Source organism: Heterodontus francisci, chromosome 7, assembly GCF_036365525.1.
Source record: "Heterodontus francisci isolate sHetFra1 chromosome 7, sHetFra1.hap1, whole genome shotgun sequence".
In the NCBI taxonomy this organism is placed as follows: Eukaryota; Metazoa; Chordata; class Chondrichthyes; order Heterodontiformes; family Heterodontidae; genus Heterodontus; species Heterodontus francisci.
The window spans coordinates 50,271,953-50,479,093 of record NC_090377.1 but is presented as its reverse complement, the minus strand read 5'-3'; the positions used below and the strand labels follow the sequence as shown (position 1 = coordinate 50,479,093).

General features: G+C 43.4%; 2 protein-coding genes across 4 annotated transcripts; one reads left to right on the top strand and one right to left on the bottom strand.

The window, feature by feature from the left end:
- Positions 1 to 523: 523 nt before the first annotated feature.
- osbpl11 (oxysterol binding protein-like 11) lies at positions 524 to 122,275 on the bottom strand. Of its 3 annotated transcripts, XM_068035164.1 has the most exons (15): positions 121,798 to 121,879; positions 107,855 to 107,994; positions 92,536 to 92,604; positions 81,548 to 81,723; positions 79,386 to 79,465; positions 78,787 to 78,969; positions 77,564 to 77,768; positions 65,940 to 66,085; positions 65,017 to 65,160; positions 52,143 to 52,286; positions 43,255 to 43,747; positions 32,481 to 32,667; positions 22,887 to 23,069; positions 15,427 to 15,580; positions 524 to 2,320 (listed from the first exon to the last, which is right to left on the bottom strand). In XM_068035164.1, exons 3-15 carry the CDS (start codon positions 92,595 to 92,597, stop codon positions 2,243 to 2,245), a joined length of 2,235 nt encoding a protein of 744 aa, XP_067891265.1. In that variant the 5' UTR covers positions 92,598 to 92,604; positions 107,855 to 107,994; positions 121,798 to 121,879; the 3' UTR covers positions 524 to 2,242. The 3 variants fall into 3 exon arrangements, with proteins under 3 accessions (XP_067891265.1, XP_067891264.1, XP_067891266.1); XM_068035163.1 differs by lacking the exon at positions 107,855 to 107,994 and having other exon boundaries at positions 121,798 to 122,275; XM_068035165.1 differs by lacking the exons at positions 65,017 to 65,160; positions 107,855 to 107,994 and having other exon boundaries at positions 121,798 to 122,273.
- Positions 122,276 to 147,242: 24,967 nt separating this feature from the next.
- Positions 147,243 to 199,383, top strand: LOC137371973 (glycerol-3-phosphate dehydrogenase [NAD(+)], cytoplasmic-like). Its single transcript, XM_068035162.1, has 8 exons — positions 147,243 to 147,403; positions 162,404 to 162,581; positions 167,823 to 167,963; positions 174,122 to 174,260; positions 175,023 to 175,135; positions 196,196 to 196,429; positions 197,018 to 197,124; positions 198,364 to 199,383. Exons 1-8 carry the CDS (start codon positions 147,360 to 147,362, stop codon positions 198,458 to 198,460), a joined length of 1,053 nt encoding a protein of 350 aa, XP_067891263.1. The 5' UTR covers positions 147,243 to 147,359; the 3' UTR covers positions 198,461 to 199,383.
- The last annotated feature ends 7,758 nt before the right edge of the window (positions 199,384 to 207,141 follow it).

Sequence of the window (207,141 nt, the reverse complement as noted above, 5' to 3'; positions counted from 1 at the left end):
AAACCAGTTGTGATATGAAATTGCTCTTTCCTTGATACAATGTTTTCCAATGCACCTTTTGTAAAGATAATGCACACAGTTGACTGCTGAAATTTCAATAGCCAGTATGTGAAGCATACCTTAAGACCCTTAAGTTAGCTTAAGATCCTTGCATTATCCTCGTGCTGAACTAAATATTGGGCAGCAAAAGATGATACTGATCATAGAGGATTTGGTGTCTGCTTACAGGAGTGACCAATGATCCTCAATCCAAAAGAATATTCAGCACAAAAGCCAACATTTGTGGGGGTACTGTAGTATTTCTGTATTTTTAGCTGTGATAAAAGGTTTCCTTCCAAAGCAGAGCAGGAATCAACTATATTCAGCACATTTATAATGTACAAGGACTTGAGTCTTACCTGTACAACTGATGAATTACTTGTTTATAACTATTCATTAGCACAGCTATATAGTTCAGTTATACAGCACACATTCTGCACTTCCATTGACAATTATTAGGACCAAATAAAACTTTAAAAGAAAAGATCGTAAAATTGACTGTTTTTGCAGTATATTTAATTCAATCTCTTCACACTAGCTACTACTCCAGGAGTGTCATTGAGTTTCCTTCAGTGCATTGTACATGATTGCAAAATATACAGATCTGTAACATCACCAAAGTGATGTATAATTATCAATGCACATCTGATTTTAAATACAATGAATAATGTTTTCTGCTTTAGTATTTCACTATGAAGATAGCTCAGATGGAAAATTCTACAGTCAGTATTGTATACTGCTCATTTCTCTCCCAAATACCTCTGCAACAAAACATGAAGGTTTTTGAATTCAGATTTCAATTAAACTTTTTTTAAAAAATCATACAAACAGAATCTCACACAATGAATGACAACTTATCTGACATGTGGAATATTTCATAACTTCTGAACTTATTTTGTAAGTTATGTCTTCCACACAAATTAGAGAAAGCCATCTTTCAACTGTCAATGCACAGATTGCAAAATTTATTCTAGGAAGCATGAATGGTACTTCCATTGTCAAAAGGTCAATATTTAACTAAAGAGAGAAAAAAATGTGACAATACACTTAATGGTCAGTACTAACATACGGCATTCCAGATTTATTGCAACACTCAAGAGCCACACACGCATAGTATAAACAGAATACCTCACCAGTGATGGTGGGTTCTGGGGTTTTTTCACCATTGTGAAAGATTATAGTTTACTTTGTGCCAAGAACAGTTGTGACTTACGGGACTTATACACTTGAAGCAAATCATCATGGTTTCACCATCATTAGAGACATATTCTCTATATTGTTCCCTTGAAAGTAATTCTTTTAAAATCACACCCTCTTTTTAAAGCTTATACTTATGGAGGTTTGCTTACTAAGTGATTTCTGCAAGAACCTTGAAATAAATAAATTCATAAAATTCATTACATTTTTAGCTCATGATGAAAAGTTAACGCAGCCATAATTAAGCTACAACAGAATGTCACATACATGAATTGGAAGACTATGCTAAAAAGGTACAGCGTAAGGCACACGCTTTAGAAATGAGCTGTTTTGAATGACATTACTCAATGTAACAAGTTACTCTCTGTTTTCAATTTGCTTACCCTTTTTGGGATTATTTAATTGCCTGCAATTTTTAAAGAAATGTACTTAAAAGGAACTCCATACGACAAATTTCTCCTGAATAGACTTTTTAAAAAAAAAAATCTTAAATAATAGATTGAGACAAAAGGTCAACCTGGCATTTTTTTGTTGCAACAATTTTACAGGCTGAATCAACAGTCCAGCCTCTCAGCCATTCTTGTCAACTGCACGAACAAGCCAAAAAAAAGCACTATACTGTGCCCGTTAGAAATAAATCTTTCTTCTGAGGCAGCATCAATCACTGAAGCAATACCTCTTTCAAGTACTGGTGTCAAAATAATACAAGATCCTTGCCCAAAAGTAATTTAAGTCAAAAGGCTTTAGATAAGATACAAAATGTAGTTGAAGATAAAAATTGCTTTCATTTGTTTTCCTGTAACTTTAAAGTGCCCTTCATGTTACCATGCCAATGTGTATTTAGAGCACTCATACAGACACAAAATGTTGAATAAAAGCAGCTGAGAGATTAACTGCATTTTACATTTTAATATGAAATCCTTATGGCTAAACAACATTGGTCACAGCTATGTTTCTGAATGCTTATTACTTAAAGCCATGTTGCTCTAGTCCAGTTGCACAGAATCTAAGGTGCTGGTGCAGTTGTCTCAGTGTTGTCTCCTGTAGATCTCCATAGTGGCTTGTAGTACATCCATCCATCACCCTACAAAAGATAGGTTAAAAAAATTTTTAGATGTCTGCAGCAGGTTTATATTGTTACGACCGACCGCACAAGACAAAGCCCCCAATCAAAATATATTAAGAGATAGACAACATTTAAAATAGAAAAATTAGTGGCCTTGCAGATTCACGCTCCTGCCGAAGTGGAAACTTCCAATGTGGAACAGTCCAAGGTTGCTTGAAGTCCTCACAGCCATCCGATGGGGTAAAAAAAAACAGTAGAACAGTCTGTAGTCTAGTTCAGCAGTTGAAGTGATGCTTTTCTTCTCCAGTGATGAATTCAGCAATTAACAACTTGCAAACACTTCTTAATGAATCAATTTGGCTTTAGAATTTTTGAGGGATAAGATATTGTCACAGTCTAACTTCCCTTCCTTCAGTTTAAATTATCAGAGATCTCTGTTCCGTTCATGCTCGTCCAGCTGTCTGTATGTATCTGTTAACTGTCTCAAAAAACAGTTTTTCAGCTATTTTCAAACGTCAATCAGCAACATTGCATCTTTGTCCTTGTTCTCCGAATGGCTATATCCTATGGCAACGAGAATGCACATTTGAAACTGGCTGTATCCTACGGCAACGAGAATGCATTCTTTGACTCAGTCCCTGGAGCTTGTTGCCTTAAAGCAGTACTGATCTTTTTCCAGCCTTAAAGGCACACCACATACTTCCCAGGAGGGAGAGAGAATTTTTTTAGAAAGGTGAGAGATTAACAAATGTTGTTTGTCAGAGGGATTTGGAGGGGGGTGGGGGGGGGGTCCTTGTCCACAAATCACAAAGTTAACTTGCAGGTATAAGCAAGCACATAGGATGGCAATGGTACGTTATACACCAACCCCCTTGCAATAAAGGCTAAGAGTAAGAAAGTCTTGCTGCAACTATATAGGGCATTGCTGAGACCACGTGTGGAGTACTGAGTAGTCATGCAGGCCCCCACCTGCCAAGAATGAGGCACATTGGTTTTGTCATATGAATATTGATTTTGAACTGTTGCTGGAGAGGGGAAATGACTTGAACAGATCAGCCACGGCTAGAAAAAAACATTTGCATACTAACAGACGGTGCTTGTGTAGACAAAGGACCATTCCCTGACACATTCAACCCACAATGGATGTTGATCACCCGACAGTGAGGGGGTAGGGAAGCCATTCCAGGGCTTGCTGGGGTGATGCAATCCACAGGGGCCAGGACTGGTTGGACCAGCTGGTCACATGACTAATTGGCTGTTCCAGGGTTTTTGAACTAGCCACAGAGTTTGAACTCAAAGACTGTTTCCTCCCGACTGAGATCTCTCCTGTCTGCTTTCATCTCTTTCTCACAAGCCTCTGAATCCACTGAAGACACATGAACCCCAAAAGAGAAAAGTCTCCTGCAGCGAACAAGGTTTAAGAATAATACTGGGCCCCAACGAAAAGCAAGATCTACCTACAATCAAAGACTCTACAGCGAGCTTGAAGAACTGTAACAAAAACTCTTCAGATATTGTCTCAAACTTTTCCACTTTATCTTTTTCTTCTGCTCTTTTCTGTCTCTATTTGCATGCGTGTATATTGCATATGCATGCTAGTGTGGGCACGTCGTGTATCCATAGGCGTCAACCGAATTAGAGTAAAGTTTAATAACATTTTAACTTTTCATCTTTAAACCTAAGAAAGCCTGTTTGTGCTGGTTTCTTTGCCTTATAGTTGGAAAGCAGTGAACAAGGATCCACCAAGGGAGAGCTAAAAACATGGTGTGTTTGAAATTAAACCCTGTTACGGCAAGACCAGGTGAAGGCTGAGAGGGACCCCCAGACACCTTTCTCACCTGGTCGTAACAGTACGGTTTTGGTCTCCTTATCTAAGGGAGGTTATACTTGCATTACAGGCGGTGCAACAAAGGTTCACTAAATTAATGCCTGGGATGTGGAGGTTATCTTATGTTGAGAGATTGAGTAGAATAGGCCTATATTCACTGGAGTTTAGAAGAACAAGAGGTGATCGCATTGAAACATAAAATTCTTAGAGGGCAGGGTAGATGCTGAGAGGCTATTTCCCTTGGCTGGAGAGTCTAGAAATGGAGACATATTCTCAGAATAAGGGGTTGGCAATTTACGACCAAGAGGAGACATTCCTTCAGTCAGAGGGTTGTGAATCTTTGGAACGGACGACCCCAGAGGTCGATGAGTATATTCAAGACCGATAGATTTTTGGCCACTGAGGGAATCAAGGGATATGGAGATAAGGTAAGTAAGGGAAGATCTAGAAGTTCAGCCATGATCTTATTGAATGGTGCAACAGGCTCGATGAACAGTCTGGTCTACTCCTGTTTCTACTTTTTATATTCTTAAAAAGTTATTAGATATTTATTTTATTTATAGATACAGCACTGGGGCGGCACAGTGGCGCAGTGGTTAGCACCGTAGCTTCACAGCTCCAGCGACCCGGGTTCAATTCTGGGTACTGCCTGTGTGGAGCTTGCAAGTTCTCCCTGTGTCTGCGTGGGTTTTCTCCGGGTGCTCCGGTTTCCTCCCACAAGCCAAAAGACTTGCAGGTTGGTAGGTAAATTGGCCATTATAAATTGCCCCTAGTATAGGTAGGTGGTAGGGAAATATAGGGACAGGTGGGGATGTGGTAGGAATATGGGATTAGTGTAGGATTAGTATAAATGGGTGGTTGATGGTCGGCACAGACTCGGTGGGCTGAAGGGCCTGTTTCAGTGCTGTATCTCTAAATAAAAAAAATAAATAAAAACAAAAATGAAACAGGTCCTTCGGCCCACCGTAGTCTGTGCCGACCAACAACCACCCATTTATACTAATCCTACACTAATCCCATATTCCCTACCACCTACCTACACGAGGGGCAATTTACAATGGCCAATTTACCTATCAACCTGCATGTCTTTGGCTGTGGGAGGAAACCGGAGCACCTGGCGGAAACCCACGCAGTCACAGGGAGAACTTGCAAACTCCGCACAGGCAGTACCCAGAACGGCACAGTGGCGCAGTGGTTAGCACCGCAGCCTCACAGCTCCAGGGACCCGGTTTCGATTCCGGGTACTGCCTGTGTGGAGTTTGCAAGTTCTCCCTGTGTCTGCGTGGGTTTTCTCCAGAAATATAGGGACAGGTGGGGATGTTTGTTGGGAATATGGGATTAGTGTAGGATTAGTATAAAATGGGTGGTTGATGTTCGGCACAGACTCGGTGGGCCGAAGGGCCTGTTTCAGTGCTGTATCTCTAAAAAAAAACTGAACCCAGGTCGCTGGAGCTGTGAGGCTGCGGTGCTAACCACTACGCCACCCCACAGTCAGATATGGAATGCTTTTCCACAGGGAACAGCTAAGACACCTTTAAGAGATTAATTATGTAATAGTTATGGAAAAGGGCAAGGAACAATCAAACGTAAATTCAGTGAGTTGATAAGGGATCTGGCCCTGGTGGACTGGAATCATAAACTGGGAGACAAAGCAGTAACTGAACAATGGGAGGCCTTCAGAGAAGAGATAGTTCAGGTGCAGAGTTGTCACATTCCCATGGTGTGGGTGGTGGTTGGGGGAGGGGGGGGGGTGTTGAGGGCATCCAAAGCTGGAGCTGTCTGAACAACTAAAGATAGAGAGTATGAAATGAGACAGGTAAAGGAGGCTTATGACAAATGCAAGGCTCACAATACAGTAGAGGGCCAAGCTGAATAAACAAAGTACTAAAGACATCTGAAAAAGGGAATAAGATGGGCAAAGAGTATGAGAATAGATCAATGGCTAACAGAAAAGGGAACCTAAAAGTCTTTTATAAGCACAAATAATAAAAGGGTAGTCAAAGGGAGGGGAGGGCTGAGTCGGGACCAAAAAATGAAATAGTCTTATGGAGTCAGAGGCAATGGCTGAAGCACTAAATGACTATTTTGCATATGTCTTTAGAAAAGGGGATGCTGCTAATTTTGCAGTAAAGAAGGCAGAAGTTAAAATACTGGATAGGATATAGATAAATAGGATGCACTTAAAAGGTTGAGAGTCCTCAACGTCGAAATGTCACCCTATCCAGATGGAATGCAGCCCAAGTTACTGAGGGAAGAAAAGGTGGAAACTGCAAAGGTTCGGGCCACAATCCTCCTAGGAAATGGGAGAATGCAGCAGAACTGGAGAATTATTCAAAGAAGGGGAGGGGAATAAGCCCAGCAAATACAGGTCAGTCAGCCTAACATTAGGTGAACTTTGAGACACAATTATCTGGGACAAAATAAATTGGCACTTGAAAAAGCATGGTTTAATAAATAAAAAACAGCACAGCTTTGTTAAAGGCAAATCATGTTTGACCAACTTCCATCAAGTTCTTTGATGAAGTAATGCTGAGAGTTGATGAGGGTAGTTGTCATTGATATTGTGTATGTGGACTTCTGAAAGACTTTGAAAAAGTATCACATATTAGTCTTCGGAAAATTAAAGCCGATGGGACTAAAGGGACAATGGTAGCCAGGATACAAAATTGGCTAAGGGACAGAAAGCAGAAAATATTTTTATAAAATTCATTTTTGGGATGTGGGCATCGCTGGCAATGTCAGCATTTATTGACTTGAGGTGGTGGTGGCGAGTCGCCTTCATAGACTGCTGCAGTCCATGTGGTGTAGGTACACCCACAGTGCTGTTCAGGAGGGTGTTTCCGGATTTTGACCCACCAACAGTAAAGAACCGCAATACAGTTCCAAGTCAGGGTGGTGAGTAACTTGGAGGGGAACTTGCAGGTGGTGACTTTCCCATGCACTGCTACCCTTGCCCTTCTTGGTGGTACAGGTCGCAGGTTTGGAAGGTGCTGTCGTAGAAGCCTTGGTGAGTTGCTGCAGTGCATCTTGTGTGGGGTGCATACTGCTGCTACTGTGTATTGACAGAGGAGGGAGTGAATTTTTAAGGTGGTGGATGGGGTGCCAATCAAGTGGGCTGCTTTGTCTTGGATGGTGTCGAGCTTCAAGTGTCGTTGGAACTGCACTCATTCAGGCAAGCGGACAGTATTCCGTCACACGCCTCACTTGTGCCTTATAGATGGTGGACAGGCATTGGGGAGACAGGAGGTGAGTTACTCGCTGCAGAATTTCCAGTCTCTTACCTGCTGTTGTAGCTACAGTATTTATATCGCTGGTTCAGTTAAGTCTCTGGTCAATAATAACCCCCAGGATATTGAAGGTGGGGGATTCGGCGATGGAAATGCCACTGAATGTCAAAGGAGATGGTTAGATGCTCTCTTGTTGGACAGTCATTATCTGGCACTTGTGTGGCATGAATGGAATACCAGAAGGACGTGGAGGCTTTGGAGAGGGTACAGAAGAGGTTTACCAGGATGTTGCCTGGTCTGGAGGGCATTAGCTATGAGGAGAGGTTGGATAAACTCGGATTGTTTTCACTGGAATGACGGAGGTGGAGGGGTGACATGATAGAGGTTTACAAAGTTATGAGTGGCATGGACAGAGTGAATAGTCAGAAGCTTTTTCCTAGGGTGGAAGAGTCAGTTACTAGGGGACATAGGGTTAAGGTGCGAGGGGCAAAGTTTAGAGGGGAGGTGCGAGGCAAGTTTTTTACACAGAGGATGGTGAGTGCCTGGAACTTGCTGCCGGGGGAGGTGGTGGAAGCAGGTACGATAGCGACGTTTAAGAGGCATCTTGACAAATACATGAATAGGATGGAAATAGAGGGATACGGACCCCAGAAGTGCAGAAGGTTTTAGTTTAGACAGGCATTAAGATCAGCGCAGGCTTGGAGGGCCGAATGGCCTGTTCCTGTGCTGCACTGTTCTTTGTTCTTTGAATGTTACTTGCCAACTATCAGCCCAAGCCTGAATGTTGTCCGGGTCTCGCTGCATGCGGACACAAACTGCTTCAGTATCTGAGGAGTTGTGAATAGTACTGAACACTATGCAATCATCAGCGAACATCCCCACTTCTGAACTTATGTTGGAGAGAAGCAGCTGAAGATGGTTGGGCTAGGACACTACTCCTGAAATGATGTCCTGGGGCAGAGATGATTGGCCGCCAACAACCACAACCATCTTCCTCTGTGCTAGGTATTGTTGTGGTACAGCTTTAAGTGGGTGTGGTTATGTTTTTTGTACACATTCCTAGGGGGGAAATGATGCACTGCATCATGGGACTCAGACTCTGTCTCAGCCTGCGGTGAGGGAGCAACCAGATCAGACATGTTTACAAGTTCCCCTACTTAATAATGCTGCTACCAACTCTTCATTTCCTTATTAAATAAACCTTGCATTTATGTGTTAGCCAATCCCTTATGCATGGTCAGTGCTTTGACGTTAATTTGTTAGTAAACAGGAGAAGAAAAACGCATTATGGTGGCAGTGGTGGAGGATTTTTCATTTCCAAGCACACTGTACAGAACGTGGTGCCAGTGCTGATGGAAGCAGCTGGTAAGCAGGAAAACATTCGAACTTTTAAACCGCTCAGTTAACAGTGTGTAGTCTCTAACCAGAGATCGTAGTGCATAATCCATGAGTTGAACAGGCAGGAAAGCGCGACGAGAGGTGCAGCACTGGGCAGTACTTAGTCGGGGAAGGTGAGTAGCTGGGCCACAGGCTGCCGGATCGATCATGGGGCAAGAGAGAACCAAAAACCGAGAAATGTTGCAAAAATCGGGCTGAGTAAGGTCGCAAAAATGACAGGTGAAATCGAGAGATGAAGGTTGGAAAAGTCTTCAGCGCCATTATTCACTTTGTGGAGCATCGTGGTGCATTCCCACCACGACCCAGCTTCATGGGCAGAGCTTCAGAAACGCACAAACAAGTGGCAACAGTATCACTCATCCCAAGTGCTGCAGCAGCAGTGGAACGAGCTGTGGTGTACAGAGGAACTACAAGCAACTGAAATACTGCAGTGAGTTTAAAGCATTTGAATCTTCATCAGTAAAGCAGCAGGAGTATTCATTTAAAACGGCAGGAAGAAAGGTCTGGGGAATATTGCAAAAATGTTACCAAAACACCCAAGTTTAAATTGGAAGTTGGCTAACCTACTCTGAGTCTAAACTATTTAAGCAATGCACGGTTATGGTTTGTCAACTTGGGCGTGTCTGAATCAGACAAGCAGACCATAAAGATTAGTTTAGCCATAGGAAATTAAGTTTTACATAGGCTCAACACATCCAGGCTCAAAGAAGACCAAACAGATCCCAAGAAGATCTGGACAACTTTGGAAGTGTAGTCAAGGGTCAATGAGAATTTCCGTATCCATCATCTGAAGTTTATCATACTGTCAACAGCAGAGCTGGCAGATAGAATTGCCGAATTAGTGATTGCATCTACACCAATAGATGCTTTTCAAAAAGATCTACTGGATAAACCCAAAGGCTGCAGCATTGATGAGCTATTCAAAGATGGACGAAAGTATGAGATGATCATTACAAGCTGACAAAGCTTGCACGTCTTGCGTGCTACCCCAACTGTTGACCAGATTAGCCAAACCCGGAACGACATGTGGAAGGTGCGGACTTCAATGTGCACCGAAGAGTTGCCCAGCATTTCATAATTTCTGCAAGGCATGTGGCACCAAGGGGCGTGGCATCAGCAATGCAGAAGAGTAAAGGCTGAAAGAGCTACGAGAAGTCATGCAAAGGCTCAAGCAGACCATAAACAAGCAATACCGTACCAGATCCCATAGGCAAAGCATGCACAAGAAAGTGGCAGTAAAAACAAATGACGATGATGATGATGAAGACGTTGCAAGGTATGGTGAGCATACACTCCACATTGACCATGTCGCAGAAATCAGATGCCATTGCACCATCAGAAGTATTTGCCATGATTCAGATCATCTGTCCTCAAAGTCAGTAAACCGTCACGACTGACAAAAATAGACACAGGGGCAAGTGCCAACATACTGCCCCAGAGTTCAATATGCAAAGTACCCACAGAAGTAAAAGGCCATGAAGCTATCAACATATAATGGATCAACAATTCAGTGTTTAGGATCCATCTTGCTGAAGTCTAAATATAACCAGTCATCCTGGGCATCACAAACGTACTACATAATAGAAACCAAAGGCCCACAAGAACACAAGAAATAGAAACAGGAGTAGACCATATGGCCAATTGAGCCTGCTCCGCCATTCATGGCTGATCTTAGGCTTCAACTCCACTTTCCCGCCCACTTGCAACATCTGTTGATTCCGAGACCAAAAATCTGTCTATCCCAGCCTTACCCCTTACCTCAGAGGTACAGCATTCCAAAGATTCACAACCCTTTGAGTGAAGTAATTTCTCCTCATCTCAGTCCCTTATCCTGAGACTGTGCCTGTGTTTTAGATTCCCCGACCAGTGGAAACAATGTCTCAGCGTCTACCCTATCCAGCCCTTTCAGAATCTTGTATTTTTCAATGAGATAGTCTCTCATTCTTCTAAACTTCAGAGAATTATAGGCCCAATTTACTTAGCCTCTCATCAAAGGACAAACCCCACATCCCAGGGACCAATCTAGTGAACCTTCACTGTACCGCCTCCAATGCAAGTATATCTTTTCTTAAATGTGGAGGCCAAAACTGTACGCAGTACTCCAGATGTGGTCTCACTAAAACCCTACACAATCGTAGCAAGACTTCTTTATTCCTGTACTCTAACCCCCAGGCAATAAAGCCCAACATTCCATTTCCCTTCCTAATCGCTTGCTGTACCTGCATGCTAGCTTTCTGCGTTCCTTGTACAAGCACACCAAATCTCTTTGAACAGCAACACTTACACGTTTCACACCTTTAAAAAAAATTCTGCTTTTCTATCCTTACATCCAAAGTGAAAAACTTCACACTTCCCTACATTATACTCCAGCCATTGCAGGTCTGCTGGCATGTCGAGATCTCACATTGCTAACTATCCATGGGATCAAGCAGGTACCGGAAGGCAGCTCAGCATCAGAAGATACAACTATCACTTTGGCTAGGGATCTGACATTGCAATATCCTGAGTGTTTTGATAAGATAGCCAGTTTTCAGGGAGATGCAACATTACACTTCAGAGAGGGTGCCATAACATCGATTAATCCACTACACAAGTGCAGCATCCACATGGTGGCCAAGTATTCAACTCTGCAGGAACACTGAGAAACAATTATCGAAGGATGACCAGACTCCATTCAGGACGTCCACGAGCACGTGACACAGTTTTGGGCTTATCGGGACGAGCTAGACATATCCCAAAGAATCATCTTCAAGGGCAAGCAGGTCATCATACAGGAATCATTGTGACTTGACATACTACAGCAACTTCATCAGTCACATACAGGCATAGAACATGCGAGGAGGCTAGCGAGAGAGATAGTATATTGGCCATGTATGAACGATAACATTGAAGCCACAGTTAACAAGTGCAAGGCATGTCAGGAAAATATGTCAAATCAGCAGAAGGAGCCGCTTAAAAATAAGAACTCACCCATTTAAGACCGAGATGAGAGATTTTCTCAGAGGGTCATGATTCTTTGGAACTCTCTTCCTCAAAAGGCAGTGGAAGCAGTGTCTTTGAATATTTTAAGGCAGAGGTAGATTGATCCTTGATAAGCAAGGGGGTGAAAGGTTATTTGGGGTAGTTGGGAATGTGGAGTCGCAGTTACAATCAGATCAGCCATGATCTTATTGAATAGCGGAACAGGCTCAAGGGGCCAAGTGGCCTACTCATGCTCCTAATTCGTATGTTCATATGAACTTATAAATTTGAGTCTCTTAACTCGTATCTGTAATGTATAAACAGCATTCCCGTGTATCATAACTAGTTATGGTTATTTGTAAGGGGGAGCTGTTTATTTGGGGAAAAAAGGGGGAGAATGTTGTGGTACGCCTTTAAGTGGATGTGGTTATGTTTTCTGTATACATTACTAGAAGAGAAATGATGCAATGTATCATGTGACTCAGACTCTGGCCCCTCACAGCAGACTGAGTCAACCAGATCAGACATATGTACAAGTTCTCCTACTTAGTAATGTTGCTACCAACTGTTCAACTCCTTACTAAATGAACCTTCGTATTTGTGCATTAACTAATCCCGTATGCGTGATTGGTGCCTTGAAGTTTATTTGTTAGTAAGCACAAGGAGAAGAAAACACAACATGTATGACTTCAACCAGTGGAGTGTTTTCCCCGTTTCCTATTGACTTCAATTTTGCTAGGGTTCCTTTATGCCACAGTTGGTCAAATACTGCCTTGATGCCAAGGACAATCACTCTCACCTCATCTCTGGAATTCAGCTCTTTTGTCCATGTTTGAACCAGGGCTGTAATGAGGTGAATGATTGTTTTCAGACAGGAGGGAGGTATACAGTGCTGTGTCTCAGGGGTCAATATTAGAACCACTGCTCTTTTGGTTATGTAATGATCTGGACTTGCAAATACAAGGTATAAGACAAGAGAGATGAAATTTAACGCAGAGAAGTGTGAAATGATATATTTTTATAGGAAAAGTGAGGAGAGGCAATTTGAACTGAATGATACCATTTTAAAGGGCATAGGAAACAGAGACATGAGGGTGTTTTACATAAATCTTTGAAGGTGGAAAGACAATTTGAGAAGACTGTCAAAAAAGCATATGGGAAGCTTGGCTTTATTAATAGAGGCATAGCATACAAAAGCAAGAGGTTACGCTAAAGCTTTGGGAGTCATTAGCTGGTGAAATGGGAAATGGCAACACATCCTGGGATTGGTGTGCACCACCATGATGATCAGTTGCTACAGCAGCTTGGTAACAGGCGCCAATGTCAAAAACAACTCAGCGTCACTTGGCAGCTTCACATGCTGCACTTGTGACAGAACCTGCCTCTCAATGATTAGCCTTCACAGCCATCAACAAAGGTGCACCAAGAGAAGACACCGCACCTAAATGGATTGTTTACTGCGTGTCCATCATATTTCTTAGAAGGAGGAATACCAACCCTAATGCTAAAGCTTTATGACACACTGGTTAGGCCTCAGCTGGAATACTGTGTTCAATTTCAGGCACCATACTTTAGGAATGAAGGGGGATGCAGGAGAGTTTTATGGTACCAGTTATGTGGAGAGACTGGAGAAGCTGGGCTTGTTCTTAGAGCAGAGAAGGTGAAGAAAAGATTTGATAGAGGTATTCAAACTCATGACTGGTTTTGTTACAGTAAATAATGAGCAACTTTTCCAGAGGCAGAAAGGTTGGTAACCAGAAAATGCAGACTTAAGGTGCCTGGCAAAACTAGAGGCGATATGACAAAACCTTTTTGTTTTACACAGCAAGTAGTTTTGTTCTGGAATGCACTGCCTGAAAGAATGATGGAATCAGATTCAAGAGTAACATTCAAAAGAGAACTGAATAAACACCTGAAGAAAAAAAAATTACAGGGCTATAGGGAAAGAGCAGGGGAGTTGGATTAATTGGATAGCTCTATCAAAGGGTTGGCACAGGCGCAATGGGCTGAATGGCCTTTGTCTGTGTTGTATCATTCTAAGATTCCATAAGGATTTGAAACAGAGGAAGATACATGGCTGGGGGAGAATGCAGGACATTTCAATTAGTTTTGGATTCATCTAGCAAAGGGCTGGCACAGATGTAACAGGCTGCGTTGCCTCTTTCAGTGCAGTCATTTTCCAAACAACGTGACTCCTGACAACGCAGCGGCCCGCCAACTTCATCAGAACGCTCCAAGCAGCACATATGCGCAAATAGTCTCCTGCTCTGTGAGATGCTGCACATGTGCAGCCTACATCTTGCCAGGACTAACTGGTGCATGCACAGGAAAACATCATCATGTAACGCCAACGTCATCGAGCAGCTGAATGGGGCACTTTGAGGCTGGAACTCGATCCCTGCCACTCGCTCCACCCAACTCAGCTACTCGCAACCCCTGCCTGCTTCCCCCCAATCAGCCATACTCTCCCGCCTCGGCCACTTGCTCCAGGCCTCGTCGCTTTCTCCTCCTCCCCATTACCGGCCGCTTTGCCTCTCCCTCAGCCACTTGCTCCAGACCTCGCCACTGCTCCCTCCCACTTCCCTCGGCCGATTGTTCCCTACTCTATGCTTCCCGCACCCCCCACCGGCTCTCCAGCCGCTCACTCCCCGCTCCCAGCCCCCCTCCCTCCAGCCGCTAGCTCCAGGCCGCGCCGCTTTCCTCCTCTCGGCCACTCGCTCTTATGTCGCCACGTCACCCCTCGTGGCCTGCCTTGCTTCATCTGGCGGCGTGCGAAGAACGATCGAATGTGGGAGTGAGCAGCCAAGAGAAGGGAAGTGGCATGGCTTGGAGCTAGCGTCTGGAGGAGCGGGAGTGGGGAGCAAGCGGCCAGGCAGCGAGGTGGTGGGGCGGAGGCGGGAAGCAAGGAGCGAGGAACAATCGGCCGAGGGGAGGGGAAAGGGTGGGGTGGAGCAGTGGCGACGTCTGGAGTGAGCGACTGAGGGAAGGGGGAAAACGGCGAGGTTGTAGCAAGTGCTTAAGGGAAGGCAGCGGGGAGCCAGCGGTGAGAAGATGGGCACAGGAGGGACCAATTGAGAGAAGCGCAATGGCAGGAGGGAGCGGGGGCCTGTTGGGGGTGGGATGGAGGCGGTGATGGCAGCCATTGAGGGGAGTTTCGGGTTGAAGTTGTTTTTCCGTGATAAATTGAGCAGCGCCATCTTAAATCCTGGCAGCTGCCTGAACGTCGCAGACAGTGACGTTTCAGTGGAAGAGGCTACATTTGCGCATGTGCTAGTACTGCACCACCTAGTGGTTGTGTTGTCAGAAAATGCAGCCTTTTCCAGATTGTCTTGGTACTGCACAAATACTGAAAAATAAAGTGCACACAACAGCATGCAGTAGGCAACTGAAACACACCATAAAATAAATCCTGTGAAAATATATTTATTCGCGGAAAACTGGCAGGCAATTTAGAATTATTAGCCAGTTAAAATTCTGTACAAGGTGCAGATTTCTGGAAATAATTCCTTTTCCGGTGTGGAACTCCTAATAAATACCAAATTCGCCAGGGTTGGAAGCACTTACGAAAACAGCAGTGAGACTACCTTCCTGACCCACAGCGAAGAAATGATTTCAAGAATCCCAAGTTCTACACCCTGCTACAAAGGTGTTAATTCTAATATACTTAAGATTTTTCCATAAATTACAGGAATGCACATTTAAAAACCTACCTCTTGATGGAAATATTTTGTTTGCCACGGTGTCTCTGTCTCTGCACGGTGTCGCGCTTCTGATCTCTGACGTTCCTCCAGTAAGCTCTTATATTCAGTTGCCTTGTCTATGTTGCTTATCCTCAAAGCTTCAGTCACATGTTGCCACAAGCGTCTGTCAGATAAACAAATTACACAACAAAATACATTATACGGAACATTAAAAAATTCATTCATCAGATGTGGGCATTTATTAACCAAACCTAAATGCACCAGAGAAGTGGTCATGAATTGTTGTTTTAAAGCGCTACAGTCTACGCTGCAAAGGTGATTCCCCCCTATGCTGTAGGTAGGGTGTTCCAAAATTCTGGACCAGTGGCAATGAAGGAATAGTGATATATGTCCAAGTCAGGATGGTATGTGACTAAGAGTGGATGCTTAAGCCAGTAGATCGGGTGCCAATCAAATGGACTGCTTTGTCCTGGATGCTCTTGAACTTCTTGAATATTATTGGAGCTGCACCTATACACGTAAATCAACAGTATTCCATCCCATTCCTAACTTACGCCTTGTATGTGGTAGGCAGGCTTTGGGAAGCCAGGAGGTGAGCCACATGCTGAAGAATACCCAGCATCTGACCTGTTCTGGTAGCCACGACATGTGTGTGGCTGGTCCAGCTGAGTTTCTGATGAATGGTGACTTCCCAGGATGTAGATGGTGGGGGACTCAGTAACTGTACTGGCATTGAATGTCAAAGGGAAGTGGTTACGCTCTCTGTTAGAGCTGATAATTGGATTTGTGTGGTATGAATGTTACTTCTTGTTACAACCAGGTGAGAAAGGTGTCATGAGGTCTTTTACTGTCTTCACCTGGTGTTATTGTAACAGGATTTGATTTTAACCACCGTGTTTTGAGCTCCCCCTTGGTGAATCCTTATTCACCACTTTCCAATTATAAGGTAAAGAAATGAGCATAAACAGGCTTTCTTAGGTTTAAAGAAAAGTGAAATTTATTAAAACTTGAACTCTAATTTGGTTGATGCCTACAGATACACGCCGCGTCCCACGCTATCATGCATACACGATACGCACATGCAAATGGAGACAGAAAAGAGAAGAAAAATTAGAGAGGTTTGAGGCAATATCAGAAGAGTTTCTTGTTACTATGCTTCGAGCTCACTGTATTCCTTTTGTAGGTAGTCTTGCTTTTTGTTGGGGCCCAATATTCTTCTTAAACTTTGTTCACTATCGGAGACTTTTCTCTCTTGGGGTTCATGCGTCTTCAATGGGTCTTCAGTTCCGTGAGAAAAAGATGGGAGCAGACAGGTGATGTTCTCAGTCCAGAAGCAAAGAGCTTTCAGAGTTCAAATACCCTGTGGCAAGTTCAAATTCAAAAAAACCCCAACAGCCAGTTAGTTGTGAGACTAAACTGGTCTGACCACATCTTCTGTATATTGAGGGAGCAGGAACTGATTCCTTTGTTCCAACGCAGTCTGCTAGTATGCAAAAAAGGTCTTTCCCGTGAGTGGCCTGGCAGGCCCTCTTTTCTTCCCAGCAACAATTTTAAGTTTTAATGTTCATGTGGCGAAATAATGTGTGCTTCATTCTTGGCAGGTGAGGGCCTGCATGACACTTGTCAATTATCAGCCCAAGCCTCAATGTTGTTCAAGCTATGCTGCAGGCGGGCATGAACTATTTCCTATCTGAGAGGTTGCGAATGGAGCTGAACACTGTGCAATCATCAGTGAACAGCCCCACCTCTGCCATTTCAATTCATCATCCTGCTTTCATGCCCACATTTCTGTCCTTGGCCTGCTGCACCCTTCCAGTGAACATCAAAACAAGCTTGAGGAACAGCATGTCATCTACCAATTAGACACTCTACAGCCATCTGGACTCAACATTGAGTTCAACAATTTCAGAGCATGACTGACCTTTTTTATTATTTTATTTAATTCTTTCTTAACCACGTGCCTGCCTTAAACTTGGTTTTTCACATTTGTGCTTTTGGACAGAGCTGTTCATTGTTCTGCCATTAACACTCTCTCTGGACTAATGCTTTGCCTTTTACCACAACTATTAGCACTCCCTTTGCCTTTGTCCCATGACATTTTCGTCATTTTATCCCTCCTGCCCTATCACACACATTCCCTTTTGTTCTCTTTCCCCGCCTCCCCCTTCACTTGCTTAAAACCTATTACATTTCTAACCTTTGCCAGTTCTGATGAAAGGTTTTAGACCTGAAACATTAACTCTGCTCCTCTCTCCACAGATGCTGCCAGACCTGGAGTATTTCCCGCACTTTGTTTTTATTTTATCATTCTGGTAAATCTGCGCTGCACTCCCTCCAAGGCCAATATATCCTTCCACAGTTGTGGTGCCCAGAACTGCTCACAGTACTCCAGGTGTGGTCGAAGCAGTGTTTTGTATAGCTGTAGCATAATTTCTACCTACTTGCAATCTAAAGGTCAGCATTTTGTTTGCTTTTTTTGATTATTTTCTGTGCCTGCTCATGACATTTTAATTTATGTACCTGGACCCCAAGTGTCATTGGACCTTCACTGTTCTAGCTTTTCACAATTTAGAAAGTACTCTGTTCTATCCTTGTTCGGCCCAAAGTGGATGACCTCACATTTGCCTACATTGAAATTCATTTGCACAGTTTTGTCCATTCAGTTAAGCTGCCAGGATTCAGCACTATAGAAACATCATCAGATGGAATGTAATACAGAGAAGTGTGAGGTGATGCATTTTGGCAGAAGGAATAGGGAGAGGCAACATAGGTTTAATAGCACAGATCTAAAGAGAGTGCAGGGATAAAGCAACCTCAGGGTGCATATGCATAGATCTTTGAAGGTGGCAGGACATATTGAGAGAGTGGTTAGCAAAGCGTATGGGATCTTGGGCTTCATAAATAGAAGTATTCAGTACAAAAGCAAGGAAGTTATGCTGAACCTTTATAAAGCTTTGGTTAGGCCACAACTGGAGTATTGCTTCCACTTCTGGTCACTACATTTTGGGAAGAATATAAGTGTCCTTGAGAGGGTACAGAGGGGATTTGCCAGAATGGTTCCAGGGATAAAGGATTTTAGTTACAAGGTTAGGTTGGAGAAGCTGGGGTTGTTCTCCGTGAAGCAAGGAGATTGAGGGGAGATTACGACAGGTTTGGATAAGGCAGACAAAGAAAACCGTTCTCATTAGCTGATGATACAAAGACGAGGGGCTATAGATTTAAGGTTTTGAGCAGGAGATGCAGGAGGGAAGAACTTTTTTTTTAAAAATGCAAGTGGTTATGATCTGGAACTTGCTGTCTACGAGGGTAGTGGAAGCAGAGATGCAGAATGCTTTCAAAAGGAAATTGGATGGGCACCTGAGGGAATTAAACTTACAGGGCTACAGGGATAGAGTGGGGGAACAGAACTAATTGGATTGCTCTACACAGAGCTGGCACAGAATTAATGGGTTAAATGGCCTCCTTCTGTGCTGTAAATAACTATGACTCTATACTATCTAATTGCATTGGAAAGCAGGTGCAGGTCTGGCATATCTCATACAAGTTCATTCTCAACAAAGCAGAATTCTACAAGATTTTGGGAAAAATTGCCTGTCCACCGAAGCTCATCAGTCTCACCCGCTCCTTCCATGACAACATGCACTGCACTGTACAGCTTGATGGCTCCATTTCCGACAGTTTCGGAGTGAAGAATGGAATGAAAGGAGGTTGCATCCTAGCCCCTACTCTGTTTGGCATCTTCTCCATGCTCCTCACTTGCACCACTACTTGCACACTAGGTCAGATGGCAAGCTCTACAAAGACAAAAACGTATCGAGTCCTGATCAAAGAACTTCTCTATGCTGATGATGCTGCGCTAGTTGCCCACATGGAAACTCAGCTCCAAAAACTCATGTTCTCCTTGACTATACGTGCCAAGAAAACCGTGGTCACGAGACAAGGTGTTGTATCTCCGCCCCTGATCACACTACATAACACCCCACTGGAACTCGTTAGCAAATTCTGCTACCTTGGGTCCAGGGTGACAGACAATCTGTCCCTTGATGCAAAGGGAAAGCAGCTATCACCTTTGGCCAACTCGCAAAAACCACAAGCTAACCTTTAGGATCAAGCTGATGGTTTATAATGGTTCTCAGCACTTTGCTGTATGGTTGTGAAACATGGGCGACTTACAGCTACCAGGAAAAGAAGCTCAATAATTTCAATTTTTGCTGTCTGCTCCCAAGTGTGTTGGCATTAATCAAACAGAGACTGCTTCGATGGATCGGACATGTCTGCAGGATGGAAGACGGTCGCATACCCAAGGACATTCTGTATGGTGTTATGACCAGGTGAGGAAGGGGTTTCGGTCTCAGGCTCCCCTTTCATCCCTTCTCTGGTTTGACAGCAACAGGGTTTATCTTTTAAACACAGTGATTTAACTTACCACCTCAGTGAGCGCTTGCTCCTGCTCTAATTATAATTGTAAATGAACCAGACAAACAGGTTTTCTTGAGTTTAAACAACAAAGATTTAAGTTTATTAACCTTATCACTCCAAACGGATTAAAATTACTAAAATATGCACACACACAAAAATAGATATAGAGGGGGAGAAAAAGAGAGTTGGGAGGTTGAAGTAAAGTCCGTAATAAATGGAATTCAAATACTGAGTTTCAGTGTCCTTAGTTGAAGTGAAAGTCTCGAAGTCCTCACTGGGCCACGTGCACAATTCGGGCTTGCTTTTCTGGTTCCGGAAGGCAGGAGAGGGGCTTTAGCAGTGTCCCCTGGTTGTTGCCTGTAAAGATCTGTCATCTTGAGGCTTAGTAGCTGTCATTGAGGCTTCTCTGGACTTCGCTTTTTTATCTTCTTTCATGAGATGCTGGCATTGCTGGCGAGGCAACAAATGCCCATCCCTAACTGCCCTTGAACTGAGTGGCTTACTCGACCATGTCAGAGGACAGTTAAGAGTCAACTACATTTAGAGTCTGAAATCACATGTTGGCAGATTTCCAGTGCCAGTGAACCAGAAGGGTTTTTACAACAATCGATAATGGTTTCATGGTCACCATTAGACTAATTTTTAATTCCAGATTTTTATTAATTGAATTCAAATTTCACCATCTGCTGTGGTGGGTTTCGAACCCATGTCCCCAGAGCATTAGCCTAGGAGTCTGGATTACTTCTTTGGCCTCCTTGTCTCGAGAGACAATGGGTAAGCGCCTGGAGGTGGTCAGTGGTTTGTGGAGCAGCGCCTGGAGTGGCTATAAAGGCCAATTCTAGAGTGACAGACTCTTCCACAGGTGCTACAGATAAAATTGGTTGACAGGGCTGTTACACAGTTGGCTCTCCCCTTGCGCTTCTGTCTTTTTTCCTGCCAACTGCTAAGTCTCTTCGACTCGTCACTCTTTAGCCCCGCCTTTATGGCTGCCCGCCAGCTCTGGCAATCGCTGGCAACTGACTCCCACGACTTGTGATCAATGTCACAGGACTTCATGTCGCGTTTGCAGACGTCTTTAAAGCGGAGCCATGGACGGCCGGTGGGCCTGATACCAGTGACGAGCTCGCTGTACAATGTGTCGTTGTGGATCCTGCCATCTTCTATGCGGCTCACATAGCCAAGCCATCTCAGGCGCCGCTGGCTTAGTAGGGTGTATATGCTGGGGATGTTGGCCACCTCAAGGACTTCTGTGTTGGAGATACGGTCCTGCCACCTGATGCCAAGGATTCTCCGGAGGCAGCGAAGATGGAATGAATTGAGACGTCGCTCTTGGCTGATGTACGTTGTCCAGGCCTCACTGCCGTAGAGCAAGGTACTGAGGACACAGGCTTGATACACTTGGACTTTTGTGTTCTGTGTCAGTGCGCCATTTTCCCACACTCTCTTGGCCAGTCTGGACATAGCAGAGGAAGCCTTTCCCATGCGCTTGTTTAATTCTGCATCGAGGGACAGGTTACTGGTGATAGTTGAGCCTAGGTAGGTGAACCCTTGAACCACTTCCAGAGTGTGATCGCCGATATCGATAGATGGGGCATTTCTGACGTCCTGTCCCATGACGTTCGTTTTCCTGAGGCTGATGGTTAGGCCAAATTCATTGCAGGCAGCCGCAATCCTGTCGATGAGTCTCTGCAGACACTCTTCTGTGTGGGATGTTAAAGCAGCATCGTCAGCAAAGAGGAGTTCCCTGATCAGGACTTTTCGTACTTTAGTCCAGTGATATTACCGCTATGCCACTGCCTTCCCTGGCGGGGGGGGGGGGGGGGGGGGGGGCGGGAAGGAGCGCAAGAGAACGCGATGCTTTCTTCTTTGGAGTTAGGCACAATTCACAAACACAGTTACACAGGCAGGTAGGTCATATGACCACCTCTGTTTGAAACAGAAGTTCCTGGAAGTTTTTTTTGAAATTCAAAGTTCTTCCGACATACTTAGAAAGTGGGGCGGGGGGGGTTTGGCTCTTTCAAAGTCAATGGGTGTCAATCGTTTTTGATGTCCAATATTGACAAAACCCATTCTAGGTAACTGAATCAGAGCATACCCCTATTGTTCTGGCTAGACTGGGTAATCACCTCTGTCTCCCAGTCAGCCTTTGGCTTCTCAGATTCAAATTGTGCGTGGCCATCTTTAGCTGCTCTGTTCTGCTTTTTAAAATGTATTTGTAATCATGTCCAGTAAAAAGGTCTCAGCCAGAGTTCCATACGACAAAATTAATATTTTCTATTTGGCATGCGGGTTTTCTGTCACAGCGGTGAGGAAACCAGAGCCAGACAACCAGTGGAGCACCCAAAGTTCCACTTCAAGGATGCTTGCAAGCGTGACATGTAAGCTCTAAATGTTGACTATTGTATCTGGGAGTCACTAGCTGGTGACATGATGGGAAATGGAGACACCTTCTGTGGAGTGGTGTGCACTACCACGATGACCAGGGGCTACAACAGTTTGGCAACAGGCGCCAACGCCAAAAACAACTCACAGCATCACTTGGCAGCTTCATGTGCGGCACTTGTGGCAGAACCTCCCTCTCAATGATTGGCCTTCACAGCCATCAGCAAAGGTGCACCAAGAGAAGACACCCCAACTCAACGGATTGTTTGCTGCGTGTCCATCATCTTTCGTAGATGAAAGGATGCTAACCATTCTCAACAATCTCTCTAATGAAGTCAGAGCAGCATTTGCAACTGCTGGAGAAAACCTAGAAGCTACATTAAGATGTGCTGTGCCTGATCAATTCAAGTCAGAATTCAAAACTTTGGTGAAGAAAGAAAGACTGCATTCAATGGTTATTGATGTACATTATGTAAATATGTATGTGAAGAACATCTACCTGCATTGTGTATGTGTTTTCTGCAAAAACTGATTCATATGGCTAAAGCTGTCCCTCTGTAGTCACACCTGTGGCTAGTCAGCAATTTCATTTGGAACCATTATTGCAGTACCAGAAATGATGATTCAATGTACTGTGCTTAATATCACAACATTATTAATTTCCTTACCTGGATTCAAAAGGGCCTTGTTTCTCAGTAGGTCGCACTCGCTTTTTGGTGACAGGAAGTTTAGTTACATCTACAATTCTACTGTTTCCATTGTTGTAAGTGAATTCAAGCAGACCATTCCATTCACCCTGCACTCTGCATACAACTGTGTTCGTTGAATTGTGTTTTACTTCAGCTGTCACCCTGGAGGGAGAAGTTAAACATTTCTGGATCACATAAAAATTTCTCGGGATATAACCATCAAACTTTAGTGAACTAAAAAGCAACTTCAGTTCCAGTTGTTCCCATGCTATGAATTTTTTTTAAAATTTCATTCATGGGATCTGGGCGACGCTGGCCAGGCCAGCATTTATTGCCCATACGCAATTGCCCTAGAAAAGGTGGTGGTGAGCTGCCTTCTTGAACCGCTGCAGTCCATTTGGGGTAGGTATACCCACAGTGCTGTTAGGAAGGGAGTTCCAGGATTTTGACCCAGCGACAGTGAAGGAACGGCGATATAGTTCCAAGTCAGGATGGTGTGACTTGGAGGGGAACTTGCAGGTGGTGGTGTTCCCATGTATTTGCTGCCCTTGTCCTTCTAGTTGGTAGAGGTCGCAGGTTTGAAAGGTGCTGTCTAAGTAGCCTTGGTGCATTGCTGCAGTGCATCTTGTAGATGGTACACACTGCTGCCACTGTGCGTCGGTGGTGGAGGGAGTGAATGTTTGTAGATGGGGTGCCAATCAAGCAGGCTGCTTTGCCCTGGATGGTGTCGAGCATCTTGAGTGTTGTTGGAGCTGCACCCATCCAGGCAAGTGGAGAGTATTCCATCACACACTTGACTTGTGCCTTGTAGATGGTGGACAGGCTTTGGGGAGTCAGGAGGTGAGTTATTCGCCTCAGGATTCCTAGCCTCTGACCTGCTCTTGTAGCCACGGTATTTATATGGCTACTCCAGTTCAGTTTCTGGTCAATGGTAGCCCCTAGGATGTTGATAGTGGGGGATTCAGTGATGGTAATGCCATTGAATGTCAAGGGGAGATGGTTAGATTCTCTCTTGTTGGAGATGGTCATTGCCTGGCACTTGTGTGATGCAAATGTTACTTGCCACTTATCAGCCCAAGCCTGGATATTGTCCAGGTCTTGCTGCATTTCTACACAAACTGCTTCAGTATCTGAGGAGTCACGAATGGTGCTGAACATTGTGCAATCAGCGAACATCCCCACTTCTGACCTTATGATTGAAGGAAGGTCATTGATGAAGCAGCTGAAGATGGTTGGGCCCAGGACACTACCCTGAGGAACTCCTGTAGTGATGTCCTGGAGCTCAGATGATTGACCTCCAACAACCACAACCATCTTCCTTTGCGCTAGGTATGACTCCAGCCAGCGGAGTCCCGATTCCCCGATTCCCATTGACCTCAGTTTTGCTCAGGCTCCTTGATGCTATACTCGGTTAAATGCTGCCTTGATGTCAAGGGCAGTCACTCTCACCTCACCTCTTGAGTTCAGCTCTTTTGTTCATGTTTGAACCAAGGCTGTAATGAGGTCAGGAGCTGAGTGGCCTGAGCATCACTGCGCAGGTTATTGCTAAGCAAGTGCCACTTGATGGCACTGTTGATGACACCTTCCATCACTTTACTGATGATTGAGAGTAGGCTGATGGAGCGGTAATTGGCCAGGTTGGACTTGTCCTACTTTTTGTGTACAGGACATACCTGGGCAATTTTCCACATTGCAGGGTAGATGCCAGTGTTGTAGCTGTACTGGAACAGCTTGGCTAGGGACGCGGCAAGTTCTGGAGCACAGGTCTTCAGTACTATTGCCGGAATATTGTCAGGGCCCATAGCTTTTGCAGTATCCAGTGCCTTCAGTCGTTTCTTGATATCACGTGGAGTGAATCGAATTGGCTGAAGTCTGGCATCTGTGATGATGGGGACTTCAGGAGGAAGCCGAGATGGATCATCCACTCTGCACTTCTGGCTGAAGATTGTTGCAAATGCTTCAGCCTTATCTTTCGCACTGATGTGCTGGGCTCCCCCATCATTGAAGATGGGGATATTTGTGGAGCCACCTCCTCCAGTTAGTTGTTTAATTGTCCACCACCATTCATGGCTGGATGTGGCAGGACTGCAGAGCTTCGATCTGATCCGTTGGTTATGGGATCGCTTAGCTCTGTCTGTCGCATGCTGCTTACGCAGTTTGGCACGCAGATAGTCCTGTGTTGTAGCTTCACCAGGTTGACACCTCAATTTGAGGTATGCCTGGTGCTGCTCCTGGCATGCCCTCCTGCACTCTTCATTGAACCAGGGTTGGTCTCCTGGCTTGATGGTAATGGTAGAGTGGGGGATATGCCGGGCCATGAGGTTACAGATTGTGGTTGAGTACAATTCTGCTGCTGCTGATGGCCCGCAGCGCCTCATGGATGCCCAGTTTTGCATTGCTAGATCTGTTCGAAATCTAATCCATTTAGCACAGTGATAGTGCCACACAACACGACGGACGGTATCCTCAATGTGAAGGCGGGACTTTGTCTCCACAAGGACTGTGCGGTGGTCACTCCTACCAATACAGTCATGGACAGAAGCATCTGCAGCAGGCAGATTGGTGAGGACGAGGTCAAGTATGTTTTTCCCTCTTGTTGGTTCCCCCACCACCTGCCGCAGACCAAGTCTAGCAGCTCGGCCAGCTCGGTCAGTCGTGGTGCTACTGAGCCACTCTTGGTGATGGACATTGAAGTCCCCCACGCAGGGTACATTTTGTGCCCTTGCCGCCCTCAGTGCTTCCTCCAAGTGGTGTTCAACATGGTGGAGTACTGAGTCATCAGCTGAGGGAGGGCAGTCGGTGGTAATCAGTAGGAGGTTACCTTGCCCATGTTTGACCTGATGTCATGAGACATCATGGGGTCTGGAGTCGATGTTGAGGACTCCCAGGGCAACTCCCTCCCTACTGTATACCACTGTCCCGCCACCTCTGGTGGGTCTGTCCTGCCGGTGGGACAGGACATACCCGGGGATGGTGATAGCAGTGTCTGGGACATTGTCTGTAAGGTATGATTCTGTGAGTATGACTATGTCAGGCTGTTGCTCGTCTACTCTGTGGGACAGCTCTCCCAACTTTGGCACAAGCCCCCAGATGTTAGTAAGGAGGACTTTGCAGGGTCGACAGGGCTGGGTTTGCCGTTGTCATTTCCGGTGTCTAAGTCGATGCCAGGTGGTCCGTCCGGTTTCATTCCTTTTTATTGACTTCGTAGCGGTTAGGTACAACTGAGTGGCTTGCTAAGCCATTTCATAGGGCATGTAAGAGTTAACCACATTGCTGTGGGTCTGTAGTCACATGTAGGCCAGACCAGGTAAGGACAGCAGATTTCCTTCCCTAAAGGACATTAGTGAACCAGACGGCTTTTTACAACAATCGACAATGGTTTCATGGCCATCATTAGACTAGATTTTTAATTCCAGATTTATTAATTAAATTCAAATTCCACTTCTGCTGTGGTGGGATTCGAACCCATGTCCCCAGAGAAATACCCTGGGTCACTGGGCTACTAGTCCAGTAATAATACCACTACGCCACCGCCTACCCCCATACGACCAATCTCAATATCTCGGGGCAAGAATGAAACATGCAGTTGAACAGCCATCTTCTTCAGTTGTTATAGGTATCCCCCATAACTCCTGGTAAAAAGGAGACACACTCATCTCCATCAAATGAAAAGAGTTCATTAATTTTAATCTTCAAAATTTAGACAGACTTGGCTGCTATCTCCAATCCCCCACTTCCCCAACTCATGACCCCCTCAATTATGCTATCCCCGATTCCCATGTCATTTTGCAGTTTCTTTCTCCCTCTACCATCTTCTTGTCGCTCATCTCTTTCAGGAGGCCCACCACCAGCTTTACTGACCCCTTCCTACCCAACTCCCTTTCAAAATCACTGTCATTCCTTGCTCAAAATGCCCATTCTAGAATTACCCATCCTTCCCAATCTACTGAAAAATCTCTAACCACTTCTTTATCTCAATAACCACATGCATTTATATGGCACCTTTAACATTGTAAAACATTCTGAGGCACTTCACAGAAGTGTAATCAGACAAAATCTGACACCAAGCCAAACAATAGGACAGTAGGACAGGTGACCAAATGTGTAATCAGAGAGGTAGGTTTTAAGCAGCTTCTTAGAGGAGAGATTGAAAGGCAAATTGGTTTGGGGAAGAAATTCTGGAGCTTAGGGCCTGGATGGCTGAAGGCTCAACCGCCATTTGTGCGACAAGAAAGTGGGGAATGCATAAGAGGTCCTTATGCTTCTTTCCATCGCCGTAATATGGCTCGATTTCACCCGTGCCTCAACTCCTGCTACTGAAACTTATTTCATACCTTTGTTACCTCCAGACCTGAATATTCTATCAAACTCCTGGCTGACTTTCCACATTCTACTCTGTAAACATGAGGTCATCCAAAACTCTGCTGCTGGTGGCCTTACTCATACCAAGTTCCATTCGCCCATTAACCCTGGGCTCACTGACCTACATTGGTTCCCAGTCAAGCAATATCTCAACTTTAAAATTAGCTTCCTTTATTTTATTTATTTATTTATTCAGATACAGCACTGAAACAGGTCCTTCGGCCCACCGAGTCTGTGCCGACCATCAACCACCAATTTATACTAATCCCACATTAATCCCATATTCCTACCACATCCCCACCTTCCCTCAATTCCCCTACCACCTACCTACACTAGGGGCAATTTACAATGGCCAATTTACCTATCAACCTGCAAGTCTTTGGCTGTGGGAGGAAACCGGAGCACCCAGCGAAAACCCATGTGGTCACAGGGAGAACTTGCAAACTCCACACAGGCAGTACCCAGAACTGAACCCGGGTCGCTGGAGCTGTGAGGCTGCGGTGCTAACCACTGCGCCACTTTCCTTGTTTTCAAACCTCACGGCCTCACTCCTTCCTATTTCTGTAATCTCTTCCAGACCCATAATCTTCAGAGATATCTGCACTCAACTAATTCTGACCTCTTGAGCATTCCTGATTTTAATTGCTCCACCACTGGTGGCTGTGCCTTCAGCTGCCTAGGCCCTAAACTTTGGCATTTGCTCCCTAAACCTCTGCCTCTTTTTCCTCCTTTAAGACTCTCCTGAAAATCTCTGACTAAGCTTTTGGCTATCTACTCTCATATCACCTTATGTGGCTCAGTACCAAATTTTGCTTTATAACACTCCTGTAAAGCACCATGGGACTTTTTATGTTAAAGGTCCTATAGAAATACAGTTTTTGCTATAGAGTCAGCCATCGGGTCCATGCCAGCTTTCTATAGAGCAATCCAATCAGTCCCATTCCCCACTCTATCCCCATGGACGTAATTGCCTCCCAGCTTGATGTCCATCCCCCCAATAGAATTTTTTGAGGTATTAACAAAAGTAGTAAACAAGAGAATGACTATGGATGTAGCTTATATGGACTTCCAAAAGGAATTCGATAAGGTTCCACTTAAGAGACTGTTAACTGAAACTATAGCTCATGGAATTGAAAGCAAATTATTGACCTGGTGAGGAGATTGGTTAGGTGGCTGGCGAGAGGCAACAATGGAGATGACTGGATAACAGAGGCTGGAAATAAGATTTATGGTTCATAAATATTGACAATAAAACTGACAGTGACAGATGTGTGAACAGCCAAGCGATTTCCCTTGTGAAGTTGTCATCTTCCTTTTCCTACTACTCCTATGTGGTTCTACCCGTTTGGCTTCAGCAGAGTTAGCGGTTGGTTGCTCAATCCCCTGCTTCGACTGCTGAGATGCTCGTGGCTGATGTCCTCTAAGGGCCCTGCTCCACCCACATCTGTGTAGGGGCAGACTCAGCAATTGGGGGAGGGGGGAGAAGTGAGAGCACCTTGAGCAGAGTCCCCAATTACATGCATCATTTCTCCATCTTTCCTTTCATCATCCCCAAGCCAAGAGTTGGGGAGAAATTTGTTGCACTTCATTGAGGTGCTGAATGGCCAAGACAAGGCTTTCCTCCATCCTATTTAAACTGGCAGATTGAGGGTGCAGGCCATTGGTGGGGGCCAGCATGCACTCGGCTGCCTACCGCATCTGATGCTCCATGGAGGTGGACATCAGCGCAAAGGCCTGAGACATCATGACAGTCATGCTAGAATTCACGCCCGATACCTCGTCCCCATCTCACGTTGCAGTGTTCCAGTGAACATCAACGCAAGCTTGAGAAGCAGCACCTGATCTTTTGATTAAGCACTCCACAACCTTGCGGACTCAACCTCAAGTTCAACAATTTCTGAGCATGACTGACCTTTTTTATATTTTTTATCATTTTATTTTTTAACCACGTGCCTGTTTTTCATGTGGACAGAGCTGCTCATTATTCGGTCATTAACACTCTCTCTGGACTAATGCTTTGTCTTTCACCACAAGCATTTACATGCTCTTTGCCTTTGTCCCACGACAGCTTTGTTATTTAATCTCGCCTGCCCTCTGCCCTATCACACACCTTCCCTTTTGTTCTCTTCCACACGAAACAGCCCCTTTCACTTGCTTAAAACCTAATTCTTTTCTAACCTTTACTAGTTCTGATGAAAGGTCACAGACCTGAAACGTTAACTCTACTTCTCTCCACAGATGTTGCCTGACCTGCTAAGTATTTCCAGCACTTTGTTTTTATCTCATATTTCCAGCATCTGCAGTATTTTGCTTTTATTTGAATAACTTCACACTTCCCTACACTATACTCCATCAGCCTTCTGTTGCCCACTCACTTAACCTGTCTATATCTCCCTGCAGTCTCTGTACATCCTTCCCACAGCTTACCTTTCCACCTTGTTTCATATCACAGCAAACGTAGATACATTATTCTCTCTCTCTTCAACCAAGTCATTAATAGAGTGTAAATAGCTGAGGGCTCAGCAATGATCCCTGCGGCACTCCACTATTCACTGCCTGCCGACTTGAAAATGTTCCCTTTGTGCCCAGTCGTTGCTTCCTGTCCACTAATCAATCCTCTTTCGATGCTAATATATTACCCCCAACTCCATGAGCCCATCTTGCCTATTAATCTTTTGTGTAGCACCTTATTGAATGCCTTTTGGAAATCCAGGTATACAACATCTACTGGCTCCCCTTTATCTACCCTCCTAGTTACATCCTCAAAAAACTTTCAACAAATGTGTCAAACAGGATTCCCCTTTAGTAAAACCGTTAATTTGCTCTAATCATACTTTTTAAAAAATATTTCATATGTTTTTCTAAGCATATTGTTAAGACTTCCTTAATAGGTTTCTAGCATTTTTCCAACTGGCCTGTAATTCACTGTTGTCTCTCTCCCTCCTTTCTTGAAAAGCAGTGTAATATTTGCCAACTTCTAATCTGATGGGACCGTTCCCGAATCGAAGGAATTTTAGAAAATCATAGCTGGCATATTCACTCTCTCTGCAGCTATCTTTTTTAGAACACAAGGGTGTAGGCCCTCAGGTCCTGGGAATTTGTTGGATTTTACTCCCTTAAGTTTCTCCAATACTTTTTCTCTGCTGATTTTAATTTCCTCACTCTTTTTAGCCCCAAGGTTACTGTCCATTCCTGGTAAGAAACTTATGCCTTCTCCTGTGCAGACAGACACAAAATATTTGTTCAATGCCTCTGCCATTTCCCCATTCCCCATGATAATTTCTCCTGTCTCTGCTTCTAAGGGACCAACATTTACTGTAGCTACTCTCCCTTTTTTATATACTTATAAAAGCTCTTATAATTGTTTTTTATATTTCTGGCTAGTTTACTCCATATTCAGGGTAGGTAGAGAGAAACCTTTTCTGTGAGTCTTGGACAAGGGGACTTGACCTTAAAATTAGAGCCAGGACGTTCAGGAGAGAAGCTGAAAAACACTTCCACACACCAAGGATGGTAGATGTGTGGAACTCTCTCCCACAAAAAGGGGCAGACGCTAGCTGAATTCATAATTTTAAGTCTGATATTGATAGATTTTTCCTACTCAAGGATATTAAGGGATATGGAGTGAAGGCGGATGGATGGAGTTAGCATACAGATCAACCATGATTTCAATGAATGACAGAACAGGCAAGAGGAGCTGACTGGCCTACTCCTTTTACTGTTCCATCACACTCTGCTTGAATTCTATCAATCTGACTTGCATGTCATTGGCAGCACAAAGATTGCTGCGGTCAAAGACACAAATGACATCCTCAGTGATTCTAGCCAGAATGCACGATGCTTCCCTGTTCTCCACAGCATTTGTCACAGATAACCATTCCATTCTCCTACATTGCCTTTACGTCACTGGCCAGCCCTGGACTGTCCTGCAAGGTTTCACTCCTATCCGTACTAATGTAGCCAGTGCACCTCCACACGATTGATTACTCTGGTGTGACTCCAGTCATCACGCGAGTTAGAAAAGGATCTACTCTTGCCCATCTTGTCCTCCGCTTCAACATGTTGCTGTCACTAATAATTTCTGAAGGGACAGGGTCAACTTCCAGGTGTATGAGAGAATACTTTACGGGTCCATCACATCTATGCCATCAGACTCTGCCTGACATCAAGTTTGTAAACGAATCAAAAATTTTCCAACTGATCACTGGTAAGGCCAAAGCCATAATTTTCAGCCCTTGCCATAAAATAGGCTCCTTTGCCACTGACTCCATCCTCTGGCCCCAGCTGCTTAGCAGCCTCAATCAGGCTGTGTGAAACCTCAGTATCCCATTTGATGCAGAGTTGCACTTCAAATCCTAAATCCTATCCCCCACTAGATCAATTATTACACCTCTGCAACAGAACCCACCTTCACTGAAACCCTTAACCATGCACCATCTCTCGGCTCATGGTCTCCAACACCCTCCTTGCCAGTCTCCAATCATTCACCCTCCATAACCTCTAACTTGTATCAAATTCTGCTGCTGCAACCTGTCCTGCTCACTCATAATCCCTCTCCTTGCTCACCATTGAGTACTCAATCCACAATTCATAGAATTTAAAATTCTAGTTCTCATCTTTAAATGCCTCCATACTACTCCACATCATCTCTGCAACCTCGTCCAGCCTTGCATCTCCTTTGGCCCTCTCATTCTGACCTTCTGTGCAACCTCTCTCCTCCCATCCTACTCCTGGTAGTACAGCCTTCAAGTGCCTTGGCTCTACTCTCAAATTCCCTTTTGAAACCTTTCCTCCTCGCTAACATCGCACTTTGGCTTAGTTTTATTAAAGCCCATGCCTTCAATGCCCATGTATTCTCCTAACTTTCTCATTATATTTTGGTATCTGTTCCCTTTCTTTTTCCTCTAAAAATCAAATCGGTATAATTTTCTATGTTCAGGTTATGAAAATGCAAACTGTTAATTTAACAATTTGTGGAACATACCAGCATCAATATCATCCTGAAAAGTCCACAGAACATTTTGCAGATTGAAAACAAAACATTTTACAGCATTCACTGGATTACAGAGATTTGCACTTTGTACTTCAATGTGCTTTTATCAGCTGCATTTTTCTTTACAATTACAAGAAAGCTTTAAAATTCTGTACATTTCTATCAAGCGTAAATGTTGCCATAAGTTTACTGATGCACATAACTAGGAATAACTGTACCTGTGAAGCTTGCCACCATAAAATGGCTTTGTGTGGAAAGTTATAGCTGCAGAGTAACCAGTCTTTGCACAGTTGACATTAACTTTTCCTCCGAGTTCCACCCAAGGAACAGTTAAAATGGAACGTGCATACGCACAAGGGAGCGTAAATGTGTACTCCTCTCCATGCTCCAAGAGACACAGAAGACCTAAATGGCAAAACAGTATTCATTTATAACCTTTTCATTTGCATCATCTGAAAGGAACTATTACAACACTACATTTTGTCAGATGCAGAGTATAAACCATACAACTAAGTTCAGTCAATGGTCTGCAGCCTTGAATGCAAGCTCAAAACATTCTATCAGCAGCAACTTATTCATTACCAATTAACTACCATATTATTTTAATCTGAAAAGCAACCTAAAAAAAGCATGTTGAGCATTTGGTCCAAATGGTTGATATATTATAAAAAGTGGGGATAATTATTTTCAAACTATTAAGTGCTCAAGTTTCTATACATGGAATTAATGACTTGCTGATTTTTCTATACAGGATAACATGAGAATTCAAAACATATATGCTGTAATAATTTCCAATGCATTACTTGGAAGAAAAAAAAAATCGGGTGTCATAAAAGTGGCTGTTGGTAAACACAAGTATATTCCATTAAACTACGTTCACTTAGTACCTGGAACCCAAATTTGAAATATTGAATAAATAGTTCTCCTCGTGGCTCTGGGGGAAGGTTAATGCACCATACAGAGCACACTGAGTCATATAGGAAAGCCCCAGATTCGAACCCTGGTCTGTACCGTTACCAGGTCTCAGTATTTATTTGACGAGGAAGGGAGGGGAATTGGAGACAAGATGCACTTGTTTCAACATTTCCGAACTAGTTGCAGGGTCTGGGAGGTGGAAGGAAAGTCAGCCATGATTTGTCCTTTTAATAACTCCTCATGGACAGTGAATATTTGGGCCCTGATTGAGGAAAGGCCCAGAATGAATTCTGATCTCAACACACAGCACTCATGGCCTAGGCCCGCAGCTAAATTCAAGCACCATACAGGTTTGCTTACATTCTTGGAACCAGTATGAATCACTGCTTTAAGGGGAGAAAAAGGGGAAAAAAATAAAAGAATGACTAGAGTTAGATTAGGGCCAATCAAGGATAGTAGTGGGAAGTTGTGTGTGGAATCAGAGGAGATAGGGGAAGTGTTAAATGAATATTTTGCGTCAGTATTTACAGTAGAGAAAGAAAATGTTGTCGAGGAGAATACTGAGATTCAGACTACTAGGCTAGATGGGATTGAGGTTCACAAGGAGGAGGTGTTAGCAATTTTGGAAAGTGTGAAAATAGATAAGTCCCCTGGGCCAGATGGGATTTATCCTAGGATTCTCTGGGAAGCTAGGGAGGAGATTGCAGAGCCTTTGTCCTTGATCTTTATGTTGTCATTGTCGACAGGAATAGTGCCGGAAGACTGGAGGATAGCAAATGTTGTCCCCTTGTTCAAGAAGGGGAGTAGAGACAGCCCTGGTAATTGTAGACCTGTGAGCCTTACTTTGGTTGTGGGTAAAATGTTGGAAAAGGTTATAAGAGACAGGATTTATAATCATCTTGAAAAGAATAAGTTCATTAGCGATAGTCAGCACGGTTTTGTGAAGGGTAGGTCGTGCCTCACAAACCTTATTGAGTTTTTCGAGAAGGTGACCAAACAGGTGGATGAGGGTAAAGCAGTGGATGTGCTGTATATGGATTTCAGTAAGGCGTTTGATAAGGTTCCCCACGGTAGGCTATTGCAGAAAATACGCAAGTATGGGGTTGAAGGTGATTTAGAGCTTTGGATCAGAAATTGGCTAGCTGAAAGAAGACAGAGGGTGGTGGTTGATGGCAAATGTTCATCCTGGAGTTTAGTTACTAGTGGTGTACCGCAAGGATCTGTTTTGGGGCCACTGCTGTTTGTCATTTTTATAAATGACCTGGAAGAGGGTGTAGAAGGGTGGGTTAGTAAATTTGCGAATGACACGAAGGTCGGTGGAGTTGTGGATAGTGCCGAAGGATGTTGTAGGGTACAGAGGGACATAGATAGGCTGCAGAGCTGGGCTGAGAGATGGCAAATGGAGTTTAATGCGGAAAAGTGTGAGGTGATTCACTTTGGAAGGAGTAACAGGAATGCAGAGTACTGGGCTAATGGGAAGATTCTTGGTAGTGTAGATGAGCAGAGATCTTGGTGTCCAGGTACATAAATCCCTGAAAGTTGCTGCCCAGGTTAATAGGGCTGTTAAGAAGGCATATGGTGCGTTAGCTTTTATTAGTAGGGGGATCGAGTTTCGGAGCCACGAGGTCATGCTGCAGCTGTACAAAATTCTGGTGAGGCCGCACCTGGAGTATTGCGTGCAGTTCTGGTCACCGCATTATAGGAAGGATGTGGAAGCTTTGGAAAGGGTGCAGAGGAGATTTACTAGGATGTTGCCTGGTATGGAGGGAAGGTCTTACGAGGAAAGGCTGAGGGACTTGAGGTTGTTTTTGTTGGAGAGAAGGAGGAGGAGAGGTGACTTAATAGAGACATACAAGATAATCAGAGGGTTGGATAGGGTGGATAGTGAGAGTCTTTTTCCTCGGATGGTAATGGCAAACACGAGGGGACATAGCTTTAAGTTGAGGGGTGATAGATATAGGACAGATGTCAGAGGTAGTTTCTTTACGCAGAGAGTAGTAGGGGCGTGGAACGCCCTGCCTGCAACAGTAGTAGACTCGCCAACTTTAAGGGCATTTAAGTGGTCATTGGATAGACATATGGGTGAAAATGGAATAGTGTAGGTCAGATGGTTTCACAGGTCGGCGCAACATCGAGGGCCGAAGGGCCTGTACTGCGCTGTAATGTTCTAATTCTAAAATTCAAAACTTAAGTTACTGGATAATGACTGAATTGAAGGGAAAGCAATTCCCTACCTTGAATGGCATTCTTCATTCTTCAAAAGGATACATCCTCCACATACCGCAGGATCAGCCCAGGTTGTCAACAGGGAAAAATCACAAGGGCCCTTTAAGATAGTTATGACATCATGTGATCTTCCCTTCATGCGCCAAATAAAGGCACCTCCCTGGGCTACTTTGTAGCTCTTAACCAGAGGGAGCAGAACAAAGAAATTGTAAACACAAACATACATTTAGGCGTACACATGGATCTTAATACCCTTCAAGGAGATGGGAATGGAGATTTTGAATCAGCCGATCCTTGGTATGAGGAGGAAACCACAAAGAATGAAAGATTACCTCACCAGTAGGTATTCATTCTAACATCCGCCACATACCATAGGAACTTAACCTTGTAGTGCCACTTAGTGGGCAAGAGCTTTAGGTTCAGACTAAATATATGTAGTCAGAACAGGTTTTCCAAATTGTAAGATCATCCTTAACTCCAGGCTAAGTCCAGCCAATTTTGGCAAAAGGACTATATTCAGATGCACTACTGCAGGTGCTGTCCAAGGTGTATTTTTAAAATATAAACATAATTGGCTCAAAATGCAGCAAAAGACGTGATGGAATTATCATTTACTGAAAGATTTCCTGTCTGAAATTGGTTAACCTAAATAGGTCACCTATTTAATCTTTTCTTGGAGACAGCAGTTCCTCATGATACAAGAAGCTAGCTCTTCAAATTGACTTGGCTCCATCTATATGGAAAGACAAGGCCCATTTAGCATCCACGTATTCAAATCTAAAACTAAGCCTATCCTTGTAGAGGCAATTAGGAAGAACAGTCATTTCCTATAGAAGATTAAATTCTGATAGCATGAGTGGGGGAATGACTATATGGTCATCAAACCATTTGAAATAAGGACAAATCCACCACCAGTGTAGGGACTTCAATGACTTGCCTAGACATGGCCAGTGTCATCAAAAGTGCAGCTTTGCATGCAATAATCAATTACAGCAAAGTTTTGATAGATGCATACAAATGTTTACAGCAAACTAAATACAAGGCCTAATGAGCTGCTGAGAGCTGGGTTACATGACCACATCTCTCTCATATATGAAAGGGTGTTCTCCAAGACATCTATTCATGCTAATAGATGTCAGCTTCAACATTCTATTCTGCAGGCACTAAAGATACTCACAGTCAAAGTTGCAAAGCTTCTAGACATTTTTGCATCTGTTTGCCTTTAAATTTTCTTTTGCGTGTTTGTGTTCTCAAGTGGTTACCTCACCAACTACATTCTAAAAAACTAAAATACAGCTGCCACAGGTTGGGGGCGGGGGGTTTGATGGGGGGAGGGGGGGGGTGGAGGAAGTAAAGTGAAAGAACAATATTGGTAGGGGATTCAAAACTGAAGGGAACAAACAAGTGCTTCTGCACCCATAGTCATGACTCTAGAATGGTATGTTGCCTCCCTGGTGCCAGTGTCAAGAATGTCACTAAACTGCTGCAGGACATTCTGGGCAGGAGTGAATAAGCAACGGTCATGGTTCATATTGGCACCAATGATATAGGCAAAAAGAGGGAGGATTTCCTTCAGACAGAGTTTAGGGAGCTAGGAGAGTGAGTGAAAAGCAGGACCTCAAATGTAATAATCTCCAGATTACTCCCAGTGCCATGTGTTAGTGAGTACAGGAATAGGAAGATAGAGCTGATGGATACGTGGCAGGAGAAATAGTGCAGGAGGGAGGGCTTTAGATTTTTGAGGCATCGGGATCGCTTCTGGGACAGTGGAACCTGTACAAGTCAGACTAGTTGCACCTCAACAGGGCCAGGACCAATATCCTCATGGTGGATTTTTCTAGTGTTATTGGGGAGGGTTTAAACTAGCTTGGCACAGGGACGGGAACCAGAGAGTAGATTCAGAAGGGAGAGAAGAAAAGTTGGAAATACAAGGCAGAAAATTAGTAAACATGTTTGGAAGGCAAAGGAAACAAAGGCTAGAAAGTAGACAAAAAGGGAGTTTGGCAGTGCTAAATGGTATATACTTCAATGTAAGATGTCTAGGCAATAAGACAGATGAGCTGAGAGCACAGTGACGCATGGGAGTATGATATTATAGCTATTTCTGAAACATGGCAACTGATCATTCCTGGTTACAGAGTTTTCAGATAAAATAGAGAGAGGAATGAAGTGGGGGGGAGGGTTCGCAATACTGACTAAAGAAACAATTATAGCTGTGAGGAGGGATGATATGGTAGAAGGACCGACAAATGAGGCCATATGGGTTGAACTGAACGACAAAAAAAAAAAAGGGAAATCCCACTAGTGGCAGTGTACTATAGCCCCCCCCCCCCCACCCCACCCCACCAAATGGTCAGAGGGAGATAGAAGAGCAAAATATGCAGGCAAATCCCTGAGAAGTGCAAAACAACTGGGCAGTAATAGTGGGGGGTTTCAATTACCCTCCTATTAACTGGGATAAAATTAGTGTGCAAGGCACAGAGGGAGCAGAAATCTTAAAATGCATTCAGGAGAACTTTTATTTTTAGCCAGTATGTAGCAATTCCAACAAGAGAGGGAGCGGTTCTGAAAGTAATTTTAGAGAATGAAGCTGGGCATGTAGAAGAGGCAAAAGTTAGGGAGTACTTTGATGGATTCAGTTAAATTTAGGGTAGTTATGGAAAAGGACAAAGACAGACCAAGATTTAAAGTTCTCAATTGTGGAAAAGCTCGTTTTACTGAGATGAGATGCGATTTAGTTAAAGTGGATTGGAAACAGCTACTTGAAGGTAAATCAGTGCCAGATCAGTGGGAGGCATTCAAGGAAGAGATAGAGTGTTCAGAGCAAGTATGTTCCCTTAAAGAAAAAGGGTGGGGTGAACGAATCCAGAGTCCCCTGGATGTTAAGGGGCTTAAAAGGATAGAATAAAGAAAAAGAGGAAAGCTTATGACAGATACTGTGGGATCAATACTGCAGAAAAGCTAGAGGAGGATACAAACTGCAGAGGCAAAATTAAAAAGGAAATTAGGAAAGCAAAGAGAGGACACGAAAAAATATTGGCTAGTAAACTCAAAGAAAACCCAAAGACTTTATAAATACATAAAGAGCAAGAGGATAACTAAAAGAGTAGAGCCTATTAGGGACTGTAAGGGTAATCTGTTTGTGGAGGTGGAGGACGTGGTATGGTTCTTAAATGAAAACTGTGTGTCTGTTTTCACAGAAGAGAGGGACAATGCAGACATTGCAATCAGGGAGGAGGCGTGTGAAATTAGATGAAATGAGCAGTGAGAGAGGAAGCATTAAGGATGTTTAACATGTTTGAACATGGATAAATCCCCTGGTCCGGATGAAATATATCCTAGGCTGTTAAGGGAAGCAAGAGAAGAAATAGCAGAGGCTCTGACCATCATTTTCCAATCCTCTCTGGCTACAGGTGTGGTGCCAGAAGACTGAAGGACAGCTAACATTGTACCATTGTTTAAAAAGGGAGAAAGGATTAGACCAAGTAGTTTCAGGCCAGTCAGCCTAACCTTGGTGGTGAGAAAATTACTGGAAAAAATTCTGAGGGACAGGATAAATCTTCATTTACAAAGACACAGATTAATCAAAGACAATCAGCACAGATTTGTTAGGGGACGGCCGTGTCTGAGTAACAGGATTGAATTTTTTGAAGGAGGTAACATGGAAGGCCAATAACAGCTGCAAGGGTTTTGCTAAGTCCCACGTGACAGACCTGTCACGAAAGTAAGAGCCCATGAAATCGAAGGCAAAGTGGCCAGTTGAATCCAAAATTGGCTCAGAGGCAGGAAACAAAAGGCAATAGTAGATGCATGTTTTTATGATTGGAAGGCTATTTCCAATGGGGGTCCACAAGGCTCAGTACTGGATCCCATGATTTTTATGGTACATATCAATGATTTGCACTTGAATGTAGGGGACAGGATTAAGAAGTTTGCAGACAGTACAAAAATTGACTGCGTGGTTAACAATGAAGAAAAAAAGCTGTAGACTGCAGGAAGCTATCAATGGACTAGTCACGTGAGCAGAACAGTGACAAATGGAGTTCAAAACGGAGAAGTGTGAGGTAATGCATTTGGGGAAGGATAACAAGGCAAGGAATATACAAATAGTAGGAAATTGAGAAGTATAGAGGAGCAGAGGGACCTTGTCCTGTTGAGCTTCAGTTGCAAAGTTGCTTGCTGGTGTAATGTACTGAAGAAGCTTGTAAAATCCCTGTACATCCAGCCTACTTGGACCTCACCGGTTTCTGCTCCACTCCCCCTCCAGCAGTCTACAAGAACAGGAAAGAAATGTCTTTGCCAAATTTGAAGTAGTGGTATGACATCTAGGAATGTTCGAGCGTCCCAATATTCTGACTTAAAGGCATAATCATACCAATAACACCACCTTATCAGATGAATTAATTGCCATTTTCACAACAGTTGTAGAAAGAACCCCAGCAGAAAGCTTAAATTAAAAGATGATTGAGCCCTAGAGAATCCTAGAGATACTTGCAAAAGAAGTCCTGATGGTAACTGTGCCTTGGCACTAGCTAGTAACAGGCTGTAGAAGTGGCACTATTTGATGGCAAATGTGAAAAATAGGCATGATCACACAATGCTGAAGTAATGTACAGGGAAGAAAAAGGTATCAGTTTCTCAGTTACACCACCAAGTCATTGCATTGACTAAGTCAATACGCAGGGCTGGCTCCTTTGGTGAATCCGCTCCTGCGAGATCTTCTTTGCATCTGTAAGTTTGTCATGTAGTAGAGGCAGAAAACTCCAGGTACAACTGACAAACTGCTATGTCATAGCAGCTTAAATGCCAACAAAGGCAAAATTCATGTACCTCAACACTAACTGTGGAATTCACAGTGCTCAAGTCTCAACAATTACTGCTTGAAGAAATTATACCTTTTGTAAACTAAGTAGATGAAAGTACAATGCTGACTTGCTTTTTCAAGAAGTTACATGACATGAAAGCTCTGAATGCAGCAATGATAGGAATAGTTCAGTTCTGTTAACTACTGTCCAACAGAACACCATCTCAGGGAAGCTCATTTAAATAGCAGTCACATGGGCAAAGTACAAACATTAAACACATCTTAGAGATTGGGTCCTTATGATTTTTCTCAATGACAACTTGGCTGATCTTAAGAATGTGAAGGATGCTGGAATGAAGGATATGTAAATGAAAACTATGTGAATCTAATAAACTTGAAAATACAAAGCTATTAACTGAATAAAAATGATAATTCTCATCTAAACATTGACATTTGTATTAAATAGACATATACTGCCTGATGGAGATTCACCTTGCAAACCTAAGCAAGCAAAATTGTGTACACCCTTAGTCTTTTTTGAGAAAACATTGTTGTTTTAGATAAAGCAAAGCAAGTTATCAAGGTAATCAAAAAATTCAATTGATACCATAAACCATAACAAACCTCAAATGATTTAAAACTAAACTCTGAAATGAAACCATGACCCCTTAAGTCATTTATTAGTATGTTATTAAATGCATGAAATTGATTGCTTTCATACAGTTGCAAAGTTTGAAGATGAGAGTAGTGTTAAGTGTCACAGGATAATGGTCATTACTGGCTTCCTGATATAGGAACAGAAGGAATAATGAATTAATTGACAATAAATGCATTACCAATGTCAGTACAGCATACCTTAGAGAGTCAGAGTCAGTTACGGCACAGAAGGATGCCATTCGGTCTATCGAGTCTATGTTGGCTCTCCATAGAGCTATCCAGTCACTCCTATACCCTGCTCAATCCCAGTAACCCTGCAAGTTTATTTCCTTCAAGAGGCCATCCAATTTCCTTTTGAAGTTACTGATTGTCTCTGCTTCCACCACCCTTTTGGGTGAGTTCCAGGTCATTCCCATCCGCTGTGTAAAAAAGTTCTTCTTCATATTCCCCCTGCATCTCTTGCCGAAAACCTTCAATCTGAGTCCCCTAGTCCTTGTACCATTAGTTAATGGTAACAGGTTTTCCTTATCTAACTTATTTAAGCCTGTCATAATCTTGTACATTTTTATTAAATCTTTCCTCAATTTCCTTTCTTCTAAGGAGAACAAAACCAGCTTTTTCAACCTACTCTTGTAACTAAAATCCCTCATCCCTGGAACCATTCTGGTAAATCTCCTCTACACCCTCTCAAGGACCCTCACTTCCTTCCTAAAGTGCGGTGATCAGAACTGGATGCAATTGTCCAGTTGGGGCCAAACCAGAGCTTTATAAAGGGTCAGCATAACTCCCTTGCTTTTATACTCAATGCCTCTATTTATGAAGCCCAAGATCCCATATGCTTTACTAACCACTCTCTCAATATGTCCTGCCATCTTTAAAGATCGATGCACATGCACCCTCAGCACACTCTAGAACTGTGCCATTAAGTAGATATTGCCTCTACCTATCCCTTCTCCCAAAATGCATCACCTTGTACTTTTCAGTACTAAACTCCATCATCAGGATATAGTAGTGTGATCTAGTCATCAATTCATAAAGTTCAAATGAACATTATTTTTCAGATTTATTGTTACTTATCCACCCTGATCAGGAATCTAATATTTCATACAAAAATATTCATATTAAACAAACAGCTCCCATTAACTGATGGTACAAGGACGAGGAGACACAGATTTAAAGTTTTGGGCAAGAGATGCCGGGAGAACTTGGAGAACTTTTTTCAACCTGGAATTCACTGCCCAAGAGGGTGGTGGAAGCAGAGACAATCAATGATTTCAGAAGGAAATCAGATGGGCACTTGAAGGCAATAAACTTGCAGGGTTTTAGGGACCATGCGGCAGAGTGGAATTGACTGGACTGCCCCGCGGAGAGCTGGCATGAACTTAATGGGCCGAATAGCCTCCTTCTATGCCATAAAGGACTCTTCATCTATACAACCCATGAAACATATTAAGCCTTACATCCCTTCTTCAGAAGTCAATCATAAACCTGGGTAACATAACATTTAAAATCTGAAGTTTGCCAGATATCTCCCACTTATAGCTGGGATAGTTTAAAGCTTTTGAGCAGTATTAATGTTTTCAATATAGAAGTAACAGTCCTGCTACAAATCAAGTTTCAACACTATTTACTTGAACATAAAATAAAAAGGAAGACAAATGCATTCAGCTGAGAAGTAAAAGATCCCAAAGACCTCGCAAGATTATTCAAACAAATAAAATGTATTCCTCTTTAGCCCATTTCACCAATGTCAACACCATTCCATAAAGAGGGCAGGTAGACTAACCTGCCCCTGGACCAATTTCTAGGTCACTCAAAGTTTATAGACAGTAGCTTGGAGAAAAATAAATCTGCCACTGCCAACAAAAACAACTGGTCAAGGTTTGATAATTCTTCTTTCCACAATTTTGCTAATCATTTGTCTCCAAACTTTAATGTTCTTCTGCACTACTCCTAACAGAGAGAGGTTATTAGAAAGATCATGAGCACGTACATTTTTTTCCATGAATTTCTCTGATGGAATTATAATGGCCAAGCTACATTATACCTCTCCTTGAAGCAACATCATAAAGTGTACAGTTTACTGTACCATCAAGCATCATCATGGTGAGCTAACTTTAGTTTCTAATCAAACATATTGTGCATATACGCCTTACGACTATTTTATTGGCATCAGATCCTAATACCACCCATGAACCCTGAAGCTCAAACTTAACTCAAGTTTTAAGCTCACAATCCAATTACTGTAAATTTGTTGTTCCACAAATGGAGCCAAAGAGCTTGGTCTTATTTCAACCCTGTGGATATTAAAGTTTAATAGTATAACCAGACATTTCCAACATATCACCTTTTTCTCTCATTCTTCGAGACAGAAACAATTGCATCCTTACCTTCTCCAATCATTACAACTCCAATAGACATGCCCATAAACTTGCTTTTCGTCCATACATGAGTGTTCGCCCACATGTTTTTCTCTTCACACTCTACATAAAATCCTGAAACAGGTGGGTGATGGGATACCTGCTCTGCCACAAATCTTAAGTGATAGTCTGACTGGCCTCTTCCCTCTGTCCCATCAGAACTCCTTGTCTTCTGCAGACAACTCTGTGTTGAGGTATTGCATGATTGACTGTTTACTGTGTTATTTGGTACATTCCATGAACAGTGAAATGTTTCACCAATAATTGGATTGTACGGTTTCTTAGCAATAGCTCCTTTGCGGCCTTCATGAAATGAGGTGAGGTAATACTCAACAAAGTGGATCATCCTCTCTTCGGGAGTAGCACCATCTGTGATAGCAATGAAGAGGTCTGGATGGGACATAAAATCTGCATACATCTCCAGTAATGAACGTTTTTCCAGTATGAAGGTTGGAAGAACCACCTATGGTAGATACAGAAAAGCAAATTTTAAACACATCGTTAATATACCTCAATCAGGTGAAATTTCACAAAATGGTATTTAGCAAAAAGGGACTCTTCACAAGATAAGAAAAGCCATTTGGTCCATCTATACTCTTCACATTGAGTGCCTTTGCTAGTTACACAAAGGCACATTACATCGCACCTCAAAAATCACACAGCTGATGCGCCATTCAGCCCATCATGGGTGCGTTGTCACTTTGAAAGAGCTATCCAATTAGTCCTACTCCCCTGCTTTTTCCGCATAGCCCTGAAAATTTTTCAATTCCCTTTTGAAATGAATGAATCTGCTTCGACCAACTTTCCAAGCAATGCATTCCAGATCACAAAATTCACTCTGTTAAAAATAAAATCATCTCCCATCTGGCTGTTTTGCCAATTATTTTAAATCTGTGTCCAGTCAGCTGTGGCTCAGGTGGCACTTTCACCTCTGAGTCACAAGGTTCCAGGTTAAAGTCCCACTCCAGAAGCTAAGCACAAAAATCAAGGCGGACACTCCAGTGCAGTACTGAGGACGTGCTGAACTGGTGGAGGTGCTGTTTTTCAGATAAGATGTTAAACCGAGGTCCCATTTGCCTGCTCTGTTGGATGATCCCATGGCACTATTTTGAAGGGGAGCAGGGGAATTAGCCCAGTGTCCTGGTCAATACTTATTCCTCAATCAACATCACAAAAACAGATTATCTGTTCATTATCACATTGCTGTTTCTGGGAGTTTGCTGTGTGCAAAATGGGCTGCCATATTTCCTGCATTACAATCGTGACTACATTTCAAAAAGTACTTCATTGGCTGTAAAGCACTTTGAGACGTCTGGTGGTTGTAAAAAAGGCTATATAAATGCAAGCCTTTCTTTTTCTTTTCTCTAGTTATCAATGATCCTGTCAGTAGAAACAGTTTCTCCTTATATACTTCAACGGCTATTACATGGCCCTTAAATGTTAAGAATGGAACCTCGCACAACAGGCCTTACCATCGCTTATGACAACACCGGAAATCTCTCACAGCAATTAATTGTATTGTTTTTAAAAGGAGAAATATCAGGTTATTTTCAAAAATATATTGGAAAACATGAAATAAAACAAAAATACTTTTAATATTTTAAAACACTGAACTATTTTGGACTTTGAATGTATGTCCATATTTGCATGGAATGTTATATGTATAAGTACTTTGGGAAATAATTGCAGTTTCCTTTTATAGGGAATTTTGTTGAGATTACTTTAGCCTATAGCTTGCACTATGTAAAAACAACATGTAAAATATTTAATATATCAAAATATCCACACAACTATTATATTTTGCAGTCTGAAGAGCTCTTGCATTGTTTAAAATATGAATCAAACACAGTATATTTTTTATTTAAAGGCAATTTGTTTTATATATGCATTCTTCATTTTCCATCCCAGACCAATCTCTCTCATCTCCAACTCCCAACTGCAATCAACCTTTCTCTCTTCCACCCTCCTTAAAAATTCCCTCACTTTTAGCAGCATTATAATGGTCAGTATTCCTCTGACTATTTCTTTCCAATTCCAAGCTACTAGAGATCTACTTGACCTCATTCTCACCAATCTACCTATCACAGATGCATCCCTCCTTAACAATATTGTTAGGACTGGCCACTGTACAATCCTTGTGGAGACAAAGTACTGCCTTCACATTGAGGAGACCCTCCATTGTGCTATGTGGCACTACCATCATGCTAAACGGGATAGAGTCAGAACAGATCTAGCAGCTCAGAACTGGGCATTAGGGGCTGGATCCATGGGAAACCCCTCGAACTGTATCGGGAAGATTTTTGTTTGCCGTAAAATGTAAAAACGTATATGGCATGACAAATGAAATGGAAAGGTTGTGAGGCAACTCATGATTGTATTGAAGGAAACTGATCTCCTTTACACTGTTTGTATTTTTTGACTTGGTGCTGTTTGAAACTGTTTGGCAATGTATTTTTTTTTTAAAAACAGATTTTTATGAATAAAGTATATTTTGGAAATTTAAAAAAAATCCAGGAGGTTCCCTGAGCAGACTGCCAAAGTCATTTGGCGGAATGCCTCCTCACCAGAACTTTCAAACAAGCACCAAGATATAGTTTGGCTGGTGGTGAGATGAGGCCCCCCTGTCAGATTCTTCCTGCATGCCCGGAGTCTCACATCCTCTGCACAATGCCATTGAGGTAGCTGTGATGGGGAAGAGATGGTTACCCACCTCTTTCTGGAATGTGTCTTTGCAAAACAGGTTTGGAAAGAAATGCAGTGGTTTTTGTCAAGGTTCATTCATCCCAAGCAGTAACACAGGAGTCTGTGCTCTGCGGACTGTTCCCAGGGACGCACACTGAGACAAACATCAACTGCTGCGGGCGGACTATCAATTCGCTGAAAGACGCCCTTTGGTCTGCCCGAAACTTGCTGGTCTTCCAGCGCAAAGAGTCGTCCATGACCGAATGTTGCGGACTGGCACATTCCAAGGTCCAGGACTACGTGCTGAGGGACGCACTAAAGCTTGGGGCAGCCGCGGCAAAGGCTCAATGGGGAAAGACCATTGTGTAAGGTCCCCCCCACCAAGGTTAACTGAGGGGCTGGATCCATGGGAAACCCCTCAACTGTATCCAGAAAATATTTGTTTTGCTGTAAAATGTACATAGCACGTAAAATGAAATGGAAAGGCTGTGAGGCAACTCACTCCTGTATTGAAGGAAACTGATCTCTTATGCTCTATTTGTATTATTTGACGTTGTGCTTTTCGGAACTATTTTGTAATGTATTTTTTACAGTTTTTTTTATGAATAAAGTATATTTTGGAAATTCTTTTGGGCCTCCTTATCTCGAGAGACAATGGATACGCGCCTGGAGGTGGTCAGTGGTTTGTGAAGCAGCGCCTGGAGTGGCTATAAAGGCCAATTCTGGAGTGACAGGCTCTTCCACAGGTGCTGCAGAGAAATTTGTTTGTTGGGGCTGTTGCACAGTTGGCTCTCCCCTTGCGCCTCTGTCTTTTTTCCTGCCAACTACTAAGTCTCTTCGACTCGCCACAATTTAGCCCTGTCTTTATGGCTGCCCGCCAGCTATTTTGGAAATAAAATTTTTAAAAACCCAGGAGGAGCTGTGGGCCATCAGCAGCAGCAGAATTGTACTCAACCACGATCTGCAACCTCATGGCTCAGCATATCCCTCACTTTACCATTACCATCAAGCCAGGGAACGAATCCTGGTTCAATGTGGGGTGTAGGAGAGCATGCCAGGAGCAAGACCAGGCTTATCTAAGAATGAAGTACCAACCTGGTGAAGCTACAACACAGCACTACAGGCATACTAAACTATGGAAATAGCATGCTATAGACAGAACTAAGCAATACCATAACCAACGAAACAGTTCAAAGCTCTGCAGTCCAGCCACATCCAGTCGTGAATGGTGGTGGACAATTAAACAACTAACAGCAGGAGGACGCTCCACAAACTTCCTCATCCCGAAGTGCTGGGCTCTGCCATCAGTCAGTACAAGATGAGACTGAAGCATTTGCAACAATTTTCAGCCAGGAGCTTCAGAGGGCCCAACCATTACAGAAGCCAGTATTCAGACAATTTGATTCACTCCACGTGATATCAGGAAATGACTGAGGCACTGGATACAGCACAGTTATGGGCCCTGACAACACACCGTTGTGGTACTGCAGACTTATGCTCCAGAACTAGCCACGACCTTAGCCAAGCTGTTCCAGTACTGTTACACACTAGCATCTATCCAACAATATGGAAAATTGCCCAGGTATGTCCTGTCCACAAAAAGCAAGACAAATCCAAACCAGCCAATTACCGTCCCATTGTCTTCTCTTGATCATCAGCAAATGATGGAAAGTGTTGCCGACAGTGCTATCAAGCAGCACTTACTCAGCAACAACCTGTTCGCCGATGCTTAGTTTGGGTTCTGCCAGGGCCACTCAGTTCCAGACCTCATCAGAGCCTTGGTCCAAACATAGACAAAAGAGCTGAATTTCAGGTGAGGTGAGGTGAGAAGGAATGCCCTTGACATCAATGCAAGGCATCATTTGACCGAGTATGGCATCAATAAGCCTTAGCAAAATTGAAGTCAATCGAAATCAAGGGGAAAAGTCTCCACTGATTGGAGGATGGTTGTGGTTGTTGGAGGCCAATCATCTCAGCTCCAGGACATTGCTGCAGGAGTTCCTCGAGGTAGTGTCCTAGTCTCAACCATCTTCATCTGCTTCATCAATGACCTTTCTTCCATTATAATATCAAAAGTGTTGTTGCTCGCTCATGACCGCACAGTGTTCAGTACCATTCACATCTCCCAAGATACTGAAGCAATCTGTGCCTGCATGCAGCAAGATCTGGACAACATTTTGGCTTGGGCTGATGTGGCAATTAACATTCATGCCACACAAGTGCCAGGCAATGGCCATCTCGAACGAGAGAGAATCTAACCATCTCCCCTTCACATTCAACGGCATTACTATCACTGAATTCCCCATCAACATTCTCGGGCTTATCATTTACCAGAAACTTGACTGGACCAGCCATATAAATACTGCGGATACAAGAGCAGGTCAGAGGCTGGGAATTCTGCAGCAAGTAACTCGCCTCCTGACTCCCCAAAGCCTACAATGCCTTTTAGCAGAACCTTCTCCGAGCACTCTGTTCGAAAGTCATACCTTTATTCAGCATTAAGGATTGACTGGCCCCTGCATCCCTCAGCAGGATAATTGGCTTGCTCGCCTCATTACAGGGGTACAGGGACACTGGTAACCATCGGGGATTTTGTCTGTTTCTACCACAGCAATATTTCTAGATGGGTCACTCATTGTGATTAGGGCCACGAACTGAACCACCTTGCCACCTGTTAGGGCACCCTAACTGGCCTGGAGAGCCCCAACAAAACCCGCTGGCTTCCCCTTTGATTCCCAGCAGTTAGCTTTCTCGTGCCCCGTTTTGTGACAGTGGGAACAGACAAGTCTTGTACCCTCTGCACCTCATCCCTCATTCTTATTCTCCCTTTCGCTCCCACATCTCCTGTCACAATCCCACTTTCTGTCCTTCCCGGACCGCTGGGGAGTATTAGGGAAGGTTGTCCTTGATAAAACGATGTGCGAGTTCATAATTGACTGCCATTGCAGCAGCTTCCCTCACCCTTGTGACCCTTTGTTCCTCAATATTAAGTTTTTATATTAATTGGAATGCTGTTTTAAAATTTCTCTAATAGGATCATCTCTCATAAGTTCCCATACGTGGGTTCCAACTTCAGAGATCTCATCCAGCGATCGAAAGTCTAACTCACTCAAATACAATAAAGGTTCAAGCAGTTCTTTTCCTAATATTTCTAAATTTTTGCCAGTTTGCCTCAGGGACTAACTCACAGGTATTTAAAATAGCAACTTTGCTTTGCTCATAGGCAGCTTTCCTCTGACAACATGGAGTAAGCTTCCTGGGCTCTTCCCACTAATTCGCCTTGTAAAAGGAGGGTCCAAGACAGTTTTGGCCACTTTAGTCTTCGGTAAATTTTCTCAAGAGATAAAATACAATTGAACCTCCTTCTCATTAAATTTTGGTACTAATCGTGAGTGTCTCATAATAGCAAAGCTTTGCTCCAAATTAGAGTCCGCAATGAATTGCCAGTGGTACCCTCACATTGCAATTTCATTCTTTTCCTGCCTAGTTCAAACTCTCTTGCCTCTCTCTCCCTTTGCATCTGTCCTTCCCCTTTCTCTCTGCATTTCCAATTAAATTCTCTGCATGGCAAGGTCTCTTTACAACTGAATTCTAGCCTGTGCTACTTTGTCAAACTCAGGTACCATGCCTGTTTCTTCTGGCTCTGGGACAATATTAAAATGACTAGCTAGATTTTTTAAGGATCTCAAACTTGTTTTTTTTTAACCTTAAAATTACTCCCACCTGGGTTGCTACAGCTTTTAAGTTTTCAATAATTAATAGATTTAATGCACCCCATGATAACTCTCCCTGTTCTACAAACACGTTGGCTTCGAATGTGGCCATGTCTTAAGTGTTTTAGCGTCATAGAGAAGAAAAAGGGAAACCTGATTTTTTTTTTTTAAACAATTCTGGGGATCTATTTTCCACCCATTTTAAAACAATCGTTTAATCTAATATTTCAGCTCCTAGCTCACGAGCCCCCAGTCTGTTACGGACAGATGGGAAATGATAGATAGTTTCCACTTATCACCTCTCAACTAACCGAAGGCAGTGTACTTTTATTAGAATTGCGTTTTAACCCTTGAGCGTTTTAACGGTCAATAAACAGACAAATTATAGGTTTTCTCGGAGGTTTAAAGAAAATGTTTATTAAACAATACCCAAAAATATTAGCAACTACACCCATTCATAAGAAAATAGATTAAAAGTTAGCATGCATTTAGGTCTGATGGATTTTTTTTTAAAGAATTCATAGTGCAACCTTGTTTGTTACCTTGGGAGATTCAAAAGCAGCGCAGGCCTGTTTTTCCTTTCTCTTGGTTCACTGTCAAACTTTGGAAAGTTTCAGGTGGACGGATGTTTTGCAGCAGACTTCTTTGGTTAAATCTTGGTCACAGTTCAATGGAAACATTCTGTTTACAATTTCTCAGGTAAGGAGTTTCAATATCACCTTTCGTCTTTACCTCTAGGTAATTTAAAGATGGTGTTCTGGCAGGGTTCTTCTTCTTGCTGGCTTTCCAGCCTTCTGCACAGAATATGCCTCTTAATAAAAACTCATCAGAGACTTGGTTACTGTCAGCTGACCCAGGTTTCTCTCTCAATGTTTTTTCATAAATGGTGTTTGATGGCGTGACTATTGACAGACAATGGGGTTGGATGTTGCTCATCTCTTATGCCATCTTGATAAAGTGGCATTTTTCCACACTCATTATCCTGAGTTTGAGTCTGGACTCTCCATGTCTGCAGAGTCATTGCTAGCCCAACATGTTAAAGAGAGGTAGCTATTAACATTGAATGGGCCATTTTCACTTCTAATGCTTTCAACACTTGACCAGACACAGCAATTGATTCAGGGTTCCAGGAGTTACCATGTGTATTTGCTGTAAAGGTGTCGTCATCTGGCCTCTTACTCCCTCTTGTTTTTCAGCATAAGGTGCCCATTTTGAGTTCAATTCATCAATTCATTTTATAGTTCATAATTTCTCCTTGTGTGACCATGAGAGTGCACCATCTACAAGGTGCACTGTAGCAAGTCACCAAGACTCCTTCAACAGCGCCTTCCAAACCTGCGACCTCTTAACACCTAGAAGGACAAGGGCAGCAAATGCATGGGATCACCACCACCTGCAAGCTCCCCTCCAAGCCACACATCATCCTGACTTGGAACTTTATCGCCATTCCTCCATTTCCGGTGGGTCAAAATCCTGGAACTGCCTCCCTAACAGCACTGTGGGTGTACCTATACCACATGGACTGCAACAGTTCAAGAAGGACAATAAATAATTGCTCACGTCCAAACTGAACTTTAAAAAAATATACCATCCTATGCATTCTCACCTTTCTACATCCACCCAGTATTGAAATGAAAGCAATTTCACCATCTCCTAATCTGACCTCAAAAATCACAGAACTCCTCTCATTCCTTAGTCTTTGCTTCATCCTTCAAGTTTTTGAAATTCAGACTTTAGTTTATCTAGTCACTACTTACTGATGTACCAGTTCTTTTCTTCAAATCTTTTCAACTTTGCTGGTGTACAATAGTTTCATCTCTTTGACTTCCTAATTTTTTAAAAAGCCTCTAATCTAGGGATTTTAAGTAAACTGTATGTTTGCAGAAAGCCTTTTAGTGTAGTTGAGCTCTTGCTATCTGGGCCCAGAATCATTGATACCACTTAAGCAGCTAAAGGAGGATGGGCATTGAAGGGAAAGAAAGTAAAAAAAGAAAATCTACCATATGGATTACTAAACTTAATTAAGTTGAATTACTTCATAGATGAATAACCCAGGGTGGTTCAGTAATTTTGATATATAAATTGGAAGTCCAACAGTTGTGCTGTCAGGCTCCCTGAACCGTTAATGCTCTGTGGCTATTACTACTCAATTCCCACGTCATCAAGATCTTTAACTCTTCTCGTGATCAGAATACACTACACTCAGCTGGAGGATGGGGGAAGTAGGGTGGAAACAAACCTTTTTTCCTATTCATAGGGAACCAAAACAAGAAAAATAGACGAGAATATTGTACCTTCCGTTTTTAAAAATGTATTCAAGAACATTTTTAAAAACAGGTTAGCAAATATTAAAACAATCACACCTAAAAACCAACTATACTTTAAAAATATTTACACGATGTACTTGAAATATTACAAACTGTCATGCTAACTGTACTACTAGTTTTTATATTGCGTACTTACTCGTGTCAAATCCATACCGAGCTTCAGCTGAGACAGCAAGTGCAATATAACACTACGCTGTTCTTCAACAACTCCAAGATCATCCTCCTCCTTGTTGTCCAAGATATCTTCTGTCTCATCGTCTGGATTTATTTCCTCAGGCTCCTAAAGACAAAATTATGTTGGTAAACATGATTACCGCCTTTTTTTTTCATTATTGAGTTGAATCTAAACATATCCTGAGGAGCCTCTTGTAGAGTTTTCATATACCGATATGAATAAGTTACCAAAGAAACCAGTGTTTGAGCTTCTGTATTGTGAATTATATGCCCAGGGAGTTAGGCCCAATTACAGTACTTCATCTAGAAATCTATAACAAACTCTAATGACAGCTTGCATTTATAGTTCCCATTATGCATAAAAGATTTCATTGCAAGATCAAGGCACAAGACAGTGTTATAATTGTCATGATCCTGTCTTTTTTTTCTCTCCGGGAAATATGTGATGTGTCTTTAAGACAGCAAAGGATCAGTACTGCTTTAACAACTAGCAAGCCTCAGGAGTAGGAGAAAGTGCATTTTGGTTGCCGTTGGATACAAGTATATGGAAGGGGAACCAAACAGCTTCAAAGAATGCATCCTGGTTACCTGGCAACAGCCATTCAGGGACCAAGGAGCAGATATACAGTGTTGCAATTATTTTTTGAACTGGCTTTTTAGTTGAAGACAGTCTGTTCCAACAACACACAGACAGACAGCTGATGAGAACAACTGAAAGAGTAGCTCTCAGCCATTAAACTGAAGGAAGAGAATTTAGGCTGTTTAATTATTATCTCTTAAAATTCTAAAAAAAGTCAAGCCAAAACAGAGATCTCAGATAATTTGAATTGAAGGAAGGGAAGTTAGACTGTGACAATCTTTTATCCCTTAAAATCTCAAGTCAGATTGATTCTACTGAAAGTGTTTGCAAGTTGTTAATTGTTGAAATCCATCGCCGGAGAAGGAAAGCATCATTTACTGCTGGAATTAGACTATGGACTGTTCTACTGTTGAAGAACCTTTTTCCCCCCCATCGGATGGCTGTGAGGACTACAAGCAACATTGGACTGTAAATGTGCAAGGACTCTAATTTTTTCTATTTCAAATGTTGTTTATATCTTCAAAGTGTTTAAGTATTTAGTTTTTCCAATTAAACAGTTAATTTCTTGATTTAAAGACACTTGGTTGGTTAGCCTCATTCGGGAGTTAATAAATGGTACAATTTGGCTGGGTCTTTCTTTAATTTGGAAAGTTTAAAATGATATGTTAGGCGATCTGTGGAGGGACGGGATTGAATTAACAGTGCGTTTCTCCCACCACAATCAGAATCGGATATTGTGATTGGAGGCTTTGACTGGAGCGGTCAGTCATAACATAATGGAGTTAAATGAAGAGTGCAGGAGGGCATGCCAGGAGCAGCACCAGGCATACCTCAAAATGAGGTGGCAACCTGGTGAATGGAGGAGGACAATTAAACACTGGAGGAGGTGGCTCCACACATATCCCCATACTCAATGATGGGGGAGCCCAGCACCTCAGTGCAAAAGATAAGGCTGAAGCATTTGTTCAGCCAGAAGTGCCGAGTGAATGATTCATCTTGGTCTCCTCCTGAAGTCCCCAGCATCACAGATGCCAGTCTTCAGCCAATTTGATTCATTTCACGTGATATCAAGCAACGTCCGAGGTCACTGAATACTGCAAAGGCTACAGGCCCTGACAACATTCCGACAATAGTACTGAAGACCTATGCTCTAGAACTTGCCGCGCCCCTAGCCACGCTGTTCCAGCACAGCTACAACACTGGCATCTATCCGGCAATGTGGAAAATTGCCCAGGTATGTCCTGTACACAAAAAGCAGGACAAATCCAACTAGGCCAATTACCAGCCCATCAGTCTACTCTCGAACATCAGTAAAGTGATGGAAGGTGTCATTGACAGTGCTATTAAGGGGCACTTGCTAAGCAATAACCTGCTCAGTGACGCTCAGATTTGGGTTCTGCCAGGGCCACTCACTCCTAACCTCATTACAGCCTTGGTTCAAACATGGACAAAAGAGCTGAACTCAAGAGGTGAGGTGAGAGTGACTGCCCTTGACATCAAGGCAGCATTTGACTGAGTATGGCATCAAGGAGCCCTAGCAAAACTGGAGTCAATGGAATCATGGGGAAAACTGTCCACTGGTTGGAGTTGTACCTTTTTAAAAATTCATTCATGGGATGTGGGCATTGCTGGCCAGGCCAACATTTATTGCCCATCCCTAATTGCCCTTGAGAAGGTGGCGGTGAGCTGCCTTCTTGAACCGCTGCAGTCCATGTGGGGTAGGTATACCCACAGTGCTGTTAGGAAGGGAGTTCCAGGACTTTGACCCAGTGACAGTGAAGGAATGGCGATATAGTTCCAAGTCAGGATGGTGTGTGGCTTGGAAGGGAACTTGCAGGTGGTGGTGTTCCCATGTATTCGCTGCCCTTGTCCTTCTAGTTGGTAGAGGTCACGGGTTTGGAAGGTGCTGTCTAAGGAGCATTGGTGCATTGCTGCAGTGCATCTTGTAGATGGTACACACTGTTACCACTGTGCTTCGGTGGTGGAGGGAGTGAATGTTTGTCGATGGGGTGCCAATCAAGCGGGCTGCTTTGTCCTGGATGGTGTCGAGCTTCTTGAGTGTTGTTGGAATTGCACTCATCCAGGCAAGTGGAGAGTATTCCATCACACTCCTGACTTGCGCCCTGTAGATGGTGGACAGGCTTTGGGGAGTCAGGTGGTGAGTTATTCGCCTCAGGATTCCTAGCCTCTGACCTGCACTTGTAGCCATGGTATTTATATGGCTACTCCAGTTCAGTTTCTGGTCAATGGTAGCCCCTAGGATGTTGATAGTGGGGGATTCAGCGATGGTAATGCTGTTGAATGTCAAGGGAGATGGTTAGATTCTCTCTTGTTGGAGATGGGCATTGCCTGGCACTTGTGTGGTGTGGATGTACTTGCCACTTATCAGCCCAAGCCTGGATATTGTCCAGGTCTTGCTGCATTTCTACACAAACTGCTTCAGTATCTGAGGAGTCACGAATGGTGCTGAACATTGTGCAATCATCAGCGAACATCCCCACTTCTGACCTTATGATTGAAGGAAGGTCCTTGATGAAGCAGCTGAAGATGGTTGGGCCTAGGACACTACCCTGAGGAACTCCTGTAGTGATTTCCTGGAGCTCAGATGATTGACCTCCAACAACCACAACCATCTTCCTTTGCACTAGGTATGACTCTAACCAGCAGAAGGTTTTCCCCCTGATTCCCATTGACCTTAGTTTTGCTAGGGCTCCTTGATGCCATACTCGGTCAAATGCTGCCTTGAGGTCAAGGCCAGTCACTCCACACCACACAATTGCCAGGCAATGACCATCTCCAACAAGAGAGAATCGAATGATCTCCCCTTGACATTCAAAAGCATTACGATCACTGAATCCCTCACTAACATCCTGGGGGTTACCACTGACCAGAAACTGAACTGGAATAGCTATATAAATACCATGGCTACATCATCAGGTCAGAGGCTAGGAACTCTGCGGTGAGTAACTCACCTCCTGACTCCCCAAGGCCTGTCCACCATCTACAAGGCACAAGTCAGGAGTGTGATAAAATACTCTCCACTTGCCTGGATGGATGTAGCTCCAACAACACTCAAGAAGTTCGACACCATCCAGGACAAAGCAGCCCACTTGAATGGCACCCCGTCCACAAACATTCACTCCCTCCACCACCGACACACAGTGGCGGCAGTGTGTACTATCTACAAGATGCACTGCAGCAAAGCACCCAAAGGTTACACAGGCAGCACCTTCCAATCCTGCGGCCTCTACCACCTAGAAGGACAAGGGCAGCAGATGCATGGGAACACCACACTGCAAGTTCCCCTCCAAGCCACACACCATCCTGACTTGGAACTATATCGCCATTCCTTCACTGTCACTGGGTCAAAATTGTGGAACTCCCTTCCTAATAGCACTGTGGGTGTACCTACCCCACATGGACTGCAGCGGTTCAAGAAGGCAGCTCACCACCACCTTCTCAAGGGCAATTAGGGATGGGCAATAGATGCTGGCCTGGCCAGCGACGCCCACATCCCATGAAACAAATGAAAAAACTAAGAACGACATATGAAACAAGAACAGGAGTAGGCCATTTTGCCCTTTGAGCCTGCTTCACTACTCAACATCAAGGCTGATCTTCTACCTCAACTCCACCTCCTGCACTATTCATATATCCCCTGATTTCCTTAGTCACCAAAAATCTATTGATCTCTGCCTTGAATATACTTGACGACTGAGCATTCACAGCCCTCTGGGGTCGAGATTTCCAAAGAGTGAAAAACCTTTTGAGTGAAGAAATTTCTCCTCATCTCAGTCATAAATGGCTGACTCCTCATCCTGAGACAGTGACACCTTGTTCTAGGTTCCCCAACCAGGGAAAGCATCCTGCCAGCATCTACCCTATGAAGCCCCTTAAGAATTTTATGTTTCAATGAGATCACCTCTCATTCTTCTTGATTCAAAGGAATACAGGCCTAATTTTCTCAATCTCTCTTCATAGGACAATCCTTCATCCTAGGAAACAGGCCAGTGAAACTTTGTTGCATTCCCTGAAAGGTAAGTATATCCTTCCTTAGATAAGGAGACCAAACTTGCATTCAATACTCCAGGTCTCACCAAGGCCCTATACAATTGCAGGAAGACTTTTGTAATATTATGCTTCAGTCTCTTTGCAATAAAGGCAAACGTATAATTTGCTTTCCTATCCTAATTGCTTGCCGTACCTGTATGTTAACTTTGTTACTTATGTACAAGGACACCCAGGTCCTTCAGAATACCAACATCGCCCAGCCTCCCACCATTTAAAAAATAATTCTGCTTTGCTATTTTTCCTACCAAAGTGGATTGCTTCATATTTCTCCACGATAGTCCATCTGCTACATCCTTGCCCACTCATTAAACTGGTCTATATCTTTTTGCAGCCTCTGCGTCATCCTAATAGCTTACTCTCCCACAGTAAATTTGATACATTGCACTCCGTAACTTTATCTCAGTCATTGAAATAACTGAGGTCGAGCACTAATTCCTGCTGTACCCCTTTCGTTGCAGCCTGCCAACCCGAAAATGTCCTGTTTATTTTTACTCTTTGAATTCTGTCCATTAACTAACCCTCAATCTATACGAATATATTATCTCCAATCCTGAGACCTAACTGCTTGCATATTATCAATGCTTATACACCACAGTTAGTAAATTTGCGGATGACATGAAGGTCGGTGGAGTTGTGGATAGTGCCGAAGGATGTTGTAGGTTACAGAGGGACATAGACAGGCTGCAGAGCTGGGCTGAGAGATGGCAAATGGAGTTTAATGCGGAAAAGTGTGAGGTGATTCACTTTGGAAGGAGTAACAGGAATGCAGAGTACTGGGCTAATGGGAAGATTCTTGGTAGTGTAGATGAGCAGAGATATTTTGGTGTCCAGGTACATAAATCCTTGAAAGTTGCTACCCAGGTTAATCGGGCTGTTAAGAAGGCATATGGTATGTTAGCTTTTATTAGTAGGGGGATCGCGTTTCGGAGCCACGAGGTCATGCTGCAGCTGTACAAAATTCTGGTGAGGCCGCACCTGGAATATTGCGTGCAGTTCTGGTCACCGCATTATAGGAAGGATGTGGAAGCTTTGGAAAGGGTGCAGAGGAGATTTACTAGGATGTTGCCTGGTATGGAGGGAAGGTCTTACGAGGAAAGGCTGAGGGACTTGAGGTTGTTTTCGTTAGAGAGGAGGAGGAGAGGTGACTTAATAGAGACATATAAGATAATCAGAGGGTTAGATAGGGTGGATAGTGAGAGTCTTTTTCCTCGGATGGTGATGGCAAACACGAGGGGACATAGCTTTAAGTTGAGGGGTGATAGATATAGGACAGATGTCAGAGGTAGTTTCTTTACTCAGAGAGTAGTAGGGGCGTGGAATGCCCTGCCTGCAACAGTAGTAGACTCGCCAACTTTAAGGGCATTTAAGTGGTCATTGGATAGACATATGGATGAAAATGGAATAGTTTAGGTCAGATGGTTTCACAGGTTGGCGCAACATCGAGGGCCGAAGGGCCTGTACTGCGCTGTAATGTTCTAATCTAATCCACTGGTTTCCCCCTTATCTGCCCTGCTAGTTATAAACTAGCTGTGTTTGCTGCATGTTCAACATCTTTTGTAGATGGAAGGATGCCAGTTATAAACTCAAAAAAAAACTCAATAGATCTGTCCAACACAATTTCCCTTTCATAAATACGTGTTGCCTCTGCCCAATCACATGCTGATTTTCTAAGTGCTCTGTTACCATGGCCCGAATAATAGATTCTAGAATTTTCCCGACTACTAATGTCATGCTAACCAGTCAAACGTTCCCTGTTTTCTCTCCCTCCTTTCTTGAATTGTGGGTTTACGTTTGCTGCCTTCCAATTTGTAGGGACCATTCCAAAATATAGGAAATTCTGGAAGATCAAAACCATTGCATCCACTATGCCTTCAGCTCTTTTAAAACTCGAGTGTACAGGCCATCAAGTCCAGGCGATATGTCAGCTTTTAGTCCCATTAATTTCTCCGGTACTATTTCTTTACCAATACTAATTTCTTTTAAGTTCCTCATTCTCACCATATTCTTGGTTCATGGAATGTTTGTGTCTTCAATTGTGAAGATAGATACAAAATATTTTCTCGCATTGCCTTATTTCCCATTATAATTTCTCCTGTCTCTGCCTGTGAGGGACCCACATTTACTTTCGCTAATGTCTTCCTTTCTGTATACCTACATAAGCTTTTAGAATATGTATTTACGTTGCTTGATAGAAAATAGAATGAGAGTAAACTATCAATTCTTTGGTCATCTTTTTCTGAACTCCCGAACCTCAGGCTGACTACACTTTTTGCCAAGATTATAAACCTCTTCCTTCAATCTCATACCATCCTTAACTTCTTTTGTTAGTCATGGTTGGATCATTTTTATTCCTTAAGGGAATGTATATTTGTTGCGAATGATGAATTATTTCTTTAAATGTTTGCCATTGCTTATTTACTTTCATATCTTTTAATCTAGTTTCCCTATCTACATTGGTCAACACTTGCCTCTGTTCAGGACCCTAGTTTCCTAAATAACCCTCAAACTCAATATAAATTTAGATTTTTTTGTCCCAATATTGTTCTTCACCTGAAGCTGGTGGCGGTCTCCTGGTAGACCATGTTAGTGCTCACTATTGATACACAATCCTGAAGAGTGGGCATCAGCAGCTTTTTCTGCCAAAGCAGCTATCATACACAACCCTGAACCAGACATCCATAAACATGCATTTCCAACAGAGAGTTGTTAAGGACTGGAATGAAAACCCAGGCTGTAATTGTCTCACTCAACAAAACCAGAGATTGGATCTGGGGCCTTTCCAATTTTAATGGCTCAAAGCCATACTACCCCTGCATTTACTTATTGAATCGTCCAGGAGCCCAAACATTGCTTTCAGCAACAAAAAAAAAACAAGGTTACAGTACCTGTAATAAGTGTCACTATAATACAGGAGAAAAGTATTTGTGACAAAATGGGAAATACCAACACACTTGATAGTTGCAATATTCATCTCTGATTAGACAAGCAAATTTTGGGTGTATGTTTAACTTAATTTCATTTACATACCTTGTTGAGATTTTATTCCAAGATGTTTTAGTGTGAGAGTCACCACAAATCAAATTTATGTACATTATTTTTATTAAGAATTTTCACAGATTGATAAAAAGCATGAGGATAAATATAAAAATTAGTTAGAAAAATATATACTGGTAAACTTGCACAGTTCAAAAAAAACTTAAGCAACTGAAAACTGCACAAGTCTTGTAGCAATGGACATAACTGAACTTTAACAACTACATGTACAAGACAGGTAGACTAAAGTGTGGCTACCCGACCTGAACCCGACCAGACCCGATGACATGTGTCGGGTTCGGGTTGGGTCTCTCTTCCGGGTCCAGCATTCAGGGTCAGGTTAGGCTGGACGTGGACAGTGCTGCCTTGCTCCGGGAAGTAATCTTCAAATGAACATTCAGGATGTCAAGGTGGGAAATGTGCAGTCCAGACTCCGCACTCTGCAGTAAAGCCTAGCTACCCGACCAAAGTCAACATGTGTTGGGTTCAGGTCAGGTCAGGCATTTAAACAAATTAAAGGACTTGGGCCCTGGTGGAGTTCGGGATGGCTTTTGTCGGGTCGGGCGCAGGGCGGGTTTTAATTTTATACCTGAGCCAGGCTTTAAGGTAGACAGTTGCTGACTTACATATATGCTATTTCTGCCAAAAATTTGGTTTACATCAATTTTGCAAGAAATATGACATTCTCAAATTAATTTGGCTTCCCACTCACCCACAACACAGGACAATAAACGATCTTCGGTTAGAGATAATCAAAGAAATAGGGCATGGTCAGGTCATTTGCACTCCATGATCATCATTACTCAGCCACAAGGAAGAAAGACAGCAACATGAGCTTGTAAGCAAGAGTAGATGGTCAAGGAGCAGAAACCTGATCCAAATCCCCGACAAAATTAAAAATTGATAAAATAAAAAGAGCAGTGAATAAGACACTGGAATACTTTACACGGGTCCCTCTGATTTAAAAAAAAATAACCTATGTACATGTTTTAAAATTAGCCTTATATTAAAAAAAAAAAGGAGATGTGAAGTGGCTGAAATACAGAGATGGGAGGAGGTGGGCGCTAGAAAAGAGAGGGGCTTGGAAGAAAGCTTCAGCAAAACACTGGAACCTTTCGTAATGTATCCTGAAAACACTGTGTGCTTTCCAGTGTGAACCATTAAATACATCAAGATATTTCTAAATCTTAACACTTGATCTGGATCAGCATAAGTAACAAATGAGGTATACAGTTATCAGGATTCAACTTAAATCCAAAGCCAAATAAGAAAGTTCAAGTTAAAACAAAACTTTAAATTGAGAATTAAAATTCAACTTACTACCCAAATTAATCTAAGTTAATTGGCTACCATGTCCAATTGTCCGAAAACTTCATGTTGATGAAACATCATTTAAAAATGCTGTTATCAGAATACGGACATCAAATAAATAGCGCAGAGCATCATACTGCAGCAAGCCAGTGGTCAAACATATCTACTTGTAGCAACCTTACTTGGTGTAATATTTGTCAACACTTGCCTCCTTGTTCTGAACAGAAATTTAAAAATAAAATACATTTCCCCTTATTAATGTCTATGCACGTTATAAATAAGTCAGTTTACAAGTAAATGCTAAATGGATAATAAAATATGGAAAAACTTTGGCCATCATAGCGAAGGAAACTTTTTATCAAGTTTCACAAAATGTATTTTGAATGGTGAAGGAAGGGACTTGGAAGGTTGAACACAACTGATAATTTCTGATATGTTACAAACAGCTTGATTGGAGCAATATGCCAGGGAAATGCACAAAATTAGCTTTATGGAGTACTACCCCAGTACCTCCAAATAGGAAGAAATGAGGGCTAGATTACATAAAATATTTAGATAAAATAAAGAATATCATATTAACACAATCCATGGCAATGAAGCTTTGGAGCACTAGAATAAACATTCAGCATTGTGGAAGTGAGTAGGGAATAAAGGTAATAAGCGCAATTATCCAATTATGCAAAACATCGGTGTCTCACAAACTAAAAGGTCAGATTGCAGTAAGTTTAAATTTAATTCCTTAGTTACTTGACAAAGATGTCAGAGTAAATCTCACAACCATTTTGTGCCTTTCATGGAGTATTCCACTGCCAATGACAAACTGAACTGTATATGGCTGGGGAAGCAGCTATAGTTCGATGTCGAGGTTAACAATCCATCCAACAGCTTCAGCTGATCCAGCGTGAATGTTTGTGATGCCATCAGGAATGGATCTCTCAGGGCAAGAGTTCAGTAAGTTCAATATGTGGGCAATGGTCTGATTTGAATGGCCACAGTCACAATGTGAACTGGTCCACATAACAACATAAGCACTAGGAGCAGGAGTAGGCAATTCAGCCCCTCGAGCCTGTTCCGCCATTCAATACGATCATGGCTGATCTCATCTCGGCCTCAACTCCACTTTCCTGCCCGTTCTCCATAACCCTTCAACCCATTACTAATTAAAAATCCGTCTATCTCTTCCTTAAATTTACTCAATGTCCTGGCATCCACCACATTCTGGGGTAGTGAATTCCACAGACTCACAACCCTTTGAGAAGTAACTTCTCCTTATCTCGGTTTTAAATCTGCTACCCCTTATCCTAAAGCTATGACCTCTCGTTCTAGATTGCCCCACAAGAGGAAACATCCTCTCTAAGTCTAATTTGTCAATCCCCTTAATCATCTTATATACCTCAATTGGATCTCCTCTCATTCTTCTAAACTCTGGAGAGTAAAGGCCTAAACTGCTCAATCTCTTTTCATAAGACAAACCCCTCATCTCTGGAATCAATCTAGTGAACCTCCTCTGAACTGCCTCCAGTGCAATTACATCCCTCCTCAAGTAAAGGGACCAAAACTGTACGCAATACTCCAGGTGCGGTCTCAGTAATGCCTTGTACAGTAGCAGCAACACTTCCCTACTTTTATACTCTATTCCTTTAGCAATAAATGCCAAAATTCCATTTGCCTTCCTTATACTTATATTCTTATGCTGTACCTGCATACTAGTTTTCAGCGAATCATGCACAAGGACGCCCAGATCCCTCTGCACTGAAGCACTCTGAAGTTTCTCTCCATTTCAATAATTCGCCTTTCTATTCTTCCGACCAAAATGGATAACCTCACACTTATCCACATTAAACTCCATCTACCAAATTTTGGCCTATTCACCTAACCTATCCATATCCATTTGTAAATTTCTTATTTCTTTATTATAACTTATTATCCCACTTATTTTAGTGTCATCTGCAAATCTGGCTATAGTACCTTCTATCCCTGCATTCAAGTCATTAATATAGATTGTAAATAGTTGGGGCCCGAGGACCAAACCCTGAGGCACCCCACTAGTTACATCTGCCAGCCAGAAAAAGACCCATTTATCCCGACTCTTTCTTTTCTGTTGGTTAGCCAATCCTCTATCCAAGCTAATAAATTGCCCCTAACCCCACGTGATCTTACCTTGTGTATTAACCTTTTGTGCGGCACCTTATCAAATGCCTTCTGGAAGTCCAGATATATTACATCTACAGGATCCCCATTATCCACTTTGCTTGTTACAGTTTCGAAGAACTCTAGCAAATTAGTCAAATACGATTTACCCTTCATTAAACCATGCTGACTCTGATGGATTGCGTTTTGACTTTCACATGTTCCACATGGGGAGCAAGTGGCCAAATCTTCCCTGGCCTATCCTCAAGTGATTGATGGCTGTCCGGATTTTCCGAGGGAGGTTCAAACCTAGGACTTCACCACTCGAGTCAGTTACCAGGCTGCAGTTGGTGATGTCAGCAGTCAACTAGGAGGTGCGCCAGAGGTGGGGCTGTCATTGGTTGTGGGATGTGGAGTGCGTGCCAGTAGGGGCTATGAAATTTCAGGCGAGTGCGTGGTTTTTTTTTTTTGAGGTCCTGTATCAATGGAAGTGCTTCATAAGCTGTCAGCCAGTGGTGTTCTTTGGAGAGAATGTTTTCCTTGCAGACAGCACAGGAAGCCGCTCGTGCTGTGTTGGTCTCAACGTTCCAAAGATAATCTCATGATTTCCCGGAGGTGAATATCTACCATATTTGTGTGGCAGCTCCTGAGCCAAGTTGAGCAGCAGTACTCTACTGTTGGGTAGACCAGGGCGAGTGAAGCAGTGCATAGTGCGTTGGCTCTGCTGCCCCAGGTATCCGCCAGTTTCCTTATGAGCTTTACTCTCGTCTAGACCCTGGTTCCGGTATTCTGGAGGTGTTGCCAGTAGGTCAATGTATGGTCAAGAGTGATGCCAAGGTATTTGGCACTTGGGTTGAGTGAGTGAGTGGGGGGAGATTGAAAGCCTACTAACTAATGTTGCCAAGAAGGCAACCGAACCCCAGTCACCGGGCTCCCAGTCCAAGCAACAAAAACCCTTGAACAAACTAAACTCAAACTGCAGTACAGGATCATTTTCCTTAATCAAATTATAAGAGGTTTAATTGAAAAAAAAACACAACTTCCTAACCTGTCAATGCTCCAATAAAAATCTTGTAAATGAGAATAATCTGCAATGTTTCACAATACTGTTCTTTACTTCTGGAAGCTGGGTCTTTTTGAATTGGTACGAGAAAGAAAGCCATCCAGTACTTTTCATGAGTTTAAATTGTAAAAAAACTGTAATGTTGAACAAATTTAGTTTACAAACAACGACCTTAAATCAATATCCAAGTTCCTGGATTTGCAATCAGCAGAAACTACCATAAATATTTTCTCTCCAAATTGGAAAGCCAAGATAGAAGAGTAAAAGAGAAAACAACTCAAGTCAAGAAACAGTGATTAGATGATGTTAAGCACAAGTTTAACAATCTGAAGATTACAGGTGGAAGGGAAAAGGTGGGGGAGGCAAAGAATTCCACAATTTTGATATACTGGAAAAGAATAAGTTACAGAACAAGACTGTGTAAATGAATATTGATTTCAACACAATGAGGATGCAGGGAGGTGCAAGACTAGAACATCTGAAAAGTAGATGGAACAAGGCAGGGAAGTTACAGCAGCACTGAACATAGTGGATGTTTGTGGGGTGCAACAACAAAAGCAGCACATTGTTTTTGTATGTTAGCTGGCACAACAGGATACAGCTCAAGGAGCTCAAATAGATAACTTGGTGATGCCTGAGAATACAGACCTTAGAAAAATTGTAATGAAGTACCAGTGGACTAGTTACAGCTTTCTTATTGCCTAATGCATTCTCCTGTAACCCTGGCTCAGCAAGATTCAATTGGTCACTCCACTTCTCCTCAAAATGATGAAAAAGTATGCAAGGGCATTTCTGTAAGGAGAGATTGGATTTCAAAATTTATAAATTTTTATTGTGGTTTTAATTCACATACAAAACTACCTTCTCATGCAATCTTAGGGTGAAGATGAAAAGAGCAACAAATGTAGTATTAGCCCTTCCTTTACTGTATTTGAATAAGATATGAAAAATTTGAAAAAACTGGATTGTTTGGAGTTGACACTTGTACTCTTCCTGAATTCACTGTATAAAATTTTTATTCCTGCATTTTCTTGATATCTTTTTAATGTAAGCTGACAAATAGCTGCTTTTCCATTCTATATTTCTTAAAGTGTCACTTGGCTTTTAAAACTTATTACACAGACAGTCAGCGATAATTGAATCAAAAAGACTTTCCAAATTATAATTGACAGCAAAAATGTATTTGGCTGAGTCCAGGATCAATACTCTTGTTACTATGAAGTGAATCTTTAAAAATCTTTACTAAACTCATCCCATTGCATTTTCAGGTTATGGTGCAGTTCTTCTTCGCCCCCAGGGCAAAACGACAGGCATTCATTAAAGAAAACCACACCCAACAACCATCCTAATCTAGGAATGTATCCAAAACAATATCAAAATTTAAACTATCAAACCATTTGCAAGACACAGGCATTGGTATAGTCCAAACACGCTTCAAACACTGACACAATTTTCTTACACTGTGCTACTTGTTTAGTTCAAATAAAGCCACCAACTTCTTGGCATAATGAGAAGGGATTTTTAAAAAAGTTATGCTAGCCCCAGAATAATTACTTTCTGAATTACCTTACCCGTGTCGATTGGCAGGGTTCAGAAACAGGCTGTTCCTCACTCGCAGCTTTTGACTGATCTTTCTCAGTTGATGGCTGATGTGCCCTTCCATTCTTAAGGTGGTCCGATAGTGATAATTTGGGTTCCAACCATTCAATAGTTGTCCCTGAAACAAATGGAAGTTTAGCTTCAATTTTTTTCATGATCACACCCGGAAGAAGATTACTGCCATTGAAACTAGTTGCAATTCTTAGTAACAAAATTAAACGTGTAAAAGAAAAGGCTACGATTGAAGCCTGAGGCAACGCCCACTGTCGTCACTAAAGGTATCAGGAATCTTACTGGTGCATTCATGTTAATCTATGCCCATCAAACCTACTGAATCATGACAAGGGCAAGCAGACCTTGGAAATCATCCGAGACTGGAAAGTACAGCAGTGATACTTAAAACCCTTTAAGAACCAGTTAAAAAAAATAAAAATTTGATATGGTACAAGTTAAAACAATCTAAAATATAGAACACAAGAACTTAAAAACTGGGAGAAGGGAGGAGTCATAGCAAAAATTTATCACAGCATATTGTTAATTAATAATTAATACTCTTCAGTCATTGATAGAAGTAGTTGAGCTTTACAACAGCTTTACACGGTCCAGTTAATGTTTCATGGATCTCAGGTTGCTTCACCTCTTATCAGAGTGGATTTGTTTCCTAATAAATTATTAAAAGTTCATCAGTTTCAAAGGCACATCAAAATTACAAGGTTTCAAAAAGTTTTCCAGCTTAGGTCAACACATATCAATCTGTACTATTTTTCAGAACTTGTGAATTGCATTCATCAAATTGTCAGCAATGTCTTTAGATCCTCACCAACAGAAGTGGCAGATAAGGTACACCTAGACCTGTGACACTTGAGCTCAAGGAACATTGTGGAGATGGTGAACTTCCTCGCTAATTTTCCAACTCCATGGGGAAGCATTTCTCTGCCTACGTGGTGGCTACTTGATGACGTGGGGAAGGGAAAAAAAAAAAGAGAAGGAATCTTCTCTTAGCTTTCTGTGCTGTAAGGAGAGTAACCCCAGCTTCTCCCCACATAACTACGTTCCTTATCCCCAGAACCATTTTAGTAAATCTCTTCTGCAACCTCTCCAAGGCCTCGACAGTATTCCTAAAGTGCGATGCCTAGAAATGAACACAATACTCAGGTGAGGCCGAAACAGTGACTTATAAGATTTAACCATTTCCTTGACCTTGCACTCTATTCCTCGAATGAAGCCAAGAATTCCATATGCTTTTTTAAAGCCATCTCAACTTGTCTGAACACAAATCTATGAAGATGGCAGGACTCCAGGTCTCTGTTCATGCACCCGCTTTAAAATTGTACAATTCAGTTAATCTTGCCTCTCTTCATTCTTCCTACCACAATCTATCACTTCACACTTGTGTGTTAAATTTCATCTGCCATGTGTCTGTCCGCTTCCCCAATCTGTTGATGTCCTAAAACCAAGGGGGCATGCCATATTAGAGTTAGCAGTAAGTAATGAGACAGATTTAGTTAACCTAATGGTGCATGAACATTTATATAAAAGCAATCATAATACGATCAAGTTCAACATATATAAAAGCAAAATACCGCAGATGCTGGAAATCTGAAATAAAACCAAAAAGTGCTAGAAATACTCAGCACCTGTGGCGAGAGAAGCAAAGTTAACATTTCAGGTCAGTGACCTTTCATCAGAACTGGCAAAGGTTAGAAATGTAATAGGTTTTAAGAAAATAAAGTGGGGGTGGGGCAACAGAGAACAAATGGGAAGGTGTTGATAGGACAGAGAGTCACAGAGAATTACTGACAAGGAGGTCATGGGGCAAAGACAAAGAATGTGTTAATGGTGTGGTGAAATACAAAGCGTTAGCGCAGAGAGGGTATTAAATGACAGAATAATGAAAGCCCTAGCCACAAGCAACATGAAAAAAATGAAAAAAAGGGGTAAACAGTGGAAAAAAAACATGGTAAAAAAGTGTAATGATGAAACAAACTAAAATAAAATGAAATACAAATAAAAAAAAATACAAAGTAAAATTTAAAAAAGGGGGGCCAGTCATGCTCTAAAATTATTGAACTCAAAAGTTCAGTCTGGTAGGCTGTAGCATGCCTAATCAGTAAATGAGGTGCTGTTCCTCGAGCTTGCATTGACGTTCACTGGAACACTGCAGCAAGCCCAGGACAGATATGTGGGCTTGAGAGCAGGGGTGTGTGTTGAAATGGCAAGCAACAGGAAACTTGGGGTCATGTTTTCAAACTGAGTAGAGGTCTTCCACAAAGCGATCACCCAATCTGCATTTGGTCACCCCAGTGGAGAGGAGACTGCATTGTGAGCAGCGAATACAGTACATTATATTGAAAGAAGTACAAGTAAATCACTGCTTCACCTGAAAGGAGTGTTTTGGGCCTTGGATAGTGAGGAGAGAGGAGGTAAAAGGGCAGATATTACACCTCCTACGGTTACAAGGAAAGGTGCTGTTGGAAGGGGACAAGGTGTTGGGGGCAATGGAGGAGTTGGCCACGGTGTCGTGGAGCGAACGATCCCTTCGGAATGCTGACCGGGGGTGGGGGGGGAAGAGAAGAGAGGGGAATATACGTTTGGTAGTGGCATCACGGCAGCAATGGCAGAGGATGATCTTTTCAAAGTGGAGGCTGGTGGGGTGGAAAGTGAGGAAAGGGGAACCCTGTCGCAGTTCTGGGAGGGAGAGGAAGGAGTGAGAGCAGAGGTGCGGAAAACGGGCCAGACACTGTTGAGGGTCCTGTCAACCACAATGGGGGGAGGGGGGAATCCTCAGTTAAGGAAAAAGGAAGGCATATCAGAAGCGCTGTTGTGGAAGGTTGCATCATCAGAGCAGATGCATCAGAGACGGAGAAACTGGGGGAATGGAATGGAGTCCTTACAGGAGGCAGGGCGTGAGGAAGTGTAGTCAAGGTAGCTGTGGGAGTCGATGGGCTTATAATGAAAATGAGTAGACAGCCTATCCCCAGAGATGGAGATGGAGACGGAGAAGTCAAGGAAGGGAAGGGAAGCGCCGGAGATGGACCATGTGAAGGTGAGAGAAGGGTGGAAATTAGAAGCAAAGTTGATAAAGCTTTCCAGTTCAGGGCGGGAGCAGAAAACGACACCGATACAGTCATCAATATACGAGAAAACGAGTTGGGGGAGGGGGCCCGAGTAGGACTGGAACAAGGAATGATCAACATATCCCACAAAAAGACAGGCATAACTAGGACCCATATGGGTATCCATAGCAACACCTTTTACTTGAAGAAAGTGAGTGGAGTTGAAGTAGAAGTTGTTCAATGTGAGAACAGGCGAAGGAGGTGGTGGTGGATGGGGACTGGTTGGGCCTCTGTTCAAGGAAGAAGCTGAGAGCTCTAAAAAAGTCTTGGTGGGGGTGAAGGCGATTAGGGTCAAGAAACTGGAAATGTCAAAATGACATAGGGCGTCAGCAGAAGAGTCACGGATGTAAGTGCGAAGAGACTGGACCGGGGAGAAAAGATAGAGTCAAGATGGGAAGAAATAAGTTCAGTGGGGCAGGAACAGGCTGAAACGACGGGTCTGCCAGCACAGTCATGTTTGTGGATTTTAGGAAGGAGGTAGAAGCAGGCTGTCCGGGGTTGCAGCACTGTGAGATTGGAAGCTGTAGAGGGAAGATCTCCGGAGGAGAGTAGCTTGATGTTCAGTGGTGAGGTCATGGTCCCAGGGGAGGTAGGAAGGAGTGCCTGAGAGTTGGCGCTCAGCCTCTGCAAGGTAGAGGTCGGTACGCCAGACAACAACAGGCACCACCCTTGTCAGCAGGCTTGATCACAATGTCAGGGTTAGACCTGAGAGAACGGAATGCAGCAAGTTCAAAGGGAGACAGGTTAGAGTGAGTGAGAGGAGCAGAGAAACTGAGATGGCCAATGTCACTCAGAGTTCAACATGTTGTGTGAAAGGAAGAAACATGAAACAACTGAGATTCTAGAATGAGATAAGGCCGACTTCAATGTGATAAGACAGACAGTTCACAATAAACTGGGAAAATCTGCTAATGGGTAAAATGACAGAAGGTGGCGTTCAAGAAGAAGTTGATGTGATACAGAACCAGTTTATACCCCTTAAGGAGTAATAGATCTAATTGCCAAAAATGTAATGGGCGATTAAAGAGGCAACATAAAAAGAAAAAAGCATCGAAAAATGCAGAAAAAAAACACAAATCCTGGCAAATGGGAGAGTTACAAAGAACACCAAAAAGGTGACAAAACAGATAATAAAAGGTACAAGAAGGAAGTAAGAAAATAAACTTGAAAAGGACATCAAAAACACGACCAATTTTTTTTACAATTATATTAGGAAAAGGTGTGGGTCAGGAGCAACATGGGCTCCTTAAAAACTGATAATGATATTGTCAATGAAAATAAGGAAATGGTGGACATGTTGAATAATTACTTTGCATCAGTGTTTACAGGAGGGGAGGAAGATAGCATGCTGGAGATCCCAAAGAAACTAATACTGAATCAGGACAAGGACTCACCAAAAAGAGAAAAACAATAATGAAGAAAATAATGGCACTAAAGACTGACAAATCCCCAGGGCCAGATGGTTTCCATCCCAGAGTCTGAAAGGAAGTAGGTCACAGTATTTCAGATATCCTAACTTCAATCTTCTCCAGTTCTCTCGATTCAGAAACTATTCCTTTAGATTGGAAAAATGTGCATGTCATTCTGCTATTTAAGAAAGATGAGATGAAGAAGAACAGGGAATTATAGGTCAGTTTGTCTAACACCTGTTGTTAAGGCATTACTAGAGTTGTTTGGTATTACAAAACTTGAGTATTGCTGAAAACAGACATTTTGTCAAAACTTTTCATCTTGCACTCATCAGGACAATTCTCAAGAATACCAATGTAAGGGAAAGTAACAAATTTACACTGTATGAGAAGACAGTACTGATTGGTTGGCAAGTGGACTCTGATTGGTAGAGGTGTTGCCGTGGAGAATGCACCAGTTTATGATGAGTGACAGTTAGCTGCCAAGCTTTGTTTGAAATTTAAACCAGGCAGCTTAACTCCAATTGGTCAAGGCATTGCCCTGAGGAATGAACCAGCGCATGGATGTCATTTATTTTGTTTAGCTGAAACAGGCGCAATGTGTGTACACGTTCTGTCTGCAAAGAGCAGGGCCCTGTGTATGAATATATGTAGCTTCCAGTACGCACAAATGGGCCACACTGCAAGCCCGACCGATAACCTTAAATTGGTTGTCAGCGTAATTCTTAGCACACTGAAGCCTGTTAGTGGCGAAATCTTATTATTGCAGCTTGCCTTTTTCTCTCTGCAGCAGTGCTGATTCAAACTGCCCTTTTCCCTTGATGTCGGTCTGAGATGGTTAGGTTTTGTCCAATGGGTCTAAAGTTTCTTTAGTATCAATTTGCAATAACCTAGGGATGGGCATCTCTATAAACATGTGGTTGCTGGGGCAACTTGGTGTCTGCAAATTTCCATAATTGTCCAGGGCGAGTTCTTCTTTGTGCACATGCAAATGTGGTTCTAACTCTTTGGGTTCCAGTACCTTGCTAATTTCTCTCCCCATGGTAGTAGAGGGTAATAGATTGGTTTTAAGCCCCTGTGAGGTGTCTGAGATTTTCTCTGGGCCTTTGTTCTTGTTGGAGTCTGAAGTGAGATTGTTAGATTTAATTAGCTCTGGGCTTAAGCTCTGATCATGGGAGACTGCAGTGGGTGGATCCACTCTAACCTCACTTTGAGTGTTCTGGTGAGCCATACAAGTGCTGCTCACTTTAGGGCATTTTTGTTTCCCTTTTTTCCTGACTTTGGGGAGGGTCTCTTTGCTAATCTCCCCCATGTCTTCTGGGACATTCCTGCCCAGAGGTATCTGTCCAGATTCCACAGCACTTCCCTGCCGCACTTCGACTAGGTGAGGCATCACCCTCACTGTTTCTCTGCCTTTTGGAAACTTCTCAATCCCTGCAGGTTTCTGTAAATGCTATTAGAAATCCTGGTAGAGTGCTCCTTTAGTCTACATTTATGTAGGAGGATGTGGGGTCTAATTTTTCCAACATTTCAGGGTTGGCTGACTGGACAGTCGGGTTTCATTTTGGGAATCTTCCTTTAACCTGTCCTTTTCGTCCCCTTCCTCACCAACTCTCTGCCAGACCTGTACTTGCCTGTCCCCTTTTGTTCTCGGCAGGGGTCCCTCACAATTCACCAGCCCTTTGCCGGACGGTTCCCCAAAAGCCAGTACAGGAGTTAGGGGTGCAGATTTCACTGCAGGTTGGGGCTTCCCCTCAACCTCGTACATGTGACAACTCCTACAGAACTCCACCACATCTTAGTGGAGTTTTGGCCAGTCAAACTGCTGTCTTATGCAGGCTCTGGCTTTTCGTACACCAACATTTATAGCCAAAGTAAGCTCGTGGACCATTCCAAATATTTCTCTACGGTACCTTGGCGGCACCACCACTGTCCACTCTTTGTCCTCAAGTCTGTGAGGAGAGCTCTATTTCCTCATCAGCACCTCATTCTTTACATAGTAACAATCAGGGACTCCCTCTGCTTCACTTTCAGTTTGGGCAGCCTGTGCTAACTCCTTTAATACTGGGTCAGCCTGCTGAGCCTCAACAAGAAAAGATTCATTTAATTCATTGCCTGGGTCCGCTAACTTCCCAAAGAAAGTTTCAGACAACCAGACAGCAAGGTCTTCTATCTGTAGTGCTAGCTCCTCTGAGGGAGCTGGTTTGGCCATGGCCTGAGTCACTACACATTCAGGGGAAATGCAAGGGACCTGCCACTGCCACATCTCTCTGACCTCCTTTAGTCTCTCTACAACTACTGGGGAAGCTTCCACCTTCACCCCTGCCAGATCATTACCTAGGAGCAGGTCAACTCCGTCCACAGGCAAACCGGTCCCGAAACTAGGTCGCACTCCAAGTGCACCCCATGTAAAGGTACGGGCGTACACCGCCCTCCGATATCATTCACTATCATCCTCGCATTCACTGCACTCTCTGGGGGGAAAGGTCATGCCTTTTACCAACAAAAGGGATCTGGTGGTCCCTGTATCACGGAGTATGACGATGGGTTTGCTGGCCCTACTAGAGGGGTACGGGGTTACTTTGCCTTTGGACACAAAATTCTGATCACCTTCAGGGATCTCATTAAATGTTCCTGAACCCACAGCTGTATTTAATTGTAGACTCTGGTAATTGCTGAAAACAGAGACATGTTGCCTAAGCTTTTCGTCTTGCATTCATCGGGACAATCTGCAAGAATACCAATGTAAGGGAAGATTTATACTGTATGAGCAGAGAGTGCTGATTGGTTGGCAAGTGAACTCTGGCAGAGGCGTTGCCATGGAGAATGAACCAGTTTATGGTAACTGACAGTTAACTGTCAAGCTTTGTTTGAAATTTAAATCAGGCAACTGTACTCTGGTCAAGGCATTGCCCTGAGGAATGAACTGTCACTTATTTTGTTCAGCTGAAACAGGCATAATGTGTGTACATGTTCTTTCTGTCTGCAAAGAACAGGACCCTGTGTATTAATATGTGTAGTTTCCAGTACGCACAAATGCGCCACACTGCAAGCCTGACTGACAATCTTAAATTGGTTGTCAGCGTAATTCTTAGCACACTGAGGATTATTTAGTAAATGTTGTCCTATCACTGAATCACATCTGATGTTGGACACTGTTTTGAGCGCCAGCATGGATATGTAAAGGTACATCATGCATCTTATCAGCAACTGAAGAGGAAAGTGCAGGACCATGAGGCGTGGAGAAATGACCAGAGGATCTGCCCTTGGACAGATAACCACTACTTATTTTTGCATTAAATGAATGGGCAAAACTGTGGCAAATGGATTTCAATGTAGGCAAATGTGAGGTCATGCATTTTGGACCTAAAAAGGATGAAAGAGTACTTTCTAAACAGTGAAAAGCTAGAAACAGTGGGGGTTTAAAGTAACTTAGGAGGCCAGGTACATAGATCGTTAAAATGTCACGAACAGGTTCAGAAAATAATCAAAAAGGCTAATGGAATGCTGGCCTTTATATCTAGAGGATGAAAATACAAGGGATAGAAGTTATGCTACAATTATACAAAGCCCTGGTTAGACCACACCTAGAGCACTGAGAGTAGTTCTGGGTACCATTCCTTAGGAAGGATTTATTGGCCTTGGAAGGACTGCAGCATAGATTTACCATCATGATTCCTGGACACCAAGAGTTAAAGTACAAGGAGCGATTACAGAATTTAGGGTTATACTCCCTGGAAATTAGATGGTTAAGGTGTAATTTGATCAAAGATTTCAAAATATTAAGGCTGATAGAAACTATTTCCATTGGTTGGGGAGTCTAGGACTAGGGGGCATAGTCTAAACATCAGAACCACATCTTTCAGGAGTAAAATTAGTAAACACTTCTTCACACAAAGTGTGGTAGAGTTTGAAAGTCTCTTCCGCAAACTGCGATTGATACTAGATCAATTGTTAATTTTAAAACAGAGATTGCTAGATTTTTGTTAATCAAAAGTATTAAGGGATATGGGTCAAAAGTGGCTGTGTAAAGTTAGGTCACAAATCAACCACAATCTCATTGAATGGCGAGCAGGCTTGATGGGCTAAATGGCCTACCTCTGTTCCTATATCCTTCTGAAGTCTGTTACTATCTGCCTTATTGTTTACTATATTTCTAAGGTCTGTATCATCTGCAAACTTTGAAATTATGCTCTGTAACCCAAGCTTATATCATTAATGTATAACAGTAGCGGTCTTAAAACCAACCTCTGGCAAACTGCACAGCATACTTCCCTCCAGTCTGAAATATAACCAATCATTCACCATTACTCTCTGCTTTTTGCTCCTTAGCCAATTTTGCATCCATGCTGCCAATGTCCCATTCATTCCCTGGGCCATAATTTTGCTAACCAGTCTATTATGTGGCACTTTATCAAATGCGTTTTGGAAGTCCATTTACACAAATCCAACATACTAGAGACTGTCATTTTTGGCATAAGAGGAGACTATTTGGCCTATCAAGTCCATGCCAGTTCTCCGGGGAGCTATCCAGTCAGTCCCACTCCCCCACAAGAAACCTGTAGCCCTGCAAGTTTATTTCCTTCAAGTGTCCATCCAATTTAGTTTTGAAATCATTGATTGTCTCCACTTCCATCACCCTCATTGGCAGCGAGGTCCACTCGTTGCGTAAAAAAGTTCTTCCTCACATTCCCCCTGCGACTCTTGCCCAAAACCTTCAATCTGTGTTCCCAAATGGGAACAGGTTTTCCTTGCCTAACTTATCTAAATCTGTAAGAATCCTGTACACCTCTTATCAAATCTACCCTCGATCTCCTTTGCTCCAGGAACAACAACCCTAGCTTTTCTAACCTAACCTTCTAACTAAATTCCACCATCCCTGGAACCATTCTAGCAAATCTCCTCTGCACCCTCTCAAGGACCCTCGCATCCTTCCTAAAGTGTGGTGACCAGAACTAGATACAATACTCTAGTTGGGCCTAACCAGAGCTTTCTAAAGGTTCAGCATAACTTCACTGCTTTTGTACTCTTATGCCTCTATTCATGAAGGCAAAGATCCCACATGCTTTCCTAACCACGCTCTCAATGTGTCCTGCCACCTTCAAAGATTGATACACGAGGTGGGTAGAAGCAGAGACACTGATTTCAAAAGGAAATTGGATGGGCAGTTGAAGGAAATAAACTCCCACGGCTACGGGGATCGAGCGACTAGATAGCTCCGCGAGCAGGCATGGACTCAATGGGCCGAACAGCCTCTTTCTATGCCATAAATAACTCTGACATGCACCCCAGGTCCCTCTGTTCCTACACACTCTTTAGAACTGCACCATTAAGTCTATATTGCCTCACCCTATCCTTTCTTCCAAAATGCATCACCTCATGCTTGTCTGTATTAAATTCCATCTGCCACTTGTCTGCCCATTCTGCTTGCTTATCTATGTCCTGTTGCAGGTAGTTCATATCATCCTCACAGTTTGCCACTCCAAGTTTGGTCTCATGAGCCCTCTCCGTTACTTCAAAGAACATGATTTGCCATGACTCGTTTGGCAGCATTCTCACCCAAGTCAGAAGGTTGTAGGTTCAAGACCCACTCGAGGACCTGAGTACAACAATCTAGGCTGACACTTCAGTGCAGTACTGAGGGAGTGCTGCACTGTCACAGGTGCTGACCTTTGGATGAAATGTTAAACTGAGGCCCCATCTGCCCTCTCAGGTGGATGTAAAAGATCCCATGACACTATTTCAAAGAATGAGTGGAGTTACCCCAATATTTATCCTTCAATCAAAACCACAAAAAACAGATTATCTTGCCATTATCACATTGCTGTTGGTGGGAGTTTGCTGTGCATAAATTAGCTGCCACATTTCCTACATTACAACAGTGACTACACTTCAAAAGCACTTCTTTGGCTGTAAAGCAATTTGGGACATCTGGTGGTTATGAAAGGTGCCGTATAAATGCAAGTCTTTCTTTCAACAAATCCATGCCCACTTTCATTTATTAGGCCATATTTTACTAAATGACAATTAATTTTGTCCTAAGTTATTGTCTCAATGTTTCCCCACCAGCGACACTAGGTTGATGGCCTGTGGTTGTTGGGTTTATTCCTCTCCTCTTTTTTGAATAAGGGTGCAACATGTGCAATCCTACAGCCCTCTGGTACCACCCCATATCCAGAGGATTTGAAGATTGTGGGCAGAGCCTCCACAATTTTACCGTTCCTTCACTCAGTAACCTTGGATGCATCTCATTCAGAAAGTGTGACATTTCTACTTTGAGGACTGCCAACCCTTTGAAAGTACCTCCTCTTTATTTTTATCTGATCCAGTATTGCTACTTCCTTCTCCTTTACTGCTACATTGGCTAAGTTCTCGTTTCTCATCAAGGCAGATGCAAAGTACTCATTTAGTACCTCAGCTATGTACCCTGCCTCCACAAAAATATCTCGTTTTTGACCCCTAATCAGCCCTACCCTTCCTTTGACTAAACTTTTGCTATTTATATAGTTACAAAATATTTTTAAAGTCCCTTTTATGTTCGACACTAGCCTATTCTTATACTCTTTGCCCCTCATTCCTCTCTATATTTTTATGTTCAACTTGGTTCTCTATTGCATTATGAACCTTACAATAACCAGTTAATCTGTTTTGATGCTGCTGGTTGGCCAGGAACCTGGGAAAACACTTCTTCAAAGAGAGACATCTCATCTTAAAGTGGGAACTCCCTCAATGCTACACTGAAGTGTCATCCTAGATTCTTTGATCAAATCCAGACTCAAACCTTCTGACTCAAGAGTGCTACCACCTGAACCAAGCTAACTTATGTAAAGGAACAGTAAGAGTCACCCACTAATGCTGTAATTGATACAATTTCAAAGGGGCAGTCAGAGTTATACTGCATGTTTGCATCACTTGAAAGCAGAAATTTACAGATTTGCATTCAAATGCAACCCATCACCAGTCTGGCTTCCAGTGAAAATTCTAACTTTTATCCAATTTGAAGATTAATCTTTCTCTCCCCTAATATTCACTGAACTTGGTGAAAACATGTCTACTTTTCACATGACTAACCTGCAGAAAAGGAACTTCTCTGGTAGGCTGCTTGCTGGAGTTGGAGAATATGAAAGCAATCATTCAAACAGTTCATTGTTGCCATTGTGGTGGCTTTGAGTATAAGCAGATCTTGGTCCAGTGCTGATATCTGTTCTCCAAAGGGGGGAAGTCCTTCAATGGTTCGCACTAGATCCTTGTGTTGTCCTTCAGCCTGGTTCATCATCTGCTCAAAGTAAAATGTTGCTGAATAGTACAATGCTTTCTTTGTGTATTTATTCTTTTTGTCAAAAAACAAACATTTCTTCTGTAATTGAAGCCAAAGCCGTCAAAAGCAATAAATGGCCCAACATGAGGATTTCAATCCAGAATTCATAGAATCACAGAATAATAGTGCAGAAGAGACCCTTCGGCCCATCGAGTCTGCACCGATGCATTAAAGACACCTGACCTGTCTTTTTCAAGAGAGATTGTTACACTGCCAGAGGGAAGAGCAGGGGAGTGGGACTCAAATGTCAGCCATAACTCAGTGGGTTGCACTCTTGCCTCTGAGTCAGAGGTTGTGGGTTCAAGTCACATACCACGGATTTGAACACAAAAATCTAGGCTAACACTCCAGTGCAGTACTGAAGGACTGCTGCACTGTCGAAGGTACTGTTTTTCAGATAAGTCATGAAACTGAAGCCCCTTCTGCTCTCTCAGGTGGGCATATAAAGATCCCATGGTACAATTTCAAAGAAGAGCAGGGGAGCTATCCCCAGTGTCCCACCTACCCCAGAACAGATTCCAATGCCTCAAATCTGATACCCTTCCTCAGGTAACTAAACCTACAGATTAAAGTCTGGTAAGCTTCAGTTCCCTTTTCAGTCTTGAACAAAGTTCTGTTCAATTAAAAAGAAAATCACCAATCTTTTCATAAAGCATTATTTTCCCATTTACTGAAAACGGTTTTTTTTGTAACTTAAAAGGTATTTTTGCTTGAATTACATAACAAGACTCAAGCTTCCTCCCACCACTCCACTTTTTCAAAATATCTTTCTTAAGTAGGACAGCGTAGTACAGCAAATTCTGAAGTAGCTGGACTGTTGGACCAGTAAAACGGAAAAGGTTATGACCAACTGTCCAGTTAACAAATGTTGAATAAAAGGTTTGAAAATATGCAGGATTAAATTTTAAAAACGGTTAACGAATTTCTAGAAAAAACAAAACACACAAACATTACAGAGCAAATATATAATACTAACCTCTCGAACATCCACCAAGTGGTCTGGCTGCAGGGTGTGGGATCGCTTTGACAACCCCAGTCCCTTGTGATGAGTCACACCAAAGAAAGTAGCAGCATTCTGGCTTGCTCTTCTCTGCACACCTGGAGAACTGCTCCCCTGAGAAGCCAGGGAAAAGCTTCGAGATTTCAAGGGTGGATTATTCTATAAATTAGGATAAAATAAGACATCAGCAGTTATCTATTAAAAAAGATTTGGGTTTGTTACAGGGGCTAATTTCAGGCTTAAAAAAAAACTTACCTGGACAAAAAGGGCTACTAAAATAGAGTATCTGTATTTGCTGCATAAAGAATCACAGTCCAAGCAGCAAAAAGTTTAACTTTAAAGCCCTGTAGTCATATTTGTAGACAAGTTACGAACAGGTGAAATTTACTGATTTGTCATAATACTTATGAACTATAAGGCTAGAATGGGTATAAAAATAAATCAGGCAACTGACATTATCAACGTGCTCAAATTATTTCAGTAGATAGAAAATAAATTTACTGTTTACCATACAACATTAATTAATATTAGAAATAGCAGAACAAAATTCTGGGTTCAACATGAGCACATCTCACCTTCCCAATAGCTTCTGTATGGTGTTGAGTACAGATCTGCAGTCTACTAACCCAGTGTTGACGTTCTTTTGCATCAGTGGCTAAAAACAAATTTAGTTTACTTAGGCAGAGTAATTTAAAACTGGGCAATTTCGCCAAAACAATTTCCAGTTACCTGACAAAGTAATCCATAGATCATGGCAATTATGAATGAATAGTACAATAGAAACTACGTCCCACATTTGAAACTAAATTAGGAAATGCAATCAAGATGCTGCTGCTCAAGATTGCTAGAAAGCTGGATGTTCTAAGACAGTTCACAACTATGTACATGAGTACAGTCACTATTCTCATGTAGGCAAATATGGCGTTGAATTTGCACAAGCAGCAAATGACTTGAAAGACCAATTTTTATTTTGACAGTAATGGTTAGAAACATCCATTGCCCAAGACACAAGAAGAACTCCTTCCCCTTCTGCAAACAGTGCTTTTTATGTCCAATAAACAGGCAGATAACTTCTGGTTTCCCTTGGTTATTGCACTGAAGCATTTGCCTGTACTGTGAGCTCAATACCTGGAGTGGGGCTTAAACCCATAATGACTGTTTAAGCTATCACTTTTATGCAAAGATAACTTATGCAACAAGGAAGGGAAATGTATAATACTGATATATTAGTACTGCATGGAAGTCAAAAAATGTCCTAAGTATACAATAAATGGTATTAAATTAACATAGGGAAACTGAGAAAGGAACCTGGGAACTCTATTGGATATATAAACAGAAAAAGCTGGAAAGACTCAGCAGGCCAGGCAACATTTGTGGAGAGAGAAACAGACTTAACGTTTCAGCCCGTTGACCTTTTGTCAGAGCTGGAAAATGTTACAGATATAAAGAAAGGAATTAGGGGAGGAAAGAACAAAAGAGTAGATCTGAGATAGGATGGAAGGCAGGAGTGATTAAATGAACAGCAGAATCAGTACCAGCCCCTGCTGTCTGAAAGAATGGGAGTACTGGTTACAATCACAAACTGTTGAACTCGATTTTGAGTCTGGGAGGTTGTAAAGTGCCTAATCAAAAGATGAAGTGCTGTCCCTGGAGCTCTGTGGAGCTTCATTGGAACACTGTAGGAGGCCAAGGTCAGAGTGGGGTGGAAGATTAAAATGGCAAGTGATCAGAAGCTTGCGGTCAGGCTTGCGGAATGATTATCTTTCGATTACCTATATGGCAAAGCAATTAAAAAGTAAACGGAAAACCAATGAAGACAGCCTGCATAAACTTGCAATTCCTTGAGTTTAGAAGATTGTGGGGCAATATAATCAAGGTTTTTAAGGCGATAAAGGAATTCAATAATGTAGAGACAGAGAAACTGTCGGTTGTCCGAAGAATACAGAACTAGAGAGCATAAATCATAAAACTAGAGCAAGTCCATATGAATGCGAAAACCAGGAAGCACAACTTCCCAAGGGTAGTGGAATTCTGGAACAGAACAGAACTTTCTCTCTCTCTCGCCAAAAGACTGTAGATACTGGGTTAATTGAAATTTCAAGACTGAAATAGAGTTTTGTGAGGGCACCAAGGGATATGAAGCATAGTCCAGTACAGATCAGCCATGATCTAGCTAAATGGTAGAACAGGCTTGAGAGGCTGAATGGCCTCTTCCTGTCCCCATGTTCAATAAATTGACAACTTCATCATATAATATATCAATCGCCGGGCAACAGGATAATGAGTAAGTGCCCTAGTGGAACAATGACACTTAACAGCTTGACAATGAACCTATTTGCATTTCAAAATATGTTGTTCCCACAGACATTAATCTTGGTTGGTACCAAACAGGTAAGCTGACTTTAATGCAGGTACAACTTCCATTTTGTGTGCAACGTTTTTAAAAACAATAATTTGAACCAACAGACACAAAGAAGAAGAAACATGGACAAAATATTCCCATTCTCACCTCCCCAAATAAAAATGAGCAAATACTGTGAAATGCAGCAGTATACCCAAAATTTCCATCATGGTGGAGCAGAGGGGGCAGGTGGGGAGGCAAACTCAGCCCAGGATGCACACTTCTCTGGTAAGTAACAATCAACAATTCACTCCAATGTACTATGCCACCTAAACAGATTAGTTTCATCAGCACAAATCAATATGCATTAAAATAAGCACCCCCTCAATACTGTACCTCTTAGTTTATACTGTTCTCCAATGGCTGCATTGACTGTAAATGTGTGAGAGTCTTCATCACTTGGTGAGATGACAGCCCCTGCTAGCTGCAAAGTGCCTCTTGGCTTCTGATTTCTGGACTGCTCATTGACAAAATATTCTAGTAATCCAGCTTCATTATTTAAAACAAAGAATCTGGTGGAGGGGGGAAAAATAATCACTATAAACAACAAAAATAATGACAGTTTGCTTGCTACTATATGAAGACCACACGCAGTATTGAGGGAGGGAGAGAGGAAGGAACTTGTATTTATATAGAGCCTAACGTGTCCTCAGGGCATCCCAAGCAATGAAAACTAACAAATTACCTTTATTTTCCAGACAAGCTCATTCAACGTGCACAGCAAGATTCCAAAAATAGGAACATGAGCTTGACACCGGAAGAGCTCTTCTTCACAAAATCTAACTTTTACATCCAGCTGAACCAACACACAGGGTCACACTTGAACATCTCACCCGAAAGACTGCAACTCTGATAATGCAAAGCTAACTTATTTAGATTGTCAGCCTAGATTACATGATTGAATGCTGGAGGAAACACAAGAGCAAGGTGACATGATTGGATTCAATTTTAAGGGATGAATTAAAATATTACACTATTAAAAGTATTGGATTAAGTGAGATTTTTCCTGTAGTGCACTGGAATAAATACTAAATAAATCAAGTGACAGTACTATAAGATAATCAGAGGGCTGGACAGGGTGGATAGTGAGAGCCTTTTTCCTCGGATGGTGATGGCAAACACGAGGGGACATAGCTTTAAGTTGAGGGGTGATAGATATAGGACAGATGTCAGAGGTAGTTTCTTTACGCAGAGAGTAGTAGGGGCGTGGAACGCCCTGCCTGCAACAGTAGTAGACTCGCCAACTTTAAGGGCATTTAAGTGGTCATTGGATAGAGATATGGATGAAAATGGAATAGTGTAGGTCAGATGGTTTCACAGGTCGGCGCAACATCGAGGGCTGAAGGGCCTGTCCTGCGCTGTAATGTTCTATGTTCTATGTACTAAAGCTGAATTAGTTTAGGGTGAACTACGTAAATTGAGAGTCTAGAAGCTGCTCCAGATATTTCTGTAAATAGATATTCCAACACATTGAAATATTCAAATACATGAAGTTTTAAAATAGTGCTTGCTAGGCTATATTTGAATTCAACATTGTTCACAAGATGTCATAGTTCAAAGCTACCTCTTTGAATAATATACAGTGTATACCCAACAATCAATAACATTGGCAATACCTATGTATATTCATATTGATGTGCAAACACACTTCAAAATTCTGTATAAGGCACAAACTTCCTGTCCACAAACCATACTTCCTACTGTGAAGAATTTTGGCCAAGCTTTTTTGTCAAAATTTAATGTTACTTATGACATCAACATTTCTCATTCAACAGTTCTGGGCACCACACCACAGGAAGGATGTGATTGCATTGGAGAGGGTGCAGAGGAGATTCACCAGGATGTTGCCTGGGCTGGAGCATTTCAGCTATGAAGAGAGACTGAAAAGGCTAGGGCTGTTTTCCTTAGAACTGAGAAGGATGAGGGGGGACAAGATTGAGGTATACAAAATTATGAGGGGCATTGATCGGTTAGCTAGGAAGAGACTTTTCCCCTTAGTGGAGGGGTCAATAACCAGGGGGCATAGATTTAAGGTAAGGGGTAGGAGGTTTAGAGGGGATTTGAGGAAATATTTTGTCACCCAGAGGGTGGTTGGAATCTGGAATACACTGCCTGAAGTGGTGGTAGAGGCAGGAACCCTCACAACCCTCTAAATAAGAAGTATTTAGATGAGCACTTGAAACGCCAAGGCTACGGGCCAAGTGCTGGAAAATGGGACTAGAATAGTTAGGTGCTTGATGGCCGGCACAGACACAATGGGCCGAAGGGCCTGCTTCTGCGCTGTATAACTCTATGAAATTTGCGATCTTTCCTTATTTAAGGAAGGATGTAATTGCACTGGAAGCAGTTTAGAGGTTTACTAGACTAATACCTGGAATGGGCAGGTTGTCTTATGAGCAAAGGTTGGACAGGCTAAGAGTTTAGAAGAATAAGCGGCGACTTGTTTGAAACATACAAGATCCTGAGGGGTCTTGACAAGGTGGATGTGGAAAGGATGTTTCCTCTTGCTGGAGAATCTAGAACTAGGGGTCACTGTTTAAAAATAAGCGTTTCATCCATTTAAGACAGATGATGAGAAATTTTTTCTCTCAGAGGGTCGTGAGTCTTTGGAGCACACAGGCCGTGGAAACAGAGTCTTTGAATGTTTTAAGGCAGAGGTAGTTAGATTCTTGATAAGCAAAATAGTGAAAGATTATCGAGGGTAGGCGGGAATGCAGAATTGAGATTACAATCGGATCAGCTATGATCTTGTTGAATGCTTGAGTGGCCTACTCCTGCTCCTAATTCGTATATTCGTATGAATATCATGATGTAGTTGCAGGCTATGGCCGCTAGTTGGCTCAATGGAGAAAGATTTTGAGGTTTCTTTCCCTACACAATGGAGTTCCAGAGCGGTAAGTATAAAAAACTTACCTCGGGGATTCTTGGAGCAGACTCGGAGGGCGGAGTTCCAGAGCGGCAAGTATAAAAAACTTACCTCGGGGATTCTCGGAGCAGACTCGGAGGGCGGAGTTCCAGAGCGGTAAGTTACCTCGGGTGGGGAAAAAAAAAACCTGAAAAGTGACGTCACAGGAAAGCTGTGGCCTGATTGGCTGGTAGGGAATCTGTACCGAATTTGAAAATAAAACTGATAAAAATTGATTAAAACACTAATTAATAAGTAGAGTAACTAAACCAGAGGGAGGAGATTACTGTATTTAGTTCGCATTTAATATTTATAGCAGACATCTAACACTAAGGACCACATAGTTAATTATAACAATTTAGTAAGGATTTAATAAGTATTTATTTATTTTACATTAATTAACTAATTAGTGCTAGAAATGACAGTTAGAGGGGTGAAGTGCTTCACCTGTGAGATGTGGGATGTCCATGACGCTTCCAGCGTTCCGGAGGACTACATCTGCAGGAAGTGTACACAGTTGCAGCTCCTCAAAGACCGCATGGATTGGTTGGAGCAGCAACTGGATGCATTTAGGAGCATGCAGGTGGCAGAAAGGGTCAAAGACAGGAGTTTTAAAGACGTGGTTACACCCAAGGTGCAGGCAGATAAATGGGTGACCGCTAGAAGGGGCAGGCAGTCAGTGCAGGAATCCCCTGTAGCTATCCCCATCTCTAACAAGTATACCGTTTTGGATACTGTTGGGGGGATGGCCTATCAGGAGAAAACAGCAGCAGCCAGAGCAGTGGCACCACGGCTGGCACTGTTGTTCAGCAGGGAGGGACAAAGCGCAGAAGAGCAATAGTTATAGGGGACTCTATAGTCAGGGGCACAGACAGGCGCTTCTGTGGACGTGAAAGAGACTCCAGGACAGTATGTTGCCTCGCTGGTGCCAGGGTCAAGGATGTCTCTGAACGGACAGGGGGCATTCTGAAGGGGGAGGGTGAACAGCCAGAGATTGTGGTACACATCGGTACCAATGACATAGGCAGGAAAAGTGATGAGGTCCTGCAGTGGGAGTTTAGGGAGTTAGGTAGAAAGCTAAAAAACAGGACCTCTAGGGCTATAATCTCGGGATTACTCCCTGTGCCACGTGCCAGTGAGGCTAGAAATAGGAAGATAGTGCAGCTAAACACGTGGCTGAACAGCTGGTGTAGAAGGGAGGGTTTTAGATATCTGGACCATTGGGATCTCTTCAGGGACAGATGGGACCTGTACAAGAAGGACGGGTTGCATCTCAACTGGAGGGGCACAAATATCCTGGCTGCGAGGTTTGCTAGCGTCACTCGGGAGGGTTTAAACTAGTGTGGCAGGGGGGTGGGAACCAGAGCAGTAGGACAAGAAGTGAAATAAATGAAGGGGAACTAGTAAATAAGGCCAGTAAGACTAAGAGTAAGAGCAGGCAGGGAGATGTTGCGGAGAACAGCGGGACTGGTGGTCTGAAGTGCATTTGTTTCAATGCAAGAAGTATAACAGGTAAGGCAGATGAACTTAGAGCTTGGATTAGTACTTGGAACTATGATGTTGTTGCTATTACAGAGACTTGGTTAAGGGAAGGACAGGATTGTCAGCTAAATGTTCTGGGATTTAGAAGCTTCAGGCGGGATAGAGGGAGATGTAAAAGGGGTGGGGAAGTTGCATTACTTGTTAAGGAGAATATCACAGCTGTACTGCGGGAGGACACCTCGGAGGGGTCATGCAGCGAGGCAATGTGGGTGGAGCTCAGGAATAGGAAGGGTGCAGTCATGATGTTGGGGGTTTACTACAGGCCTCCCAACAGCCAGTGGGAGGAAGAGGAGCAAATATGTAGACAGATTTTGGAAAGATGTAAAAGCAACAGGGTTGTGGTGGTGGGTGATTTTAACTTCCCCTATATTGACTGGGACTCACTTAGTGCTAGGGGGCTTGGATGGGGCAGAATTCGTAAGAAGCATCCAGGAGGGCTTCTTGATACAATACGTAGATAGGCCAACTAGGGATGGGGCCGTACTGGACCTGGTATTGGGGAATGAGCCCGGCCAGGTGGTCGAAGTTTCAGTAGGAGAGCATTTCAGGAACAGTGACCATAATTCCATAAGTTTTAAGGTACTTGTGGATAAGGACAAGAGTAGTCCTCGGGTGAAGGTGCTAAATTGGGGAAAGGCTAATTATAACAATATTAGGCAGGTACTGAAGAATTTAGATTGGGGGCGGCTGTTTGAGGGTAAATCAACATCTGACATGTGGGAGTCTTTCAAACATCAGCTGATTAGAATCCAGGACCAGCATGTTCCTGTGAGGAGGAAGGAGAAGTTTGGCAAGTTTCGGGAACCATGGATAACGCGGGATATTGTGAGCCTCGTCAAAAAGAAAAAGGAAGCATTCGTAAGGGCTGGAAGGCGAGGAACAGATGAAGCACTTGAGGAATATAAAGACAGTAGGAAGGAACTTAAGCAAGGAGCCAGGAGGGCTAAAAGGGGTTATGAGAAGTCATTGGCAAACAGGATTAAGGAAAATCCCAAGGCTTTTTATACGTATATAAAGAGCAAGAGGGTAACCAGGGAATGGGTTGGCCCACTCAAGGACAGAGAAGGGAATCTATGTGTGGAGCCAGAAGAAATGGGCGAGGTACTAAATGAGTACTTTGCATCAATATTCACCAAGGAGAAGGACTTGGTGGATGATGAGCAAAGGGAAGGGAGTGTAGATAGTCTCAGTCATCTCATTATCAAAAAGGAGGTGGTGTTGGGTGTCTTGCAAAGCATTAAGGTAGATTAAGTCCCCAGGGCCTGATGGGATCTACCCCAGAATACTGAGGGAGGCAAGGGAAGAAATTGCTGGGGCCTTGACAGAAATCTTTGCATCCTCATTGGCAGCAGGTGAGGTCCCAGAGGACTGGAGAATAGCCAATGTTGTTCCTTTGTTTAAGAAGGGTAGCAAGGATAATCCAGGAAATTATAGGCCGGTGAGCCTTACGTCGGTGGTAGGGAAAGAGAGGATTCTTCGGGACAGGATTTACTCCCATTTGGAAACAAATGGACTTATTAGCGAGAGGCAGCATGGTTTTGTGAAGGGGAGGTCGTGTCTTACTAATTTGATTGAGTTTTTTGAGGAAGTGACAAAGATAATTGATGAAGGAAGGGAAGTGGATGTTATCTATATGGACTTTAGTAAAGCCTTTGACAAGGTCCCTCATGGCAGACTGATACAAAAGGTGAAGTCACACGGGATCAGAGGTCAGCTGGCAAGATGGATACAGAACTGGCTCTGTCATAGAAGACAGAGGGTAGCAGTGGAAGGGTGCTTTTCTGAATGGAGGGATGTGACTCGTGGTCTTCCGCAAGGATCAGTGCTGGGACCTTTGCTGTTTGTAGTATATATAAATGATTTGGAGGAAAATGTAGCTGGTCTGATCAGTAAGTTTGCGGACGACACAAAGGTTGGTGAAGTTGTGGACAGTGATGAGGATTGACAGAGGATACAGCAGGATATAGATCGGTTGGAGACTTGGGCGGAGAAATGGCAGATGGAGTTTAATTCGGACAAATGTGAGGTAATGCATTTTGGAAGGTCTAATGCAGGTGGGAAGTATACAGTAAATGGCAGAACCCTTAGGAGTATTGACAGGCAGAGATCTGGACATACATGTCCACAGGTCACTGAAAGTGGCAATGCAGGTGGATAAGGTAGTCAAGAAGGCATACGGCATGCTTGCCTTCATCGGTCAGGGCATAGAGTATAAAAATAGGTAAGTCCTGCTGCAGCTGTACAGAACTTTAGTTGGGCCACACTTAGAATATTGCGTGCAATTCTGGTCGCCACACTACCAGAAGGACGTGGAGGCTTTGGAGAGGGTACAGAAGAGGTTTACCAGGATGTTGCCTAGTCAGGAGGGCATTGGCTATGAGGAGAGGTTAGATAAACTCAGATTGTTTTCACTGGAATGACGGAGGTGGAGGAGCGACATGATAGAGGTTTACAAAGTTATGAGCGGCATGGACAGAGTGGATAGTCAGAAGCTTTTTCCCAGGGTGGAAGAGTCAGTTACTAGGGGACATAGGTTTAAGGTGAGAGGGGCAAAGTTTAGAGGGGATGTGCGAGGCAAGTTCTATACACAGAGGGTGGTGAGTGCCTGGAACTTGTTGCCGGGGGAGGTGGTGGAAGCAGGTACCATAGAGATGGTTAAGAGACATCTTGACAAATACATGAATAGGATGGGAATAGAGGGATACAGACCCCGGAAGTGCAGAAGATTTTAGTTTAGGCAGGCATCAAGATCGGCGCAGGCTTGGCGGGCCGAAAGGCCTGTTCCTGTGCTGTACTGTTCTTTGTCCTTTGTTCTTTTATATACGTGCACGTATACACACACAGCCATTTCCACCTCTAACATTGACACCATCCCAGCCCATCTACTGCTGAAATACTCACTGATGTCTGTCAGTTCGGCTCTTATATATTCTACTGTTCTCTTGTACGACCTCCCACCCTCCACCCTCAAACTTCAGCTCATCCAACATTCTGTTTCCATCCTAATCCACTCCAAGTCCACCTTACTCATCATCCCTATCCTGCTGCCCTATACTGACTCCCAGTCTTTCAACAGCACAAAATTTGAAATCCCTTCATGGATTTTATATTCAATAAAACAAAACCCTAATCTCTGCCAGCCTTAAAACCCTCTGAAATACTGTTCACGTAAAGTGAACCACATTTTACAATCATCGAACGGTTATGGCACAGGAGGCCACAATCTGGCCCGTTGTGTTGGCACCGGCTCTCTGCAAGTGCAATTCAGCTAGTCCCACTTCCCAACCCTTTCCCCGCTATAAATTTTATCTTCAGGTTTTTATATCCAATTCCCATTTGAAAGCCACAACTGAATTTGCCTCCATCACACGCAGGCGGTGCACTCCAGATCATAACCAATCACTGCGTAAAAAAATGTTCTCTCATGTTGCCTTTGGTTCTTTTGCCAATCACCTTAAATCAGTGTCCTCTGGTTCATGACCCCTCTGCCAAAGGGAACAGTTTCTCTCCATCTTCAGTCTAGACCCCTCTTGATTTTGAACACCTCTATCAAATCTCCTCTTACCCAGCTCTTTTCCCAAGGAGAGCAACCCCAGCTTCTCCAATCACTCCTCATAACTGGAATCATTCTTGGAAATCCTTTCTGTACCTTCTCCAATGTCTTCACATTCTTCCTAAAGTGTGGTGCCCAGAACTGGACACAATATTCCAGTTGAGGCCGAACCAGTATTTTATAAAGGTTCACCATAGCTTCCTTGTTTTTGTACAAATGCCTCTATTTATAAAGCCCAGGATCTCATATGCCTTATTAACCACTTTCTCAACCTGCCCTGCCACCTTCAACAATTTGTGCACATATACCCCCAGGTCTCTCTGCTCCTGAACCCCTTTTATTACTGTACCCTTTATTATATATTGCCTCCGCTCTTTCTCCTGACTAAAACACATCATTTCACATTTCTCTGCAGTAAACGTCGTCTTTCTCATGTCCGCCCATTCCACCAGCCTGTCTACGCCTTCTTAAAGTCTATCACTATCCTCACAGTTCACAAGTTTTCTGTGAATGCCAATTTTGAAATTGTGCCTTGTACACCCAAGTCAAAGTCATTAATATAGAGTCATAGAGTCGTACAGCATAGAAACAGGCCCTTCGGCCCACCGCGTCCATGCCAACCATAATGCCTATCTATACTAATCCCACCTGCCTGCATTAATTCCATATCCCTCTATGCCTTGCTCATTCAAGTACCTGTCCAGATGCCTCTGAAATGTCGCCACCGTTCCTGCCTCCACCACCTCCTCAGGCAGCTCATTCCAGATACCCACTATTCTTTGTGTGAAAAATTTACCCCTTTGATTCCCTTTAAACCTCCTACATCTCACCTTAAATCTATGCCCTCTAGTTTTAGTCACCCCTACCATGGGAAACAGATTCTGGCTATCTACCCCATCTATGCCTCTCATAATTTTATATACCCCTATCATGTCCCCTCTCAGCCTCCTACGCTCCAGGGAAAACAGACCCAGCCTATCCAATCTCTCTTTATAACTCAAGCCCTCCAAACCAGGCAACATCCTTGTGAATCTTTTCTGCACCCTCTCTAGCTTAATCACATCTTTCCTGTAGTGCGGCGACCAGAATAATATAGATCAAGAAAAGCAACATTCTGAATACCAGCCTCTGGGGAACCTATTCCTCCAGTCCAAAAAGCAACCACTACTCTATGTTTCCTGTCGCTCAGCCAACTTCATATCCATGCTGTCACTGCCCCTTTTATTCCATGGGTCTCTACTTTGCTGACAGCCTATTAAGTGACACTTTATCAGACACCTTTTGGAAGTCCACGTACACTACATCAACTGCATTACTCTCATCAACCCTCTCTGTTACCTCATCAAAAAAACTCAATCAAGTTATTTGAACACAATTTGCCTTTAACAAATCTATGCTGACTTTCCACAATTAACACACCACTGTTAATTTTGTCCCAGATTATAGTTTCTGAAAGCTTTCCCACCACTGTGGTTAAAGTGACTGGCCTGTAATTGCTGGTCTTATCCTTACACCCCTTTTTAAAACAAGGTTGTAACATTTGCTATTCTCCAGTCCTCTGGTACCATCTCCCTATTCTGAGGATTAGAAGATTATGACCTGTACCTCTGCAATCTCCGCCCTTACTTCCCTCAGCATCCTTGGATGCATCCCATCTGATCCTAGTGACTTATCCACTTTAAGCACAGCCAGCCTTTCTAATACCTTCTCTATCAATTTTTAGCCCATCCTGTATCTCAATTACCACCTCCTCCATTTTGCATACTAGATCTTCTCTCCACCCCACCCCTTACCCCACTTAACTCTTTAAAAGGACTTTACAGAACAAAACTGGAATATGTATTGTTATGAGATTACTTTTTTAAATGTTATGGACATTGATTCATCTGGAATCTTGAAGAAGCTGAACTTTATGTTTTTTTTAAGAAAGGAAAGTCACCAGAAGGTTTGACCTGAGAGTGAACGGTTACTGGAAGGCATCTGTTTTCAAAGAACTCAGCAGGGGTTGTTTTGGCTGGAGAAATGTTTGAAGAGAGGTGACAAGCCAAGATTTATAGATGTCACAGGACTTGCTTCTGGAAAAGTTTTAGTTTCATTTTGAACTGTTAAAAAAAGCCAGTTGGTGTTTGGCCTGAGACAGAAGAAGTTGGCTTATTGACTTGTCAGGAGACTGCCAGCCACCTTTCTCTTGAAAAGACCTACATCAAGAGATTCCGATTTTCTCCTGTATTTGAAGAAAGCCTGCATGTCAAATGTGTGGAACTGAAACCCTTGTTGCTGCCTCCCTGCTGCAAGACGTATTTGGAGCCTTCTGTAACTGCAACCTGACTGAAGACTTCTGTTGCTGCATCTCTTGGAAGCTTACCCAAACTAATCAACATCATCGCCTGGAAAGAACTGTTCTAGGAAGATCCCATTGACAGCCGCCTATTCACCTTTGGGACACCTCACCAAAACAAATGACTTCCTTCCATACTTTCTTTTCAGCCTAAGTGGGGTTTTTTTTATTCCTTCTATTTCTTTCTAACAGCTGTAAACAAAAATTCCTTTTATTTTTTCCCGGTTAACCGGTTGTGTATGCATGTGTATTTGCGTGAGGGCTAGGATAAATAAGGGTTTGTAATATTTAAATTTATGTCTATGTTTACTTCCTTAATGGCTAAAACTTGGCTTATAATAAACGGATAATTTTGTTGTTTATTAAAGAAACCTGGTTGGTGCTTTATTCTGGGGAAAATACGTATCTGATTGACTGCTTCGGTAAGTGGGAAAATGTAAATATATGTTGTGGCCTGTGAAGAAGTGGGTCTGAATTTACAGTGCACTCCTCCTGCCTTGGTCGTAACATTATGAATACAACGGAGTTACTTCATAATTGTCTCAACTGATGAAGCCACAATTCAAAATAGGGACTTTAACTTCATGACCAAAGTCAAAGCTGCAATTATGCAGCAAATGCTTTAACCTTACATTAATAGTGCAAGTTCATCCAATTGAAAAAGCAAAGCATTTTTTAAATTTAAAAGAAAAACAATGTAAAATTGTATCCGAGGGTGCATTTATGCTAAAACTATAAAGAGGTACAAAACAGTTTTGCTTTGCACTACTAATTAGTGTAAATACAATTTGAATCTGGAGGAGTGAAACTCAGCTTCAGACTTTCATCAATTGCATGATTTTATTACTGCTTTTCAATTGACATGAGTTTAGCATTGGTGTGAAGCCAGAACTGCTTTGTACCAACACTAAATTTGTATGTAAAAGCACACTAAGTCAACTGAAGAACCAAGCAACCATTTAACAATTTCTGCTTAATGAACTCACCGATACTGCCAGCCAGTGACGAGATTAGTATATTTCATCAAGTACCCATATACATTCTCCATGTGATCACTGTAGGAGAGAGAATAAAGTTCAGTGACAGATAAATCTATACAACCAAAGAAACGAAGACATCAGACCATTTTAGATAATAAGAAGTCACTCAAGATTGCAAAGCAATGAAACAATCATACTAAGTCGATCCATTTTGTTTTCTGCACATTGGAAAATTTTAAAGTGATTAACTCTAAGAATTTGTGATGTGACCTGCCATTGATTTGGTCAGGGCACAGATGGATTATCAAAATTTGCTGTGGGAGAAAGGCATAAGACAGATTGGGACGGTGGGTGGGCATTTTGGGTAAAAAAAATAGAAATATACTTCAAATGATAAAAGCAATATGCAGTGCCCAAGCTCTGCACTATAGCAAGGTTACTGGATCCATGAAAAAGTTGCAGTACTGATTCATCAGAATGATGCCAAAGATAAGAGGATATAATTATGAAATACTTGGGAAAATACTTGTCTATCCTCATTGGAAAAAAATAATTAAAGGCTAGTCTAGTGGAAGTATTGAAAATGTTGATAGGATTGAGGGCAAATAGCAAAAGATTATTTCTTTTAATCAGCAAATCCATAACAAGAGGGCATAAGTTTAAGATTAGTTCCAGAAGCATAAAGGAGGAGGTTAGAAGTTTCTATACAACAAGTCATTAGAATATGGAGCACATTATTAGAAGTCACTATTAAAATAGATTTCTTTTGATCACTCGAGTGTCTGACACGCAAAGAAACCCATCATTGAATTAACAGTCTCCAAAACAAGCTGCAAAATATATCAAATTAATTTCTGTATGCACAATATGGAGTGTACACTTTCCTATTAGGACGCATTTCATTTATCCAAGTCCAGAGAGCTTAGGCACAGGTTGGCTACAGCGAAGGCTTAGGGAGCCCCAAGTGCAACTTGGATAATTTGACTGAAGCAAAGTCAATTATTATGGTTAGAAAGGGATTAAGAATATTACAAATGGACAAGAAAACAACAGAGAATGGGATTAAAATGGATCATTCCAGTGTGGAGCTAACACTGGCACAAACTTGATGGATTAAATGGTCCTATTTTGTAGTACAATTGCCATGATTTTATTACTGCATTTCAAAATTAAAATCTACACAGAGTAACAAAACCCATGCATAATCCTATCCAGTTCAGCAGATCATTACAATTTGAGAAATTAACGAAATTTAAAGGTGGACAATTCCAATATAGTCTTGTTCATTCTTTATCCATCTTTCAGATGAGACGTTAAATTGAGGGCCCATCTGCTCTCTCAGCTGGACGTAAAAGATCCCATGTGCTATTCTGAAGAAGAGCTGGGGAGTTATCGCCGGTGTCCTTGGCAATATTTAGCACACAACCAACATCACTAAAAACAGATTATCGTCATTATATTTCTGTTTGTGGGAGCTTGGTGTAAGCAAATTGACTCATTTCCTACATGACAACAGTACTTTATTGGCTCTAAAGCACTTTGTCCTGAGGTTGTGAAAGGCGCTACACAGATGAGAGGCCTTATTTTCTTTATTTAAAATTCATCTTCTATAACAGCAGATAAAACATATCTTAAAATGGAGAAGGGGGAGAAGAGATCTGTCGAACGTTTGACTTGCAGCAGCAAAAACCAGTAAGCAACTCAGTTCCTATCGTGCATAAGTGCCACAGTTACAGAGTAGTCTTCAGTTCTCTTTCAGACTGACACATTTACCTCAGTTTAGTGAAGCCACATGTGCCTCTTGGATTTGGTTAATAACGCACTGCTTGTAAATACAGGTCATTAGTGCAGCAAATGCCCTCCTATCTTTAAGATAACTTTAGTCTCTCACGATACCTCGCTGGAGAGGTTAAGGTAGGCTTCACATCTACCAACATTGACTAATACGAAAACAAACTCTCAGACACTTTCTCCTACCTCCCCTTGAAACATGACCCCACCACCAAACACCAAGCCACTGACCACATCTCCTACGGAGATCTTCTCTCTACAGCTTCCCACCTCATAGTCCCGCAACCTCGAACAGCCTGCTTATACCTCCTTCCCAAAATCCAGAATCAGAACTGTCCTAGTAGACCCATTGTTTCAGCCCATTCCTGCCCCACTGAACCTATCCCTTCCTATCTTGAGTCTTTTTTCCTCCCCTTGTCCAGTCCCTTTCCACCTACATCCATGACTCTTCTGACGCCCTACACCATTTCAACAATTTTCAGTTTCCTGGCCCTAACCACCTCCTCTGCACAATAGAGGTCCAATCTCTCGACACCTCCATCCCCTACCAGGATGGTCTGAGGGCTCACGGTTTCTTCCTTGAACAGAGGTCCAGCTAGTCCCCATCCACCATCACCCTTCTCCATCTGGCTGAACTTGTTCTCACATTGAACAACTTCTCCTTTAACTGCATTCACTTCCTCCAAATAAAAGGTGTTGCTATGGATACTTAGTTATGCCTGCCGTTTTTTGGGGTATGCCGAACATTCTTTGTTCCAGACCTACTCAGGCACCCTCCCCCAACACTTTTTACAGTACATTTATCACTGTATCAGTGCCGTTAGCTGTTCTCACCCCAAACTGGAAATCATCAACTTAGCTTCCAATTTCCAACCTTCTCTCATCTTCACATAGTCCATCTCCGACACTTCAATTCCCTTCCTTGACTTCTCTGTCTCCATTTCTGGGCATAGGCTGTCGACTAATATTCATTATAAGTCCACCGATTCCCACAGCTACCTTGACTACAGTTCCTCACACCCTGTCTCCTGTAAGGACTCCATTCCATTCTCCTAGTTTCTCCATCTCCATTACATCTTTTCTGATGATGCAACCTTCCACAACAGCGCTTCTGATATGTCTTCCTTTATCCTCAACCGAGGAATCCCCCCCTCACCCCCCGTGGTTGAAAAGGCCCTCGACTGTGTCCGACCCATTTCCCGTACTTCTGCCCTCACCCCTTTCCCTCCCAGAACCGCGACAGGGGTTTCCACCCCACCAGCCTCCACATCCAAAGGATCATCCTGCACCATTCCTGCTACCACCAGGGTGATGCCACCACCAAACACATCTTCCCCTCCCCTATCATTCCGAAGGGACTGTTCCCTCCGCAACACCCTGGTCCACTCCTCCATCACTCCGACACCTCGCCCCCTTCCCACAGCACCTTTCCATGCAATCACAGGAGGCGTAACACCTGCCCTTTTAGCTCCTCTCTCCTCAATATCCAAGGCCCCAAACACTTTTTCTCGGTGAAGCAACAATTTGTTTGTACTTTTATCGTGGTATACTGTATTTACTGCTCACGAGGTCTCCTGTACATTGGGGGGAGGACCAAATGCAGTTTGGGTGACCACTTTGCGGAACACCTCTGCTCAGTCTGCAAGCATGACCCCCGAGCTTCCAGTTGCTTACCATTTTAATTCACCACCCTGCTCTCATGCACACATTTGTGTCCTCAGCCTGCTGCAGTGTTCCAGTGACACAACGCAAGCTCGTAGAACAGCAGCTTATCTTCCGATTAGGCACTCAGCAGCCCTGTGGACTCACACTCTTTCTGGACAAATGCTTTGCCTTTTATTACGGCTATTACTACTCCCTTTGCCTTTTATTCCATGACATCTTTGTCATTTAATCTCTCCTGCCCTCTGCCCTATCACAGACCTTCCCTTTGATTCTTCTTTCTCCCTGCCCCCACTTTAACTTGCACAAAGTCTATTACATTTCTAACCTTTGCCAGTCTGATGAAAGGTCACAGGCCTGAAATATTAACTCTGTTTCTCTCTCCTCAGATGCTGCCAGACCTGCAGTGTACTTCTAGCATTTTCTGTTTTTATTTCTAACACAAACTAATATTGAATCAGGGACAAGGACAAACCAAAATTAAGTCAATTAGCATGAGCAAAATTACAGTAATGAAGGAAATAACATAACTAAAGAGTGAAAAATCTCCAGGACCAAATGGTTTCTATCACAGGATTTTAAAGTAAGTTAAGTGAGAACATTGCAGATGCCCTAACTATAATCTTGCAAAGTTCTCTTGATTCAGGAACCGCTCCTTTAAATTGAAAAAGTATACATGTCACTCCACTATTTAAGAAAAGTGAGGGAATTTTTTTTTTTTTTTTACAGAGGTGACTGAAGTAGTGGACAGGGAAATGTATATGGATCTTACTAAATGGACTTTCAGAAGGCATTTCATAAAGTCCTCATAAAAGACTAGTTAGTTAAAGATGAAGCTCATGGAATTGAAGGTAAATTATTGACCTGATTATGAAATTAGCTACGTGACAGCAGACTGAGAGAAAGATAATAGGCAGATATTCTCATGGCAAGATGTGACTGGTGGTGTTCCGCAAGGATCTGTGGCGGGGCCTCAACTATTTACTCTATTTATTAATGACTCAGATGATGGGATAGAAAGCCACATATCCAAGTTTGCGGATGACACAAAGATAAGCCACATTGTAAGCAGTGTAGAAGGAAGCATAAAATAATAGATATTTCTAGCTTAAGTGAATGGGTAAAAATGTGACAAATGGATTTAAAAGTAAACAAGTGTGAGGTCATCCACTTTGGATCTAAAAAGGATATAACCGAGTGCTTTCTCAATAGTGAAAAGCTAGAAACAGTGGAGGTCCAGAGAGACTTAGGAGTCCAGGTACATAGATTAATAAAATGTCATAAACAGGTACAGAAATCAAAAGGGCTAATGGAATGCTTGCCTTTATATCTAGAGAACTAGAATACAAGGGGGCAAAACTTATGGCAGAGCCATACAAAGCCCTGCTTTGACCAGAAATGGAGTAGTGCAAGCAGCTCAGGTCACCACACCTTAGGAAGGATATATTGGCCTTGGAGGGAGTGCAGTGTAGATTTACCAGAATGACAGCTGGACTCCAAGGATTAAATTACAAGGAGAGATCACACAAACACGGGTTGTAGTTCCTGGAATTTAGAAACTTAAAGGGTGATTTGATTGAAGTTTTCAAGATATTAAGGACAACAGATAGAGTAGATTGAGTGAAATTACTTCCACTGATTGGAGAGTCTAGTGTTAATTGTAAATTAATTGAGTGTATAATTGTATTCAGGTGGTGGGCATTAACTGGGGATATACCAGTGTTGCTATATGGCGGAGTGAAACTGTCGTTTTTTTGGTTTGGATGTGCATGTTTGTAATGCGTGTCCCGAAGTAAAAGTGATGTATGCAAAGGTTAGGCTCCAGTTTATCCTAGACCACCTGGCTATTTGAATTTTAACATTTAGAACTGGAGGCATAGTCTAAAATTTAGAGCCAGGCCTTTCAGGACTGAAATTGGGAAACACTTCTACAAGCAAAGTGCAGTGCAAGTTTGTAATGCTATTCCGCAAATGGCAATTGATGCTAGATCAATTGTTCATTTTAAATCTGAGGTTGATAGATATTTGTTAGACAGAGATATTCAGGGATATGGAGTTAGGTCACAGATCAGCCATGAACAGCAGAACAGGCTCAAGGGCCTACTCCTGTTCCTACTTCAAGTTCTGCTTCGTATGAAAACAAAGGCACAGCACAGATTGTCAACCCCAACGACTGAAGTGGACACAGATCATAAGAGATCAACTTCAATTCAACAATAACATTTCCAATACAATAATGATGCACCGGTATTCAAGTTATACCAATACAATGCCGAAGAAACACCCAACAAGTTGGGGCTACTAGTGGAATCAACAACTGCCTTAGGAGATCGGGGGGGAGGGGGAAGACAAAAATGCTTTTCCTACATTTCAACAATATTGAAACATTACTACCATAAGCAAAAGTGACAACTGGCCTGTTTTTGCAGGACTTCTGCATTACAATAATTGGAAAATTGTTGATAATAGGTTCAATCCCTTCCCTATGCCAAACTCTGCAGAACAGCAGTAGACGTGGAGGGAACAATTAAGGAAGGGAACAATTGGCCAGAGTTTTCAGAGTCTGGTTGTTATCCATGTGCCAACCTGGGTAAGCAGTAGCACTCTTACATTCCTACCTTTGAATCAGGTACGGGCTCAAACCCCATTACGGACTTAGAACATATAACCTGGGTTAACACTTCAAAGCCGTACTGAGGGAGCACCGTTTTTTGGAGTAGATATTGAACAGAGGCCTGGTTTGTCTGTTCAGGTGGATTCAAAATATTCCATGGCATGGTTCAAAAAAGAGCAGAGAGGTACTTCTGGTATCCTGGCCAAGATTTATCCGTCAACCATAACCACCAAAATATATCAGGCCATTTATTTCATTTGCTGGTTGTGGGACCTTGCTGTGCACATAGCTGGCTGCCACATTTGCTTGCATAACCAGTATCTGCTCTTCAAAAGATAACTGGCTATGAAGTTTTTTGGGTTGCCTTGAAGCTACGAAAAGCGCTAAATAAACATGTTCTTTTTATCGGTCCAAGCAGTGGCCTCTGCTGGATATCAAATAAGGACAGCATCAGGCTCAGTTTAATGTCCTCCACGAATAATTCGTTTTTAATTCATCATCAGGGGACACACAACTTGAGCGAAGAACAAAAATATAATGTACAGCTGTGAAACTGCACCCCAGCATGCAAGTCAATCTTTTTACATCCTGCTAAAAACAGAATGTTCCTTTTGTCCCTAATCACCATCTCATACTTCCCAACCAATTATCAATCCAGGTCACAATATTACCTACATTCCTCCTTCAACCAATACAAAAAAGATCATTCAACAACTTTTAATGGGACACAGTTGCTGCAGAATAGCTGAATGTTTTACTAGACAGTCATTGCATTGAAAAATCATGTTAAGATATCATAAAAATGCAAAACGTTTATCTCAAGTTGTGGATTGGCTGTTGTAGGAATCAACCATACATTCTTGTCCAATTTCCTGGTACAGCACAAGTTGTCAGCCTGTTCCCAAATTCATCATTTAGATGAAGTTATTATTTATAAGTCTGAAAAATCAAATAGGAGAAAACGTGAAACCATATTAAAGAACATTACCAGCTTCGAGACTCCTAACCTGCTTAGACTGTTTGCAAATCCCTCCACAGTCTTGCTCCTCCATACCTCTGTAATCTCCTCCACTCGTGCAACCCTCCAATTCTAGCCTCTTAAGCACCACTGATCATAACCATTCCACCACTGGTCACCAGCTGCCAAAGCTCTAAGCCCTGGAATTCCCTCCCTAAACATCTCTGCCTCATTACCTATCTTTCCTTCTTTAAGTTGCTGCTACATCTTTGACCAAGCTTTCGATCATCTGCCCCAATATCTAGTAATGTGACTTGGTGTCATATTTTTGTTTGATACTCCTGTGAAGTGTTTTGGGACATTTTACTACATTAAAGACACCATATAAATACCAGTTACTGCTGCTATTGTTAGATGATTAGCTTGGGTGTGGCTTTGCATTGTTCTTTGGTGCTCACTGGCATGAAATGTGGTTACATTTCAATATTAGCAGATGGGCAACCACCCAGTGGAAAGGCACAGTGGTGAGTCTACTCACCTGAGGTGTTCTTGTTTAAATTTGATTTAGACAACTTCACATCTGAATTACATCTTTTATCCTCTCCCCACCCCACCCTCCTCTTCATCACCAGGTTAAAAAAAAAAGTATAAGGACGTCCACATTTTTTTTGGTCCATAATTAATCAGAAAAACAGAAAGGTCAGTCGCAAACCAATGAAAGAAAAATCTAAATGCCATTTTCTAGTTTGACAGCACTTTTTCTATTTCTGCTGATGCTGTGAAACAATCTGCTATATTTTTACTTCCCTCATTATGTAACAAGGATGGGATTAAAGGATTTACGAAATGAAGTGAACATGGAAAAGGATTAATACTACATATTTCTTTTGGGCCTCCTGATCTCGAGAGACAATGGATACGCGCCTGGAGGTGGTCAGTGGTTTGTGAAGCAGCGCCTGGAGTGGCTATAAAGGCCAATTCTGGAGTGACAGGCTCTTCCACAGGTGCTGCAGAGAAATTTGTTTGTTGGGGCTGTTGCACAGTTGGCTCTCCCCTTGCGCCTCTGTCTTTTTTCCTGCCAACTACTAAGTCTCTTCGACTCGCCACAATTTAGCCCTGTCTTTATGGCTGCCCGCCAGCTCTGGCTTTACTACATATACTGACTACACAAAGGTATTTTGGAGATAAAAATACATGATTCCACAGATTCAGTTTTAGCTTCACAATTATTTAAGTTATAAATATATAACCAACAGTTAATTTATATTATATTTCTGCTACTCTTTTAGATTTGTAGTTCATGTGACAGCAAATGGGAACAGCAAACAATTACCAATAGGACTTCAAAAGACCATGAATTTAAACACACAGTTGCATAAAGTAGATCACTCCTCTAAACCAAAGAGCCAACAGTTTATGAAAAACAGTGTTTTATAGATTGTGTTTGTAGTGACCAGTCTGTATAATCTTACTTTAAAAAAAAATTCCACTAAAGTTTTATCACCACTGTGCACAAAAAAATTTGTTTTAATAGTCAATCATTAGTATTGTACCATAAACATTTTCAGCTGCTACAATAGAGTCATTGAGCCATTATGGCACAGAAGGAGGCAATTCAGCCCAGTAAGTCCATGTCAGCTCTCTACAGCTATCCAGGCAATCCTGTTCCTCCGCTCCGCAGAGCACTTGGAAAACAATGACAGGATCGGACAAAGTCAACATGGATTTACGAAAGGGAAATCATGCTTGACAAATCTAGGGTCTAGTGAGGAGAAACTGTATGAAATCAGTACTAGTAGGGAAGTGGTGGTGGGAAATTGATGGGATGGAAGGCCAATATATCCCCAGGGCCTGATAATCTACAGCCCAGAGTGCTCAAGCAAATGGCCCTAGAAATAGTTGATGTATTACTGGTCATTTGTCAAAATGCTATAGACTCTGGAACAGCTCCAATGGATTGGAGGGTAGCTAATGTAACCCCACTATTTAAAAAAGAAAGTAGAGAAAAAACAGGGAATTATAGACTGGTTAGCCTGACATGAGTAGTGGGGAAAATGCTAGAGTCTATTATAAAAGATGTAATTGCAGAGCACTTGGAAAACGATGACAGGATCGGACAAAGTCAACATGGATTTACGAAAGGGAAGTCATGCTTGACAAATCTACAGGAATTTTTTGAGGATGTAACTAGAAGAATAGATAAGGGAGAACCAGTGGATGTGGTGTATTTGGACTTTCAGAAGGCTTTCGATAAGGTCCCACATAAGAGATTAGCATGCAAAATTAAAGCACATGGGATTGGGGGTAAGGTACTGATTGACAAGGATAGAGAACTGGTTGGCAGACAGGAAACAGAGTAGGAATAAACGGGTCTTTTTCCGAGTGGCAGGCATGACTAGTGGGGTACAGCAGGGATCAGTGAAAGGACCCCAGCTATTCACAATATATACTGATATAGATGAGGGAATTAAATGTAATATATCCAAGTTTGCAGATGACACAAAGCTGGATGGGAGTGTGAGCTGTGAGGAGGATGCAGAGAAGCTCAGTGTGTTTTGGACAGGTTAAGTGACTGGGCAAATACATGGCAGATGCAGGATAATGTGGATAAATGTGAGGTTTTCCACTTTGGTGGCAAAAACAGAGGCAGATTATCTGAATGGCGATAGATTAGGAAAGGGGGGAGGTGCAGCGAGACCTGGGTGTCCTTGTGCACCAGTCGCTGAAAGTAAGCATGCAGGTGCAGCAGGTAGTTAAGAAGGCAAATGGTATGCTGGCCTTCATAGGGAGGATTCGAGTACAGGAGCAAGGATGTCTTGCTGCAATTATACAAGGCCTTGGTGAGACCACATCTGGAGTATTGTGCACAGTTTTGGTCTCCTTATCGGAGGAAGGATGTTCTCCTTATCGGAGGAAGGATGTTCTTGCCATGGAGGGAGTGCAGTGAAGGTTCACCAGACTGATTCCTGAAATGGCAGGACTGACCTATGAAGAGAGATTGGGTCAATTAAGCTCGATTCGCTAGAGTTTAAAAGAATGAGAGGGGACCTCATAGAGACCAACAAAATTCTAACAGGACTGACAGACTAGATGCAGGAAGGATGTTCCCGATGGCGGGGGAGTCTAGGACCAGGGGTCACAGTCTAAGGATAATGGGTAAGCCATTTAGGACTAAGATGAGGAGAGATTTCTTCACCCAGAGAGTGGTGAACCTGTGGAATTTTCTACCACAGAAAGCAGTTGAAGCCAAATCATTAAATATATTCAAGGAAGAGTTAGATACAGTTCGAGCTAATGGGATCAAGGGATATGGGGAGAAAGTGGGAACAGATGACTGAGTTTGGATGATCAGCCATGATCGTATTGAATGGCAAAGCAGGCTTGAAGGGCCGAATGGCCTACTCCTGCTCCTATTTTTCTGTGTTTCTATTCCCATTGCACTGCAAGTTAATTTCCCTCAAGTGCCCATCCAGTTTTCTTTTCAAATCATTCATCGTCTCATTACCACTCACAACGTAAAAAAGTTCTTCCTGTCATCCTCCCTGCATCACTTATCCAAAATCTTAAATCTGTGTCCCCTAGTTCTTGTACCATCAGCTAATGGAAATAGCTTTTCTTGGTCTGCCTTCTCTAAACCTGTCATAATCTTGTACACCTCTATTAAATCTCCCCTCAATCACCTTTGCTCCAAGGAGAAAATCCCAGCTTCTCCAACCTAACCTTGTAGCTAAAATCCCTCATCTCTGGAACCATTCTGATAAGTCTCCTCTGCACCATCTCAAGTACCTTCACGTCCTTCTTAAAGTGTGGTGACCAAAACTGGACGCAATACTTCAGTTGTGGCCGAACCAGAGCTTTATAAAGGTTCAGCATAACTTCCTTCCTTTTATGCTCAATGCCTCTATTTATGAAGCTCAAGATCCCATATGCATTGCTATCTACTCTCTCAATCTGTCCTGCCATCTTCAAAGAACAATGCACATGGATCCCCAGGTCCCTCTGTCCCTACATACTCTTTAGAACTGTGCCATTAAGTCTGCATTGCCTCTGCCAAAATGCATCACCTCACATTTCTCTATTAAATTCTTTCTGCCACTTGTCTGTCCATTCTGCTAGCCTATTGATGTCCTGTTGCAGTTGATTGGTGGTATCCTCACTGTTTGCCATACCTTCAAGTTTGGTATCAACAAATTTTGAAATTTTACTCTGCATTCCATGTCAATTACATATATCAAAAAAGCAGTGGTCCTGGCACTGAGCCTTAGGGAACACCACTGTCTACCATCTTCCAGTCTGAAAAACAACCATTTACCATGACTTGCTATTTTTTGTCCTTATGTCAATATTTTTATCCAAGCTGACACTGATCCTCCTATTCCATGAGCCTCATTTTGCTAATCAGCCTTTTATGTGGTACTTTGCCAAACGCTTTTTTAAAATCGACAACATGCACTGCATTCCCTTCATCAACCTTCTCTGTTACTTCACCAAAAAATTCAATTAGATTAGTCAAACACAATCTGCCTTTTACAAATCCATGCTGGTTCTCCTTAATTAACCTCAAACCTCTTCATATGCCTGTTGATTTTTCCATTATTGTTTCTAAAATCTTACTCACCATTGGTAGTAAACTGGCCTGTAGTTGCTAGGACTGTTCTTACACCCTGTCTTGAACAAGGGGGTCACATTTGCCACACTCCAATCCTCTGGCACCTCTCCCATATGCAGGGAAGATTGGGAGATTATGGCAAACCCTTCTGCTATCTCCACTCCCACTTCCTTTAGCAATCCGGGATGCAAGCAGTATGGACCAGGCGACATCCATTCTAAGCACAGCCAGCCTTTCCAGTACACTGCATCAATTTTCAGCCCATCTACCATCTCTGCTTTTACTGATGTTTGGTTAGCATCCTCTTCTTATTCTTGACTATTCCAATGCACTCCTGGCAGGTCTCCCACATTCTACTCTCCGTAAACTTGAGGTGATCCAAACCTCTGCTGCCTGTGTCGTAACTCACACCAAGCCCCGTTCCCCGATCACCCTTGTGCTTGTTGACCTACATTGGCACCCGGTCAAGCAACATCTTAATTTTAAAATTATCACCCTTGCTTTGAAATCCCTTTGTGGCCTCGCCCCTCTCTATCTCTAATCTCCTCCAGCCCCACAACCCTCCAAGATATCTGCACTCTTCTAATTCTGGCCTCTTGTGCATCCCTGATTTTAAATTGCTTGCGCCCCTTCAGTTGCCTAGGCCCCAAGCTCTGTAATATCCTCCCTGCACTTCGCCTCACTTTCCTCCTTTAAGACACTCCTTAAAACCTACCTCTTTGACCAAGTTTTTGGTCAGCTGACCTAATATCCCCTTTTACAGACATACGAACATACGAATTTGGAGCAGAAGTAGGCCATTCGGCTCCTCGAGCCTGCTCCGCCATTCAATAAAATCATAGCTGATCTGTTTGTTTCTCGAATTCCACATTCCCATCTTCCCCCGATAACCTTTGATTCCCTTGCCTAACAAGAATCTATCTACCTCTGCCCCAGTCAGTTGTAAAAAGTTGAGGTCCCAGCACAGACCCCTGCGGCACTCCACTGGTCACATCCTGCCAATCAGAAAAGGACCCATTTATGCATACTCTCGGTTTTCTGCCAGCCAGCCAATCTTCTTTCCATGCTAATATGGTACCCGCTACACCATTAACTCCTACTTTGTGCAATAACCTTTTATGTGACACCTTGTCAAATGCCTTCTGGAAATCCAAGTACACAATGTCAACGGGCTCCCCTATATCCAGAGCGCATTTTATTCTTTCAAAAAACAAATTGGTCAAACATGATTTCCCTTTCACAAAACCATGCTGACTTTTCCCAAATATCTTGATTTTTTTCTAAGTGCTCAGCTATAGCCTCCTTATTGATCGATTCCAACACCTTCCCCACGACAGACGTCAAGCCTATAGTTACCTGTTTTCTGTCTCCCCCCAACTTCTTGAATAGAGGGGCTATATTTGCTACTTTCCAGTCTGACGAAACCTTTCCAGAATCCAGCAAATTTTGAAAAATTAACCCCAACGCATTGTTACGACCAGGTGAGAAAGGGGTCTAGGGGTCCCTCTCAGCCTTCACCTGGTCTTACCATAACCAGGGTTTAATTTTTGAAACACCGTGTTTTTAGCTCCCTCTTGGTGAAACCTTGTTCACCGCTTTCCAATTATAAGGCAAAAATCAGCACAAACAGGTTTTCTTGGGTTTCGGTTGACGCCTAAGGATACATGACCGCCCACACTAGCATGCATATGCAATACACACATGCAAATAGAGACAGAAAATAGAAGAAAAATAAAGTGGAAAAGTTTGAGGCAATATCTGAAGAGTTTTTGTTACGGTTCTTTGAGCTTACTGTAGACTCCTTGACTGTAGGTAGATCTTGCTTTTCGTTGGGGCCCTGTATTCTTCTTAAACCTTGGTCGCTGTAGAAGACTTTTCTCTCTTGGGGTTCATGTGTCTTCAGTGGATTCAGAGGCTTGTGAGAAAGAGAATAGGAGCAGACAGGAGAGATCTTCTCAGTCCAGGAGCAAACAGTCTTTCTCAGTTCAAATTCTCTGTGGCTAGTTCAAAAAAAAACTGGAACAGCCAGGTAGTCATGTGACCAGCTGGGCCAACCAAACCTGGCCCCTGTGGATTGCATCACCCCAGCAGGTTCTGGAATGCACTTCCTCACTGTCCGTTGATCAAGAATCCATTGTGGGCTGAATGTGTCAGGGAATGGTCCTTGGTTTACACAAGCACCGTCTGTTAGCATGCTAATGTTTTTTTTCCAAACATGGCTGATCTATTCAACAAGTCATTTCCACGCTCCAGCAACAGTTTAAAATCAATGTTCATATGACAAAACCAATGTGCCTCCTTCTTGGCAGGTGGGGGCCTGCATGACAGCGTCTACTATCTCAGTGTGGCTCGGTGTCATACTTTGTTTAATAATGCTCCTGTAAAGCGCCCTGGATGTTTTATTACATTAAAGGCGCAAGTTGTTGTTAGTAAACAGTAACACAAAGTACTCATTAAACCTTGCCCTGTACCTTTAAGCATATATCACCCTCTTTGTTCCCAAAAGGACCCACCCAAAATAGTATATAGTAACAGAATAAATAAAATTTTGACACCTGAACAAACCTAGAATTCAGAAGGTTGATAGGGAGACACACCCCTTGATTTAGATAATCAGATTTCAGATAATAACATATTAAATTTAAAGAGGCATTGGGACATTTTACCAAGTTAACAGCACCATACAAATGAACATTGTTGTTATTGTTATCCAACATGGCCTCATAATTTAATTCTTTAGCCCTGGTATCATGCCAGTTGCAACCCATCCAAATCATTAACATATTGGTGAAATGCTGAGGCCCCAGTACAAATCGCTGAGGAACACCACCTTTCATATCATGCCAATCAAAGAATGTTATGTTTTGCCCCTACACTAGTCTCCTACCTCCCAACCAATAACCAACCGTAAGGTTAGTCTCAATTTTGTGCACTTTCCATTTTGCTAATAACCTTGTAAGAATCCTTATCAAATGCCTTCTATCCACATAGACAACATCCACTGACAATCCCCTATCCACCATGCCAGTGACCTCCTCAAAAGATTCAGCTAGATTAGTCAGGCATGATCCCCACCCTTCGTAAATACATGTTAACTCTCTCAGATCAGCTGACATTCTATGACTTGTCCAAGAGTTCAGCCACACTGTCTCTGATAATAAACTGACAGCATGTAGTTATTTGCTTTCTCCCTCCCTCCTTAAATAATGGTGTGGCATTTGCAATTTTCTCATCCATCCAATTGCAGGCATTCCTGGATTCCTGTGGTTCTAGACTGACTCTGTATTACAGACTGATAGTCTGTAATAAGGCCCGTTCAAAGTGGAATGAAGCCATCAGTGTCATCACAAAATGGCTTATCAGGGATGGGCAAATGTTCTTGGTGGGCTTCCTTCTACATAGAGAAAGTAGGTTCACATTTCCACTATAAAACAGGAAAGCATTTCTTCATGATTTTTTGTGACTTTTATTCATCAGTGTGAGGCTTGTTAGCGCTGAGAATGAACGTTACCCATTTTAAGCCACTCTGTCACAATTTAAGCACTTACAGTCAGGTTAGCAGAGTTAGAGATGCAGAATAAAGCTTCCTCTTTGCCCGCTAAAGTATCCAATGCACATTTTTATAAATACATCCTGTACCATCTACAGTAACATTCCTTTGCTTCTCATACCACTAACATGGTTTAGTTACCTAGATCAGAGATCTCCAACTTTTTGGAACCTGAAGACAGATACTTGTATCAAGACCAGTCAGAAGTCCACACGATTGTTCAGAAATGCCAGCCTCAATATATGGAAACTTCAAATGCTCCCACACACAAAAATTTAGACCTTAGATTAAAAAAGCAAGACTGGTCATTCACAAAAAAGTACCAATCACATACAATATCAAAAATAAAACATTTAAAATGCATCATCATATACACACACAGCTAGACTGCCCAACACAAAAAAAGTCCCACCGTACACAAAAATACGAAATAAACAAAACAACTCATTCACAAAAAATTCAAAGCTTCCCACAGCCCTCATTTACCACCAATCCCCCTGACCCCACAAATCCTTTTCTTCTCCTGAAGCTTAAAAACTGCTTTAATGTATTGCAACTGAGCCAACTTTCTGCATTTCGCATTACTGAACTTGGTATAATTGGACTAGGATTTCTGCTTAGAATTCTGCTTTGGACCATTGGTGTGCTGAATGAAACCCTCAAATGGAGGTCTGATACTTTGCCACAGGGGCATGAAAAGGAACATAAAAGGAAACTGTGAGCAAGTAAGTCCAGTAGGATCATGTGCATCTCTAGCAGCCATCTCATAATATTTGCAAGTACGTTACTTGCCTGTCCTCTCAATTAGCAGACTTGGAGCAAGAGAAAATATTTTATATAAAATCAATTTTCAAGTTGTGCAGCTGGACAAGATGATTTTAAAAATTGGCTCCACAAATTTTAAGTCCAAGAATTGCCAATAGCTGCTACATTAAGTTGTGCCGCTTTTTGTTTTAAAGATGAAGCAGGGAAGCCAACAGTTCAGGGAATGTTATGTATGTTACTGGTCCGTAAACAATACCAGTGAAAGCTACTTCAGCAACTGTTCTTCTTAAAGTCAGATATAAATCAAGGTTACTTTTCTTCTAAAGTCTTAAGAATTCCAAGCAATTACTAATCTTGTTAATTTTTGATAAGGCTTTTCAAGATGCACTTGCACAATTGTCAGCCAGCAATTAGTCACAATTGAAACTTACCCAAGAACAAATAATTAAAGAACTAGGCATAATGTTGGGAAAAAAACCTAGGGCAGGAAAGCTATCATTAATGATTTAAAACAAAAGCTTACATCTATATACATCTTTTGTGTAGAAAACTGAACTTCTCAAGGTACTTCACAGAAGCAAAAGGAATAACAGATGCCAAAGAAGAGACTGAGAAGGCTGACCAAAAACTTGGTCAACAGTTGGGTTTTAAGCCAGGATCTTAGAGAAAAAAGGGAAAGTGGAAAGGTTTAGGGAGGAAATTCCAAATCAATGGGTTCTAGGCAGCTAAAAGCACAGCCACCAATGGTAGGCTGAAGGAAGGGGAAAGGTCAGTCTTAAAGGACTGGAGTGTTTGAGGGTGGGGAGTTGTGGATTTGAGGAGGTTAGAGGTCATGTTTTTACAAATGGGTCTCTGGGATGCAATATAGGTCACCAAGGAGAGAAGTGGTGGGCACCAATGCTCCCTCTAAGGTGCTCAGCCACGCAGCAACCCAGAGGTTTCAACGCAGGCCAAACGCAAGTCGGCCCCTTTAATTTACCACGTGTACGCAACCATGCAAAGAAATTTGAACGAATAGGCCGCACACAACAAAAAAAATTCACAGGTGTTGCTGGGCAAGTCGCACTTATTGCAGCATAGGATACAGGCAGTAGAGTCTTGGACAAGGCAAAATTTAAGGACGGTGGAAAATGGAAGGCCAGCAGAAGAGCAATGGAATAGCCGAATGTGGAAATGATAAAGACGCGTATGAGGATTTCAGCATCAGATTCACCAAGGTTATAAAGAAAGCAGTGGGTGGAGACAGGTGGAGATGCTACAAGAGGCAATTTTTAAAAAAAATCATTCTCAGGATCAGAGTCACTGGCATGGCAAGCATTTATTGTCCATCCCTAACTGTCCTGGAAAGGTTGTGGTGGGCCTTCTTCTGTTTGGTACAACTGAGTGGCTTGCTAAGCCATTTCAGTTGGCAAGTAAGGCTCAATGACTGGAATCACACACAGGCCAGATCAGGTATGTTAACAGGTTTCCTTCCATAAAAAGCATTAGTGAAACAGTTGGATTTTTGTGACTATCCAAGAGCTGCATGGGACCTCTACTGAACCCAGCTTTTTATTTCCAGACTTCTTGTACATTGAATTTGAACTCTAAATTATTAATCCAAACCTCTGGATTACATAGTAACGCAACCACTACATTACCTCGGAAGTGGAGGTGGGCAGTGATGGAAGGGGACATGGAGTTGCAAGCACAGCTTAGAATCAAACAATGAATCCTTGAGGGACATGAAGCAGGGGCTAGGCAGAGAAGCCATTGGCCGTGATGCTCTGGCTCAATAAGTGGAAATCAAGTGATGGCAGTTTATGGAAGGGAGGCCTTGAAGGAAGATGGGAGAATCTAGAACCAGGAAGCAGAGTTTCAAATTAAGGGATCTCCCATTTAAGACAGAGATAAGGAAGAATCTCTTCTCTCAGAGGGTCGTTTGTGTTTTGAATTCTCTTCCCCAGCGAGCAGTGGTGGCTGGGTCATTGAACACATTCAAGGTCGAGCTAGACAAAGTTTTGATTTACAAGGGAGTCAAGAGTTATGGGGAGAGGCAGGAAAGTGGAGTTAAGGCCACAATCAGATCAGCCATGATCTTACTGAATGGTAGAGCAGGCTCGAGGGGCCATATGGCCTCCTCCTGTTCCTATTTCTACTGTTCTTACGGCGTGATAAACCATCTTGAAGGCTATGAACAGGACATTTGCATGAAATACAACTCCCAATTTCACTTATAGCTCAGTTTGTTTATACATCAAATTACCAAATGATGATTTAGTCTACTTGATAAAAATATATATGCTTAACCAAAACTGATAATGGGACAGATTCTGCTGTGAAAATAGTGATGAGTGTATCAGTGCTCACCATTATTAATGCACTAATGGGACAGCAACATCTAGCAAGTGCTTGTGCGCAGCTAAACACGAAAACCTGGGAGGCACTGTCCAAAATCGTTGACCTATTTCCATCTCCACCACATACTCAGCTCATCTGCTGCTGAAAACCTCATCCATGCATTCCATGTCTTTCCTAGCCGTCCTCCAGAAAGTTGTTATCCAAACTTCTGCTGCCCGTATCCTTACTCGCACTGCCTCGTTGACTTATCACTTCTTTGCATGCCGACCTGCATCGGCTCCTGGTCCAGCAAAGTCTCAATTTTAAAATTCCCATATTTATTTTCCCCATGGCCTCGCACCTCCCCAAGCCTGTAATCTCCTCCAGCCCCACAACCACCACCCCCCCACCGCCCCCCAAGATATCTGCATTCATCTAATTCTAGCTTCTTGAGCATCCCCGATTTTAATTGCTCGACCACTGGTGGCTATGCTTCAGCTGCCTAGGCCTGAAGCTCTGGAATTCCCTCCCTAAATCTCTCTGCCACTCTTTCCTCCTTTTAGGCACTCCTTAAAATCTACCTCGGTGACCAAGCTATTGGGCATCTACCCTAATGTCACCTTACGTGGCTCCGTGTCAAATTTTGCATTATAATGATCCCGTGAAGTGCCTTGGGAGGTTTTATTTTGTGAAAAGCACTATATAAATACATGTTGTTGACATGCACTGCCCCTCCGTAAGCTGTACAGAACAGCATCTCGCTGTCTGTCCCCCATTCAAATATGTTGAAGGGCATGAAGTACCTGTACGGATATCACACACATGAACTAAACTTGCCACAAAAACAGTAGGGTTTGTCTGTTCCAATCTGGAGTCTCAATCCTTCAGCAGTTATTTACTGTGGATTTTTTTTTAAATTACATATAATGTTCAAATGTTTTCTTTCTGTCCCTTTACCTCTCTCAATCCCATTTTTACTTCCCTTTCTTTTGCTTTTTGTACCTTATTTGACATTGAAGTTACACTTCCTGGTTCAGACTGTGAACTGTTCATCAACAATTCTGCAATCTGATTGGTTAAGGAAGATATACAGTTGCTTGCCCAGTAGAGGGCACTACTCCATTTGGATGCCCTGCTGACAGTAGCTCACCATGCAATGATCAATTGAAAGTCATAGAAGGTTTACAGCACAGAAAGAGGCCACTTGGCCCATTGTGTCTGCGCCAGCTGAAAAACGTGCCACCCAGCCTAATCCCACTTTACAGCATTTGGTCCGAAACCCTGCAGGATAGGAAGCTTAAAGTGCATATCCAGACTCCTTTTAAATGAGTTCAGTGTTTCTGCGTATCCAGTGAGGACTGGAAAATGATGGTCAGACCTTCCGCTATTTCTTCTCTGGCTTCTTTTAACAGCCTGGGGTACATTTCAACCATCCCTGGTGATTTATCCACTTTCAAGGATGCTAATCCCATTAATACTTCCTTCTTCCCCACGCTTATCACATCTAATACTTCACACCCCTCTTCCATGACAATAATATCGGCTTCATCCCCTCTTTTGTGAAGACAAATGCAAAGCATTCATTAAAAACTATATCATCTTCCGCCCCTACGTATAGGTTACCTTTTTGGTCTTTTTTGGGCCCTACTCTTTCCTTAGTTATCCTCTTACTCCTAATGTACTGATAAAACATCTTTGGGTTCACCTTCATTTTGGTTCCGAAGAAGGGTCACTGACCCGAAATGTTAACTCTGCTTCTCTCTCCACAGATGCTGCCAGACCTGCTGAGTATTTCCAGCATTTCTTGTTTTTATTTCAGATTTCCAGCATCCGCAGTATTTTGCTTTTATTTTAATGGAATTAAGACGTTGTTACCAGCTTAGTAACCAGCTAATAAAAACTTCAGTCTTCGGAGCTGAATACTCGATAGCGTTTAACATAAATCACAACAGCATGGACCATTTTCCTCCAGCCAAGTACCTCTGAAGAAAGATGAAAGCTACCTCAGCATACCTGGACTAAGGAGATGAAAGAAAAAAAAGTGCTCGAGTTCCTATTCTTGATCATTATTGAGTGACCCTGATGGAAAGTGCATGTGTATCACATCAAGCAAGGGCAGCAGAGTGGCGCAGTGGTTAGCACCGCAGCCTCACAGTTCGAGGGACCCAGGTTCAATTCTGGGTACTGCCTGTGTGGAGTTTGCAAGTTCTCCCTGTGACTGCGTGGGTTTTTGCCGGGTGCTCCAGTTTCCTCCCACAGCCAAAGACTTGAAGGTTGATAGATAAATTGGCCATTGTAAATTGCCCCTAGTGTAGGTAGGTGGTAGGGAATATGGGATTAATGTAGCATTAGTATAAATGGGTGGTTCTTGGTCGGCACAGACTCGGTGGGCCGAAGGGCCTGTTTCAGTGCTGTATCTCTAAAAAATAAAAATAATCCTTTCCTGTTTCTGACTCAGCTGCTCGGCCCCCAACACTTGCTATCTAGGCTCAACATGAAGAGTAACCAGCTCAACTTAAAATCTACAGGGAAAAAAAACAAGGGAAAAAACTACCTCGTACAATGGCGAGATGTCATTAAAATTTAAGACGGTATTTTTTTATCCTGTCCATGAGGAAAATCTCTATAAAACCTACTCATGACCTCATCAATCCCAAGTTACTTGGTCTTTCTCACTGCTGGATAAAATACAGTTCATTCTCCATGTCACCTCTTTCTTTCAAGGCAATTCCCAAACTAAATCAGTACCTGTAAACTAATCTATAGATAAATAACACTCTCTTTATTAAAGACGCATATTTTTCCCAAATATTTATTGAACTTATTACATTTTGCAAGAAGCACGTAGCATCATTTAAAGCAATAAACGGTTGGAGCCTAGTGTTTTAATTATGGCCCCATTAACCATAAGGATTACCAAGAGATTTACTCTATACATTTTTAACTCACTATTTTTCTCTCTGCATTATCAGAAATGCATTATTCAAAAATATTCTAAGTAGTTCAGAATGCTGTAGTGAGTAGGATGACGTGGAGAGATTCAAAATTCTGCAGGTGGCAGGAAAGATGAGTGAAAACTAGCTGTTCCCCAGCACCAAAAACATTTAAGTTCAAAAATTAAAGGGGCTTCATGAACATGTGTATTTTTCTCTTTCTTTTTGTTGAAGCTACTCTACAACAGTCCAAAATGCAAAGTACAGCTTGCTATGGTTGAAATCACTAGCACGCACAATGCATAGTCAAAACATTTGAATGAAACACTGAATGAAAGCTAGTTTCAACTTCTACAATAACACACACAACTCATCAGTATTTCAAAATACAGGAAAGGGAAGTTCCTTTGCCAAATTTTTGAAACTTGTGATCAAAACATAGAACATAGGGAAAGAGAAGCAAGGACAGCAAGGCCTGCAAAGGGAGACAGCAAACGTTGCAAGAGCCAAAGAGAGGGGGCCAGGAGCAAGAGAAGAGTGGTGCAATTACAGAGCTAATTATTTGCCAGATCTGGATTTACCTTTTAAAATGGGATAGTAAGAGTTCCTACAATCTTGGAAAATTGAGCTGTTTGCTTTGATGTTTCATTATCTAGTTAACATGATATTAAATTTTTCCTTTTTTTTTAGCAATTTCAAAACTTGTTTTTGCAATTTGGAGGAGGGAAGTGAGGATCAAGGCAAGAAAGTTTGAATATGGGATTAGCTGAATTATATAGAGCTGAGTGGGAAGAGCCAGAATTGTCTGAGAGCAGATGCATACAGTGCCAGAGCGAACCACAGACACAAACAGAAGTGGTAGGAGAGAGGGAGAATAAGTACAGATCAGCTACTGAAATGAGACAGAGACGAGACAGAGAACCACAAACATATGTGAGGGCAGAATGTTAATTTGATCATTTACAAACATTTGTAAACAAGCTGTACACAAAAATGGTCTTACATGAGTGTAATGTACCCAAGTTTGCTGACAATACAAATCTAGATGGGAAAGTAAGTGAGAGGAGGACACAAAGGCTGCAAAGAGATACAGACAGGTTAAATGAGTGAGCAAGGTGGCAGATGGAGTATAACATGAGGAAATATGGAATTGTCTACTGCGTCGAGTAGAAAACCAGAATTTTTTTTTGAAAGGTAAGAGACTAATAAATGGTGTTCAGAGGCATTTGGGGTCCTTCTGTATGTGTCACAGAAAGTTAATATGCAGGTACAGCAAGCAATTAAGAAAGCAAATGGTATGTCAGCCTTTAAAAAAGTAAAAAAAGACTTACATTTATACAGGGCCGTTCATGACCACAGGATGTCTCAAAGCACTTTACAGCCAATGAGTGCAAGGAGTTGGAGTATAGAGCAGGGAAGTCTTGTTGTAATTATATAGGGCTTTGGCAAGACCACACCTAGAGTACTATATGCCGTTTGGTCTCCTTACATAGGAAGGACATACCTGCCTTAAAATTCTTACAGGGCCTGACAAAGTAAATGATGAGAGGTTGTTTCCACTGGCTGGAGAGTCTAGAACTAGGGGTCATACTGTCAGGATAAGGGTCAACCATTTAGGACTGAGATGAGGATACATTTCTTCACAGTTGTGAATCTTTGGAATTCCCTACCAGAGGGCTATGGATGCTCAGTTGTATATTCAAGAATGAGATCAATAAATTTTTGGATACTAAGGGAATTGAGAGATATGGGGATTGGACAGGAAAGCAGAGTCTAGACAATTAGTCACGACCTTACTGAAGTGGCCATATAGTCGTCTTCTGCTCATAATATATGAAAATAGAATAATTTTACCCAGTTTCTGGATTTGCTTCAACAATTTTAGGATTAGAAAGAAAAGGAACAGTGATAAATTGGGCACATCAGCTTCATACAGTGATAGCACACTCTGAAATGGGAGGTGAGAAAATAATCTGAATTGACACATCAGTGCAGTGGGAGTGTTGCACTGTCTGGTGCTGTCTTTCAGAAGAGACAAACTGAAGCCCCATTTGCCTGGTCAGGTGGACATAAAAGATCTCATGGTACTATGTGCAGAAGAGAAATCCCTACGTCTTGTACAACATTTACTTCAAACACCACCATCAAAACAAATTAACTGATCATTTATCTCTGTTGTCTGTGGGGCCTTGCTGTAGGCAAACTAGCTGCCACGTTTGCCATCATAACATCAGTAACTACGCTTCAAAAGTACTTCTTGGCTACAAAGCATTTAGAACATCCTGAGGACATGAAATGTGCTACATTAATACAAATTCATTCTTTCTTTCACCCTTGACACTTGCTGGAGCATTTATAGCCAAGGCTCTTGAAATCAATAGAGAGCGCTGCCTTGGACAGAAATATAAAATGGCACTGGGGTTGAATTATGAATAACTTTTAGAAGTTCATTTACTGGAAGCTCTACACCAAGCTGCCAAACATTTGCACTCAGGTTTTCTGATAAAAGAGACAATTTTGGCCGATATTCATTAAAAGGATCCCAGTGCACCGCAAGGCAACTAACAAAGGAAACGCATTTATAGCTTGAATTATACAATCAGACAATATAGAAAAATATGGTATTATCTTGACTATTTTGTGTACTTCAGCGTCAATGCTATGAAAAAATAAAATTCCCGCTACAGCAAAATGGAAACAAAATACAATATATTACACAATTGACTGTCACATCTTAATTGTAATAAGATACAAAAATGATACCAATTTTTTTATTCTAATAATTCCATTTCAAATGAATATTGCCAATTTGGTTCCATAAATTCAAACACTCCAAATTAAATAACAGCATCAAAAAAGATCAAAAGGTAGAAAAACAATAGATGCAATATTGTCACTTGTCTTGTTTGGTGGAATGGCTTCCCTACCAATTGTGATAGAACTGCATCCACCAGTGCTTCAACTGTGTATTGTAACTCAAAATGCTATCCAGTCAGCACCTTTAACTTCATGATCTTAAATAGATTCCACTATCAAAAAGTGACAGAACGATAACCAGAATAGGGTTGTTATACAGTTCAAAATAGTCTTTCCAGCCAGAACAAGTTTCTGCCCGTGACTGAAGCAAACCCAGTGATGTTCCATTCATATATACAATGGAAATTTCACATCTCCTCATTAAACCTTACTGAATTCCATCGTGATGTCGATTCTCTCGAACAGTCATAGAGTTATACAGCACAGAAACAGGCCCTTCGGCCCACCGTGTCCGCGCCAGCCATCAAGCCTATCTATTCTAATCCCATCTTCCAGCACTTGGCCTGAAGCCTTATATGCTATGGTTTTTCAAGTGCTCATTTAAATACTTCTTAAATGTTGTGAGGGTTCCTGCCTCTACCACCCCTTCAGGCAGTGTGTTCCAGATTCCAACCACCCTCTGGGTGACATTTTTTTCCCTCAAATCCCCTCTAAACCTCCTGCCCCTTACCTTAAATCTATGCCCCCTGGCTAAGGGAAAAAGTTTCTTCCTACCTACGCCCCTCATAATTGTGTGTACTTCAATCAGGTCCCCCCGCTCAGCCTTCTCTGCGCTAAGGAAAACAACCCTAGCATATCCAGTCTCTCCGCATAGCTGAAACGAACAATTCACCATTAACTCAGTAACCACAGTGAACCACCAACAGCTAACCATTAACTCAGTAACCACAGTGAACCGCAAACAACTAACCATTAACTCAGTAACCACAGTGAACCGCCAACAACTAACCATTAACTCAGTAACCACAGTGAACCGCGAACAACTAACCATTAACTCAGTAACCACAGTGAACCACCAACAGCTAACCATTAACTCAGTAACCACAGTGAACCGCCAACAGCTAACCATTAACTCAGTAACCAGAGTGAACCGCCAACAACTAACCATTAACTCAGTAACCACAGTGAACCGCGAACAACTAACCATTAACTCAGTAACCACAGTGAACTGCGAACAGCTAACCATTAGCTAACTCAGTAACCATAGTGAATTGCTAACAACAATATAGCGGCACAGTGGTTAGCACCGCAGCCTCACAACTCCAGCGACCTGGGTTCAATTCTGGGTACTGCCTGTGTGGAGTTTGCAAGTTCTCCCTGTGACTGTGGGTTTTCACCGGGTGCTCCAGTTTCCTCCCACAGGGAAAGACTTGCAGGTTAATAGGTAAATTGGCCATTATAAATTGCCCCGAGTATAGGTAGGTGGTTGGAGAATTGATGGAAGGTGGGGATGTGGTAGGAATATGGGATTAATGTAGGATTAGTATAAATGGGTGGTTGATGGTCAGCACAGACTCGGTGGGCTGAAGGGCCTGTTTCAGTGCTGTATCTCTAAAAAAAAAAAAAAGCTCCAGTCCAGGCAACATCCTGGTGAATCTCCTCTGCACCCTCTCCAGTGCAATCACATCCTTCCTGTGGTGTGGTGACCGGAACTGTACACAGTACTCCAGCTGTTGCCTAACTAGCGTTTTATACAGCTCCATCATAACCTCCCTGCTCGTATATTCTATGCCTCAGCTAATAAAGGCAAGTATCCCATATGCCTTCCTAACCACCTTATCTACCTGTGCTGCTGCCTTTGTGATCTATAGACAAGGACACCATGGTCCCTCTGACCGTCTGTACTTCCGAGGGTCCTACCATCCATTGCATATTCCCTTGCCTTGTTTGTCTTCCCAAAATGCATCATCTCATACTTGTCAGGATTAAATTCCATTTGCCACTGCTCTGCCCATCTTACCAGCCCATCTATATCGTCCTGTAATCAAAGGCTATCTTCCTCATTATTTACAACCACCACAAATTTTCATGTCATCTGCAAACTTACTGATCATACCTCCTATATTCAAGTCTAAATCATTAATGTACACTACAAACAGCAACAGATCCCTGTGGTTCACCACTGGTCACAGGGTTCCAATCGCAGAAACAACCCTCGACCATCGCCCTCTGCCTCTGCCACCAAGCCAATTTTGGATCCAATTTGCCAAATTGCCCTGGATCCCATTGGCTCTTACCTTCTTGACCAATCTCCCATGCAGCACCTTACCAAAGCCTTACTGAAGTCCATGTAGACGACATCAACTGCTTTACCCTCATCTATGCACCTAGTCACCTCCTTGAAAAATTCAATCAAATTTGTTAGACATGATTTCCCCTGACAAAGCCATGCTGACTATCCTCGATTAATCCCTGTCTCTCCAAGAGGTGATTAATCCTGTCCCTCAGAATTGTTACCAATAGTTTCCCTACCAGTGATGTTAGACTCGTTCTTTCATACTAAACCTTGTCACCAGGTTTCTTGAAGGCACCCAAGATCACGTCGTTGGCACCAGCTGGACCTCATCGTCACAAGGCGAGCCTCTTTAAACAGCGTTCAAATAACACGCAGCTTCCACAGTGCGAACTGCGACACCGACCACTCCCTGGTGTGCAAGGTTAGACTCAAACCAAAGCAGCTGCATCACTCCAAGCAGAAGGGCCGCCCGCGCATCAACACTAGCAGAATTTCTCATCCACAGCTGTTACATAAGTTTCTAAATTCACTTGAAAAAGCCCTTCAAAACACTCCTACAGGGGATGCAGAGACCAAGTGGGCCCACAGCAGAGACACCATCTATGACTCAGCAATGACCACCTATGGCAAACGTGCGAAGCGGAATGCAGACTGGTTTCAATCCCACTTTGAAGAGCTGGAACCTGTCATAGCCATTAAGCGCATTACACTGCTGAACTACAAGAAAGCTCCCAGCGAGTCAACATCTGCAGCACTTAAAGAAGCCAGAAGTGCTGCATAAAGAACAGCCAGGCGCTGCGCAAATGACTACTGGCAACACCTATGCAATCATATTCAGCTGGCCTCTTACACCGGAAACATCAGAGGAATGTATGATGGCATTAAGAAAGCTTTTGGGCCAATCATCAAGAAGATCGCCCCCCCTCAAATCTAAATCAGGGGACACAATCACTGACCAACGCAAGCAAATGGACTGCTGGGTGGAGCACTACCTAGAACTGTACTCCAGGGAAAATGTTGTCACTGAGACCGCCCTCAATGCAGCCCAGTCTCTGCCAGTCATGGATGAGCTGGACGTACAGCCAACAAAATCTGAACTCAGTGATGCCATTGATTCTCTAGCCAGCAGAAAAGCCCCTGGGAAGGACGACATTACCCCTGAAATAATCAAGAGTGCCAAGCCTGCTATACTTTCAGCACTCTATGAACTGCTTTGCCTGTGCTCGGACGAGGGAGCAGTACCACAGGACATGTGCGATGCCAATATCATCACCCTCTATAAGAACAAGGGTGACCGCGGTGACTACAACAACTACCGTGGAATCTCCCTGTTCAGCATAGTGGGGAAAGTCTTCACTCGAGTCACTTTAAACAGGCTCCAGAAGCTGGCTGAGCGTGTCTACCCTGAGGCACAGGGTGGCTTTCGAGCAGAGAGATCCACCATTGACATGCTGTTCTCCCTTCGCCAGCTACAGGAGAAATGCCGTGAACAACAGATGCCCCTCAATGTTGCTTTCATTGATCTCACCAAAGCCTTTGACCTTGTCAGCAGACGTGGTCTGTTCAGACTACTAGAAAAAAATCAGATGTCCACCAAAGCTACTAAGTATCATCACCTCATTCCATGACAATATGAAAGGCACAATTCAGCATAGTGGCACCTCATCAGACCCCTTTCATATCCTGAGTGGCACCGACACTATTTGGGATCTTCTTCTCCCTGCTGCTCTCACATGTGTTCAAGTCTTAAGAAGGAATTTTCCTCCACACAAGATCAGGTGGCAGGTTGTTCAACCTTGCCCGTCTAAGAGCGAAGACCAAAGTACGGAAAGTCCTCATCAGGGAACTCCTCTTTGCTGACGATGCTGCATTAACATCCCACACTGAAGAGTGTCTGCAGAGACTCATTGACAGGATTGCGGCTGCCTGCAATGAATTTGGCCTAACCATCAGCCTCAAGAAAACAAACATCATGGAACAGGACGTCAGAAATGCTCCATCCATCAATATCGGCGACCACGCTCTGGAAGTGGTTCAAGAGTTCACCCACCTAAGCTCAACTATCACCAGTAACCTGTCTCTCGATGCAGAAATCAACAAGCGCATGGGAAAGGCTTCCACTGCTATGTCCAGACTGGCCAAGAGAGTGTGGGAAAATGGCGCACTGACACGAAACACAAAAGTCCGAGTATATCAAGCCTGTGTCCTCAGTACCTTGCTCTACGGCAGCGAGGCCTGGACAACGTATGTCAGCCAAGAGCGAGGTCTCAATTCATTCCATCTTCGCCGCCTCCGGAGAATCCTTGGCATCAGGTGGCAGGACCGTATCTCCAACACAGAAGTCCTCGAGGCGGCCAACATCCCCAGCATATACACCCTACTGAGCCAGCGGCGCTTGAGATGGCTTGGGAATGTGAGCCGCATGGAAGATGGCAGGATCCCCAAGGACACATTGTACAGCAAGCTCGTCACTGGTATCAGACCCACTGGCCGTCCATGTCTCCGCTTTAAAGACATCTGCAAACACGACATGAAGTCCTGTGACATTGATCACAAGTCGTGGGAGTCAGTTGCCAATGATCGCCAGAGCTGGCGGGCAGCCATAAAGGTGGGGCTAAAGTGTGGCGAGTCGAAGAAACTTAGCAGTTGGCAGGAAAAAAGACAGAAGTGTTCAGGGACAGCCAACTGTGTAACAGCCCCGACAACCAATTTTATCTGCCACTCTAGAATTGGCCTTTATAGCCACTCCAGGCGCTGCTTCACAAACCACTTACCACCTCCAGGTGCTTACCCATTGTCTCTCGAGACAAGGAGGCCAAATAAGAAGATGATGATGTTCAACTCACTGGCCTGTAATTACCTGGTTTATTCCTACTACCCTTCTTGAATAATGGTATCACATTCACTGTCCTCCAGTTCTCTGGCACTTCTCCTGTGGCCAGAGAGGATTTGAAAATGTGTGTCATCCACCCTGTGCTTTGATGGGTTCCTTTTTTCCCAATAATAGAACGTACCTGTACTGCCAGCCTTTTCCTCTTCCCACCAGCTTGTGGACAGGCGCTTCTGCTTTCACGTCAGGTTCAGGCACTTTCATGGAGGCTGAAGCTGCAACTGTCACGTCCCCTCCTTGCATCGTCGAGCGCCTGAAACTCCAAAGCAGCGGCGGCAGCTCCAGACCGGGGACTCCGGGTTTACAGAACGAACAGCGGCTGAAAGTCGGGGCGAAGGGGGGGGGGGGGCGGGAAAGGGGTGCGGGCCAGTGTTGGGAAGGAGGTATGATGGGGGTGCTGTCTTACAGGCCGCGGAATGCCCAGCCGATGCCTGCAACTGCTTCTCCGGTGCGAATAACAATTAACACAGACCCCCTCCCCACATTGTGGCCCGCCAGGCTGACCCGGAAGCTGTCAGAAACACACAAAGCCCAGAACCGCTAACGATCAGACCCGCCGAAAACATCACAATAGTTCGCCGGGGTCACGTGCAGTGACATCAACCTAAAGGCATTTCTTCCGGGTCGACGACGGAGGCGTGGGGAAGCGGAGGAAATGACCGCACACATCGTCTTGTTGTTGGTGTCAGATCGCCATACTTGTGCTGATATCCAGCCCTGGGTAGGCCAAGGCAGATCCACCTGCCATTGAGATGCCGATCAACGTTGACTCCTTTGGCGTCCTGGCTCCTTGCACGCAAGAAAGAAAGAAGTTGCGCCATTGCTCTTCGCAATTGCATCGCTCCATCTGCTTAATCGCATAAGAACAACATACGGAGCAGCAGTAGGCCATTCGGCCCCTCGAGCCTGCTTTATCATTCAATAAGATCATGGCTGATCTGATTGTCGCCTTAACTCCATTTTTCTGACTGCCCTTCTCCACATAACCCTTGACTCCTTTGTTCATCAAAAATCTGTCTGACTCAGCCTTGAATATATTAAGCAGTCTCCACTGCTCTCTGGGGAGAATTCCAAACACTAATGACCCTCGGAAAAAATAAATTCTTCCCCATCTCTGTTTTAAATGGGAGACCTTTTTTCCAAAAATATACTTTATTCATAAAAATCTGTTAAAAAAAATTACAAAACAGTTCCAAGTTGACATTCCAGAAAGTGCAAAAGAAATCAGTTTTCTTCAATACAGAATGTGAGTTGCCTCACAATCCTTCCATTCAATTTAACATGCAATATATATTTGCATTACACAGCAAAACCATATTTTGGTGCATACAGCCTGAGGGGTTTGACACAGGTTCCAGCCCCTTGGTTCACTATGGCGGGAGGACCTTAGACAGTGGCCTTTCCCCATTGAGCCTTTGCAGCAGCTGCCTCAAGCTTTAGTGCGTCCCTCAGCACGTAGTCCTGAACCTTGGAATGTGCCAGTAAGCAACACCCGGTCATGGATAACTCTTTGCTCTAGAACACCAGCACGTTTCGGGCAGACCAAAGAATGTCTTTCACCAAGTTGATGGTCCTCCAGCAGCAGTTGATAGTTATCTCGGTATACGTCCCTGGGAACAGACTGTAGAACACAGGCTTCTGTGTTACGGAGCTGTTCGGAATGAACATAGACAAAAAACACTGCATCTCTTTCCATACCTGCTTTGCAAAAGCACATTCCAGAAGGAGGTGGGCAACAGTCTCTTCCCCACCACAGCCACCCTGAGGGCAGCGTGCGGAGGGGATGAGATTCCGGGCATGCAGAAAAGATCTGACGGGGAGGGCCCTTCTCACCACCAGCTAAGCTAAGTCTTGGTGCTTGTTTGAAAGTTCTGGTGGTGTGGCCATCTGCTCGGGGAACCATCCGACAGGATCCACCAACTCCTTTTCCCGTAGGACCTTGAGGACATTCCGTGCAGACCACTGCCTGATGGATTAGTGGTCAAAGGTGCTTTTCTGCACCAACTTTTCCACGAAGGATAGTGGTACGGCACAGTCCAACTGGATGGAGTGTTCCGTGACAATGTGGCCAGACTCATCCTTCGCAACACATGGGACAGATATAACATCAGCATGTAGTGACACTTGGTGTTTGCATACTGGGGTTCTATGCACAGCTTGATGCAGCCGCACACAAAGGTGGCCATCAGGATGAGGGGGATATTGGGTACTTTTATCCCCCCTTTATCCAGAGTTTGAACATCGTGTCCCTCCGGACACAGTCCATTTTGGATCTCCAGATGAAGCGGAAAATGGCTCAGGTCACCACCACGGCACAGGAGTGGGAAATGGGCCAGACCTGCACCACGTACAGCAACAACATGAGCACTTCGCACCTGTTGTCCAAGTTCTTACCTGCAATGGAGAGAGAACACTGCTCCCACATGCTCAGCTTATAGTGTACCATGGCTACTCGCACCTTCCAAGTTTTGGTGCACACCCCGGCCCCTCCGAACCATATCCCCAGCACCTTCAGGTAGTCTGACCTGACAGTGAAGGGGACAAAGGATCAGTCAGTCCAGTTCCCAAAGTCCATGGCCTTGTTCTTGCCGCGATTTACTTTGACTCCCGAGGCCAGTTCGAACTGGTCGCAGATGCTCATCAGCCTGCGAGCAGACGGCGGATCCAAGCAGAAGACAGCAACATCATCCATATACAGGGAGGCTTTAACCTGAGTGCCTCCACTGCCTGGGATTGTCACCCCTCTTATGCCCGCATCCTTCCTAATGGACTCAGCAAAAGGTTTGATACACCAAACAAACAAGACAGGGGGGAGAGGACAGGCCGGTCTGATTCCAGATTTGATCAGGAAACTTTCTGATTCCCACCCATTGATTGAGACTGCGCTACTGATGTTTGTGTAGAGCAGTTGAATCCAATTGCAGATTCCCTCCCCAAACACCATTTTGGAGAGCATGTCCATCATTGTATGTGTGCGATATCCTGTCAAAAGCCTTCTCCTGGTCCAAGCTGATGAGGCAGGTGTCCACCTCTCTGTCCTGTACATAGGCGATCATATCCCTGAGTAGCACGAGGCTAACAGAGATCTTCCTGCCAGGTAGAGTACAGGTCTGATTGGGTCGAATCACCAATGCCAGAGCAGACTTGACCGTACTGGCGATGACTTTGGACAGAATCTTGTAATCTACATTAAGCAGTGAGATGGGCCGCCAATTTCTGATTTCCGCCCTCTCCGCCTTCGCTTGTAGATGAGGGTGATGATGCCTTTCCTCATGGATTCTGACATGCTGCCAGGAAGAAGCTTACTCTCGTATACTTCCAGCAGGTCTGGGCCGATCCAGTCCCACAGAGTCGAATACAACTCAACTGGTAAACCATCACTTCCGGGAGTTTTACTTGTCTCGAAGGACCTGACGGCCTTTGTCAGCTCATCCAGTTAGCAATTTGTCCAGACTCTCCCGCGTGCTGTCCCCTAAGACCTCCATGATAGATGACAGGAAGGACTGGGAGGCCGTGCTGTCCGTGAGTTTGACATCGTACAGCCTGGCATAAAAGGATTTACTGATCCTTAGTATGTCAGATTGCGCAGACGTTACCAAGCCAACCTCTTCCTTCAGACTGCTGATTGCAGAGTTCTCTCTGTGTACCTTTTGGAAGAAGAAATGCGAGCACATCTTATCCTGCTCAACGGAGCGGATTCTGGATCGGAAAATGATCTTGGAGGCCTCCGTGGCAAAGAGTGAGGCCTGCTGGCTCTTCACCTCTTGGAGATCCTCCTTGACCTCGACTCCCATTAACAACAGCTGGAGCAGATTCTGCATTCTTTTCTGGAGTCGGGACATTTCCCTCTGTCTCTCTCTCACCTTCTGAACACCTTTGAGGATAAAGCACCTCTTGATATTCGCCTTGATCGCTTCCCACCAGTGCACCGGAGGCTCAAAGAGGGGTTTCACTGTTCTCCAACCTTTGTAATCCCTATTGAGTTCCTCAATATTCTCTGGGATCAGCAATGTTACATTCAGCTTCCATATCCCCCTGCCAACCCGCTGGTCGTCCTGTAGGTGACAGTCGGCCAGTAGGAGGCAGTGGTCAGAGAAGAACACCGGCTTGACGTCGGTGGATCTGATCATGACTGCATGGGACAAAAACAGGCAGTCAATCCTGAAACTAGCAGACCCATCTGGTCTTGACCAGGTGTATCTACGCTGTGCTCCGTCTGCAGGGCTGCTGAGGACGTCGTGCAGGTTTACATCTTTTACTGTTTCCATTAGGAATCTGAACGTAATGTCGAGTTTGCTGTCATCACTGCTCGATCGTCCAGCTGCATCAATGATGCAGTTGAAGTCACCGCCTAGAATGACTGGCCTGGACATCACCAGCAACAGTGGCAGCTGCTGGAGGACAGTCAGCCGCTCGCTGTATTGGACCGGGGTGTACACATTGATTAACTGGAGCAGAGCATTGTTGTACATTACGTCTGCTACGAGGAGGCGACCGCCCACCACCTCCTTAACTCCAGAGATGGTGAAGTTGCCTCCCCGCAGCAGAATACCCAGGCCGGAGGAACAGGAATCAATTCCCCTGACCAAATCGATGGCCCGTGGGACCACTATCGCGACCATTGCCTGTAAATGCTGAGGTGTGGTATCCCACACTCCTGCAGAAACAGTAGGTCGGCTTTGATCTTGGCGAGGTAACCCAAAGCCAAAACACATCGCGTAGTGGATTTAACGCCACGCACATTAATAGAAGCAATCTTTATACCCATTTAAAACTGGATGTTGCTGACCACACCACATGTCCTTAATAGTCCCAATCCTTAGGTACTTTCCTGCATACCCATAGTGTGCACAAGCTGTTGCACGTGCATTGGGCTCAGAAACCCCTTCTGGTCACTCACCGGGGGTTTGTTCCACTGGGGTGACATCAGGGGGATCTTGTAGGCTGAAAAGTTTGGACTGTCCTCTGCTGGTGGTGTCTTTCCCCTCTGTTCCTCCTTGAGGGCGTTTCTGCTTCCGGCTTCCCGGAACTGGAGTGCGCTGGACACTTCGATGCTCTTGGACTCCCGGAGCTGGAGTGTGCTGGGCATCTCGCTGGGTTCAGCGCTTCGGGGTTGGGGCGCGCTGGGCCCATTGCTGCTTCCAGTACCACGGAGCTGGGGGCTTTCTCTTCCAGCTTCTTTGTGTTCTGCTGCTTCTTTTGCATGTGCAATCTTTCCAGCCGTTCCTCGTCCGATGAGGAGCAGCTGCTGTAGTCTGTCTCAAACGGTAGCCTCCTCTTGCCACTGGTTTGGGTGATGACCTGTTCATTTTTTGGGGCTTCTTCTTAGTGGTTTTCCTTTTGACCACTTGCCAGTCTTACGATTGTCCCACTGCTGCCTCCTCCTCCATGGATTCTGTGTGTTGAGGAGGAGTTTCCGGGCAAGGCGTACGTGTTGGGTTGCTGGTTGCAGTTGCCTCCCCTTTCCTCTCCTTCTCAGATGGATTTTCCTCGCTGCAGGGAGGGTTGCTGATCTCCTTTGCAGCATGAGGCGCATTCACCATTCCTTCCCCCAGCCTTTGCTGTGACTTTGCCGCCTGTGCGTAACCGAGGCAGCGCTTGGAGCAGGTCTTGTAGAGGTGGCGTGCCCCACCACACAGGTTGCAGCACTTACTCTGCTTACAGTCCTTTGTGTGATGTCCTTCCTGTTTGCAGTTCTTCCAGACGACTGTGCTGCAGTGGTGCTAGGCTCCCTCTGTCCTTGAACACCTTCAGGAACTTGATGCATCCCGCCACATTCTTGAAAGTTGCGTTGAAATATCCACTACTGGGGAAGTCCTGCAGGCAGAAGATGTCCACAGCGAGGAAGCCACAGCATTCGATCAGGATTTTCGTAAGGAAGAAGGCACAGTCAATGGGTGCACCTGCTTCGCTATCTTTCACCGCCACCCTAATGGTGTTACACAACCCCTGGCCTGGAGCTGTGGTGTTGGTTGCAACCATTTTTTGCTTGAAGCTTGCCTGGGACAGGCACTAAGACCCCAACCAAGAGGAAAACAACAACCACGGTAGATCTCCAATCCCAAAAGGTGAAATGCCATGAAAATGGCACTGGAACCCCCCAAAAAACCCAAATAAAAACACAAAAACACCACCTACAGGATCAAGCCCACTGATCATAGTATCTCCCTTGCCAGGTTCAAGTGGTCTTAGCTCAACAAGCAATGGGAAGGAAACCAATGTCCTGAGCAGTTCACAGCAACCTGTGGCAATTCTGGTCATATGGTGGCACACTAAGAAGAAGCCCCAAAAAATGAACAGGTCATCAACCAAACCAGTGGCAAGAGGAGGCTACCGTCTGAGACAGACTACGGCAGCTGCTCCTCATCGGACGAGGAACGGCTGGAAAGATTGCACATGCAAAAGAAGCAGCAGAACACAAAGAAGCTGGAAGAGAAAGCCCCCAGCTCCGTGGTACTGGAAGCAGCAATGGGCCCAGCGCGCCCCAACCCCGAAGCGCTGAACCCAGCGAGATGCCCAGCACACTCCAGCTCCGGGAGTCCAAGAGCATCGAAGTGTCCAGCGCACTCCAGTTCCGGGAAGCCGGAAGCAGAAACGCCCTCAAGGAGGAACAGAGGGGAAAGACACCACCAGCAGAGGACAGTCCAAACCTTTCAGCCTACAAGATCCCCCTGATGTCACCCCAGTGGAACAAACCCCCGGTGAGTGACCAGAAGGGGTTTCTGAGCCCAATGCACGTGCAACAGCTTGTGCACACTATGGGTATGCAGGAAAGTACCTAAGGACTGGGACTATTAAGGACATGTGGTGTGGTCAGCAACATCCAGTTTTAAATGGGTATAAAGATTGCTTCTATTAATGTGCGTGGCGTTAAATCCACTACGCGATGTGTTTTGGCTTTGGGTTACCTCGCCAAGATCAAAGCCGACCTACTGTTTCTGCAGGAGTGTGGGATACCACACCTCAGCATTTACAGGCAATGGTCGCGATAGTGGTCCCACGGGCCATCGATTTGGTCAGGGGAATTGATTCCTGTTCCTCCGGCCTGGGTATTCTGCTGCGGGGAGGCAACTTCACCATCTCTGGAGTTAAGGAGGTGGTGGGCGGTCGCCTCCTCGTAGCAGACGTAATGTACAACAATGCTCTGCTCCAGTTAATCAATGTGTACACCCCGGTCCAATACAGCGAGCGGCTGACTGTCCTCCAGCAGCTGCCACTGTTGCTGGTGATGTCCAGGCCAGTCATTCTAGGCGGTGACTTCAACTGCATCATTGATGCAGCTGGACGATCGAGCAGTGATGACAGCAAACTCGACATTACGTTCAGATTCCTAATGGAAACAGTAAAAGATGTAAACCTGCACGACGTCCTCAGCAGCCCTGCAGACGGAGCACAGCGTAGATACACCTGGTCAAGACCAGATGGGTCTGCTAGTTTCAGGATTGACTGCCTGTTTTTGTCCCATGCAGTCATGATCAGATCCACCGACGTCAAGCCGGTGTTCTTCTCTGACCACTGCCTCCTACTGGCCGACTGTCACCTACAGGACGACCAGCGGGTTGGCAGGGGGATATGGAAGCTGAATGTAACATTGCTGATCCCAGAGAATATTGAGGAACTCAATAGGGATTACAAAGGTTGGAGAACAGTGAAACCCCTCTTTGAGCCTCCGGTGCACTGGTGGGAAGCGATCAAGGCGAATATCAAGAGGTGCTTTATCCTCAAAGGTGTTCAGAAGGTGAGAGAGAGACAGAGGGAAATGTCCCGACTCCAGAAAAGAATGCAGAATCTGCTCCAGCTGTTGTTAATGGGAGTCGAGGTCAAGGAGGATCTCCAAGAGGTGAAGAGCCAGCAGGCCTCACTCTTTGCCACGGAGGCCTCCAAGATCATTTTCCGATCCAGAATCCGCTCCGTTGAGCAGGATAAGATGTGCTCGCATTTCTTCTTCCAAAAGGTACACAGAGAGAACTCTGCAATCAGCAGTCTGAAGGAAGAGGTTGGCTTGGTAACGTCTGCGCAATCTGACATACTAAGGATCAGTAAATCCTTTTATGCCAGGCTGTACGATGTCAAACTCACGGACAGCACGGCCTCCCAGTCCTTCCTGTCATCTATCATGGAGGTCTTAGGGGACAGCACGCGGGAGAGTCTGGACAAATTGCTAACTGGATGAGCTGACAAAGGCCGTCAGGTCCTTCGAGACAAGTAAAACTCCCGGAAGTGATGGTTTACCAGTTGAGTTGTATTCGACTCTGTGGGACTGGATCGGCCCAGACCTGCTGGAAGTATACGAGAGTAAGCTTCTTCCTGGCAGCATGTCAGAATCCATGAGGAAAGGCATCATCACCCTCATCTACAAGCGAAGGCGGAGAGGGCGGAAATCAGAAATTGGCGGCCCATCTCACTGCTTAATGTAGATTACAAGATTCTGTCCAAAGTCATCGCCAGTACGGTCAAGTCTGCTCTGGCATTGGTGATTCGACCCAATCAGACCTGTACTCTACCTGGCAGGAAGATCTCTGTTAGCCTCGTGCTACTCAGGGATATGATCGCCTATGTACAGGACAGAGAGGTGGACACCTGCCTCATCAGCTTGGACCAGGAGAAGGCTTTTGACAGGATATCGCACACATACAATGATGGACATGCTCTCCAAAATGGTGTTTGGGGAGGGAATCTGCAATTGGATTCAACTGCTCCACACAAACATCAGTAGTGCAGTCTCAATCAATGGGTGGGAATCAGAAAGTTTCCTGATCAAATCTGGAATCAGACCGGCCTGTCCTCTCCCCCCTGTCTTGTTTGTTTGGTGTATCAAACCTGCCCCGCTTAGACCAAGAAGCCTTGACCTCCCCCGATGGCGAAGCTGGAGGGAGGATGGATCATGGCTCCATTGGCATCGACCTTTAAGGTGACTTTGACCTGCTGCTTGCTGGTCCAAATCCCAAAGGGGTCCTTGACCTCGGTGCTGCTCCCGGCCTCCTCACCGTACCTGGCGAGGAAAGTGAGCACATCAATGACAGGAACATGGGGGTTGTAGAGGTGGATTGTCACCACCTGGTTCTGTTGCGACGGCAGCGTGAAGAGCGGCTCCGCTGTGAGGATGGACAGCGGTGCTAGGCTCCCTCTGTCCTTGAACACCTTCAGGAACTTGATGCATCCCGCCACATTCTTGAAAGTTGCGTTGAAATATCCACTACTGGGGAAGTCCTGCAGGCAGAAGATGTCCACAGCGAGGAAGCCACAGCATTCGATCAGGATTTTCGTAAGGAAGAAGGCACAGTCAATGGGTGCACCTCCTTCGCTATCTTTCACCGCCACCCTAATGGTGTTACACAACCCCTGGCCTGGAGCTGTGGTGTTGATTGCAACCATTTTTTGCTTGAAGCTTGCCTGGGACAGGCACTAAGACCCCAACCAAGAGGAAAACAACAACCACGGTAGATCTCCAATCCCAAAAGGTGAAATGCCATGAAAATGGCACTGGAACCCCCCAAAAAACCCAAATAAAAACACAAAAACACCACCTACAGGATCAAGCCCACTGATCATAGTATCTCCCTTGCCAGGTTCAAGTGGTCTTAGCTCGACAAGCAATGGGAAGGAAACCAATGTCCTGAGCAGTTCACAGCAACTCTACTGTCATCTGTCTTTCTTTCCCCCAAAAATATACTTTATTCATAAAAATCTGTAAAAAGTACATTACAAGACAGTTCAAAACAGCACCAAATTGACACTCCAAAAAGCACAAAGGAAATTAGTTTTCTTCAATAAAGGAGTGAGTTGCCTCACAATCTTTCCATTCCATTTTACATGCCATGCACATTTTACAGCGAATCCATATTTGGTGTATACAGCCCGAGGGGTTTTCCATGGGTCCAGCCCCTCAGTGCACTATGGTGGGAGGACCTTACACAGTGGTCTTTCCCCATTGAGCCTTTGCAGTAGCTGCCCCAAGCTTTAGTGCATCCCTCAGCATGTAGTCCTCGACCTTGGAATCTGCAACACTCGGTCATGGACAGCTCTTTGCACTGGAAGACCAGCAAGTTTCTGGCATACCAAAGAGCATCTTTCACCAAATTGATGGTCCTCCAGCAGCAGTTGATGTTTATCTCGGTGTGCATCTCTGGGAACAGCCCGTCGTGCACAGACTCCTGTTTTACAGTGCTGCTTGGGATAAATCTCGACAAAAACCACTGCATCTCTTTCCACACCTGTTTTGCAAAGCACATTCCAGAAGGAGGTGGGCAACCATCTCTTCCCACCACAGCCACCACGGGGGCATTGTGCGGAGGGGGCAAGACTTCGGGTGTGCATGAAGGATCTGACGGGGAGGGCCCTTCTCACCACCAGCCAAGCTACGTCTTGGTGCTTGTTTGAAAGTTCTGGTGATGAGTCATTCCGCCAAATGACTTTGACGGTCTGCTCGAGGAACCATCCGACAGGATCCACCGTCTCCTTTTTCCGTAGGGCCTTGAGGACATTCCGTGCAGACCACTGCCTGATGAACTGGTGGTCAAAGGTGTTTTCCCGCAGAAACTGCTCCACAAAGGATAGGTGGTACGGCACGGCCCAACTGCATGGAGCGTTCCGCGGCAATGTGACCAGGCCCATCCTTCGCAACACTGGGGACAGATAGAACCTCAGCACGTAGTGACACTTGGAGTTTGCATACTGGAAGTCTACACACAGCTTGATGCAGCCGCACACGAAGGTGGTCATCAGGATGAGGGCCACGTTGGGTACATTTTTCCTGCCCTTATCCAGAGATTTGAACATCGTGTCCCTCTGGAACCGGTCCATTTTAGATCCCCAGATGAAGCGGAAAATGGCTCAGGTGACCACCACAGCACAGGAGTGGGGTATGGGCCAGACCTTCTCACCTGTCTGCATTTCAAAATGTGCCCCCTAGTTCTAGATTCCCCCACAAAGGGCAACATCCTCTCAGCATCTGCCCTGTCAAGCCTCCTCAGAATCTTATATGTTTCAATAAAATCACCTCTCAATCTTCTAAACTCCAATGAGTATAAGCCCAACCTGCTCAACCTTTCCTCATAAGACAAACCCCTCATTCCAGGAATCAACCTCATGAACCTTCACTGAACTGCCGCCTTCATTCCATATTAGGTTATATTCTGCCTTAACCCTTTTGATTGGTCAGGTATGACCTCACCTTCTTGTCTGTTCTTGATTAATTTAGAATAGATTGGCCAGAGATAACCTCACTTTCCATACACTGTCTCTACAGATGGCTTGATGGCTTAAGTCATTGTTACACAATGGGGAATGTTTGCTATCCGCATCAACATTCCAGTTATGAATGGTGTCCGAATACCTTTATTTGCATTTCCATCCCCATGAAGCCTACCAATTTATCACTTATTGTGACTCTGAGTCTGTCTTAATTGAAATGCAAAAGAGCAGTTAAGAAGATATTCTGTCTCATAGCAAAAGCTATTCTACTATTGTTGCTACAGTAAACACAGTCTTTCGCCATCTCTCCAAGACAGCATACAAATATACATTTCACATAACAACGTGATTCCAAACACAAGGTACAAAACTTAATTCGAATATAATACATTGATACATATACAAAATATAACTATTCCCAAGCATAATCACAACATCACTTAAAAGCTAAAAGCAAAATACTGCAGATGCTGGAAATCTGAAATACTGAAAAGCTGGAAATACTCAGCAGCATCTGTGGAGAGAGAAGCAGAGTTAACGTTTCAGGTCAGTGACCCTTCATCAGAACTGTCGTTCTATATGTGTAAGAATTGTCATGTACAAAATCTCACATGTCCACCACTTCCATTGTTATCAAGCTCCACAAATTCCCTGTAACCCAGTGAACTGATTTCATCCTTATCCTCAACTTCAAACCCCTTGAAGGCCTATTTCTCTCTGAAATGAGCTATATTCAACAGCTATACTCTCCATACTCTCTGTTTCATTTAACTATGGATTACTGCTTGTTTCCTTCTCCTGGAGACTGATAATTCAGTCACCCTGGTCCAGTACTCCAAATTCTTAGGTTTTCTACTTCCCTCCCTCACTTCAAAAGCCTTCCATGCCATTCTACCATGCCATTGGTATCCCCAATTAAGTGCTCTTTTATATGAAACATTTATATTATATAAGTGCTCTTTTTATTGCTCAATGTCCATCTTTTCACACAAAATGCTTTTGAGATGTTTTATTACCAGTCCTAAGTTTTTAATGACATTATTGGTAAGATTAATGTATTAATCATTCAACATATAATGGGAGGTTTATATGGGGGGGGTGCTCTGTAGATGTTAATGTGATTTTTTTTCTGTTTTTTGTAAATGATTTAGTAGTGAAAATGCTGAATTCTTTACAATTATTTTTCCTTTATATTTAAGAAATAAATGGATTCACACCTTGCAAATCATAATTTCTTTAAAGCCTATTGTATTCGTTAGCAGCAGTACAGTTTAGATAAATAATTTGTAATATTTCTTTCTGTTTTTCCCATATTATTAACATAGATGCCAAACTTTACCATGGCATGATAGAACCAGCATTGGAACACAATCACTTCTAAAGTCCCTTCACGTCACAAACTATGGGCTGGATTTTGTTGCCCCCACAGGCATTGGGCTCCATGGTGGGGAGGTGCTTGAAGATGGCTCCAGATGAGGCCCGCCACAGACCTCAACGCTGGGAGGGCCCAGCCCGATCCTCCCAGCGGTGGTGGGGCTCTGTGGTAGCTCCCCCACCGCTGGGTGATGGGACCACAATTTAATTATTCAAATGAATAAAATTATAAATTTACATAGACTTACCTGCAATCTTGAGGGCTGCTATGATCTTCAGTGCGGCTGCTGGCACTCACTCACCTTCAGATCCCCGTCCGGGGAAACGCAGCGCCACACTGGTGGGGAGGGGGGAGGAGGTAAGTTTGTCAGTGGGGGGAGTGGGGAATGGGGTCAGATATATGTAATGGGTGGAGGGGATGGTGGGAAGGGTTGAACCTTTATGCAGTTTGGGGGGAGGGTGGTCAGATCTAAAAGGTAAGTGTTTTTGGGGGGGGGGTAAAGGGAAAATAGTTATTGTAATACTCATTGGGGGGGTGAGAAAGGAGCATTAGAAATTTATTGATTTAATTTTGTGGGGTAGGACTTTTAAAAAATTAAATTAGGGCTGACTGCCCTTTAAAAAATGGTGCCAGTGCCTGCGCACTGGCAGCTGAAGCCATTTACAGGGACAGACAGCCTGCCCCCTCAATGAGATTGGGCGAGGTGGGACACCCCAGCTATTTAAAACAGCCACTGCGCTTGAGATTGCAGTGGCTCTCCATTTTTTGAGCTCGCCGCCAAGATCGGCGGTGGACTCTGAACATCCAGCCCTATATGTGTAAGTCATGATGCTGACACTGTTCCTTGATCATCATCCTGGAATTTTCAACTAACACCATGTTAAAAGCACCATTAGCTCAACGCTACAGTGGTTCATGGGTATACCTACCTGACATGGACTGCAGCAGTTCAAGAAGGCAGCTCACCACCACCTTCTCAAGCGCAATTAGGGATGGGTAATAAATGCTGGCCTGGCCAGCGATACCCACATCCCAGAAACGAATAAACAAAATCCGCCAACAGTTTCTGTGGGCAAATACAAATGGGCAATAAATGTGGCCTTTCCAGTGTAAACCTGATCTCCCAAGAACAATTAGTATTTTTAAAAAAGTCATTTCGGATTTTCTTCTACTTTTCTTCTGCTCATTAATCATCCAGTTAATGTTAATCCAATTCTCTGTCCACTACTTTTAAATAGATATCTTTGTGAAAAGTTACTTGACCAAAATAAACTAAGTTTGAAAAATTATTGAGGCACATTTCCATGGCAATTAAGTCATAGAATGATAGAAATTTATGGCACAGAAGGTGGCCATTCGGATCATTATGTTTGTGCCGGCTGACAAAGAACTGTCCAATCTAATACCATTTTCCAGCTCTTGGTTCATAGCCTGTAGGTTATGGCACTTTACGTGGTTATTTAACACCACCCTTTCAGGCAGTGAGTTCCAGACCCCCTTAACCTACCGGGTGAAAACATTTCTCACCATCAAATCAATGTACTGTGGTTATTGACCTCTTTGCTAAGGGAAATAGGTCTTTCCTATTCACTCCATCTAGGCCCCTCAATTTTATACACATTACTGAAATCTCGCTTCAACCTCCTCTGTTCCAAAGAAAACCACCACAGCCTATCCAATCTTTCCTCACAGCTAAAATTGTCCAGTCCTGGCAGCATCAAAGAACAAAGAAAATTACAGCACAGGAACAGGCCCTTCGGTCCTCCAAGCCTGCGCCGATCCAGATCCTCTATCTAAACATGTCGCCTATTTTCTAAGGGTCTGTATCTCTTTGCTTCCTGCCCATTCATGTATCTGTCTAGATGCATCTTAAAAGACGCTATCGTGCCCGCGTCTACCACCTCCGCTGGCAACGCGTTCCAGGCACCCACCACCCTCTGCGTAAAGAACTTTCCACGCATATCCCCCCTAAACTTTTCCCCTCTCACTTTGAACTCGTGACGCCTAGTAATTGAATCCCCCACTCTGGGAAAAAGCTTCTTGCTATCCACCCTGTCTATACCTCTCATGATTTTGTACACCTCAATCAGGTCCCCCCTCAACCTCCGTCTTTCTAATGAAAATAGATTAGATTAGATTAGATTAGATTAGAGATACAGCACTGAAACAGGCCCTTCGGCCCACCGAGTCTGTGCCGACCGTCAACCACCCATTTATACTAATCCGACACTAATCCCATATTCCTACCAAACATCCCCACCTGTCCCTATATTTCCCTACCACCTACCTATACTAGTGACAATTTATAATGGCCAATTTACCTATCAACCTGCAAGTCTTTTGGCTTGTGGGAGGAAACCGGAGCACCCGGAGAAAACCCACGCAAACACAGGGAGAACTTGCAAACTCCACACAGGCAGTACCCGGAATCGAACCCGGGTCCCTGGAGCTGTGAGGCTGCGGTGCTAACCACTGCGCCACTGTGCCGCCCTTAGATTAGTCCTAATCTACTCAACCTCTCTTCATAGCTAGCGCCCTCCATACCAGGCAACATCCTGGTGAACCTCCTCTGCACCCTCTCCAAAGCATCCACATCCTTTTGGTAATGTGGCGACCAGAACTGCACGCAGTATTCCAAATGTGGCCGAACCAAAGTCTTATGCAACTGTAACATGACCTGCCAACTCTTGTACTCAATACCCCGTCCGATGAAGGAAAGCATGCCATATGCCTTCTTGACCACTCTATTGACTTGCGTTGCCACCTTCAGGGAACAATGGACCTGAACACCCAAATCTCTCTGTACATCAATTTTCCCCAGGACTTTTCCATTTACTGTATAGTTCACTCTTGAATTGGATCTTCCAAAATGCATCACCTCGCATTTGCCCTGATTGAACTCCATCTGCCATTTCTCTGCTCAACTCTCCAATCTATCTATATTCTGCTGTATTGTCTGACAGTCCCCTTCACTATCTGCTACTCCACCAATCTTAGTGTCGTCTGCAAACTTGCTAATCAGACCACCTATACTTTCCTCCAAATCATTTATGTATATCACAAACAACAGTGGTCCCAGCACGGATCCCTGTGGAACACCATTGGTGACACGTCTCCATTTTGAGAAACTCCCTTCCACTGCTACTCTCTGTCTCCTGTTGCCCAGCCAATTCTTTATCCATCTAGCTAGTACACCCTGGACCCCATGCGACTTCACTTTCTCCATCAGCCTACCATGGGGAACCTTATCAAACACCTTACTGAAGTCCATGTATATGACATCTACAGCCCTTCCCTCATCAATCAACTTTGTCACTTTCTCAAAGAATTCTATTAAGTTGGTAAGACATGACCTTCCCTGCACAAAACCATGTTGCCTATCACTGATAAGCCCATTTTCTTCCAAATGGGAATAGATCCTATCCCTCAGTATCTTCTCCAGCAGCTTCCCTACCACTGACGTCAGGCTCACCGGTCTATAATTACCTGGATTATCCCTGCTACCCTTCTTAAACAAGGGGACAACATTAGCAATTCTCCAGTCCTCCGGGACCTCACCCGTGTTTAAGGATGCTGCAAAGATATCTGTTAAGGCCCCAGCTATTTCCTCTCTCGCTTCCCTCAGTAACCTGGGATAGATCCCATCCGGACCTGGGGACTTGTCCACCTTAATGCCTTTTAGAATACCCAACACTTCCTCCCTCCTTATGCCGACTTGACCGAGAGTAATCAAACATCTGTCCCTAACCTCAACATCCGTCATGTCCGTCTCCTCGGTGAATACCGATGCAAAGTACTCGTTTAGAATCTCACCCATTTTCTCTGACTCCACGCATAACTTTCCTCCTTTGTCCTTGAGTGGGCCAATCCTTTCTCTAGTTACCCTCTTGCTCCTTATGTATGAATAAAAGGCTTTGGGATTTTCCTCAACCCTGTTTGCTAAAGATATTTCATGACCCCTTTTAGCCCTCTTAATTCCTCGTTTCAGATTGGTCCTACATTCTCGATATTCTTTCAAAGCTTTGTCTTTCTTCAGCCTCCTCGACCTTATGTATGCTTCCTTTTTCCTCTTAGCTAGTCTCACAATTTCACCTGTCATCCATGGTTCCCTAATCTTGCCATTTCTATCCCTCATTTTCACAGGAACATGTCTCTCCTGCACGCTAATCAACCTCTCTTTAAAAGCCTCCCACATATCACATGTGGATTTACCTTCAAACAGCTGCTCCCAATCTACATTCCCCAGCTCCTGCCGAATTTTGGTATAGTTTGCCTTCCCCCAATTTAGCACTCTTCCTTTAGGACCACTCTCGTCTTTGTCCATGAGTATTCTAAAACTTACGGAATTGTGATCACTATTCCCAAAGTAGTCCCCTACTGAAACTTCAACCACCTGGCCGGGCTCATTCCCCAACACCAGGTCCAGTATGGCCCCTTCCCGAGTTGGACTATTTACATACTGCTCTAGAAAACCCTCCTGGATGCTCCTTACAAATTCTGCTCCATCTAGACCTCTAACACTAAGTGAATCCCAGTCAATGTTGGGAAAATTAAAATCTCCTATCACCACCACCCTGTTGCTCCTACATCTTTCCATAATCTGTTTACATATTTGTACCTCTATCTCACGCTCGCTGTTGGGAGGCCTGTAGTACAGCCCCAACGTTGTTACCGCACCCTTCCTATTTCTGAGTTCTGCCCATATTGCCTCACTGCTCGAGTCCTCCATAGTGCCCTCCTTCAGCACAGCTGTGATATCCTCTTTGACCAGTAATGCAACTCCTCCACCCCTTTTACCTCCCTCTCTATCCCGCTTGAATCATCGATATCCTGGGATATTTAGTTGCCAATCATGCCCTTCCCTCAACCAAGTCTCAGTAATAGCAATAACATCATACTCCCAGGTACCAATCCAAGCCCTAAGTTCATCTGCCTTCCCTACTACACTTCTTGCATTAAAACAAATGCTCCTCAGACCACCAGTCCCTTTGCGTTCATCATCTGCTCCCTGCCTACTCTTTCCCTTAGTCACGCTGACTTCATTATCTAGTTCCTTACAGGCTTTAGTTACTACCTCCTTACTGTCCACTGACCTCTTCGTTTGGTTCCCATCCCCCTGCCACATCTCCTCTGTACACTCTCTAGTGCAATCACATATTTCCTACATTGCAGTAACCAGAGCTATACGCAGTACTCTAACTGTGGCCTCATAGTATTCCACCACCCTCCTCTGCCTGACATTGAACAACTTCTCCTTTAACTCATCTCACTTCCTCCAAATAAAATGTGTTGCTTTGGCAAACGCGACATGAAGTCCTGTGACATTGATCACAAGTCGTGGGAGTCAGTTACCAGCGTTCGCCAGAGCTGGCGGGCGGCCATAAAGGCGGGGCTAAAGTGTGGCGAGTCAAAGAGACTTAGCAGTTGGCGGTTAAAAAGACAGAAGCATAAGGGGAGAGCCAACTGTGCAACAGCCCCGACAAACAAATTTTTCTGCAGCACCTGTGGAAGAGCCTGTCACTCTAGAATTGGCCTTTATAGCCACTCCAGGCGCTGCTCCACACACCACTGACCACCTCCAGGCGCTTACCCATTGTCTCTCGAGATAAGGAGGCCAAAGAAGAAGTATGGGTACCCACATGGGTGCTAGCTATTTAAAATAATTTGGCAGGGGAATGGGATACAGACTGGAGGTACAGTAAGGGGTGATGCACTGTCAAATATTAAAGAGAAACAAAGTCAGTCTGTTAAGGCACAAGTGAAAAATGCAAGGCTGGATTGCATCTATTTTAATGCAAGGAGTCTTACTAGTAAGGCAGGTGAATTGAGGGCATTGATTAGCACATGGGATTATGATATTATTACTATCACAGAGACATGGTTGAGGGAGGGGCAGGACTGGAAGCTCAATATTCCAGGGTATAGAATCTTCAGGCGTCACAGGGGAGGGTGTAAAAGAGGAAGTGGCATTGCACTGTTGATCAAGGAGTCAATTAATGCAGTAAGGAGGGATGATATCTTAGAAGGTTCCTCAAATGAGACCATATGGGTAGAACTTAAAAACAAAAAGTGGGCAATCACTTGGCTGGGCATGTACTACAGGTCTCCAAATGGTCAGTGAGAGATAGTGGAACAGATATGTAGGCAAATCTGAGAGAGGTGTAAAAATAATAGAGTAATAATAGTAGGGGATTTCAACTTCCCAAATATTAACTGGGATCGTCTTAGTGCAAAAGGCTTAAAGGGGGTGGAATTCTTAAAATGCATACAGGAGAGCTTTTTGAGCCAGTCCGTAGAAAGTCCTACAGCAGAAGTGGCAGTACTGGACCTAATCCTAGGGAATGAAACTGGACAAGTGGTAGAAGTGTCAGTGAGGGAGCATTTCGGGGATAGTGACCATAATTCTGTAAGATTTAAGGTAGTTATGGAAAAGGACAAAGACGGACTGGAAATAAAGGTGGGGGAAGGCCAATTTCAGTATGATAAAACAGGATCTGGCCAAAGTGGACTGGGAGCAGCTACTTATAGGAAAGTCTACTTCATACCAGTAGGAGTCATTCAAAGAGGAAATAGTGAGAGTTCAGAACCAACGTGTACCCGTAAAGGTGAAGGTTAGGACCAACAAGTCCAGGGAACCCTAGATGTCAAGGGATATAGAGGATTGGATCAGGGAAAAAAAGGAGTCTTATGGAAGATTCACAGCGCTGAAAACAGCAGAGTCCCTGGATGAGTATAGAAAGTGTAGGGGGGTACTTAAAAAAGTAATTTGGAGAGCGAAGAGGGGACATGAAAAAACACTGGCGGGCAAGATAAAGGAAAGTCCTAAGGCATTTTATAAGTATATTAAGGGCAAGAGAATAACCAGGGAAAGAATAGGGTCCATTAGGGACCAAAGTGACAATCTGTGTGTGGAGCCGAAGGATATAGGTGAGGCTTTAAATGATTACTTTTCATTTGTGTTCGCTATGGAGAAGATGTAGGTGTAGAGATCAGGGAGGGGGATTGTGATATACTTGAACATATTAGTATTAAAAGGGAGGAAATATTAGCTGTTTTAGTGGGCTTAAAAGTGGATAAATCCCCAGGCCTCGATGAGCTTTATCCCAGGCTGTTATGTGAGACAAGGGAGGAGATAGCAGGGGCTCTGACACAAATTTTCAAATCCTCTCTGGCCGTAGGAGAGGTACCAGAGGACTGGAGGACAGCGAACGTGGTACCATTATTCAAGAAGGGTAGCAAGGATACATTAGGTAATTACAGGCCAGTGAGTCTATCAGTGGTTGGGAAACTATTGGAAAAAATTCTGAGGGACAGGATTAATCTCCGCTTGGAGCGGCAGGGATGGTCGAGGGTTGTTTCTGCGAGTGGAAGCCTGTGACCACTTGTGTACTGCAGGGATCGGTGCTGGGACCCTTGCTGTTTGTAGCGTACATTAATGATTTAGACGTGAATATAGGAGGTATGATCAGTAAGTTTGCAGATGACACGAAAATTGGTGGTATCGTAAATAGTGAGAAGGAAAGCCTTCGATTACAGGACGATATAGAAGGGCTGGTAAGATGGGCGGAGCTGTGGCAAATGGAATTTAATCCTGAGAAGTGTGAGGTGATGCATTTTGGGAGGACTAACAAGGCAGGAGAATATACAATGGATGGTAGGACGTACAGAAGGTCAGAGGGACCTTGGTGTACTTGTCCATAGATCACAAAGACAGCAGCACAGGTAGATAAGGTGGTTAGGAAGGAATATGGGATACTTGACTTTATTAGCCGAGGCATAGAATATAAGAGCAGATGGAGCTGTATAAAACGCTAGTTAGGCAACAGCTGGAGTACTGTGTACAGTTCTGGGCAACAAACTATAGGAAGGATGTGATTGCACTGGAGGGTGCAGAGGAGATTCACCAAGATGTTGCCTGGGCTGGAGCGTTTCCATTATGAAGAGAGACTGAAAAGACTAGGGTTGTTTTTCTTGGAGCAGAGAAGGGGACATGATTGAGGTATACAAAATTATGAGGGGCATTAATAGATTAGTTTGGAAGAAACTTTTTCCCTTAATGAAGGGGTCAATAACCAGGGGGCATAGATTTAAGGTAAGGGGCTGAAGGTTTAGAGGGGATTTGAGGAAAAATCTTTTCACCCAGAGGGTAGTTGGAATCTGGAATGCACTGCCTGAAGAGGTGTTAGAGGCTGGAACCATCACAACATTTAAGAAGTATTTAGATGAGCACTTGAAACACCATAGCATACGAGACTACAGGCCAAGTGCTGGAAAATGGGATTAGAATGGGTAGGTGCCTTTTTGTGGGAAACGTCGAACATTCCTTGTTCCAGTTCTACTCCCTCAACTCTTTCTCCTGTACATTAATGACTGTGTCAGTGCCATTTCCTGCTCTTGCCCTGAACAGAAAAACCTCATCGACTTTTCTTCCAATTTCCACCCTTCTCTCACCTTCACATGGTCCATCTCCGATTCTTCCCTTCTCTTCCCTTTCCTCGACCTCTGTTTCCATTTTTGAGGATAGGCTATCAACAAATATTTTCTATAAGCCCACTAACTCCCACAGCTATCTTGACTATGCTTCCTTACCCACTGCTTCCTGTAAGGACACTATTCCATTCTTCCAGTTTCTCCATCTCCATTGAATCTGTTCTGATTACGCAACCTTTCATACCAGTGTTTGTGATATGTCAGTGTCACAGACCTGAAACGTTAACTCTGCTTTTCTCTCCACAGATGCTGCCTGGCCTGTTGAGTATTTCCAACACTTTTTACTTGTGATATGTCTTCCTTTTTCCTAAATCAAGGATTCTTCCCCACCATGGTTGACAGGGCCTTCGACTGTGTCCAACCAATTCCCCCGACTTCTGCTTTCACTCCTTCCCCTCCCTCCCAAAACCACAATAGGCTCCCCCTTGTCCTCACCTTCCCCCCACCAGCCTCCACATTCAACAGATCATCTTCTGCCATTTCTGCCATCTCCAGTGTGATGCCACCACCAAATACATCTTACCGTCGCCTTTTGTATAAGGATGCAAAGAGTTAATACAGAAGATAGTGAGAGAGACCCCACCCAGTGTAAGAGTGATGATGCAACAGTTACATAAGATAACTGGGGAAGAAGAAGCAGAAGCAGCACAGAGGATGCTAGCTTAGGTGGCTTGAGGAGTGTGTATATAGTATAATGTAAATGATAAACAGTACTGAGTTAACATTTACCTGAGCCTGAGACTTTCTCCAAATCGTCCCTGAAACACTTGTTATGCAGGCCCCCACCTGCCAAGAATGAGGCACATTACTTTTGTCATGAACATTAATTTTAAACTATTGCTGGAGCGAGGAAATAATTTGTTAAACAGATCAGCTGTGACTGGAAAAGACATTTGCATATTAACAGACAGTGCTTGGAAGGACAAAGGACCATTCCCGAACACATTCAACCCATAATGGACCTTGATCACCAGGTATTGTGTGTAAGAGGAGCATTCCAGAGACCGCTAAGGTGATACAATCCAGGACTTGTTGACCAGCTGGTCACATGACTAAATAGCTGTTCCAGGGTCTTTTGAACTAGCAACAGAGAGTTTGAACTGAGAAAGACTGTTTGCTCCGGGACTGAGAAGATCTCTCCTGTCTGCTCCCATCTCTTTCTCACAAGCCTCTGAATCCACCAAAGACACATGAACCCCAAGAGAGAAAAGTCTCCTACAGTGAACAAGGTTTAAGAAGAATACTGGGCCCCAACGAAAAACAAGATCTACCAACAATCAAGGACTCTACAGTGAGCTTGAAGAACCATAACAAAAACTCGTCAGATATTGCCTCAAATTTTTCCACTTTATTTTCTTCTGCTCTTTTCTGTCTTTATTTGCATGTGTGTATCGCATATGCATGTGAGCGTGGGCGCTTTGTGTATCCATAGGTGTCAACAGAATTAGAGTTTAAGTTTAATAAATTTAAAGCTTTCTTCTTTAACCCTAAGAAAACCTGTTTGTCCTCATTGCTTCACCTTATATTTGGAAAGCAGTGAACAAGGATTCACCATGGGGGAGCTAAAAACACAGTGTGTTTAAAATTAAACCCTGTTACGGTAAGACCAGGGGAAGGCTGAGAGGGACCCCTAGATACCTTTCTCACCAGGTCGTAACACACTATTGAGGATGCTACTAATAACAATACAACAACACACAACACTTTTCAGCATTCCGACAGGACTGTTCCCTCTGTGCCTCGCTGCTCCACTCCTCTATCTCCCCAAGCACCCCGACCCTTCTCAAGGCATCTTTCCATGCAAGTGCAGGAGATGCAACATCTGCCCTTGTCCACTTTGGCAGGAAGAATGGAAATCCAGTATATTATTTAAATGGAGAGAGATTACAGAGCTCTGTGGTACAGAGGGATCTGGGTGACCAGGTACATGAATCACAAAAAGTTAATATGCAGGTACAACAAGTGATTAGGAAGGCAAATGAAATGTTGTCTGTTTATTGCAAGGGGAATTAAGTATAAAAGGAGGGAAGTTTTGCTGTAGTTGTACAGTTGTACAGAGCATTGGTGAGACCACATCTGGAGTACTGTGTAGAGTTTTGGTCTCCTTACTTAAGAAAGAATATAATAGCATTAGAAACAATTCAGAGAATGTTCACTTGATTGATTCCTGGGATGAAGGGGTATCTTATGAGGAAAGGTTGGGCATGTACCCATTGGCGTTTAGAAGAAGTGAGGTGATCTTATTGAAACATATAAGATCCTGAGGGGAGTTGACAGCTTGGATGCTGAGAGGATGTTTCACCTTATGGGAGAGACTAGAACTAGGGGACACAGTTTAAAAATAAGGGGTTCCCATTTAAGACGGAGATGAGGAGAATATCTTTCTCTCAGAGGGTCGTTAGTCTGTGGAATTCTCTTCTCCAGAGAGCAGTGGAGACAGGGTCATTGAGCTGAGCTAGATAGATGCTTGACTGATAAGGGAGTCAAAGGTTAAAGGGGGCAGACAGGAAAGTAGAGTTGGGGCCACAATCAGATCAGCCATGATCTTATCAAATGGCGGAGCAGGCTTGAGGGGCCAAATGGCCTACTCCTGCTGCTAATTTGTATGTTTGTATGTTTTACCTCTTCTCTCCTCACTGTCCAACCCCCTAAATACTCCTTCCAGGTGAAACAGTGATTTATGTGTACTTCTTTCAACTTAGTATACTCACAATGCAGTCACAATTGGGCAGACCAAGTATAGATTGCCTGGCACTTGTGTGGCATGAGTGTTAATTGCCACTTATCAGCCCAAGCCTGAGTGTTGTCCAGGTCTTTTTGCCTGTGGGTATGGACTGCTTCAGTATCTGAGGAGTTGTGAGTGGTGCTGAACATTGTGCAATCATCAGCAAACATCCTCACTTTTGATCTTATGTTGGATGGAAGATCATTGATGAAGTAGCTGAAGATGGTTGGACTAGGACACTACCCTGAGGAACTCCTGCAGCAATATTCTGGGGTTGAGATGATTGGTCTCCAACAACCACAACCATCTTCCTTTGCACTAGGTATGATTCCAACCAGTGGAGAGCTTTCCCCCGATTTCCATTGACTTCAGTTTTGGTAGGGCTAAAGAAATGTATCCTGTATGCCTTCTTAACCATCTTATCTACCTATCCTGCTACCTTCAGGAATCTGTGGACATGTTTTCCAAGGTTTCTCTGTTCCTCTGCACTTCTCAGTATCCTAGCATTTATTGTGTATTCCCATGCCTTGTTTGCCCTCCCCAAATGCATTTGCTGATAACTAATGCAAATGGGATATTGTGAGATTATTGTCTGCTGTTTGTGTAGATAGGGACGCTTCATAAATTGAAATGTAAGCAGAGAAAACACAATGATTTCCAATTTTGTACTTAAAAATAAAATGGCTTTGGAAGATTACATATATCTTTAGTCCTGATTTCTGCCCAACATTCCCTTTCTGACAGTGCACGTATGTGGATATCAAGTGAATGCTCTGCTGACCTTCATTGTCTAAGTTCATACATGAAGGATGGCAACGTCATGGGGATTAATACCTGTGGATCTCTGCTGCGGGCGAAGTTGGGAAAAAATTGGAAAAGTAAAAGGGGAAAATTCAGAAATACTAATTTCATTTTCATACATTATAATGTATGAATGTACTGCACAGTGGCGCAGTAGCTAGCACCGCAGCCTCACAACTCCAGGGAACCGGTTCAATTCTGGGTACTGCCTGTGCGGAGTTTGCAAGTTTTTTGCCGGGTGCTCCGGTTTCCTCCCACAGCCAAAGACTTGCAGGTGATAGGTAAATTGGCTGTTGTAAAATGCCCCTAGTGTAGGTAGGTGGTAGGGAATATGGGATTACTGTAGGGTTAGTATAAATGGGTGGTTGTTGTCGGCACAGACTCGGTGGGCCAAAGGACCTGTTTCAGTGCTGTATCTCTAAACAAAAATATGTTGTGCGCGATACAAAATTTATTTAATTATTTTAAAACAAATTATTTCCTGAACTTATTACACAGCATTTACAGCACTGAAACAGACCATTTTGGTCCAACAATACATCATAAACTAGGAGTGTAAATTGCTTTGCCCCTCTTCGATGCTGTTTATTTTCATTATTTTCTGTTTTTATTTTTGATTTCTCTTTCATTGTGGAACCGAAAACAACGGCGACAATACAATTTTAGGCTCGGTACCTTGGCTGTCTTTATGCACGAAGCCTCCAATGGTTACATTGCTACTGTACATTTTAATGCACACCTTCACTGCTTTGAAAAGACAGAATAACTTAACGTGTTATATTTAATTTATCTGCGATAAAATAAATCTAAATATTGGAATATGTTCGACCATTTCAGATCAGAGAAAACATTGAAGAGTGGTGTTAGGTTAAGTTTGGTTTGAATGAGAAATGTCTCCTCTTCTGGACAGTAACAGCGGTGCAAGTAAATATGATTGTATGATCGACAGAGCCACAAGCCAATCACTGAGTACGGGAAAGATAGCAAGGAAGTTACACCAGCCTCCAAGTGATTATAACCTCGGCGTGCAGAGCTTGAAATACTCCAAAGGACAGGTGAAACTCAACGATTCTTAACTTGTCTGATATAACACGATAATAACATGTCTGATCGCAAAAAGGTCTGCATCGTTGGATCCGGCAACTGGTATGTTGGACGCAAGTTTAATTTGTTCGTTTTGGTTGTTGTTAGTGTTATAACGTTTAAGTGGGAGGATCCTTGATTCCTTACTCAAGGATCTGGTGACTGTTAATCGTAAGTGTAAATCCATTATTACTCCCAGTAGCTGCGTTGTCTCCAACTCTGCCAGAAGCTTCAACAGGCTTCGATTGGGAACATCAAGAAAGAAAAATCGTTTTTCTAGTAACTGGTAACAACAAAACGATAGTAGACCACGAATTGCATACTGCCGAACCTTCATTAGTCTGTATCAAGTTCAGCCATTGAATTATAATCCCCATTTGCTGGCATTGTACCTCTTTCCTAATCTAGGCATGATTTTTAAAAATGCATTATCTCCTTAGTATGTTTGAAAAGCTTTATCCCAATGTTGATGGGGTGGGCTGTGGTAAAAGTAGATAGGGAGAAAAATGGTCCCATTGGCAGAAGGGCCGAGAACTAGAGGACACCAAATTAAGGTGAATGGCAAAAGAACCAAAGGCGACATGAGAAAAAATATTTAACACAGCGAGTGGTCAGGATCTGGAATGCACCGCCTGAGAGGGTGGTGGTGCCAGATTCAATTGTGGCTTTCGAAAGGGGATTGGGTAATTATCTGAATAGAAAAAATTTGCAGGGCTACAGGTAAAAGGCTGAAAAGTGGGACTGGCTGAGTTGTTCTTGTAGAGAGCCAGCACAGACATGACGGTCTGAATGGCCTCCTTCTGTGCTGTAACTATTCTATAATTGTACTCTTTGGCAGCATACTTTATGTTACAACATCACTTGTTTCACAAAGCCATTGGGCCTAAATTTCCACATTTTTAACCCTGTGTAGTGCTTAAAATAGGGACCGTTACTACTGGCCAGCAAATCGGTTTCCTACACTTCAACAGTGATGACACTTCAAAAGTACTTCATTGACTATAAAGTGTTTTGGGATGTCCTATGATCATGATAGATGATATATTAATGCAAGTCTTTTTCAAAAGCCATTTCTGCCAGTTTTTTGTCCCAAAACAACACTGCCAAATTTAATGATTGTTATTTGGTCACAATGCCCTCATGCACCTGATTTACATAGATGAGTGACAATGGTGGCTTGAACTTCCAGAAGTTATGCCAAGTTAGGCTGAGAAATATGTCACCCCGTTGCCAGGTCTGTGACTAGTGGAAGTGAGGATCTTTGAGCCTGAAGACTGCTGAACGTTTGTGCACCAATTACTGCAACTGGGATGCCTTACTTTGTTTTGCGCCTAAACACCATTGTACTTGTCTCTGATTGCCTGGAGGATTACGAGAACACTGGAACCCTCTCCCACAGTGAGAGCTTCCTAGTGGCAGATGTAGGATTTCTTTTGTATGCCACTGGAGGATGGAGGAAAACTGCGTGAGGCAGACGTTGAAGATATGTGATCTTCAACGAGCACAACCGCCACAGACCACCCAGCCTTCCACTGCCTCCCAAACAATGAGTATTAAGAGTGCACTTCCCCATAAGAAGCAATACAGGAGTTGTCTCAGGTGGTGAAGGTTAAAATCGGACTCAGCTTTTGTGACCCTCAGTGAATTCAGACAGGCAAGGGATATCTGTGTGGTATTACACAGGGTGAACTCTGAGCACATTTTTGGCAGGTGACTGACATATTGTTAAACAGAACTAGAGGATTCAGCCAATTTAGCATCACAGCAAGACATCAATGAGATAGGGTCATCCAGCTTTATGGGGTTGCTGGCTTTCCCAAGGTGCAGGTTACAATAGAAGGCATCTACATTCTTTGTGAGCTTGCATATGTCAACCTCTCAACTTCCTGTACAGAACGGGCTACCACTTGCACAGATTCTATGGAAAAAAAGTGTTAATAATCCTCCATATCAATGCAATATTAGCTGTATGTTACTACTGTTTTCGGCCCTCACTGAGCTCTTCGTTCTCACATTCCTCCCTTGTTGGATAAATAATAGGAGTTCAGAAGTCAAACAGGCAGACGACCCACTTGTAAGAACCATCTTCTGTCTCTTGCTCTTACAAATCCTTTTTCCTTTGGAGGTGGATGATTTCTTCTTCAGAAAAAAGAACGATGCGTTGTGCATAAAGTACAACTTACACACACAAAAAGCTGAATATTAACTCCCGAAAACAGTAGTTTGGGGTTGTTAAAATGCAAAAAATCTGGAACTGGAGCTTAACTCACCCACTTTCAGTTTTAACAGAGGTAGGAATGAATCTGCTTATGGGAATCGGGTTGCTCATTTAAATGTTATAATTAGGCTGTGAGCCTTCATTTTAACTGTCACTGTATTTTTAACCACTGGCAGCTGAGTTTCCTGGACAAAAGGGAACTCAGCAGCTTAAAGGAAGTGAGGAGGCTGAATCCATCAAGTAAGTAAAAGCAAAATACTGCAGATGCTGGATATCTGAAATAAAAACAAAGTGCTGGAAATACTCAACAGGTCTGGCAGCATCTGTGGAGAGAGAAGCAGAGTTAATGTTTTAGGCCTGTGACCTTTCATCAGAACTGGCAAAGGTTAGAAAAGAATTAGGTTTTAAGCAAGTGAAGGGGGTGGGGCTGATGGTGGGGAAGAGAACAAAAGGGGAGGTGTGTGATAGGACAGAGGGCAGGAGAGATTATATAATAAAGCTATCCTGGGACAAAGGCAAAGAGTGTGGTCAAAGACAAAGCATTAGTCCAGAGAGAGTGTTAATAACGGAATAATAAGCAGCTCTGTCTACATGAGAAACATGCACATGTTTAAAAAATAAAATAAAATTAAAAATATACAAACATATTAAAAAAAGGCCAGTCATGCTCTGAAGTTATTGAACTTAATGTTCAGTCTGCGAGGTTGTAGAATGCCTAATCAAAAGATCAAGTGCTGCTCCTTGAGTTTGTGTTGATGTTCACTGGAATACTAGAGCAGGCCAAAGACAGAAATGTTGGCATGAGAGAAGAGGGTTGTTGAAATGGTAAGCTACCAGAACCTCGGCATCATGCTTTCGGACTGAGCGGAGGTGCTCCGGAAAGCTGTCACCCAATCTGCGTTTGGTCTCCCCAATATCGAGGCGGCTGCATTGTGAACAGCAAATGCAGTAAACTAAATTGAAGGAAGTACCTCTTTGTCCCTACATGACCATGTCAGTAATAATCACCTGACTGTAGAGTCAGCACAAAATAAGTGCAGTTTTTGCTATATGCCTCTGATCTCCATGAATAACTAACCACAACTTAACTGCACATTCTCCTTTAATATGACAAACTCCAAAGTGAACAGAAGCCAACCTGCTTATTCCTTACACTGTGCTTTTCTTGGGTGGTTTAAAGAGCCCTTTTTTCTTTGATCCCACTGCTTCTCAGTGCACCTTGCTGCCAAGTATTGTGAGAGGTGGTTAACTTCTCTAAGCTATTAAAGGCTCATGAGATTGAGGCAGCTTGATCCTGGGAGGAAATCACTGCTGGCTGCATCTCTGCGTGTTATGGCTGGCAGACTGTTGTCACTTTCTTCCATCCTGTACTATGGTGCCCTGAGGGGGAGAGCCGGAGACCTGGCATAAACTGCTGTCCCGAGAAATAGCAGCCACAGACAGGCCTGTTACAGGTATTGCTATTCCACGGGCTGTATGTCCCTACTGATTAGCAGGATAGCTGGTCTAATGCTGGCTATTTCTTCTGTTGGGCGAGCCCAGAACAAGGGGGCATAACCTTAAAATTAAAGTTAGGCTGTACAGGGGTGATGTTAGGAAGCACCACAACAGTGGGAGTGGAAATCTGGTGAAAGGTCATCAGCCTGAAACATTAACTCTGTTTCTTTTTCCACAGATATTACCTGACCTGCTTAATGTTTCCAACCTTTTCTGTTTTTATTAGTGGAACTCTGGAACCCCCAAAAAGCTATCAAGGCCAGATCATTTTAAATTTAAGAATTAAGCTTGCTGGATTTTTACAAAAGCAGAATACTGCAGATACTGGAAATCTGAAGTAAAAACTGAAAATGCTGAAATATTCAGCAGGTCTGGCAGCTTCTGTGGACCGAGAAAGAGTTAACATTTCAGCCCTGTGATCTTTTATCAGAACTGGGAAAAGTTCGAAATGTAATAGATTTTAAGCAAGTGAAAGTGGGGAAGGTGGGAAGAAGGACAAAAGGGAAGGTCTGTGATAGGGTGGAGGGCAGGAAAGATTAAATGACAGAACGTTGCATGGTGCAAGCCCAAAGGGAGTGGTAGGACAAGTAAAGAAACAAAAAATATATTTTGAGGACGTGTGAATGGCAGGATAGCTGCTGTCTGAAAGCATAGTTAAAGGAATAAGAGAGAAACGAGAGAAAGACCCAAACCAGCAAAGAAACATTAAACAAAATGGGGCAAGAGTTCATGATCTAAAATTGTTGAATTCAAAGTTGAGCGCAGAAGGCTGTAAAGTGCCCAGCACTTCAGCTGCATATCCAAGTACTTATTATGAGGGTTTCTGTCTCTACCACCCTTTCAGGTGGTGAGTTCCAGATCTGACCACACTCTGGGTGAAAAAAACTCCCCTTGAATCCCCTCTAAACCTCTGACCTCTTACTCTAAATCTGTGCCCCTTAGTTATAGACCCCTAAACCAAGGGGAATGGGGCCTTCCTATCCATTCTATCTAGACCCCTCATAATTTTATACACTTCAATTAGGTCTCCCCTCAACCTCCTCTGTTCCAAAGTAAACAACCTTAGCCTATCCAATCTTTCCTCAAAATTAAAATTCTCCAGTCCAGGCAACATCCTCAAACTCCGCTGTACCCTCTTTAGTGCAATCACATCTTTTATATAGTGTGGTGACCAGAACTGCACGCAGTACTCCAGCTGTGGCGTAGCTAGTGTTTTAAACGGTTTTAGCATAACCTCCCAGCTGTTATATTCTATGTCTCAGCTAATAAAGACAAGAATCCCATAGGCCTTCTTAACCACCTTATCTAGCTGTCCAGCCACCTTCAGAAATCTGTGGAAATGCATAGGAACATAGGAAGATAGGAACAGGAGTAGGTCATTCAGCCCCTCGAGCCTGTCCCGCCATTCAATGAGATTATGGCTGATCCGCGGCCTAACTCCATATACCTGCCTTTGGCCCATATTCCTTAATATCTTTGCTTAACAAAAATCTATCTCAGATTTAAAATTAACAACTGTTCTAGCTTCAACTGCTGTTTATGGGAGAGAGTTCCAAACCTCTACCACCCTTTGTACGAAGAAGTGCTTCCTAACATCTCTCCTGAACTGTCTGGTCCTAATTTTTAGACTATGCCCCCTAGTTTTAGAATCTCCAACCAGTGGAAATAGTTTATCTTTATCTAGCCTGTTTTTTCCTGTTAATATCTTGAAGACTTCAATCAGATCACCCCTGAACCTTCTAAATTCTAGCGAAAACAGGCCTAATTTGTGTAATCTCTCCTCGTAACTTAACCCCTGTAGTCCAGGTATCATTCTTGTAAACCTACGTTGCATTCCCTCCAAGGCCAATATATCCTTCCTAAGGTGTGGTGCCCAGAACTGCTCACAGTACTCCAAGTTGGGTCTAACCAGGGTTTTGTACAGCTGCAGCATAACCTCTGTGTCTTTATACTCCAATCCTCAGGATAGAAAGGCTAGCATTCCATTAGCCTTTCTGATTATTTTCTGCACTTGCTTGTGGCATTTTAAAGATCTATGCACGTGAACCCCCAAGTCTCTTTAGACATCCACTGTACTTAACCTCTTCCCATTAGAAAGTACCCTGCACTATCCTTTTTGGTCCAAAATGGATAACCTCACACTTGCCCACATTGAAATCCATCTGCCACAGTTTTGCCCACTCACCTAGTCTGTCCATATCTCTCTGCAATTTTATGCTATCATCTAGACTGTCTACAATGCCGCCCAACTTTGTATCATCAGCAAATTTGACTTACTATGCCATCATCCAAGTCGTTAATGAATAATGTGAATAATTGAGGCCCCAACACAGATCCCTGCGGGACACCACTAGTTACATCCTGCCAACCGGAGTACTTACCCATTATCCCCACTCTCTGTTGCGTACCACTCAACCAACTTTCTAACCATGTCAATAATTTGCCCTCAACTCCATGGGCTTCTACCTTAATTAACAGTCTCTTATGTGGGACTTTATCAAATGCCTTCTGGAAGTCCATATAAATAACATCCATGGACACTCCCCTGTCCACTACCTTAGTCACCTCTTCAAAAAATTCAATGAGATTTGTCAGGCATGACCTTCCCATCATGAATTCATGCCGGCTGTCCCTGATTAACTGACATTTTTCTAGATGTTCAGTCACCCTATCCTTGATTATAGACTCCAGCAACTTCCCCACCACAGATACACTCCTAGGTCCCTCTGTTCCTTTACACTTCTCAGTATCCTACCATTTATTGTGTATTCCCCTGCCTTGTTAGCCTTCCCCAAATGCATTACCTCAACTTCTCCATATTGTACTCCTTTTTCCACTGTTTCCCCCCACCTGTCTAGTCCATTGATATCTTTCTGCAATCTGTGGCTTTCTTCTTCATCATCAACCACACAACCAATTTTTGTACTGTCTGTAAACTTCTTAATCATACCCCCTGTATTCAAGTCCAAATCATTGATAGAAACCACAAAAAGCAAGGGACCTAGTACTGAGCCCAGTGGACCCTCACTGGAAAATGCCTTTCAGTCACACAAACACCCACTGACCATTACCTTTTGCTTTCTGCCTCTAGCCAATTTTGGATCCAATGTGCCACTTTGCCTTGGATCCCATGGGCTTTTATTTCCGTGACCAATCTACCATGTGGTATTCATCAAAAGTCTTGCTAAAATCCATATAGACTGCATCAAGTGCACTACCCTCATTGGCCCTCCTTGTTACCTCCTCAAAAAATTCAATCCTGTTAGTCAGACACGACCTTCCATTAACAAATCTGTGCTGACTGTCTTTGATTAATCTGTTTCTTTGTAAATGAAGATTTATCCTATCCCTCAGAATTTTTTCCAATAATTTCCCACCACTGAGGTTAGGCTGACTGGCCTGTAATTACTTGGTTTATCCCTTTCTCAATTTTTAAACAATGATACAACATTAGGTGTCCTCCAGTCCTCTGGCACCAGATTGGAAAATGATGGTCAGAGCCTCCGCTATTTCTTCTCTTGCTTCCCTTAACGACCTAGGATACATTTCGGCTGGACCTGGAGATTTATCCACTTTCAAAGATGTTAAGCTCCTTAATACTTCCTCTCTTACTATGTTAATTTCATCTAGCATTTTATACTCCTCCCTGATTGCAATGTCTGTATTGTCCCTCTCTATTGTTAAAACAGATGTAAAGTATTCATTAAGAACCATACTCAAGTCCTCCACCTCCACACACAGGTTATCCTTATGGTCTCTAATAGGCCCTACTCTTTGTTTAGTTATCCTCTTGCTCTTTATGTATTTATAAAAAATCTTTGGGTTTTCCTTGATTTTACTTGCCAATATTTTTGATGCCCTCTCTTTGCTTTCCTAATTTCCTTTCTAATTTTAACCCTACACTTTCTATTCTCAAGCTTTTCTGCAGTATTGAGCCCTTTGTATTTGTCATAAACTTCCCTTTTTTTCTTTACTCTTTCCTTTAAGCTCCTTGATATCCATGGGGATCTGGATTTGTTAGTCTCACTCTTTTTCTTGAAGGGAACATACTTGCTCTGAACTCTCGCTTTCTCTTCCTTGATTGCCTCCCTCTGATCTGGCACTGATTTACAGTCCACTTTGGCTAAATCACATCTCAGCTTAGTAAAATTAGCTTTTTCCCATTTGAGAACTTTTATTCTTGGTCTATCTTTGTCCTTTTCCATAACTACCCTAAATTTAACTGAATTCTGATTACTTCCATCAATGTGCTCCTCAACTGATACCCCTTCCACCTGCTCAGCTTCATTCCCTAAAACCAAGTCCAGAACCACTTGTTGGGCTTGCTACGTACTGGCTAAAAAAGTTCTCCTGAATGCATTTCAAGAATTCTGCTCCCTCTGTGCCATTCACAATAATTCTATCCCAGTTAATTTTAGGGTAGTTGAAATCCTGCATTATTACTGCCCTGTTGTTTCTACACTTTTCAGAGACTTGCCTACATATTTGCTCTTTTATCTCCTTCTGACTGTTTGGGGGTATATATTACACTCTCAGTAGTGTGATTGCCCATTTTCTGTTCTCCAGTTCAACCCATGTGGTCTTATTTGATGATCCTTCTACTATATCATCCCTCATCACAGCTATAATTGTTTCTTTAATCAATATTGCAACCCACCCTCCTTTTTTATACCCCTTTATATCTTGTCTGACAGCACTGTAACCAGGAATGTTGAGCTGCCATTCCTGCCCTTCTTTGAACTTCTTCTTCTTCTTTGGCCTCCTTGTCTCGAGAGACAATGGGTAAGTGCCTGGATGTGGTCAGTGGTTTGTGGAGCAGCGCCTGGAGTGGCTATAAAGGCCAATTCTAGAGTGACAGACTCTTCCACAGGTGCTGCAGATAAAATTGGTTGTCAGGGCTGTTCCGCAGTTGGCTCTCCCCTTGCGCTTCTGTCTTTTTTCCTGCCAACTGCTAAGTCTCTTCAACTCGCCACACTTTAGCCCCACCTTTATGGCTGCCCGGCAGCTCTGGTGATCACTGGCAACTGACTCCCACGAATTGTGATCAATGTCACAGGACTTCATGTCGCGTTTGCAGACGTCTTTAAAGCGGAGACATGGATGGCCGGTGGGTCTGATACCTGTGGCGAGCTCGCTGTACAATGTGTCCTTGGGGATCCTGCCATCTTCCATGTGGCTCACATGGCCAAGCCATCTCAAGCGCCGCTGGCTCAGTAGGGTGTATAAGCTGGGGATGTTGGCCGCCTCGAGGACTTCTGTGTTGGAGATACGGTCCTGCCACCTGATGCCAAGGATTCTCCGGACGCAGCGAAGATGGAAAGAATTGAGACGTCGCTCTTGGCTGACATATGTTGTCCAGGCCTCGCTGCCGTAGAGCAAGGTACTGAGGACACAGGCTTGAAACACTCGGACTTTTGTGTTCCGTGTCAGTGCGCCATTTTCCCACACTCTCTTGGCCAGTCTGGACATAGCAGTGGAAGCCTTTCCCATGCGCTTGTTGATTTCTGCGTCGAGAGACAGGTTACTGGTGATAGTTGAGCCTAGGTAGGTGAACTCTTGAACCACTTCCAAAGCGTGGTCGCCGATATTGATGGATGGAGCATTTCTGATGTCCTGTCCCATGATGTTCGTTTTCTTGAGGCTGATGGTTAGGCCAAATTCGTTGCAGGCAGCCGCAAACCTGTTGATGAGACTCTGCAGACACTCTTCAGTGTGAGATGTTAATGCAGCATTGTCAGCAAAGAGGAGTTCCCTGATGAGGACTTTCCGTACTTTGGTCTTTGCTCTTAGACAGACAACCTGCCACCTGATCTTGTGTGGAGGAAAATTCTTTCTTCTGAAGACTGGAACGCATGTGAGATCCTTCTTCAGAAGAAGGGTCACTGACCTGAAAAGTTAACTCTGCTTCTCTCTCCACAGATGCTGCCAGACCTGCTGAGTATTTCCAGCATTTCTTGTTTTTATTTCAGATTTCCAGCATCTGCAGTATTTTGCTTTTATTTTAGCTATAATATTATACTCCCCTGTGTCAATCTGTGCTCTCAGCTCATCTGCCTTATTTATTTATTTTATTTAGCGATACAGCACTGAAACAGGCCCTTCGGCCCACCAAGTCTGTGCCGACAACAACCACCCATTTATACTAATCCTACATTAACCCCATATTTTCTACCACATCCCCACCATTCTCCTACCACCTACCTACACTAGGGGCAATTTACAATGGCCAATTTACCTATCAACCTGCAAGTCTTTGGCTGTGGGAGGAAACCGGAGCACCCAGTGGAAACCCACGCAGACACAGAGAGAACTTGCAAACTCCGCACAGGCAGTACCCAGAACTGAACCCAGGTCGCTGGAGCTGTGAGGCTGCAGTGCTAAACACTGTGCCACCCAAATTCCCTACACTTCTTGCATTGAAGTATCTTCTTCTTAGGCAGTCCCTTGGGATCAAGGATGGTTTGCTTCCACTCCGGTTTGATGGATTCTCAGATGGCTGCTATGTCCAATGTATGATCCATGGACTCTGCCCCAGGAAGGGCAAGTGGTGCTTGAAGGGTCAGGGAGATGAGTAGTTTGGAGGTTTATGAGCTTCCTCTGATGCCTCGAATCCACCTCTGAATGTTCCTGACAAAGTCCCTTGACGGTGTACAATGCCTTCCTGAATGAGCTATCTCCATCTAGGATGGACTCGAGCCTGGGACTCCCACAAGTCGACGGGGATGTCTGATATCTTCATGGAGCTTTCAGGACATCTCTAAAGCATTTCTGCTGTCCTCCTGGGTGTCTCCTGCTGCGACTGAGTTCTGAGTAGAACAGCTGCTACGGGAGTTTGGTGTCGGGCATGTGAACAACATGGCCTGCACAATGGAGCTAGTTTAGAGTGATTAGCGCCCAATGCTGGGCAGGTTGGCCTGGGAGAGGACGGTATTGTTTGACTGCCTTTCTTACCAGAGGATTTGGAGGATCTTGTAGAGGCACCTCTATCAGTACTTCTCCAGTGCTTTGAGGTGCCTGCTGTAAGTTGTCGAGGTCTCCAAAGCATATAGGAGCACAGGGATCACTGCTGTCAGGTAAACCATGATCTTATTCTCAGGTTTGAGACCCTGTTCCTCAAACTTCCTCAGTCAGCTGAAGGTGATGTTGAACCCCGTTGTCTATGTCTGCCTTCGCCGAGAGGGGAATCCCAAGATATGGAAAATGGCCCACATTTTCCAGGATAGAAACATAGAAAATAGGAGCAGGAGTAGGCTATTCGGCCCTTCGAGTGTACTCCGCCATTCATTATGATCATGGCTGATCATCCAACTCAATCGCCTGTTCTTGCTTTCGCCCCATACCCTTTGATCCCTTTAGACCCAAGAGCTATATCTAATTCCTTCTTGAAAACATACAATGTTTTGGCCTCAACTGCTTTCTGTGGTAGCGAATTCCACAGGCTCACCGCTCTCTGGGTGAAGAAATTTCTCCTCATCTCAGTCCTGAAAGGTTTACCCCGTATCCTTAGACTATGACCCCTGGTTCTGGACTCCCCCACCATCAGGAACATCCTTCCTGCATCTACCCTGTCAACTCCTGTTAGAATTTTATAGGTTTCATTGAGATCCCCCCTCACTCTTCTGAACTCCAGCGAATGTAATCCTAACCGACTTAATCTCTCCTCATACGTCAGTCCCACCATCCCAGGAATCAGTCTGGTAAACCTTCGCTGCACTCCCTCTATAGCAAGAACATCCTTCCTCAGATAAGGAGACCAAAACTGCACACAATATTCCAGTTATGGCCTCACCAAGGTCCTGTATAATTTGCAGCAAGACAACCCTGCTCCTGTACTTGAAGGCCAACATATCATTTGCCTTTTTTACCGCCTGTTGCATCTGCATGCTTACATTCAGCGACTGGTGTACGAGAGCACCCAGGTTTCACTGCATATTCCCCTCTCTCAGTTTATAGCCGTCCAGATAATAATCAGCCTTCCTGTTTTTGCTACCAAAGTGGATAACCTCACATTTATCCACATTATTTTGCATCTGCCATGCATTAGCCCACTCACTCAACTTATCCAAATCACCCTGAAGCCTTTCTGCATCCTCCTCACAACTCACCCTCCCACCCAGGATCTTACCATTGATATTGATTGAGAGGGGGAGGTGTTGTGCTGTGGGAACTGTTTGGAAGAGGACTTTTTTTCCAAGTGTTTAGTGAAAGATCCAGTTTCTCATTTGCTTTGGAGAAGGAGTTGACAATGATCTGGAGCTCAGTTTCAGAGTGAGCACACATGCAAGCATGTCATCGTGGAGTAGACGGAGGATGGTGATAAACTTCTGAGGGCAGCCAAATTTAAGCAGGATGTGCCACAAGCCTTCACAGCTGACAAACTCAGAGGCTTTTGTGAGGTTGAAAAAGACCGTGTAAAGCAGTTGGTGTTGTTCCCTGCATTTTTTCTTGTATTTACCGCTAGTGAACATAATGTCTGTGGTGCCTCTCGGTGGGCGAAAGCCACATTGCAACTCCGGAATGAGCTCTTCAGCCACTGGGAGGAGGTTTGAGTAGGATCGTTGCAATTATCTTCCTTGTGGCAGACAGCAGGGAGATTCCTCTGTCGGTGCTGCAATCGGTCTTGTCTCCCTTCATGAATACAGTCAAAGTCACTGTCCCTGAAGCCCCCCAGATGAGGGATATGAGGTTGTGCAGTCTTGCCTGGAGTGTATCTCTGCCTTGCCAGGATTTCGGCAGGGATTCTGTCTGCTCCAGAGACTTTGTTGTTCTTCAGCTATTGAATGGCTTTTTCAACCTCGCTCCATACTGGGGTAGCACCTAGACTGAGCAGTATGTGAGCCGAGGGTATTGAGGGATGGAATTGAGGACATTCAAGTCAAAGACAGTCCTGGTTGAGGAGCTCTTTGAAATGTTCCCTCCAGTGAGCACTGACTGCCTCCCTGTCCTTGATGAGTTCTCCTCCATTCTTGGCTCTCGGCAGGGTGGGCCCATGAGTGCTTGGGCCATAGGTCGCCTTGACAGTGCTGAAGAAACAATACATGTCGTTGTTGTCTGCAAGTTGCTGGATCTCTCGTGCTTTTTCTACCCCCCTTTTTTTTAATGTCGTGGGTTTTATACTGCACTGCTTTTGTCTGGCATCTGTAGGATTCTGATGATGTATGTTGTTTGTGGTTCGTCCTTCCAGGAGAAGAAGACCATGTCCATCATCTGGGGTATTTGGTAGGGTTCTGGTGGGTACATAGGTGACTGCTGAGGCTGATCGGCGCCTGGAAGCTTCTGCTGCAAATAGGACAGGATACCACAGATGCGTTTTGGATGAGCTGCTGGCTCGTGATTTCCTCTCCTTGTGTTTTCTCCCTACCTCTGATATGCGCTTGCTTTCGAAGGCGGCCGCATCCTTTTTCATTAGGTTGCGCCAGGTGCAGCAATCCTGGTCGAGCTTCTCCCAGGACTCAGCGTCGGTATCAAAACTCCTAAGCAAAGCCTTTAGAGTGTCCTTGTAGCACTTCCTTTGACCGCCATGATAGTGCACCCCAGACTCAAGCTCTCCATGGAAGATTCGGTTTGGTAAGTGAGTGTCAGGCATTCTGGCTACATGACCAGCCCAACTCAGTTGTGACTGTCTCAGTATGGTGTGGATGCTTGGCATGCCAGCTCAGGTGAGCACCTCAGTGTCTGGTATTTTGTCCTGTCGTCTGATTTTTAGAAGCTTCTGAAGGCAGCTGAAGTGAAAATGGCTGCACTTCTGACATGTCACTGATATGATTTGCATGCATAGAGCAGAGTGGGCTGGACTATTGCTCTATAGACTTTCAGTTTGGTCGGCAGACTTACTCCTCTTCATTTCCAGACTGATGTTCAAAATCTGCTGAAGGCTACACTTGTTTTGGCAATTCTTGCATGTATATACCATCACTGAAGTATATACCATTTACCACTGTCAAACTTCCTTGTTGTCCATTTTCTAGCCTTTGTTTCCTCTCCCTTCTAAACAGACTTACTAATTTTCTGTCTTCCATTTCCAAATTTTCTTCTCTCCCTTCTGAATCTACTCTCAGGTTCCCACCCCCTGCCAAGCTAGTTTAAACCTTCCAAAACAGTACCAGCAAAATCCCCTGTGTGGACATAAGTCCTGGCCCTGTTGAGGTTCAACCTGTCCAGATGGCACAGGTTCCACCTCCCCCAGAAGCAGTCCCAATGCCTCAGGAACCTAAAGCCCTCCCTCCCGCACCATCTCTCCAGCCAAATACTCATCAGCTCTATCTTCTAATTCTGTACTCACTAGCACATGGCACTGGGAGTAATCCAGAGGTTATTACCTTTGAGGTCCTCTTCAATCTCTCTCCTAGCTCCCTAAATGCTGCCTTCAGGATTTCATCCCTCTTTCTGCTTATGTCATTGGTTGTGATATGGACCATGACCTCTGGCTATTCACCCTCCCTGCTCAGAATGTCCTGCAGCTGCTCAGTGACATATGTGATCCAGGCACCAGGAAGGCAATATACCATCCTGGAGTCACGACTGTGGTCGCAGTAGCACCTGTCTGTTCTCCTCACTATTGCTCTTCCACTTTTCTTCCTCCCCCCTGCGCAGCTCACCACCTGTGTGCTGTGGACTTGGCTCTACCTGCAATCCCCAGAGGAATCATCACTCTCACCAGTATTCCGAATTGAATACTGATTGGAGAGCGAGATATACTCATGAGATTGCTGCCCTGCCTGCCTCCTTGTTCTTCTGGCAGTCACCTATTCCCTCTCTGGCTGCATAGTTTTAAACTACAGTGTGATAACCTCCAGAAACGTTCTATCCGCAAAGTTCTCAGCCTCGCGGATGCTTCATAGTGAATCCAGCCGCCGCTCAAGCTATGAAACCCAGAGCGTAAGCTGCTTTAGCTGGTGACACTTCCTGCACATGTGGTTGTCCAGGCCATTAGAAGCATCCAGGATTTCCCACATGGCACAGGATGTGTATTCCATGGAGCTGAGGTTCCCTGCCATGCCTTTACTTTCTAGACTGTTATCTAGAAACAATTAACCAGCTATCCTGCTTTTCAATCAAGTGCCCTTGAGATCTTTGTGACTCCAAAGCCTTCTACTCAGTTCCCATTGGGAAGGTAGCACATCCTTACCCACTGCTCTGGCTCCCCTGTGTACTCTGAATTATTGATGCCCGATCCTCACTGGTATTATCTAATTATCCCACAGTTAAAATGTCAGAGGTAGTGTTTAGGAGTGAAAAAGCAAATGATGCAGGGATGATTGTGGATGTTTCATTTTGATTGGTGGGGAAGTTATTTTTTTGACAAGATTGTCAGAATTTATTACTGACTTATTATCTGTCTCTTTCAGGGGTTCTGCTATTGCCATAATTATTGGCAAAAATGTAGCAAACTCAAACCAGTTTGACTCTGTTGTCAAAATGTGGGTTTATGAAGAAATAATAAATGGCAGAAAGCTCACAGAAATAATAAACACAGAGCACGAAAATGTAAAGTACTTGCCAGGTTACAAGCTTCCAGAAAATGTGGTAAGTCAAAGAGTTGCATTCAAGAAACATTGCACAAAAATTGTAGAGTTTTACGCAGTTTCTCAGCCTGCATGGTGGTGCGGCACTCTGATAACCTGATATACTCTCAAGATTGCTCTTTTAAAGACTTCACTATAATTTCTGTAAAAACATTGTACTTCAAAATGGATACTTTTACAATAAATAGCTTTTTATAATCTTAGGATAGAACGGGGGGAATTTCATGCTGCTGGCGGGGTCTCGAGATTGGGAGAAACTGACACTGAGATTCCTGCGTCTCTTTTCTGGAAGGCCTGCCGAATTTAGGGCCAACCAGGCACTTAAGTGGCCAGCGGATGGCCTTCCATAGGAATTAGGACTCCGTTGCCGGAAGTCCCGCCCTTAGAGAGTTGCCGGCCAATCAAAGGCCACTGCGGAGGCGATGGCTGCTGCTGGAGGTGATTGTCTTGGAAGCTGAGGAGCTTTGCTGGAGCAAGGCATCAGGTAGGACACGGCAGGAGGAGGCTCGTGGGTGGGTGGGAGGGGGATTGGCAGCAAGGGCGAGAATTGGCCCACAGTGGCCCCCCCCCCCCCCCCCCCCTTCCCGATGCCAGGTCACTTGTTCAGGCACTAGGTGCCTTTGAACAAGGGACCCTTCCCCCAACACCCACCCCCCGGAGTCGGAAAGCAGCCTGCACGGTTTTCGTGACGTGCTTCCAGTGCGGTGACAGGGCCACCCGCTGCATGGGTAATTGTGGCTGCAGCAGGAAGAGGCCCTTAATTGGGGGTTAATTGCTCAGTTAAGGGCCTCAATTGGCAGTGTGGTGGGAAGGCCATCCACAGGTGGAGGTGGGATGGTGGTGGCAAACCCCCCCCCACCTCCCCGCCACCATCCCACCCAATTTTATGCTCTCCCCGCCTCCAAACCAGCCACGTGGGAGAGCATAAAATTCTACGCAAAGTGTCAGGGAGTCACAAAGCTAATGTTTTGTGTGTTTTATTTCTATGGTGGTTGTGATAGACATTAAAATCATACTAAAAATCAGGTATATAACTTTGGTATCCAAAAAACAATTTGTGCTGCATAGGCAAGACCGTACCAGTTTAAATGAAGTCAAATGACTGTCAATTTCTTAAATAAAAGCAAAATACTGCAGATGTTGATAATCTGAAATAAAAACAGAAAGTCTGCCAGGTCTGGCAGCATCTGTGGAGAGAGGTACAAAGTTAATGTTTCAGGTCAATGACCTGTCATCAGAACTGTGAAGAAAAGGTCATCAACCTGAAAAGTAGCTTTGTTTCTCTCTCCACAGACTGTCAATTTCTGATCAAGGAGAAAACCCTTTACTTTAAACTGAGAGAGAAGTTTACACTGTAGCGCTAAGTTATGCATGATTTAGGATTAAGATTTCAAAGTTACTCTGTTTAGAAAAAGTTATTACATTAATACAAATTGCGAATATTGTATTATGAATGAAAATGGTGGAAGGGAAATAAGTGTTGTAGTCAGTTGCTCACAGGCCACATGGACTTAAATGGACTCAAAAACTAGAGTTTTATCAACTTTGTCCTAGTTCAATGTTTACCAAAGTCTAATCATAGTTCCGCTTAGCTTTAAGAGTCATGAGATAATGTTAAGTAGAACCAAAATGCAACTTTGGATACTGAAGTTAGGTTTTAAGATTAGTTATGTTATCTTGAAAACTTTACATTTTTGTATAACGTTCTACCAACGTTTAGTTTGTGATTTCAAAATAATGGGGTCCTACGTGTAACATTTGCAAACACATCTTCGAACTATTGAGGTGATTTTAACCCTGCCAGCCTGATGGAAACATAATTGAAACTTAAAAAGGAGGCATAAATTCCAGCAATAATAAAGATTATCATGGGATTACATAGAACATTAGCTCAAAATTTACTGACAACACAAAAGTAGGGGGGGTTAGGGAAATATTGAGGACTTTAAAATACTTCAGAAAGACGTAGGTCAGCAGAACCAACAGAGCGGTTGCAGACACAACTTAGGGTTGGATTTTGTTCTCAGCCCAACATTGGGTTTCGTGGCAGGGGGATGCGGGTGAATTGGAGTGGCAGCGGCCACTATGGAACCCGACGCTGGGATTGCTGGGCCCGAACTTCCCGGTGGCGAGAAAGCTCTGTGGCAGCCCCTCCGCTGCACTGCGACAGGACCCGGGTTTAAATATTTAAAATACCTGTCTGCATACATTACCATGTCGTCCGTCGCCATCTTCGCATTCATTCTTGATCTTCAGCGAGACATGTAGCATTCACACACCTTCGCTTCCCTGTCAAGGAGAAGCTGGCGCCACCGAGGAGGCGAAGGGGTCTCTACTGCATTCTGAGTGTAGATGGCAGGGTGGGGGGGGGTGGGGTGCAGGGTCAAGAGGTCAACTCTGCAATGTTTTGAGGATATTGGGGGGGGGAGACGGGTCAACTCTGCATTATTAAGAACTATTTGCAGGGATGGCAGCCTGTTAAAAATGGCGCTATCACCTGCCCCGGCACCAGATGACGCCAATGCCGCCCCCGCCACATGATTGGTGGGGCCGCCCGTCACGTAATCGCGGCGGCGCAGCTCCCGTGTGGGGTGGCCACCATTTTCTGCACCTGCTGCCTCTCCCAGCGACGGGACAACAAAATCCAGCCCTTAATGCGGATATGTGTAAGGTAATAGATTATGGGAAAAAATATAGGGAATGAGTGTATAGAATCATAGAGTGATACAGCACAGAAGGAGGCCATTCAGCCCATCATGTCGGTGTCAATTCTTTAGTTGAGCTGTTCAATGAGTTCTACTCCCCTGCTCTTCCCCCATAGCTCTACAATTTTCTTTCCCTTCAAGTATTTATCTAATTCCCATTTGGAAGTTACTATTGAATTTGCTTCCACCACCCTTTCAGTCAGTGCATTCAAGATCACAATAACTCTCTGTGTTAAAAATTTCTCTGAAACAAAAGAAACCTTTTTCCCTGGCCATTAAAGCATGCATTAATAACCTCTTTGTAAAAAAATTCTAGTGACAGGCAAGAAATGGAGTTGCACACTCAATGGAAAGACATTGAAGGGTGTGGATGACAGAGAGATCCAAAGTTCAAATACATAGTTTCCAGAAGATATGAATGTATGTAGATTAAGCCATAAACTAAGCCAACAGTATTTAGGGTTTACGAAACAGGAATGCAGAATACATGAGTAAAGAAGTAACGATAAATTTATACTAAATATTGTTTGAGCAACAGTTAGAATCATTCCTATAGTTCTAAGACCTGTATGCACTTGATTTCAGATGTTACAGTTAGAGTACTATGTTCAGCTTTGGTCACCCAACTACAGAAAGTACATTAAAGCCATAGAGTGTGTATGGTGTAGATTCATTGCCATAATGCCAGGATCAAAACTATAGCACTGAGGAGCGATGAAATACTAGGTCTAATTGCACTAGAACAAAGAAAGCTATGAGGAGATTTAGTAGAGGTTTTTAAAATATATGGATGGTTTTGATAGTGAATAGGAAACTATTGTTTCTTCTGGCTGCGGGATTAGTGACAAAGGATGACCAATTTAAAATTATTACTAAGAAATGAGGAGAGTGGTTAAGTGAAATGTCTTTACACAGAAGTATGTTGGAACATGGGATGCTTTGCCGGAGGAAGTGGTTGAGGCAGATACCACTGTATCTTTTAAGGGACGATTGGATAAACATTTGAAGCAATGAAAATACAAGGATATGGGGAGAGAGCAGGGCAGTGGGATTAGTTTTGGATTGCTCTAGAAAACAGCTGGTGTGCACATGATGGATCAAATAGCCTCCTGTCCTGTAAATGTCAGTGGTGAGGGTCATACAGTCATAGAGCCGTACAGCATAGAAACAGGCCCTTCGGCCCAGCGCGTCCATGCCGACCATAATGCCTTCTATACTAATCCCACCTGCCTGCATTCATTTCTTTTACCTTCTTTCCTTTGCAGACAAGGAGATACAGCCCTCTAGAAATGGTCTGCGAGGTGGGAGGCCTCGCAAAATGAGGACAGAAGGGGTCGGGAAGAGAGTCGACATTTTCCCGCTGCCATGGCATATTGCCATGGCGGGAAAATCAGCAGCGCGGCTGCCAAATGGGCAGCCAATTAAGTCAATTGAGTGCCCAGTTAGGAGCCAATTCCCACCCCTGCTGGCATTTTACTAGTGTCGGGAGGCGCCGACACATTGTAGGGAGACCTCCAGGTAAACCCTGGCAGCCTCCCAATGGGTTCCCAGGGATCTCTTTATGGCCACCCCATGGCCCACAGAGGGGTCTTCCAACGGCAGTGGCCACCCCTGTGGGCTATGGCACTGTTGCTGGATGGTGCACAATCTTACTTTGTCTTTGACGGCGCCTCAGCGTGGAGATAACCTCTCCTGCTACAGCCTCAGCAGCGGCCACCTCTGTGGGTGGCATTATTGAGCTGCCACCCTCTGGTTGGGTCAGCAGCTCTGGGAGGTGGGCCGCCAGAGCACTGCTGGTAAAATGCCCCCAGGGTACTGCTGCGGCCTTCGTAGGGTTGGGTCCCTCTTTCAGTCCTGTGGCACTACTTTTTACCTCTCAACAAAATACAGCCCATGCTTTCTGATAGCTTTCAGGATCTTGCTAGACTCTTCAATTTCAGCAGGGTGGTAATGGTCTGTTTAATAGGAACAGAATGTGTGAAGGTCTTGTTTGCCTTACAGGGATCTCTCAGACGGCAAGACTAACCCTTTTAATTGGCATTGGGCGACACAGTGGTGCAGTAGTTAGCACTGCAGCCTCACAGCTACAGTGACCTGGGTTCGATTCTGAGTACTGCCTGTGTGGAGTTTGCAAGTTCTCCCTGTTTCTGCTGGGTGCTCTGGTTTCCTCCCACAGCCAAAGACTTGCAGGTTGATAAGTAAATTGGCCATTGTAATTTGCCCCTAGTATAGATAGGAGAATGGTGGGGATGTGGTAGGGAATATGGGATTAATGTAGGATTAGTATAAATGGGTGGTTGTTGGTCAGCACAGACTCGGTGGGCCGAAGGGCCTGTTTCAGTGCTGTATCTCTCTCTAAATTAATAGCATTCCACAATGCATGTAGTCTGTCTCGCACCTGATTAGATTTAATCTTGATTGATGGTCTATGTCTAGAATTTTTCAAATTCCTTTTGGTACAGTCCAATAGCATAAATAACTTCAACTTGTTGACTCATATTTGGCATTCAATTTGCAAATTATTTCCTATTCTACAGGTTGCTATGCCAAACATCACTGAAGCATCAGATGGAGCAGATATACTTGTCTTTGTTTTACCCCATCAGTTTATTGGACCACTTTGTGATCAAATTAAAGATCATGTGAAGACTGATGCAATTGGAATCTCACTGATAAAGGTAAAGTTTGAGAGTTTAATGAATGCGAAAGATGGATGTTCAAGAACAAGGACTTTTTTCCTAACAGACCTGCGCTGTTGATTTATTTTATCCTTTCTTTACTCTTCAACTATAATTTAGAATATCTTTTCTTTGCACGTCCAGACTGTTAACATCTATTCCTTTTTTTAATGGCTGTAGAATTTTGGCATTTACAACAGATCCTTTTTACAATAGTCATTCTAAGTGATACAGAAAGTGTTTATAGCAAGGACATCATTTCATGGTCTCTTCGTGTGCATTTCAACAAGGATCTATTGTAGTAGCAATTTTAAGAAACTGAAGAATGATTTGAATCATCTACTTTAATACTATTCTGTTGCGTTAGTTTCCAGTGTTGCCATACTTCATAATTTGACACTCTTACATTTGTTTTATTGATGCATAGTGTCTAAGAAACTACTTGTAAATTACTTCCTGTTGTGTCTGATGAAGTAGTTATTTTCAAATGAAAGTATAGAAACTAAAGGCACCAACAGTTTAAAGGTACTGCCACGTGCTATGTTAATTACGAACCTTTTACCTTTGGACGAAGCTATGCTGTGTTGTTCATAATTATCTGAGATACCAAATATTACTCATGTTTCATTGTGACATGACTGGAACTTTATCACAATGTGATTATGTTCTATCTTGAAAAATGTTTTGGGTTCCAGTCTAAGTGTGATTTTTAAAAAAATATATTTTTCCTTTGCACTCTGCTTAAATAAGCTGTCTAATATAATTACTTAATTTTCTTAATCCCATACTTAAATGTATTTGCAATACTGCTCTATGTAAAGTAATACAATAAAGTAGTTTATTTGTATATTTGTGCCCTATGGCTAAGTTACTACGTTACCATTAGAAACTGCACTGTTGAATATTACTCATTAATTATTAATTATTAGTGAGAACCACTTGTTACATCAATCATTTTAAAATGTCTCCATGTTAGCCACTTCTGATAACGTAGTAGGTTATTTGCTAATTTTGCAATTTTGAGGTGAACTTTGTACAATATTTGTGTGTTTAGGTGGGATGTTGACTAGCCTTTGACCCACAAGGTATAGACTCTGGTTTCTTTAATCACGATAGTTTATTAAGCACAGAAAGAATATACAAGCAACACTTAACCAATGGCAATAGTTATACAGCAGAGTGTGGGCTGTCCTCAGTCCTTGCTTCCCGAACTGCTGTGGCGCAGTCGTCTCTCTTGAGGTGTTCGGTTGACTGGGTCTAAAGGGATCAAAGGGTATGGGGCGAAAGCAGGAACAGGCTACTGAGTTGGATGATCAGCCATGATCAGAATGAATGGCAGAGCAGTCTCGAAGGGCCGAATGGCCTACTCCTCCTATTTTCTATGTTTCTATGACTGTAGTGTGGTCTCTTCGAATCTGTGTGCCCCAATGTGGCTCAGCACCTGTCATTTATCTCCCCCTCCAAGGGTTCCTTCGTTCCATATTAGGTTACATTCCACCTTAATCCTTTTGATTGGTCAAGTACGGAAAGTCCTCATCAGGGAACTCCTCTTTGCTGACGATGCTGCATTAACATCTCACACTGAAGAGTGTCTGCAGAGACTCATCGACAGGTTTGCGGCTGCCTGCAATGAATTTGGCCTAACCATCAGCCTCAAGAAAATGAACATCATGGGACAGGACGTCAGAAATGCCCCATCTATCAATATCGGCAACCACACTCTGGAAGTGGTTCAAGAGTTCACCTACCTAGGCTCAACTATCACCAGTAACCTGTCTCAAGCGCATGGGAAAGGCTTCCACTGCTATGTCCAGACTGGCCAAGAGAGTGTGGGAAAATGGCGCATTGACACAGAACACAAAAGTCCGAGTGTATCAAGCCTGTGTCCTTAGTACCTTGCTCTACGGCAGCGAGGCCTGGACAACGTACGTCAGCCAAGAGCAACGTCTCAATTCATTCCATCTTCGCTGCCTCCGGAGAATCCTTGGCATCAGGTGGCAGGACCGTATCTCCAACACAGAAGTCCTCGAGGTGGCCAACATCCCCGGCATATACACCCTACTAAGCCAGCGGCGCCTGAGATGGCTTGGCCATGTGAGCCGCATGGAAGATGGCAGGATCCCCAAGGACACATTGCACAGCGAGCTCGCCACAGGTATCAGACCCACCGGCCATCCATGGCTCCGCTTTAAAGACGTCTGCAAATGCGACATGAAGTCCTGTGACATTGATCACAATTCGTGGGAGTCAGTTGCCAGCGATCGCCAGAGCTGCTGGGCAACCATAAAGGCGGGGCTAAAGCATGGCGAGTCGAAGAGACTTAGCAGTTGGCAGGAAAAAAGACAGAAGCGCAAGGAGAGAGCCAACTGTGTAACAGCCCCGACAACCAATTTTATTTGCAGCACCTGTGGAAGAGTCGGTCACTCTAGAATTGGCCTTTATAGCCACTCTAGGCGCTGCTGCACAAACCACTGACCACCTCCAGGCGCTTACCCATTGTCCCTCGAGACAAGGAGGCCAAAGAAGAATGACCTCATCTTCTATACATTGTCTCTTCTTGATTATTTAAAATAGTGAGATTGGCCCTATATGACCCCACCTTCCATACACTGTCTGTATAGATAGCTTGATGGCCTAAGTCATTGTCACACAATGGGGAATACTTTCCCCATCAACATTCCAGTCTTGAATGGTTTCCGAATATCTTTACCTGCGTTTCCATCCTCATGAGGCCTACAAGCCTATCACTTACTGTGACTCTGAGTCTGTCTTAATTGAAATGAAGAAGGGCAGTCATCATAGTTTCATAGCAAAAGCCATTTCTGCTATTGTTACAATAAACAGCATCTTCCACCATCTCTCCACCAATACAGCATACAAATATATATTTCACCTAACAACATGATTCCAAACACAAGCTCCATAACTTAATTCTATTCTAATACATTGATACATATACAAAGTATAACTATTCCCAAACATAACTGCAACAGCACTTAAAACCATTCTACTTTAAAACATAGCACCTCGTGAATTGTATCAGGTCATAACTTACATAGATTCATCCAACAGATTAAACATGGCAGTTGTTAACCCCTTAGTTCCTACATCGTTGAGGGTGTGAAAGAGGAATAAAGGCTTTGAGAAAAGTATACATCTAGTACTGGAGACAAGTGTCCTATTTTTAAAAAAGTCCTTTGTATTCATAGGGCTGTCAAGTAGTGCAGCTTTATTCCTTGGAACAGTATCTGCACCACTACCAATGTTTTATCTCCTAACAAGGCCTCATTTTCCAAGGCTTTCTTTATCTAGCATGATGCAGGAGTTCAACTGTGCAGTACTCCTTCAGTATTGTACTCAAGTGTCAGTTTAGATTATGAGCTCCAGTCCTGGAATGACTCAGAGGTGAAAGTACTACCAGCTGAGCCAAATTAACACTTGGAGATTAAATCCTAACACCATGAACTTCTTTGGATAATTGGTGGAAAAGAAGAATAAGTCTGTTGCTGCTCTCGGAGATAACATAACTAATGCTGAAGTGGGTGTGTTGGAGAATTCGTGGGGAAGAGCAGACGTTAGCTGAGGACCTGTTCGGGTTTTGCTTTATAACTATCCAAAATTTTGAAACTAGTCTTGGAAAGCCTGGGTGCAGAATTACCTTTGTAGTTCTGGAGAGAAACATCAAAAACTCATTCTTTTCAAATGCACTTACAACATTGTTGGACCTAGTGACCCGAGCATTTCTTCCACTCTTGCCTTATAACAATATGTGTTGGTGTTTAGGATAAGGGGTTGGCTATTTAGGCCTGTGATAAGGAGACATTTTTCACGCAGAGAGTAGTGAATCTTTGGAATTCTGTACCCCAGACAACTGTGGGTGCTTAGTCATTAAGTCCATTCAAAACTGAGATCAGTAGATTTTTGGACACCAAGACTGAGAGTGGGAATGGCAGTGAGTGCGATTTGAAGATTGCGTTCTCTGAGGTCGGCACTGGATCCTGCTGCCTCCGGAATGCAATGCTATTTTTAAACTTCAGCTGACAGGAAGGGAACAGGTCAGGCACCCCCCCCTGTCCAATTAAGTGCCTGTTGAGCTCATTAAAGAGCTCATTAACAGCCTTGTCAGGAGCAGGGAGCTATTTTTAAAAGCTGGGAATGGGGAAAACACCATGGAGGGAACACAAACAGGGTTGTGAAGAAGTGATCATTGTGGAGGCACATGAGGGCTGTGGGAAGAACTTTTTAATTTAAAGTAAATAAAGCTTAGTTGCCTCAGATGTGTCTCAGTGTGAAAATTGTTGAAGCTGGAAGAGTTAAATGTTACATTGGAAAGTTCCATGAAACCAGATGGAGAAGTGAGCCTGCTGGAATCACAGTGGCACCTGGGGTTGGAGGGCCTGGAGAGTGTTCGAGGCTGAGCTGATGGAGGTCAGATGGGAACAGGCGACTCTGATATTGGACAGAGCAGCCAGGATGAGCTGCAGCAGATGCAACCTCCTGAACAGCTGGAGGCCAGAGGAGCACAGTGGGAGGCTGCAAGAGGGGGGAAGGCGCTACCCAAGACATCTGGTGCACAGCCCAAGACTCAGCTACTTGCAAATGACAGAGCGCCAGTGTCTTTGGAGGCATGCGCCTATCCAGACAGATGATCGTGGTCCTGTGTGTGCTGATCCACAATGACCTGAGGCCCCATAGTAGTCTCCTACCTGCAGCTGTCAAGGTCTCAGGTGCTCTAAACTTCTTTGCAACCAGGTTGTCCAGGGATCAGTTGCGTACCCACGTGGCATCTCACAGTTGGCATCTCTTTAGGCCAACAGGCAGGACACCGATGCCCTTTTCTGGAGGAAAGGGACTACACCCACTTTGACACAGATGAGCCTGCACTGGTACAGAGGGCATTGGGTTTGAACGCCATCGATGGATTCCTTCTGGTGCAGGGCATCATCAATTGCGATCCCATCAAGGCACCCAGCCACTGGCCAGTGAGATCCCTCAACGTTCAAATGGTCTGCAACCACAACAAGAGCTTCCTCCATGTTTGTGCTCGCTTTCCTGACAGCTGCCATGACTCCTTCATCATCTTCCAGTCCAGGCTGCCTTGGTCCTTCACTCCATCCCCCAAAGTACATGGCTGGCTCCAAGGGGACAAGGGAAATGCCTTGAAGAGATGGCTACTGACCCATCTGTGGGAGCCCCAAACAGAGGCACAGAGGTGAAACAACCAATGCCACCTGCTCAGCAGGCCAACCATTGAGCAGGCCATTGGGATTCTGCGTGCCATTCTGGTGCCTGCATCGGTCGGGTGGCACCCTCCAAGACCCTGCAAGGGTCTTGGCCATTGTGGTGGTCTGCTGCGCTCTCTCTAACATGGCTGTCCAAAGAGATGTGGACCTTGAGGAGAGTGAGGCCCTGAAAGGAGACAGCTCATCGGGATAGGAGCAGGAGGTAAGTGAGGAGGAAGAAGAGGTGACGGAGGGGTATAACACTAAACGGAGAACTGCATGTGCTGCATGATGAGGCAGCTTCCTCCTGCCACCCTCTGGGAAGAGGACCTCCCTCCTCTGCCTCACGGCCTCCAGCAATAGATCCAGGTGGGCATCGATGAAGTGAGGCTGTGCTCTGCCTCTAGTGATGAGCCTCCAGCTGTCCTGTGACATCTCACTTCCCTCTGGTTCTGTGGAAGGCAGATCCCTCTCTCAGGACAACAAGCAGCCTCAGTGATGGCTGCTGTGGAAGTCTACGTGAGCCCCAGACTTAATCTCTTGATCTGACCATTGTCATTTCCCATCCTACTGGCTCTAAGAGGATAGGAAACCTGTCTCCTTACCAATAGGATTTCCCACTTGAAAATTGCAATCTGGATCAGCTTCCCAGAGGTGGCAGGTTTCAGACTCAAAACTAAACCAGGCTCCTGTTTCCTGCCTCCATTTTGAAACTCTGGCTCCAAGGGAATCAAGGGATATTTTAATCAGGCTGGAAAATGGCGTTGAGGTCAAAGATCAGCCATGATTTTAATGAATAATGAAGCGGACTACTCCTGGTGGCCTATTGCTGCTCTTATTTATTACATTATGATGTTTGAGTTTAAGTCTCTTACTATAAGCTAACAATGTGTGGCTAAGTCCACTAAAGTTAATTTATTATGTTTAATTTTTTAGGGAATTGATCAAGGTCCTGATGGTCTTAAGTTGATATCACATATAATTCATGAAAAACTTGGTATTGAAATGTCTGTACTGATGGGTGCCAACATTGCTCGTGAGGTAGCAGATGAAAAATTCTGTGAGACAACCATTGGTAAGATATATGACACTATGTGCTCCTGGCATTCCAAAGACTCTTCTGACTTTTTAAACTAGAGTTATATATAAGCCCCTAATTTACTTGCAATGTATCACTAGGCTCTCTAATGGATTCCTAATTATAAAATCAATATGGTATTGTTTCAGAATCATCAAAATTTGTTTGTGTGAGCACGTGAAATGATCAATTAAATTTTTTGTATGTTAGCTACATTGCAAATATTGACATGGAAAGTGAGAGTTTTTGAATCTGGAGTCATCCTTAAACATAAGTGGTGTGCACACTGCCAGTCTCTTCCAATCATATAGAAACCAATCAGTAACTGGTTAATTAATCTCAGCTGGTTTCTTTTATGAAACTATGACTTTTTTTCTCCCCACTTTTTAGCTTTGTGGTGACAAAAATGATAGTATAGTGTGGTTGCTGTTTTATTTGTCATCAGAAGGTGATATTATAAAAGCTCACATTTTGCTGTGTGAATCTGTAAATCTGATTCATTCATACTAGTTGTATATAATTATGTTTTCATTGCTTTAAAAATAAAGATCAAATGCAGACAAAGAATTTTGTCAAATTGAGACTAAACTGACATGCTGTTGCAACATCCTGGATGTGGTGTAATTGGGTTGCAATAGATTATTGCAATACATTGTTAAGATTTTCTGTAAATGTGCTTAGTGAGCCTTCAGAAGTGACTTTTGGGTTCTGCATGGATCTGATGCTTTTACTGTTCTTATTTATACTTGTATTTGTCAGGATCCAAAAATAAAACTCATGGGGAGATCCTTAAGGTGCTGATGCAGACCCCAAATTTCAGAATTGCTGTGGTAGAGGAATGTGACACAGTAGAAATATGTGGAGCATTGAAAGTAAGTGACTGACCAATTTTAATCAATAAATCTGGATAGTAGGTTGGAAATATGCTAAGACTGGACTGTATTTTACTGCTTGGTTTCCTGGAGATCTTGAGATCGTCCAATTTGTTCCAAAACCATTCTGAATTTCAAAATACTATAGGCTGGATTTTGTTCTGCCCTTGGAGGCGGGCACAGAGGTGGGGGGCAAACAAAATGGCAGGGGTGTTATTCCTGACGTCGCCTAGGCTCCCTGCCATTTTGTCTGGGGCCAGGAAGGCTGAGATCGGCCTTCCCGCCATGGGAAAATTGAAGCCCTTAGATGGCTAATTAATGGCCACTTAAGGGCCTCTTCCCACCTCCACCTCAATTTTGCTGAAGCTGGAGGGTCCCGCCACTGTGGGGAGACACTGCCAGGTGAAGACTGCCGGCCTCCGAGCGATTTTGGGGGCAATCCAGGGTGCCTGGAGGGCCCACTTGATGGTGATGTTCACCCCCTCTCCCTCACTAACACCTCACCCCCACCCCGTCGCTGTGGTCTATCTGAAAGGCGCCAGCGACCCTAACTCCACTTACCTCTCCCGGGATCTTCTCCATCTTCCTACTGCAGGGTCTTCTGCCATACCAGCAGTGGCCACCGCTCCAGGTGGCGCTGCCAGTACTGCAGAGCCGCCGGCCTTCCGATTGGCCAGCAGCTCTCGAGGTGGGAACTTGTCCCTTATACGGTCACGTGCCCATCGTGAAATAGCAATAGGAGTCTGACTGAGGGCCGAGGCGGGGGGCCTTCTGGCCTGCCACCGGGATTCCCGTCACTGAAATAAAATCTGGCCCTATATTTCTACACAACCTTACTGTAATATATAGAAATGTAGAAAAAATGTAATTATGACTTAATATGTGTATTTTGAAAACATTTTATTTTTGACACCAAATACAAATATATAAATATTGAATTTTTTGTTGCTTCAGAGCTAAATTGTGATTACATAATGTTTTCAAAGGATGCGACTTCACAAAGGAGCGATGCTGCCATTTTCTTCCTTTCTGTAAAAGCTGAAGTTTTTCACGGATTTGTAAAAGGCAGATCATGTTTGCTTAATCTAATTGAATTTTTGGATGAAGTAACAGAGAAGACTAATGAAGGGAATGCAGTGGATGTTGGCTGTATGGATTTTAAGAAGGCATTTGACAAAGTACCACATAAAATGTTCATGAAATAGGAGGGTCAGTGTCAGCTTGGATAAAAAAAAATTGGCTTAAGAACAGAAAACAGTGAGTTATGATAAATGGTTATTTTTCAGACTGGAGGATGGTAGCCAGTGGTGTTCCCCAAGGGTCAGTGCCAGGACCACTGCCTTTTTGACATATATAAATGACTTTGATATTGGAATAGAGCTTAAAATTACAAAATTTGCTGATGATACCAAACTTGGAGATGTGGCAAACAGTGAGGATGATACCAATTGACTGCAACAGGATGCAGAATAGGCAGACAAGCAACAGATGGAATTTAATATAGAAAATGTGAGGTGATGCATTTTGGTAGAAGGGATAGGGTGAGGCAATGTATACTTAATGGTGCAGTTCTAAAGAGTGTGCAGGGACAGAGGGACCTGGGATTCATGTGCACAGACCTTTGAAGGTGGCAGGACATATCGAGAGAGTAGTTAGCAAAGCATATGGGATCTTGGGCTTCATGAATAGAGGTATTGAATCCAAAAGCAGGGAAATTATGCTGACCCTTTATAAAGCTCTGGTTAGGTCACAACAAGAGTGTTGTCTCCTGTTCTGGTCACCACATTTTAGGAAGAATGTGAAGGTGCTTGAGATGGTGCAGAGGAGATTTACCAGAATGGTTCCAGGGATGAGGGATTTTAGTTTCAAGGTTAGGTTGGAGAAGCTGGGGTTGTTCTCCTTGGAGCAAAGGAAGTTGAGGGGAGATTTGCTTGAGGTGTACAGGATTATGACAGGTTTAGATAAAGGAGGCAAAGAAAAGCTATCTAATGGTACCAGAACTAGGGGACATAGATTTAAGGTTTTGGGAAGAGATATGGGGGTGGGGGAAGGGGGTGTGAGGAAGAACTTTATTTTGCAGCGAGTGGCAATGACCTGAAACACACTGCCTACAAGGGTGGTAGAAGCGGAGATGATCAATTGGATAGGAACAAGGGAAATAAACTTTCAGGGCGACAGGGATACAGCGGGGGAACAGGACTGACTGGATTGCTCTACAGAAAGCCAAGAATAGATTTGTTGGGCCAAACAGCCTGCCTCTGTGCTGTAATTACTCAAGAGGCTGAATTTTTAACCCTCACTGGGGCTGGGAACAAAGGCAGGCAGGTGCTAAAAATAGCATTGCCAGTCGGCATGCTGGTTCCCCAGCTCCATCCCATCTCCTAGCCATTTTCCCAGAGGTGGGATGGGGAGGCTGTAGGGCTACCCGTCTGCATGCGGTGGGTAGCTAACTAAATTAATTAACGGCAACTTAAGGCCAATTGAAGAAGGCCAGCTGGGATTTTCTAGTCAGCCTCCACATTCCCGGAGGCAGCGATGGACATTTTAGCTGTCTGGAGGTGACAAACTAGGGAGCCAGTGCTCCAGGCAAACCTAGAGGCCCTCCCTGCCTACTGGATGCAGCAGCAGCCGCAGGGCACCCCTCCCACCCTACAATGGTGGCCCAGCTGCAAAGGCCATTTTTTATTTCAAATTTGAAAAAGTTGGAGAGATAACACCTCCATTTTGAAATGCCCTCTCCCTCACTTACCTGTCATGGTATCCTGCTGCTGTTTTCAAGCTGGAGGGCCTCTGATTGACCCTCCAGCTTGGAGAGCCCACCCACCATCCTTAATTGGACAGAGAGCCTGCCCTCTGGCCATTAATTTGCCACTCCGGGGAAAATCCCATTGAGTGACTGTTTCCCACACTGTGCGGGCTTCTGACCCCCATTTGAGCCTGATGTCACCTAGTGTGTACAAGGCACACTTTCAAAATTTACAGACGACACAAAAGGAAGTATTTTGAACTGTGAGGAAGATAGTGAAAGACTTCAAGAGGACATAGACATACTGATGGAATGGGTAGACATGTGGCAGATGAAATTTAATGCAGAGGAGTGTGAAGTGATTCATTCTGGTAAGAACGAGGAGAGGCAATATAAAATAAAGGATACTATTCTAAAGGGGTGCAAGAACAGAGGGACCTGGGTATATGTGCACAAATCATTGAAGGTCATAGTGTAAGTTTAAAATGCAGTTAATAAAACATATGGGATCCTGGGCTTTATAAATAGGGGTATATAGTACAAAAGCAAGGAAGTTATGATGAACCTTTATAGAACACTGGTTCAGGCTCAACTGGAGTATTGTGTCCAATTCTGGGCACCACACTTTAGGAAGGATGTGAAGGCTTTAGAGAGGGTGCAGAAAAGATTGACAAGAATGGTTCCAGGGACGAGGAACTTCAGTAACGTGGATAGGTTGGAGAAGCTGTGTCTTTTCTCCCGAGAGAAGAGAAGATTAAGAGGAGATTTGATAAAGGTGTTCAAAACCATGAGGGCTCTGGACAGAGTAGGTAGGCAAAAACTGTTCCCATTGGCGGAACGGTCGAGAACCGGAAGGCACTGGTTCAAGGTGATTGGCAAAAGAAGCAACAGTGACACAAGGAAAAACGTTTTTACGCTTTTAGGATCTGAATGCACTGCCTGAGACTGGTGGAGGCAGATTCAATCAACGCCTTCAAAAGAGAATTTGATCATTATCTGAAGAGAAAAGATTTGCAGAGTTACAGGGAAAAGGCAGGAAAGTGGGACTAGATGAGTTGCGCTTGCAGAGAGCTGGCATGGACATGATGGGCCAAATGGCCTCCTTCTGCTGTAACCATTCTATCATTCTATGATGGGGTTCTGAAGCCTGCAGGAAAAATCCTACCCTATGACTAAAACAGTCAAATGTTTAATATTCATTTACTTGTGAAGTTCATGGGTGGAAGGGGATTGGGTAAAAGAGTTTCCATATGATTACAGCATGGGCTAGAAATTTGTGTGTCATAGTTTTGGGGCATGGGAGTTCTCGATTCATGACCTCCTCATGCTAATTCCAATTGAAGTGGGAAGCATGTAAATTTAGTGCACCCACCTCATCTGCATGGTCGTAGTGTGTGGTCAAATGGGTTGCATTGCTGCTTTCTTCTTGGTGCATCCTGCCGCCTCTGCGTTCAGTAGGGGGTCAAACAGCGTTATGCAGATACCATGTGGTGAAGCCAGCCTACTCTCCTTAAAAGTAGCCTGTCCCACTTAAGGGAAACTGAATTGAATAGTATTGGTGGAAATTAAATGATGGAAAATTGAACACCAAGGCCTAGAGAGGGTTCCAGGGTGACAAATTTGATACTGGAGGCATTAGTGGTGGAGCTGGGCAGAAGGATAGATGCCATGGTTCTGTGGGGGGGTGCCAGGGAGCCCTGAATGACCACTCTCAGAAGGGAGTGGGAGCAGGTGGCCAGTTCCCAGCGTCTGGACCTGAAGACCTGCAGCAGTGCCACAAGAAGTCTTAACAACTTCATGTGGTGGTCAAGGTCAGTGAATGCATCTTGATATGATATTTCTTACCCACCACACCACCAACCTCTCATGCTGCCCAATGCACCACACCACCATCACTCACCTGGCACTCAGGACTCACACCTAATATCCAAATACTCCACCTCATCCTCACACACCTACCAATGCTACCAGCCTCATACCCACCTCTCACTGTTTCCACATACTTCCATCTATTCAGCTTTGGAAGGATCATCCAAACACAGTGCTACACAAACACTGACATCTGCACTCTCTGTTACAGAACAAGGTGGCACACAATAGAAGGATGCAGAGCAGGACCAGGGGAGGATAAGGACACCTGCATCTCCTCAGCCCTATGGTGGAGATGGTTCTCCGCGTCATGGGGCTAGCAGTGACAGAATCTGTGTCATCCGGAATCACTGAGAACATTGAGGATGATGGTTTTTTCCCTGCTTTATGCCCCTTAACTCCCAGTTCACCCACATCCTGCTATTTGGCATTATATGCAAGCCACAGATGGTGTGACCATGCTTTACACTTCATGCCCTTCCCTCAGCCCAACCTTCCTGTTCTTAATTCAAGAACTGCTGCCTACCCAGCCACAGCTGGAAGAGAGAGAGCAATAGTTTAACACTGTTGACGAGGCCCCATAACTTGATCTCACAGCCAGCTAGCTCAGATGCTGGCATTGTATGTAGTTGGAGGCTAATATATAGTAGGGATCAGCACATGGTGAGTCATGTGAGCATGAGTGGGCCGGGGTAAAGGATGGTCCGTTTGCCAGTTTTCCTTTGGGCAGTTGTAGTTGAGTTCTGCTGCAGAGGAGTCTGGTGAGGACCTTCGTGGGGCAATGTACAGGAGAGCACTGATGTGCATGCACACTGAGATGCTGGGTGCATTGGCTGGCCTGCCAGACAGCCTCACTGTCAAGATGCATGGAGGAGTCTGGCTCCAACTTGGTCGAGGACCTGGCACCAAGGTTCCCTTCTCTGCAGCCTCTGCTCCATCTACCCGCTCGTGCTGCAAACTCAAAGACACTGTCACTGCTGCCCCATACCTGTTTCTGCCTTTGTGTGGACAGGTGATCACATCTGCTGCCCTCCCTGGGAGGATGCAGTTACATTCTCTGGCAAATCCAAGAACTCAGCACAGCACCCTCGAAAACAATCTAGAGTACTCCCAGAAACTTTGCAATAACAGAAGTTCTTAAAATTACTTTAGCTGCAATTTTGGCACCTAGCCCCTGAAAGAACATTAGTGCAGGGCCCATCTTGCAGCTGCACGTTGATGTTTGCTGAGTGACTGACGAATGCATTGCCTGGACCTATGTGGTCCAAAGCTGATATCCTAGCGTCGCACCAGCCGGTTGAACTGTGTGACGTCAGGATAGCATCCATTCACAGTCTTCTGGCACATGCTGGGGCTGCACCCTTTTTTTGATTAATGCCATGCAGGAAGTGGCGCCAGGCCAGTGGTGCTACGGCAATGAATGTTGTCCCCAAAATTCTGGAAGAATTCAGTCGATCAGATGTGTTTGCATTTAAAGTGTAGATCTTTCATCAGACAAAAAGTCTACAGCAGAAAATTTAACTCATCTGTTTTCACCATAGATGCAAACTGACTTGCATTGTGTCCTGGCAATTTCGGTTTTTGTTTCAGATGTCCAATACCTGCAATTTTGTGCTTTTAGCTTATATTAGATGAGCATGGCATAGAATGCACTTAAGTGCAGAATATTAGGTTAGGTTAGGTTTTTTGGTACCATTTTAAGGGCTTTTTTTAAATGCATGGATAGTTTTTCCAAAGCTTTTTCTTATCAACTTTTCTCCATAGAAATATTGTAGCTATACTCTAAATGTTAGCATGGAGTCAGTATCTTAAAATATTCATACATTTTACACTAGAATTTCGTTTTCTTCTAATTGTATTTTGATGAACCTTTTTAAAATAAATTTCTAGAAGTTGACTTTATATCTTGCAACAACAACTTGTATTTATATAGCACCTTTAATGCAGTAAAATGTACCAAGGTGCTTCACAGGGGTGTTATAAAGCAAAATTTGACGCTGAGCAACAGATGGCCAAAAGCTTGGTCAAAGAGGTAGCCTTTAAGGAGAGTCTTAAAGGAGGAAGAGAGGTGAGATGCAGAGACATTGGGAGGGAATTCCAGAGCCTAGGGCCTAGGCAGCTAAAGGCAAAGCTACCAATAGAGGAGCAATTAAAATCGGAGATACTTAAGAGCCAGAGTTAGATGAGCGCAGATATCTCAAAGGGTTCTGGGGCTGGAGGAGATTACAGTGATAGGGAGGAGTGAGACCATGGAAGGGTTTAAAATCAAGGATGAGAATTTTAAAATAGAGGTGTTGCTTAACCGGGAGCTAATGTAGGTCAGCAGGCACAGGGGTGATAGGTGAACCGGAAAAGTGTGTGTAAGGACAGAGGCAAAAGAGCTTTGGATGACCTCAAGTATATGATGAGGGAGGGCGGCCAGGAGTGTGTTGGAATAGTCGTCTGAAGGTAACAAAGGCATGGTTGAGGGTTTCAGCAGCAGATGAGCTGAGGCGGGGCATGTTATGGAGGTGGAAATAGGTGGTCTTAGTGATGGCGTAGATATGTGGTTGGAAGCTCATCTTGGGGTCAGATATGACACCAAGGTTATGAACAGGTCTGGTTCAACCTCAGACAGTTGCTAGGGACAGGGATGGAGTCAGTAGCTAGAGAGTTTGTAGCGCGGAACAAAGACAATGGCTTTGGTCTTCCCAATATTTAATTGGAGCAAATTTCTGCTCAACCAGTACTGGATGTCAGATAAGAAGTCTGAAAATTTAGTGGAGGAGTCGAGAGGTGATGGTGAGGCAGAGCTGGGTGTCACAGGATACATGTAAAAATGAATTCTGTGCTTTTGGATGATGTCTTCGAGGGATATCATGTAGATGAGAAATAAGAGGGGCCCAAAGGATAGATTCTTTGTGGACTCCTGAGATAACGCTGCAGGAGCAGGAAGAAAAGCCATGATGCTCTGGCTCTGATTGGATAGAAAAAGAATGGAACCAGGTGAGTGCAGTCCCACCCAGCTGAACAATGCAGGGAGGAGTTGGGAGGAGCATGGTGTGGTCAACCGTGTTAAAGGCTGCAGACTGTTCGAAAAGGATGAGGAGGGATAGTTTACCTTTGTTACAGTCACAGAGGATGTTATTTGTGACTTTGATGAGATCTGTTTCGGTACTGTGGAGGGATGGAAACTTCATTGGCGGGATTCAAACATGGAGTCCTGAGAAAGATGAGCACAGATTTGCGAGATGACCACATGAACAAGGCCTTTGGAAAGAAAGGGAGGTTGGAGATGGAGAGGAAGATAACTTGCAAGGATGGTGGAGTCAAGGGTTGGTTATTTGAGAGGGGTCATGATGACATTTTTGAAGGAGAGAGGGATAGTACCTAAAGAGAGAGAAGCGTTAATAATATCAGTGAACATGGGGAACTAGAAACATACAAAACCTGCAATGTCTGTATATTAGCAATTCCTAAATTGGTAGCTAAAAGAAAACCTGTACAGCATTGTTCTTACTTCCTTATTGCAGTATTTGTACTGATTAATCAAATTACTGTGCAAAACAATGTAAGTGTAAATGGTGCCAAATTTGCACCACACATTTAAGTGTAATAATCTCTATTAGTGATCACAGCCTGAAGGTTTGAGTGGTGCAAAGCTGCTTCTACATAGAATTTAGAGGAGGGCTGGTGCCACAGATTCCTGTTTTTTTAAAACTGGTTCTTCCTAGTGGATGGCCTTACCCAATGCAACAAATTTATTTTGAAACAACGTCAGACCCTTGTGTCGAGAATTAAAAGATTTAGATATCGCATTTTTAACATTTTCAGCCTAAACAAGTGGGGTGAAAGTTTCCTTTTTCTCCTTTTTTCCTGGTTTTCAGCATCCGATCTAAAATGAGTTTGAGCATTATCACCTTAGTTCCATAGGCTTGGGTCTTAAAATAAAAAAACTACCCATTATTTCTCACTTGGAAGTGCTTAATGAATTGGGAGTGCCAGAAGAATGGAGGATTGCAAATGTTACATCCATGCTCAAAAAGGGGGACAGGGATAAACTCGGCAATTACAGACCAATCAGCTTCAGGTCAGTGATGGGGACACTTTTAGAGACATAAATCCTAGACAAAATTGATTGGCCCTTGGAAAAATATGGGTTAATAAAAAAAAGCCAGAGCAGATTTGTTAAAAGCATGTGGTGTTTGACAAGCTTGATTGAATTAGAGTCATAGAGTTATACAGCACAGAAACAGGCCCTTCGGCCCATCATGTCCGTGCCAGCCATCAAACACCTATCTATTCTAATCCCATTTTCCAGCACTTGGCCCATAGCCTTGTATGCTAATGTGTTTCAAGTGCTTATCTAAATACTTCTTAACATAGAAAATAGGAGCAGGGGTAGGCCATTCGACCCTTTGAGCCTGCACCGCCATTTATTATGATTATGGCTGATCATCCAACTCAATAACCTGTTCCCGCTTTCGCCCCATACCCTTTGATCCCTTCACCCAAAGAGCTATATCTAACTCCTTCTTGAAAACATACAATGTTTTGGCGTCAACTGCTTTCTGGGGTAGCGAATTCCACAGGTTCCACCACTCTCTGGGTGAAGAAATTTCTCCACATCTCAGTCCTGAATGGTTTACCCTGTATCCTTAGACTATGACCCCTGGTTCTGGACTCCCCCACCATTGGGAACATCCTTCCTGCATCTACGCTGTCAAGTCCTGTTAGAATTTTATAGGTTTCAATGAGATCCCCCCTCACTCTTCTGAACTCCACCGAATATAATCCTAACCAACTCAATCTCTCCTCATACATCAGTCCCGCCATCCCAGGAATTAGTCTGGTAAACCTTTGCTGCATTCCCTCTATAGCAAGAACATCCTTCCTCAGATAAGGAGACCAAAACTGCATACAATATTCCAGGTGTAGCCTCACCAAGGCCTTGTATAATTGCAGAAAGACGTCCCTGCTCCTGTACTCGGATCCTCTCGCTAGGAATTATGTAGTTATGGGTGACTTAAAACTGCATATTGATTGGGAAAATCAGTCATAATACCATAGAGTAGGAATTCATGGAGTGTATACGGGATGGTTTTCTGGACCAATTCGTTGAGGAACCAACTAGAGAACCTAGACTGAAGGAACTAAATGTAATATCTCCAAATTTGCAGATGACACAAAACTGGGTGGGAGGGTATGTTGTGAGGAGGATGCAGAGAGGTTTCAGGGTGATTTGGACAAGTTAAGTGAGTGGGCAAATGCATGGCAGATGCAGTATAATGTGGATAAATGTGATGTTACCCACTTTGGTAGCAAAAACAGGAAGGCAGATCATTATCTGAATGGCTATAAGCTGAGAGAGGGGAATATGCAACGAGACCTGGGTGTTCTCGTACACCAGTCGCAGAAGGTAAGCATGCAGGTGCAACAGGCGGTAAAAAAAGAAAATGGTATGTTGGCCTTCATGGAAACATAGAAAATAGGAGCAGGAGTAGGCAATTCGGCATGTTGGACCTGCATACTTACCAGTTTTGTTTCATCTGCAAGTTTGGAGATATTACATTTAGTTCCCTCATCTAAATCATTAATATATATTGCGAATAGCTGTGGTCCTAGCACTGATCCCTGCGGTAACCCACTAGCCACTGCCTGCCATTCGGAAAAAGACCCATTTATTCCTACTCTTTGTTTCCTGTCTGCCAACCAAGTTTATGTTCATCGCAAAACATTACCTCCAATTCCATGCGCTTTAATTTTACTTTCTTGCTAATTTCTTATGTGGGACTTTGTCGAAAGCCTTCTGAAAGTCCAAATAAACCACATTCACTGGCTCCCCCTCATCAACTCTACTAGTTACATCCTTAAAGAATTCTAGTAGATTTGTCAAGCATGATTTCCCTTTCGTAAATCCATGCTGACTCTGTCTGATTCTACCACTGTTCTCCAAGTGCTCTGTTATAAAATCTTTAATAATGGACGTTAGAATTTTCCCCACTACCGACGTCAGGCTGACTGGGCTATAATTCCGTTTTCACTCTACCTCCCTTTTTAAATAATGGGGTTACATTCGCTCCACTTTAAACATTAAATGTTGTGAGGGTTCCTGCCTCTACCACCCCTTCAGGCAGTGTGTTCCAGATTCCAAACACCCTTTGGGTAAAAATTTTTTTCCTCTAATCCCCTCTAAACCTCCTGCCCCTTACCTTAAATCTATGCCACCTGGTTATTGACTCCTCTGCTAAGGGAAAAAAGTTTCTTCCTACCTATCCTATCAATGCCCCTCATAATTTTGTATATCTCAATCAGATCCCCCCTCAGCCTTCTCTGCTCTAAGGAAAACAACCCTAGCCCATCCAGTTTCTCTTCATAGCTGAAATGCTCCAGCCCAGGCAACATCCTGGTGAATCTCCTCTGCACCCTCTCCAGTGCAATCACATCCTTCCGATAGTGTGGTGACCAGAACTCTACACAGTACTCCAGCTGTGGCCTAACTAGCGTTTTATACAGCTATATCATAAACTCCCTGCTCTTATATTCTATGTCACGGCTAATAAAGGCAAGTATGCCTTCCTAACCACCTTATCTACCTGTGCTGCTGCCTTTAGTGATCTATGGACAAGTACACCAAGGTCCCTCTGACCCTCTGTACTTCCTAGGGTCCTACCATCCATTGTATATTCCCTTGCCTTGTTAGTCCTCCCAAAATGCATCACCTCACACTTCTCAGGATTAAATTCCATTTGCCACTGCTCCGTCCATCTTACCAGTCCACCGACATCGTCCTGCAATCTAAGGCTTTTCTCCTCACTATTTACGATACCACCAACTTTCATGTCATCTGCGAACTTAATGATCATACCTCCTATATTCACATCTAAATCATTAATGTACACTACAACCAGCAAGGGTCCCAGCACCGATCACTGCGGTACACCACTGGTCACAGGCTTCCAATTGCAAAAACAATCCTCGACCATCACCCTCTGCCTTCTGCCACCAAGCAAATTTTGGATCCAATTTGCCAAATTGACCTAGATCCCATGTGCTCTTACCTTCTTATCCAATCTCCCATGTGGGACCTTATCAAAAGCCATACTGAAGTCCATATAGACTACATCAACTGCTTTAGCCTCATCTGCTCATCTAATCACCTCCTCGAAAAATTCAATCAAGTTTAGTAGACACGATCTCCCCCTGACAAAGCCATGCTGACTATCCCTGATTAATCCCTGTCTCTCCAAGTGGAGATTAATCCTGTCCCTCAGAAATTTTCCAATAGTTTCCCTACCACTGATATTAGACTCACTGGCCTGTAATTACCTGGTTTATCCCTGCTACCCTTCTTGAATAATGGTACCACATTTGCTGTCCTCCAGTCCTCTGGTACTTCTCCTGTGGCCAGAGAAGATTTGAAAATTTGTGTCAGAGCCCCTGCTATCTCCTCCCTTGCCTCACATAACAGCCTGGGATACATCTCATCTGGGCCTGGGGATTATCCACTTTAAAGCCCACTAAAGCATCTAATACTTCCTCCCTTTCATTGCTAATTTGTTCAAGTATATCACAGTCCCCCTCCCTGATCTCTACTACATTGTCCTTCTCCATAGTGAACACAGATGAAAAGTAATAATTTAAAGCCTCACCTATATCCTCCGGTTCCACACACAGATCGCCACTTTGGTCACTAATGGGCCCTACTCTTTCCCTGCTTATCCTCTTGCCCTTAATATACTTAAAAAAACGCCTTGGGATTTTCCTTTAATCTTGCCCGCCAGTGTGTTTTCATGTCCCCTCTTTGCTCTCCAAATTACTTTTTTAAGTACCCCCTTACACTTTCTATACTCCTCTAGGGCTTCCGCTGTTTTCAGCGCTCTGAATCTGTCATAAGACTCCTTTTTTTCCCCCTTATCCAATTCTCTATATCCCTTGACATCTGGGGTTCCCTGGACTTGTTGGTCCTACCCTTCACCTTTACGGGAACATGTTGACCCTGAACTCCCACTATTTCCTTTTTGAATGACTCCCAATGGTCTGATGTAGACTTTCCTACAAGTAGCTGCGCTCAATGCACTTTGGCCAGATCCTGTTTTATCATATTGAAATCGGCCTTCCCCCAATTCAGTACTCTTATTTCTGGTCCCTCTTTGTCCTTTTCCATAACTACCTTAAAATCTTACAGAATTATGGTCACTATCCCCAAAATGCTCCTCCACTGCCACTTCTACCACTTGTCCGGCTTCATTCCCTAGGATTAAGTCCAGAACCACCCCTTCTCTTGTAGGACTTCCTACGTGCTGGCTCAAAAAGCTCTCCTGTATGCACTTTAAGAATTCCGTCCCTATAAGCCTTTTGCACTCAGACTATCCCAGTTGATATTGGGGAAGTTGAAATCCCCTACTATTATTACCCTATTATTTTTACACCTCTCTGAGATTTGCCTACATACCTGCTCCTCTATCTCTCCCTGACTGTTTGGAGGCCAGAAGTACGCTCCCAGCCAAGTAATTGTCCCCTTTTTGTTTTTAATTTCTACCCATCTGGCCTCATTTGAAGAACTTTCTATCATCCCTCCTTGCTGCAGTAATTGACTCCTTGATCAACAGTGCAATGCCACCTCCTCTTTTATCCCCTCCCCTGTCACACCTAAAGATTCTATACCATGGAATATTGAGCAGCCAGTCCTGCCCTTCCCTCAACCATGTCTCTGTGATAGCAATAATATCATATTCCCATGTGTTAATCAACACCCTCAATTCATCTGCCTTACTAGTAAGACTCCTTGTGTTAAAATAGATGCAATCCAGCCTTGCATTATTCACTTGTGCCTTAACAGGTCGATATTTGCTCTGCCTTCCAGTCTGACTTAGTTTTTCTTCTATATTTGACTGTGCATCACCCCCTATTGTACCTCTACTCTATATCCCACCCCCCTGCCAAATTAGTTTAAACTCCCCCCAACAGCACTAACAAACCTCCCAGAAAGGATGTTGGTCCCATTCCGGTTCAGGTGCAACCCATCCAATTTGTACAGGTCCCACCTTCGCCAGAAACAGACCCAGTGATGCAGGAAACTAAAGCCCTCCCTCCTGCACCATCTCCTCAGCCACGCATTCATCTGCTCTATCCTCCTGTTCCTATACTCACTAGCGCGTGGCACAGGGAGTAATCCAGAGATTACAGCCTTTGAAGTCCTGCTTTTTAATCTGTTACCTAGCTCCCTAAATTCTTGTTGCAGGACCTCATCCCTCTTTCTGCCTATGTTGTTGGTACCAATGTGAACCATGACCTCTGACTGTTCACCCTCCCCCTTCAGAATGTCCTACAGCCAGTCTGTGACATCCTTGACCCTAGCAGCAGGGAGGCAACATACCATCCTGGAGTCACGTTTGCGGCCACAGAAATGCCTGTCTGTACCCCTTACCATAGAATCCCCTATCACTAAAGCTCTCCCACTCTTTTTCCTCCCTTCCTGTGCAGCTGAACCACCTGTGGTACCAGAGACTTGGCTCTTGCTATATTCCCCTGAGAAGCTATCTTCCCCCAACAGTATCCAAAGTGGAAAATCTGTTATTCTTTGACAAAGTAACAGTGAGGATATATAAGGTTGATGCTGTTTATATGGACTGTTATGAAAGTACTTTTTTTATATTTTGTGAGGACTCGTGTTTTAAAATTGTGGAAATGGATTTCTTTGGAGGACTGAAGAGATTACATAGATGCTGGACTTTTTTTTTAAAAAAAGGTAACTAGAAGGACTTGGGACTTGGGTTAGAAACACACTTACTGGAAGTTACATGTCTTCAGCTAAGTAAACCACAAAAGCCCTAGTGACCAGGGGGACTTGTTTACAGAGAAGTGACATGTCAAGATTGATGGTGGTCAAGAGTTGGTTTCATTTCGGCTTGTTTTGAGTCAGTTGGGGGGGTCAGCCTGCTAAGAGAGAAGACACCAGTTCATCCTTTCTCCACTTCTCTGAGACACCTGGGAATCCAGTGTGATAGCAGAAACCCCTGATTCCGCATTTCTCCCGGAAAGCCTGACAGACTAATCCTCGACATCGCCTGAAGAGAACTGTTCCAAAAAGATTCCAGTGACAGCCGTCTACGTGTATTTGGATGTCAGAATAAAGGGACAACTGATATAATTCCATATCTTCTCCTTTTCCTTCAAGAATTAAGAAGTATTTGGCCAAAGTTTTTTTTTGTCTTTTTTGTTAAGAGAAAACTTTTTTTTTTCTTTAACCAGTGTGTGTGTGTATCCGTGCATGTGTGTTGGGCTAATTTAAAATGGATCTTTCATATTTCAATTTGTGTGTTATTGCTTTGCATGTTTACTGAATAAGTCTTCTTTGATAATAAATTAATAATTTTGATGTTTATTAAAGAAACCTGGTTGGTGGATTTTATTCTGAAATAAAAATAAAGTAATATAATTGGCCATATCGATAACTGGGTAAACATTTAAATATATGTTGTGACCCATGGAGAAATGGAACTAGAGGAAGACAGTGCACTGCTCCTGCCTCAATCGTAATGGGACTTTCAAAAGGTGTTTGATAAAGTATAACATATTAGACTTGTTAGCAAAATTGAAGCCCATGGGAATTAAAAAGTTCTGTTATAGTGATTATAACGGTTATTTGAATCTATGGTTTTATCCAGTTTAGGGGAGTGACTGCATAAATATGAAATTGGCTAAGGGACAGAAAGCAGAGAATGGTGAACAGTTGTTTTTCAGACTGGAGGAAAGTGTGGCGTGGTGTCCCCCAGGGACTGGTGTTGGCACCACTGTTCTTGATATTAATGACCTGGAATTGGTATATAGAACATGATTTCAAAGTTTGCAGATAACACATAACTGGGAAATGCAGTAAACATAGGAGGAAAATAGTAACAGATTTCAGGAGGACATTGACTGATGAAATAGGCAGACTCAATGCAGATGAAATTTAACACAGAGAAGTTTGAAGTGATTCATTCTGGTAGTAAGAATGAGTAGTATGGATATAAACTAATTGGTACAATTTCAAAGAGGGTGTAGGAACAGAGAGACCTTGGGGTGCATGCCTTTGAAGATTGCAGGACATGTTAAGAATGTTGTTAAAAACATACAGGATCCTTGGCTTTATAAACAGAGTCATGGAGTACAAAGGCAAGGAAGTTATACAATCCTTTATAAAACAGTGGTTAGGCCCCAGCTGGAGTACTGTGTTCAGTTCTGGGAATCACATTTTAGGAAGGATGTCAAGGCCACAGAGTGGGTGCAGAGGAGATTTACGGGGTGAAAGACTTCTGTTACGTGGAGAGGCTAGAGAAACTGGCATTGTTCTCCTTAAAGAAAACAATTTATTGCTGAAGTAACTGTAAACTTCAATTTGACATTGTTGAAAATGTATATGTATACCTATTGTTACGACCGACCACTCCAGTCAAAGCCCCCAATCAAAATATACGATTCTGATTGTGGTGGGAGAAACGCACTGTTAATTCAATCCCGTTGCTCCACAGATCGCCTAACCTATCATTTAATACTTTCCAAATTAAAGGAAGACCCAGCCAAATTGTACCATCTATTAGCCCCTGAATGAGGCTAACCAAACCAGGTGTCTTTAAATCAACAAATTAACTCTTCAATTAGAAGAACTAAATTCTTAAACACTATGAAGATATAAACAACATTTAAAATAGAAAAAATTAGAGGCCTTGCAAATTTACTGTCTAGTGTTGCTTGAACTTCTCACAGAATGTTGTTTCAAGTCCTCACAGTCATCCGATACAGAAAAAAGGTTCTTCTTTGGGAGAACAGTCCGTAGTCTAACTCCAGCAGTAGGTGATGCTTTCCTTCTCCAGCGAATTTCAACAATTAATGACTTGCAAACACTTTCAATAGAATCAATCTGACTTTAGAGTTTTTGAGGGATAAAAGATTGTCACAGTCTAACTTCCCTTCCTTCAGTTCAAATTATCAGAGATCTCCGTTTTGGCTTGATTTTTTTTTAGAACTTGGAGAGATAATAATTAAACAGACTAAAATCCTATTCCTTCAGTTTAAATGGCTGAGAGCTCTTTTTTCAGGTGCTAAACACCATAGCTGTCTGTCTGTGTGTTCTCTGTGTCTGTGTTCTGTTAGAACAAATTGTCTTCAACTAAATGGCCAGTTCAAAATTGAATTGTAACAAATGTATTGCTTGATACTCCCAGTGGCTGTATCTATGGTAACGAGAATGCACCCTTTGAATCGCAGTCTCCAAATGGTTGTTTCTAAGGCAACGAAAATGCACCTTCCTGTAACTCCTGAAGCTTGTTGGTTCTTAAAGCCATACTGATCCTTTGCAAGCCTTAAAGGTAAAACCGCATATTCCCGGAAAAAAAACTACAGGACCATGACACTATATAAATATGCATACATAAATATAAAACTATTAAATGCACAGTAATGTTTCTATTAGCCTGTCAGATTCTGTTTTGGATTTAGGAAAGCTTGGGGAGATAACAGATATATTTCCTGTTCAACTGCAGTACCATGCACTTACCATGATACAGCAGGTTAGTGAGAGGCGTAATAGGTCCTTTGTAGTATCTTGTCATTGTACCTTTACTGAAGGGAAATCAGACAGGCAGATTAGAATTTTTTTTTAGAAAAGGATGGGAGATGAATTTCTTCAATATTATATTTATAATTAAAATAGGGATAACTTTCAACTTAGCGCCAGGTTCCTGCTCCAGCCTATCAGATTATGCAACCCGCCTAATTTTCTCTTCCATTGATTAATGAGAAGGGAAATCAATTGTGTGCGTAACAGGCAACCAATCTGATATTGCTAGTTTTCTACCACTGAAAGTTATTCCCAATCTCTTTTTCTGAAATGTTAGGAAGTACTGGCAAAATGTATTATTAACCTAATTACGTACACTACATTACCTTTTAACCCAAACTTTTAATAAGGATGTTCTGGCAGACGATTATTGGTGCAGACTAGTAGTAGTAGCAGTAGTAATACACATTCGTCCGTCTCGGAAGATGATGGACTGCGTCCGGGCTGTATGTCACTTCTTGAGTTGAACATTGTCTGTTGTGGCTGTAGAGGCGGACTTGTGAGTGGCAATCCCTTCCACAGCTGGCACAGATGAATATTATTGGCCTGAGATCGACTAATGTTTTTTCCTTCCCCTGGTTCTTTTTTCCGCCATCTGATCATTTCTTTTGCCCTCTGCTTTTTCTATGCCCTTCCTTACTGCCATTCTCCAGGAACTCTGGTCAGCAGCAAGGACTTCCCATGCATCGATTCCGATCCCGGTCAACTTCAGGTCTCATGCAGACATTCTTGTATCACAGATGTGGGTGGCCTGTTGGTCTTGTGCCAATAACAAGCTCACCATAGAGCATGTTGTAAGATTTGATAAGATAGGGGTGTTTTATACCCCCTTCTAAGGTGGGAACAGACTTGACAGCACAACAGCTTGTTGTGAATTGACTTTATTGAGATAAAGGTAAGGACAAATTTGTTAAGTTTTCAGATAAACTAGCAGCAGTAGTAGACTCACCAACTTTAAGGGCATTTAAGTGGTCATTGGATAGACATATGGATGAAAATGGAATAGTGTAGGTCAGATGGTTTCACAGGTCGGCGCAACATCAAGGGCCGAAGGGCCTGTACTGCGCTGCAATGTTCTAATTCTAATTAGTCACAAACTCAGGCAGCGATTAACAGTCTAACAGAGATGATACTACCCGTATCAGAAATTGGACGGTAGAGCGCACGACAATTTCTTGCAACTTTGGGTCCTCAAGCTTTTGGCTCTCTCTCTCTCTCGTAGTTTATGAATTAGGAGCAGGTGTAGGCCACTCGGCTCTTCGACCCTGCTCCGCCATTCAATAAGTTCATGGCTGAACTGATTTCTCCACATTACCACCTACCCCTGATAACCTCTCACCCCCTTGCTTATCAAGAATCTATCTACCTCTGCCTTAAACATATTCAAAGACTCTGCTTCCACCGCCTTTTGAGTAAGAGAGTTCCAAAGTTCACAAACCTCAGAGAAAAAATGTCTCCTCATCTCTGTCTTAAATGGGCTACCCTTTATTTTTAAACAGTGACCCTTGTTCTAGATTCTCCCACAAGGGAAAACATCCTTTCCACATCCATCCTGTCAAGACCCCTCAGGATCTTATATGTTTCAATCAAGTTGATGTTCTCTGCCGCCCAGTAACAAGGACAGGACTCAATTTATCCTGGCAGCTTTGCAGTTAACCCTCCCCTCTCCCAATCAGTGATTAGTCTTGTATTAAAGGATGCCTTTCTTAACCAACCAAGGATCAATTTGTGATGGTTGCTAACTTTTCGGATTTACGCAAGTAGTAAACAACAGGGGGCTTTGTGTTGACTACTTTTATCTCAATGCTTTTACTTTTTGAGGATGCCTTATCTCACGAGACAAATCTACGCAGAAGCTGTTTTCACTGTCTGTTCCTACAGTCTCACCCTTTTGCTCCAAGTAAGCATTTTTAAACTTGACATAATCTCCCAGAATCCCTCTGCCTCGATATCTTGTCTATACTGTGCCCTATTTCCTAAGTCTTTCCACTTTATCATACTACAAAGAAAGGTTCTAATAAAGCTAAATGTTAGTTTATGATAAGTCATTTGTTAGTTTATAATAGCTAAATTTTAACAATTAGTGTGTTGGTTAGTAACTTTTAGCAACCTAATAACCTTACAATGTCTAGGGATGCGGCCGTTATCCATTTGGCGCATATGACCCAGGCAACGGAGTCTCCACTGACTGAAGAGGGCAGACATGCTGGGGATCCCTGCATGCTGGTGTACTTCTATACTTGGCAATCTGTCCTACTAGGAGATGCCCAATATCCGTCTGACGCAGCGGAGGTGGAAGCTATTCAGCCACTTTTCTTGGTTTGCATAAGTTGTCCATGCAGACTTTTTTTCATCTTTTCTATCTGGAAGTCCCTTGCAAATATTGATGCATTACAAGACCCCCTGTAAATTTTGATAAGCTCCTGAGCTCCTCTGTCCTAACCTTCAACAGACTGCTAGATATCCAAAGAAAATCAGTGCATTTATCGTAGAAAATATTATCATCCCTGTAAATTAATAAATAAGAAAATCAGAAATCCTGGCTTTTCTCAAGATGTAGGAACATAGGAAATAGGAGCAGTAGTAGGCCATTCATGCCCCTCAAGCCTGCTCCGCCATTCAAACAGATCATGGCTGATCATCTACCTCAATGCTATTTTCCCACACTATCCCTTGATATCAATCTCTGTAATAAACATACTGAATGACTGAGCCTCCACAGCCCTCTGGGGTAGAGAATTCCACAGATTCACCACCCTCTGAGTGAAGAAATTCCTTCTCCTCTCAGTCCTAAATGGCCTACCTCAAATACGGAGACTGCGTCCTCTGGTAGATCCCCCAGCCAGGGGAAACATCTTTCATGCATCAACCCTGTTGAGCCCTGTAAGAATTTTGCCTCAATGAGATTATCTCATTCTTCTAAATTCTACAGAATACAGGCTCCATCTCCTCAATCTCTCCTCATAGGACAATCCCGGTATTCCAGGTTCATTGCACTCCCTCTATGGCAAGTATAGCCTTCTTTCGTTAAGGAGACCAAAACTGTACACAGTACTCCAGGTGCTGTCTCACCAAGGTTGTATACAATTGCCACAAGACTTCTTTACTCTTGTACTCAAATCCTCTTGCAATAAAGGCCAATATACCATTTGCCTTCCTAATTGCTTGCTGCACCTGCATGTTAGCTTTTAGTGACTCATGAATAAGGACACCCAGATCCCTTTGCTCATCAACACTTCCCAATCTCTCACCATTTAAGAAATACTCTGCATTTCTGTCTTCCTACCAAAGTGGATAACTTCACACTTTTCCACATTATATTCCATCTGCCATGTTCTTGCCCACTCACTTAGCCTGTATAAATCTCCATGAATCCTCTTTGCATTCTCCTCACAACTCACATTCCCACCGAGTTTTGTGTGATCGGCAAACTTGGAAATATTACATTTGGTCCCCACATACAAATCATTCATATAGATTGTGAATAGCTGGGGCCCAAGCTCTAATCCTTGTGGTACCCCAGTAGTCACAGCCTGCCAACCTGAGAATGACCTGTTTATTCCTACACCTTGTTTTCTGTCTGTTAGCCAATTCTCAATCCATGCCAGTATATTACCCCAAATCCCATGTGCTCTAATTTGCTTACTAACCTGTGTGGGACCTTATCGAAAGCCTTCTGAAAATCCAGCTTGATCTGAAGTCCTTTTAAAGCCTCACTAAAATGAACATTTCATACTTGATATGTTTTGCTTCATATATAATTGATTTCATATAAACAATTATGAATTTCAGTCTGTACTACAATTTCCCAACACCTATTTTGGATTTTAACCTCAATTCTATTAATGCTTTTACTCCCTAGAATATTGTGGCTGTTGGTGCTGGATTCTGTGATGGATTAGGTTATGGTGACAATACTAAAGCTGCTGTTATCCGCTTGGGATTGATGGAAATGTTAGCTTTTGCCAAATTATTTTGTGAAGGACAAGTAACATCAGCCACCTTCCTGGAGAGTTGCGGAGTTGCTGATCTTGTTACAACCTGTTATGGAGGGCGCAACAGAAAAGTAGCAGAAGCATTTGTGAAAACTGGAAAGGTAGGAGTTTTTTAAAACTCTGTTCTGATAATGACTTTTTTCCTTTAACATTTTATGTCCTTAAGTAATGGATTTGTAGGTATTGGGGAAATAATTCTCATTTTAATGTTTTGCTTTTTCGTGAAAAAAGTGCATAAATTAATGAGTGGAAAGGTAAAGCTCTCCCTTTCATAGTCAAAGTAGTTATACACACCATCCTAAATATAACACAATTCTTGGGAGTCAAGCACTTTATGATTTACAAGATGAATACAAGTCCTATAAAATTATACAGAGCTTGAAATACAATCAAAAAGTTTAGAATTCAAAGTCCAGTCTTAAAGTGTTTAAAAATTAGGGAGTTGAGTAAATAGAAAAACAGTTCTTGCTGTGTTTGTTGTGCGAAGGGGAACTGACCCTAGGTTGCATTTTGAATAAGATAGTATGATATTCTATGATTCTCTGTCACTCTTATTTGTGGTAATGTTGCATCTAGATATGCCCCACTGTTGTTGCACAATGTATTTGACAGCAATTAAGATTTTGCTGAATAACTGAAATACGTCACATACCTTAGATTTTTATGGTCTTTCACTATATTTTTTCCAGTCTATTGAGGTGTTGGAAAAAGAAATGCTGAATGGGCAAAAGTTACAAGGTCCTCAGACATCAGCCGAGGTTTACAAAGTACTCAAACAGAAGAACTTGGTGGACAAGTAAGTAGTTTTGACAGTAAATAAGTTGCTTTATTTACTTGTAATGTTACTTAATAAATGTGTCAACGTATTATGGATTGTATAATAATTCAAAGAATTGCTTTCACATACTGCCTTTAGTGTAGTAAGACATCCCAAGGTGCTTCACAGATTGTTCAATAAAATTTGACACCATGCCACATAAGGAGGCATTGGGACAGATGACCAAAACTGTCTGGGTTATTAGTTCAGTAATATAGCCACCAGGCTACTGTATCCATTCTACACTGTCTAAAATATATGCAATTTCTGAATAGCTGTAATGTGCGTGTGCCTTTTTATAGAAGTGCGTGGTCTCCACTTGCTACTTCAAGTTTGGGAATATAATGGGAGTTTGGGAGTATAATGTAGGAAAGTGTGAAATTGTGCACTTTGGCAGGAAGAATATAAAAGCATATGATCTAAATGGTGAGAGATTGCAGAGCTTTGAGATGCAGAAGGATATGGGTGTCCTAGTGCATGAATCGCATAAGGTTAGTGTGCAGGTACAGCACATAATTAGGAAAGCTAATAGAATGTTATCGTTTATCACGAGGGGAATTGAATACAAAAGTAGGGAGGTTATGCTTCAGTTATACACGGCGTTGGTGAGACCACATCTGGAGTGCTGGTCTCCTTATTTAAGGAAGGATGTGAATGCGTTGGAGGCAGTGCAGAGGTTTACTAGACTAATACCTGGAATGGGCGGGCTGTCTTATGAGGAAAGATTGGACAGGCTAGGCTTGTATCCGCTGGAATTTAGAAGAGCAGGAGGCGACTTGATTGAAACATATAAGGCCCTGAGGAGTCTTGACAGGGTGGATGTGGAAAGGATGTTTCCCTTTGTGGGAGAATATAGAACTAGGGGTCACTGTTTGAAAATAAGGGGTCGCCCATTTAAGACAGAGATGAGGAGAAATGTTTTCTCTCAGAGGGTCGTGAATCTTTGGAATTCTGTTCCTCAAAAGGCGTTGGAAGCAGAGTCTTTGAATATTTTTAAGGCAGAGGTAGATGGATTCTTGATAAGCAAGGGGGTGGAAGGTTAAGGGGGTAGGTGGAAATGTGGAGTAATCAGTTTAGCCATGAACTTATTGAATGGTGGAGCAGGCTTGAAGGGCCGAGTGGCCTACTCCTGCTCCTAATTCTTATGTATGTGTGTTCATATGAATAAGGGTCCCCTTCACATTAAACTGTTTCAGACAAACCTTTGTATTTTTACAGATTTCCACTCTTTGGTGCAGTTTATCAAATCTGCTACGAGTCTAGACCAGTTGAAGACTTCATCACATGCCTTCAGAACCATCCAGAACACTTGTAACTTGAGCCAACTCCTGCAAATCCATGTCATAATCACAAACTTTTTTTCTTTCTTTGCAGGTAAAGAATAAACATAGCTACAGATTATTTTAGCAGCCTTTTTAAAATATATTTTAATAAGGTAATTTTTAATAGGGTGCTTTTTATAGTGAAACTTACCAATGAAAATTGGTTTCTGTTTTTTACAATAATTCTACATTTTAACCAGGGAAGCATAGCTTTTATATGCACTTGTGAAAACTTGTTGCAATTTCTAGAATGCTTATTAATGTTTCAGTAACATCTTCAATCATTCCCTACTTTTGTCAATGTAACTTCTTAGCATGCTTCTTCTGTTGGCCTTACTTTTTACATTCATAAATGCTGGCTTTAGTTCATGCAACAAATGGTGGTCATTGATCTATGTAGCAGAAACAGTATGTATATGTATATATATATATATGTATATATATATATATATGAGAATTCCAGTTCTGTAGGTGTTGACTCAAGATTTCAGGTACACAGGAATTAACTACACATCGTAGCTCTTGAATCACTAAAATAGATTGATTAAAGCTAATGCTTACATCAAAGACATTTGAGTTTTTATGCCCTGTGAAATATTTGTGTAATTGTGGTCAAAAATATAACTTGTTCATTGTCATGTTTGGCTTCACACAAATGAAGCACTGGAATCTTTAAAAAATACATTGTAAATACAGTAGCTTTTTACAGGAACTTGTGTTCAGTCTGCATAGATCAATGTCTTAACTTTTAAGAGTAAACCAGTTCAATAACCAACACCAAAATGCTGTGGTAAGGTGGATGTAATGGGAAATTAGAAATGTAAGTTCTCCCAACTAAGCTTTGGACTGGAAATAAAAACTATATTACTTTGTAACTGATTATCTTTCAATCAGAATAAAATATTTGTAATACGAATGTGGTTTTGTTGGTTTTTTTTAAGTATATATGAACAGTGCTGAAGCACTTAAATAATTTGACTCCACAGTATTGATCAGTTCATTGCAATGTCAGCGCATTTTTCATGTAATATTACAAAGTATCAGAACATTGCAACACAGAAGTAGACCATGAAGTCTCAGCTATGGCCTGAGTCACAATCTTCCAGGTTGAAGTTGCACTCCAGGGCTTGTGCACAAAAATCAAGGTTGACAGTCCAGTGCAGCAGTGAGGCAGCGCTGCACTGTCAGAGGTGCTGTCTTTCGGATGAGACATTAAACCGAGGTCCCATCTGCTTGGTCAAATGGATGTAAAAGATTCCATGGTACTATTTACAAGAAGAGCAAGGGAGTTATCCATGGTGTCTTGGCCAATATCTATCCTTCAATTGTTAGGAAAGTCCTTCCATTTTTTAAAAATACTTTAGTTTTTTTTGAGGACTTGTGTTAAAACTGAAAAGATTCCATGGTTGTGCTTTTTCTTTTAGCAAGTTCACCGACAGGACACTTGAGATGTTGTTTGGAAGCCACTTGTGATCTGGTTTTGAAGTATATGTCCGCCACAACTACAAAGAGATACTGGTATATACTGATCATAACCCCCTAGACTTTATTGAAAAATTTGAAAACCAGGATGCCACACACCATCCTGACTTGGAATTATATCACCGTTCCTTCACTGTCGCTGGGTCAAAATCCTGGAACTCCCTTTCTAACAGCACTGTGGGTGTACCTACCCCACACGGACTGCAGCGGTTCAAGAAGGCAGCTCACCACCACCTTCTCAAAGGCAATTAGGGATGGGCAATAAATGCTGGCCTGGCCAGCGTCGCCCACATCCCAAGAATAAAAAAAAAGCCAGACTATTCTGATGGAGTTAACTATTGCAACCTTATCACTTAAAGATTATCCACATTACAGGAAAACAATGTAATTGTGGATGCTTTGTCTAGGATTTAAATCTGCTTTGAATTATCTGAGTGCAAAGATGGTACAAAGCTGAACTTTATTAGCTACAAGTAAAGCGTGAATCAGAATGAGTGTGTAAATGTGTTTTAATTTTTTTCATCTTCTGTTTTTCCATACTTTGTAACGAAACATATTTAAAAATGGTATTTCGTTCCTCCAAGGATCGAGGTGTTATGAAGGTGCTTCTATATAAAAAATTTTTTTTTGAGAAATAGTGTGGTAAAATTGTGGAGATGGATTCATTGGAGAACTGAAGTAATTCCATAGATGCTGGACTTTGTTTTTTGAAGAGGTTGCTGGAAGGACACTTGAAGTCTTGTTTGAGAACAACCTTGATTTTTTCTTCCTTTTTTTTACATTTTTTTTGCATTTATTTCACTTCATCTTAGTTTGTTCAGTTTGCTTACCCACTTTTTTTTCAGGTTTGCACTTGCTGCTGTTCAATATTCAGTGTATTTACACCTAATCTGTACTAATGCTTTGTCTTTCAACACACCATTAACATATTGTTTGCCTTTGCTCCGTGACCTTTTGGTTAGCTATGTGGCCTGGTCCAATCTGGACCTCCTTTGTTATCTCTTGCCCCACCCCCACCTCACTTGCTTATAATCTGTGACTTTTCTAATATTTGTCAGTTCCGATGAAGGGTCACTGACCCGAAACGTTAACTCTGCTTCTCTTTCCACAGATGCTGCCAGACCTGCTGAGTGGTTCCAGCATTTCTTGTTTTTATTTCAGATTTCCAGCATCCGCAGTATTTTGCTTTTATTTTAGTGTTTAATTCACTGCCACTTCTCTTCCAGGAAGAAGTTCTGCTCTTCTCTCCGACTGGATTTTCGTTTGTCTCTTTTACCTTGTTCACCTTCATTGCTTTCTATTTCCCTCCTGGTGTTTGATAAGGTATCTACCAAAACTCGTTTTCACAGCCACATCTCCTTCTTCAGTGACTGTCTCCGGCTCTGACTTATTCCACGTGGATTCCAACTGCAGTTTTACCCATCATGCTTTGAAACCACCCAGGATCACAAGTATCTCCGAGAAATACAACGTTCCTCGGACTGCAACTCTCGCCGCATCCTGAGATCCACACTCAGTGCTATGCGCCGCCACATGCACACACTGGACCTCTCTCTCCAGCAGCACCGCCTCACCTTATCTCAAAGCTGTTCTACTCCGCAGTTTCATCTCATCTTACGTCTCATCCGACGCATTAACAAAGAACTTTTTTTCTTCCTTTCAGGTGTTACGGAACGCAAGCTCCAGCAGCTGATGGGGACTAATGCCCCTCCAGATCCTCCCTTCACTTCACTTCCCTCTGACCCCACCCCTTCTGATCTGACCCCTTGCCGTGTATTCACTATACCCTCTGACCTCCCCCTCTCTGACGCTGAGCGTTCTGTACTCAGCAAAGGTCTCAGTTTTATCCCCTTACGCCCCCACCTCAATGAATTTCGCGCTCGGCATGACGTTGAGCTCTTCTTCTGTCGCCTCTGCCTCCGGGCTCACTTCTTTGACCAGGAGTCCTCCCCCCGACCAGCAGACCCATTCACCCGCCTCCAGCATTCTCCCTCTACCTGGACCCCTCCCCCTGGCCTCTTACCCGCTCTTGATCTCTTCATTGAAAACTGTCGGCGAGACATTGGTCGTCTCAATTTCTCTGCCCCCCTCACTCACTCTAACCTGTCCCCCTCTGAACTTGAGGCACTCCGTTCTCTCAGGTCTAACCCCGACATGGTCATCAAACCTGCAGACAAGGGTGGTGCTGTTGTCGTATGGCGTACCGACCTCTACCTTGCAGAAGCTCAACGCCAACTCACGGACACTTCTTCCTACCTCCCTCTGGACCATGACCCCACCACCACCGAACATCAAGCCACCATCCAAAGGACTGTCACCGACCTCATCTCCTCTGGAGATCTTCCCTCTACAGCTTCCAACCTCATAGTCCCACAACCCCGGACAGCCCGCTTCTACCTCCTTCCCAAAATCCACAAACAGGACAGTCCCGGCAGACCCATTGTGTCAGCCTGCTCCTGCCCCACTGAACTTATTTCTTCCTATCTAGACTCCTATCTTTTCTCCGCTGGTCCAGTCTCTTCCCACCTACATCCGTGACTCTTCTGATGCCCTACATCATTTTAACAATTTCCAGTTTCCTGGTCACAACCGCCTCCTCTTCACTATGGACGTCCAATCGCTCTACACCTCCATCCCCCACCAGGATGGTTTGAGGGCTCTCCGCCTCTTCCTGGAACAGAGGCCCAACCAGTCCCCATCCACCACCACCCTCCTCCGCCTGACTGAACTTGTTCTCACATTGAACAACTTCTCCTTCAACTCCACGCACTTCCTTCAAGTAAAAGGTATCGCTATGGGTACCCACATGGGTCCTAGTTATGCCTGTCTTTTTTTGGGATATGTCGAGCATTCTTTGTTCCAGTCCTACTCAGGCCCCCTCCCCCAACTCTTTTTCCGGTACATTGATGACTGTATCGGTGCCGTTTCCTGCTCCCGCCCCGAACTGGAAAACTTTATCAACTTTGCTTCCAATTTCCACCCTTCTCTCACCTTTACATGGTCCATCTCTGACACTTCCTCGACTTCTCTGTCTCCATCTCTGGGGATAGGTTGTCTACTAATATCCATTATAAGCCCACCGACTCCCACAGCTACCTCGACTACACTTCTTCACACCCTACCTCCTGTAAGGACTCCATTCCATTCTCCCAGTTTCTCCGTCTCCGACGCATCTGCTCTGATGATGCTACCTTCCATGACGGTGCTTCTGATATGACCTCCTTTTTCCTCAACCGAGGATTTCCCCCCACTGTGGTTGACAGGGCCCTCAACCGTGTCCGACCCATTCCTCACACCTCTACCCTCACCCCTTCCCCTCCCAGAACTGTGACAGGGTTCCCCTTGTCCTCACTTTTCACCCCACCAGCCTCCATATCCAAAGGATCGTCCTCCGCCATTTCCGCCACCTCCAGCGTGATGCCACTACCAGTCGCATCTTCCCCTCCCTTCCCGTCAGCACTCCGAAGGGATCGTTCCCTCCGCGACACCCTGGTCCACTCCTCCATTACCCCCACCACCTTGTCCCCGTCCCATGGCACCTTCCCCTGCACTCGCAGGAGGTGTAATACCTGCCCATTTACCTCCTCTCTCCTCACTATCCCAGGCCCCAAACACTCCTTTCAGGTGAAGCAGCGATTTACTTGTACTTCTTTCAATGTAGTATACTGTATTCGCTGCTCACAGTGTGGTCTCCTCTACATTGGGGAGACCAAGCGCAGACTGGGTGACCGCTTTGCGGAACATCTCTGCTCAGTCCGCAAGCAGGACCCTGAGCTTCCGGTTGCTTGCCATTTCAACACTCCCCCCTGCTCTCATGCTCATATCTCTGTCCTGGGATTGCTGCAGTGTTCCAGTGAACATCAACGCAAGCTTGAGGAACAGCATCTCATTTACTGATTAGGCACACTACAGCCTGCCGGACTGAACATTGAGTTCAATAATTTCAGAGCATGACAGCCCCCATTTTACTTTCATTTTTAGATATATTTTTTCTTCCTTTTTTTTTAACATTCTTTTTTGCATTTTTTATAATCATTTTTTTTTGCATTTATTTCATTTCATCTTAGTTTGTTCAGTTTGCTTACCCACTGTTTTTTTTCAGGTTTGCACTTGCTGCTGTCCAATATTCAGTGTATTTACACCTAATCTGTACTAATGCTTTGTCTTTCAACACACCATTAACAAATTTTTTTCCCTTGCTCCGTGACCTTTTGGTCAGCTATGTGGTCTGGTCCAATCTAGACCTCCTTTGTTATCTCTTGCCCCACCCCCACCTCACTTGCTTATAACCTGTGACTTTTCTAATATTTGTCAGTTCCGATGAAGGGTCACTGACCCGAAACGTTAACTCTGCTTCTCTTTCCACAGATGCTGCCAGACCTGCTGAGTGGTTCCAGCGTTTCTTGTTTTTATTTCAGATTTCCAGCATCCGCAGTATTTTGCTTTTATTTTACTGGAAGTCACATGCCTTAAGTTCAATAAACAACAGAAACCTTAGTGACTCGGGGGAGATGTTTACAGAGAAGTGACATGTCACAATTTATAAGGATCATGAGGTTCTGACTCGCTGTTCGGTTTCACTTCTGAGATATCGTTTTGGTTCAGTTGGGGTATGGACTGTGTTTGAAAGCAGTTGGAGATCAACCTGCCAAAAGAAAAACACCCAGCGTGGCTCTTTCCTCTTGTCTCTGTGAAATGCCACGTTTCTCCTGAGGAGTTCCTGAAATGCTTGCCAGATTAGTTCTTGATGCAGCCTGAAAAGAACTGCACCAGAAAAGATCCCAGTGACCCATCTACGTGTACTCGGAGGCCAGGCTGTATGCCATTTTGGGACACAACATATCTCATCTGTTTTCTTCAATAATTAACAAATATTTGGCCAAAGTATTTTTTTTGTAAAAGAGCTCTGCAAAGAAAATCCCTATTTTTCAGTTAACTTATGTGTATGTGTGCGTGTGTGTGAGTGAGAGTGTGTACGGCTAAGGTAAAAAGGGAACATTCATATTTCAACCTGTGTGTGAATGCTTTGCTTCATTAATGGATAAGTCTTGTTTAATAAACAACAACATTATCAGTTTATTATAAAAGAATCCTGGTTGGTGCATTTTATTCTGGGATAAAGAGTAGAGTATCAGTAACTAGGTAAACATTTAAATATATGTTGTGACCTGCGGAGAAGTGGAACTAGAAAAGACAGTGCACTTCTCCCACCTCAGTTGTAACAGTAACTTAATGGTTACAACGTTGGACGAGCAACCCAGATTGCGATCAAACCCCACAGTGGCAGATAGTGAAATTGAATTTAATAAATTTGGTAATTTGAGGGCTAGCATGCAAAATTTTAATTTAAAAAAAAAAATTGCATGGGCAGCACTGGCAATGCCAGCATATATTGCCCATTCCCATTTCCCCTTGAGAACTGGTGATGAGCTGCCTTCTTAAAACACTGCAGTCACTCTGTTGAAGTTAGTCTCACACTTCTGGCCCAGTGACAATGAAGAAACGGCAATATACATCTTAGTCAGGATGGTGCGTGACTTGGAGGGAAAGCTGGAGGTGGTGGTGTTCCCATGCAGCTGTCCTTCATGGTGGTGGTCACAGGTTTGCAAGGTGTCATTCAAGAAGCCTTGCTGAGTTCCTGCAGTGCATCCTATGGATAGTACACATTGCAGCCAGGGATGCAAAAGCAGTGGAGGGGAATAGATGTTTGACGTGGTGGATCGGCTGATCAAGCAAACCGCTTTCTCCTGGCTGGCATTGAGTTTCTTGAGTGTTGTTGCAGTTGCAACCACCCAGGCACGTGGAGTGTATTCCATTACACTTCAGACTTGTATCAACTTTGGGAAGTCAGGAATCGGAGGCGAGTCACTCACTACAGAATACCCAGCTATGAAATAACCATAAAAGTTTTCAGATTATTGCAAAAACACAACTGATACACTTTTGTTCATTCGGGAAGCCAAGTTGCCACTTATATCTTGTCTGGCATACACATGCCAACCATACAATGTCCTCTAAACTGGTCTAGCAAGCCGCTCAGTTGTGAACAACCGTGACAAAATTCAGTAAGAAAATCAGACTGGTCTACCATCAATAATGCAGGCATATCAAGATAACATGTTGTCAGTTACGAGGACAGATTGGCAAAGCTCGGGCTGTTCTCTTTAAAGAGAAGGTCAAGGGGAGATTTGATAGGTGTTCAAAATCATAAGGGGTCTGGCAGAAGAGTCAAGAACCAGAGGTCGCCAACTGAAGGTAAACGGCAAAAAAACCATAGGCACCATGAGGAAAAACAATTTTACGCAACGAGTGGTTAGGTTCTGGAATGCCCTGTCCAAGAGTGGTGAAGGGAGTTTCAATTGAGGCCTTCAAAAGGGAATTGGCTATTTATCTGAAGAGAAAAGATTTGCATAGCCGTGGGGGAGAGGGACTACATGAGTTGCTCTTGTCTGTGCCAGCTCTCTACATGACAGGCCAAATGGCCTCCTTCTGTGCTGTAACTATTCTGTGATTCAATTAGATCATAGCTGATGTGTTACCCAACTCCACATAACCAGCTTTATCCCACATCTTTTAATACCATTAACAGTAATCTTCAATATCAGAGTTAACATTAACAATTGTTCTCGTCAACTGCTGTTTGCGAATGAGTTAAAATTTCTACCCCATTTGCATGTACAAGTGCATCCTAACCTCATTCCTGAAAGGCCTGGCTTTAATTTTTAGACTATGTCCCCTAGTCCTAGACTCCACAATCAGTGAAAATAGATTCTCTCGTGTGACCCATTCCTAATTTCAATATTAATTTCCTTGGGACGTCCGGCATGCTACCTCTACTGTAAATACTGGCACTAGGCAACTATTCAACATGCACACCATTTCCTGATTTTCATTTACAATATCCGTTTTCAAGGGGCCCACGTTGCTCATGACCACCGTCTTTTTCCTAATATAATTGTAAGGAATTTTTGTGTTAATTTTAATATCCCTTGCAAGTTTCTTTTCACATTCCGTTTTTGTAGTTCTATTGGTTTCATCATCTTTTGTTGCCCTTTGTATATCTTCTGGTAACCAGGATCTGTGCTAGTATTTTTGCACTTTTATATGCTTTTTTTCTTTTAATTTTATATTGTCCCTTTCTTCTTTTGTCATTCATGCCTACTTTTTTTTTTGGCAAGTAGAGCTCTTGCTG

What these genes read in the sequence shown, in the direction of transcription:
- LOC137371973 (XM_068035162.1), top strand. Translation starts at nt 147,360, where the DNA reads ATGTCTGATCGCAAAAAGGTCTGCATCGTTGGATCCGGCAACTG. An exon ending in TTGGAATCTCACTGATAAAG is followed by an intron (nt 167,964 to 174,121) that starts GTAAAGTTTGAG and finishes TTAATTTTTTAG; the next exon opens with GGAATTGATCAAGGTCCTGA. An exon ending in AAATATGTGGAGCATTGAAA is followed by an intron (nt 175,136 to 196,195) that starts GTAAGTGACTGA and finishes TTTACTCCCTAG; the next exon opens with AATATTGTGGCTGTTGGTGC.
- osbpl11 (XM_068035163.1), bottom strand. Translation starts at nt 121,916, where the DNA reads ATGCAAGGAGGGGACGTGACAGTTGCAGCTTCAGCCTCCATGAAAGTG. An exon ending in TTCATTACAATTTTTCTAAG is followed by an intron (nt 52,287 to 65,016) that starts GTCTGTATTCTC and finishes TTTTGTCTTTAG; the next exon opens with GAGCCTGAGGAAATAAATCC. An exon ending in TATGGTGGCAAGCTTCACAG is followed by an intron (nt 23,070 to 32,480) that starts GTACAGTTATTC and finishes TTCTCCCTCCAG; the next exon opens with GGTGACAGCTGAAGTAAAAC.